The 286,084-nt window shown below is 36.4% G+C and overlaps 3 protein-coding genes across 3 annotated transcripts; 2 read left to right on the top strand and 1 right to left on the bottom strand.

The window, feature by feature from the left end:
• The first annotated feature begins 1,644 nt into the window (after window positions 1–1,644).
• C2H9orf40 (chromosome 2 C9orf40 homolog) lies at window positions 1,645–6,469 on the top strand. The gene is made up of 2 exons (XM_026675201.2): window positions 1,645–2,014; window positions 4,160–6,469. Exons 1-2 carry the CDS (start codon window positions 1,691–1,693, stop codon window positions 4,310–4,312), a joined length of 477 nt encoding a protein of 158 aa, XP_026530986.1. The 5' UTR covers window positions 1,645–1,690; the 3' UTR covers window positions 4,313–6,469.
• Window positions 6,470–10,152: 3,683 nt separating this feature from the next.
• On the top strand, window positions 10,153–93,176 carry TRPM6 (transient receptor potential cation channel subfamily M member 6). Its single transcript, XM_087957819.1, has 40 exons — window positions 10,153–10,587; window positions 15,367–15,446; window positions 17,770–17,817; window positions 19,115–19,153; window positions 20,907–21,087; window positions 22,955–23,168; window positions 23,810–23,934; window positions 25,476–25,647; window positions 26,832–27,006; window positions 27,582–27,705; window positions 30,983–31,055; window positions 31,160–31,260; window positions 31,432–31,566; window positions 33,081–33,134; window positions 34,066–34,206; window positions 34,908–35,042; window positions 37,101–37,381; window positions 39,592–39,820; window positions 42,969–43,124; window positions 44,741–44,884; window positions 45,329–45,457; window positions 49,570–49,821; window positions 50,749–50,923; window positions 52,668–52,782; window positions 54,994–55,196; window positions 56,922–57,054; window positions 57,821–58,950; window positions 61,136–61,242; window positions 63,342–63,468; window positions 64,931–65,028; window positions 66,821–66,885; window positions 67,399–67,424; window positions 69,062–69,112; window positions 71,249–71,314; window positions 71,645–71,931; window positions 72,860–72,942; window positions 75,105–75,310; window positions 80,163–80,214; window positions 80,930–81,030; window positions 92,361–93,176. The coding sequence occupies exons 1-40, from the start codon at window positions 10,570–10,572 to the stop codon at window positions 92,495–92,497; spliced, it is 6,168 nt and encodes a 2,055-aa protein (XP_087813945.1). The 5' UTR covers window positions 10,153–10,569; the 3' UTR covers window positions 92,498–93,176.
• A 30,840-nt stretch (window positions 93,177–124,016) lies between these two features.
• On the bottom strand, window positions 124,017–255,471 carry RORB (RAR related orphan receptor B). Its single transcript, XM_087957818.1, has 10 exons — window positions 254,695–255,471; window positions 161,696–161,781; window positions 160,134–160,275; window positions 154,091–154,492; window positions 130,945–131,066; window positions 129,995–130,127; window positions 129,388–129,495; window positions 128,041–128,151; window positions 126,888–127,000; window positions 124,017–125,266 (listed from the first exon to the last, which is right to left on the bottom strand). The coding sequence occupies exons 1-10, from the start codon at window positions 254,699–254,701 to the stop codon at window positions 125,114–125,116; spliced, it is 1,377 nt and encodes a 458-aa protein (XP_087813944.1). The 5' UTR covers window positions 254,702–255,471; the 3' UTR covers window positions 124,017–125,113.
• Between the last annotated feature and the right edge of the window lie 30,613 nt (window positions 255,472–286,084).

Raw genomic sequence — 286,084 nt, 5'->3', positions numbered from 1 at the left:
TATACAGGGTATAGGAATCCAACAGTTTTCAAAATAGAAAATCATTTAACGAATTTGGAAATGTTTCAGTAAAATTGGAACATTCTACCACTTGTCATGTAAAAGAAAATAATTGCTAGTAGCAGAAAAATATATATCAAAACACACTGCAAAATTCTACAAAATTTTAATCAAAACCTCACATGTTATTACTAGATAATTCCAGAACACCTAAGTAAAATATAGCACAATTCATCAAGCTACATGTTGATAGCTTCAGAAACAAATCTACCCAACAATTGAGAAAAAAAACCTTTGCTGATGATGAGATTAGGAGAAATTGGAATATGCAACAATGGCAAAATTGATAGGTTGTACATATGCATAATAAAAATTTAAATTCCGGCGGGAATAGTTCGCCAATAAACTACAGCAAGGAAAATGTGTGTTCCTAGGAAAAGAATAAAAAATAATGAAAATACGTACTAGCCATTATCAATGTTCAATGTAAAGTGCAACTGTTTAAGCTGTAGTTACAGTTTGGAAATAAATGGGAAGGAAGGGAAGAATACATTTTAAAAATTTGCATATTATTTTTTCACTGATGTTTTATTATTTTTTTCTCCACATCTTTATTCTTTTTGTCAAGAAAATTAAAAAGTGTTTTGATATACGTGACTCTTCTCATTTGTGAAGAATTCTGGCAGCATTCAGTAGTGGTGTTTCCTTTCCTCAAGACATACATACAAATGCACCTGCATAAATTTTAGTTTCATATGTGTAATATATATGGGAATGATTTTAGGAGACAAGAAGAAGAATCACAGACTAGGCAACAGTCAGATAAGCCTGCAGAAGGAATAGGGGCATGGCAAAATCTTATCACTCAACACAGAACCATTCCCTCTCCCATCACTGCTGGTCCGTAAAGCCAGAAATATTGGAGACTTCTTACCTACACAAGGGCCACTACCTAAGACAGAAGACTAAGCAGAGCACTTCTGTGAACAACAACTAGCAGAAGTCATGATTAAGTTTCCATAATTTCATAACATGGACAGCCTTAGCGATTGTTCCAACTGGGAAATTGAACATCATCAGTTCAGGCCAAGTCCAAAAAGAGTAGATAATTCTTGGCAGCCAGGGCCCTCTGACAAATCAGCCATCAACAGGCAATCAACAACCCCAAAAAAGAACAAAATGATCAAACACTTCCTCATCAGCAATCTTAACACTGATGAGCAGAGATTAATACAAAGATTAACATTTAGGCATTAATCAAAAAGCAAACATTTCCCCAAGCAAGCTGACAGTAAATAGCCCAATCAAGGAGTTACCAAAACTACTCTCACCCACACTGACAGGGCAAACCCTCAGAACATAAAATAAGAACAAACTCCACTCTTTACAGCACTGATGATTTTACCTAGTTGGGTAATGAAACGTTTGCAAAACAACAACCCAAGCTTACCAAGGACTATGAACGTCCTCTTATTTCTATTTCCTAGCCATGAAGAATAAAAGGAAGCCGGGCATACGCAGCTACTTACTACGTGCCCGCCAGAGGGCACACGCGACCCGGAGTACAAACCAAAAGTATCACGCAGTGCTGTGTGCTCTTCTAGTAGTAGCCCCGCCCCCGTTTGCAGCGGTTACGCCTGCGCAGTGAAACTAAGCAAGCCCCCTCGGAGCTCGGCCAAAGCCGGCCTTGATGGCTAAGCGCAGAGCGGAGGCGGTGGCCTGTCGCGCGCCTTGCCAGCCGCGCTCTTTCCCGCGCGCGCCTCCTTCGAAGCGCTCGCGGAGCGATCTCGAACGGCGGGAGTCGCTCTGGCGGGAAAACGGCGGGGAGAAGAAGCGCAAATGGACGGTTGTTGCGGAGGGAGGCGACGAGGCGGGGGCCGGCGGCAAGAGGCTCGCGGAAGGAACGGCGCGGCGGGAGCCCGAGCAACGGATTCCTATAGTCGCCGGGATGGCGAGCGAAGCGGCGGCCCTCGCCGGAGGAGATGCAACGGGCAGTCAGGGAGGGCCCGAGAAGGTGAAGAAAGCCAGCTGTGCTTGGGGGCTTCTGGGAAACTGTGGTTTAGGGGTCCGTCTCTTGCTTTCAGGGACGGGCGAGCCGGAGCATCAGGCGGGAAAGCTTCCGTAGTGGAGGTCGGCGATGGCCTCGAGGAGCCGTGAAGGGACCTTTGTGGTTCAAACCTTGGCAAAAGCAGAAAGGGAACACAGGTAGTCCTCGACTTACAACCACAATGGAGCCCAAATTTTTCTGTTGCTAAGCGAGGTGGCTGTTAATGGCGAGTTTGGCCCCATTTACGACCTTTCTAGCCACTGTTGTTAAGTGAATAACTACAGTTGTTAAGGTAATGACAGTTGTTAAGCGGATCTGGTTTCCCCATTTTGACTCTGCTTGTCAGAAGGTTGCAAATGGAGAATCACATGACCCCGGGATACTGCAACGTCATAAGTAGGAATCCATTGCCAAGCGCCTGAATTTTGATCAGGTGACAGGCGGGGGAAATGGATGCTGCAACAGTCGTAAGTGTGAAAAACGGTCATAAGTCACTTTTTCCCCAGTGCTGTTGTAACTTCGAATGGACACGAAATGAAGTGTTGTAAGTCGAGGACTATCTGTACCAGTTTATTAAGGGCTTCTGACAGTTTTTTTTTTAAAAAAAACTCTAGATTGGCTGGATAAAAACTAAGGTGGTAGAGCCCCCTTAGGCTTCAGCTGTCACAAAGTTTGAGGCTTCGGCTGCCACAAGGTTATTAAAAAGCTTGTAAAGGAGTACACAATTCTCTGTGAATAAATCCTCCCAAACATGCTTTTTCTGAAAAGGAAAACTGGTTTTGTTGTATTGGAAGCAAAATGTTTAAAAGAAAAAATTAAGTCTACTTGCCTTTTGGTAAAAGCACCTTAGGAACAACCATGATTTATTTGGATGATAGAGAACCTCCATAGACAACTCTGCTTTTAGTTAACTGTTTTATTGTATGTCAATCAAAGTTACATTTATGAGATGGGCGACTGATACATAAACCAATTTTTGCAGCAAACACATATTTTTCCAATATACTTCTTGTGGAGGTGACTCTGACGCTGCTAATAAGTAAATTGACTGCAAATTTCTTTGGGACTGCGTGTTGTAAGGCTGTAGCCATGTATCACCTAATTTAATTTTTTAAAAGATCAATCAAGGCTATTAGATGAAATAAAGCCAATTTATTTCATTTCATTTCCAAATTTCAGGCAAAAAGACACACTTGGTCTTTTAAGTTGAATTATTTATTTTTTGATTTAAAAAACCTAATACAGATTAAAAATAAGTACAGAAAAGAAAAATAGAAAAGAAATAAAATATAGTAAGGAAAAAGAAAAGAAATATATAAAGAAATGAATGTCCTTCAACACAACAAATTTAAATTATTTTAGTAACTTATCCCCTTCTCTTAAAATGCAATAAACTATCTTTTCCCATAGCTTTTCTATAAACAAAATTTAAAGCTTCACTGTTCAGTCCTGATCAGATTGTTATACGTGTACATTGCATTGCCAGTCGTTCAAAGAGACAGAATAATGGAGAGAAATAGAAAAATTCAACTCCTTTTTAATGGTGAATGATTACCAGGTTCTGGTTACCACATAATGAATTTAAATATATTTTTTTCATATGCATAAGCTTTTTGTGTCTTCCCAACTCCAAAATTAGATAGAAATTTAAGGAAATGGCATAATTCTAATTCTAGGCAACCACAATTTTTGGCTAGCTGTGAACTATTGAGAATTGCAAAATGTATTTTCACAGAATACTATTTTTCCATTTCAAGCCACCAGAGGGTGATACAAGTCAAATTTTCTAAGTTCTATGTTGGGCAACTTCTGCCTTTGATTGATATAACACATAAAATACATGACATTCAAATACAGATAAGAGTCTTTAAAAGGAAGGGCACACAGAAGAATGCAGATGTTTCCATTGTGGTAAATCAATTTTAATTTGATTGAGGTGCTACAATGATGGTAACTAGAGAACCCTTGAATATTTGTGTGAATATTTCTCCATACTATGTTCTTTCTTTGTCTATGAGGTCTTAATTTCTAGCATTATTTTGATTATATTTTGTTGGTGGTGACTTTGTTTTTTAATACAGTTAAACCTATTTGAACATTTTGTTTTCATAGCCTGAAGATGACGTTTGGCACTACAACTCCTTCCAGTTCTGGAAGTTACCATTACCTACCATTGATTTGTCTGATATTCAAGAATTAGAAAAAGGCTCCATAACAGAAACAAGATCCTCCAGTAACACCTCACTATCAGAAATGGAAACCTGAAGAATAATCTATTGGTATAGATTATAGAGTGTGGTTACTGTTTTGCACTGTTGTTCCTTGAAAGTATAAGCAGAGTTGAAACTATGAAGGTGTTAAATATAATTTGAAGAAAGGATAACTTCTGCATTCTTTTAAAATGTAGAATTCATCAAAGACTAACTAGAGAAGCTATCAATATATAGAACCAATACATTTAGAGGATTAAAGGAATTTACAAAAACTGATACGTATGAATGAAATTGCTTTAGCTCATTGCCAGTATAAATTAAATGTGTGCAAAATTTTAAAAAGGGGTATACTGCCATGGAAAAGAGTATAAGTTATGTGTGTATTTTAATTATGGCTAGAAAAGTTTAACAGCAAAATAAAACTGCAAGTCTCTGCAAAACTGAAACAACTATGGCCAACACTTTCTTCCAAGAATTTCCATAGAAATAAATTTTGTTGCTGAAAATAATTTAATCAGTTATTTTTATTATAACTGGTTACTTGATGTTAAGAAGTTCTAGCAATTTGCCGGCAAATTGAAGAATCATGATGGAAAATGATAGGAAACCTGCACAATGGACCAACTGATGGAAGCTCTGGGCATATTTACAGAAAGTGGCTTGGAGCTGGATTGTACCAGGAGGCAAGTTGCAGTCAGCTAGGAATGTCTTAATTGTTAACAGATTTAGAATGAAACAAATATAGAAGAGTCAAGGATGAATAAAGTAAAGCTACTACAATTAAACCTCCTTTCTCTTCCTGTCCATGTAGGTCCCCATGGCTGCCCTAATCTTTCCATTTTTATTTACTCCACATACCCTGTTTTGCACACCGCCTGTCACCACTTCAGTGCATATTCAACTGATCCACTCCTCCCCCACCTTCTTGTGCTCACCTTCCTTCATTGTGCTCCTTTAGCTGCATACTGCCCATGCTGCCCGTGTTCATATAGCTTGCCTCACACTTTCCCTTAGCTACACATTGCCATTGGTGGTTTTCTGATCATTCAACCTGTCACCCAAAAAACCTCAGCTTAGAACATGTGCTCTTTATTCATACCAAACACTGAGACCAAACGTAGAGATCAATCTGACATAGAATATTCAGAACTGTCTGTTCCAGTACTGAATATTTTGCATATCCATACTGTATAGTTAAAAACTTGCATATTATAAAAGTTTGATTATTTTTAAAATACTGACTTTGCTGTCACTTTCTTAATGATGGTTGTTTGAAATCTTCAACAGAATTCTGATAATTTAGTTTTTGAGCAGATTACAGTTTTTTTTTTAAAAAACTAGAGCATATTAAAATTGTCTTCACTGCCTAATTAAATTTCTACTGATTTCTTAAAACAGTGAAAAAATACTGTATATACAATGAAAAGAATTCACTTAAATGATTTCTTATTTATAATGGTATTTTCACTTTAACCTTAGGTGCCATTTCAGTAAACCTATGTGTCGATAAACAAGCATGGGCAATGTTTGTAGACTTTTTTTTAATAAGGTGTGTTGAAATAATTTTCCTTGTAGAAAGTAATACATAAGGCTTATCTGATATATAATAATACTTACCTAATTTCACTGACCTTCCATATTTTTCCAATAGTTACACAGTTCATTTCATGTAACTGCTATAAAGTTAGTTTTGCATGCTTATTCAAAAATAAGGCCTGCTGAAAATAGTAGTCTTTGTTCTAAGATGCTGAATTTTGGTTAGCAATTGCAGATTTTTCCCCCTTAAAAATACAAATTTTGCTGTATAGCAGACTCTTTCTAATTTTGTACTTAAATTTTGGTTGCTGTATTTCATAAGAATTCACTATCGAGCTCTTTGATGCAGAAGAAAAAACAAGTATAGTTTCCTTTCTCCTCCATTCTGCTCCATTTATCTGTTTGCTATGGAATGAAAGAAAGTTACTCTTACAACATTTCATCAGCCTAAACATTCCTGTTCCTTTACCGGCATTATTTCATTATTTTGAGTCATGGGCCAAAGTTTGGGAGAATAAGACGAGGAACAACCAACCAAAAGAAGCTACCTTTATAAAAGGAACTATTATCTGAAAAATGCACATGGTCAGCTCTCTTATGAACACATTCTTGGATAAGAATATTGGATAAGTTGATTTTGTATTTTAGTAATTAAAATGCATTGTAAATCATATATTTGACTTTTTTCTTGTTTTCTGCAGTACACACACACTACTTGCACAAAATATATTTGTAAGGACCTACTCAGCTATAATATACAAACAACAAGCTTTTTAATAACTATTGCATCAATATTTTGTTGCAACAACTACTAAGAAGAAATAAGTATTTAGTAGCATTGAGATTAGCAAGAAAAATAGTAAACGTGCTTTTTGGTTATCTCATAATGAACAAGTCAGCTTATATTAGTAAAAGATCCACGGTGATGGATCTCTTTGGATTTTTTTCCATTGGAAAACTTCTATTCTGAACTAAGCTGCTACTTAAAACAAACAAGAAACATTCTGAATGTTAATCATTTCCTTAATGTTGTATATAAACTTGAAACCAGATTGTCACATGCTTTTGAGTATAAGTTGTAGTCTCTTCAGTTTAATTGCAGTACAAGTATGTCACCAGAGTTTTCAGAGTTCATCTTTTTCCCTTTTCCCATTAAAGCTTTTAATTGCAAGCACATGGACAATTGTAATCATTACTTTCCAGCATTGTTTCCATTAGCTGTTAGGGCAAAGCAGGGTTTATCTGATTGTGATGTAGATGGAAAGTTCAGTATGAAATCCAGGGGCTAAAGCCTAGAAAAAAGTTAGTTTCAGTGATGAGAACGAAGAAGGTAAGTAAGCTGACTTTTCTATTGTGATGTATGCATCTTTGATATGGAACAACTTTGAATAAAATGTAAAGTTTTTATTGGGTTCAATGTCAAAGAATAAACGTTTTCAGCATGTCAAAAATTAACCAGAGAAAGATAGAAAACAGTAGCACTGACTTTTTCCCCTTACCTATTGTTGCGTTTTTGGCATATACTTCTCAGCAAAAGACAAAACTGGATAAAACTGCATGTGAAGAAAAGTTACCTAAGTCTTCAAACTAGTCCAGCTGCGTCAATCACTTATGTTAGGACTTTCACATATTACTGATTTGTGTGTATAAGGATCAATAAAAGTGTAAAGAATTGAAATTATTTCTGGGATTTAAATTGTGTCAAATAAATTTTGCATTCTTAAGCTCTTTAAGTTTTACTTCTGTCTTGTCTATAACGTAGCTGTAGGTCATCCTGTGAACACATCAATTCAGAGAATTGTGATTACACTGATTTTTGGGGAGGGGGAAGGAATATTATTTACTGTGTAAGAAATAATATTTAAAGTGGAAAAATGCAATATATATTCCTTACACATTTCATCAATACATTTCAAAACAATTACAAGTCCTTTTCCATTAGTGATGCACAAATGCAGAGCTGGGTATTTTCTGGGGGGGGCGGGGGGAAGACATTGCAAAATATCAATTATTTAATAAGATAAATTATAGTAAAATTATTCATTCCTGATTCAGAGGATTTACCTTTGGGATGCTTAGTAAGTTGTGCAAAGGAAAAGTGATGATAGGATAGTTTTATATATCATGAAATATATGAAATAAAAACGAGTGGCCAAATCAACTATTTTTGGGAAGAGTTGTTTTATGCTTCAATTCTCATACCAATTGTAGTCTGCATGTGATCAATATTGTATGCTTCTATTTAGTTGTATCTTAGCTTCTAGGCAGAAACCTCAAACTTCTGAAGTAATGAAAATGCAGGTGAAAATGGGAGCAGTGCTTCCCTAGTTTTGTGTCAGGTGCTTGAGCCAAATAAATGAATTTGTAACATTCCATATTTTTTAAGAAAGTAAAAATATGTTGTAACACTGCTGTAATGAATATGTTGGTCATATTGCACCTTTTCTACTATTCAGTATGTTTTTTTAGATCTGACACCTCAGAAAACTGATTAATAATAGCAAGAAGAAGCCTTACTTCAAAGGTGGATTATTGGCCAAATATTTATCATTAGAAGTCTTTGCTGAATTAAACCTTTTTCAGATCAAATTCTTTGCTGTAACCTGCTTGTGATTCTGACTGAATCTGACACCTGCTTCTGAACCACAATGCAGTGGTCCTGAGTTTCTAGTAGAATTTTGAGGACCTGCCAAATTCTGTTTTGCCATTAAACCACCTTCTGAAAACTTGACTTTGCAGGGAGAGAATAAAGTGGCTTGATTGCTTTTGGTTTTTATTTTTTTTTTAAAGAGTACAGGTGTGCAAAATATTCCACGCTCCGAATAAAGCTCTGTTTCAGAGTTTGGTCCAGAGCTCAAAAAAAAAGCAGGACTTGTCCACTATTGTTCTAAGCGTTCAGCTATCCCATGAAGAACTAGTTTTTGAGCTGTGGAGTTTTTCTGAATGGCTAATGAAAGAGTAGGAATGCGTTCTACCCTTACTACTTGAAAATGAAAGTGGGAGTGAAGCTGAATTGGTGAAATGCATTCAGAGCTCTTGACAAAAGATTGTTGGTTCTTTTGTTGTCCTTAAATCTTTCAGTCTGCTGAAGTGTAGTCAATTGGTTTTGTGTAATGCTTTTTGGAACTCTGCCAAAACAGAAGTACATGATGTTTTGAAGATACTTTTGCAATGTTGAGTTTTTTGGTTTTCAGATACAAAACAATAAGGATTTGTTGATTAAAGATAATTATGAACACTAAAACTGCAAAGTGTATGTGTATTAGCCCTAAGCTTTCCCCCTACCCTTTTTAAAATTAACCATTATTTGCTATGCTTAATCTGAGCACAAAATCTGATTATTTGTACAAGGACAGGCTAAGAATATATATTTATATCTTCTTGGCTATTTTTCTGTAAAGTGAGTATCATCCCTTCAAAATAGACCAGATCAGGAAACAAAGTCTGAAAGATCTTGATATTGAATTAATCCAGGCTATAATAACAGAATCAGTAAGGGAAGCTTGGCTGTGTTTTCTAGTCCCTCCGCTACATCTCAGTGAATTAGGATGGATCCAGTCCGAGTTTTCTCATTCCTCTATTTCTTGAAATTAATGCAGGCTTTTGTTTTTGTGACTTGATGCATATTCTCTTTAGTGTCATCTCTGAGGCTATCTACATAGTATATGGATTATTAGCGTCCTTGCCTCCCTGTCTCTGTGACAAAAAACAGGAACTCCCAGCTTGTCTCAATTTTCCTTTTTTTGTACAACAATATGAGAAAATTTTGTTCAGTATTCCAAATACAACTTTCTTTTTTATTTTGTACATCCCTTGTTAAAATGTTAAGAAGGGAGACTAACTGATTATCACATTGATTTATATTCAGGAGGTGTGATCATTAATCTGAGTTGATTCTGTTTTCTTTGTGCAAATAATTTAGGGTCAAAAATCCAAGTATTAGCTGTTTTTTTTTCTTTGTGGAAAGTGTGAGAACAGTGCCAAAGGCATTTACTATAATAGAGCCAAAGACACTTACAGCCAAAGGCACTTACTATATTCAGGCTTCTTTTTCTTTCCTTTTTAAAAAAAATACTAGGATTTACCTTGAAAAAAAATCGTAACTTTATATAGTGTAAGCCCAACCACTGATATCATGATATCAAAGTAAAATTATTTTGGTTTCCAGGGGGTGCTTCAGAGGGTCCTAGCAATTTTGCAGTTATGCTATCTTGCATATGCTATCTTTGCAGTTATTGCAGTTATGCTATCTTACCCTACTATGTCCCTACTATTTTGAAAAATCAAGTTTGGCAAGTTGCTATTCCTGATCAGTAGGAAGGCTCCAAAAAGTTTGAAACTCTACTCCTTCACATATATTATTTTAACTTATGGGCAGGGAGGAACCCTGCAGTGTTTCAACTGAGGTGGAGAAGTACATGCTAGAATTCATAACAGACCAAACTGGATAGTTTGACCCTGCCCCTTGGCCTGTCTGTTGTTTATTTTGCAAGAGAGCCTTAGTATGTAACTTTAAGAATCCTCAAAAGAACTTAGGGTCATAAAGTCGGCTGCCAGTCTCTGATAGAAGGAAGTGGAACATTAACCAATGGTGTAGTCCAAGGATCAAGCAAAGTGTTCTTTTGAGTTTTGAATGGACTTTCTTTCTGTGTGTCTGTGATACTTGAAGCAGCTTTCAGGGACTGGAAAAGAGAGAGTGCAGCACTGATTTATGAGTGCAACTCCGGCTTGTGAAGGTTCAATTTATGAAGTAAGGAAGAAACACCAGACAAGATGAAAGTTCAAGTGAAGGTAAAAAAAAAAGCAATCTTTATAGAATTGGGCAGATGGACAAGTTTGGACCGAGGTTTTTTGCTAGTCATTTTAATGCAGTACATCTAGGCAGCTGGTAATCTTTCTGCCGTAAAGTATGTCTCCATCCTGCTTCTTCCATAGCAGGTACTTTTTTTGCACACTGCTTCAGGCATCCTGCTGATCTTGTTTTCACAATTCCACCTTACTGGAAGAAATTACAAAAGTTATGTAGCATATGTTTATGAACATGGATATTATGCATGGGGTAGATAAATTGTTATTTACTTGGCTCTTGTTTTCTGAATCCATTTCCCTTTTTTGTAGCTATGTGGAGAGAGACAGAATGCAGATCATGGTTTAGAAGTATATTCACATATTTTCAGTTTTCTATGTAATTGAGTTAGAAAAATAACATACAGTATTGTATGAAGGTACAGTCATTGGGCAGGGAGTGGAAAAAAGGGGGAAAATTAGGTTTATTACTAAGGATCTAGTTCTGGGTGTGCAGGAGATAAAGTGATAGAACATTATTAAGTTCTTGGTTTCCTAAACTAGGAGAAGGCGCCTAGTATTCATCACTATTCACCAATTTTCTTAGATTAGGAAATGTCGTTCATCAATATGGCTGCGAGAGGTTGAAGGAACTCTCTCTATATCCTTTTCATATAGGCAAACTAGTAATTTAAGACTGCTAAACACAAAAAATTATCACTGCCATAACTTCAAATACCAGCTCTATTGATATTAGATTATATTAATTACATTGGTTTGAACATTAGGGACTCATTCATGCTTCTACAGATCAAACTTTATATATCACACTTTCAAAAAGTGCTATGCTTTTTTCCAGTGACCTGAAAGTTTCCATTCTTATAAAAGGGGGTTCTAGAAAGAGACAAATGTGAAGTCAATGAATAGCAATGTAACTCTTTTCAGTTTGTTACTATAGAATTGTCCACATTGTATATGTGTAAATGATCATTTGCATTATATATACTTTTTATATGTCAAGGCACTCTCCCTATCCATAATATGTTTGCATACTCAAATATGCTTCTATACTAATACTTGTATATATGAACGGACAGATTTCCTGGCTAAGAATAATAGTTTATTTGATGTGGTGAATTTGGTGTATAAAAGTATGTACCACTCTAAATGTTAGTTTCTACATAGTAACATGTTGTATTATAGATGTCAAGAGAATATTTAATATTGCATGATGTATATACTTTTTATTTTTCCATAGAGAAGAGAACATGTAAAATAAACTCATCTGGAACTAAGAAATCCAGACATGGCTGACTTTAAATCCAGTCTGTTAGTGATCATACTCTGTGTGTGTGTGTGTGTGTGTGTGTGTGTGTGTACATGTGTTTGTATTAATATAAATATTTGGGAAGTTAAGTTTTTCCAATTCACCAATTTCTGGATGTTATGTCTATACTTGTGCAGTTCTAGAGGACCTACAAACTTGTTATCAGCATTTAAGTGTACCTTTGATTAAGAAATCTCCACCAAGATCAACTTTAATTTTTCTTCTGCCATGGCAACTATTGGGAAATAAACATTCGCATAATCAACAGTTGAGATGATAAACATGTAGACTTCTGGTAACTATTGATTTCCTTTCTCAGCCAAGGCTCTGTTGAACGCTCTGAATTTTTTGGAGTGGGTATGCAAACATAATAGCCAGTCAGCCAACTTTAACTGTTATATAGTAGATCAAGAACCAGGTTTGGAAATTCTGAAAGCTGAACCTTAAAACAAGGAAAAAATATTATTCTATGTGTTTTTGAGTGTTTAAACGGCAAGAAAGAAGTGCAATTGAAATACAATAGTGAAAGTTGAGTGATGGGTATAGCAAGTCACATATTTACAAAGCAATTAGTCTTTACTGCTTTCTCAAGAACCGCAGCCAGCCATTTTTTTTTAAAAAAAGGGATATAAGTATCCTTTAATTGCAAGAATTTATAGGCTCCTATCCTGCTAGAAGGAAATAGACTGAGAGACAGTTTGGCCAGTGCCATGATGACCTATGCAGTTGGTGAAAAAAGCAGCAAAAGAATCTGTGTATAAGAGTGGGAAACGGGAAAACTGTTAAAACATGAAAATTGCCACATTCTGATATAATGGAGGGATGTTTTCTTCATCTTTTAATTTGTATGATATAAGATACATTATGGTAGTGGCAGCCTTAGGCCACGGAGTCTAAAATCTGGAGATAGTTACAAGTATCACTGAATGACATTAAGTTATTTGTCATCTCTTACACAATCTATCTTCACAAGAAGAAAAAGAAAGAATACGGCAAGTGCCTGGGTTAAGATCGCCTCTTGCAGCAAAATTCGAGTTAAATATACAATGGTTCAAGTTCATTACACAATGCTACTTATACAGTATTAAACAATAATACGTTCTGGCTTACAGTTTTGATTTAAGGATAGAGCTTGGGAACAGAACACATTTTTAAATGGAGATTACTTTAAATACTTGTGTAAATGTACCATGATAATCAACAACGGATTGAATAACATCATAAGAACATATAACAAAAACATAAAAATCTCATAATACAAACAATATAACAACAGCTGTCGACGGCATCCCTTCAGAAAATTGAACTTATAACTGAATTCCTTGAAAATGGAAAGTGACACCAACCTAGTCTCTGGAGGGGAGACTATTCCATAAAATAATGGCCATTATGAAAGAAAGTACAGGTGGTCCTTGACTTGCAACCACAATTGGGACCAGAACTTCCATCCCTAGTGAGGCAGTTGTTAAATGAACTGTGCCCAGTTTTGAGACCCATTTTGCTGTGATCATTAAATGAATCACATCAGTTATTAAGTAAAGCATCTGGCCATTAAATGAATCCAGTTTCCCCAATTGACCATGCTTATTGGAAGCTAGCTGAGAAGGTCGCAAATGATGCTCGTGTGAACCTGGGACGTTGCTAATGTAAGTGAGCCTCAGTTCTACTCATCTGAAAATTGAGAACTACTATCAACTTCAGCTACTATCAAGAAGCTGAAGAAACTTCTTGGATAAGAAGCAAAACATCTTCAAAATAAAACCAGAAAGTCCAGTTGCCTCTTGGAAAAAAGGACCTTTGGGACAACCATGACTTGGATAAACTAAGAATTTCCAAAGACATTTATCAACTTTATAAGAAGAACATATCTGAGGGATCAATTCCACTTGAAGGCAACAGTTCTTAAGATACCTAGGAACTAAGTCACATTGAGCTTTATAACTAGCAGCTTTAGTCGTATTCAAAAACCCACTGGGAGCAAGAGCAGGATCTTCAACATAGTTTTCAATGGATGTCACTTGCCAGCTTATCACTACCTGCATTGCCTCATGCATATTTTGTAACCTCAGCAACAAGGCTCCTGACTACGGTCAATTTTCTTAAGCTCATTGCCATTATCCTTCTCCAAGCATGGAGTTCCAATTGCTGAAGGATTCAAATCTTTTGGAGTAACAGTATGAGGAGTTGTGATCTTTTAGGTGGTTTTGTACACAACTCCTGTGCTTCCCATCGTGGCTGCATAGCAACATCTACAGATTTAAAGGTTCACCAACTGTATTCTAGACCAATTTGGGATAGATAGATAGATAGATAGATAGATAGATAGATAGATAGATAGATAGATATTTATTCATCCCAAATTGAGTAATTCTGCTGTCCCAAAAAAAGAGTAATTCTGCTCTTTTTCCTATTCTGGCTCAGTTCAATAGCTTGATTGAAATAATGGTTTCATAGATGATTCTCTACGAAGATACACGATTTCACAATTCACTAGTTACATACTGATTCTACTAGACAGCAACATTTGCAATAGATGATTTACCCTTCTGGTAAGTTGTCAATAGTCATTTGTTAAGAATTTCAAGAAGTTCATTGGGAGACTCCTATGAATTACCTGTGGATTTTAAAAAGTATCAATTATAGAACACAAACTTTAATTTAAATGAATGTCTACACTTCAAAACTTTTTGAATAGTAGATACATGTGAAACAGACATGTCCATATTATCATATGGCACAGATGCTTTCAAAAATTGGCTATTACAGAGATGGGTAGGTATATATTATATAGAATATAGATGGGTATATATTCACAGAGTGATTGCTATCACTTATTTTACTATTTGCCACCAAACAGCCATTTATCACAAAGCAACCCAGTGAAGCTGTTGCTCTCCCAATCCCTAGACTCCTGGATTTTAGGATGCTCTTCATTTTTCCTATATTAAAATAAGCAAGACAACTTGTCTAATGGATACAAGGAGATATCCGTGCGCATGATAAAATCTTTATAGATCAGCATTTCTTCTAAACATGTCTTTATATGGTCATCATTTATAAAGCCATACTGGCATAGTCCTAGTCATTTAAAGCAAAATATTGACTTCAATAAAGAGTGACCGGTCCCGTTTTCTCACTGCTGTAATATAAAATAGTTGCTGGACCTTAAATGTTTTTTTCATTTTGGAGAGGTAAGATTTCTCTTATCATTATTTCTTATTTTATTCAATGCAAGATTGCTTCTATCTTTAGGCCTGGGTAAGTTTAAAAAAAAAGGGTTGCAAAGGGAAGACTTGTGTAAACTGATGATCTTATGTACAGCTTCTACATTTTTTTTTCAGTCCTGTGTCAATATTTGCAATATAGTATTAACTTCTCTCTGATCCTATAGAAGTTGCTTATTTTTGTATATCTAAGATTTCTAGAAAATCTCTTTGAGATGTAATATTTCTTTTCAGTCCCAGAAATCTTGGATTGAAGGTGTCTTCAGTAAAAGAGAATGTGCAAAAATTGTACCCAGCTCAAAAGATTCTCACAGGTACTTTGCTTCTTCTTGTTTTTTTTTTTTGTTTGAACAGTACAAGGAATATGGTGTATTCTGTATAAATGTATACTGAACAAAATCAGCATTCATTGCCTAAAGAGAAAAGTTAGACATGCTGACATAAGAAAAATCTGAAATCTTATTAGCACCATTAAGTTAATGCCAAATAATAAAAATTTGTATAAAGATTTTCAGACAGAGCTCTTCAATATGCAAGATTGGAAATGAAACATTGGCCTGTGTGAGGGACCTGATATTTAAACCACAAAATTAAATACTGTCATTTTCATTTCTGTAAATAATTAGCTTAAAGGTGCCACTATATTTTAACTCAGCATTTCCAGCTTTTCCTCTTAAAAGTGATACTTCTACAAACTAGATGGCACTAGAAGAAATACGTTTATCATGGATTAAATATTCTTCACATATTATTTCAGTGTTCTGCACATTTAGATTGGCTTATATTAATGCAAAAGGAATTAATACAAAGGAACAGAAATAAAATGCAGTGTGAGACATGATGGACCAGTGTCCAGTATGTTAATGCAGTTATTATAACAAACAACAACTATAAACTAGATTTATTTGCCTGACTTGGAATAAAGTTAGCATAAAGAGCATTGAATCATTAGATACAGATAGACAGTCCTTGTTTAGCAACCACAATTGGCTCTGGTGACTCTGCTAAGTGAAGTGGTAGCTAAGTGAAAATCAGGTGACCATGACTTTGCTTTTCTGATGGAATGTGCATATAGAAGAAGCAGCATATAGGAGTTTTGGCAATAGATGAACCAAATAGACCTCGAATGTGATACTATGTATGCACTAAAATGAATATGTTGGTCAAGAATAACTGTACAAAACTAGCATTGTATAAATAGTATACACGCTATTTGTTCTTTACTTTAGTATGTATGGCGAAGGAAATGCCAGGATGGTCACACTGTGTTCAATATTTTGATATGTAAATAATAAAAAAAAATATAACTGCGAAGAAAATGAGCCTTCCCATATGGGACACCCCTGCAGTGAACCTGCTCAGCTCACTCCTTATTTGCTGGGGGAGGTGGCATTCTTGCCATCTGTCTAGCAGCTTGGATAAATATAAAGAAACTCAAAGATACTATAGCTGGTGGGTGGGGAGGAGGAAGGAGGTGTCTGTAGTGAAGCTGCTCTTCAATGGAAAGAAAGAACTGATTTTGTTTTCTGGGTGAGGGTAAGGGTGAAGGACAGGAACAGGGAAGAATGTCATATGAAACCATGACAAAAGTTTGGCTGAAATCAAAGGAGATTATATCCAAAACATTGTTCTTGTCTGCTCACATAGAAAGTTGTCAAAAAAGGAAATGAGATTTATCTCATATTTGGACAAACTGAAGCTTTGTCTTCAAGAGGTTTATAAAGGACCTGTTTCATTATATTCTGTAACATAGTTTTAGGTATTGTTAGGCTCAATGGTTAATCATTCCTGAGATATCATTCTTCCTCTTTCTTAAATAATAGACCACATTTGTTCTTCAAGTAGTTGGCAGAAGTCCCAATAGCTCTTCAATCAATCTCTTCAATACTGGAGGATGTATTTCATTGGGGCCTGGGGTTTGAAAACATTCATATTAGCTATGAGGTCCTTTACTACATACTTACTAGCTTGCATCTTCCCTTTCCTAGTATGGTTTGATTGCTTTTTGTACCCTATGAGTATTATTAAGTGTTGTACCTTATGATTCTTGACTCTTGATGAATGAATCGTTTCTTTTATGTACACTGAGAGTATTTGCACCAAGACAAATTCCTTGTGTGTCCAATCACACTTGGCTAATAAAGAATTCTATTCTATTCTTATTATATTTTTCAAGTCTACACTATGAAAATCACCATGTCCTTTGTAAAGGCAGAAGGAACATTGGCATTTTCTCTGCTTTCTTGGTCATCTTTTAAGATTGCCTGAGTTCAAGACCTCTGTTTCTCTTGATGATGACATCTTTGAGCAAACCTTTTTATTGGCTAAAATCAGCTAGCAAGAGAGACGTATCAATAACATGACATTATTTATATGTCTCTCTAGCTAGCTGATTTTCTACCTTTGCCCTCCTGCCCTCATTGTTGCATTTTTGAGCTCTGTAAACTTCCTTGGCTGTTAACCCTTCCTTATATTCCTAATATACATCCTTATTTAGAGTCACAATGACTTCATAGCTCTTTTAGGCTTAAGCAAACTACTTTAATAAATCTCCATCTATGGCTTTTGCCTGGTTGAGTCAACTATAGCAGACAATTGATATCCTTTCTATTAACCTACCCTTTTATTTTAACCCAGATGTTTTCAACATTCACGTTACCATCAATCCAGTGGACCACTGTACAGGTAAGTATATTCTTGATATACACTAATTTTTAATTCTTGTGAATTTCCCATTTTATCCAACAATATGTACCGATCAAGCCAAAAAATTATTATTGTGGTTCCTTCCATGTTTCTATAATTCTTCTATAATCCTTGTAGACCCAGTTTATTTTAGTGGTTAAGATGCTGATATAGAAAGTAGGAGATTGATATGATCACAGAGGTCATTTATGTAGAGTATGAAAAGAGTTGGTTCTAGAACACTGCCCTGGGGGACACCACTGTTGACAGGTACAGAATTTTATAGGACGTTCCCAATTTTGACCATTTGTTGTCTGTTTGACAGGAATGCTTCTATCCAGTTATGTAGGTGTCCAGAGATACCGTAAGATTTTAGTTTTAGGAGTAGTTTGTCATGTACCATTGAATCAAAGGCTTTCCAGAAGTCTATGTAGATTGCGTCTATTGCTTTGCCCTGATTGAGTTGTGTAGTCTGTATGTTTTTGCAGTGTAAGAGTTGCAGATTACATGATAGTTTTTTCCTGAAACCAAATTGTTTATTAGAGAGTAGGTTGTTTGTTTCTAAGTGGATATATATATATATACACATACATACATACATACACATACACATACACATACACACATTATTATATATATATATATATATATATATATATATATATATATATATATATATATATATATAATGATACCACTTGTATCATACCTGACTTTGTGCCCAATAACATGTAGTTCATATTGTTTGTCATTAAGGATAAAATTGGATACATAAAGAAATATTTAACATCATGTTAAACTTTTTCTATTTGTTCTTCTTTTTTCCTTTTATTCTTTTCTCCTTTTATTCCCTATATTTCATGTGATGCGTTTATATTTTAAACTCCATTTCATTTTTGCTACTATCTTTAGTCTATTACTTACCAATTTGTTATCAAAGATTTTATGATGCTTGTTTCTTTATAGACTAATATTTGAAGAATGGGATCTAAATCCTAAGGAATGCCATACACAATAATGTACAGTTTCAGGCATGTATATTTTATAATTATTGCATTGGGAGGCTAACACAACTACCCTGTTGGAATCATGCATAATAATTTCAACAGGATAGTTGTGTTAGTCTCTTAATGCAAAATGTTGCTGTAACAACAACAACAACAAGAACTTTATGGAATGCAAGTCCCTGGAACTTATGCCATATTCAATGTGTTAAGTCTATGTGTTAAATACTACAAAAATGTTCATTTAATTGATTTATATGCTTTGTGCATTTTTTATGGAAACCGTTTTTCAGAGGTTCTGCAGGATGTCAAGTATGCCAGAATCTAATTCGGTAAGACTATCTAAAATCTCAATATCTGCAATATCTGCAAAAAGAATGGAGTATTCTTGACAAATGATGCAATTCCTATTTAAGCATTCTTCAATAATGAAAGAAAGAAAGAAAAGAAAAGAAAAGAAAAGAAAAGAAAAGAAAAGAAAAGAAAGAAAGAAAGAAAGAAAGAAAGAAAGAAAGAAAGAAAGAAAGAAAGAAAGAAAGAAAGAAAGAAAGAAAGAAAGCAGGCAGGCAGGAAGGCAGGAATAATTTATTTGCCAGTGATCATGTTATAGTGATGATCTACAAATTGAATTCCAAGATATTAATAACTTTTGTCTTAGAAATGGAACACAACAAAAATATTTCAGAGAAATGATATAACTGTGCTCCCCTCAACTTCTGGAAAATCCTGGAAAAACTAGCTACTGCATGAAAGAAAAAAAATAGTAATTTTTTGTAAAAGTCTGCCAAGTTTCCAACGGGCAACTTTTTTTTATGCTCAGCACAGGTCAAGACCATTGTGCAAGATTTTAATCTCTATTAAAGGGATCTTTAAAACATATTAAAGATAGGGGTAACAACAAGCTTAATTGTAAGGACATTCCTTCCTTTAGGAAGTTAGCCTGTAAAAAAGTTAAACACTGCAATCAAAATGGGCAAGATCATTTAGATCAACATAATGAGAAAACAATACTTTGAATTCCAGGGATTGCTTTAATGGTGAGTAAAGAGTGAGTAGAAAGTGAAATTGTCCACCACTTCTCTAAAAAAAAGGTACTTGCAAATATCAATTTACTAAGAGACATGTTGACAGAGGCAAGGATTAATTTAGCACAACACTAGAAAAGAAAGATGTTACTGAAGATATCAGACTGGGATCTTAAATTTGGAAAACTAACCGCATACATGTACAACATAAGTTTAACTAAATTGAAGCAAGAATGGCTCCAATGCATATTTTGTATTATGCAACAAGCCAAAGATAAATATTTGAAGCATGGTTTTGATACCCTTGTCTTTGCTACTCTATTTTTGAAACATCAATTTTTAAATAAGAACTGAAATCCAGGACATGGAAAAAAATAAATGTCTATAAATATTGGACATTAGTTAAGTACAACAAAAGAAATGTTAACATATTTATCTATAATGTTCTTAGTAGTTTTTCATCTTTTCATTTCATTTCCTTTTCTTTTTTGTTCTTAACAAATAGAAGAAATTTTGGCTCTTAGTTCCAAGACTGAATTCCTATTCTCATTATTAAAATAATGCAACATAAGAATAAAATGTAATTTAATGATTTTATGGTTAACTTCTAATCAAAGATACACTGAGCACTAACAATACACTCTTGGCAATTCTTTTGTCCAATCATGAATATTATATTTCTATACTAGAAATATTTAAAAAAAAACCTAAAAATAGTTATTTGCCTGTTCTGACAAAGTGGCACATCATGAGTTCTTTAAAAAAAACAAAAAAACAATCAATAACCAAATTCATCTAGACTCAATTAAAACAAGCTCTGGACAACTTGGACAATTGATGTTTTACAAAAGAAAGCTTACAAATAAAAAACAGACCCCATGTTTTTCATACATTGAAAGATGTAGTTATGTTTTGAGCTTCAGAAAGCATGAGAATAATGTTCATATTTCTAATATTAAACTTTGAGCCAAAGTAGCTAGTATGGTGATTTAATGTTAAAAAAAAGAGCACCAACTTTGATTGAATTAATACTAATAGAAACTCTCTCTTTCTATTTGAGATGTTGTTGTGGTCGGCTAATTGGTGATCACCATGGGGTAGATTATGGTTATCCTGTATTTCAGTCCGAAAAAGAAAAACATAATGTGGAATGGTCTGTTGAAAGAGATACAAAGATTAGTCCAACTGATGCATTTGGTACAATCAATTTTCAAGACAGTGATCACACATACCATGCCAAGGTTTGTACAACTTTAAACCTGGATTTGTAACACTATCGAGTTTATTACAGAATTCTGTAGAAGTACGGCTGTGAAACTCTATGAAACAAATATTAGTGCTAAACATAAAACTGCTGTGAGATTGAACAAAGAGAACCTATATAAATGTGCTTTTATTTAAATGTTTTGTCACAACTTGTTGAGCTGAATATCAGCAAACAATACATATGAATCATGATGGAAATAGCAGTCTTAATACCTCAGTTGTAATAATTGCAGAAAAGAAGGATTATGACAATGGAGATATTAAGGAGCTATTGCCTAGGCATAAGGTACCAAAGTATTTTTTTCTAAGTTCAGAGCAACCACGTAACATTCAGAAGTAACTCAGCAGACGCCTCCCTAATTTACTGAAATATAAAAAGCAGGAGGTAATACGCAATCAGACCCAAAGGCAACTGGACCTTCTTGGTTTTCTTCCTTTGAAAATGTTTTGCTTCTCATTCAAGAGGCTTCTTGGATAAGAAGCAAAATGTTTTCAAAGGAAAAAACAAACAAAAAGGTCCAGTTGCTTTTTGGGGGGAAAAAAACAGCTTTGGGACAACCATGACCTGGATGATTGAGAATCACCATAGACATTTACATAATCAGACTTTCAAGATTCTGTTATAATAACCAATCTTAATAAAAAATAGTTTTAGCCTTGTTGAGTTGATTTTCTGGTTTATCTAACAGGCTAGAAAATAATTTAATTAAAGCAGGGAATCCATTCACTCCCTTTGTGATAAATGTACACTTTTCCGACCAGGAATTTGGAAAACATGAAAACATTAGTGAAATCATATTAATCAGTGGATTTCTGTTCCTGTTGATGTTGTGGTACTGGGGAAGAAAAAGACATCAGGTAGACAATTAAAGTTGTGAAGCATGATTTGAACCATGAAACTGAAAATTGTAGGCAATGTTACAGAGTTGAAAAAGTCTTGAAGGTTGGAGAGCCACAGAAATTACTTTGGAACAAACAGGGCAGAAATGATTATGAAAACAAAAGCTTTGTTAAGCATGGGAAACAGAAAAATCATGAGATAGATGGTAAAACTGGCTCCACTACAGTGGTGGGATTCAAATTTTTTTACTACCGGTTCTGTGGGTGTGCCTTGGTGGGCGTGGCTTGGTGGGCATGGCAGGGGAAGGATTCTGTAAAATCTCCATTCCACCCCACTCCAGGGAGAAGGTTACTGCAAAATCTCCATTCCTTCCCCACCCCACTAACCTGCTTTCCAGCTCCATTCTCCTGTGCAGGGCAACAAAAGAAGAACCAGCCAATCAGCTGGGACTTGGGAGGCAGAGAATAGATGGGGGTGGGGCCAGTCAGAGGTAGTATTTGCTGGTTCTCCGAGCTACTCAAAATTTCCGCTACTGGTTCTCCAGAACTGGTCAGAACCTGCTGAATACCATCTCTGCTCCACTGTAATTCTCTAAGGTATTAAAAGAGAGAAGGGAAAATAAAGGCTTTCAAAATTCTGTCAGTACAGCCTAAATTAATGAAGTATAGTTCCAATCAAACTTTGTAGAGTTTCTTTCTTTGACCTAGTGTCAAACTCACATTGTCATGGTGTCATCTCGTGACGTATCGTGACTTTTTTCCTCTTCACTAAACCAGGTGTGGGCGTGGCCAGAAAGTGACACATCTGGCCCATGGGCCACGAGTTTGACAGCCCTGACCTAGGGCCTATTTGATAGAGAAAGGCAAGACAATGATTAGAACTCACAGCAGCTTGAGGAAGCTAGAATTAAGTTTCTATATTATTCCTGTAATCTTATAGTTATTCCTGTTGTTTTTGTGTTTGGGCAACTACAGACATTGTGGTTTTCTTTGGTCCCACAGTATATCAGAACCTCTTACGACATAAAACTAGATCAGCTGTTGCAGCTCATGATTAAAGAATGGCAGATGGAATTTCCCAGATTGGTCATTTCGGTTCACGGTGGTATCCAAAACTTCAAACTTCCATCTAAACTGCTGCAACTTTTCAGCAAAGGATTGGTCAAAGCTGCTGAAACTACAGGAGCTTGGATATTAACAGAAGGAATTAACACCGGTAAACTTCTCTCTCTTTAATATTTGGTAGGCAAATGTTTCTGACATCTGTGAACACTAGAATAGTCTTGTTATGACCCTGTTTGATAGGAGTTACATATTAAGCATATTAAAACTATACCAGGTAGCAATAGAGCTGCTTGTGTCTGTCATATGCACGCAACAGAGCTGTTTTAAAGGATGGTACTCTCCCCAAATATATTGCTTACTTCCTTGTAGTATCTTCTTCCAAGCACTCTTGGACAATAATATTAATTTACAGAAATAAAAGTTTTGTGTAGGAGTTAAAGAGCTGGCCCAGAAACCAGTTGACGGTGAGTTCTAGTCCCGTCATAATCTAGCCACTCTCTTAGCCCAATATTATTACACATTCTCAATCATATTTAACATAAAGCATGTGGAAAAATATTGTGCCATCTCATTCTTCAGGAAAAAAAATCATGTATGATAAGTGAGGAACCAATGCACATTATTGTGTAGATATTTTACAGACGTACATAATTAAAATGTAGTAATTCCATCAGATTCAACATTGCTCTGATTCTCATTTACCTTTGGAAAGATATTTCATTTCTGTAATCTGATCATATTGTAAATGTGTAATGATGATAATATGTCATCTATTTCAATGTAATTGTCTAGGAATATCTAAGCATGTGGGAAATGCGTTGAAATTCCATGCCTCTCAATATTTAAGAAAGATCTGTGCTATTGGAATTTCTCCTTGGGGCATCATTGAAAATCAGAAAGAACTTATTGGCAAAGACGTGAGTTCCCAAATGGTTTTTCCCCCTTTAATGAACTCTTTGCACTGTTGCACTGTGTAAGTATAAGAGACAAGGTATAGATTGGAGAACACTACAATTTCCTACTTATAGTATATGTGAAGATAAATATTTCTATTTACTTGTTTAAGTTGCTGCAAATTTTGTTGTCTAGAATATATCCTGTATAATACTGGTAATTTACTGGTCATTTAAAATATCTTATTATTTATTTATCATATGCACCGAACAGAGGTGGTATTCAGCAGGTTCTGACCAGTTCTGGAGAACCGGTAGCAGAAATTTTGAGTAGTTCGTGGAACCGGCAAATGCCACCTCTGACTGGCCCTGCTCCTATCTATTCTCTGCCTCCCAAGTCCCAGCTGATCAGCTGGGTCTTCTTTTGTTGCCCTGCACAGGAGAACGGAGCTGGAAAGCAGGTTAATGGGGTGGGGAGGAAATAGGATTTTACAGTATCCTTCCCCTGCCATGGCCATGAAGCCACACCCACAAAGCCAGTAGTAAAAAAAATTGGCACCGAAACTTCTAAAACTATATTTCTGTTTTAACCTCCCATTGTTAAATAGTTTGGACAGAGAAATATGGCTGAGAAGTCCCCTGATTTTTGATCCAAATTCACTCCATCCTTATACCACACAGATTCTCAACTAATTAGAGTCCCAGTCCATTATAATCTAGAAACCCACAATTACACCTGTTACATTTTTTCCCTGCAGTTATAAACATACTTCTTTTAGAAATGAAACTTGGGTTTTAAAATTCTGTATAACAGAGATGTTAATATTTATAGGATGGAGAGTATTTTTTTCCATTACATTTGAACAATTTTCAAATGGCAAGCTTTTTTTAAAGGATTATAATATATTTTAAAGCTAGGGGAATATCAGGTGAGATTTGTCTATTTATTTCTGCACAGAAATACATACTGTGTTTATTTTTGTATGATTTACTGTGGAATTTATAATTATTAGGTATTTAGCAGAATGTCAAAGTATAAGAAAAGTGTTTGGAACTATTTATGAATCATTCATTTTTGATTTTATGGAAGTAAATCATATTAGTTTTCATTGTGCAATGTAAGATACCACTTGAAATTTTATATTTATATATTGAAAATTAATCAATCATGACAAACCTCACAAACTAAGTCACTTCTTATGCGACTAAATTGTGCCATAGGTTATCCTGTTAGCAAGATCATTGTTGTTTCATTTTTTAAAAAAGTAATGAAGATTAATAAGAAATGAAATGCTCTTTATTTTTTCTACCAATCCTGTAAAAAATGTTATTCACAAAAAGTATAGAAGAACAACAGGATAGCGTAATGGAAGAGGAAAAAAATCTTTTCATATTTCATCTGCAAAATCTTCTCTCCCTCCTATATGGAATTTCTCATTACCTAAGGCTGTTAATTTGCCAGGGACAACTTCTTCCTGAGCTACTAATGTTTGTTTGCCATCCATCTTAATGACAGTGAAACTGTGCTTTGGAAGGGCTGTTTTTTAATTTTTGTGTCTCATTAGGTAGTCTGCCTGTATCAGACACTTGGAAATCCCCTTAGCAAGCTGAGCACCCTCAACAGCATGCATTCCCATTTCATACTGGTTGATGATGGCACAGTGGGCAAGTATGGCAGTGAGATGAAACTCAGGAGAAGTCTGGAAAAGTATCTATCACTTCAAAAAATACATACCAGTAAGAAATCCTTATTCTGTATTACTTCTGTGAGAACCTCTTTCAGTGGTGCACTTTTCTAATTGATCTTGGGGATAGAGGGATTGTGTATTTTGGCAACCCTACCCCTACCCCTATTCCTACTCTATCTCTACTCCTACCTCAGAGGTCTGCAATCTGTGGCTCTGGAGCCGCATGCGGCTCTTTTAGCCCTCTGCTGCAGCTCCCTGTTGGCTGATCCCATCACTGGCTGGCCCCTCCCGTCCCTCCCGTCACTCCTCGCCTGTCCTGAGAAGCCGGGGTGGTATTCAGCAGGTTCTGACCAGTTCTGGAGAACCGGTAGTGGAAATTTTGAGTAGTTCAGAGAACCAGCAAATACCATCTCTGACTGGAGATTTTACAATATCCTTCCCTGGCCATGCCCACCAAGCCATGCCCACAGAACCGGGAGTAAAAGAAATTGAATCCCACCACTGCTGAGAAGGTAAGGATGATGGCAGGGGATGGAGACTCACTCCATATTCCAGAGTAGGAGGGGACTGAGTGGGAATGAGTGACGTCGAGTTGGCCACGCCCACCCAATCACACCGGTTGTTAAATTATTGGCTCCCGGTGTTTTCTTTTCTGTGGGATACAGATCCAAATGGCTCTTTGTGTGTTTAAGGTTGCAGACCCCTGCCCTACCTCTACCTTAACCCAAACCCCAAACCCAAACCCAACCCTAACCCTAATTCTAACCTTAACCCTTTCAATGAAGTGGTTTGTTTTATTGGTCTTACCATATTTTTTATTAGTAATTTCTTGATATTTCTGTTCTTTTTAAATCAACATACCATTACTATGTATTTAATTGTTAAAGTAGTCATTAAAAACATGTATTTTTAAAAGGTTTTTCTTTTTATTTCATGCAAGAAGTAAAAGCATCTTCTGATGAGAAGCTTATCATAGGGCAGATACTGTTTATAAAAAAAAAATACAAGAAAAATATTCTTGATTCTGAAAATAGCTGTCATGCATACCCACATTCATCCCACTGAACAAATGAAATCTAGTCACGTATTAAAATGTGCCATTTTTATTAAGGGAAAAGTCTTCCATTTACAGTTCTAACATTTTGTAACATGAGAAACGTTATGAGCAACAGATTTCAACAAGTACTGAATCCCCTAAATGAATGGTTGCAATTTCTGTGTGATTTGAAATAGGAATGGGACAAGGTGTGCCCTTAGTTGGGCTAGTGGTAGAAGGTGGTCCCAATGAAATCCTGACAGTCTGGGAATATGTCAGGGACACACCTGCTGTTCCAGTAGTGATATGTGAAGGAACTGGAAGAGCTGCAGACCTTCTTGCATTCACTTATAAACACACCGCAGATGACAGGTGAGTATTTGCATAACATTCCTTCAAATATGGAATGAAAAAATAGTGCGCCAAAATAAGCAGCTCAAATCTTTAAATGATTCTTTAAATCTTGTTTCTTAAGACAACTTCTGTCTAGTTCATATTTGGTTATAGGTAGACAGTTGTTAAATGAATTTTGCCCTATTTTATTACCCTTTTTGCTCTAGTTATTAAGCAAATCATGGCAGTCATTAAGTGAATCACACTGTTGTTAAGCAAATTTAGCTTTACCATCGAAATTGCTTGCTGGAAACCTGCTTTGAAGGTACAAATCACCCAATCCAACCTTCACAAATGCCTGCCTTTACCAAACACCTGTATTTTGATCGCATGGGGATGCTCCAATGGTCACAAATGTGAAAAACAGTCATTTTTTTCAGTGCCGTTGTAACGTTGAAAGGTTATTAAATGAATGGTTATAAGTCAAAATATATTTAGGAGAGGTACAGTATAACAAGCATTGCTGGGGCTATTGGAAAATGTTACGCTGGTGGGGAACATGACAAGATGCATGTAATGAACTAATATCTATTTCACCATTCATTTCCTGTCAGAAACTGGAACACTCAACTTAAGGAAAAGATATTATTAAAGATTAAAAATAGCTTCAGTTTTGGACAAAAGCAGTCCCATCACTTGTTCAAAATTTTAATGGAATGTATGGAACATAGAGATTCTGTAAGTATCCTGATTTAATGGTATCTCTTTATTAATCCCATCCTCTTCTCTGTCACTGAATTATTACTTATACCAAGATACTGTTTAATTAATATTATCAAAAGAAAAAATATGAATTAATAATTATTGATATTTCATAATTATTAATATCATTATAATAATAGTGACAAATACTTTTTTTTAAAGCAAATTTTATTAATTTCAAAAACAAACAAATCATCATCAACCATTACATATTTAAACCTTTTTCCATTATAAATTTTACAAGTCAGATAAAACCTTATCTTATACAATACAATTCTATTTTAAGCCATTTCCATATGAGCATAAAAATACCTCTTATCCAATTTCTCTTTACTTCTCTTTACTCTTATTCAATTTCACTATTATTATTTCATCTATTTCTTTCTGACTTGATCACCATTATTTTCATTCTGTAGTTCTACAAGGTTTTATTAATGCTCTCAAAAACATAGACACACAACAAATAAACATATAAAAAATCTTTTAGGAAAGTAACTTGACCCCAGGTACCTCTCTTTATATGGGCTTTAATTATATTCATGCTCATCATACATAACATTACCTATTTTGTTTACCATTCTATATCTTCTATATAAACTTCTCCACAGATCACTCTTCATAATTCTATCTTATTTAATCCATCTTAATTTAAATCATTATATTGTATCTTTTGCCCATTCTTTATTATCCCTCTATCTCATTCCTTATAATGAAAAAAAAAAAAAAGAATTTCTCCTGAAATCACTAATCAGAGTGTGATGCCTTTCTATCCTCCCCCTAAATTAATTAGATTAACATTTAAACTAACACCTAATACCCAATCTGATTCTGCTTGGTACATTCTATCTACTAATTTTTTCTTTTAATAACAATAAAAACAGAGTAATAAATCGAAAATGTTTAAATACATAGTGCCCTCCTAAATACATAGTTGAATAATAAATCTAAATATTAAATCTTATAACATTCCCATTGTCTTTCCCTTTAATATTTTATTACATTTTAAAATCAATCATTATTAAACATTTCAACATTTTGATTTCTTATTAACTCTTAAGCCATTCTAATTTTCTATTTCTAATACAGATGTTACAATACCATCTTATGTACCTTGCAAAATCTTTTTTAGAAATTATCCTTTACCCTTTGTCCCTAAAAAAGATTCCTCTTTTCCCATCTAATTTCAAAACATTGTGGCTTTTCTCCGCCTTTCCCCTTTCTTTCTTCCCCCACCAAATCTTCCTACCCCCCTTCTTCTAGCCTCTGCCTTGCTAGCATCCCTTCTCTGTTGTGTTCCCTTTTTCTTTTGTTTACTATCATTATGTTTATTTTGCATCATATTTTTCTCTTTCTTAAATGTTTTTTTAGATCTTAAGTCCTTCATTTTCCTCGCTTTCTTCCTTCCTTCTTTCTTAGATAAATTTTGGGATTCATTAAAGATGGCGTCTTCGTCTTCTTCTTCTTGTTGTTCTTCTGCTTCCATCTGTTGTATTGTTTGCTGATAGTTAACCAGCACCATTTCTAAAAATAGGAAGGCTTTTTCCATACCATCTTTACAGGCTGCTTTTGTTTGCTCATATTCTTCCCTCAGTTCCTCAAAAGAAAAAGCCATTATAAATCTTTTCTTTTCTTTTTTTCCCTCTTTCTTCTTACACCAACCAAGATATTTCAAGAGAAAGTAAAACAGTCCCAAAATCCACAATCCTCAATCAACCCAGGCCAAGACAGAATTCTCTCTTTCTCTTCCAGGGGTAGTATCAGACAAAGGAAAAAAGAAAGTCCAAATCTGTATTTTGAAGCCTTATTAGAGTTATATTTCTGTCTTCAAATCCTTAAGGCATCTCCTCCAACAAAATCAAACCTGTTTTTTTTTGTCCTCTCCCTTCCGACTTATCCCAAAAGCTAGTTTTACCTGAAAAAAAAAACAGGTTTCTCAATACCACTTATTAATTCCGTCGGGAGGGAGAATCAACTTTCCTTTCAGCACCTCAGAATTGCCGCTTATTTTCTCTTGTAGAAAGAATCATCCAAAAAGCCATCATTTCCAGGAATTAAATTAAATGTATCTCAGAGTCCTGGATCAACCAAGAAAACTTTCACTCTCAAAAGCTTTCTCCTCTTCCTCCAGCGCATACTTGCGCAGCTGCCGGCTTCTTTGTGGCGGCCATTGCGGACCGCCGCTGCGCCGTCTTGGGAAAAGGGGGTTCTGCCGGCCGGGGAGGGGGTCTGCAACACCCCCAAACTCCTCTCCGGATCCCCCCTATCTTCAGCTACCCCTGCAGGGTAGCCTAGCTCCAGACCCGTCCGGATCGGAGCACCAAAAGCGGCTAGCGCGGCAGGGATCGCGTGGAATCGCAAATCCCTGCCGCTCGCGAAGCCAACAAACCGGAAGTCCCCGACAAATACTTTTTTTAAATAAGGCATTTGTATACTTCAAGATAAGGTTGGACATTTTTGCACTAATGATATGAATCAGTAATCCTTATATTTTTCTTTCTATCATCTTTCACAAAAAAAACGTAGTTTCACAATACATTTTGATCAATTGCAGCAGGATATTTATCTGGAACACATATGAAGAAATCTGTTGAATTCAATTTGGTTTTATTTATCATTTAGTCAATCATAGTCAGCCGTTTGCATATTTGTGCCCATATTTTACATATTTTTTTAATATAATTTTCATAATAAGTTCATTCTGCAAATGATTCCTCTCATGAAGTATATTTTTGTACAATTCTAATATACACAATTTTATGCACCATATCTCCCTAACGCTATGCATTTTTGTGTTAACATCCATTGTTATACTTGCAGAGCAATACTCGTCCTTATACTTTTTCGGTTGGGATACTTTGAGAAAATTATTTGATTGCTACAATTTTTATATTAGTTTGCATATTGATATTGGAATCACAAATTATGATAATGTGGCTTAAAATATGAAATGACTGTCCATCATTCTTTCTTTGGAAGCATTATGAAATGATTTGAATTCTTCCCTTATATATGCAGACTCCATCTGTCTTCAGCATTTGCTTCCTATTCTTTATGCAGCTTAACTCCCGCTGTCTTAGATATCTCTCTGCCATGCCAGCTTCAGCTTATTCCTTCTGATCTTATTTTCATATTTTTCAGGGCATTGATTCTCTTCCTTCCTGTCAATCTTTTTCTCTAAAACTTAGGAGATCTTAGAAATTGTCTAATGGTGTTCGCTTTTCTTTCCTCTGGTAACTTATGTTATTTTTGACAGATAACAATATTTGATGCTGAATCAGAGGAACATCAGGACATGGATCTCTCAATCCTGACTGCACTCTTGAAAGGTACTTTATGTTGTCTTTTCTCACGTACTTCCAAAATCAAATCAGGAAGTAGAAGTTAAATTATTCTGAGTATGAAACTTAACACATAATGTGTTTATTCATAGGCACACATATGTCTGCTCCAGATCAGCTCAATCTGGCTCTGGCTTGGAACAGATTGGACATTGCTAAAAAACATATATTGGTTTATGGACAACACTGGAAGGTAAATTTCATATTTAATTTCTTTCTGCTGCATACGACTACTACCATCAGTTCTGCTTTTCTGCATTGTTTTACATGTCTTATCATGCATATGGTGCATTTTATATCTGAATTGCCATCAGCGCTGTGATAACATTAACAAAAATTTCCATTCCCCATATTGTGTATGAAGGTTGGCTCCCTTGAACAAGCAATGCAGGATGCCCTTATTATGGATCAGGTAGAATTTGTGAAATTGCTAATAGAACATGGTGTGAATCTACACCGCTTCCTTACGATATCCCGACTGGAAGAACTATACAATACTGTGAGTACCTGAAATTCTGATTTGCTTTTAATAATGACAAATGACTTTTAAACCATAGAATCAAAGAAACGAAACAGCATCACAAACTCGGTCGTTACTGTATAAATAGGTTACAGGATAACTACAAAGACCCATAAAAATGTTAGGTCATTCTCTGGTTTGGGTCTCTTCAGCAACAGATCAAAATCCGTGATTGTGCGCAGTTTCGATCTGTGCTCGCCGCTGGAGTGCCCCGATCCTTTGGATTCGGGGCTGAAGCCATCCCATAGAGGTGGTGAAGAGGGGGGAAATTGCTAGCCGAGTGGAGGGGAGCCGCATCTCTCCTCCTTGGCTGGTCTAAACTCTGGTCTAAGACAGATGAAAGTATAAGTACAATGAATAAAAAGATATAGAAATTTAGATAAAAGAAATACAATTGAATAAGAAGAAAATGAGATAACCCCCCCCCCAAATTAAGAGAAATAAAGGGAGAAATAGTGAGAAGTTGGAAAAAGAGTAATAAGATATGAAGTTGAATACATAAGATGAATATGCATATGAAATTGTGTCTGTATGGAAATGTGATAACCCGGAATGATGCTGTACTCAAATAAGATGTTTTATTCGTTTTGTTAAAACTCAATAAAACTTTATTAAAAAAAAAAGTTAGGTCCTTGAAATTTATATTTTCCCAGGGAAAATTATTTCTTTAACCAAGAGGGAAGTAAAAACATGCACTAAACAGCTAATACATATATTAAATATATAGAAATCAGTGGGGTTTTAAAATATTATATTATTATAAAATAGAGAAAAAAAATTCCCCAAAATTTGGCTATTTGACTTCTGATTTAGCCTTAAGAATAATTTTGTTCCCTTGCCAGTTTTGTTCTAATGGACAGCTCTATTTTGTTTTGTGCGACATCTATCCCACCATGCTATATAAAATGGTAGAAGGAATTGGGCAAAGCAAGTAAAAAACTCCAATGTTAACAATCTTTTTTTCTTTTCAGCGTTTGGAAGCATCTCAGGCCACTTAAAGATTGTGAAACCCACAACAATAATTTTTAAAAAATCCTTGAAAAAAATAACACAGGATGTAAATAAGCTATGTATTTGAAACAGAGTAAGATGAATCCTGGGAATTTTTAAAGAAAAAAGAAAAAAGAAAACTCCCAAATTTTACACTGTTCTTGTCCCCACCTCTCTTGAGTTGAAAACCAAAGTCAAATAGTCTTCCTGAATTCATTCTGATTCACCAGTTTTTATATTCTGGGGTCCAGAATATGACCTCAGTCCCAATAATTGCTTCTGTTTTGAAGAATACTTTTTGACCACCACATGCTGAGATTTTGCAAGTTCTTGTAAAAGAAATTTGAAGTCTTGTGAGATTCTGAAGTTTTCACACAATTTCTTCATGCAAGTCTCTCAAACTCATGAACAATTTAAAAAATAGTGTAATTAAATATTATTTTTGTGATATATTTACATGCTATTCATTTATTCATGTTATTTTTTTTATTTCTAAATTCCAGAGACAAGGGCCAACAAACCTACTTTTGCATCATCTTCTTTGTGACGTGAAACAGGTAATTTCCTTCTAAAATACGAAGAGCAAGGGCTTTTATAGGCAGCAATTTATCACTATTTGGTATTAACAAATGTATATATCAGGGGTGCCAACCTTGGCAACTTTAAGATATGTGGATTTCAACTCACAGAATTCGCCAGCCGGCCATGCAAGTCTAACAATTGGCAAGGTTGGACATTTATTGGTCCATAGCAATTGCTGTAATAAAAAAGATGATACTAAATAAGATTTTCTAATTGAATACTCTTCTGTGAAATATTCTCCATTCCTTTTTGTCTTGTTACGGAGGAAGATATCTGGGTAACTTCTAATTAAAGATGTAAAAATTTGAGGAATATGGTATTGACTAACATGGTAAAAGCTATAACTGCTCATAGGTTATTGCTACAATGAATGTATATGTAAATTGTGGAACTTTGTTCTAATTAAGTGTTCTTCAGTAGCTAAAGTAACAACAAAGGTGATTCTTATATTCAATATTCAAGTTAACTTTCTGTAAAAGCATTAAGTTATATAGTAAATATTTTATTTTATTTCAGGCACTCTATTTGGCCATCAGATAATTTGACTTTTATCTCTTCATTTCATTTGTTTGGCAGTTTTCCCGATTTTAAAAACCTTGTCAAATATTTGTTTCACTGGCTTTTATTGATGCCACATTAGATTATTGTTTCATAGCTAACTGTCTTCAATTTTGGCCCAGGAAATAAAAATGAATGAATAAACTGTAGCCTAGAAAAGTTTTATATTCATCACAGTTTAATCAAGAACACAAGAGGAAATTTTAACAAAAGTAATGTCTTGAATTCACTACAAGGTGGCAAGAATAATGCTTTTGAAAGATTTTCTCAGATGTGAAAACAATTTCTTACATATGTTACAAAACAAATATTTGTTGCAATGTACGACGTTAAATATTTGTGTTACAGAGTACTCTTCCCGTGGACTATAAAATATTGTTGATTGATATTGGATTGGTTATAGAATACTTGATTGGTGGAGCTTATCAGAGCAGCTACACAAGAAAACATTTCAGAATTTTATACAATAATATTTACAGGAAACATAAGGTAAATAAGCACATGATTCCATGCCACATTTTCTTACATTGTATGGGGAGCACCCTCGTTCATCATTATTTCTTACCTCCCTTATGCTTTCCTTATGCTGATTTTGTGTTTTTACCATAGGAAGCTCAACTAATGTGGAGAGGGATGGAAGAATAAAGGAAATTCTATTTTTTATGTTTTAAGTGTATATTTGAAATAGACAATAAACAGATGACCCTCATTAGATCAGCACACGATCAGTGTAATATTTCAGATGTGTGACTATTTCTTTTAAAATAGTGACCCAATCTACACCACCGTTACAGCTGTGCAGTAAATAGGAGGGAGCACTAAGTATGCTGCTTTGAACTCCTCTACAAAAACTGAGCTTTAAATCTAATAAAGAAATAAAACAGAGCTATTTTCAAAAGCTAATTGTAAACACTGAGTTTAGCTTAAAATGTACTAACATGATATCCAAGAAATGTTGAAAAATTGCTGTACTTATTTTTTGCTTAGTTTGCAACCATGACACATGCTTTTTGTAAAGCAAATTAAACTCTGTATAGTTTTATAAGCACACATTTTAACTTAGTGGGTGGGAAAGGACCGTTTTGCATGTATGCATGCATTTTAATCAGCATCGTCATGACCAGGATATCTTGTTTGTGCAACCTAGTCTTAATAAAGCTCTTTCTTTCTATTTCATAACAAATCTTTAGAATCAAGACGTTGCCTCCAGGCTGGCGCAGAACCTCTCGCTTCATCAAGTTAATCAGACTGGGAGTCGAAGTGGACCTGCTGAAAATACTTTGCATTTCCAGTTTATTAGAACAGCTCAGCCATACAAATACAAAGTACTGTGAATCTTGTTTACTGGTGCAGTTTGTTAAAAGGGCATTAGACTGGAGATCCTGTTTGTTCACTTGACAAGATAAAAGAGGCAGGCATACTGGCTTAATTCTTTCCCTTTAATATATTGAGACAAGGTTGAATCAGATAAGAGCTAGAAGTAGCACTGGCTTTCTATGCTTCTCTTGTTTTAGTCGGTGCAGTGAGAAGTAGAGAAAGATTTCAGGTCTTTGCTGAAGTCAGATAATAGACAGAGATCGTTTGGAAACACTTTAACCTGCCTGAGCCAACTTAAGATAAGGGATAGACTGAATAGATCTTACTCAAGATTTGACTGTCTGCAACAGTTCTTGTTATTGTGGGGTTTTGCTGAGAGAACAAATAATTCTCCTAAGTCTTTGAGAAGCTCTTCACTCATTTTGTTTCCTGCTAGACATGGCTGATAATAGAATTAGAAATGATTACAGTGTTAGATTATAGAACTGGAATTATGGCTCATTATAAATTATATGCCAGTTTATTGCCTGAATAGTCATGATTTTCTAATGCAAAAAAATATTTATTTAGACAATTTCCTATCTGATTGCTCATCCTCATACCCCAATACAAAAACTGAAGCATAAACATGTCCCAGCAATATTTTTTTAATGACATTGCTTTCATCTCATTGACAACTCACAACTGGAGCAATTTAAAATCATAAATCTGCTCTAGTTGTTAAAGCAGTGCTTACTCACTTCTCCCAACACATTTTTTTGGGGACATGATCTAGCACAAGGATCTCCAACCTTGGCAACTTTAAGACTTGTGGACTTCAATTCCCGGTCTTAAAGTTGCCAAGGTTGGAGACCCCTGGGCTAGCCTACTTTATTGATAATAGAATTGACAGATATGCCCTTAGCTGTTGTAGGAATAGGCTGCTGCTCTATTCTCTGTGCACTGCTCTCCATGGACTTTGGCTGAAGAGGAGGCTAGAAATTTAGGTTCTGCAGAAGCATCTGCCCATCTAATACCTTTCTGAAGCACTGCTCATGTCTTAATGTGGACTCCTTATGAATCCTTTGGCATATTTTTAGCATTCAATATCTTGATCCATTACTCCTTATCTCACATGCCTCCTTTTCATCCACTAGTCCAATTGGTGGGTCACAGATGTGGTGGAAAGTGAAGAGTGAAGTGGGACTCAGCACCATGATGTTCCATGCATTCCCTCCTCTGTGCCTGACACTATCAGGCTGGCTGGTTTTAGACACAGGTTTAGTGGGGGTTCCACCCCCCCCCCAAAAAAAAGATTACTAGACCTAAATTCAGAAATAATCCAAGCAATAGATCACACATCTAGAGTATTTCTGAGCTTGCAACCCATTAGTCAGTCAATCTGACAGATGCCTAAAGCATAAATATGTTCCAGCATCTGTCCATTTTCCATTCAAGCATTTTCCAATATTCTCCCATTCCTGTTGCATCACATGTTAAAGAGAGTGATTGTGGGTTTTGTTTTAAAATTCACTGACAGAAAAACAAAGCCAGGAGAATCCACCAATTGCTTTCCTTAATCTGTTTTAGGTTAAATCTATAAGGATATCTGTATTCACTGGCATCATAGCTAAAGCAGAATAAAGCTTCTTCATAAAGGCAACAGAATAAATATAGCTGGCTATTAGTCCTCACCGCTTGGTGAGACTTGGCAGCTTTCCCTAGTTTTTAATTGTAGCTGTTGAAATTGTGATCTGGGTTGTGGACTTTGTATTTCTCTGTACTTCTACTTGTTTCAAATACGCCTTATGTGTGTTTAATTGCCTAGGTACAAACCAACCACAAAAAAGTTTAATATTAATTATTGCATACAGTTTTCTGACAGTTGTTTCATGCATTGCGGTTCCATTTGTGAACTTACAATTTTCCATACAATGTTTTTATCTTTTAAATATTACATATTCCCACTTCTGCTTCTAACTTTGTAGCTCCAAGGCATAAAGCTAAGCTTGACTGATGGAGAAAAAAAAAGTTAGGAACAAAAGGCTGAAAGTTTAATGACTGATATTGACTTTTTATTGATATAGGAAAAATCAACAAATTTCCATAAATCTAAGGAGAAGATCAAAGATGAATTCACCGTATTTGATGATCAAGAGTCAGTTGGTTTTATTTACCCCTACAATGATCTCTTGGTTTGGGCAGTTTTAATGAAAAGGCAGAAGATGGCTAGGTTCTTCTGGCAGCATGGAAAGGAAGCAATGGTGAAGGCTGTGGTAGCTTGCAAACTCTATAGAGCCATGGCACGTGAAGCCAAACAATGCAACATGGAGGATGATACAGCCGAGGAACTGAAGAAGTATTCAAAGTAAGGACCTTCCTTTCACTTTGGATAATAATGATCTGCGGTACTTAGAACGATTAGACACTTTTGACTTGGTTACTTAATACAGTTTTTATATTAAGGCAGGTGAAATCTGATCTGAAAAATCTTTTGGCTCCGCATGCAAAGATCTGGCTTGAAACACATGTAATCATCCCTAAGCACTATGTCAGGAGTCCGGCAGTTACCCCAATTAAATCACGAGACTCAGGCCAAACTTCCAAAACTAAACTGGCTTTATTTGGGAGTTAACATGTTGGCACTGCCTGGGTGTAGCTGAGACACATAATTCACTGTCACCCTTGACCCTGGTTTCCCCCCACCCCCTGGGTGTATCATAATTCATATTCTCCAATGACACACATCCATATCCAAGAGTCATAAATCATATTCTCCAGTTAGATTTTTGCACGGCAGAAACTTCAATCACCTCGTTACAATCTCTGAAAAACTATATATGGAATGCAGTTTTGATTTCCAAGCTGCTGCACTGCTCTTTCAAAACCCTCCCCTCCCTTTCTATTTACAACTCTAAAACATCCATATAAATGTTTTATGAGTTGACACACTAATTCAATTTTTTTTCTAGAATTCTTATGCCGTATACATGCATTCTTTACTTTTTATGATGCTACAGTACATCATGTTATATATAAAAAATGATGAATACAAATTCTGGTTTATTTATGAACTATATTTTTATAAACTATATTTAAGCTGATGGTCCTATATGTTTAATTTCATTATTTGAGATACTTTATTTTGTGTATCTGAATGATGCCTAGATTAAAATCTATTGAAATGTTGGCATTATTCCTAAAATGAGTTATTATTTTATAGTATCAGCATGAAACTTATCTGTTCTTTCTGTTCCTATCTGCGATTCATCTTTACTTTATCTGATTAATAGAGTCTGATAGGAAGTATAAAAGACTAAGTCTTGTTAGACATAATGGGATTAATAGCTGAGTAATTAGGTGTATGATTGTAGTAAAATAGGTTTAAAAAATATAGCTGGAATCTATTAAAGCTGATGAGAGTTTTAGCATAAATCAGGAATAAGCATCCAAGAAATATATAAAAGCCTTGAGCCCTTTTTAAATTTCCGCCCTTTGACCAAGATAACCAGGGCTATTTTCCTGCCATTTTGAAGCAGACAGCATAAAATCTATTTTAAAATCAAAATTTCAAATTCTGAAATACCTCCCTTAACTAGTTCTCCTGTAGTTTTCATACATGTATTTGATACTAGTAAAAAGTAAATAAATAAATAAATCCGAGCCCTTGATTTTCAGAATAAATTATAGAAGGATGCTTGGATTTTCTGAAAGAAATACTTTAATTTAAAACTGTAGAAAAACATTGTGTTGTATATAACTGCTCTCTAAATCTCACTTGGCATAATGTTCTGACCAAGGCTTTCTGACACAGTAACAATCACACGCTGTTGCCAAAACCCCTTTTTAAATTTCAACAGCTGTGACTTATATGCATTCGTAACCCGTAATAAATCCCAAACAATTTATGAATAGTCCAACAGAAGTCTGTCGCAGTCTTTCAGGATAAGGCTGATAAGCACCATCTTTATTTCCCTTGAAATGCTGCCAACGACTAAATTGCCAATTAGCTGTATAAGGCCAAATGGAGCACAAAGCCAACATGGAGCTTCAGAATTGAAATCAACCAGAACGAACAAAGTTGCTTCCTGCAAAGGCTCATGTCCCTTTGCTCCTTCTTTATTTCTTGTGGAAGGGGCCAATCATCTCCAAGCCTTACTCAAAGTCGCCCCTTTTGTCTTAACTGTTCTTGCCTTCTAGCAGCTCTGCGCAAGCACACACTGGGAACAGGCTTCCCCTGTTCCTCTGCCTCACTGATGTCAGATTCTGGAGGCTCCAGAGTCAGCACACAACTCTCAGATGACCCTGGCCCCATCTCTGTGTTGGACTCTGATCCCATGTTTGATTTCTCCCCAGACTCCAGGACTGGCCCATGTTCCTCCCCACTGTCGACTCTGCTGCCAGCTCTGCAGGCCATCAGTGGACCAGAACACATAATTCTCATTCAAGAAAATGTTTAAAGTCATGTTACACATATGATATAGAGATATATGCAAAGACGCCTTGGTTCCTATGATTAATTCTATTCTAACAGTCACAACTCTCTTCACCTTGCCCTATTTTATTTTGCTGTTATAGTGAGTTTGGGCAGCTTGCTCTAGATGTGTTAGATAATGCATTCAAACAAAATGAGCAGATGGCCATGAAGCTGTTGACATATGAGTTGAAGAACTGGAGTAACTCAACATGTCTGAAACTGGCTGTGTCAGTGGGTTTGAGACCTTTTGTGTCTCACACATGCACCCAGATGCTGTTGACTGATATGTGGATGGGGCGTCTAAAAATGAGAAAGAATTCCTGGTTTAAGGTAAACAATTTATTCTTTATCTAAACCAAATTTCTTCTGCTTTGGGCTACACAGTTGGAGATGCTTAGACTGGAAATATATGAAGGTTTCCCTCATTTTAGTTCAGTGATTTTAGTTTCAAGAGAGAAAGCCCTGTTTGCTGAGGTAATCTCATTATATTGTTCTCTTATCCTGGTCTTTTCAAAGACGTTATTAAGAAATTAACTGCCCCATTACAATTTTTATTCTGTTGACCCTCTTTTTCTGTTTGACTGTCAATCACTGTCAATTACCTAACCGTTTTCCAACGTAATAGCTGCTAAAGCTTAATCATTTTCATACATCTTGGTCAGTGTCAGAATATGAGGAAAATTAATTTTTTAAACACCACTACAGTTGTAGATGACCTGTTTCATTCATGGATGAAATGAAAGCAACATCATTGGGAAACCCAAGATTTTTTTAAAAATATTTCCAGGATATGTTTGTACCAATGCAAGATAAGATAAGTTTTTGTCAGTTTCATAATTTTGATCCTGTGAATAATGCAGTAAAATTGGATTCCGGGACAATCACAAATCCAATATTGCATTATTTTGTTGTACCTGAATAGTACATAGTTCATCAATTATGATTCTTGACTCTTGACGAATGTATCTTTTCTTTTATGTATACTGAGAGTATTTGCACCAAGATAAATCCCTTGTGTGTCCAACCACACTTGGCCAATAAAGAATTCTATTCTATTCTATTCCATTCTATTCTATTCTATTCTATTCTATTCTATTCTATTCTATTCTATTCTATTCTATTCTATTCTATTCTATTTCATGGCCACATACAATTACTGGATTGGAGAACTACAGTATGTAACTGTGTGAGTTCTGAACAGACGGTGAGAAACAGTAAGTGGATGTCCCCAGAGGAACTACCTGAAACATCTATACATACATCTATCCAAGGGTGGAAAACTATGGCCCCTTTATGACCCATCAACTTTAATGACCAGAACCATTGACCCATCTATACTGACTCAAGAATTCTGGGAGTTGAAGTCCACAAGTTGTAAAGGGGTCATAATTGCCTACATCTATGCGTATTTTTTCAGATTCTGGTAACACCAGGTGTCTTAAATGTCAGTGTCTGATGAACTGACAAAAATGCAGGAGAAAAACTGCACGTAATTTATCTGACACAACAAACAAATGAGAACTTTGTGATAACTTATAAGGCCCTCTTTCCTGTTTCTCAAACCCTGAATTGTTGGTTATCTCTTTAAAAGCATTTCCTCCTTGGATTATGGGTAGGGGAAGGAATGGACTCTGTACTCTTTTAATACAGGACTCATTTATGTTTCTTAGTTTTGCAGAAGCCCTTGCCTCTGCTGCCAAAATAAATATAGATTATCATACTCCTACATTTGATTGTTTCATAGCAATTTTATTTTTTAGAAGAAAATTTTATTGGATTTTTTTTCCATTAAAAAGTGGAAACACTAATAAAAAAGTAATTAAGATAAGAAAAAGAAAAAAAATGCAGAAAGAAAGAAAAAGAAATATAAGGACGTGACAGTTTTCTTTTTACAACAGTATAAATATAAATTCAAATTGACCACTTTTTCTAAAGTTTATTCTATTAATTCATTTGTTTTATTTTTTTTTGTATCCTGCCTTTACTTTTACAAACAACTCAAGGCTGCAGATATATGCAACATACCTTTCTCCTCCTATTTTCCACACAACAACAATCCTGTGAGATGGGCTGGGCTGAGAAGGGGTGGGTGGGAAGGAGAGATAGATTGGCCCAAGATCATTTAGTCATTTCATGGCTGTGGTGAACTTGAACTCAAGTTCTCCTGGTTCTAGCCGGTGCCTTAACCAATAGATGAAACTAGCTTTCAAGATTACTTTCATTTCTTCTATTACCTATTTTTTCCAATCCTCAAACCCATGTATGTCAGTAATGGTCACTTGCTTACTTCCATATGTAGTAAGAACACATAAAACAATTTTATTTCCTAATCATGGAGTACATTTGCCAGCTCTATTTTTGTGAATGTATTTGACACATGTAACACTACTCATTGAGAACTGCATTGGTTGCCTGTATGTTTCCGGGTGCTAGTTATCACCTATAAAGCCCTTCATGGGTTGGAACTGGGTTTCTTAAGGGAAGTCTTCTCCCAGTTGTTTCTACCAGTTCAATTATCATGTTGTAGTTCCCCTCAGCTAAGGACTAGTGACAACCAGGAAATGTGCCATCTATGTTACAGCCCTTCCCTTCTGGAATAGTCTCCCTTCAGATATCAGGTTTACCTCAACCCTGTTGGGCTTTTGTAAGGCCATGAAGACTTGGTTGTGTGTATTTTGCATTATTGTAATAGTTTAATTGTTTTTATGTTTTATGATGTGTGCCAGTCAGTCACTTGCTGAGATGGATGGCCATAGAAAGTAAATAAATAAATAACTAAAGATAAACCATTTTTGTGTTTGACGCACACACATACATCTTTAAAATACATAATATATTTATATATAAAGCATAAATATATATTTTAAAGTGTTTTTTGAATTGTTTTTACCTCTATAAATGACCATAAAAAAGGCCTGCAAGTCTGATGGTTGGTATAAAAATCTAAATAAAACAAATAAAGCCCAAGATAGGCACCCATAAATCAGTTGATTGGAATCAAAGTGCACTGATATAAAACCGTTTATGGAACTGCAGCACGATGGGCACTGCACATACTCCTGGAGAGAGAGCGTCCATAACAGAAAACCTTATCATATGAACAAAGCTTTTCCTCCAACCCAGGTAGGAAATGTCCAGCCTCCAGACCAATCAGGATTGCAAGGAGGGCAAAACTCTGCTGTCCCTCCAACCATGGCTATAATCCAGAATGATGGATCCCTATGACTGATATTTTAAATGTGATTTTTGCAATCAGGTGAATTTAACTGAGCTGTGATCGGATTAGCTTCAGTGCAAAAATATTGGATTAGACTAGCCAAGTTAATCTTTGGCAAGTTTAAGATGCCAAGATGTCAGGATTGGATTTGCTTTTTGAAACCTTCTCTGCAGTTATTGCCCAATAACAACTATTGCTGTCTAATGTTAAGTAAGAATAAAAAAAACACCCATTCATAGTAAAAATTTGATGCTCTTTTAGGTGATTCTAAGTATTCTTCTACCTCCCACCATCTTGATGCTGGACTTTAAAAGCAAGGCTGAAATGTCCCATGTCCCCCAGCCCCAGGAGCCCCACCAATTCACATGGTACCATGGTGATCCCAACACCACCAGTGGAAAAGATAACTTATCATTGGTTAGTATGTAAACCAGGTTTGGATTTCATTTTATTGGATGGAATAAAAGCAGACTTTTTTTGTCAGGAAATGTTCTGATCTAAATATTGTGTCAGAAGAAAAATCTAAAGCTTACGAAGTTTTAGGGGCAGGTTTATATATTAATAAAGGAGAAGTGTCGGTCACATGCTTCGCATATTCTAAGTGCCATAATTGAATAACTATGTGTGCCACAGATGTGATAAATAAATACAAGGCAGATAGCATGGTCCTTGAATAATGACCACAACAAAGCTCAAAATTTCTGTGGCTAAGCAAGAAAGTTTTTAGGTGAATTTTGCCACATTTTATTCCTTTTTTTTTACCACAATTGTTAAATGAATCACTACATTTGTTAAGTTAGTAATATGTGTGTTAAGTGGCTTCCTCATTAGCCTTGCTTGTCAAAAAGTGATTCAAAAAAGTGATCACATGACCTTGGGCAATGCAATCATCCAAAATATCAGTCAGTTGCCAAGCATCCAAATTTTGATCACATGACCGTGGGGACGCTGAAACAGTCATAAGTGTGAAAAAAAGGTCCTAAGTCACTTTTGTCAGTAGTGTTATAACTTCAGATGGTCACTAAATGAACTGTTATAAGTCGAGGACTATCTGTACATAGCTTTTTCCACTGCATTTAGATATCCTTTTTTCTGCTAGGAAATTCACAGCACAATTTTGTTATTATTCCAACAGTTTCTTTTCTTTTCCACTTTTTCACCTCTTGAAAAAAGCAAAGCAGCTTTATTCTGTCTTCGATATATCATTAGTACGACACAAGTACACCCAAGCTCATTTTTTTACCAAAAACTGAGGTTTTAGAATAATTTTATTCAAAATGACAATTGCAACAATAAACATGAATACAAATGGGAAAAAAAGGATAGATAAAAGGTAAAAGAAAAGAATGAAAATAAAAAATAGAAAGAAAAAAAATATAAGACTATGGTAAAGAAAAAGAAAAGAAATATATAAAGAAATAGCTTTCCCCAACGAAAACAACTTTGTATATCCCACTTACTTTTTTAAGGGGCAATCTCTGAAGGTGATTAGAAGCAAAGTATGTGAACCAAGTGTCTTTTCAAAGGTTGAACAGTGATTTGAGCAAAAGGCTATTCCCTCATGTTTTAGAGCAGGGGTCTCCAACCTTTGCAACTTTGCTGGCTGGGGAATTCTGAGAGTTGAAGTCCCCCAGGCGTAAAGCTGCCAAGGTTGGAGACCCCTGTTTTAAATCTCTAAACTCACTGTGGACTGCTTTCTTGCAGTTTCCTAATGAAGAGAGGAATTATAAAGAGCTAGTCTGCTTATTGGGTTTTCTTTTGACCGCAGCTGTAGGTTCCGTTTTTAGCAAAGCTTGCCTTCACTTTGCCATTTCTTCCTCAGAAGTCCCAAACCAAGCATATTCACGCCAGTCTATGCAAGTTGGATCTATAGAGACTACTTTGCAAGCCAACATAATGTTGCCTGCATCCCACCAATTCAGAAATACTTACAGTGGATTGATTTAATCAGAATATTTGCTTATTTACATATACTGGAATTCATTTATTTAGTTGGATGGCAACTAATTTAAACATTTCCTTTTTTAAAAAAGAACAATTATGATTTTGAGAAAGAGGTTGAGAAGCAAGCTGAAAAACCGACTTACCCCAACAACAATGAACCACAAAGCCTTCTTGGAACGAGGAAGATCTATGAATTCTACAACGCCCCTATTGTCAAGTTCTGGTTCCATACGGTCAGTTATTGATGTTACACTGAACGTTTTACCAAAATGTGTATCAATAACTCAATCCCTCTGCACGCCACTGAAACAGACCTATTCATGAGAGAGAAGAAGAATGTGGCATTTTAAGTAGTTACTTGGTTGAATTTTATTTTACTTATTTATTTAGATTTTCTAATAGCCAAATATATTGCAGAATGATCTTATTTGAAATAATGATGTGGAGTTTATTGTCCTGAGAATGTTGCATTGATAAGACAATGAGATTACTAAATATAAACCTGCATATTTAACTGACTGATTTAACTGACTGATTTAACTGACTGATACTATATTTACAATTCAATCTCTCAAAATAGCAGAGTTCTATGGGCTTACTTTGTGATGATGTAAACTATTAGTTGCTCATTTTTGTCACAGCTGTCAATCATAAAATGTCTATTGTATATTTGCTAGATGGCCTATTTAATCTTTCTCATGCTGTTTACTTACACAATCTTGGTGAAGATGAAACCAACCCCCAGTGCTCAGGAATGGCTTGTGATCATCTACATTTTTACTACCTCCATTGAGAAAGTCAGAGAGGTATGCCCTTGATTTAATAATCCTAGCATTATTGCTGTAGTTAATTCTTACATACAAATACATCCAGATATGTGTACAAATCAAATTGTACAAATTATTTGATTGACAAATCAAATAAATAAATAAATAAATTACAGGTAGTCCTTGATTTACAACCACAATTGAGCCCAAAATTTCTGTTGCTGAACAAGACAATGTTTAAGTGAGTTTTGCCCCATTTTATGACTTTTTTTTGCCACATTTGTTAAGTGAATCACTGCTTTTTTAAAGTTAGTAACATGTTTGTTAAGTGAACCTGGTTGCCCCATTGACTTTGCTTGTCAGAAGGTCCCATAAGGGGATCACATGACCCCAGGACACTGCAACCATCATAAATATGGGTTAGTTGCCAAGAATCTGAATTTTGATCACATCACCATGGGGATGCTGAAAAGGTCATGTGTGAAAAACAATCATAAGTCACTTTTTTCAGTGCCACTGTAATTTCGATCAGTCACTAAATGAATACTGTTGTAAGTCGAGGACTACCTATTTATGAAAGACAAACAAACCTGCAGGAATTTTCAATCAACTTATTTTTTTTCTTGAAAAATATTAATATTTCATATTTTGTAAAAACAAAACTGAACAGGAGTTGAAAATGTACATTGGGAATGCAGCCTTTCAGCAATCTATATTTTTGGGTGGGTGGGTGGAAGTACCAAATACATCTGAAAGCAGCACTTAACATTTGTGGGCAGCATTTTTGTTTTGCAGTATTCCCCTTTCCCCCAATTTCACAGAACTGGGGCTGGCAGGGGCCATTTAGGAGTTTCAGCTTTTTGCTGATGCATTTGATCCTGGAACCAAACATTATACCTAATTATAATTAAAAATGCAATAGGTAAATATATACATTAAATAGAAATCAAATGTACTTTTTAAATGCTGCTTTTGCCTCTTTCTTTTCAGAATACAATCTTTACCATGCTATTTAAAGACCAAATTTTGCCCAAGAAATGCTGTGCTCTCCCTCCAAAAAAAAATCAGCTCTAAGTGTACAAATTAATTAAATGTTGTCTATGTGTATGCTAAAGATCTGGCTTTGATGGAGTGAGTAATTGAGAAGCTATTCCTTTATGAAACAGCATTGTGCACTGGTTCTTGGTTTACCAAGTACAATTTTGCAGAATGTTGTGTTTTACATATTAGTAATTTACCTCACAAGTGTTTGCTCTATGCAGTGTGGAGATATTTGTCTCTTAGATTGTATCAAGTAATTGCTAACTCTTGACCAACATTTCTTTAAATATTAGTATCTTTTCTAATAGTATCCTTCAACTCATTGGGACTCGTACACCTGGAGTCATTCATATGTTTCTCTGTTTTTTGGGTTGGAGGCAAACATTTTAATACCATTCCTTCACTTTGCAGCTTATCAGCACGATCGTAGCAATGTATAATTACTTCGTACTTTATAATGTGTTAAGAAATCTTTTTTATGACCTTCCAAAGTTTCCAGTTCATAACTTGCTTTGCTGAAAAAGCCCTGAAGGGCACTCTTATTGTTCCAGAAACCTCCACACACACTCCACCACTAATTTTCTCTTCTTGTAATGTCAAAAATTTATCCTTTCAGGATTGGCATGCCTTTTAAAAATGCCCACAAGTTGTTTTCTTCTTTTTGTATCAGAATAAAACTAATTCATTAATTCATACTTCACTTGACTAAAACTCTTTTGATTTCCCTTCTGCTTCCTTGGTTTTTTATTAATATCCTTTTATTAATATTTCATTTTGCCAGAGTGCTAGCTATATTTTAAACAGATGTATAATTATTGCAGCCCTACAGTCACTCTAATGAAACAGAAAACAAATAGACGTAGAGATAGAAATATATTTCAGTTGGAAGGAGAGACAAAAATCTGATATTCAGGGTTTTTGAACAGCAGTTGATTGGGTAATTTGAGTAATTTCCCCCAACCATTTTTCCAAAATTTCAGTGAGTGATTCTTTGCTACCATCTTGCCAATTAGCTACCCTAGTCACGTTTCCAAAGTTGCAAATATCTATTAATCATCAAGACAATTAGGTTTGACCAGGGATAATAATAACTTTTAGGAATCATAGACTATTTACGAAAAACATTTAAAGCAATAAGAACACAATTTTATTAACTTTTTGTTATTGTTGTTGCATAATCTGCATGTAAAATGAAGATTTTCCAGATCAAGGAACTTAATAGCCTGTTTTATCTGCAACCTCCATGCATGTGCTTCTGAACCTCAGACTATGAATACGTTCACAAGTAAGTTGTAAATTGAAAGTCTAAGATATGGGCTATATCTTAGACTTTCAATTTACAACTTACCTGTGAACATATTCATGGATCTTCATTTGAGCATAAGGTTTCTGTCTGCAGTTATTTTATTCTCATCATGAAGACAAGGAGCTGAGATGTTGTACAATACTAATTTTGTGACCTTGATATGTGGTTGATCAATAATCCTGACATGAGCCCATTGGAGTACTGGAGATGCTTCAGCTTCAATATGAATCTTCAATATGAAGATATTGTTATTTAGAGGTAAAACCCAGAGAGGAAAACATGAGCTAACTGCAAGTGTTACCATTTTATACATAAAGATACCCTCCATCAAAAGGTTATTAATTGCTCTGGTTCAATGAAGTGATAGGTAACTGATAAACCCTCCTAGAAGTTATGGAGGAAGATCTCATTAAAAAAATTAACTGGGAAAAATAAGGCATGAATGATGCAGGATTTCATCTATCATTGAGTCTATCATCTGCACCTCTATAACTGTCTGGTTTGCAACCCAACAGGACAGACACAGACTTCAGAGGATAATTAGGACTGCAGAAAAAACAATTACTATCAACCTGCCTTCAATCGAGGACCTGTATACTGCACAAGTCAAAAAAAAGGCTGTGAAAATATTTACAGACCCCTCACATCCCGGACCTAAATTGTTTCAACTCCTTCCCTTAAAAGGACGCTATAGAGCACAGCACACCAGAACAACTAGACACAAGGACAGTTTTTTCCCAAACGCCATCACTCTGCTAAACAAATAATTCCCTCAACACTGTTCAACTATTTACAAAGTGTGCACTACTATTACTATTAATCTTCTCACTCCTTATCACCCATCCTCTCCAACTTGTGACTGTATGACTGTAACTTTGTCGCTTGTATCCTTGCGATTTATATTGATTGTTTCCTAGTATGATTTGATTGCTGATTGTACCCTATGACTATCATTAAGTGTTGTACGTTATAATTCTTGATTCTTAACAAATGTATCTTTTCTTTTATGTATACTGAGAGTATTTACACCAAGACAAATTCATTGTGTTTCCAATCACACTTGGCCAATAAAGTATTCTATTCTATTCTATAAAGAAAATTTCAAATTTCAAGAATTCAAAAGAAAGAACATAGACCAAATCCACAAAACCTGAGAAAAATGCATGAATAAATTAAATGACCTTTCCCCTACTGTCTGAAGAATAAAGAAGACACAAAATACAGTAATTAGACCTCCACTTACTATTCAAGTATTATTCAACTATTCAATAGAAAATCAAGGCAGCAAAAAATAGAATGCATCAGGTTGAAGAGATGGTCAATATGTGCCATTAGTGTATATTGTAACTCTCTAAGAAGACATCATTCCCTGATCTGAAGCAAATCTGAATCAGGATAAATTTTCTTGTTATCAGAAATAACCCATATTTGGCAAAACATTAACATTGAAAATAAACAAAGATCTTTCAAATTTTAAAATTGGCTTCGTTCTAAATTATCATTACAATTTAGCTTACATAAAAGATAAAAATATATCTATTTCAAGCTACTAATTCATAGTCATTAAAGCATTGTAATTTGTGCCTTATGGATGAAAAAATAAATAAAACTAATACTGACAATAATTATTTTGTTTCTGGAGAAAATTAATTTAATGTGTAAGTGTAATAGAGGTGTTGGACATTTGCCTTGTAATAATTCAGAAGTCAAATGGAGAATCATTTTTCCTTTGTCTAGTGTCACTCTATTGAGATACATAATTGTGTTTATATAGTGATGTTTTAACAAATCATTCTGCCTTTAGATTTTTATTTCAGAGCCAAGCAAGTTCATCCAAAAGGTGAAAGTATGGATTTATGAATACTGGAATTTTACAGACTTTATTGCTATCATCCTGTTCATGACCGGATTTGGTTTGCGCTGGGCTAATCCTCCACTTCAAACAATAGGAAGGTTAATTTATTGTTTGGATATAATATTCTGGTATGCTCGACTTCTTGATTTTTTTGCTGTGAATCAGCATGCTGGCCCCTATCTGACAATGATAGGCAAAATGGTAAGTACTGTTGAATGCTATTAATAATAATTATAACCTTTTCTTAATGAGTCTTGGCTTTAATAGTTCTTTGGGTAGTCTAAGAACCATGAAACTATGAGTACTAGTCCTGCTTTAGGCATGAAAATCCAGCTGGATGACTTTGGGCCTGACATTCTCTCTCAGCCCAACTCACTTCACAGGGTTGTTGTTGTGACAAAAATAGGAGGCAGAAGGAGTATTTAGTATGTTTGCCACCTTGAGTTATTCATAAACAATAATAAAAGTGATATAAAAGTCAAATAAATAAAAAGTTGTGGCCACACAAGTCAATAGAACTGCAATACTGGACCAGAAATGTGCATGGAATAATAAAATGTGATGATGAAAGACACTTGACTTACTGTTTACAAGATATGTGTTGGTGGATGTTGCTCCCACTTGGAACCCCCTGTTAATATAATGAGGAATTTATTCAGCCTTAAGTATTAACTCAAGTATCTTGGTAATCTCTCTTACCCTGTCTCTCTTCCATTGTAAATCAGATCATAATCTACAATTAATCTTCAATTTATTCTTGACTTAAATCTTGGATTCATTGAGAATAACAAACCAGGCCTCCCAGTTTAAACAATATGCTAGACAAAGAATTCCTGATTTATTTGGTCATTTGAATGACTGGATTAAATGTTCAAATATGTTGGGAGAAGGATTTATGAAAAGCTCATTAATTTGATTGGAAATAGATAATAAATCATGCTATTATTAGCATGATTAGAATATTATTATTCATGCTTTTTGAACAATTGGCAACCCTGTATCTTGTAAGATGCCTTTAAATCATTTATTAATAGATTGCACAATCAGGTTTATTAAAAGCAACAACAGAGACTGTCTTTTCTTTAAAATTCTTACTACTATGATAGTTTGTTTTGTTTTTCATTACAGACAGCAAATATGTTTTATATTGTAATTATGATGGCCATAGTGCTATTAAGTTTTGGCGTTGCACGAAAAGCCATACTTTCTCCAAATGAGCAGCCATCATGGACTCTTGCACGAGATATTGTATTTCAGCCATATTGGATGATATTTGGTGAGGTATATGCGGGAGAAATTGATGGTATGTCTGGTGTTGTTGAAGTGTTGCATTTAAATTTCATGTAAATGAAATCACCTTCATGTAAATCTTCTATTTACATTTATTAGTTTAATTGTTTTTAATAGATTTATAGTCAGTATGCTTTAATAGTAGATTTTTCTGTATGCCGCCCAGACTCACTTCTTGTAAAATACAAATTGGACAAATAAAACAAATAAATGCATAGCTTACTTATTAACACAGCCATTTATTACGTGGCTAATAATAATGAATAGTGGAAAATGTTTGCCTTAATTGTGCTTTATAACCTGTGATACAAATGAAGCATAATTTCATCATTCTCCAATTTCACCGCAATGAAAAGCTCCAATATGTGGATAAATTAGGGATGGGATGTTTCTGGTTCTATAGAACTGGTAGCTGTGAAGAATAGCCGACACTGAATTGGTTCGGTTTTTGGCCCACCCACCTGCCTGGGCTCTAGGCTGTCATTTATTCCCTGCTTTTCCCTCCTCAGCTGCTTTGCATGGCACAGCTGACATTGAAAAAGCAGGAAATAAGAGGATTTTCAAACGCTGCACACCCACGCAGTGCTTGTCAGCTGTCCAGGCGGCACAGCTGATAATTTCTTGCAAACGCTGCACACACACATGTTATGATTGTCCACAGTTCGGAGAACTGGCAAATCGCTCCATTGGCTGGCCCTTCCCCTACCTGCCCACTCACTCCTTACCTGGCATGCGAGCCATCCAACTTGCCTGGTTTGGTAAGTTGCTATTTTTCCTTTTTTTCCTGATCATCAGCTGTTCTGCTCTGCCAGGAGATTTAGATTAGCTAGAAAGCAAGAAATCCTTGGATTTCTTGCTTTCTAGCTAATCTAAAAGCAGAGCCAAATCCTCCTTAGGACTGAAGCTTTTACTTTTCAGTGCAGGCTTAGGTAGCTGATTGCAGATAGATAGATCTCTAAGTGAATGTGTGATTCTATAAGCAACTCAATCTTCCTGGCTGCTTTGCCTGCTTTTGGGTAAAAGTTGCTCTTTTTTGTAAAAAAAATCAATATTTACATAAATATTTATAATATTTACATACAAGCCATGCCCACCCAGTCACATGACCACCAAGCCACACCCACAAATTAGGCCACACCCACAGAACCAGTTGTTAAGAAATTTGAACCCCTGGGATAACCAATAAAATATACCCCTTTTCCCCATCCTTTCTCACTTTGATGATTGACTTTCCCAGTGGGAGTCTGTCTTAAACTCTTAAAATTAAGGGAAGAGAGAAAGATAGGCTAGATGACTAGATGATTAGGTAGATGATTAGATGTCTTAGATTGCACTATGCCTTAAATATACTATATTTATATATACTGTATATACTATATAATTATATACTATAATCTCTAGTGAGGTTGTAGTTCAATAATTTTCAGTGCTTTTAGCCACTGCTCTGACTTTATAACCTTCATAATATAGAATAGACATTATGAGATATATGTGTTTTTCTAAGAACTCTGTCCTCTTGTCAGGTGTCACTAAATTCTGTAAATATGTAATTTGTCTTTCATTATGAAAAAATAAAAGAAATAATTATACAGAAAATGGTTGGAAATAATTCATTTATGGCTAATTCACTACCATCAAATTGATTAAACTTCATTATTTGGTTTCAACTGGCTGGAGCACTTAATTCATGAATGGATGTATCATTATCTTAGTATTCACAAACCAGATTTATACAGTTTATTTTATATTTTTTTCAGCTTGTGAATTAGATGAAAACTGTCCTCCAGGTTCATTCCTCACCCCATTTCTTCAAGCAGTGTACCTCTTTGTACAATACATCATTATGGTCAATCTACTTATTGCTTTCTTCAAGTAAGTATTGCTTTCTTCTATCCCTATCTTGATAATTTTAAGAAATTTTAGAATTAAAGTTCCAAAAAGAAAATTTGGGGGAGTATAGTCCAGACATACCTAGGGTCATACCTAGGGTAATACGTAGGGTATTAACATTTATGTTTTATTGTTATTATTGGTAGTATATCTAGTGTCAACCCTGAAACTGACCTGACTGGTCACTGGAGCCATATTGGAGCTTCAATGTTGCCACACTGGAGCTGAGGTATGGGGAAGGGAGATTAGAGATAGAGAGGTTTGTGTAGCCAAAATAAAATACTTTCTCTTGAGAACTAAGGACACTCTCACACCTGGATCAGGGAAGAAGGAGGGAGGTATCCAGATGCTTAGGCAGCTTCTTGATTGGACCATGTGACTGATTGTTTGGAGTTTGAGGAACAACTTTCTCTTTTAACTAGGTGAAAAATGTTGGAAACTTTAAAGTCAGTTTTCACCAGATACGTGCCAAGATGATTTTTCCAATAAAGCGATCTTTTGAGGAATCTACCTGCTTCGGAGTTTTGCTTGCTATGGACCTATTACTTGGAACCCTGACATGTAGCTTACTCCATGTAGCTTTATTTTTACAGAAGTAAAAATCCACCTACTTCAGCTATAATATATAGATTCCAAGGCACAACTTAGGAGAAAAAGCACAATAAGTCCAAGGTTATGATCATGATTTTTTTCTTACTAGATGTTGTCTGTTTCTAACAAATGAATTCAACACTGAATGTTTTTTTTCAACAGATTCTTGCTTGCATGCTGCCTTTGTATCAGGGGTGGGATGCTACCAGTTCTGCCCAGTTCTATAGAACCGGTAGCTCTGAAGAGCAGCAGACACCGAACCAGTTCTGTGTTTGCTGCCGTTTGGCCCACCCGCCCCGGCTCTTACCTGTCCTTTATTTCCTGCTTTTTCAACCTTAGTTGCTTTGTGCGGCACAGCTGAGGGTGAAAAAGCAGGAAAAAAGAGGCTTTTCAAATGCTGCGCACCTGCACGCAGCGCTTTTCAGCTGTCCAGGCAGCACAGCTGATTTTTTTTTTTTACATGTGCGCGCAAAATATAGTCACCGAACCAGTAGTAACACCGGAAAATATAGTCACCGAACCAGTAGTAACACCGGTTGAATCCCGCCCCTGCTTTGTATAGATGTCTAGGATTTACCACTGGTGGGTAATGATCAGGCAGAAGATGAAAAGCAAACTCTTTATTTAAAAAAACCTTCATTTGGTGTTTTCCCTATTAGAGTCATACTTTTTTTCTTTCTGAGTTATATGGTACATGTCTCATTTGCAAAGGAACAATCAAATGATTGGTAAAAACATTATGAATATTATCACCATTTATGTTTTTTAAAGGAATGAAGGTTGATTTTCAACCACAATAGAGTCCTAACTTTTTCTTGCTAAGCGAGATATTAGTTAAGTGGCTTTTACCCCATTTTGTGCCTTTTCCTGTTGGTTAGTCTCTTGCAGTTGTTAAGTGAATCACTGCAGTTAATGACACTGTTGTTAAGTGAATCTGACTGCCCCATTGACTTTTGCTTGTCAGAAGGTCACAGAAGGGGATCCACCTGACCCCGGGACACTGCAACCATCACAAATATGAGTCAGTTGACAAGTGTCTGAACTTTGATCATGTGGCACAGGGATACTGCAATGGTTGTAAGTCTGAAATCAGTCAGAAACAGGTGGTATTCAGTAGGTTCTGACCAGTTCTGGAGAACCAGTAGCGGAAATTTTGAGTAGTTCGGAGAACCGGCAAATACCACCTCTGACTTGCCCTGCCCCCATACCTTCTCTGCCTCCTGAGTCCCAGCTGATCGGCTGGGTCTTCTTCTTTGGTTGCCCTGCACAGGAGTACGGAGCTGGAAAGCAGGTTAGTGGGGTGGGGAGGGAATGGAGATTTTACAGTATCCTTCCCCTGACACACCCAGCAAGTCACACCCACAGAACCAGTAATAAAAAAATTGAATCCCACCACTGGTCAGAACTCACTTTTTAAAGTGCTGTTGTAACTCTGGTTACTAAACAAGCTGTTGCGTGTCGAAGACTACCTGTATTTCTTCTTGTTTCCCAATGCAAGTGCTCTCTAACATAAATATGATGTAATATGTCAATGGTTATAAAGTTTGTGGTTTGTAAAGTGGCCATACGATCCACCCTCTGCCTTTCTTTCTTAATCCGCAGTAATGTTTATTTTGATATGAAGTCTATGTCAAACAAACTCTGGAAATACAACCGTTACCGCTATATCATGACATACCATGATAAGCCATGGCTGCCCCCACCTTTCATCATATTGAGCCACATTGGCATTGCGCTAAATTGCCTTTGCAACCGCCGGTTCCCAAGTGAAATGGATCAAGAGGAGAAGGAGCATGTTGAACTCAGTAAGCAGAGTCTATCTACCTTTAGATTTCTTATACAAGGACCAAATATATATGTCATTAAAAAAAAAGACCATAATGGCATTCAAATTGATAATTGTGTGCTTATACGTATAGTCAAATAAGAACTTAAATTCTCTTTAAATGGGTGTTTTTAAATTCAGAACTCGAGAAGTTATGCTGCTCTTTTTTATTATTCCTTCTTCCTTGAATGTGTAAGCGGGCAGCAGAATTCTAAAAATAAAGTTTATTTATGTATTTGTTGTAATCATTGTTGGCACAATGTGAAAGAACAAGATACAATGAACAATAAATGAATGAATAAGGTGGAAAATTTGACCAACTAATACCACACTTGCAAATATATGCCACATCAAACAAGAAGTATAAAGCAAAGAACAACCAAGGAGAAGAAACCAGGAAGAAGAAAATAAGACCTGGGAGAAAAGCCAGCTCTTTAAGGACTTCCAGAATGTCATCAAGATCTTCTAAGTGAGGGAATTTCATTGCACAGAGCAGTTCTTCCTCTCCACCGCCTAGCACCCATGTGGGTTTTTTGGGATGTGTGTGTGCAATTCCAAAGAAGAATTCACAGGTTATGATTACAATCAGCATCCTAGTGCCAAGTGAAAGGTGTACATCATGTTCAGTTATTTCTAATCAAGTTGAGTTGTAGCTATACCATTCAGTTGATAAAACATGCTGTGTTCCAGAGAGGTGGGGACCTTGGTGCTCTCTGAGCTTGGTTTTCTTGTGGACATTTAATTACCAAACTAGATAACATCATAAGTGTATACTGTTGATATTAGCTGGTTTGGTAATTAAACGTCTGCAAGAAAACCACCAAGCTTAGAGAGCACCAAGGGCCTTACAGTTACATCCTGGGCTACAAATATTATGTCCTATTGATTCCAGAGAGACCCTGTAATGATAAAACTAATTTTATCATAATCTCTGATCATGAACTAGATTGTTTAGAAGGGAATGCTATGGCTTCCAGAATATGTTGAACAACTTTTGTTCATGCAAACTATCAACTGGTAAAACCATTATATTACTTTTCCCCCTTGAGTTTACTTCTGCCTTCTTTAAGGAGGGCTGCCTTTATATGCAGGAAAGAAAATAACTTTTTTTTCCAATATCATCCGTTATTTAACAAAATATGAGGAATAGACTATATGTGATGTTTACATAGATGTGTGTGTGTGGTGTGTATAAGATGAATGGAAATTACAATGAAAAGGATTTTATTTATTATATTTTATTTTATTCTGGATGACACACAATATAATAAACAATAAAATACAATACAGAACAAAACAAGATGGCATCCAGTCATTGTATGCAAATAGACAAACATATCCAACCAGGGCTCTATCCATCTTAATCAAAGGCCTGAAAGACCAACTTATATCTTCAGATGTCATTGTCTCAAGTTTCATTTTATCACTCCCTATCAGCAGTTAATCTACACCAGGGGTGTCAAACTTGCAGCCTGTGGACTAAATGTGTCATGTGCTGGCCACGCCTACTCCTATTTTAGCAAAGGCAAAAAAAAGTTGTGATACGTCACGTGACAATAATGTGATGCTGCAAGTTTGACAACCCTGGATCTACACTGTTGAAAAGTTCACCCACCTGTAATTGGCATGTTTCTGTCACATGCTTGATCACTGGGGTTATTTAAAACCAACAAAGGTAAAATTGATTTGTTATTGCTTTACCTAGAATTGTACCTGAGTGATGAAGAATTAAAAAAGCTTCATGATTTTGAAGAACAGTGTGTGGAACAGTACTTACATGAAAAGAAGGAAAGCTTTCACTTCAGTGACAGTGAACAGATCCGTGTTACAAATGAAAGGTAGGGCTTGTCTCGTAATAATACTTCTTTTGACACCTAACAACAGTGGCATTGATGGGAAGGGTCCAAAATTAATAAGATGCCTGTCACGCCATCACAATGAAAATCCTGCCCCTTTTGTGCATGTATGCAATGTCATATGTAAAAGAGCCAGGTCATGTATGCAAACTTCTCAATTCTTGCAGTTTTGAACTGCCCCTTATAACTTTGGCAACAAAAGCATGTTGAACTTCAGAACTGGTCCTAGACATTTAAATGTTAATTAAATATTTCATTATTGTATTATGCAATATAGTGGAAAAACAAAATAATAATAGATTCTAAAAATAATAATAATAAATTCTAAAAAAACATGAATAAATTCCTTAAGCTATACCATCCTGTTAAATTCTTTAGGCATTCTTCAGTTTCATACAGAAAGCAAAAATTTATTCAACTAAATGTTGGGTTATGCTTAATTATATTGAACAAAAACTATTCTATTACTCAAATGATCACATAGACCAAATTTTGGGTGCTGAAATTGTTTTAGCAGACTCCAAACAATTTAAATGTGTCTCAGATATTCACATTTATGACAAACTATTCTATGAATCATAAACACCTTGCAGTAATCAAGAGTTATAGGGTAGAAAATGCAAGTGGTGAAACAATTTGACTTCATATCTAATGATTCTAATTTACCAGTTGGAAAATACAGTAAATACATTCCTTTAGTGTAGTGAACCATGCATAGGAATATAATTTTTGGATGTTCTTCCCCTAGAGTTGAAGAAATGTTTTCACAGCTGAAGGAAATTCACGACAAAGTAATTTATATCAAAGATTCTTTGCTTGCCTTGGACAGTCAACTGGGACACTTACAGGACCTCTCAGTTTTAACGGTTGATACTCTCAAAGTCATTTCAGCTGTGGACACTTTGCAAGAAGGCGAAGTCTTTCTCTCTGAACAGAAACATCAGACCTGTAGGAAGCTTCCGCATAGTTGGAGCAACACTCTATGCTCAAAGGCTTTGAGTTGTATGGAAAGTGAGAGTATCAAGTGCAATTACTATAGCATGCCACCTTCTCTTCAGAGGAACCTAGCGAGAAGCCATTGTTCATTAGGGGGCAGCCATCCCATTTTGGATGCCCTAAACTATGGTGAAATCCAATTAACCAAGAAAGATCCAGAACAGGAAATTGAAAATGGCCTTCTGACATCGGAGTTATCTTCAGGGAATAAATCAGGCTCTCAGTACGGAAGGTTTCTTCTTGTGCCTCCGGATCAGAAAGGAACTTCTGAAGATGCTGGTTTAAGTTTGGCCTTTTCGACTATGCTGAATGAGCTTAAGGACTTAAACGCTAAAGATGACACGAAGCAGAGTGACGCTGTCTCTCAATGCCATGTATGCAGTGCCAATGATGTGGCAAAAACAATGCCGGTTATCAGCCAAGTGCAGGAGCTGAACATTTCCTTGGCTAAGGAAGAAAATGAAACTGCTGCTGAACACCATTTGTCCATCCATGCAGTTAATAGCATCAGTGAGACCTCTCAATCTTCTCCTTATCGCTGTGAGGGACCAGGGAAAGGTTACGTAAATTGGGGCTTCCTGGAAGACAACGAGAAGAGAGATGGTGGCAGTTGGTCAAGACAGCAAGCAGGTCAACAATCGCTCTGTGACAAAGAAGATGGCCATTGCAGTCCTTCGCATGTGCAGATCAAGGAATCCAAATCTTTCTCTTACAGTTCGGACGTATCAGAGTACAGTAGTGATAGCTCGCAGTCCCGCCTGACTTTCCAGCGTAGCATGTCTGTCTGGATCAATCCTCTCAAGAGGAATTGGCCTTTCTACAAAGGGAGCAGCTTTTGTGCCCATGGGGCTGAGAAAACGGCAAAAACCAGCAAAATAAAAGGCAATAATCACCCAAATTTGAGTTTTCTCCTCTTCTTATGCTTTCATCTTTAAAGAGAGAACTCTATTGAGGGGTCTCCAACCTTGGCAACTTTAAGCCTGGTGGACTTCAACTCCCAGAATTCCCAGTTAGCTGGGAGTTGAAGTCCACCAGCCTTGAATTGCATTTACAGATAATCCTTGTCTTACAACCATTCGTTTAGCAACCTTAAAGTTACAATGGCACTGGAAAAAAAAGAGAGACTTACAACCAATCATCATCCTCCAGCATCTCCAACAGTCACATGATCAAAATTTGGTCACTTGGCAAGAGCATGTATTTGCGAGGGGTACAGTATCCTGGCGTCACCATTTGTGTCCTTCCCAGCTGACCTCTGACAAGCAAAGTCAATGGAGGAAGCCAGATTAACAACTGACTGCCTAATTTACTTAACAAATGCAGTAATTAGCCTCACAATGGTCATAAAATGGGGTCCAACTCACTTAACATCTACCTTGCTTAGCAATGGAATATCTGGTCCCAATGTGGTTGTAAGTCAAGGAATACCTGTATTTTTTTTAAAAGGTTTGTTTATATTTGCATTTTTCTGCCTTCTTTTAGCTGTCTGTCTGTCTCTCTCTGTGTGTATGTAGAAAGTAGTGTACAAATAAATGAAATTGGTATTAACCAGCGTTGGGTTCAAACAATACCCTAAGCGATAATGGGTGCCATGTGGTTTTAATTTGTCAGGTTATATAAACAGAGCCATCATACCTCAAATATAAACAAGATGGCAACTGCAGGCACCAATGACATTAATAATATCTTGGAATAGTATTTAGTAGCATTACAATGATATGACACATTTTATTAAATTAAAGGGCAAATGAAATTATATATGAATGACATGAAATGATATATAAGTAATGGAATATTATAATGACATATGAAACGTCACTTGACATTCTTCCTCCATACACCTATGTTAATAAGTTCAAATATTTTGCTCTCCTCTCTTCTCCTCTTTACTCATACTTTTGTCTATAAAAGAAAAATAGTTGCCGATCTTTAGCTATTTCTCAGCATAAAGTGAGGACCAATTTGTGATATTTCAGCCTTCCCTAAACTATTGGGTCTACATCTACATCATCCATAGTCAGCTCTTACAATGCTGTTGATAGCAGAGGTTGTCTGTTATGTCTGGAAAACAGAAGCATGAAAAGAGGAAAATAAATTGTAAACTACTTAGAGTTGTTTGAGATGGGCAGCTTATATATTATTTGCAATTATATAAGAAATTACAAATATGACAGACAAAGAAATTTATGGAATATTAATATGTTGAAATTATACTATTTTTTTTGTTAGGCACTTAAAATTATATATATATATATATATATATATATATATATATATATATATATATATATATATATATATATGTATGTATGTATGTATGTATGTATGTATGGATCTTTGGTTATTCGGGTTTTCTCCCGCGTAAGATTGGAAGTATCTAGGCAACGTTTCGATGAAGTCTCATTCATCATCTTCAGGCTTCTGTCTTCAGCTCTGTGCTTCTCAGAGTGATGTGAGCTTGCAGCTGCTTCTTCCTTTTAACTGCTAGTGGGGGTGTGACTTGATTGGGTGGGGGCTTGGCTGTGTTCTGATTGGGTGGGGGTGTGTTCTCATTGGTTGGGGGTTTGGCTGTGTTCTGATTGGTTGGGGGGTTGGCCATGTTCTGATTGGCTGGAGGTGTGTTCTGTTCAGGTGTGGGCTGACAAAAAAGTCTGACTCACAGACGGACACAATACAGAAGCCTGATGATGGCAGATGAGATTCTGCTGCAACGTTGCTACAACTTTAAAAGCACAACTATAATGACGTGGGAAAATACCCGAACAAAGCTGAAGGATATATATATATATATATATATATATATATATATATATATATATATATATATATATATATATATATATATATATATATCCACTTTTATCACTTGACTTCAAAGTATCTTTATACTTTCCATTATATTAAAGATGATTCTATAGTGCTGTAAGCTCTTAATGCTAAAAAGAGGCATACCTAAAAGTAAACCTCATTGACCACAATATGTCTTATCTCTAAAAAGAAACTTCACTGCAAAACTTGTAGACTTATTTGAAATATAAATTTGTCTCCTCCCTCTTTTGATTCTTAGAATTTTCAAAATCTACTCATCTCTGTCAGTCAGTATGGGCCAAGGCAAAATTTGGAAACAAAGAAAGGAGATCTTCAAGAAAAAAGCGAAAAACTCTTCAAGTTCCAGTAGGTATTAGAATTAGAGAATTAGAGTTACATGTTGTTAGAGTTTGTGTGTGCATATAAATGTAGGTACACATATACATACATGTATACACATGCACACACACTGTACACAGATACTGTACACACATACACACACACACATACACACATATAATATACAGTGTGTGTATGCATGCATATGTGTACATACATTCATTTATATGCACACACAATAAACACATATATACTGTATAATGTATACAGTGTATGTGTGTGTGTATACACACATACACACACACACACATATATTCACACACATGTGTGTGTATACACACAACATGTATACATATGTACACACACAAACACACACACACACATACTTGGTATGGGTATGTCTGTAGGTGTTTGGGTGTGTGGATCTGCCTGGGTGTGATTAAAATTTCTGGTAATGTCAATTAATTTTTTTCAGACAGTGCATTACTAAAACAAAGGACAAACATTCATAAAAAATAGAAGCTAGTGCTTCAAATAGATGATGGTTATTTGTAAACTCCAGTGCATAGTTATGATATTTTCAAAGAAAAGCTCTTCATCTCCTTTGAAGATTATTTCAAAGCAGCAGGTTTTGGAGTAGTTAATCCACAGAGATAACTTTTTTGTTCTGTGAATCATATTTCAAATTTTCAAATGTTTGATTAAATGAGTCATCTGGAATTGTAGGATACAATCCACAGGAAAAATACATGTTTCATATAGTATTATTTGCTTAATCACTGGATTTCATCCCATGAATAGAATCCCCCAAAGTATTGTGACTTTTAATCCTACATTTGATGACATTTTTGCCATTTCAACTGATTGGTATTAAAGAAAAATAGCTTCTTCCCTTCTGTCAACTATTTGTATTGCATAATGACTACAATGCATAGAGCATGCAAATACTTTTATTTAAATATCTTGATTTGACTTTGGATGAAAATTGGGGCAATGTATATTTTTGTACCTTGTTTCTACTCTATTTGATGCATGCAATATTTTCCCTTAACACTCTAATCTTTGTTTGAATGGGGGTAACAGACATTGCTTTTTGAGCAGGGGTCACCAACCTTTTGGACCTCAGGGACTACCAAACTCATAATTTTAAATCCCGTAGACCACTAATATATATTGTGACTGACAGTGGCTTGCTGACCTTGATGGGAGAGAGAGAGATATATCTGATCTAACCTCAGCGGGCTGGCGGGGATGTTCCCCCCCCCTCTCTCAGACACACACATGACCCCTCAGACACACACACACCCTCCAAGGCAGCCACATTCCTTCACTAATCTGCTTTTCAGCTCCATTCTTAGGGAGAGAGAGAGAGAGAGAGATGGTATCCTGCGATCCCAAATAAAGAACGTTCGATCAGTAGGAAAATGGGGTGGGGGATTCTCCTGCACACTAATTCACCCCAAAAAAGTCTGCAGGAAAATTTCCCACCCTGTTTTCCTACCAATGGATCGTTCTTTATTTGGGATCGCAGGATACCGTCTCCAGCTCCATTCTTAGGGGAAGAGAGAGACTTTTGGCTTCATGCAAGGAAAGTAGCAGAAGCAGCAGAAGACTGTCTTTCTCTCCCAAAAACTCCGCCAGAAATAAGTCTTTGCCAGTACAGTCTCTTGGAGCAGGATGCCTTGCCAGGTCCCAAAGATTCATTTCTAACAGAGTTGGGGGGAGAGAAAGACTTCTGCTGCTTTCCTTGCGTGCAGTCAAAAGCAGAAGAAAGAAGCAGAAAGAAGCAGCTCGATGGCCAGGCCAGGCGCATGGGGTGAGTAGGGCAAGTTCCCCCCCTCCACCCTTTCCCCCCTCCCCTCACTACTTCATGTTGTTCACAATGCAAGGGATGCAAGCCTTGTGTTCCCGTGCAACCTGAATTAATTGCTTTGGGGGGGTGTTTTGGGGTGATATTTCTCTGTGGACCACCAAAATTTTCTTGTGGACCACCAGTGGTCCGCAGCCCACTGGTTGGCAACCACTGTTTAAGAAGGCCTAAAAATATGACAGCAGCCCAGGTGATATTCAAATGGCTATTTTTCTGGACCTTCTACTGATTTTTATTTCCTATTTTCTCTTGGCAGTTGATTACAGTAGATAGTTGCCCTCAGAACATCCAAGTGAATTTGGAACTGCTTGACAGTAAACCTGCTGAAGACAAACAGGAACGCAGGGCCAAATTGCTGACCGTGTCTCACTTCAAGCAACTGAGTATGTCACATTAGTATGTAATGAAGATTGCATACAAGACTAAAAGAAAACCATGCATACTGTGGGAAATAATTTCTTAAAGAGAATAAGTTATAAAGATAGGCTAAGAAAGTTCTTGGGAAGGATTACAATATTATGAATTTGAAGAATAATATTAATATTATTAATATTAATATAATTTCATAAGTTGTAGAAAGTTGTAGATCTGCCATGATGGACAGTATGAACATATTTTCAAATCATAAGATATAAATATAAGATATATATAAGATATAAATACAAATTACAGATATACAATTTACAGCAAATCTTGGCTCCCTGTGGAATGTATGATTGTTCTACGGAGTTAACAGGGTTTATGACTGAATGTTGACTTGATCATCAGTATAATAATTTCCATTTGTTGTACAGTACGAAGACATTTCATGGAACCAGAAAAACTTTCATGAGTTCCAAAGAACAGGATTACTTAACTTTATTTTGCTAGAAGTTCCACTCCTCTTCCTCCTGAGGGTTGCAGGAGCCAAGCACTGATACAACTAGAAAGCTGGTATTTTTAGCCTGTCTTTATTTGTGGAATTTTAAAATTGCAAAATGCATGCCTTAAATATTTCAGGAAGTTAACACAGGCAAATTACCACTACTCTATCCCAGAATCACAGAAAGATTTAACATATTTAGCACGATTCATCCCCATGCCCAAAACTCTTTGATTTTTCACCTACCTTATCCAGACCATGTTAATAATGTGTGACTTTCAACTTACAACCACAATTGAGCCCAACATTTCTGTTGCTAAGTGAAATAGTTGTTAAGTGAGTTTTGCCCCATTTAATGATCTTTTTGCCACTGTTAAGTAAATCAATCACTCCAGCTGTTGTTAGTAACATGGCTGCTAAGTGAATCTGTTTTCTCCATTGCCTTTGCTTGTTAGAAGATCGCAAAAAGCGATCATGACTCCAAGACACAGCAAATGTCATAAATATGAGTCAGTTGTCAAGTGTCTGAATTTTGATTGCATGACCATGGAGGTGTTGCAAAGGTTCTAAGTATGAAAACCATTTGTAAATCACTTTTTTCAGTGGCATAATAATTTCAAACATTCACTAAACAAACTTTTGTAAGTCGAGGATTACCTTCATTTGATTATATAAATTGTTTATCATCAAATCTGATTATGCAAATTTCCTTTCCCATACTCTTCAGGCCCTTGATAACAATATTCTAGTGACAGTCAAACAAAGGGTGGGAAAAACAGCTTGTCTGTCATGTCTAAAAAGAGTCCATCATGACAGGGTCCTCTGTTGACATTGCATAACCCTTATGAAAGTCCTATTTCTCAAAGATAAAGAATCATCTTGCTTTAAGTTGAGTTATTGCTATGGATACTTTCACTTTTGGGGGAACAAGATACCTGCAATAACTTTGTGTATACCGCTCCTACATTTGTTTACTTGGCTAGGTTTAGATCATATCAACTGTATGCATCAGGAAATGAAAAATCAAGAACTAGTGAGGCAAACAGTGCAAATCTGTGACTACCTGAGACAATCGCAAGAGGTAAGATGTGCAAGGTAGATTTTTAGGGTATTTATATTAATTGCTGAATCTCTAGTGAGTAAACTAAAGAAACCCTGATTTTTTTTTTTTATACAGCAAGCGCAGAAGATGCTGGTGAAGAAATAAATAATTAATCTGAAATATTTTTAAAGATCGATGATTAAAAAAACCTAACTTATCAAAACATAAATCAAGGATATAGGAAGAGAATAAATTTAAGTGTTGAGGTTTTATATGATTGTGAGTTGTTAAGGAAATAGCATCAATGAGTAAATATAGATTAGTGGTATGCAATCCACTGCTTTAGAACCTGTGCATAGCATGTCTTCTCAATTTGATAAAGCAGCCATGTGTGTTGCCAGGTTCATATTGCTAATTTGGAAGCTACTTTCCATGGCTGTTCCCAGAAAATACCTTCTGTGGCAGATATGGAAGGTGGAAAGAAACATGGGGGTTATTGTTTTTTAAAAACAGGTTCATGAATACTCCAAAATGTTCTGATCAACTCTTTTACACAGTCCTAATATAGTCTGCTGATGAAAGAATTTTATAATTCGTTCTTTGGAACTTTCCTAATCAGAATCCATTTTGCTTTCTTGATACCACCAACCTTGCTAAGCTATAGTACAGGTAGTCCTCAACTTATGACCACAATGGAGCCCAAGATTTCTGTGCTACATTTGTTGAGTGAGTTTTGCCCCATTTTATGAACTTTCTTGCTACAGTTGTTAAGTGAATCCCTGCAGCTATTAAGTTAGTAACAGGGTTGTAAAGTGAATCTGGCTTCCCTATTGACTTTACCTGTCAGAAGGTCGCAAAAGGGGATCACATGACTCCGTCATAAACATGAGTCAGTTGCCAAGACTCTGAATTTTGATCATGTGAATGTGGGGATGCTACGACGGTTGTGTGAAAATGGTCATAAGTTCCTTTTTTTCAATGCCATTGTAACTTTGAGTGGTCACTAAATGAACTGTTTAAGTCAAGGACTACCTCTACTAAATCCAGAAAAAGATTTAATGTTGATTAAATAGTTTAATCAAGTTGAGCTGCTAATTGGAAAACCTCAAGGAAGGATTATGTATGTTTGCTGTCTTAAATTGCTTATATAGCAATACAAGTGGGATAGAAATAAAAAAATATATATATATATAAAATTATGGAAAACAAGTTTGTTTTCTGGTACATTGAATAAATTTACAGTAACAAAATATTAAGAACAAAGGTTGTCTTGAAAACATTTTGAGATGAAAACGAGAGGTTTAGCTTTAAATATGGCATATAATCTTAGATGCTCTCTGCCTTTCGGTATCCTTAGTGAAGAACTAATAATATTTGTGTTTGCATATTGCATGAAGTGGTTGGTTTTGTTTTAACATGATAAAAAAATACAGCTATTATAACTGGTGAGTCACAAATATGGCTTAATGTTATAAGTGGATCAGTGGTGGGATTCAAATTTTTTTACTATCAGTTCTGTGGGCGTGGCTTGGTGGGCATGGCAGGGGAAGGATACTGTAAGATCTCCAGTCAGAGGTGGTCTTTGCTAGTTCTCCGAACTACTCAAAATGTCCGCTACCGGTTCTCCAGAGGTGGTCAGAACCTGCTGAATACCACCTCTGAAGTGGATTCAATAAATTGTAGCTAAAAGAAAGTACAATTTTGTATAATGTGTATATTGTGCTGCTTAAAGAGGAAAGAAGATATATGGATACATAAAAGTTACTAATCATAATTTTATTTAAAATGTCTATTCATAAAAATAATAATAGAAACAACAACTTTCCCCCAGGATTTAAATAACAGCATTGCTTGGACTAGGGAGAATAGAAAGAATAATCTGAGCAGAAGCTACTCGTAAGTATTCTTGTCTGTTTGATCGCAGATGGCATTTTTGATGGTTTTTAACCATAATATTTCTATTACCTGACATGCCTTTGTGACCTTTAATCATTTAGCTGATAACCTAATTGAGATGTCCCATTCTAAAAATGTATCACAAATTGTGAGTTACATTAAATTGTATTGATCTGCATGTGATCCTCATTGAAACTAGTGCCAAAAATGCAAAGAAATATATCTCTGCATGCACCACTTACAATACTTAGAATACATCAAGCAAATAAATGCTGGATAAAAATGATAGAGTTTACAATCAAATAGTTTGTCTATCAGTAGTCATGAAATATTAAGAAATACAAGTTAGTGTATAAATGAACCTAGTCTTTATTGTAATGACTATTATATATCTTTTGTAAACTTAAAATGAATGAAAAGTTATTTAAGTTTCCCAATGCAGTGAAACATTCTGTGTGGGGGTGCATTTTAATTTAATGATAAAAATCTAACTCCATTCTTTGTTTCAAAAAGGTTGAGAAGTTTAGATGGAGATGGCAGTAAGTTATTTTATTTTATTTTATCTGTAAATACTATAGTCAAATTCATGTTTAGAACAAAGTTAATTTAAAGAGCCTCTCACTACTAACTCACTTTCCTATATGGAAACTTACTATGACTGACTATCCCTCTGATATAAAATCTGATACCCCCCAGATTTGTAGAGATTGTTGAGATTGTTTTGTTTAAAAAGTCATACAATATATGGAAAATAGATAGGGATTGAAAAAGAAAAAAAAAGTATAAACCAGGCATTAGTGCTTAGTTATATATCTGAAGACCTCCATAAAAACCCAAAGATGTTGAAAACCTTTAATGTAAGTTCAGCTATTATATCAACAATTATTGAAAATTATGGTTAGTTTCAAACTATAATATCCATTTCTGGATTGCAAATAAAAAACTGTCTCTCCAGTTCAGACTAGTTCTACCACCTCACACCACTATTACTTTGACCTTTACCTTTCACTACATTTTAGTGTATGCTCCAAATTTCTGTATTGATACGGCAAAAGATATTCATTGGGGCACATCGAGATACCTTCCCCTCAATTGTTTTCACAAGGAAATGTCATAATGTTCCTTTCCAAGATTATCTCTTTATCTGTTCTAATATTGATATAGATATGGTTACACATATATTCCTGGCAGTGGTGGGATTCAAATTTTTTTACTACTGCTTCTGTGGGCGTAGCTTGGTGGGCATGGCAGGGGAAGGATACTGTAAAATCTCCAGTCAGAGGTGGTATTTGCCGGTTCTCCGAACTACTCAAAATTTCTGCTATCAGTTCTCCAGAACTGGTCAGAACCTGTTGAATACCAGCCTCTGATTCCTGGCCTGTCCAATCTTGGAAAACAGAATTAATAATACCACTAAGTGCAAAATAGTTGATTTGGAGCCAACAGAATACAGTGCATTTTTTAATTAAGTGATTACTGTAGTGAAGCTTCCAGGAAAATAGCAAACTTTAACACTTATCTCGACTGCTGTTGCTAACCATTAAACTTAAATTAAAATTTATCTATTATAAAAGTTATATTCTATCATTTTCTATTATTTTATTCACCTACCACTCTTTTTTCCTGTTTTCCATATATTGATTCATAATTTTGAACTGTATCTGGAAAAATCTGACCTGATATGTTATTTTAAGTGCTAGCTTTTGACCAAATAAAACAGATCTATCTTTATAAAATTTATAATAAATGTTCAGATTCAGAGAAATAGAGTGTTCTTCAACTGAGCAGATTTTCAATTGAATTGAAAGGCATTTGATTATGGTATATGTTTAGCTTTTATTTTAATTTTATTGGTACCTATGACATTGATCATTGACTTTTTAAAATATTATTTGAATCGTATAAAAAATACAATTAAGATAATACTTGAAAAAATGCTTGAACCCTGTTGTATTCTGCCCAAAGACTGCTAGAAATAGAGGAAGTTATAGGTCTTGTGAAATAAATAATATCATGGTCCCCAATATAATTATACGCTTTTTACTGATAATTTAATAAAAAGTTAAACTGGATTGTATTTCACTTCCAATCATTTTATGGCAATCTTGATTGTGTAGTGCTCACAACAGTGTATTTTTTTTCCATATTTAACATTAATGTTTTAAAAATATTTCAGATATCTCACTCTGCTTAAAACCCCCTCAAGATTTGCACCATCATTACTCAGGTACGTAGTGAGTATTTAAGTGAGTATGCTGAGTATATTAATTCTTTCCCTCTATCATTTTCTAATTATCTGACTTTGAAGTAGCTCATTATCAAGAGCCGTATATTAAAATAATTCCTAAGAGAGTATCTTGGGGAGATTAGGATAATTTATTATGTTAGCACTGCTTTCTGCATGCCAAGTAGTTGTTGGTAAAATAAATTGGTTACTGGAAAGGATAATAACAGATCTATAATCAAAAGCCATACAAATAAAAAAAAAATTATAATTTCTTTTATAAATATAATTTCTAATATATTTAGGAAATATAATGAAAGGAAGTAGAGATTGAGGATCAGCTAGTTCAGTTTCTGATGAAATTAATCTGCTTTTAATATCAATCCCCAGTGAATTCATATCCAAAAAATGACTTCACACTGTATTGGAAGCAATGAACACATATGAACCTGCTAAGCTGCTACATATTCAAAGCTGATGAAATTTGTGAAATTCACCAGCAGATGTCCTTGCTGTCACACATTTAAGACTGTATATATATACAGTCTTTGCAAATATTGTTCAGTTAGATTGCTAAATGCAGTATTTATAGCAGGTAACAATTGTATGATGGTTAGCAGTAGTATATTGTTATTGCGATAAGTATGAAAGCTATTATATCATAAATACATATCAGCATATATGAAAACTGCTGTAGTCAGTTTAGTATATATTAAAAATAGAGCCAAGCTGCATTTTGAAAAAACTTAAGGAAAATCTATTCAAACCTTACACATTACTATTTTAAATTAATTTTTATTCAATATTTTTTTTACAAATATAAAAGCAATAAAAGAAATTTTAAGACAATAATAAAAAAATAGTAAATGGAGGAAAAAAATGGAAAAAGAAATAAAAGAAAAAAATATAAATAGCTTCCAATCTCTTTGATAACAGTAATAAATTTATCTCTTTTTTCAACATAAAGTCCATAAGGAGTTTCTAGACACTGATAAATGTACTTGTTGATCTGTCACTAACCAAATGATTTTACCATCTTTGTTAGTTTTGTCACTTTTCCCAGCCATTCCTCCATTGTGATGTTTCAGAGTCTTTCCATGTTTGTGCATATAATAATCTTGCAGTAGTAATCATACATAAAAAGAATCTTAATACAGGAGAAATTACAATTGTGATGGTTGGGAAGAATTTTTCTAAGAAAATGTATCTTTTGCCAAGAATAATGTTTTTGTTTCAAACAAAACCAGTTCTGATAACTGAACAATGGCAGAAAGATATATCAAAATCTATATAGCAAGAAAAAAGTCAAATATATATTTAAATTTAAATTAAATGTATTTTCTGGTCAATGATTCCAGAAAAAAAATATCTAGAATGTATAAGATAGTTCAAATTTATGTTGGAAATGTGGATAAAGTGAAGGATCATTTTTATAACTGGTAAGAGTTTACGAAAATACTCACATAACTTTCTGAAATGCCATTAACCCACCTTGATGTATATTCAGCAATAAATACATCCTATATTATAATATGCTTTGCTATCTGAGAAGAAATATAGAAAGGGATACCTTGAGTTCAGACAAGGTATCAGTAATTTGCCAAAGATCTGAGGGAAACTCAGCTTTAAATCTTGACAGTACTTTACAGTAAGGCTTTAGATCAGTTGTAGAGTTGAAATGATATCATCAAATACTGCCCATTTTATTTAAATCAGAAGAATAAATTCAGTGGATGGCCCTTGAGGGTTGAATAAATGATTTTAACTGGTTTTTTTTTTTTGAAAGATTTTCCAGTGCTATGTTGTTCATTTAAGTTCCTTTCCATCTTCTAACTCAATCTTTGTCTAGTAGATTTATTCCTCCATTCTATATATTTTTGCCCATTCCAGCCAGTGGTCAGAAAAATAGTAGTGTAAGAAAATTAAAATGCTGAAATTACTCTTTAGATAACATTTTAACAAATTAGTTTTACTTCCATGAATGAAAATAAAACATTATTCTAATCACTTCAAATGTTGTACCGTATTTTATGTCTCCCAGTCAAAGGCCTTCTGTAGGAGCAACAGCTCTTCAAATTTTCTTTTTTAAAATGGTGGGCAAAAATTTTCAGATCATATGATTAACTTGCTTTTTTGCAGCTGTTGAAAGAAACAATTTAATGAGGCTGGCTCAAACCATCCCTTTCACACCAGTGCAGTTTTTTGGTGAGTACTGGATTTCATGCTGATGAAAACATTTTAGCCATTAGGAAAATTCACAATAATTTAGACTTAAAATGTACAATAATTCCATTGCCTAGTTATTTTTATTAAGTCATTAAGTCTCTCATCTATACATCTATCTTTTGCATTATTTTGTATAATATCAAGAAATAACTGGAAAACATTGTCATTAAAAATCCTTGCATTTTTCTTCTATTGCTAACTGGGTTTCTTTTCTTTTTTGTAATCTCATTGTTTTTCTATTGTCAATCTCAGAATTTTTTTTTTTTACAAGATCTCCAATTTATTTATTTATTTGTTCAATTTATTTAGCTGGAGAAGAAGTAACGATTTATAGACTGGAAGAAAGTTCACCTTCGAACCTTGATAAAAGCATGTCCTCTTGGTCCCAGCACGGCATGGCTGCCATGATTCAAGTTTTGTCTCAGGAGGAAATGGATGGAGGGTTGAGGAGAGCCATGAAAGCTCTCTGCACCTGGTCTGAAAATAATGTGCTCAAGTTAGGTGAAGTTTTCATTGTAAAATCTTTCCTTCCTGAAGTTGTTCGGACTTGGCAGAAGATCTTCCATGAAAGCACAGTCCTTCATCTGTGTCTCAGAGTGAGTAATCAGCAATCCCTACTAATAACTGGAGGCTAGCAACACTCTACAGAAGGAACCCTGCACCATGGTCTAAAATGGTGGTTCACAAGAGATCTGTTAAATCCCATTGTTACCTAAATCCCAACTCTGTGAACAGGCACCTCAGCCCTGCTTCCCCAAAAGTAGCTCTATTCATGAGAATGGCTAAAATGGATTCATTATAGCACATAAATAGTCATATTATTAAGTACTAGTACTCTCAGGTATATATTGTAGTGTATTCAAACTAGTACCAATCTAGAAATAAAGAGACATTTTACAGTTAAAACAATTGATAAGTAAAACAGCTTGCCTTCAAAAGTTGTGGGTACTTCATCATTGGAAGTTTTAAAAAGGGGATTGGATAGTCATTCGTCTGGAATGGTATAGGATCTCCTGCATGACCAGAAAACATCTGCATTGAACTAGAAAACCTCCAAGGTCCCCTTCCAAGTGTGTTATTCTGTAGTATGGGGTCGCACAGCTGTTAATATCATTGTAATAGAAAATGGAAAGGGTATTCTTCTTATTTGTCAGTGAAATACAGGTACATGGGATCAGCTCAATCATATTTTATAAATTATTTTGTGATTTTGTTTTCTAAGAAACTAAATTTTCATCCTGTCCTTTGAATGACACTTATGAGTACTTTTTAAGTTTTCCCAACCCCAGCCAATTAATAGTTTTGGATATGATCTCTAAGCTGGGGTTTCAGATTTCAGTTCTTACTTCATCTCTGGAAAGAGACATTGGGCAGACTTAGTCAAATCACATTGTCTCATCATAATCTTAAAAAGGATGGATGTACTTAAAACGTGGATGGAAATAGCACTAACTTGTTAAATGTTATTGTAAACATTCCTAAAATAATATAGCTATGGGGTTGTTTTTTTGTTATTATGTTTAGGAAATACAGCAGCAAAGGGCAGCTCAGAAATTGATATATACCTTCAATCAAATGAAGCCCCATAGCATTCCATATACTCCCAGGTATGAAAAATGTGTTTCTAGAAATAAAATGTAAAAGAGTAAGCCTATTCATTCTATATACTATATGGTGATTTAATTATTAATATCTGCAGTTAATAGACAGGCACTATATCCTGCACTATAATTACAACAACTATTAGAGGAACAGACAACTATTTATTCATGTGTTTTATATATTATTACAGTCTATATTCCATTGAAATGGAAGCAGTGACAGATTTTATTTTTTGGAGCTCCAAGATCACTGCAGATGGTGACTTCAGACAATTAAAAGACACTTTCCTTCTTAGGAGGAAAGCTAGGGCATAGTTATAAAATCATAGTCAAAGCTATGGTTTCCCAGTATGAGAGTTGAACCATAAGGAAGGCAAAATGCTGAAGAATTGATGCTTTCGAATTATGGTTCTGGAGAAGACTATTGACAGTCCCTTGGACTTCAAAGAGGTCAAATCAGTCAATTCCAAAGGAAATCAACCCTGATTATTCTTGGAAGGACAGAAATTGAAACTGAAGCTCAAATACTTTGGTCACTTAATGAGAAGTGGGGACTAATTGGAAAAGACTCTGAGATTGGGAAAAAATGAAGGCAAAAGGAGAAGGGGATAGTAGAAGATGAGATAGTTAGATAGTGTCATTGACACAAAGAAACATGAATCAATGTCTGGAATACGCTACCTGATTCTGTGGTTTCTTCCCCAAACCCCAAAAACTTTAACCTTAGACTATTGACCTCACCCCTTTCCTAAGAGGTCTGTAGGGGGCGTGCATAAGCACACCAACGTGCCTACTGTCCCTGTCCTATTGTTTCTTTTTATTTTTCTTATATGTATCCATTTCATGTATTCATAACTATGTTTATACTTATACCTGTTATCTTATAATCGCTTGACAAATAAAATAAATAAATGAATAAAATTTGGGCAAATTTCAGGAGACAGTGAAGGAGAGAGTGTGCCATGGTCCATCCATTCACAAAGAGTCAGACATGACTTAGTGACTGAACAGCATTCCTCTCCTTCCATCTCTTTATATAATGACCACCAAAACCTGACATTACAAACAAGGTGCCGCTTTTCAGGACTGTGATGAATCCTAAAGGGATGATCCACCATATTAGATATTTATTCAGGGAATACAGGGAATTTATTCAGGGAATTTGGGGCTTATTTCAACTCTCTGTCTCTGTCTCTCTCTGTTTGTCTCTCTCTCTCACACACATCATATAAAGACACAGACACAGGCACACACACACTATCTTATATATCTATCTTGTTCCTTTTGTTCATTTCAGTGCTGATAAAATTACTCAAGTCAGATAACAGTATGGCAGGAGAAAATCCTTTTAAAGTATATACATTATTTTTTCCCCTGACATTACTTGAAGCTTCTACATTCATTTGAATCCATTTAATGAGCAATATCAAAACTTCATTCTTAATATTTAAAATGAAGATTTATTTGATTTACAAGATAATAAGAAATATAAGACATGCTTTTAATTCTGTGAATAGCGATTTCATTTGAGTATCCAACTTCAGAATTAGCAGAAAGGACTACATTGGATTAAGCCCTGTAGAAAGTAACCATGCAAAATAAACAAAAATATCAGAAAACTGCTGATTATTGGGAAACAAAGAGGGGGGGGGACATGCTAATAGTTTTGTGAGAGCCAATGGCTGCTTATATGTTTAACTGGCAATCACAAGTGAACCTTCTAGGGTGTAATTATTATATTTTTATTCTGTTGTTAAATTGCCTGTGGTGACTTGTTCTCTGTAATTTGTTTGTCAGGATTATGATAATAGATTTTCTCAAAGTGGTGCCCAACTTTCCCATCAAGCTTGGAGATTTTATGAAACTCTATCTGAAAATTAGGTCCTCATTAAGATTAATTATCTTAGGACATCTTTTTGGTTATAGTCTTAAACTTACTTTTTGGGAATAAATGTCATTTAATTTAGTTAGGTTTATTTCTGCCTAGACACGGATAGATAAGATAACATTACATTTTAACTTGTATTCTTATACTTGTATTCTTATTCACATACTTATGTTCTTGAATATATGATGTTGATGAAAGTTGTACATGAGATTAGTACCCTTTAATCATCAAAAGCAGTGTGAATAATGCCTCCTGAAAAGGTACTATCCTTTCTTTTCAGATTCCTTGAAGTCTTTTTAATTTATTGCCATTCAGCCAATCAGTGGCTGACAATAGAGAAATACATGACAGGAGAATTCCGCAAGTACAATAACAACAATGGGGATGAAATCACACCTAGCAATTTGCTGGAAGAAGTTATGCTGGCTTTTTCTCACTGGAGTTATGAATATACCCGAGGAGAACTTCTTGTATTAGATTTGCAAGGTGAGTAAAAAAGACTGTACCATGAAAATTAGGAAAAGTTAGAAAAATGGCATATGACACTTGAATGGGTAACACATTTATTTGGGTGTCAGCATTTGTGGACTATAGTATAGTTTATCAGAAACAAGAAAAGTTCTACAAATACAGTCCATAATATACATATGTGTGCACGCACACACAAATACACAGGCACACAAACACCCATCTATTGTTAGTGGTTGAATGATTAACACTGACTTCTAGGCTTGTGTATGTGTGCATTTACAGAAGATTGTGCAAGCGTGCCACAGGTTCTGTCCTTTTTTTGTTGTATGAGCAACATGATATTGTATTTCTGCTTTCAGCATTCTACCTTCTTTCCTTCCATCTTTGCAAATGCCATGGAGGCCTATGTGAATTAGTTCTGATTCACCTTGAATATTTGAGATTTGGAATAAATATGATTTGTTTTAAGGCCAGGCTTAGAGATTTGAGGACATATCCATTTGATCTGAGCTGTTTCTTTCAATTATAAAGGGAAGGCCTCAATACTTTCTTTTGAAATCTCCCCACTACATCTCTTTTAAGGTTGAGATCATATGCCTGAGAATCAATAGGCAGCAGCACTTGTCTGAATTTGTCTTAACTCAAAGCAAGGTAAGATTAGGCCTAGTTAATACTTCAATGTGGGCTAGTCTGGAAATTGCAAAAACTATTTCTTTTCAGAAAAAGGGCATGACAAACCCCTTTCTTGCTGATGCCAAGCAAATGGATTAGAAGTGCTCCAAGGGTGAATCACCAATTATCATCAAAATATCTTAAAAGTATGAGGAAAGGAGAGCTCCCATTTTCTTTTTAGGAAGGAAGAAAGTTGTGATCATTGAATTAAAACTGAAGACCATACTGAAAGTAAAAATAAAAAAATAAAAACCTACAAAATATACACAAGTAATTTTTCAGTTGCTTTCCTGGAGTGCAGGGCTTGGCATCACATTGCATCGTACTCGTGTCAGAAGCACCAAGGCGTTTTTGGGTGGAAAGAATTAGCTGGTGACATCACCATTATCCAGGGACACCTGGTTATGGTCCCTTTCTTGTCCCTATTATTATGCCCAGCAAAGTGGTGCCTATTTATCTACTTGCGTTTGCATTCTTTCAAACTGATAGATGGGCAGGAGCTGGAGCAAATGACAGGAGCTCACCCCATCACACAGTCTAATACACAGCCTTGTCAAGTCAGATTCTAACCATGTGAAACACCATTTTTCCTGACCTGGCACAATACTAAGTAATTATTGAGTTGCCCTTAACTAGCAGGAAAATGTTGCTACCTTTGATCACTGGTTTTTAGGGATAACTAAAACTAATTAACTAACTTAAACATTGTGTCCTTGATGGCTTTGGCGAGGTGAGGTTAGTGGAGGGTTGGGTTGGGTTGGGATGGCAAGCACACAAACAAAGCTTGACCTCTTGCTGATGTGGGGAAATATGATGACACAGAGATCATTTGGCACAAATAAGGTAGCCGTCATTGCCTTGCCACATCTACATTCTTGAAGTAGTGAGATCTGGAGCACTTGTGTCAACCTGGCAAGTTCATGTTATGGTATATGTACCAGTATGAATCTTTTAGTACTGAAAAACTCTGTTTTGCCACAGCATACCACCATTACTTATCTCTTAGGAAAATGAAAGTGTGGTTGCTTGGTATAGAACATGTTTCAAAAAAAGCACAGGTTAGACGCATCTATATTTTTGTTCTCATGCTACCTTTCTTTAATGGAATTGTGTGGTGTTCTACTGGCAGTTCCCACTAATATGGTTGCTTTTAAGTATTTCCTGTCTATTTTATTTTTGATATATTAGTGTATTAGAACTTGCATGTGTATTTCTGCACTTATCTGGATCAGGCAGAACTAAATATTGATTAGCTCTACACATTTGGGCTCCGGTTAATTTCTGAGTGTACATCGGTGTAGTTATTCAAGATCAAGGTTGCCTATATTACAGATCCCTCTAGCTGATAATAAATTATATTTCTACATGAAATTGGTCTGTCAAAATATATAATTCACAGTGAGCACAGAGAATAGTATATTTGGCAGAAGGAGGCTGCTAGTATAGGAGAGAGAGTACCCAGTGTCAGAGCAGTCATGGAAACTATGGATACTTATAGAATTTAGTTCATATGCTGGCATAGGTAGTTCACTCTCAGGGCTAACTTGTGCAGATGTATCACAAGTTTTTAATAGAATAAAGAATTTGAAAAAAAAGAACTAATATTAAGCATCTAAATCAGGGGTCTCCAACCTTGGCCATTTTAAACTGAAGGACTTCAACTCCCAGGATTCCCCAGCCAGCTTTGCATTGAAGTTGAAGTCCACCAGGTTTAAAGTTGCCAAGGTTGGAGAACCCTGATCTAAATCTATCACTTATACACAATATAATAGAATCATAGATTCCTGATCCATATTTACCTAACAGTTCTGTCTTCTTAATAATACAGTTTCAATTTACACCACTTTTTTTTTTAAACTGTTTTAAAGGAAATGGACTTGTTCCAAAGCAAAGCATCAACCTCTTGGGCTTTATGAATGAGATCCCACAGAGATCATCAAGGAAGCATCCTTGAGGACTAGTTTGCCTTCTGATAAATGGATGTTTTGTGACTGGCCACACAATAGTAATTTTGTGACTAGGGAAGTGATCTATGGAAGCTTTCAAAATTCCAGAATGGCCCATAAAAGTTATCCAACTTTGACATAAATAAATGAAACATTAATATGCTTAATGTAAGCTATTGTTTCAGGAGAACAAAGCAAGCCTATGCAATAGATTAAATATGAGGATCCAAATTTCAGGCTTGATCTAGATACTATGGATCATATGAAGGTTTCAGAGCTGGAATATGTTTATGGTGTTTATGTATTTTATTCAGAGTAGGGAAATTTCCTTGCACTGGATGGAAAGAATAGAATAGAACAGAACAGAACAAAACAGAACAGAACAGAATAGAATAGAATACCTTTATTGTCATTGCATTCAAAATACAATGAAATTTGAAAGCTACTCCAGCACAGTGCCCCAAACACCACATCACAATCACACTACACAGAATTTAAAATGTAACATAATTAAAGTAATAATAATACTTAAACACCTAGTCTAAAACCTATTTAAAACATATATTAAATTAGTTTTAAAATGCCACTTTATAAATAGAACTAAATCACAAATGTACTGTTTGATTCAAGACAATTATTGCCTTGGAAAAGAAACTGTTTTTCAGTCTATTAGTCCTCATTTTAAGACACCTATAATGTCTCCCTGATGGTAACAATTCAAAATATGAATGTCCAGGATGAGAACGGTCTGTGGAGATTTTTTGTGCTGTAGGGAGGAGTCTGGTCTTCGCAATCTCTTCCAAAGAAGAAAGAGAGCAACCAATGATTTTTTGTGCTGTCTGGAGCATCATCTTATCCACTACAGAGCATCCAGCATACCACACCGTTACACAATATGCCAAAATGCTCTCGATGGTAGAACGGTAAAAAGTAACCAGCAACTTCTCACCCAGACCACTCTTTTTCAGCAGCCACTGAAAGTGCAGGCGCTGTTGGGCCTTCTTTGCAGTGGCTATAGTGTGGACCGACCAAGTAAGATTGTCGGAAATATGAATTCCTAGAAATTTAAAACTATGAACTCTTTCCACACAATCTCCATTGATATATAGTGGGAGAGGCTCTGCTTTGCATCTTCTGAAGTCTATAATCAATTCTTTGGTCTTTTTGATGCTCAGGGTGAGGTTATGACTCTTGCACCACAAGACCAGTCTGAGAACCTCTGACCTATAGGCCGTTTCATCTTCTCCTGATATGAGTCCCACCAATGTGGTATCGTCTGCAAATTTTATTATAGAGTTAGTGGGACAAGAGGGAGTGCAGTCATAGGTGTAGAGTGAATACAAAAGGGGGCTCAGCACACAACCCTGTGGAGAGCCAGTGCTGAGAGCAAGAGTGGAGGAAAAATAGCTGCCAATCCTAACAGTTTGGGGTCTGTTAGTAAGAAAGTCCTTTATTCAACAGCAGATGTGAGAGGAGAGGCTTTCAAAACACTTCATAATTATGGGTGTGAGAGCTACTGGTCATTTAAAATATCAGGAGAGGGCTTTTGGGGAACTGGAGTAATAATGGAAGTTTTGAGACAAGATGGAACAATGGCTTGTGTAAGAGAAAGGTTAAAAATATTTGCAAACACACTTGCGAGCTGGTCAGCACATGCTTTGAGTACTTTCCCAGGTACCCCATCAGAGCCAGCGGCCTTCTTTACATTCACTGCTCTAAGCACTTGCTTCACATCATACTCTTGTACTGTGAACAGCTGAGTATCGGTGGTTTGTAGAGGCAGTGTGTTTGAAGACCTATTCAGTTCGAACCAGGCAAAGAAGCAGTTTAATTCTTCTGCCAGTGATGCATCCTTTTTGATCGATATGGGGTTGCTGCCCCTGTAATTAGTGATGTGTTTAATTTTAAAAAGTAGTTCTTATCTTAGTTTTCTCTGATGTTGAAACATATATTCTATTTACATATAGTTCCAGCAATATACATATGGATCCACAAAATATTTTTGAATTATAGCCTTTATATTGTTTGCTTTATATTTAAATGAAAACATGTTTTAAAAAGTAGCTGAGTATGCAACATTTGTTTGTCATAGTCTAATGCAATTTATAATTTTAATATTGCTTTTTCATTTTACTCTGTAAACCAAAAGATTAGATAACTGTATAATAATTGCATAGGTTATAATTTCACAAATGGTTTTTAAGAAGACAGTTACCTTCTAATAACCATTATAAATTTGAATTCTGCAGGTGTTGGAGAAAACCTCACAGATCCATCTGTTATTAAACCTGAAGACAAACAGTAAGTATCACATGTAAATTTATCATATAAAATGTGACATATATTCCATTATTCAATTAATCTTCAATATTAGCTATAATACAAATATACTTACAGTGCTATTCTTTTTGGCTAACAGCACAATTTTGTATGTGTATCTTTTTAAATGGCTGATTAAGAATAATGTAATGCATTGACAAAAAGGTAACTGAAGGTAACTTAATAAAGCTATAAATGCAGATATTTACCACAAAACTTGGCAACAGAAGAGATAAATATTTGACTTATATTGAGTGGACATAACTGGTTTCCAAGTTCATTATGTTGTTTCTTGTGGATTAAATAGGCCTTTTAATCCTAGGAATGCACAAGAAATGGACTACAGTTAATGAAATGTTATCTAACCACAGTTTCTCATAAGTAATGCTCATGACACTAGTTGAAGGATTAGGTTTTACCCTCCAGCTACTTTGCAAAGTGGTATCTGTGTCAAACTCGATTGTGACTACGAGTTTAGAACATTAATTTTTAATGAGCGCTACATCCTCTGGGCTAATAGAAGCTCACACAATGAAGCATTTCTTATTCCATTACTCCTGCACTCATCCTCCAATCTGTTTAGGCAGATTCCTCCCAAAACCAGACATCCAACTAAGCGTATTGGTGATATGCAGGTGGAAAAGGTATGTACGGCTATTGTGACATTAATTATTCTTTTATTATTTTCAAACTGTAGAGAGATGGCCTTTGGACCGGCAAACCTTGGAGAAGAAGCCTTCAAAAACTTCATTTCAAAGCATTGCTGCAATTCTTGTTGCAGGAAACTCAAACTTCCTGGTATACAGTAGCAAACTCTGAACGTTTCTGAACAAATCTGGCCTTAGAGCTAATCCCTGAATCTAAAACTGAGCTCTTTGTATTGCTGTTGGTAACAAAGTATTCCAAGAACGAGTTGTATAAATGAACATTTTCCATTAATATTTTGAGGGCCTGTGCAATACTAACATGGGCCTAGGAGGAAAAAAAAGCAATACTAAACTTTATTTATTGGTTTGGTCTTTCAAATCTGGATGTGGCAAAGTTTAAATATGGGATGCACTTTTTTTTAATGCCAAAAGTCTCACTTGGCTTTTCATGGTCCATTCCAAAGATGGTAGGTACAAGAAAAGGAATGAATAAAAAGGAAAAAATAATTTATATTACATTGCATTCCTTATTATCACATTAAAACTGGCCATTTTTTGTAGAAGGCCCCAAGGCCTTAGACCTATGAACTAACATGTCATATTAAACACACAATCATGTCCTTTCTCTAAATATGATATTAGATTAGCTTTTTTTAGTAGAGTGACTAAAGCAGTAGATTTAAAGATTAAATAAGCAGCCTTTCACTTCTTTTATCTTTTTATAATCTAATGGATTATTAGGAAGGAAGTAATAACAAAAGAATTTATTTTCATCCTGTTCAATTAGTATTTTTTTATTTTTTTATTTTTTTATTTGATTTGCCAATTGTTTACAAGATAATAAGTATAAGTGTATACATAGTTGTGAATACATGAAATGGGTACATATAAGAAAAATAAAAGAAGAATAAGAGAAACAATAGGACAGGGACGGTAGGCACGTTGGTGCACTTATGCACGCCCCCTACAGACCTCTTAGGAAAGGGGTGAGGTCAATAGTAGACAGTCTAAGGTTAAAGTTTTTGGGGTTTGGGGAAGAAACTACAGAGTCGGGTAGAGTATTCCAGACATTGACCACTGTATTGCTGAAGTCGTATTTCCTGAAATCAAGTTTGGTGCGGTTAACTTTGAGTTTGTATCTATTGTGTGCTCTTGTGTTGTTATGGTTGAAGCTGAAGTATTCATTGACAGGTAGGACATTGCAATGTATGATTTTATATACCATGCTTAAATCAGACCGATGACGGCGTAATTCAAGGTTTTCTAGTTCTAGAATTTCAAGTCTGGTGGCATAAGGTATTCTACAACGAGTAGAGGAGTGGAGAACTCTTCTTGTGAAATATTTCTGGACTTTCTCAATTGTGCTAATATCAGATACGTAATGTGGGTTCCGGACTGATGAACTGTATTCGAGTATTGGTCTAGCAAATGTTTTGTATGCTCTGGTTAGTAGTGTGATATTACCAGAGAAAAAGCTACGCAGGATTAGGTTAACAACTCTTAATGCCTTTTTGGCTATGTAGTTGCAGTGGGCTCTAGCACTTAGATCATTAGAGGTGAGTATTCCAAGGTCCTTTACAGAGCTTGGGTCATCAACAAGATCTTGACTATTCAGCTTGTATTTTATTTTCTGATTTTTTTTTGCCAATATGTAAGACAGAGCATTTATTTGTTGAGATTTGAAGTTGCCATTTGTTTGACCATTCTGATACATAGTCAAGATCTTTTTGTAGGGTAGCAGTATTGTCTGTGGTATTGAACAGCTTTACATCATCAGCAAAAAGAACGCAATTGCTCTTAATATGATCACAGAGGTCATTTATGTAGAGTATGAAGAGAGTTGGTCCTAGAACACTGCCTTGGGGGACACCACTATTGACAGGTACAGAATTTGATAGGACGCTCCCAATTTTGACCATTTGTTGTCTGTTTGCCAGGAATGCTTCTATCCAGTTATGCAGTTGTCCAGAGATACCATAGGATTTTATTTTTAGGAGTGTTAGGGTTTGAGGAATTAACCCCTAGCAGAGTATTGCAGCAGTAGTCAAGCCAGGCAGCCAAAGGAGAGCGGAAGGGCCCCAGAGTATGCACACACTGAACACAAACACTGTTTGTAGTTTAAATAGTTTTTAATCCAGTTAGAGTTTAAGCATTGTCATTCAGTCCATTAAGTCATTCACAGTATTTCCATCCAGTAAGACTCACTAGTATAGTCCAAGTTAAGAGTCCTTGCAATATCTTTATCAGCCGATAAAGATATCTTCTCCTCCTCCGGTTTCACTCTCCAGAGAAACAAACGCTATTCAGCAAACAGTAGCAAACAATAACAGTTCAGTCACAGGCACTCACAGTCAGTAATCACAGTTAGTCGCAGCAGCACACAGTTACAGTAGCACACAGTTACAGCCAGCAGACAGTAAACTCACAGTTACAGACAGACAGCAGACAGTAAACTCACAGTAAGACACAGACAGCAGACAGCCAGTTCACAGTAAAAGACAGTAAGCTTTCCAGCTTCTAATGCTTCCTTATATTGTAACTTCTAACCGCACCCTTAATCGGCTAATTGCCTGCTGCATTGTGCTTAAAGTGATAAGCACTTAAACCATGATATCTAAGTTTTATATATTTATTCACCCAAACCATATTTGGTATCAATGTTATACCTAACATACTCCCTTTTGGGTGATATAAATATATAATACCTTACAATCTTATCCCATATTTTTCACAACTCTCCTGGTGCTTACTGGCACCTTGGGCTTTAGTAAAATTATCAGCTAAATTGTCCTCCGACATACAGTACTCTAGCTGAATCATCTTACTTCTTACAGATTGTCTCACGTTTAGGTATCTTAGATCTGTATGCTTGCTCCTTGTTTTTACTCCAATATTTGTGGCCATTTGAAATTGCTGCCTGATTATCTTCATGTATAATTATAGGATAATCTACAGTTATACCTATATCAATTAACATTTGTTTATACATTATTAACTCTGTACATAACAATGATAAACAGGAGAATTCTGCCTCCATAGTAGACAAACTTATATGCTGTTGTCTAATTGACTTCCAGCCTATTAATGTCTTACCCAGCATTATGGCTGTTCCTGAAGTCGACTTTCTAGTATCTCTTTCTGATGCAAAGCTAGCATCTGCATAAGCACTCAAAATTAAATCACCCTTTGGTTCTAAATACAATGAATAATTCATTGTCTTTTTAAGATATCTTAATATCCTCTTAGCTGCATTCCAGTGTCTTTCACATGGTGCAGAATTGAATCTAGCCAACTGATTCACGCAGTACGATATATCTGGTCTAGACCAATTACTAATATAACTCAAACTACCAATTAAAGATTGATAAATCACCTTATCAAACTCAGGGCTTTGTTCATCAGTGTTGCTAAACTCCTGACTCATTGGAGTCTTAGCTGGCTTACAAAGCTCCATCTTGTAATCTTTTAGTAATTTGCTTATCTTATCTTCCTGAGATATCTTATAACCTTTCCGTGTTTTCTTTATATTCAAACCGAGATACTTCTTTATCTCCCCAATTGCTTGATCTTTATTCTCTTTCCTAATGATGCTATTATTTTATTTGCTTCATCATTAGTTTCAGTTATCAATGCAATATCATCTGTGAATAGTAATAATAATGATACTTTCCCATTTGTCTCCCTCTTAAACAGACATGGATCGGCTAAACCAGCTTTAAATCCTATATTGTCTAGTTCCTTTACAATATACTGGTTCCATTCATAGCCTGATTGTTTAAGACCATAGAGACTTTTCTTTAACAACCAACAATCATTATTATCCTTACTTTCACTTTTAATACCAACAGTTTTTTTCATATAAATAATATGTTTTAATGGGTCGTGCAAGTAAGCAGTTTCCACATCTAGATGGTTAACTATATAGTTTTTACTAGCTGCCCACACTAAAGCTGCCCTCAAGGTTGCTGCCTTAAGACTAGGTGCAAACACCTCATCGTAGTCATTAGCATTCTGCCTAAAACCTTGGGCTACTAACCTTGCCTTATGGATTAAATTACCATCTTTATCTATTTTTACCTTAAATATCCATTTGCAGCCAATGGATTTCTTTCCTACAGGTAATTTGGCATTTTCATACACCTTCATATCTCTTAATGAATTCAGTTCCTTATTCATTGCTGCATACCATTTTTCTTTTTCCTTATTAGGATACTTTTTAATTTCTTCTACAGAATTAGGAACTTGATTAATCTGGCACACTGTGTTATCCTGGTACCTATCAGGCGGTCTAGATATACGTGTAGTTCTTCTGGGAATTACAGGGCTTACAGGAGGACTTTGTTGAACTACTACCTGTTCATCTTCCTCATCCTGTTCAGCTATTGAATCTGTTTCTTCCTTTATGGGCACTATTTCATCCTGTATTTGTCTCTTTACTTTATTTTTAAAGTTACAGGGATAACTAATGGGATTTCTATAGGATTCAATAATTACATCTTTATTGGCATCCTGTTCTAATTTCTCCCATCCTTCATGTTCTAGAAATTGGGCACTAGCACTACATAACACTTTAGATGTGCCTTTCTCCCAAAATCTATATGCCCTATGGTTTGCCTGATAACCAACGAAGAAAATCTTTTAGCTCTATGTTGCCCTTTTTTTCTGAGTTGTGCAGGAATATGCACCCATGCTGGTGCACCAAATGTGTGCAGGTAACTTAGGTCAGGTTTCCTGCCATGCCACCTGGTGAATGGAATTTCACCTGTTGTTGTATTAACAACGTTGTTCAATATGTTATTAGCACACATTGTAGCCTCCCCCACAAAGTATCAGGTAACCCAGAATCATTTAACATTGTTCTAACCATTGCCTGTAGTGTTTGGCCTCTTCTTTCAATAAAAGCGTTATGTTCTGGCCTGTATGGAGCAGACTTCTTATGCTCTATTCCAGCTATCTTAAGTCTGTTCTGGAATTTGTTATTAATAAATTCCGTGCCATTATCTGTCACCAGGGTTATCAGTTGCCGTTTAGACTTTCTTTCAGCAAACCTAAGCCAATTGAAAAAATGTTGATATGTAGTAAAATTATCTAATACATATAATGTTCCATTTAAAGCTGCAGTTACCCTTTTGTTATCTTTTTCAATTATGCAATTATTATCCTTAAAAGTAATTACATAACCTAATTTATCTAATACCCTTACTGAAAGCAAATTAAACTTTAGTTGCGGTACATACAACATTTTTATATCCTGGTTTATGTACGGACAACGTGCAAAACCTTGACCTTTCGCTTTCAGGTTCCAGCCATTTGCAAGTGATATATGTTGAGAACTTGTAGACATTTTTATAAATTTTGTCTTATCTCTTGTGATGCAGTGGGATGCGCCACTGTCAACCACCCATAAATTATTCTTCACATCAGAGTTGCTAAACGTGGCTAGTTCAAATGCTTTCTTTGGCTTTTTTACATTCTGGCTTTTTCTCTTTTTGCAAAATCTTGCCAATGTCCTCTGCCTCCACAATTAAAACACTTTTAATTGTGTATGCCGCTGAAGATAAATTCTCTTCTTCCAGGTGCTTTACTTTGCTTTGCTGGTTTCTTTCAAACTTTGAAGATAATTTCTCTTCTTTCTTATCTTCTCTCAGCTCGTCACGCTCACGCCTTCTTCTGGCTTCTTCTAGTAGCCTGCCTGTAATCTCGGTTAATGAGAGGCTTTCTTTGGCAATACCTCTAACGAAGTTACATAGTCATCATAGCTTTGATCTAATGAAGATAATATTATGTAGACTTGTTGCAGTTCATTAAATATAAGCTCTTTTTCTTGCAAATCTTGAAAAATGCTCTTCATACAGTTTAAATGAACTAACATATCTCCATTCCTCTGAAGATGCGTTCGAAAAGCTTCCGTGTAAGATTTATATGTGCTCCTACACTGTCCCGAACATAAATCTTCCTGAGGTTCTCCCAGCAGTTTGCAGCATTTTCTTCTCCACGAATATGGACAAGCTGCTGATCACAGAGAGTCAGTCCTATGATGCATAAAGCCTGCTCATTTTTCAGTTTAAAGTCTTGTAACTTTTCGTTATCATCATCATTAGCAGGATCCCAGCTACTCACATCTGGTGGGTTTGCTATAATGTCCCACAAACCTTCTCTGCGTAGAAGTAAACTACATTTCATTGACCATGAAACATAGTTTGTTCCATCCAGCCTGGATATCATGGACAGTTGTGACAAATTTACTTGTGCCATTGCTCTTCAGATATTTTGACTATTTTAAACTAATTAAAACAGTTTGTTTTTACAGTAATGTGCAACTCACACCAACTCTCTCTGCTATATCCTGGTTAGTTAGACTATGCTGCTGGGCCCATAACCAATGTTAGGGTTTGAGGAATTAACCCCTAGCAGAGTATTGCAGCAGTAGTCAAGCCAGGCAGCCAAAGGAGAGCGGAAGGGCCCCAGAGTATACACACACTGAACACAAACACTGTTTGTAGTTTAAATAGTTTTTAATCCAGTTAGAGTTTAAGCATTGTCATTCAGTCCATTAAGTCATTCACAGTATTTCCATCCAGTAAGACTCACTAGTATAGTCCAAGTTAAGAGTCCTTGCAATATCTTTATCAGCCGATAAAGATATCTTCTCCTCCTCCGGTTTCACTCTCCAGAGAAACAAACGCTGGATATTCAGCAAACAGTAGCAAACAATAACAGTTCAGTCACAGGCACTCACAGTCAGTAATCACAGTTAGTCGCAGCAGCACACAGTTACAGTAGCACACAGTTACAGCCAGCAGACAGTAAACTCACAGTTACAGACAGACAGCAGACAGTAAACTCACAGTAAGACACAGACAGCAGACAGCCAGTTCACAGTAAAAGACAGTAAGCTTTCCAGCTTCTAATGCTTCCTTATATTGTAACTTCTAACCGCACCCTTAATCGGCTAATTGCCTGCTGCATTGTGCTTAAAGTGATAAGCACTTAAACCATGATATCTAAGTTTTATATATTTATTCACCCAAACCATATTTGGTATCAATGTTATACCTAACAAGGAGTAGTTTGTCGTGTACCACTGAATCAAAGGCTTTACAGAAGTCTATGTAGATTGCGTCTATTGCTTTGCCCTGGTCGAGTTGTGTCGTCCATATGTTTTTGCAGTGTAAGAGTTGCAGATTACAGGATAGTTTTTTTCTGAAACCAAATTGTTTATTGGAGAGTAGGTTGTTTGTCTCTAAGTGGAGGATGATGGATTGGTTAATAATTGATTCCATGACTTTACAGGTGACGCAGCATAAGGAGATTGGTCTGTAATTTTCAACTAGGCTTGGGTCTCCCTTTTTGAAGATGGGGATGACTGTGGCTTGTGACCATAGGTTAGGCAAGGAGCTGGTCCTGAAAATTTTTTCAAAGATTATGCTTAGAGGTTTGGCTATGGCAGTGGATAGCTTTTTAAAGAAGTAGGCACATATTCCATCCGGTCCAATAGATAGAGATGGTTTTAGATTGCGTAGTGCTTTTTCAACATTGTCTTCTGTAAAATCGATATGTATTAGATCATTGTTGTTATCTGTGGTACGGCTAGGAAATACTGGGCATGATCCATTGCTGTTTACAAATACTGAGCCGAAGAATGTGTTAAAGATGTTGGCTTTAATGGTGTCGTCGTTGCAGACTTTACCATCAGGACCTATCAGGGGTGGGATGGACCTTGAGTCTTTTAGTTTGTTGTTTACAAAAAGCACGGGTGGAATTGGTGCTTAGAAGGTTTTCCTCTTGTTTAATGTGATAATTGGTGCATTCGGTCTTTATCTGGTGGCATAAATTTTTGTATCGGCTTTTGAAATTGGCAACGTGACCAGATTTGTTTTTCCGCCAGAGTGATCTCTTTTTGGATTGAAGTTTCCTTATTGTTATGGGTAATCTGCTTTTTTGTTTTGTTTTGGGAATTGTTGTTGGTACATATAGTTTGATGACTCTTTTGACTTCAAGTAAAAATATGTTGTAATGGTCTTCAACAGTATTGCATCCAGTGAATAGAAATTGCCAATCAAGGGATGAGAGATCGTTGTCTATAAGATCATAGTTGCCTTTTTTGAAGTTACAATTGGGGATTACATCGTTGTGGTGATTTTTGTGTGGGCGTATGTTGAGACAAAAGTCAATCATATTGTGGTCACTGCTGGAAAAGGGTTCTTTAGTTTGTATTCCGTAAATTAAATTCAAACTATTGCAGAAGATGAGATCGAGGCAGTTGTTTAGTCTAGTGTTGTTGGTTACTAGTTGTTCCAGTCCCAGATTTGTAATAGCATTGTAGAAGGTTGTGTGTATGATTTCAGTTGTACAATCATTTAAGGTCCAGTCAATATGAGGTAGATTGAAATCACCAAGAAAGATAAAAGGGTATGGGCAGGATGCAGCCCATGTTAGTAATGTATTTAGCTTGTTTACATGTTCGATGTCATAATCAGGTGCTCTGTAACATAGTAAGAATCGAATTGTGATATTTAAGGATAGTTCACAGATGATGGTCTCAGGAAGAGCAAGCTCCTGGGTAACTTGGATATTTTTTAGATGTAAGGACTTTTTATAGAAGATAGCAACACCACCTCCTCTACGAATTTCACGATCTGATCGGTAAACATGATAGTCTCTTACTGTGGTAATGGAGTCAGGGAGAGATGCATTGAGCCATGTTTCACAGACAAATATAATGTCGAATTTAGCCATATTTAGTAGGAGGAAAAATTCAGGTATTTTATTCACGAGGTTTCTTGCATTGAGTAGTTTGCATTTAAGGCCAGCAGTTGTTGGAATTGAGGTAGTTAGAGGCGTGCATGCCTAGTCTTGGGTGATGGTGGATCGGTTGAGGTAGGGTTGTGGTTGAGGGTTAAAGCTGATTTGCGGGTTGTGTTGCTTACTTTTGATACAGTCAGCATGGTAGTCAATGTACAGGTCCTTCTCTCCATTGTCTAGACGTTTTTTGAGTTCAGTGCGGAGTACACGGGAGCGGGCACGTTGCTGTATGGTTAGGTCAGGGCGACAACGGAGGTTCTTATGGTTGGTGTTGGTTTTGGCGAGTGAATTATAGTGTAAATGAATTTACGTTTGCTTGATTCATTTTTGCAAATGACTCTGCACAAGCATGGGGCCACAGAGCCGTCTCTGTTTTTGAGCTCTCGGCCAATGCGGGAAATGTCAAGTATTTCATCAGCGGAGATGGTTGATGCTTGATAATCACTGATGATGTTTCGGACAGTTGTGATGTCATCATTGTCATTGATGTCCTCTAGACCAAATAAGATGGCGTTTGGACGTTTCCGTTCACGCTCAACAGCTTCTCTGATGAGGATTGGGATATCAATATTTGTCTGGGTTGTGTTTTTTTTGTGGATTGGGTTTTGGATTGGGTTGTGGTTGTTGGGTAGAGATGTGGTTTGTAGCTATTGGATGTTCAGGTTTTTGCGTTGTGTCTTTTTTTTCAAGGTTGGATATTCTTTCTTTTACGGCGTCCAGGGATGCTACTATGGTGTTAAGGGATGTTTCAATGGTATCAACTCTTTCCAACAGATCCAGTTTGGGTTTGCATGATTTGCAGAGATATGAAAACTCATTGGATGATTCCAGGTATTGAATAAATTGCTTGGTTAATCCCAAGCAGTCATGATGAGCGTATTTGTTACACAGAGAACATTTGATGGAGTTTTCATTATCCTTTAGATTTTTGTAGCATTTAAGGCATGTGCAGGAGTCTTGTGGTTCATTGGTGGGGATTATCTTCTCTTTAGGTTGTGGTTTGGCATTGGATTTTTTTTTTTGGCATGGTAGGTTTGTTAAGATAGTACGTTGATTGAATTAATTAAAGGAACAATTTTGGGTAATCTGTATAGCCAATATCACACCAATCAATCAATTGCAGTAATCTCTCTAGTCAGATAATATTCCTGAGCAACAATCAGCCTAATCAATTAATTACTCTAATCACTAATCAATTAATTACACTAATCATTAATCACACTGTTCATTTAATTTCACTAAATCATTGATTTTACTATTCAATTAAATTACATGAATCTTGATCTTTTAAACTAGTCAGTAATCACACTATTTGCACTAAACACTCTAATCACACTAATCAATTAAAACAATAAATCAATTAAACCATTAATAAAATATTTTATAGAAATTGATTATCTAATCGTTGATATAGGTGATGAGGTAGAATATTATATGAAGATGTCCTGCTTAGTTGAAGATGTATCTCTTCAGTTACTAATATTAATACATATTACCAAAATCCATTTGGATTATGGCTGTGATGTTATTCTTTTGGAGCTCAATCCAGAGATGGTATTCAGCAGGTTTTGACCAGTTCTGGAGTGGAAATTTTAAGTTGTTCGGAGAACCTGCAAATCCCACCTCTGACTGGAGATTTTACAGTATCCTTCCCCTGCCACACCCACCAAGCCATGCCCACAGAACCGGTAATAAAAAATTTTGAATCCCACCGCTGGCTCAATCTACTTAGATTTTGGGCTCTGCAGCAAACTTCAGAATGATAACATTGATCTTAAAATATATCTTTCCTATGACCAAGGCTACTGCTGTTAAGATGATAAGAGTGCTGAGTTACAAAGTTGGAATCTGTATGGTGTACCATCTGATTTATCCCCAGATTTTGTCTCTGGACAAATGTTGTTCCCTGTTCATATTAGAGGACTTCACTCTTCATGTACTGTAGGTGGGATCAGAGAATCATGATTTCCACTGCATGAATCAGGGGCTTGTCTCAGATCATCTCTGCCTCACGCACATGACAACATAGATTAGATGTTAATTTTGTCCCATAAACAACTTTGTGTGCTGTTATACAATGCCTTACACTTTAGTCCAGGGGTCTTCAAACTTGACAGCTTTAAGACTTGTGGACTTCAACTCCCAGAATTCCTTCTCCAGTCATGTTATCTCAAGAATTCTGGGAGTTGAAGTCCACAAGTCTTAAACTTGCCAAGGTTGGAGACCTTTGCTTTAGTCCCTTGCTGTGACCTCATGCATCTTATTTTAGATGGGATTGATTGCCACCCAGGACTTTTCTGAAGAAGTCCACAGTAACTGATGGATCTGGAAGGAATTTGAAAAGTGTTTGGGGAGTTTTCCCAATATCTGGTGATTAGATAATTTGATTTAGGTTTGATTTTGGTAATTAACTTCTGGTAACAGGAAGTGGCTTGGAAGCTTGATGTTCTGAAGTGGATTTTTTTTTCTATTGATACATCTTAAGGAGCTCTGAGGAGCACTGGGGACAAAGTAGCAGACATTATTATTATTAGTAATAGTAGTACTGGACATTTTAATGTTGTATATTGCATGTATGTTTGTTATTGTTGGAATCCTTGGAAATTACAGCAGCATGCAAATGTAATTAAGATGTATTATCTAAGATAAAGCTTTTTTTCTGTTTTCTTTTCATAGATTTGAAAAGAAATGATTATGCATCTGGGAGGATCAATCCAGCTTTTGAAATTGAAACTGAAATACCAATGGTAGCAGCAGATGAGGCTACAAGCAATAGGAACGATGAACCACTGGAATATTATACTCGGCTGTGAAGCAAGAGCTGCTAATTTTAGCATTAGAATTTTTTTTCCCTAAAGGGCCAACTCCTAGGAGCCCCGCTACCTCCAATGTCTGTACTGTTCTAGAATAAAGAAATAAATACCATTAATGTGAAAGTGTTTTCAAATGAATTCTTTCTAAAATAAGGAATCTCCTCTGTTTTTAAAGGATATTCACCAAAGTCACTGGAGTAATTGAAAATATGCCAGTGCTCCAATTTATGAATGTTTAAAAGTGTCACTTAAAATAAGAAAAGTTCCAATGGTTTTGAGAAATTGGAAGATTTCCTAGAAACAAATTCAAAGAAATCCTCCAGATGGCAACCAGAAATATTCAGTCCTGGTCAAAGGTGGTCAAACATGTTGACAAAATGGCCAGATAAAAATTGAGGGTCCAATTTTCCAAGAAAAGGCGTTCCAAAGTCCAGGAGCTATATCAGAAAAGGTCACCTGCATTTATATTTTATGAATGTTTTTTTCATCTTTTTACTTTAATGGAGTATCCTATAATTATGGCTGGAAATTTTAAGAAAGTTTTGAGTGTTTGGGCTGACCATGGCTTTACTTCAAAAGTAAGTTCTGATCACATACATGGAAAATATTTATTAAATTAAATCTGGTGGCTATCTGTTAACGTTTGAACTCATTCCAATAAGAATGTACTTACCCCCCAGTTTCCCATCAGACCTGTTCCTAATATTTTTTGTATCTAGATTTTCATTGTTTATGTGTGTATCTATGTAAATAAACCAGTTCTTGCATAAATGTGTTGTAAGTTACTTGGGATTTGATAAAACTTTAAATTAGGATGAGTGAAAAACAATATCCATATCCATACCTAACTTGGAATTACAAGGTACAGGATCTTATTACAAGTCAGATTTATGATTTAAGTTAATTTCCTGTTTTTTATCAAATTCTCAGGGCTTCAGTCATAAATTATCCCTACAGACACAAAGCAGACTGAACAAAGATCTTTTCTCACAAAATCACGTGAACTTCCCACTGAGGTACAGCCCTTCCCAACAACAACAACAACAAAAAGAATGGAATGTTAGTACTGAAATAGTATGAGGTATTTCAGACAGAGCACAAGCTCTGAATGAGGCTGCACCATGTTGCCCTAAAATAAAATTATAAGAAGAAAGATAGCTAAATCTCCTACATGAATGTATCTGATAGATGTTTTCCTGTTTTTATGAGGGTTGCAGTAACTTAAAAAAAGAAGTAGAAATGCACCATAAACATACAGTGTGTTATGCAAATGTAACACTTGTCAATATTGTCAACATTTATCAGACATGCCTTGTTACCTGAAGAGCTAGTATAATTTAGCTCTTAGAATGATCCTTTAATTTCACTTGAGTCCTCCAGCTTTTAGGAATCTATGCAAGGAAAGAAAATATCAATCAAAGAATACATCTGTCTCCTGTGGAAATTGTACATTTTGTGGTCACTTTATTACTTTAGGTTCAACTCAACAGCAGGCAGATAAACAACCATGAAGTAACTCTTTACATAAGTAGCCTTTTAATCTTAATATGCACTGCACTACTTTACTCAATATTTAAACTTTGTGCAATTTCTCTCTCTCTCTCTCTCCCTCCTCCCTCCCTCTCTATCTTTGTCTCTCTCTGTGTGTGTCTCCCTCTCCCTCCCTTCCCCCCTTCCCCCTCCCTCCTCCCTCCCCCCCTCTCTTTCTCTCTGTAGGTGTTTTAGGAGAGATGAGAAATAGAAATATTTAACATGAACTGCCATCATTGCATGAAAATAAATACATTATGTGGAAGTGACTATCTTTATAATCTGTGTGCTCAAAGACAAAACAAAAACAAATTGGCAATTCAATGCTTTAGGAAAGAGGAGAGATATTTGGGTAGGATGAGGGATTGTTTGCATCCCCTGACATTTTCAAGCATTTTTACCATTATTACCATTATTGAAATCACTACAGCTTGCTTTTAATACCATAGTTTTGTTGCCAGATATATAACCTTCTGGAGAACTTTTTATCCTGTTTTTAATATCCACCTGTCTCTTATCTCTCATTTGTCTGTCCGTCTGTCCATCCGTTGATCCCTCCATCCCTCCCTCCCTTCCTCCATCCATCATGCTTTGTTTGCATTTCTTGTTACAAATACATGCCAGGAAGATCCCCTTAGCACTACTGAAAAACTGCCTCCTGTGGAAATTGTACATTTTGTGGTCACTTTATTACTTTAGGTTCAACTCAACAGCAGGCAGATAAACAACCATGAAGTAACTCTTTACATAAGTAGCCTTTTAATCTTAATATGCACTGCACTACGGGCCCCATGGAGATTTTTAATTCATTGCTTGCATTGCTGGGTGATCATAAATGCTACAAATTGTAGCCATGTCAACAGCAAACACTGACATAGTGGAGATGTTACAGTTGATGTGCTTAAATTCAAACCTTCCTTTAATCTAAGAGCAGGAATAACTCTTTGATTTCCAGGATTTGATATGGCTCCTATGATGGATCTACCACAGCGATTCTGGATTCAGTTGCTTATATTTCATACAGGAGCCAGAGTGTTCTAGTCCATATTATTAGTACTGTTATTTCTTCGGAATCATGATAATAAATGAGATTTTTCTGGTGGAAGGTCAGAAACTGTCTCAACCTTGGCCTAGGTGTGATGCTAGGTGGAGTATGGCACAAGGCCAATCTTTGAAGACTTTTTGATGCAGTTGGCTGTATCTGAAGGGCCACCTGCTAGCAATAGTCGAAATTAGGTGATTAGCAGAGGCTGCAGAAACAATGCTGAACTGGTCAGAGAACTCAGATGCCAGTTGAACCTCTCACCTGAAATGGCAGGACAAGTACAGAAGTACAATGTTCCATTAGCACTGAGTTCTCCAAACTTAGCAATTTAGCTGGCTGGAGAATTCTGGGAATTGAAGTCCACAAGTCTTAAAGTTGCCAAGGGTGGGGACCCCTGCATTAGCATAAGAGAAGGCAACATTAAAAGCTATTGGCTTGCCATATCAAGCATATTGAGAACTGAGGAATGAATAAAATCCAAAGGAGGATTAACCTTGCCACTCTAACGAAGTCTTATTGGTACAGCTAAAGAAAATAATAAAACTTTCCGGCTACCCACTCAAATTAACATCAGCATTCTCTTCATACCAGTCAACTTTCATCTACTATATCTACAAATGAATAATAATAATAGCAACTGGAGCATCACTTGAACGCCCATTGGCATTGACAATTTCACCACCAGTCGATTGCAAAAGATGGCTTTACTGGGAGTAGCTTCCATCCTGCGACGATATCTGTAACATCATAACCTATTGACAATTTGACAAAAGCGTCTGTCCAGTTTCTTTTTAAAAATCTCCAGTGATGAAGCACTCACAACTTCTGGGAGTTCCACACATCTTAAAGTTGAAACATTGCCCTACATTATGCTGCCTTTATTTACTCCAGAATTGGTTTATGCACCACAATTGAAGTAATGCCTAAAACAGAAGAGAGGAAGTTTGAATCTTTGAAGTTCAGAACTGCAAATATTGAGTTACACCACTACTTGCAAAGTGCTCTTCTCTTTCTTCCTAGGCAGCACTTCTTCCATTTTGATAATCAGAATCACCAGTAGAAGCTTGACTGATTTATTATTGAGACCGCTTATCAGCCTCTTGTGAAAGAGTCAGTATCTCTTTAATAACAATGGCAATGTTTGTCTGACTCCTTTCAACAATGGCCACATGATAACAGCCACAAAATTATTCCATCATGGCTCCATGTTAGCATTTCAAAGCAAAAGTTATATAAAAATTTATATTTTTGCATTCAAGAAACCTTGAATGGTTTTTGCATGTTTTCCTCGCGTATCCATATTTTTGCAAATGATTTCTTCTTAGCTGGGTTGCCCTTAGTAGACTTTTTAAAATCCCTTTTTCTCTAATGTACTTTTTAAAAAAATCAGAGAATGGCTTATAAAATTCAGGGAACTGTAAAATTCTGAGAAGTGCAAAGGCCAATTGTATCTCAGTTAATTTGGAAAGTGTGACTTAGGTCAGTTCTTATTAAAACACAAACCTTTTCTGGCCTTGTTTTTAATATGAATGCCTTAAGATCACAATCCTTCCCCGACATATGAATACTGATGTTCCTCCACATGCCAGTTCCCCAAACCAAACCAAAAGAATGAAATTGATTCTTGGCATTGAAGAATTCCAAAATAAACTCACCTTGTAATGAATAAACAATTAAAGGAGATAATCAGGATAGTCAACCAGCCTGCAGGAATGTTAAAGGAGCTCACTTCCATTCCCAGCCACGTTAATCAGGCTCAGGCTATTTTCCCTATTGCTGCAAATCACCAGAGTTTTCAACTAACAAGAATGGGTTGCCCTACTTAATCTGACAACCCCCGTAAGAGAGGCACTTAGCATAAAATTACCATCATTACATCCCCAGGTTAAAGGCAATGAAACTCCAGGAATGGCAAAGTCAAATCAGTTCAATTGTCTGATTGTTCACGCTCACCAAGTAGGAAGGCCGGCAGGGTTCCGGCATAAAACTTTGGGGTTTTATCAAAGAGCTCCTTTAAGGTAATTCATTGCCCTCTGCAGTCACTTTAAATCAGGCAGAATGGAAGGGTCACAACGAACGTGGCTCTCTCTGTTCTTGGAAAGCTGTGGAGCAGATAACCAGCTGCTAGGCCAGATGTCAAAGGTGCATTTGGAGCATTTGCTTTGGATCCAGCCTGCTCCGGAGAAGCCTTGTGGAGTTGGCTCAAAGTCCTCCAAATAATAAAAGATGGTGATTAATGAAGCAGCACAGACTCCTGTTCCTTCTCCCAGGCGCTTCCTCGTCCACAAAGCAGTTCTTTTACTTACCAGCAGGGACATGTAAAAATGTTAATCATCAATCTGTGGGCCATTAACGAAGTTGCTTTCCCACTCACAACTTGGAAAAAAAAAACCAGGGGGGGAGAAACGATAATAGGTTTGCTTAACAGAGCTCTTCAGATAATGGAAAATGTGCAGAGGGAACCCTGGTGGAGTCAACGAGGGAGGAGGGCACATTTATCCAGCTTTCCCAGAGGATCTGGTAATTCAAAACTCTGGGCCTTGAAACTCAAGTCGAAGATTCAGTTCCATCCATTTGGGTCACTTAATAAAACCCTGGAATTTCTACCCATGGAATAGAGAGAATTATAACGGTGCCATCTGGGATTAACTGGCAACCCTTATGGTTGCTACTTGGCTTTATAGGTGTCATCTCTTTATATGGAGTCCATATAACTTTCTAAGCAGCAGCAGTCCTCTGGTTAGCTTAGCTGCTAAAGTTCTTCAGCTGAAGATGAGAGGCATGAAAACATTGGACATGTATAGGACCAAGTATGATCTTTGGTTTCTCTCACTCAGTTGAGGACCTGAAATAACAAAGATGCAGCTTTATAGCACAATAGCCCTTTCCCACTTCTTTTGTTTTCATAAGCTCCCTCAGGATTTTCACAGCCCTCTCCTCGTTTTAATTGTAGGGTAATTCAACCAGTCATCGTTTTCTCCTGATAGCAGAAAAGGAATAGCTTCAGGATGGAAGAATCCAATGAAATGGAATTGTCTAAAGGTCAATTTCATGACCCAGGTCATGATCTTACTCTCTTAATGTGATCTCTGACCTACAACGTATCTTGTGACACTGGGATGCTGTCATACATAGGTTTATAAACTCTTGGTTTATTTGTCTTTTATAATTTGTGCAAACAATGGACTAATGAGTTGGATAACGTATAGCAATTTGATGACACTATGGAGGAAAATTAAAAGACAGTATTCATGAAAGAAAAGGCATTTTCGAGAGTCAAGTGGAGTTTTATTTATTTGAAAATAATTAAAACTTAGCATTATTTTATGCAAGTACAGGATCCCTCCCCAAAATCTTCCCTGACCAATACATGATCTTAAAGAAGGGGTGTCAAACTCGCGTCATCAAGGTGGTGTCACGTGATGTATTGGGACTTTCCCCCCTTTGCTAAACCTGGTGTGGACATGGTCAGCGTGTGATGCATCTGGCCCACGGGCCACAAGTTTAACAGCCCTGTCTTACAGGCATTTAATACAACTTATGTGCAATTCTTTAAACTATATACTGTATGATACATGTAGCATACTAAATTAGTATTTTGTGTAAATAAGCACTATATTAAATATTAACCCTGGGCATTAAAAAGATATACCCAAGAAAAGTTTTATGACAAGTTATTCCACTTAGGATTTTTTTAAAACCCCTTTTACATTATTAAGATCCATGAGACAGGTAGGGTGGCAATGAAGCACCATATATGAAAGACTCCACTACTGTATTTGGATGGTCTCAATTGAAATAATTAAACTATCCAATTTATGATTATTGAAAAGTTTATAAATCATATGCAGGAAATATATTACTCATTTATTTAACATAAGCTTCCCATCACTCCCAGAGGTGACTGTGGGCAGCTATAAAAGCAACAAGGAAAAACATTCAAACATTAAAATAATATTAACACTAAAATTGAGTTACAAATATGATGGCAAGGAAAGGAGCAAAATGTACACAAGGAGGAGGTAAGTTGTTATCACAGGCCATTAATCCCCTGACATGCCCCATCATTGGCCCCAGGCCAATCGGCATAGCCAGCTCTTCAGGCCCTTTCGTAAGACCGAAAGGGGCCTCATCTTGGGTGTGGGGGCAACAGTGTTCCAGAATGTGGGAGTCGCTGCCGAAAAGGCTCTTCTTCCTGACCCCACCAGCTGCAATTCCCTGCATAAAGGAGTCCAAAGGATGCCCCCTCTGCCGGCATGGGTGGGGCAGGCCAATCCCACTGAGGTGAGAGGATTCTTCAAATAAATACAATACCTTGCATTTTCTGTTTCCAATTAATATCCAGCTAGCAAGTGAATCTCCTGCTCATCATTTCACTTCAGTGAGAAGATCCTAAGTTTATGCAAATTGTTGTCCTTTTTCTATGTGCTACTGTTTTAGCTTCATTGTCTTCTGTATTATTGTTTGTCTTCATGCTCAGTGCTTTTTTATGCCACTTGGAATCTCTTTATGGTGGACTTGCCTCTAAATACGTCACAAGCCCACCATAAAGAGATCCCAAGTGGCAAAACACAAGTCTTGTGGTTTGCCACAAACTTTGTATTTGTTTTAAATGGGATTTGTTACGATTTATGATTTTAACAACTCTTATGTTTTTACCTCCTTTCTGACTGAATACATGGGATTACTTAAAGCTAAAAAAAATGGGGGTGGGGCAGTTTACATTCTCTACTTTCCCTTTTTTAAAAACAAAACAAAATAAAGTTTGACTTCATTTGTGTCTTGTGAGATTGTATTGTCTTTCAAGGTAGAAGGATAAAAAATGGTTGACTCCCGTAGTTTCATACCTCAATATTTCAAGATCAGCAGATGCTGTTGCAGAATTTACTTCATTTTTTTCAATTTCTCGTAAAACTGTCTCTGTTTGCAGGAATCCAGGAATAGGGGGAAGGTAGCAGGGGAAGTGCACCCTGGTAGCGAGAGCTACCAAGCCACCACTACCTCAAAGAGCAAGAGGTGAGCAGGATATGAAGATACAGAGCTCTGTAAGAGATAATATTTGAGAGTCTCATTCTTCTAACCTTTGGGCTTAGCTATGGCCCTATGCTTTTCAAAGACTACACCAAATCTTGTGATTAGGTTATTTTATCATGTAATAAAGGTATTCTTATCGCTGTTTCTGTAATCTTGATGAAACTGCTGGGAAAGAAAGCTTAGAGACCCGTGTGTGCCACATTTACCATGATGCCAGCTCCTATTAAAATGTTTGTTTTGTAACATGCCATACATGGGGAATCTGTTTAGGTGTTCCTCAAAGTTAATGAGCTGTCAAATCTGAAGTCAAAGAAAATGCAACACCTCTACTATATGGCAACGTGTGGAGAAAGTGACCTCGAGCATGGCTATTTAAAGGCAGGCAGACTGAAATAATTAGAATCACACAGAGAGAGAATCTTAAGTGGTAACAATCAAAGGAGCACAATGGTGCTAACAAAATCAAGAAGCCTGACCCCTCCCCCCAAAAAGCAGCTCAGCTGGGGTTTTGAATTGGAATCTGGATCTAAATGTCTCTAAAGTCCTTTGCATTAACTCAGACTCCTCATTCGAGCCTGATGCACTCAGAAAAACTTGAGCTTTCAGAACGACCTTGGCTTCACCCACTCGGTCAGTCCAGTAACGTTTTTCTGCTTCTTTCTTTTGTATAATTTGAAGTTATTTATAATAACTTTTGCCACTCTTGGAGAAATTGGAAAGCAAAAGATTAAACATAAAATACTCCTTGCAAATTATAGTCCGGAGTGATGCAACTCTGTCAAAGCTTTTAATAATAATAAAAAAAAGTGTCGTGCCAATCCACAAAAGATATATGAAAAGTGTTCATATAAATCGAAAGGATGCAGTGGTGACAGGTCCTCTCTTTCCCACAGTCTCTATTTATGCTTTTCTGCTATACTGTATTCAGGGGTATCAAACTCAAGGCCCACGGGCCGGATCTGGCCTGCAGGGTGCTTAGATCTGGCCCGTGGTGCTGCCCTGGAAACAGCAAAGGACTGGCCTGCGGTGCTTCTGCTACAAAAACAGGCTCCCAGTCTTTGTTTTTGGCTGGGACAGCCTCAGAGGTGGTATTCAGCAGGTTCTGACCAGTTCTGGAGAAGTGGTAATGGAAATTTTGAGTAGTTTGGAGAACCGGTAGCAGAAAATTTGAATAGTTCAGAATACCACCTCTGACTGGCCACACCCCCATCTATTTTCTGCCTCCCAAGTCCTAGCTGATCGGCTGGGTCTTCTTTTGTTGCTCTGCACAGGAGAATGGAGCTGGAAAGCAGATTAGTGGGGTGGGGAGAAAATGGGGATTTTACAGTATCCTTCCCCTGGAGTGGGGTGGGAATGGAGATTTTGCAGTATCCTTCCCCTGCCACGCCCACCAAGCCACACCCACTAAGCCATGCCCACAGAACCAGTAGTAAAACAAATTGAATCCCACCACTGGACAGCCTCCTGTAACCCTCTGCCAGTAAAAATGGAGCTCTGGAGGGCCGTGTGCAGCCCTCCAGAGTTCTGTGTTTGCTGGCAGAGAGTTGCAGGAGGCCATCCCAGGCGAAAACGGACATTGGGAGTTGTTTTCACTGGCAGAAGCACTGCGGGCCACCACAGGCGCCCCTGACATGAGTGATATCAAGCTGGTCACACCCACCCTGGCCATGCCTAACTGCTGCCACCCCAAAGTCAAACACAACCCTGTTGTGGCCCTCAATGAAATTGAGTTTGACAACCCTGCTGTATTCTATGGTTAGATGAGCTCTTAGCATTGGTTACAAAATTCAAACATAACTATAGTTGAAAGTACTGAAAATATAAACAATAGATTAAGCTTCAAGAGTGTTGTGACAGAATTGTGGTGAAAGTGTATTTATGATGAGTGTAATTTTTCACATTCCAGAGAAAGCGTGGAATGAATGCCTAAATAAATAAATAAAGTTGGATTTGAGTTCATTTCCTTTTCAAATAATAATAATAATAAAAAAACCATAAGCAAGTAACATATGCAATGACATCTGGTAAATGTCAAGTACAAATAATAAATAATGTTCAGATACAAACTGATGGAGATAAGTGCTGAAATTTTTTAAAATACAAATTTTCCCTAGTACGATACAAAGAAGATAAATAGATGAAAATTAAAGAATAACGTGAGAAGTAATTTCAAAGACTTATCTTTTAGAACTATTAATTTTTTTAAAAAAATCTGAAACGTACTGAAAAAAAATCTCTCTCCTTTTATTTTTTACATTCAATTGCATAAAAACACCACAATTCAGCCTGTAATTTGCAGCTGTACCCCAGATTCTCTATGACAGGACTGTCAAATTCAGGGCCCATGGGCTGGATGTGTCATTCGCTGGCCACGCCCATGCCCAGTTTAGCAAAGGGGAAAAAAAGTCCCAACATGTCATGTGACGCTGCCATGACGACATGAGTTTGACACTCCTGCTCTATGGAACACTTAACTAATCTGGAAATCCCTAACCACCGGAGATGCAATGTCACAGGAAAATACCCTACCTGAAGAGACAAGGTCCCTGTCACTCTGGACATCCAGAAACAATAGAACATGTACTTCTCCAGTGCCCATATTATAGGGACATTATAGAGACATTGTGCTAGTCTCATCTCACCATTATTGTATAAATATCCAGGAAGCATAGGACAATTATGTATCTTTCTGCTGCTCTCAGATACCAACCTTGAACAAGCAAATAAAATGTTTCCTGGTTCTGCATAGGAATACTTAAAATCCATCAGATGATGACCTCTACCATTTACTAGACTGAATGGCTCCTAGTTTATTATTATAGATTGCTTTGCTTTGGTGATATATTTACTCTGCCTAATGCTAACCTCTACAGTCTCCTACATCCACCTAACATTTCTACCCCTCCTTTTAGATTCCTTTTAGATGTTTGTTTTTTATATGCAAGTTTGTTTTATATCTTTATCCATAGCCTTTTTAAATGTTTAGACTTTGATGTATTTTCTTATACTTTTTAATTGGCTGTACCCCTCCCACCTTATGCTGGTCTTTGACCATAATAAATATTTGATTTGGTTAGCCAAGGTACTCCTAATCATTCACTTCAACTTTTAGCTTTTAGCTCATTGTGCCCTGCCCTTCCTCTTTCTTATCCTGTGGCATCCTCTACAAACCACAACAATGTCAAAATGATGGTGGTGTCAACGCGGCAATGATACCCTTACAGGGTCTTAGGCTACATTAATGGATGATAGAATCAAGATCACGTGAAGTGTTAATACCACTTTATAATGCCTTGGTAAGGCCACACTTGGAATACTGCATCCAGTTTTGGTTGCCGTGATATAAAAAAAAACTGAGACTCTAGAAAGTGTACAGAAAAGATCAACACAGATGATTAGGGGACTGGAGGTTAAAACATATGAAGAACAGTTGCTGGAACTGGGTATGTCTAGTTTAATGAAAAGAAGGACTAGAGGTGACTGATAGTATTCTAATATGTTTGGGGATGCCACAAAAAAAAAGAGGGTCAAACTACCTTCCAGAGCTCCTGAATGCAGAACAAGAACCAATGGATGGAAACTAATCAAGGAGAGAACCAACCTAGAACTAAGGAGAAATTTCCTGACAATGAGAAGAATTAATCAGTGGAACAACTTGCCTCCAGAAGTTGTGTGTGCTCCATCACTGGAGTTTTTAAAGAAGAAACTAGATAGCCATTTGTCTGAAATGGTCTAGGGCAGGGGTCTCCAACCTTGGCAACTTTAAGACTAGTGGACTTCAACTCCCAGAGTTCCTCAGCCAGCTGGCTGAGGAACTCTGGGAGTTGAAGTCCACTAGTCTTAAAGTTGCCAAGGTTGGAGACCCCTGGTCTAGGGGTTGAGCAGGGGTTGAACTAGAAGACCTTCAAGTTCCTTTCAACTCTGTTATTCTGTTATTTCTGGTAATGCCAGATCTGTGAGGTAAATAAGGAAATAATTAGATTTCCTTGATGATGTCATCATACATGTTTCATTTCTCCACTTTGCCTCCTGCAGAGACCCAGGACTCCTTACTAATAGAATCTATGAGATTGCAAACTGGAGGCTTCCTGACTGTCATAAAGGCATACTTTGCTAATTTATTGTGCATTTGTGACTGTCTGATGTTTAGCGGATCAAAATAATTATGAAGGATGCCCTTTATTTTATTATTAGATTGATTTCCTACCCACTTGGGCCATATTAATGTACAAGCATCAGAACCAATGTCATAAACTAATGAAGGTTATCTAATTATGTAATATATTTTTGAGCACAATTGAGTACATCTTGATAAGTAGACATTGCTCCATCTCAACACATAAATAGGCCAAATGATGCATGACACTAATCATTTGCATAACTCTACTATCTACCGGTAACACTAAAGTGTTGTGGACTCTAATAGGTCACACAGCTTTGGTGAAGAAACAATGATATTAGTAATGTTGACCACAAACCTTTTGGAAATTTTTCGTTTTAAGTAGAATGGATTGGAATGAATCATTAAACAGGAGTGAAACTCTGCAACTTTCAGTGTTTATGGAAGGGGAGCATTGTAGTCCCCAAAAGTGACCAATACCTCTTTGATAGCCTCTTGTGCCCCTGGGATCCCCATCCCACCTGCCTTTTAATGGGAAGCTGGCATGTACATCCATCTCCTGTATCATTGATATTTCTATGAATTTCTCTGGGTCTCCTGGGACAAAGTCTATTCATTTAAGTGCCTCCATGTGAGTGACTATCGATAGGAGGTTTGACTCCCTTGGAGAGGATTGCCAACTAGTCCCTTCCTACACTGAAATGTGTATCTTCCTGAACTCATGCAGCTACTTGAAAAGCTCAGGAGAAGATATAGCTTCTTTAAGGAACAATCAAGAGGGTTCTTATGCTGGTGCTGAACCTCTGCCTTAAATCCAAACACTGCACACAGCTATAACACTAGGATGATTAAAAAAAGCCTGGAGATTAAAATACACGAAGAATGGTTGCACAAACTGGATATTAGTCCAAAGAAAAGAAGGACTAGGGGAGACATGATAGCAGGATCCCAGTATTTGAGGAGCTGCCACAAAGGGGGAGTCAACTTATTTTCCAAAGCATCTGAAGGCAAGACAAGGAACAATAGATGGAAACTAATCAAGGAGAGAAGCAATCTGGAACTAAGGAGAAATTTCCTACCAGTGAGAACAATTAACCAATGGAACAGCTTGCTTTCAGAAGTTGTGGGTGCTTCATCACTGGAGATTTTTTTTAAAAAAAGAAGCTGGAGACACTTGTGCTAAATTGTATAGGATCACCTGCTTGAGCAGAGAGTTGGATTAGAACAGGGGTCTCCAACCTTGGCCACTTTAAGCCTGGCAGACTTCAACTCCCAGAATTCCCCAGCCAGCAAAAGAATTCTGGGAGTTGAAGTCTGCCAGGCTTAAAGTGGCCAAGGTTGGAGATCCCTGGATTAGAACTTCCAATGTCCCTTCCAGCTCTATTCTGATTGATTGACGTTACAAAATAGGTATATAATTGTTATAATGAAAGGATTGAAGTTTATATATTTCTTCTCTTTATGATTTTTTTGGTCTTTCTTGGCTTTTATTTCTTACCATTCTTTTAATTTGTATTAGTTTCTACCATTCTTTTAATTTGTATTAGTTTCTACCAGTGGTGGGATTCAATTTTTTTTACTATCAGTTCTGTGGGTGTGGCTTGGTGGGCGTGGCAGGGTAAGGATACTGTAAAATCTCCAGTCAGAGGCGGTATTTGCTGGTTCTCCAAACTACTCAAAATTTCTGCTACTGGTTCTCCAGAACTGGTCAGAACCTGCTGAATACCACCTCTGGTTTCTACTATTGAAATCAAAATCCTTAATAAAGTTATATACTCAAATTGTAGTTTGAAGAAGATATTCTTCTTAACAGAATAAAAAAAATTATACTTTTGTTTCAGTTGTAAGTGTTGGGATGGAAGAAAGTAAGGGACACATACTTTAAACTGCACATACTCGGTGAGTTGTTGTGGAGTTTATATTGGTTGCTACGGTAATCAACAATTGCTAGAAAAGCAATGATTGAATTTTAAATGCTGAACAGCTTGGTTTATGTAAATTTAATATCTATAAATTATACAGAGTATGATATTTTTTGTGGCTTCAAACACATTCTGTTTCAGGATTTTACTCTCATTCCATAGTGTCATTTTTCTATTTTTTTAAAAGCTAAGAACTACATTTTTTTCTATCCAATCGCAAGAGATTTTGTTACAAATAAAAGGATTATGTTTACTATGTAATTATACATTCTTATATAACACATAGTATCGTACATTTATATATGGACATGTCTGTTTTAAATGCTTTTAAGAATCAAATCGCATATTATTTTGAAAGCATGAAAAAATGCTGGTCACTTCTCTTCTCTTGCCCCTCTTCTGCCGCCACCTTTTCCTCCTCTTTCCCCCAGCTACAGCTATCCCATGGTGAAGAAGTATGTGAAGTCATATCTAGCAACATCTGGAGAGCTAATTCACTCTTCATCTTTTAAATTAGTTGACGCAATGGGAACAAAAGCAGGACTCCTGAAATAATCAGTTATTAAACCTAAGTGCCTTTATTTCATTCCAAGCTGATCCCCCTTTTCCTTCAGATTTCATAGTGTCTAGCAGCACCTGAGGGATTTACACTCTCCCCATTCCTATTTCACAACTATATGACATTGTTTGGTGAGGTCATCCATCAGCAAGGAATATAGTATCATCAACAACATGCTGATGATACCCAGTCATATATCTCTGCCCTGATGTAGAGATAGATCAGATTAGAATACCTAAAGTTATGAATTCTGATTCTACTTTTATTATATAACAAAATCTTGGAAGCCTGAAAATGCTTCTTCCTTCCCTTACTTTGTGAAAACTAGGGAGGATCAAGTCTGAGATGTTTTCTCAAAGTTCAAATTTGGTTGGGATAACAAAGTGAGGCCATTAAAGTTTTTTCCCCAGTGTCAGGAGACTGTTGGAGTTTGGATGGGGAAGAAGAGGCTTCCAACGAAGCCTGTGGTAGAGTAAAGTGAAACATGGTCTTGAATTGTTGCTATGTAGGAAGTAGCACAGACAAGACCTTCCTTAATGCTCATTGCTGTTATCAGAAAGTTATACAGTGTGCTTTAGCCTGGCAAAATTCTGTCTATTGGTGAACAGCAATAAAATTATTTTCTGTATTTATATGTGTTGTTGTTGGTTTCCCATGCCTGATAGGCCTGTTAAGATTGAGTAACTAATATAGAGTTTATAGTCCCTTGGATCCAGAAACTTTCCATCTTTAACTCTGTAGTGGCATTTCCCCAGTGAGAGTAGATGCATGATTTGGGGATCCTCCTGGACTTATGACTTCTGTTTAAAGTGAGCCCTTGAATAGGTTAATCTGGCATGGCAGTTCTGCCCATTTTGGAACTGGGGAGTCCTAATCACTATTTCTTTTTTTTTCTTTCTTTCTTTCTTTCTTTCTTTCTTTCTTTCTTTCTTTCTTTCTTTCTTTCTTTCTTTCTTTCTTTCTTTCTTTCTTTCTTTCTTTCTTTCTTTCTCTCTCTCTTTCTCTTCCTTCCTTTCTTTCCTTCTTTCTTTCCTTCCTTCCTTCCTTCCTTCCTTCCCTCCCTCCCTCCTTCCTTTCTTTTTCTTTAAAAAAACTTGAGTGTTTGGCTGGATAGTTATGAGTTTTGCTAGATAATGTAGTATGAGTTAGGGTTGTTTTTGTTATTGAATGTTATGGTTGGTTTACCAAATTGCTGTATTTAATCCTTCTAGGGAGCTCAGAGTCACACTTGGGAGATTGTTTTATAAATAAACAAACAAATATTGAATAATATGTTCTGATGAGCTTTTTTTTTGCAGCTTTTAATATTTGAATATTATTTATCTTTGGAAGATGTTTTTATTTGTCTTAATTCAAAATACTTTAATTTCTATGTGCAACTTAACCCTTACTTATTCTTCCCTCATGAATCTTGATGAAAATGACTGAGTACGTTAGCTGGAATTAATAAGGTCCATCATTAATTCAGAATAGGAAATAAGCATCATTCTTTGAATAGCTTTGTCTGGGTTCATCATCCAAAAGTGTCCCCTTGTGATATTTTCATAGTAACACACCAGCAGTGCTGATTTCAGTGTCCCTAAGCTGATTGAAATGACTTGAGGTCTCTTCAGTTGTATCCAAATAGGGCATTTCAAGCAAAGTCCCTGATAATATGTTAAGATTTAATCACATTCAAATAAATGTAGACAAAACTAGTCTACATTTATCCTTCAAAACGAGTTGTTCAGTGCAGAAAAGCCAGAGTAAGCGCAAGCAAGAAAATGGAACATGGCTAAACACCGAAGCTTTGTAACATGCTTTTAGTTGTCTTTGTTTTGAAATGAAGAAGCAACATTTCAGAAGTTTAGTCCTGAGGAATTCTTTGCCCTTTCAAATTGCTCTTTGACATGGGATGGAAGCTATGGTGAGTGGGCCTTGATGTGCCCTTGCCTCGCTAAAGTCCTGTTTAAAGAGAGGAAATTAGCTAAAGCCAACAAGCAGACAGTTGTGTACTTGATCAACTTCCCAGAAATTGTGGAATCCTTGGTGATCTCCGAGTTTGTTTTCTTGCAGACCTTTCTTTGCAAATTAGATAACATTATCACTACTGTTAGGAAATGGAGTTTGCTCTCATTTGATATGCTAGTATAGAAACTACCATAGTTTAGTATAGAAAATAGAAGCAAACCTCATTCTCTATGAGCACCAATGTTGTTACTTAGTTTGGTTCTTTTCTTGCAGATATTTCATTACCAAACTCAGAGAGCACCAAGAACCCCACTGCTCAAATCCGACCTACATATATTCTCTTCTATCATTCCTAGGACTGAAAACAAAATTATTTTTATAATATTATAATCATTATAAGAATAATTGTCTTGATGACTAAAGTGATAGATAAAATTGGCATTGATGTGTAATGGAATATTTGTTAGTAATTTTACTTACTATTGTTTACTTACTATTGTTATATATACATATATGTGGATCTTTGGTTATTCGGGTTTTCTCCCGCGTAAAATTGGAAGTATCTAGGCGACGAAATCTCATTTGTCATCTTCAGGCTTGTGTCTTCGGCTTTGTGCTTCTTGGAGTAATGTGAGCTTGCAGCTGTTTTTTTCTTTTAACTGCCAGTGAGAGTGCGGCTTGACTGGGTGGGGGCTTAGCTGTGTTCTGATTGGGTGGGGGTGTGTTCTCATTGGTTGGGGGCCAGGCCAGTGTGTTCTCATTGGTTGGAGGCTTTTAGTGTGGCTTGGCTTTGAGTAAACGGACAGCTATCATTTATTAGGAAGCTAGCCATCCGTTTACTCAGAGCCAAACCACATTAAAAGCCTCCAATACAGGAAACACAATGTTGCCAGCCAATCAAGACAAAAAAAAAAAAAAAAAAAGCAAGCTACAAAACAGACAGAAGATATTAGAAACACCAATCAAGTAGAACACAGCAAACTCCAAGACCAATAAACACAGACCAAGACTCCCAACCAATCAGGATGAAGAAAAAACCATTCTGGCACAGCAGTAGGCTAGCACCAAATTTAAAACAGAAACGGGTGTGAAAGTCTGACTCACAGATGAACACTATACAGAAGCCTGGTGATGGCAGATGAGATTCTGCCGAAACATTGCTACAACTTTAAAAGCACAACTAAAATGACATGGGAAAATACCCAAACAAAGCTGAATGCCATACATGTAAGTACCCGCGAAAACTTGAGAAAATATATATATATATTCTTAAGTTTTCACGGGTACTTACATGTATGGTATTCAGCTTTGTTCGGGTATTTTCCCACATTATTATAGTTGTGCTTTTAAAGTTGTAGCAACATTTCGGCAGAATCTCATCTGCCATCATCAGGCTTCTGTATTGTGTTCGTCATATATATATATGTATGTATGTATGTATGTATGTATGTATGTATGTATGTATGTATATGTATATGTATATGTATATGTATATGTATATGTATACCTACATACACATACATACATTTTTTTTCAAGAACCTAGTGTGTATTTTTAAGGGAATGTACCAAGCAGAATTCGGTTGATAATAGTTATGTGTTATAAAATAGAGGTTAGAAAATGAATGTTATAACTGTAAAGGTATAATTTAAACTTTAAACAAGATTTGAATGGATAATAATTAAAAGATACAAAGGTGTTATACTCCAGTCTAGTGATTACAGGGGAAAATTTGTTTTATGAGAAAAGAAAATATGAAATTGTAAACAGGACAGACGAAAGTTTAAAAATGTTGATTAGAAAGTTATTGAAAATTAGAAAAAGATATGTAATTGAATTTAGAAAGGGATGAGATAATTAAAAATAAGGTTATAGAAAGCAAAGAAAAGGAAAAACTATTGAGAAAATTGTGGAAATAGGTATAAGATATGGATCAGAATACATAAGATGAATATGTAATTGAGTTTATGTTTGTATGGAAAAGTGATAACCCGGGAGCATGCTGTTCTCAAAAAAAGATATTTTATTTGTATTTGTATGTTTTGTGAAAACCCAAATAAAACTTTATATATATATATATATATAAAGAATAATTGTCTTTATAATTGTCTTTTACAAATCTAACTGTAGTTGCCCCTTTATTTGTAGAGTGAATTTCACTAACTTCTGCTTATTGATCATGCAAAAAAAAAAAAAAAGAATTATAGAAAAAGGTTTTCAATCTACAGTAGGCACAAACTGTTTTATCTGAAGGATAAGGCTTGATTTAATCACAAAGGACACTTATTCCAGAGTATTTTCTTATATAGTTTTTTTTTAATTTTGTTCAGCATTAAAGAAAGAAACTTCATTAACATTGATTGTCATTTACAGAAAACATTCAAAAATCATGAGTGCATTATTATGGAATGCTAACAGTATGGAACTAATAACTTACAGGACATAAAATAAGACAAGAAGCTAATATATTCTAAAGAAATATAAAATCTTTTAAAAGCTTCAGTGGGGGAGGGGAGGGGATGCTGGTCCTAAAACATTTGTAAGAAAAAAATGGTCACTTTCTAAATAAATCAGGCTGTAGTTTGCTTGTTTTTTTAATTACTCACGTTCACATAAATATTAAACAAGGGAGGAAGCAGAGAGAAAGAGAGAGAGAAAGAGGTCAGAAAGAAACTGCAGATATCAAACAAATGTTATGTCACCTGTTTATTCTGCATCCACAGGCCAATAAGTATTATCAGTATTACACAATTAAATTTCATGGGCAAAATTAATATTGAAATTATGAAGTGCATTCCTCTAGATTTTTTTTCCTGTGCCAACTTTTAGGCAACAATACAAATTTGATAGGTTTTTTTTTCTTTTTGCCCCAAACAGTGCCAATTAATGTTTGATCAAAACAGAGAACTATCCATACAGGAAGATAACGTAAACCTACAACAGTGATAGCTACATCCAAGCACCAAATAATTTTTGGCTCCAACAGCACAATCAGAGATGTTAATATCTCACTTCGCTTTAATAAAAGTTACCGGAAATAGAATAAAAAATATTAAAGTTCTGAAACTTGGAAGTATATGAAAATCAGTTTTATCTCATCATTCTAAAAGCAAGGAAGCATTTCAAGGGATTTATTTATTTTTTCCAAAAAATATTAGAAAGTTTTGTTTAAATCTAACTATATTTTTTAAAATAAATTGGTCATCATAAAATGCTACCCATGAAAATTCAATTTAGGTAACCAGCAAAGGCAGCCTAAATCATTTGTATTTTTGATCCCATCTGTTTTCTTTCACAGCTGTTTAGACCCCCAGAGGTATTTTCCCCCATTAAGATCCTTCAAATATTATTTGGAGAAGGTCAGTTATGGCTTCATCTTGCAGTTACAGAGTGATCTCATACTGAAGGAACAAATGAAAAATGTACAAAAATATTTTAGTTCATTTGAGAGAAAACTTCATTTCAGCTAATTTACACTGGAAGGGTTTGTGGAAAGACAGGAACTCATCCGTGAGGTTTTCCTGTCCGAATACAAATCGGCCCAGGAATTGAGTGTTCAAACTCTTTTCGTGTCAGCTATATCTCTGTAGGAAAACTCCCCAAAGGATTTGCCCATTGAGTATACTGTCTAGAAATATAAGTCAGCAATTATTTTGCAAATGGGATTTTCTATTCCACTAGGTATTTTCCAATTTGCATTCTTACTTGATATAGGATTTACTGACAACTCTTCCCGCCCTCCCTGTTATAAAACAGGAATATGACACTAAACACCAAGACTGTTCAAAAGGCTTTATCTATTACAATCAGTTTCCATAAAAAAAACTGAGAAGTACATTACACTCATAGGAAGCAAGTACATAATTTGCTCTTTGATGTTATTTTTTCCTTAAAAAAGCATTACAAAGTCTTATGCTTAAACACAGACATAGAAAAAAAAAACCCCAACAGTGTATTTAACTGTCCCAAAGATTATTTACAGGAAAAAATTACAGATACAGCATACATTGTATTAGATCTTCTGCCAGTATATATTAAAAGTAATTCCATTTGAAAAAATATTGTATTTGTCTTCTATATTTCTACAATACATACTCAGGCTTTATTGTTGTATATGTGTGTGATTTTTTTTTCAATGTTGAACAAATGAGGCAGATATTAAAAGTTGGATGATAAGCACAGAGTTTCTGCAGATATTTAAATTCCTGATGTATGTAAATTGTCTCTCATGTACAGCCAAATAGCTTTTTGCATTATTTTTTTCAACAGTTCCCCTTCGGGGAATGCCCATGCCTAGGAAAAAAAAAATCTTTTTAAGGAAAAGCTCAATTAAAAAAAACAAAACAAAAAAAACAGCAACAGCTGAAATGGCAAAGCCATCATGGAAATTTTTGGGGAGCTCAATGGTTTTGTGGTGAATACTCTCATGTGCCAGAAAAACTCTCATAAGTCCTGGTTCAGCCACATTTCAAAGGAAATCCAGTAATGACATGTCATGTTTTATGACTGTCAAAAGGCAGAGCCTGACTTGAACAAAAAGATGGCATGATGTTACTGCAAAAATCAATAAAAGAAAATGTCCCTGAATAATATTACATAATCTGAATTGGGGGACTTCCAGATCGCCAACGAGGCCTGAATCTAAGAATACAGTATATGTATTCATTAAGTAGTTCATTGGATAGATTACAGAGATGATATTGGACTCTAAGCAATGGTGAATTCTCTCAACACTGGATTCAAGCCCATTTTACAGAGCAAAATGTAACCATAATACTGTCAGGGTTTTATGAGTTGACAAATAGCTTCCTTTTGTTAACCATCTCAACTTGTTTATTAGTATGCGTTGAAAGAATGCATGGCTTTTTAATAAGAAACGGATATAGCCTTCAGTTTTAGGCATGTGTCTGATGCAAAGGCTATCAAAATAGTAAAACAACTAACTTTTTAAAAATTGCAAGACTTCTGAATCAATCTAACCCAGAGAAGGAACTCAAACCCACTATGTTGACTAGCCCTGGCAGAGTCCACTCCTAGCAGAATATTGTTAATTATTCCTTTTCTGTGCAATAGAAAATCTGACTTAGGGCAAATATGAATGCCTCAGAAAAATAATGCAAAAAGCAGTCCTAGGGAAAAATGATACTCTAAAGCATTACACCATTCCTACCCAGTGTTTTAAATGGGGTCCAGAAAACTCAATATACAGTATTTCAGTTGTGCTTTATTTATAATGGCTACAAGTGCAATCATTGTATCTCTATGTCTCCTGTAGACTTATGGGTCGTGCTATGAGATAAAGAGAAATATATCTGCTATGCCATTTGATGGCTTTCCAGAATAAGTGCAGGAGCAGATTCCCGTTGCCAAAAGAGGAATGCTTGGCTGGCTTGATGGAACTTCAAAAGATTGTAGAACATCTTATGACACAGGTTTTGCCTGATTCAGACTTTGAATACATTGAAAAGACACAATCATAGTGCATTTGAACCTTAGAAGTTGGCATACTAATCTATTTTGCTTTGATTCTTTAGGTCAGGAATTTAATCAAAGACAAATATAAGTGCTTTTCTTTTTTAAAAATAAGCTGTTTTAATAAGATAAAATCTTTGAATTTTATCTTCAGGATAAAATCTGTTCTTTACACCAACCTAACTTTATCAATTTTTTGGATTTCTGCTTCTGGAATAACAAAGAATCCAATGAAGCAATATAATTTAAAAATATCCAAGATAATAACTTCTTAAGTTATTCTTTTTCCTGCTGAACATGTTTGAATTGCCATTTTTTACTTACATAAAACTTCTCTGTCTTTCTAGAAAGAAACATACATTCCCCCTCAACCAACAGCAGTATCTTCATCATATTTCCCATCTTTCAAAAATGACCTAACAGAATGCCAAAATAACAACAAACCAATACAGATATAACTACAGTAGATGGTTTTTTCTCTCTCTCGCTGAAAGTTTACAGAAGACAACGTGCAAAACAAACATTTTCTGCAAATATGCTTACGAAAAAGAAATTTCAGATTTTATTGCTGCTATATCCATTTTTTTAACTCATCCTATGAGTGGTGATACCACCGGGATGAGGAAAATAAACAAAATATTACATTTTGGGGTACTAAATTCACTGAACGCAGTTCTAGCCTCATGGCCTGCAGTGATGCTGGAAAGAATTTTTTGGATCGCCACATCATAGTCCTCCAAAATATTTGTGCGTTTCTTTATTCTTTTTATGTAAACTGAAAGGATGGATTTTTTTGTGTTTCTTTTAAAATTAATGTATGAGCACAATCAGTCCATGTCACTATACATTCAGATTGCTGTTTTTAAAGAAAGTCCTGTAAGTTGCCACTGGAGAAATATTATTGGGAATATTTTAAATAAGGGAAAACAACTATTATGAGGGTAAAATGTGGTGCAGAATTAGATATACAGGAGAGTTTTCCAAGACCCAGGAAACTATAGACCTATCAGCCTAACATCAATACCCGGGAAGATACTGGAAAAGATAATAAAAAAACAGATCTGCCAACATCTAGAAACAAGTAAAGTAATAACTAGCAGTCAGCACAGGTTTGTTAAAAACAGATCATGCCAAACCAATCTTATTTCATTCTTCAACACAGTGACTAAATTAGTAGACCAGCAAAATACTGTGGACATAATATATTTAGATTTCAGCAAGGCATTCGATAAAGTAGACCACAACCTACTTCTTAGTAAGCTAGAAAAAAGTGGAATAGATAGCAGCACCACTTGATGGATTCGCAACTGGCTGGCAAACCGTACTCAATGAGTAGTCCTTAATGAGTCTAAGTCTACATGGAGGGAAGTAAGCAGTGGGGTGCCACAAGGTTCCGTCTTAGGCTCAGTACTCTTCAATATCTTCATTAACAACCAAGATGAGGGAATAGAAGAGGAACTTACCAAATTTGCAGATGATACTAAGCTGGCAGGAATAGCTAACACCCAAGAAGATAGGCTCAAGATCCAGATGGATCTTGACAGACTAGAACACTGGGCCATATCTAATAAAATGAAATTCAATATAGAGAAAAGTAAAGTCCTACACTTAGGCAAGAAAAACCAAAAGTACACATATAGACTGGGTGAAACCAGGCTCAATAGCAGTAACTGTGAGAGAGATCTTGGAGTCTTAGTGGACAACCAGCTAAATATGAGCCAGCAGTGTGCAGCAGCTGCCAAAAAAGCTAATGCAATCCTAAGTTGTATTAACAGAGGAATACAGTCAATATCAAGGGAAGTACTAATACCACTCTATAAAGCCTTAGTAAGACCACACCTAGAGTACTGCATCCAGTTTTGGTCACCACATTATAAAAAAGATGTTGAGACTGTAGAAATAGTACAGAGAATGATTAGGGGACTGGAGGCTAAAACATACAACGAACGGTTGCAGGAACTGGGCTTGGCTAGTCTAGTAAAGAGAAGGACCAGGGGAGACATGATAGTGGTCTTCCAATATTTGAGGGGCTGCCACAGGGAGGAAGGGGTCAAGTTATTTTCTAAAGCTCCTATAGGCCAGACAAGGAATAATGGGTGGAAACTGAACAAGGAGAGATTTAACCTGGAAACAAGGAGAAACTTTCTGACAGTGAGAACAATCAACCAGTGGAACAGCTTTCCCTGGGAAGTTGTGGGAGAGCCATCAGTTGAGACTTTCAAGAAGAGATTGGACTGCCATTTATCAGAAATAGTGTAGGGTCTCCCGCTTGGGCAGGGGTTTGGACTAGATGACCCACAAGGTCCCTTCCAACTCTGATTATCTGTAAATCTGTGTAAGAATATTTGAATAACGAAATAGTTTCTTCAAGAAGGTAGCAGATTCCTTTCATATTCTTAGTATTATCAGGGATGAAGATTAAATTATATACATGTAATTAAAATTCATTTTATAAGACATGAATCTCTAGTGTGCTGCTTTGTGAATGCATTTATAGTTGTGCAAGCTTTTGGAGGAGGTGGTCCCGCAAAGTATGTTCACATGCTGAACATCTCAGACAGAATGAAGAAAACCCCCTGTAATGTGTACTACATATTTCAGATGCAGTGAGTTTAGGAAATCTTTCCTTCCTTCCTTCCTTCCTCCCTCCCTCTCTCCCTTCCTCCCTTCAAAATTACTTAATGATATCATGTCCATCTTGCTCTATATTTACCTCATTTAAATATCAAACTGAGTAGTAGCAACCAAATGCATTTGCTTTCTTTATCTTTCTTTCATGTTGAACTTAGTTTTCTAGAACAGGGTTAGTTGCGAGGAATATACTAAATGGATTTGAGGGAAGGGGGTGTTAAAGTTTTATTTTATTTACATAAGAGACATGGTAAGCTATTAAAATAAGGACATTGTAAAATAATGAATGCTATTATGTTTACAATATTTTTATATGATATGTGGAATTCCACATTTAAGAACATATTTTACATTATTTCCCTACTGGGGTTCTATCACCTGTTTTAAAATGTACTGTCATTTATTTTGTTTGTTAGATTTATATCCCACATTTTTTTTCCAGCAGATCAAAATGAACTAATAAACTTGGCCAGACCAAGAGAGAATGAACCCAATCAATTTGCTATACCTAGGATAAACTTGAAGCTGGGTTTGTTTGAACGTAGTCCAACAAATTAATGAGTATATCATGGGAGTTACACTCTTGAAAGTTATTAACTAACTGACCAGTTAAAATAATAGGTGAATTGTATAGGATAGCCAATCAATACTGAAGGCACATTCACCTTTTATCATTCATATTACTGTTGGTAAAAGTTCACAAAGACAGGATAGCAGGGGTGGGATTCTACCAGTTTGGACTGGTTGAGGCGAACCAGCTGTTAAATTTGCATCTGGTTCACTGAACTGGTATTTGAACTGACCGGCTGGCCCTGCCCACGCAGGAGTCTCCACGTGGCCCATTTTCTATGCAGGTAAGTGCAGGTTCTGCGTGGAGGCTCTGGGATGGAGAAAAACAGGACTTCCGGAAATCTGGAAACGAGCCTGTTTTCGGCTTCCGGAAGGCCTTCGGAGCCCAGGGAGGCCATTTTTGCCCTCCCAGAGGTCCGTGGGAAGCCTCTGGACCCTTGGGAAGGTGAAAAACAGCCCTTCCAAAAGTTCCAGTAGGCCACGCCCACCATGGCCATGTCCACCCAGCAACTGGGCAGCGAACCGGTTGCTGGGATTTTTGAATCCCACCCCTGCAAGATAGTTTAAAGGAATTGATGAGTAAATGTAGCAATAGTTATTTGTGATCTAACCTAGATTAAATTATGGGCTGCAGAAAGAAAAAGGAAACATCCTGGAATATAGGAAGCCAGGAAGGAGATCATTGTTTCATTTATCCCAGTATTCTCAATTATAGTAGTCCTTATGGCTATAGACAATAATTTCTCCATTTTTTCTTGATGATACTATCAGGTGTTTAGTGTTGTAAAATCCCCTGCCCCGCTATATATGAATTGCACCAAAAATATGCCAGTAATTCATATTACTATAGTTAGCCCAGAATATATTTGGTATTAAAAGTAATTTTGTGAACTGGCTATATCTGTTTTATAAGATCATGGAAAATGTTGGATTGCCAACACAATTCATGAAAGGGCTGTTTTAAAATAAGAAAGAACTAGGGATACCTCCTGTCTCCACTTTTTCTAGCATTATCCTACATATTTCTCCATGTGGCAAATCAGCAAAATTATAGCAATTAACTGTTAATACATTGAAATGTTCAGAGCCCAAGACATTGATTCTAACTCATTGATCCAGATTAAATCCTAAGTCTCACTGATTTATAGATGATGTATATTCAAGTAAGTGCATATACAATAGCAGTGCAATAAATCCATCTTTCTCCATCTTTCAAATCAATATTTTTTGCCAAATGGTTTGAAATTTTTGCCTATATGCACAACAATTTGATTCCAAAGGATATACTTTAAATTTAAAATATGCGTTTTGTGCTCCAAAGGAAAACGTTCAACCAGGGGTTGAAGGATGCTCAAGAACAGGGTCTCCAAACTTAGCAATTTTAAAACTTGTGGACTTCACTCCCAGAATTCCTCAGCAGCTATGCTGAGGAATTCTGGGAGTTGAAGTCCACAAGTCTTAAAGTTGCCAAGTTTGGAGACCTTTGCTCAAGAAGAACAACAGTGAATTCAGTTTCTAACCATTCATTTCTACAGCTGGCTTGAAAGCCTTGTCTGGGTTTTCCACATTTTGGCATCTCAATTTGTGCCTTTCAACACATTTCTAATAGTTTTTTTCTTTCATATTAACGTCATTATATATTATTTTTTAATAAGGTAATAATATCCCTGAGTGGCATACAGTGCAACATCTGCTTTAAGCAGTGATTGTCAATTACAAAGAGTGAAGGTTTCACGAGAAAGAAAAGGATGGCGCTAGCATTTGTGGTATATCATGTGTATTGATTAGCTTATAAAAATGAGGCAAAATGGCTGGGTCATCACAGTCATACGTGCAGTTAAGTGTCTAGAAAAATCTCAGGTTTCAACGTTTCAAAGTCCATATGCATTTCACCACTGCTCCCATAATTGACATGTCGGGATGATAAATGTACCCCAATCTACAGTTCCACAATTGTTTCATGGGGTACATGGGCTTCTCCTGTTATTTCAAAATGGAAAGGACAAACCCCTTTGTGTGAAGGAATCACTACGTGAATTTACCTTTATGCCATCAGTCTGATTCTCCATAAAGACTTGCTGAAGAAGGCAAACTTTTAACGGACCCTATACTTGATCTGGGCCCGTGGCATTCTCCAATTTTACCAATTAACCAATTTTACTAATTAAAAAAAACCAAGCCCTTCCTTCCTTCCTTCCTTCCTTCCTTCCTTCCTTCCTTCCTTCCTTCCTTCCTTCCTTCCTTCCTTCCTTCCTTCCTTCCTTCCTTCCAACATATTGGCAGAATGCAGAGAAATGGGATTAAAGGAATGATTAACTTGACCAGCTATTTGTGTATATGTAGTTCTCAGAATAAAACAAATTTAAGGGAAGCTGCCCAATGTTTCCACAGTATAGAATCAAGATTAAGAGTAAAAAGAAGAAAATCAAGAAGATTGTGTTAAATGAGAGTTGGAAGAGCTCAAGACCTCCCAGCTTCAAGTCCTGCAAGGTCCCTAATGCAAACCAATCATCAAATATATATTACATTTGGAAACAGCCTGGTTTAATTGAATGTCTTCTATTACCCTGTTTTCCTAGCAATTGGTAAAGTAATCTTTCCATTAGAAGGAAATATGACTCTTGGAATTAATTCTTTATACAGAGAGCCGGCAGGAGTGACATTTATACAAAATTAAGTCCCTGTAGAAGTGTAACAAGCAGTCTACATCTGTCTGCTCAGACACTGAGAATAAAGTGGTTCAGTGCTTGTACATTATCAGAATACAATATAAAGTGTTATTGCTGTCTTGGTTCCAGAACAGAAAATTCAACTAAAGAAAAAAAAAGGATATCATTTACTGGTACAGTGTCTCTTGTCAATCCCATTCCTTGAAGAGGAAAAGCAATAGAGTTTAAAACAAAACAAAATAAGATGTGGCACACATTGACCCAAGAAAGATTTTTTTTTTTAGTTGCATGTCACACGTGATTGGTTTTTTGTTTTTGTTTTTTGATAAGAATGGCAATATTATGATAGTGGCTAAGGAGGAGCTTCTGCCTATCTTTAAAAGGCACAAGGGCCTTAGAAGAAAAAGCAACAGGTGTCAAAATTAAACAGTTAGAAATTAATTGTGGTAGTGATATTTGTGTGTGTGAGAGAGAGAGAAAGAGAGAGAGAGAGAAGGAAGGAAATAGTATGTTGCTCTTCATTTCATCCTTTTGTAACAGATGACAAGCACCTCTAAATTAGGAGTATTAGCTAATTAATCCCTTCCAGCAAAAAGCTTCTGTTAACAGAAACAAGGGTTGTTCACTGATGTTTAGAGCACTTTCAAAACCTGTAATGGATGGTTTAGGGACTAACTAGCAAATTCTGAGGGCTTGTATAAGAGAGAGGAGCTATATTATATGAGTGGGAGTCTGCTTATGTACCTCCAAGTTTCATCTTCTTTGGATTTCTCACTACATTGTTCAGAGCTCAATGGATTAATTTAACACTTTAGGAAAGGATATCTTCAAGAGGACTGTAAGATAATGTTTGGAAAATCAGAGGTAGAGATGTTGAATACCTTTCAAAAAATACTATTTGTACTACAGCTCTGCTATATATTTCTAAAGGAAAACCTGGAGTGCAGAATGCTGTGTGTATAAAGCAATTTTAAAAGAATAGTGTTGAACACTGAAATCCGTAAAGAACGTTAATGTCAGAAGCTCAAAAGAAAGACTTTGCAGGGTGGCAAAGTTCTGAATGCAGGTAGAATGCAAAATAATGGAAGTATTCTACAGTTCTCTCAATTTTTAAGAAGGTAAGACAGAGCAATAATGAAGGCCCAATTATGAAGGATGGAGAACTTGTGTCTTTGTAAGACCTTTAATAACTGTACGTGCTTGGCTCTGACGCGTGAATCTGAATCCTAAAGGAGTAATTCAAAAATATAGGTTTGATGAACCCAAAGAGAAAGAGAATGATGGCAGGGAGAAGACAATTTTATTGTGTCTGTTTATGAATTCCCCTTTAACATTCTTGGGAGATGGAAAAACATTTTAATAGAAAGTCTCCTGGAACTAAGGAATAAAATTACGTAGGACAACTATTTTTCTATTAACCGAGACTCATTTGTAAGGGGGGAGGAAAAAGACCTAAAGGCTGATCTTCAACTTTATTGCAGATTAGAAACTAATCAACTAGAGCTCTAGATGTGAAATGAACCAACGAAAAAGCTGTTGATCCAAAGGTTGCAGTATACAGGTGAAACTCGAAAAATTAGAATATCATGCAAAAGTTCATTTATTTCAGTAATGCAACTTAAAAGGTGAACCTAATATATGAGATAGATTCATTACATGCAAAGCAAGATAGTTCAAGCCGTGATGTGTCAAAATTGAGATTATGGCTTACAGCTCATGAAAACCCCAAATCCACAATCTCAGAAAATTAGAATATTGTGAAAAGATTCAATATTCTAGGCTCAAAGTGTCCCACTCTAATCAGCTAATTAAGCCATAACACCTGCAAAGGGTTCCTGAGCCTTTAAATGGTCTCTCAGTCTGGTTCAGTAGGAATCACAATCATGGGAAAGACTGCTGACCTGACAGTTGTGCAGAAAACCATCATTGACACCCTCCATAAGGAGGGAAAGCCTCAAAAGTTGGATATTCCCAAAGTGCTGTATCAAAGCACATTAATAGAAAGTTATGTGGAAGGGAAAAGTGTGGAAGAAAAAGGTGCACAAGCAGCAGGGATGACCGCAGCCTGGAGAGGATTGTCAGGAAAAGGCCATTCAAAAGTGTTGGGGACTTTCACAAGGAGTGGACTGAGGCTGGAGTTAGTGCATCAAGAGCCACCACACACAGACGGATCCTGGACATGGGCTTCAAATGTCGTATTCCTCTTGTCAAGCTGTTCCTGAACAACAAACAACGTCAGAAGCGTCTTACCTGGGCTAAAGAAAAACAGACCTGGTCTGTTGCTCAGTGGTCCAAAGTCCTCTTTTCTGATGAGAGCAACTTTTGCATCTCATTTGGAAACCAAGGACCCAGAGTCTGGAGGAAGAATGGAGAGGCACACACTGCAAGATGCTTGAAGTCCAGTGTGAAGTTTCCACAGTCTGTGTTGATTTGGGGAGCCATGTCATCTGCTGGTGTTGGTCCACCGTGCTTCATTAAGTCCAGGGTCAACACAGTTGTCTACCAGGAGATTTTGGAGCACCTCATGCTTCCTTCCACAGACAAGCTTTATGGGGATGCTGACTTCATTTTCCAGCAGGACTTGGCACCTGCCCACACTGCCAAAAGCACCAAAACCTGGTTAAATGACCATGGGATTACTGTGCTTGATTGGCCAGCAAACTCGCCTGACCTGAACCCCATTGAGAATCTATGGGGCATTGCCAAGAGAAAGATGAGAGACATGAGACCAAACAATGCAGAAGAGCTGAAGGCCACTATTGAAGCATTCTGGTCTTCCATAACACCTCAGCAGTGCCACAGGCTGATAGCTTCCATGCCACGCTGCATTGAGGCAGTAATTGCTGCAAAAGGGGCCCAAACCAAGTACTGAATACTTATGCTTATACTTTTCAGAGGTCCGATATTGTTCTATGTACAATCCTTGTTTTATTGATTGCATGTAATATACTAATTTTCTGAGATTGTGGATTTGGGGTTTTCATGACCTGTAAGCCATAATCATCACAATTATGACACATCACGGCTTGAACTATCTTGCTTTGCATGTAATGAATCTATCTCATATATTAGTTTCACCTTTTAAGTTGCATTATTGAAATAAATGAACTTTTGCACAATATTCTAATTTTTCGAGTTTCACCTGTAGTTATATAATGGTGATGCATACGAGAAGTTTGCACTTTCACAAAAGATCTTAGCCGATGACTGGATGGCCTTGTGACTTTTACTTCATTCTTCAAAGCTATTGCGTACTGGACCTGCTCTGATGTCCCTTGAAGGATATAACAGAGCAAACTGAATCTCTAACTGTTCTTTTTTTCAGGAAAGATGAATAAAATAAATTATCTGGTCCATACAAAACAAATGTACTGTTTGGGATGCTGTATGTTATACTCTGCAATTTAAACACTTGATTGGTAATATATTTGATAATAGTATGTTTAGTATAGACTTCAGCACTATCACTGATGAAAAGAAAACTCACCCGTTAATTTTCTCTCTGTCCATTTGAATTATCCAGACAAGGCTTTGGCACCAATTACACAAATCTGACTTCCTCATTCACTGGCTGAGCACGCATAAACATTATATACAAATTGATCAGAAACATTACCATCTTGTCATTATATATGGATGGCAGAGCAAAATTCTACTTGCCCAACATAAACCTAACACATTACAAAGAGAAATTTAAAAATACAGGAGAACGTCCTTAAAAATAGGGATCTTATTTTATGCTACAAGTGTGCATGTGTGTGTGTGTGTATACATTCCTTATATATATATATATGTATATAAGTGTATAGTATTTGGTACATTTCAGGGATGGCTAACAGTTGATTCATAAAGAAATTTTATCCTCTCTCCAGTGGTATGATCAAATGTGAATTAAATTTTGAAAACATTTCCTGCAATGTTATTCAAAGAGGAAAAAAATTGTTGTTCAAATGAAGTTTAGGTGGCGTTCCTCTGTGTATGAGAGATCTCGTATTGCATCTCTCTTTTTTTTTTTTTGCATTATATAAATATTAGTGTTTCAGAACCTTGGCCATTTCTAGGGATAGGAACTTCAACTGCCAGCATTCTTATCAATGGCCATGCTGGCAGGGAATTCTGGGAGTTGAAGTCCACATACTTAGAAATGGCCAATGTTGGGAAACACTGCCCTGGGTGATTCAGTTTTATTAGAATTTATAACGGAGAGGTGATCAAATGGTGCATAAAAATATTTTCCTGGTTCTAAACAGTCTAAAGGATAGACCAGGTTCAAAAGTATGAGCGTTGGCCTTCCCTGATATATACTGCTCATAGACAGACAGGACATGAAGTTTCCCCATGTGTCAGAGAATCCATATGCGACTTCAGTATTCCAGATTTTCCCTTATTCGCCCACCCCAGGTTAACACAAAGGGTAATGGACAGTTCCCTCTTTGAATAGTGGGTAGGGAAAAAGCGATAGTGCAAGACATGAAATACTCATTCTACTGCTTTGAAATGTGCTTTGTCCACTCTTGTGCCAAGAATTCAGGGAAAGCAGGGCCCTTTAAAGTCTGTATGAAGTCCTCAATGCATTGATGCCTCACACACAAAGGGAAAGTCCATGACTTTTTTCATACACATACACACCTGTTTCCAAGACAGCTACAAATTGCCACATGCATTTAACTAGCTAAAACATAGAAATAGGTAAGCCTAGGTAAGTTTAGTGGATTTTCCTTAAATTATATTTGACTAAACAGAGTAATGTTGCAAATTACTTCTCTGCTTTCTTTTATATCTACAATAAACATCTATAAACAGTGGTCTCCCAGAACACAGCCCCAATAAAATAAAAATAAACAATAAAGATCACACCCAGTATTCTATTCTTGCAATTTTCTGGTCGGTTAAAAATTTAAAAAGAAAAAAAAAATTAACAAAAAGAAGAGAAACCAAAGAAGCTCCAGTCAGGAGTGCATATTTACATTCTTCAAACTGTAGCGGTGAAAAATAATTTTATTAAGTGCAGGACATTCCTAGGTTTGCAGTAGTGACAAGTTTTAAAGAAAGTCTTCATGACAACAATTCCTTTGTCTGATCAGCGATGCATTCCAAGAGCTTTCACTTTCCCTTCACTTGCAACCAGTAGAATCTGGATTGAACAGTTCCTTGTATAACGGAGGAAAAAGCGTGTTCACTATATCAGGATGAGATTGTTTAAATACCTGCAGTTTTTCTCCATGCAGGTTGCAAAGTGCAGTAATGGTTGGTGTCTTGGCTACTAACTGGAATGCAGACAGAGAAAGATAAACTAAGATTTTTTTTTTTTAATTCCAAATCAAAAAGTGCATAAACGCATACTTTCAAATTCTTCCAACATCGTTATTATTATTTTTTTTACTTTTAAAAACATGGTTTAATAATATTGCTGACTTTTCTTTGCCAACTGAAGCTAAAGCCATACATTAAACAGTTCATAAACAAAACACACATTGCTTAAAAACGTTTAAATCACTAAAATAAATTTTAGGGAACCAAAGATTAGCTAAAGTCAATTTTAGGAAAGAAAAAGTGACTAGCTAGAAAGACAAAACCAGAACTTCTGTGACAGACAACCTGTCAATTAAGTTAATCAGTTAAGGCCTTCTTAATATACTTGAGAAGCTTAAGCAGGAAAAACTTAAATGGAAACCCCTCATTTTATGGTGAATGTCTGTTTCTCCCATGAGAGGTTAGCTCTGCATGCTACCATTCAGCAGGAGAAAATTTGCAGCAGTGATATCGCCCGTTCTGAAGGGAGCCAGATGACTTTTGGGGACCCTCTTGCCTGGCTGGGCCAACAACGCGCTTACTCAACTTTCAATACTTTGGTTTTTTCCCCCACTTGCATAATTTCCTTTTGGTTTACCTCACCTCTCTGCATCTGTCAAGAAGGTGAGGTAAAGCCTACCAGCTTATCTAACTGTAATATAATACACTTACACTGCAGTCAAGGCTGCTTCTTTGAACAGCTTTTGAAAGTAACTTTCCCTTCAAAGTTTAGTAGTAAGCCTAACCAATCAAACACTGCGTCTGGTAGAGGGGAGCCAATGAAGGCATTGGTTAGAGAGAGGATCTTCTCTGCAACTCGTGGTTTGACTCCTGTGGGTGCAGAGGAATTCCAGCAACACATTTATAGCTGTGTCATCTGCTCTTCCACAAGAACCTATTGGAGGCCCATAAACATAGTGGGAAATAGCAGTGATGAGATTCAATTTTTTTTACTACTGGTTCTGCGGGTGTGGCTTGGTGGGCATGGCACGGGAAAGATACTGTAAATTCTCCATTCCCTCCCCACTCCAGGGAATACTTCAAAATCCCCATTCTCTCCACACCCCACTAACATACTTTCCAGCTCCATTCTCCTGTGCAGGGCAACATAAGAAGATCCAGCCAATCAGCTGGGACTCAGGAGGCAGAGAATAGATAGGGGTGGGGCCAGTCAGAGGTGGTATTTGCTGGTTCTCCAAGCTATTCCAAATTTCCGCTACTGGTTCTCCAAAACTAGTCAGAACCTGCTGAATACCATCTCTGGGAAATAGCTTATTAGAAGTGAGGAACAGTGTTCCAGGAACAACCAGCTTCTTCCAGAAATGGGTCCAAAAACCAATTAAGGTATTAGGTCTAAATTAACCTGCTGTTTAAGCAAGCTTCCCCACCAAAGTCTATGTACCTACAGGCCTGTACTTTCCTTTGATGTCATTGACAATGCTTTTCCGAGTAAGTCTGGGAATCATTAGATTTGAGTAACTGCTTTCTTTACTGGGGAAAACTGCCATTACAAATGAGGGAAAGCAAATATTCTGGTATAGTTGTATTTCTAGAGATTGGTTTCTCTATCAATATAATTTTGCATTGATGCTCTACCTTTGCCAAAGTCTCATCATCAAGATGATTCTTCTGAATCACATGTTGAAGTGCAAAATAAATCTTTTCCTGAAGTTTCTGGACCTTCCTTGGTTCTAAGAGCCAAGCTCGATCTGCCCAAAGAAGACAACAAAGTTAAAATAAGCATAAATATATGTCATTAGAAGGTAGAAAGGAGATGCATGGTAATTAGTTTAATTTTCAGCAAGATAATATCTCTAGTTTGTGAAGGAAGTGCACTCTTTCAGTTTCGAATCAAAATCTAATTACTTTGAATTAAACAATGGCTTTCTGTTTTGCTGTGAAATCCTCAATGCACTTCTCTAATGGAACAATATATTAATGCCATAGCTATGCCATGCAATGTTATCTTTTCTAAAGGAATATAGTTTATGATTCAGAAGTTGATCTATAAATTTAAAGGGCACTGAATTTAAAGAATTTTCCAAGGAAACGGAGGTACTGACAAACTACCTCCAGGTAACAATCTGTCCTGTTCACTCACTCATCTCTGATGTTGAGTGTTCCTGATCTACAAGAAAAGAGATCTGTGGGGCACTCAGCAATGACATTTTTTCTGGTTGTAGCTTCTGAATTTCTAACGTATACCTCATTTAAAACAAAACACAAAACTGATTACATCAATTCAGCCTTCCTTGATTAAATTAATATGCCTACATGGGTGACATGCTACAGCAGGGATGTCAAACACAAGGCCCATGGGCCATATCTGGCCTGCGATCTGGTCAGATCTGGCCCACGGGACCGTCCTGGAAAAATGTAAGGGGCTGGCCAGCGTGGCTTCAGCCTGGTCTACCCAATGCGAAGAGGAAACATCGGGCCAGCATGTCTTCAGCCTGGTCTACTCAGTGCAAAGATGTCACATGCCAGCAGTTTGGGGAGTGGCGTCAAGCTGGCCATGCCCACCAGTCAGCCATGCTCACCCAGTCGGCCATGCCAAGTAAGTGGTATCAAGCTGCCCATGCCCACCCAGTTGGCCACACCCACCCAGTCAGCCACGTCCACTCAGCCCCTCAAGGTCAACCACAGCCCTGATGTGGTCCTCAATGAAATTGAGTAGATTTTGAATGCAGGATGAGGTTGTTGTTGTTGTTTTTTTTTAAAAAAAGGAAAATCAGTTGCATAAAATCACCTGGTGATATTAGAACAGCAGATGAAAACAAAGCAATTTCTTCCTCGGTCAACTGCAATGAACACAAATTCTTTGCAAAGTCAAATGCTTCATTCACAAGGTCGTCAGAACCTAGAGATAACAGATAACCAAATCAAGTTCTAGAAATACCTTCTGAGTGTGTATAGGATTTATACAGCTCAACAACCAGTATTAAGCACTGTTGTCAAGTTATTACCCAGCCACCTACATAAAGTTTCTGGGTATGGCTTTGATAGTAGCAAAATAGTAGCAAGAATGAATCTCACACTCACATGCTTCAATTGGTTAAGCTTTATACTTTATGGTTGAAGAGATCTAGGCTTCCATTCAGCTCTATCAACTGCTCAATCGTTCTCAGTCCTGGCTCCACTCAAGGGAGTCACATGAACCATGAAAACAATACTTGTGGACTTTCCTGTCATTTGCCCATCAATTCTGCATGCTGCTGTCTTAAACACCCATCTCAACTTTACAGATGGAATACCTGAAAGAGGAACTTTAATGAACAGCTATCAGGTTTGTAATGGAGCAGCTAGTCATTCACCTATCTAAACCACTTAGGGCTATGAAGACAAACTGTGATCTGTCACTTAATTACTTATTATAAATCTAATGTGCTCATTCAGTTAATATAATTTATGTAGAAGTAATTTCCCCTTTCAGGTTAGAGATCCACAAAAAAACTGAAGTTACTTTTTAAAACTTTCTGAACACAGTAGAATTTGAGATCTCACAAAATGACCCCTGCCCTTCCCGACTTCTATCCTGAGGTCAGACATAAAAGCTGAGTCATGGATTTGCATCATGATGTTATGATACATGTTTGATCCAGCTGTCCTCGTCTTTCCTGCTTTGAATGCCTTGGCTCCCTCACCCTAAATCTTTACACTCTTCCTTCAATATGTATGTTTACTATCTTATACTTCAATCTTATTCTGATCTAAAATCCAAACTTGTACCTTTTCCAAATCTAATACATGTTTTCAGCCTGTACTTTAAAAATAATTTGGTAGTAGCTCATAAATCTATGGGAGAAATGAATTTCAATTCTGCTTACCCAGATGACATGACAAAAGCATGTAAAATAATTACTGAATAAACAGATTCAAGAACAAGAAAGTTGGTTTGCTGCTATTATATGGGATATAAGCAGAATATCCCGATAGGAACTGAACTTTATTTTCTCATCTGCGAAAATAGATCTAGCAGATTCTTGATCCACTAAATATTACAAATGCTGAAATATATTTTTATCCCAATTATTTAGCCCAATTATTCAGTCCAATTATTCAGCCCAATTATTTACAAGCAATGCAACCAGCTTACCCAAAGCCTTGAACATTTGCATTCCTCCATATTTTCCTTCAAATAAGACAGTGTTGTTGAGTGGATTGAAGGCACGGCACATTCTCACTAGAACAACTTCCAAGCAGCCTGAAATGATAACAAAAATTCTTAGATATTACACAGAAATATCCCAACAAGAAGGTATAGCCAGTTCTGTATTGTAAAAATACTACTTCTGATATTTGATGAATGTTGTAAGAAAAGGTATATTCAAGCTTTATTTTAGAAGAATATTGAATCACATATTATTTTAAACTTTGTCCCACTAGGATGATGATTGTTTTATTTATTTATTAATTACATTTATATGCTACCCAGCTCACTGTTGAATGACTGGAAGCGGCTTACAACGTCATACTTTCAATCACTTTTATGTGCAACTAAACATATAACATTGGTGTTTCCACATGATAGGCACTGTGCAATTTTCTATTTTGCATACTGGTATAGAAAAAGAAATAATGGTAAGAATGTGTATTTTTTTTTTACTAAGCATAACAGATCCCGTATCTTTATCTTCTTTTATTGATCAAATATTGTTGCCGGTTAAGTATTGTTAGACTGTAATATAATCTCCTCCACAAACCTGATTTGAGAAGTAGAATTTGATCATTCTGACAGAGTTCCATGAACCCCGTTATCCGTTTTGCAAATTCCACCACATACTGAATTGCATGTGTGATCTGGATTGCGCACTGCTGCCATAATGCTTCTCTTGACTTCAAGAAGTCACATGAAAAGGAAGGAAACCAGAGAGAGAGAGAATGTTTCTTTTAGGTCAGAGATTATTCTGTTGAAAATTGGTAACAGATTGGCAAACATCTAATATTGAATGCATCTGGTTAAGGTCCCCCCCCAAAACTCAATTCCCCTCCTGCTCTGCCTCATCCACTCGCCACATGGATCCCATTAGATAATCTGTTTACCCATTTGCAATAATGTCATTGTCCCATTCATTGTGGCTCTTGGTCATTTAAAAAAATATTCCCATTCTCAATATTCTCAAATGGGAAGCTCCATAAAATTTGTCCACCTTTGATTTAGATTATGATAATCATGAAATGATTTGCCCCCTTGGATGTTTAATAGGCCCCTGGTTTTGTTTAATAAGGTGTCAACTTCACTGTCATTATATCCCTAGAACTTTGATTCCAATCATCATCTTCTCTAGGAGGGTAGACCCGTAACAAAAAAGGACCTGTATTAGGAATATAATTAACTAAACATAGGAATGGTTTTTGAACAAGTTTGGGTTTTAGAATATGCAGATAATACCTTAGTTCTGCCAAGTTCCTAACTCAATCAAATGATCTGATTCCACTTTTGATATTTCTCTAATGGAATTAGATGAAGATTGGAAAGTTTGCTCCACCTTTTAATTTTGCAATCCATCCTTTTGCAATCACTGTAGTTATAATCTAGTTATAATCTAGTTATAATGTAGTTATAATCATGAATTCAGAGAGGCAACACAGAGAATGGTTCTTTATGGTAAGGAAAAAAGAAACAACATTTTATTGGATTTTTTTTTGGTACCTTGCTCTGGTATATTTTGATTTCTTCATATGTGTGGGTTTGCCAGGCTAGCTGGTGTAGTTCCTCCATTGTATACTGACACGTCTCCAAATGGGACTTAATTATGTTCTGTGCAATTCGATCTAAGAGACAGGAACAAATGGGATATAGCTCATAACATTTGATTTACAAATAATTATACGTGTAGTTTTATATATCAGATTTCAGGAACAACATCAGAGCTGTCAGTTCAGAAGAGTGCAATACTAGGAACAGCTAAGATCCTGTGCAAAATCCCCAAGACAGAATACAAATAAAAATATTAAGTAATAATTTTATGAAATCTATAGGTGGATGGCTAGAATCACTGTCTTTCACCTGAATGTTTCTAGCAGTAGTTCATTGTAATGGCCCAAAGGTGCTTTTTCAAGAGACAGAGGGACTTTCTGGTTTTTCTTTCAAGATGTTTCACTTCTTATCCAAGAAGCTACTTCAGCTCTTGGATAAGAAGCAGTTTCCTAAAAATATATATCAGAAAATCTACTTGCCTCTTGAAAAAGCACCTTAACCTGGATGACTGGGAATTTCCATAGACATTCATTGTAATTACTTCATTTAGTGAAATGTTATACTGACAGTCCAAGGTGATGTTGAAGTTGAGTCATTGTGCTATCCATTCATGTATAAGTTTTGGGGAGGCATTCAAGTTAGAAACGTACAATTTTGTAATCAACAGAGAATGTGATTATCATTCCCCTTTGAAATGCAAGGATTATGAGAGGATTGAAGCACTGCAACAAACCTTCCCCCCAATAGCTGATACAGAAAGCACACAAATAGTAGGACCTGGGATGCTGAGTTGCCTATTACATGATATTGCTTTTTCAGCCATTTTAAATTATGGAAGATCTTCTTCCTGGTTTAAGAATTGATGCTGACAGGTAAGGAGTAAGATATGACAAAAGTCACACAGTAGTCTTGATTGAATGTTTGATTGAAACAGCAATGATTTAAATGATCCATTAATTTTCATTCTTGCTATGCCATGTGTAAATAGGTAGATGGGTAGATGTTTCAGTATTTGACCCCTTTGCATGGTGAGTTATTGAATTTTGCTGCTACTACTGAATTTTTACTATTTATGATAAAAGAATTTGAGCTTTTGGGGGCCAGAAAGATAAATTCAGTATCTTTTCATCTGGATTTGAGAAACAATTTACTTCTTTTTTTTATTGAACTTGGCAAAACAGATGACAGAGAATTGACCCTGAATGTGCATTCAACATACAATTACAGAATTGGAGAAATAAGCCAATAGTGTAAGACAAGTAATCCAGGAACAATAAATCTGTCAATCTCTGCAGGGTAAAACAAGGCTTTGCTCAAGACAAATGTCAGTACAATCATCAATCTTGATTATGATTTCCCTTTAGAAGTGAATAGATTAAATAAAAGGTACAAGCGTTTGTACTTCCATCTACTTGTGAATCAAGTAGATGGAATCTTGAGCTATTGTGGTTAGCATGTGGCTCGTGATTAAAGGGGTTTTGTTTGTTCGTTTCTACAGGTCAGTTTTGATTCTGTGCAACTTCCTGTACAAGTCCCTGTGTTTTTCTCAGCAACATATTTGGAAATAGTTTGCTATTGCCTTCTTCTTAGGAGTTAGAGTGATTGACTCAAAATCACGAAGCTGGCTTCATGCCTAAGGCAGGATTAGAATCCTATATCCTAATTTCTAGTTTTATGCCTAAACCACTATACCAAACTGGCTCTCAATGCTTAAAGTACACGTACACAATAGTGTCCAGTCCATGTAGAAAGAACATTTCTCAGATATGTGTCTGCACAGTGCATTATAAGGAAGTTTCTCAGATAAGTGTCAATTGATACCAAGACTATATACATCTGTCAGGAGCATTTCCAAGTTGTGAAATGCATATTAACTAGATATTTGTATTGTAATAGGAGTAGGGGGTGCCTAAAGCTTTTGATAGGTCTCTTACTTGGGATACTGGCTGTTGTTTGAACTGCCAGTGGGTTTAGTATACATCCTACTTTTGTTGCAATTGTGTCATAGAAATGACTTCCTTGAAAAATGTTCTCTACAGTTTAACAGGCATTGCACAATGTAATTGTATAGCAAATGTCACTTTACAATATTAAAAAGGCATCTATTGTCCAATTCACTTTGTGATTTATTACATTTCCAAAGATCGCTAAAATTTGCACTTTATTTTATAAGGGTGGCTTCATTAACAATAATATGATTTTCTAGGGAAAATGGCAGGGGGTCACTTACAGTGCTGATATCACAAAGGTGGAATTAGGGAGCACATAATTTTCAAAATAACTCACCTCTCCTCTGATTTCCATATTTTCTTTTTCTGACACTACAATACTTATTTTTAAGCTGTGGCATACTTTTCAAAACAGAAGTAATTTGTGACTATGTTATAAATATCTTTGGAGCTTTAAATAAATGCTTAGAAACATTGGAGAGGTAGAATCAGTTAGAACAAGGGTACCCAATCCCTGGTCCTTTGACCGGCACTGGGCTGTGGCATACTAGAAACCAGGCTATGCAAACAGGCAAAGCTCTATCTGTGGGATGCAGGCAGCATATGTAACCATGAACCCTCTGGTCCATGGAAAAACCTCTCTCCACGGTAGAGAGATTGGGAGCCACTAAGTATTATGAAATAGAATATTGTTAGTTTATTGGGGGAATCTTGATCCATAATATTCCTTTTATCTCTTTTCTATATTTCACTTTTCTCATTTATTGGCTTTATGATGTATCAGCTACTCATTTCTCAGCTTTCTCATTTTTTAATTCTTGGGAACTGTGAATGGTTTTGCAAAAGACAGTTTGCTTCTTACGAGCCTAGGAAGTAACTGAGATGATTTTCTTAAATGAGCAATAATATCTCTTTTACAATCTTAAACTAGAAAACCAACATGATCACATGGGCATGGATGGAAAATCCACATTAGAGTTTCATGTCTTTTAAAAATATTTGTTTAAAACAACATAAGCCTAGTCAGATTTTGAAATGAAAAGAAAGAGGCTGAATAGAGCAAGCATACAGAATTCCTTCTTTCCAACATTTATCTGACTTTTTTGCTGGCTACTATAAGAATTCAGAGAATTGATCTATGCAGGTGAAAAAATTATAGCTGAAAATGAATACATGAAAAAAATGCCACAATGAGAGCATTATCTGCTTTCTGTCTCACTGTCATCCTGCGTAGTATGATCTTGATTTATTTATACATATATATGTATATAATACGATATATAGTGTGAGTTTTAGATTGTGAAAATTGTCTAAGATTAAAATATTTGAGAATAGAAAGTGGTATAAATGAGATCTGTATGTTGAAGTCATTATTTCAGTGTATGTCTATCTCATTTCCTGTCATAGACTCCCTAACATTTATCAAAAGCCTTTCATTTATCTTATTTTTTTCCTCAATTCAGATTATATACTGAAAGTTGTAGAAACTTCCTAAATTAAGAAATCTAGATAGTTTATAACTTTTGAATAAAATAAAATAATCCTGATTTTTCAACCATTTTGGTTTATTTTTTAATCATTGTTAACTGTTGGCTGCAATTTAATTTGATTTGATACATCCATTTTAAATTTGTAATCACGAAGTATGGGGAGGAGATTTAGCTATGACCAACTGAAAAAAAATTAAATTAAATTTCTGATGTGTCAGAGTACAGTTATTTTGAGAAAACACAGAATGGAACTAAACTCCTGGAAATATTTGGTGAAAAAAGGACCAAATTTAGAATGTGGGGATTATAGTTTTTAACAACGGTAGATTCTGTTGGCCATGGTTCTACCTCTTCTGAAGTGAATGGGATCATGCCATTTCCTTCTACAAAATGGAATACAGGCTTAAATAATACCTTTAAAATTGAGAAAAGACACATGAAATTTTTATGGTGGTATCTAGACATTTGGTCAATTTGTGTTATTTCTCCTTTATTACATTTTCCTTTAAAGCATTACAATTAACAGAAAATTGGAAAGTCTTTAAAACATTGCAAACAATTTAGCAGCTAGATAATAGCTCTGGACCTATCCATCCACACAGTGGTACAGAGTCTGGGGAAAGCATCATTTTAATACTGCTTTAGGTGTGGTGTAGGTGAAACTATCACAAAGCTAGGTCACTGATTTTTTTTTCTTAAAGTACTACAGTTTATTTCTTCAGTGTTAGAAATTCCATGCCAGGTCTGGTTTTTCAAATGGCAGCAACTCTTTCTCTCAGTTGCTCTTTCTTTTTAAAACTCATTTCAGGAAACACAATTGTAGGTCAGATTCACATAGAGGTTGGTAAATTATTGCAATATCCAATTTAGTTTGCACCCAGCAGTCAGTTATTATATACTGAGCAGACTGTGGACACATATCCCTTCAATTTTAGCAAAAATATAGCTGATATTTATTTATTCAACGCCAGTAAATGTCAATACACCTAACAGGCAAAAATGGGATAAAAGATAACTGGGATAAAAGACAGGCAAAGAAGGGAGAAAGTAAACTTGCAAAAATTAACATTTAGATATGTTAAAAAGCACAAAACTTTTCAGAACCAAGGTCATTCCTGAGTGAGATGTCTATCTTAGTGTGTTTCTGACCTTTTTTCCCCTGAAGCACAATTTTGAATCAATCAATAGTTTGTCAAGTCCAACTTCAGAATTATTTCATATTCATTTTATTCTGTTTCATCTAAGCTATCCTGGTTTGGACTTCCTCTAGATGTGGCACCTCTGAAATTGAAAGGACACACTTGTCAAACAGTGCCTCCAACTTCCAGTTTGAGATGCTATTATTCGTTCCCATCTTTACCGAGAAGATTTTCTGGTCCCAATGGCAGTGCCCTTTTCAACCACTTTATGCCAGCCTTGTAGGTGTGAACCATCCTTCTCAGGATGGCTTAATTCCTGAAGAGTATCCATAATGTCTAGCCTTTGAATGCTGGTCCATTGGTATGCTTTGCGAAATGTCTGAACATAAATTGAGATGTTTTCTGATATAGTCTCTGGATCAGTGGTGGGATTCAATTTTTTTTACTACCGGTTCTCCAAAACTGGTCAGAACCTGCTGAACACTACCTCTGCTCTAGGTGCTCTGTCTCCCTGCTGGGCCCATAGCTATTTTGCTGGAAAATAACTATGGACAGTTTTCAATTCTAGCACACACACACACACACACACACACACACACACACACACACACACACATCAACCCATATCTCCAGTTCAGAGAAAGCACACATGTCCCTCTGATCAGTTAGCAGATATATAGCTTGATGCTTATTAATAACATCAAACCCAGTTAACTGACAAAACAGGACAAAAGGACAAAATCAGGAAGAAAGAGGGAGACATGAACAACAAGCAAAATTTTACATTATTTTACATCTATAGCTGTATCTATATCTATTTCAAAAGAGATTGAACTTTCCAAAGCTACTGGAAACATCATGGTGGGTAAGTAGCATGGAGATTCCCCAAGGGGCTGGCACCTTCAGTTATTCTAGTCTTAAGTATTTTATGTATGTAATAGTAGCTGAATAGAAATGATATAGGATCTACCCTGTATTTTTGCACCAGAAAGGAACCAATTTGTTGTACAGGAAGGATGTATCCATAAAACGTGGAAGAGTTCTTTGTTTTTCCCCCACAGGTCACTAGTAGGATCTTCAGGAGAAGCAAAAGATAACTGACTCTAAGAGTGAGGGAGAGAGGACAAATTTCTCTCATAATGCAGTTTGCCCTAGGATCATGATGTCTTTTAATTATTGTTTTTGTCCAACTGAAGAATAAACAGATACTATCAGTAGCATGCTAAATGCTCCTCTGAAGCACTTTCTCTTTAATCGGTTTTGATTTCCTCTTGAGAAAATCTTGCCTTCTTAACATCCACTTCATATCCACAGGGAAGAGCAGAAGTTTGAAGTAGACCACAAAAATTCTGATAATCACCTTAGTTAAAATTGGTAATGAATTTTAATTGACTATTACCCATAGGATATGGTTACACTACTAAAAGTAATTTCAGCATACAGGTAGTCCTCAATTTATGATCACAACTGAACCCTAAATTTCTGTTGCTAAGTGAAACATTTGTTAACTGAGTTTTGCCCCATTTTATGATTCTTCTTACCATAGTTGTTCAGTGAATCACTGCAGTTGGTAAATTAATAACACTGTTGTTAAGTGTCATGCCCCTGTCGGAGTCTGAATCCGAGGAGGAAGATGAACAGCTGACAGGGAGTGGGAGTGTGGTTCTGTTGGCTGTGGAGGAAACTGGGGAAGGGCAAAGTCTGGCTGGGCAGAGCAGGGAAGAGATAGAAGAAAGGAGAGGGAGTTCAGAGGAAGACCAAGGCCCACTCCCTCTTCATCCTAGGGCACGCAGGGAGAAATGGAGAAGAGAGCAATGTAGGATGCATGGCTTATGGGGGAGGAAAGGGTCCTGATTCCCTTCATTGGCCACAGCTGGGAAGACAGTTTAAAAGAGATGCATGCTGATTGTGGCAGATTCTGGGAGCAAATGTGAGTTTATCTTGTGTTGACTTTGGTTATCTGTGTTCCTAGCGTCTTCCCAACCATATTGAGTTATTGCCGTGCCTTCACATCTGGAATTCTTGCTCCTGCCCTGCTGGACTAATTACCTCATTTTGTATTGATTGGACTTTAGTTATTGTTTTTGTTGATCACATTTTGGACTTGATTCTCTGCAGCCAAAGGTTGTTCCTGGGAGAGTTTTTCTCCAGCCAGAAGGTAACCAGAACATTGGGGGCAAAGTTGGATCTAATAAAGGGACTCCTACTGATTATCTGACTGTATTGCCTTTGTGCCATGCCCTGGGTCATCACATTAAGTGAAACTGGCTTCCCCACTGATTTTGCCTGTCAGAAGTTCACAAAAGATGATCACATGACTCCCTGAAAATTGCAACAGTCGTAAATAAGAATCAATCACCAAGCAACTCAATTTTGATAATGTGACCATGGGGATGCTGCTTTTCCCCCCTAAACAATAATCTAAATTGTTTTATATACATGTACATCTACCTTCCTTGGTGTTCAAAGGCATTTCTCAATAAATAATGTCTTTTGAAAATAAAATCTATCCCATTTGCCTTTGATTAAAAGAAGCAATCCAAAATTCTATGCAATTTAATAGACATTTCTAGAGCTTCCAGTAAGCCTTAAGATAGATGGTTCAAGATTAGCTCTTGAATTTATTTATTTGTTGCAGAACACTCTAAATAAGTAGGGTATGTGCACACAACTCCATCTATTACAACGCTGAAGGTTTATATGTGTACATGTTTATAACGGTTATCACCAACGTGACTATTTAAATATTTGGTTAAAAAAAATACTACGCTGAGAATCCAATTTTCTAAAAGTAGAACCAGGTTGGTGCAGTAGTTAAGGCATTAGGCTAGAAACTGGGAGTTTGTGAATTCTACTTCTGCCTTAAATACAAAGCTAGCTGGATGACTTTGGGCCAATTACTCAGTCCTCTCAAACTATTTCTCAGGGTTGAACTGTGGAGTCCTCTGTGTTTCCTGGGCTTGTTTGCTTGCAGACAATTCATTAACGTTTGCAAACAACCAAGCTGAGAGATCATCAAGGACTGCATATAAACGTACTTTCAAAAAGGCACTTGTTTAGACCCCATACATGCAGAATCTCTTCAAGTGTTTTTTAGAGTGTTTTTTAAATCAATACTCTGCTAAAACCTGTTTTATAGTCTCCTAGACGAATTCTGCCCTGTTGAATGAGCTTCTGTTTTTCCATTTGACTATTTATGAGTTTCTTCTGATGGTGGTTTGAGCCACTTTATTCTTACAAACGATGAGGTATGTGCTGCTGCTATGTTACTTTCTACTACACATCATCCTTCCATCACTTTGACTTTTTCCCCTTTCCTTTCCCAAACTGAAAATACTGTAAGAGGAGGATTCTCATGATGATGTCTTCTCTTGGGATTGATGTCTGAAGCTGCATTTATGACTCAGCTATTTGCTTATTGAGTGCAAGAACATCACATTCCCGTTATGACTACTAGAAGTCTGTTAAATATTTCCATACAGACTGAAGCAACTCAAATCCTTCCTCTTGATCATCCAGGGTGGTTCTCTTTTCTTCTGATCTCTAGAGATTATGCTTCTATGCTTCATGCCAAACAATCTAATTCCTTAGACAAATTCCCTTTCTCTTTCCAATAAAACTGGCTTTATTATAAAATTCACAGATTGTATTTATCATTTTTTTCTTCTTAAAATTTTCTAAGTTTACATTTTAGGGTGAAGAATGTCTCCCAATTTAACCAGATAAAGATATTCTTCTTTATCCTGGGTTTGCAAAACAATCATTTAAAAAAATTATCTTAAAAGTTGAAAAGTTTTTTGTTTTTGTTTTTGAAACAAAAAATTGGAATTTCTGGATTTCCTAAAATCCAAGGGAGCTAAGAAAAAATTAAAATCTACTTATTCATTTATTTTATTTATTCAATTTCTATAGCACCCATTTTAGTCAATGATTCTAGGCAGCTAACTTTTTTTTAATATTTTCCCAACTTTTAACTCCTCATCATCTTGACTAAGCATTGGATTTATTTTTGTCACCATTCCAGGTACTTCAATATAATTACAGTATTCATTTTACTAAAACATTATAAGACAAAAAATCAATTTACTGTAAAGATTATGTTCCATATTTTCCCCCCAAATGCTGTAATTTGTAAAAATATATATATAAATATTGATGTCAGCCACAACAGCTGAAATGAAGAGACATGGGGATGAAGTCCATTTATTGGACTGAAGTGACAAAATTTTCTCTATTTCCAGGATAAATATTTTACAATCTCATCACCCAGAATGAAAACCTAGAGTTGGGGTTGGCAGTGATAGTGATTGCGGGGAATGATTATATTCTGTCTCTTATTTATTCAGGGAACCAATTCCATATAGACAGTCACAATCTTAATTAAAACATAATACGGGCTGATAACATGGATTTTGTTAAGTTGTCTAAAATTCTTCATTTATGTACAGAATTAGAATTTAAGGAAAGAGAAAAAAGAGAATTAACAGCCAGGTGGATGGATTTAATTACTACAGTAATAGGTGTATGTCGGAATATCTAAAGGACCAGGTTCGAGAGAGATCCTCCTGGACAACATATCTAACTGGGAACTAATTGTTGATACAATACGGTGGCACATAATCAATCAATCAGGATTTCAAAGTTGGCTATAGTATGTTTGGACATGATTCCCTCAATTTTTCAGGATCAGTTTGGGTGAGTATTACAGGTGAATGAATAAGAAGATAATAACCTATCAGAAGTATTTATTAAGTTCTAACTTTTGGTAGTGGTGTTGCAATCTAAATGATTTTAAAAAATGTTTAATAAAATATAAAACATTCCATTTATACACAGACCACGAAATCTATAAAAACATATTACACTTTCGATTTACACTACAGTGTAACATGATAATCTGTGTTTTGGGGCACTAGTATGGCAATAACCAGTAGATTTATAAGCCTCCCATATGAAAGTCTTTCTTTCTGTTCAAACTCAGAAATAGAATTGGTCTTACACATTCTATTAAAACAGCCATTGTATACCCATTAATGATTAACTTTAATACTTGCAATTGTTAATAACTCTAATTGCCTTTGTGACCAAGAGGCTATTATCTTTCTTCTGAGTGAACTCTTCAAAAACCTCTAAGAGGTTTATAAAATTTTTACCAACAGTTATAGCTGTAGGAAACTGTCCAGTTCCTTTCTTGTGCTATTAATTGTTAGCTACTAATTGCTTTTGTATTTCCTCTCAATTTAATTTTTTAATAGATATTGCATTGTATGCTGGTCTTTTATTGTGTGTGATCTTGGAATGTAAATAACTTTTGATTGCTTTGTATAGAAATAGAATGTTTCTGTTTTCAAGTGTGATTTATAATGCCTTTGATAAAGAACCTGATATTCAAAATGCATCAGATTTCGCAGGAAATTAAGAATCATGTTTTCATTTTGTCTAGAGTGGGGGTGGGTGGGGAAGTGACCTTGATGGTGTTGGATCTAAAAATCTGCATTCTGCTGTAAAGAATCCTAAATAACTTTAGGGTAATTTTCTTCAACTGATCATATGACTACTTGCTATTTGCTTATCCTAGAACAGCTTATGTATCAGAACTGAACTTAGAATGATATGGTTCATTTTGGTTCATTTATCCATCTTTATTGACATTTAATGTAATTTTAAGAAAACTTTCTACGGATACTGTCTACAAAAGGTTGTCATGGATTGTGTTTGCTGTTTGCTGTTCATATACCAATTTTAATCAGTTTATTTTAAATGATGGTTTTAGAAATACAAATTGCACAGACTAGATTACTTATCTGCCTAACTTTTCTTGGGTACCATTTATATTTCAGTACACTGTCGGGTTCCACCTATATAGCTAATTCTATTTTCAGCATTCACAATCTTATATATCTAGAAAGGAGGAATTGTTTTACAATTGATCAAATTCCAGTTTTCCATTGATTTAATACAATAGAATAGGAATGGCAGCATGCAGATTTACAGCTTTTGACAGACTGCAGATCTGATGATATGATATCTGCAGATATGATGATATGACATTATCATATCATGCTAGCTGGATGTAATAGGAATTGACATCAAAGACAGGTTGAAGGCCACATATATTCCATCCTCCCAAAGGTACCACTTTTACAGAGTTTTTGAAGCAACAGATACTGTTTGACTAGAAAGTATTGAAAGTAATATATATACTATTGAGAATAAATACCAATTACTGAGAGCTAGAAAGGGAAATAATTCATTGCAAAAGCCATCAGGTATCAAAAACAAATATAGCCATTTGTCAAATTATAGATTTCAGAAATTAGCACTGTACTGTATTCTGCAAGTTGTTAAACACTCTAGCTCCAAGCCCAAAATTTAATGGTGCTGTTGAAAATGTACAGCCTAAGATGATTTTATTAGGCTTGAAAGACGGGAACAGTTTTGGAACAGCAGAGTCAAAAATATGTGGTGTCTCTAATATGTGCAGTTATACCATTTGATTTTTTTTGATACAATACTGCATGTAACCTCCTTCTTGTAGGAGTTTATTTCTCTTATTGGTCCATTAAATCACTTTTGTGGATCAGAAATTCTTTAAATCTCTAAAGTAACATAATTGGGTAGAATTTGACAAAGACATAACATGCCACAGAGAACTCATTTCAACAAATGAACAAACTTATATTAAATCATTAAAAATAGGGTTGTTTTTTTTTAAAAAAGCAGGCTAACTTATCCCTCATATTAATACTAGTCTACTTCAACATTAAAAATATTCCCGATCCTCTCTTCCAAGTATAGGGATGTATTCCCAAGCTTGGACTTTGACTCTTCTTTGGACTTTTTTTTTACCCAGCTCTCCCACATCCTTCTCCTTCACTTCATGCCTTCTGCTGGAGCATAACATGGGATGAGATTCCTTTGATTGGAAAATCAAACTGGCTCAGAGGTGGTATTCAGCAGGTTCTGACCAGTTCTGGGGAACCAGTAGCGGAAATTTTGAGTAGTTCAGAATACCACCTCTGACTGGCCCTGCCCCCATCTATTCTCTGCCTCCTGAATCTCAGCTGATCGGCTGGATCTTCTTTTGTTGCCCTGCACAGGAGAATGGAGCTGGAAAACAGGTTAGTGGGGTGGGGGTGGGGAATGGAGATTTTACAGTATCCTTCCCCTGTCATGCCCATCAAGCCACGCCCACAGAATTGGTAGTAAAAGTTTTTGAATCCCACCACTGTACTGGCCCAACTTGTTAGAACAACTACAGAAAATATTCTGTAAATCTGACATTTTTAGAAATTTGGAGGGGCTAAAGCAAAAAGACACTGCTTTTTTTGTGGTGGGACCAATGCTGCGGTACAGGTGGATATTGAGTTGGCAGCTCCTTACTGCCTTTTTGGAAGTCTATGAAGAAGGAATTCTTTCAGAGGGCTTGCAATGATTTTGCAATGACATCTTCTTTCAAACCTATTAGATCAGCCTGAGAAGATTTATTATTTCCTCTGTGTTTATTTATAGGATGCCACTTTCTCTTTCCCTTTTTATGGTTTTATTTTTGTTTTTGTGTCGATTGTGGTTTTTAAATATTATGATTTTTTTTTTAGGTTTGGTTCATTTTATATCTGATGGTGGATGTTTTCAATTGTTCTATTTCTATTCTATGAGAATGCTGCTAAAAAGTAATTTTGATTTCAGTAGGGTAGAAGTATGTGTGTATAACACAGATACTCAGAGAGAAACAGACTCACATACACATCATGCCAACTAATGGGGAATTGTTCTGATTGCTTTCCAAAAATACTGTCAAAAGATCCCCCCCCCCCAATGTTTTGGCCTTAGGGTGATTCAGCACAAAAAATACAAAACTATTAAGGGAAAAATAAATCCAGCTCAAAGTAAGGATATGGCTGATCCACTTCTTGGAATAGTCATTATTGTTCAAAATGAAAAGGGGGATATTTGAAGGGCTTTGATGCCAGCATAAACTGGTAAGCCCTCAATAAGGAATACTGCCAAAAGTCATTATTTGCCAATTTTACATTGACCCCATTTGATGGCCATGGGATATAATGAACTGGATTTATTTATAGCAAGTGCACACAATTTAAATCCACTCTACTGTATAACATTTTTTGAAAATTTATCTACATAAGAATGGGCATTGCATTATTAACCGTAGAAATAATGTTACTAAAATTTTAAGTGCGCTATTTTTAAACTCATCCGCTAATTTTATTTTTCCCTTTGTGCCCTTAGGCAAAATAGTTTATAGGCACCTCTCTATACCAATCTTCTTTCACTACTTAGAGCTTGCCCTGCATTCCATTTTAATTCTTTATTTTTCTTGGAGTATAACAACTAATTTAACATTGTTTCTGAAGCAATCAATCTTACATTATAAACTACATTCATATAACATTCATATACATTTATACAAGCTATACACACACACACACACACATACACATGCACAGACAATTATAATTGTCTATTATTATAATAATAATTATAATATATTATTATAATTATAATGTAATTATAATAATGCAATTATAATGCAGATAGTAAAGAGAAGGACCTCAGTCAATGGCATATTTCTTTCTCTACAAAGTCTGTATAGAAGTAAGCACTCCAACCAATCTGGCTAAATCCACTTGATGTGTAAATTAATAATTAAAAAACACCTACGAAACATAGCAGAGGCTGAATTTGTAGTGAAGTTCTCCACTCAAAAAAATGGATGTTGTCTCATCTAGTAGCAGAACTGCTAGGCAAATGGATAAACCTTTATTTTTTGCTCCTCCATCCTTCTTCTATCCATCTATCAATTTATCATCGTCTATCTAAGATTAAGAGCTCTTTCGGACAAGGTCAGAGAGAAAGAATCCAGCACAAGCTAAGATCTATCAGGATAACATTTACAGTCACACTCTCTCAGCTCATTTCACCTCATAGGGTTGTTGCTGTTGGGGAAAATAGAAGGAGGGAGAAGGTCTGTTGGATAAGTTTACTGCCTTGAATTGTTTGTAAAAATAATAAAGGCAGGAATCAAGTAAGTAACAAATAAGTAAGTAAGTAAGTAAATACATAAAGCAATGTGTCTGTTATAACAAAAGGGGTTTGACAACTTATCTAAGCATAAAGAAGTATCTGTGAAGAGTTGCTTGCCTATTGAATTTTATTCATAATAATGAGTAAACAAGATTTTTTTTCTTCTCTGCCCAGTTATCTGTTTCATCTTCAGTTTTGTTCTTCTCTTTCTGACCCTATCACCAGTGTTTCACATTGCCAAAAAAATGTGAGAATGACCTACATATAAATTAGCGTGTGGTAACGCTTTATTTAAATTGGGGGTGTCCAATCATGGCAACTTTAAGGAATTCTGGGAATTGAAGTCCATAACTCTTAAAGTTGCCAAGGTTGGACATCCCTGATTTAAGTTAAAACATGAGGTGATTTAACTCCATAAAGCAATTCATGGGCCTATAAACAACTTTGGACCATTGCTGTGGAGAAGGCTCCTTTCCTGAAATGCTTCCTGCAGAGCTTTCAAATCCTTTGGTATGGACCTCAGAATTGCCTGCAATGGCTGCAGCAGGAAGTCAGATTGAAAGTCAGGGCATACTGAAAGGATTGTCTGGCCCCTGGAAATGAAATGGGTCCCTAGCTTTCTGGGCTTCCAACAAAAAAAAAAAATCAAGATGTGGCTGGCATGGGGGGAGATCTAAGAGTGAATTTGGTTGGTGGCTTGAGGGAACTCCCTTCACCTTTGAGATGTTTGTAATCCTTAATCTTCTTTTAAACTCAGTTTTTACTATTCTTTTTCTATGCCTGTTTTTTCAGATTTCATTTGTAAATGGCCCAGAGACATTTAGATGAGATGGACAGCATAGAAATTTGATAGAAAGATAGATAGATAGATAGATAGATAGATAGATAGATAGATAGATAGATGACAGATAGACAGACAGATAGATAGATAAGGTTCTGTTACTTCATGAAGTTGCTTTGAAGGTTTTAAAGTTAATCAAATGAAATTCTTTTGTAGCTTGCATAGCCCTAGTGATTTATAATTCCATTGTCTAAACAAAAGAAGGAAAAAGAAACTTAAATTTAAAATAAATTTAAAACTGATTTCTTTTGGATAAGTTTTCCTGCACAGACTCTTCTGAACATGCCCATTACTGCCAGAATAAACCTCTGAAGGGTGTGCAGTATTTATCTATATTTACTTGGGAGCGCCTAGGATTTTAGCTCATGCAGGGCTAGCATCTGCCATAAATTGGTCTTGCAATGTACGTGTGTAACTAAACATGTACATTGCAAGACCATAATAAAGATCTTATGTCAGAGAAGAAGTACAATCAACCTATTACTCCTAACTATGCTTCTGCATGATCACCTACTATTGTTCATTCTCCCCAAAATAGTCTTTTCCGCATCCTCCTTTTCCCCCACTATTTCTGGAATAGAAATACTCAGACCTTACAAACATACAGAGGAAAAATTGTGCTGAGAATGCTCACGATTCAAAATTTTATTTCCTCCCCCTTCTTCATTTTAGTTTAGGGAGAGGAAAAAACTTGTCTTTGTTTCCCACATCCATTGCTTTGTTGGTATGGTTGTTCAATTCTCTGGCTGAGTCACTGTGGGGGAAATGGGCCTTGATTGAAAGTTTATTACCTCTGAATTTCTCTAGATGAAGGAAGGGAGGGAGGGAAAAAGGGAGGGAGGAAGGAAGGAAATCCTTGTTCCTCAAATATATAAGAATTTAATCAGATTCATTTTCTTCCAAGAGTGTAGTTTCTTTTTGCATGTCAAGATTTTTTATGAATTTCTAATATGTCTCTTATTTTTCAGGTCACCTATGACCAGGAATAATAGACACGGCAAGACTGATAACTGACTGAAACTTTCTGCACAAGCACTAAATGACAGGAAGTAGATACTCTACTTTCTCTAGTGCAGTGGTTGCCAACCAGTGGACCTGGGGCCACTGGTGGTCCGTGAGAAAATTTTGGTGGTCCGCAGAGAAATGTCACCCCCAAAGCAATTAATCCAAGGCTGTGCTGCCCACATGGCCCACAGAACACAAGACTTGCATCACTTGCATTGCGAACAACATGAGGCAATGAAGGGAGGGGGAAAAGGGCGGAGGGGGGGAACTTGCCCGACTCACCCCATGCGCCTCGCCGGCCTACCGGGCTGCTTCTTTCCACCTTTTTCTTCTGCTTTTGGCAGCATGCAAGGAAAGCAACAAAAGTCTTTCTTTCTCTCCCCCAAACTCCGCCAGAAATGAGTCTTTAGGATCTGCAAGGCATCCTGCTCCAAGAGGTTGCGCCAATGTGACAAGTCTCACAAAGACTCATTTCTGATGGAGTTTGGGGAAAAGAAAGAAAGACTTCTGCTGCTTCTGCTGCTCTCCTTGCATGAAGTCAAAAGTCTCTCTCCCCCGAGAATGGAGCTGGAGTTGGTATCCTGCAATCCCAAATAAAGAATGATCGATTGGTAGGAAAACGGGGTGGGGAATTTTCCTGCAGACTTTTTTGGGGATTTTCCCAGGGTCTCTGCCGCTTTCTGCAGAGACCTTGGGAAAACATCAGAAAACTGTCAGTCAAAATTCATATTAGTGGTCTGCGGGATTTAAAATTATGAGTTTGGTGGTCCCTGAGGTCCAAAAGGTTGGCAACTCCTGCTCTAGTGTATCTGTATAATATCTCTACTTCTTTATTTGTACTTGTTAAAATTTACTTACTAGTTTTATTTCTTTTATTCTTTTTCAAATTTTGTACTGTTTTTATTCTTTTTAAAAATTTAATTTATTGTCGTTCAAAGGGTCATTGTAGTTCATGCTTGTATTTGTATCTAAGCAAATAGTTATTATTTTCTGTAATTTTCTCTTTCTGTTTGCATTCTTCCAGTTTTGTTTTATTCCCTGCTCCCTCATCTTTTTTATTTTTTTTTATTTCATAGTTTATATTTGTTTTAAATTTAATAAAATTTTGTGAAAAAAATTCTCACACACAGGAGTATTTATTTGCTGCCATGTAATGGACATCTGGATTTTTTTCCAGCTCAGATATGATAGCCCTGGGGTGTGGTATAAAAATAAATAAAAACAAAACAATAGTAACAATAAAAAGGGCTACAATTGCAGGATACATAAAATATATTCTCAAAACTAAAAATAGTTATTCATTTGACTCTGGCAGCTGAATTTTAAAGCTGACTCTTTTAAATAGTTTTTTAAGATCATCATAATATTTGAAGGAGTTTTCACCTACACTTATAGCCATGTACATAGATAAAGCTTTAAGCAACTTTTTAATATGTAAAAATCAATAATTAGTGAAAAATAAAAGCAGTGAAATATTTTTTTAAAAGAACTTTATTTCATGAGCCTTCATACAAAGTTGAAGGCACTTATGGTGACTTCAACTGCCACTGCACTAATTTTCTATGATTCACTAAGCCACAATCCTCAGCTTGCTTCCTAGTAGTAAATTTCACTGAACTCTGAGATTTATTTTTGAGAAGATATGTATAGGGCTGTGAACCTTGCTTGTGGTCTCCTTCAAAAAAATGGTTATGTTAAACCCCATCACTAACAAATTTACCAGAAGATAAATTCACAAAGTTATTTTTCTCCTCTTCCTTCAGTGTATTCTGACTTTTTGCTATTTGAAACCAGGGAGAATATAACTAGGATGTAATGAGGCTGCATTTCCTAAACACTGCCCAGAGTTTTGTTTTTGAGATAGGTGACTATATAAATTGGAATAAAAAATGAATAAATAATGTCTAAAGGACTGAGAGGCTCTGAAATATTTCTATAAATATGAAATGGTGCTGGAGTCCTACACATAGTGTTTTAAAATGTAAGCATCTGTTCTATTAATATTATTTAATTAAAATACCTATTTAAAACAAGGTAGGGAAAACAAAGGTCGGAAATTCTTTCCAACCTTTGAGCAGGAGTGGCCATAGGGAGTTTCTTATTTTCTTAGGCATGGTGAACTATTATATTATATCTCTGTGTGCTTCTGTGTGTTTTTGTGTTGTGCCTATTTGTGTTTGCATACATGTATGCACTGGACAGGTGACAATCTTTGACCATAAGCCAAGGGACCAGGAGAAAGGATGGAGGGGAACTCAATCTGGAGCAGTCAGTAGGATCTTCACCTGTTACCCATCTGCCCTCAATATCAGACAATGTTGTATTCACCCCTGATTTAATATTCGTTCTCATGACCAATGTAGTTCACATATTAAGCAGTGTTTTAACTGCATCTCTGAAGAATCTGATGATTTCAATACTCACTAGATGGCAACCTTGATCTACAGATCTATAACTGAGATATATCCAAGCAATCTTTAAAGCCGGAATAATTAAATATGATTCTCTAAGAGGGATCTTAAAATTAGTTGTGGGCAAGGAAGATAAAAGAGGACAGAACCATAAGAAGTCCCCAGGCAAATACTTTTGTGCATGGGGAAGAGGTTTAGGATAAAAGTAAGAGAGAGAGAGAGAGAGAGAGAGAGAGAGAGAGAGAGAGAGAGAGAGAGATTTTGGAGCTAATGATACTTAGTAAATAAAATCTAAAGTTGGGACACATTGTCCCTTGGGAAAGTTATGTAAAGGACCATGAATCGGAGAATATCCAGTCCGGTACGTTGACATCAGAACAGATTTCCAGAAGATTCTCTGTTTCATGTTCAACAAATGTAAAAAGTGAAAACTCTGACTCCTTCACATCTCTCTCCTATGGGAATCCAGCTCTGTTTCTGTGAACAGCCACAGGACCTCTAATGTTGTCATTTTAGGAAGCTAGCAAAATGCTCAGGTTTTCTTGTCACTGCATGATCCCAGCCAGAGCAAACAGACGCACAGGAAAAATGAAAATAGCCTAAGTGATATTCAGTGGGTTAAAGAATTTTTTTTTTATCATTCAGGAGAGTTTGAAAACATCTTAAGTTCAGTAAAAATACAGGTACAACTAAACAACATTTCCAGCCTCTCTTTTAAAAGTGTACCTGCAAAGATTGAAGGATAACAAAGGAAGGCACTGGGCCTTCGGTTGCTCTGCATTTTGGCAACCCTGTAGCCCATTCTTCGCTTGGCGGGTTTGCTTAAAAAGCAATAATTTGCATTGTGAGCTGAGCATTCAAGGCTGCACCGCAGCTTTAAAGCATAAGGAAGCTTTGTTTCGATCTGTAAGGATCTGAGTGCTGTGATCCCAATCTGGAAAGTGTGGTTAGAACCCATTCAGCCCTTGATCGTGTCTTTCTCATGGGACAGCCTTCAAGCTAACAGGGTTGCCATTGTGTACCCATTTTTCTCTTAATTACTGAGTCATTCTCTGTTTATCACTGGTGGGACCAGAACGCCCCCCCCAAAAAAATTACTATAACTTTACCATTTTAAGAAGCTTGCCTTTCTTTCATGCTCTGTTTAGAACCACAGTTTCTCTGCAGGGCTTTCTGCCATTTTTATTACTTTTTAAAAAAATGTTGGTCCCATTGTGAGGTTTTAACAAATCGCTGGGCAAGGAGGAATTCAACACATGAAAAGCATTCTCAGTAACTCTGTCTCCATACTGGAACCATCTTTCCTATTTGATCCCCCCCATTCTAAGCTGCTGTGAAAACATAAGATTGAAAAATAGTGGAATACGTGGCTTCCTCTCATTTCTTATGAAAACACTAATAATAAGTTAAAAGATCAATTATCTTTCTCAAAACATTTTGATTCTAATTCTTAATCCTGGTACGCTGTTAAGGAATGGAATTCAGGTAGTCCTTGACTTATGACTGTAAGTCATTGCAGTCATAAGGTGACGTGTCACATTCAAAGTTATGACCATTTTTATGACAATCTTTACACAAACACCATACTCATTAAGCAAATCCGTTTTCCCAATGGGTGTTTTTTTATCAGAAACTTTATTAGGACCAACCAAAAATCTTTAGTGCAATATTTTGAGATGTCCAGAATTCTTCATCAGGCTGGGTATTACACAAAGGAGAAATATTTAATGACTAAATTCAGATATCATTTCTTGGACTCAGTTACTTAGGTGAAACTTAACCTTTGCTATAGACCTCAGCTAATTAATTCTACAAGCGAAGAGGCATGCTTTATTTAGTAAACCATATTAATCAAACTTTAGCTCAGCATATGTCTACCCCTCAGAATCTGAGTTAGGCTTATGTCTGCAACCTGAAGTCACTGTTTTTTTAAATCTTCAAACCTCTTGCTTTATGTAACAAAGCTATACTGCAATCTTATATACGGTAACCAAAAAGCAGTGCTTTTGGGGGAAAAAATATATAGATAAGGTAGTACCACTAAAGCAGTGTCTTATTGCTATGTTAAAGGATCTTTGGGTGAGGAAGTAGAAGTCCCAGGATGTTGGGATATATGGAAAAAACAACATTCCGTTAAGAAAAATATTGTTGACAGAGATAGAATCTTCCTCTGTCTCCATACTAACAATTCTTATGAATGACTGTACAATCTCTTATTCATCAATTCAATTTACACATTTCACCAACCAAATGTGGCCATTTTGAGACCTGTGACTTGTGTCCACATATCTTAAAGCTGTCAAGTTTGAAAAACACCGTATTAATCCATAGTATGATGGGAAATGCAAGAAAATTGGTTGAATTCACACAATATGCTATATTTATGTATATATTTCTAAGATTTACTATAATCACCCCCCACAAAAAATATGCTTATAAACCATGAAGACTGAATTATCACGTCACTGCTAAGCTTGATCTACCATGTCTGGGCTGCAAAGTTCCAGATGACCACTAGAAGAGCTGCCTTGAGATGCTGGGGCTGCTCTGTCGCATCCCAACTTTTGACTCCTGTGTTTCAAGAGATGGAAGCAAGGGAAATACTAATGTAAGGATTTTAGTAGCAATGTCAGGTCCAGGTGACAAAAAAATCCAACATGGCGGCAAAGACTAAAAGTGTTAACGATCCTTTCGATGCCAGCTAGGGGTCACCTTGATGTTTGCAGCACAGTTATGATATCCACATGCGAAGTTAAGAGCAAATGAATTATATTTTGGCTTACTTTGGTAGGTGTAGTCTGTGTAGTATAATCAGCCAAGACCCAGCAGATTTAAGAAGACAGCCCCAAAAGAGCTATTGCTTTGTTCTAATTAGTCTGTGGTTTTAGGAAAGCTCTGGAGCTCAAGGCTATGCAAAGCTTCAAAGGGGTGCTTCACTCTGACAAAGATGCAGTTGAATTCCCATGGAAGCAGATTCACAAAATGAAGTGGGGACTTGCTTTGATGTAGCAAACTGAATCAGATGGCTCCAAAGTGGTTACAGACTCCGTGGCTTCTCCGCTGCTTTGGAGGCTCTTTGCAGACAAAATGCAATTTTGCTTTTTCACTTCCATATATGGAGAAGACTGGGGGCGGACGGTGTGTGTGTATGTGTGTGTGTGTGTGTGTGTGTGAAGTATTTTTCCTGACATTTAGTAAGTGACTGGCCAATGAGTTTATCGCCTCATTAAATTCTCTGCCTATCAGACCTCTCTTGGGATGGTATGGGTGGTAGTGCTTCAGGCTTCGTTCATTTTCTTAGTACTCAATGCTCGTTAATGTGGCCAGCTAGAAGGCTTAACTCTGCTCTCTCCTGTGTAAACAGAATTAAAATACACATTTGTGATGATCCTGCCAGCCAATTTAGAGCGCTCTGCATTTCTTAGCATTTTGAATATGGTTTCACAGATGACCAGTCCAACAGCCCTTTGGAGCCATATCTTAGTTTTAAATTCTGCATGATCTGTGCTGGCATAAGTTTCTCAATTATGAGTGAATCGATTAACATTTATTTATATATATTTTTCCATTTCTAAAGCTGCCCAGCTTCTTTCACTGATTAAAGGCAGAATATCAATTGAAAATCGAGAAAGAAAGAGGATTTATAAGGGCTCACTCACTGCTTTTAAGAATAAGAGGACAGCAAGCCTACCAATGCCATTTTCTTTGGGCCAACCTATTCATGGCCTGCATATCTCTATGGCCTTCTACCACAGTGTGCCAGCCTACTTGTTATAATGAACTGACAGAGTGGCAACCAAGCTCTAAAAGTTTATCAATGGGCTTCTCCAGCCTGGTATCCCTTTCTGAGAGGTTTCTTTTCAGGAGCAGCCATATTTGCAATCCAGCTATCCCAATATACCTGGTACTTCAGAAATTGTACTGATTAGAAGGGCAAGTCAATGGGAATTCTTCACTACATGTGAATCTCAGGATCCCAGAAAACAAAGGGGCTAGAGTTTAAATGATTTTTGAAAAACAATACATTTCAGCTATGTATCAGGAGGTAGGATACTTTCACCATTGATTTATAAGCCTTTTGGGGGAACAATTTGGAGTCTGCTGTGCTATCCTTTTCTCATCCCTGTTAATCTCTGCCTTAAAAATGGCACCAGGGAAATATTTCAAACATTTAGTGAGGTCCTTGACTGCATCTGGCTGAAACGTGGCAGGGTCAATTCCTTCTAAAAAGTCTATCATTTTATTCTGCCAAAGAAAGGAAGGAACAAAAGCAGCTGCAGGCATTTTGATGCTTGCCCATTACTGAACATGCACAAATCTGTTTTGCATTGAATTTTGAAGTAGCTTGGATCATGCCAGTTTGCCCTCAACTTGCAGATGTACATCTCCAAATCCAACCAAGACTAATTGCCCAGAAGTAGTCTATTTTTATTCCTTTTCAAAAATGTATTTAAATGCTACCAGAACAGATATTTATGGCTGTATTTTTCTAGCTAGAAAGTCAACTTTGGCCCGAGAAGAAGAGTTTTTAGAAAGCACTTATTACTGAATGGAATACAAGATGAATAAATTATGGTTCTAACAAATACAAAAATCATTGGTTGAAAACTAATTATGTCTTTTAACATAGCTGCGTATAGAAAATATTGGTCATCATAAAGTCATCACCTTCTCCCTATACAAGACACCTAACAATGAGGTTACACTGCCAATTATCAGAGTCACAACTGAAGAAATTATGCCTAACACTTGAAATAAAATTCTCCAACGAATTAACAGGGACAGTGTGAAGTTATCTATGCCAAATGCTGATGTAAATCTTGAGTCTTCAATGCAAGATCACAAAGTTCTGCGTTATAATTAATTTTCATGCCAGTCCTATTAATGATCCACTTTCAGAGCGATTTGATGACAAGAATGTGTCTAGTTGTCAAAAAGATCATTAAACCCTCATGATAATGAGTTCTTTTGATACAAGCTCTCTATTTAGTAATTATCATTTGATTGATTTATCACTGACTGTGGCGTTCAGCTTCATAAACAAATCATGAATTGCTCCATTAAAGTAATGTAAACATTTTAGAATTCCGTAAACTGACTCTACAACAAACCTAGTCAGACAGGATCAACCCGTTTCAAATGCAACCTCACAGCTTGAGGGAGAGACATACAACCATTGTGAAAATGACACTGACCACCAAAGACAGGATTGTCTTACCTATTTCTGCCATGATTATCCCTGGAGCTAATTGTCCGCTGTTGCAAAAGCTATAGGTAAACAAGTTTGGTACAGAAGTGAGGTCATAAATAGGTTCTTGCTTGATCTGTTTGATTCCGGTCATGTCTAAGCCAGACTGATCTGGGGAGGGTTGAGCAGAATCCACACTGTAATAACCCTCTGACTTCGGCAAGTCAATGACATGCCCATTTGAATAAGTGCCATCCGTTTCATTGTTCAGGTTGCTTAAGCCATTGCTCATGCTACTGCTGTAGACTCGGGCCAAGGCTTCGGCCTCACCGCTCTGTTGCTGGCGCTGCTCCTGCAGCCGCTGCTGATGTTTCTGTACCTCAGCATAGAGACTGTCCCTCTGCTTCTTGGACATTCTTCCAAACTTTACAGCTGAAACAAGAACAATTTAAAAAATACATTGGTATTCTTATTTTTAAAATATCACTTTGATCTCTATGCCAGGTACAGGGTACTAAGTGCTTCAAACAGGTTTAGAGATCATTAATCTTTAAAGACTATGTCAATCTGTGGTTTAATAATGGTTATTGCATAAAGCATAATTGAATGGATTTAGGACGCATACAAAACAGCGAAGGATTTTAAGAAACCACATTTATTGAGAAATTTTTGTATGGTATAAGATGTCCATCACTGGAAGTCTTCATTCATTCATTCATTCATTCATTCATTCATTCATTCATTCAGTATAAGAAGCTCCATGGCACCGTAGAGATTGTTTTTCAGTATGCAATTTTTTTAAAAAAATCATTGCATATAAATATCTTATTTTGCCCCAATTAGACCACAGAGAAATATAGCCCTATATATTTGATCCTTACTGTGCAGAGGTTGATATAACCTGTACAGGAACTCAAAGAGAATTAATATTGAGCAACTATGAGCTTATCTATTTTTTAATGGGAGAGAAAATTTGCTCATATAATAGTTCAAGCAGTTCAGTTTTGTTTCCACCTTCATGGTGAGAAAAGCTTTACTTTTATATACTTATTAAAGTACAGAATCAAGATGTTTCTGCATCATTCCCTTGGAAAATCTCAGCAACTTTACCTTAAGACCAGTAATCATGAGAATAATCTACTAGAAAATAATAGACCTAAAGTAATGACTCCAGATGCAACAAGAAATGTTTAGCTTTAACTTCATTCTATTTAATAAATAGTTTGTTAGTTAAATTAATGGTCTGTCCATTACAGTGAATTGAAGTTTTACTGCATACACTATTTATGTCAATTATATAATTATAGATATAACATAAATGGATGCAAATTAGGTAATTTGGATTTAATGGAAATTTGTATTTAAAAGATGATTCTCCATACTCATTATTGTCATAGATTCACATATCAGGTTTATCAGGATTGTTTTACAGTTTATTTCTTCTTTGAAGTTCTGTAAATTTCAATCAAAATAGTCTGCCTTTCTGATTCTTCTAGAAATCTATTAGGTAGAGTATCTATCTATCTATCTATCTATCTATCTATCTATCTATCTATCTATCTATCTATCTATCTATCTATCTATCTATCTATCTATCAAACAATGATGATTTTTAAAAAATAAATCAGCCTGTTCATTGTTTTATAATGTTTAGGATAACAGTTAATGTTATAAAAAAAGATTATTTTAATTTTAACTGATTGTCTTCCACTCCTAGCACAGTGGAAGAAAATGATGCAATATATTCCTCTGCAGATTAGGGATTGAAATAATTCAAAAGTATTTGAATAATTTCCAAATTATTTAAAAACTGAGTTTTTTGAATTAAACATTCTTTTTAATTGATCTTGAGATTTCTGGAAGAAACAAAGAATCTTTTAAATATTTTCTTTTAAAAACACACAAAGATAGAGTCTGACAGAGACAGTTAGACCATAGGATATTGTCACCCAAAGTGACAACCTGTTGTCCTTGTATGTATATTGTTTTGCTGGTTGTCTTTTCCTGATAAGGGAGCTGTAGGGCCTAGTCTCCCAGGCTCACTCACTGCAATTGCTCACCCTAGCCTGAGTTCGACTGAAATCAAGAGAATATTCTTCCTAGAGTGCCAGGTAACTACCATCCTGCCGTGCATAATGAGCAGCCTCACAATTGCTTTTCCATCTCCCTGTGTTCCCTGTGCAGCAAACCAGGGCTCTCTAAAAATATTCTCTTCAGATGTATATCCTGTGTGATTTGTCAATGTTCTCCAAACCTTTAATCTGTGCACGAACAGGATTAGTACTTTTGGAAGATAACAAGCCCAAAACTCCCTATTATCACAATCTGTCAACAGGGGCGGTTACCTTCACACACTTTTGGGGGAGGTGGGGGAGAATGTTATACAGGTTACAATGAAGGGAAATAACAGACTAAGGGAAACACTCTACGGGAATCACACTTCCTCTAAAGAAGCACAATTTACGGATTACATCCCAGAAAAGGATTTGTCACGTATAACCTTAAAGTAATAAAAGGGTTCATTTCTTGTGACAAGAAAAGGAAGAAAACTGTCAGTCATAATGCAAAGCAATATCGTCATCTTCATTAGCCATTTTTTTCAATAGGCTGGGACAGAGCCGAGGACAGCATCATGCAGGAATGCTTGCTGTTTTTGTTAGAATGATGAAAGCAGTGTCAAGCATTGCAAGCTTTGCTGCCTTCCGACATGTGAGTGACATCATGACCCACATTCCGAAGGGGCAGAGCTCATGTTGTGTGCCACAAAGTTGCTTTCATCATTCAGACCCCCTTTGTTCTCTCTTTCTGTCAGAGAGGGAGGGGAGGGAGGGAGAGAGAGGCTACTGTTGACCAGGGAAAATGTAGCCCTATTGCTGGACTGAAATTGCTGGACTGAAACTCCTATCAACCCAAACCCCTAGCTATCTTGACTGGGGTTCATTTGATCTCCAATTCAAAAATATCTGGAGGTATCACCTCTGATCCACAATAAACACTATAGAAGACACCTGTATGAAGAAACATTTCTTTCTAGCTTGAGGTAATATTTGGTCACAAAAGTGACATGACACTGGGTAGGTATGTCTATGGGAACCATCCAGGTCATGGTTGTCCCAAAAGTGCATAGATACATGTCCTTTCTCTAGGGAATGCTCAGGAAGTAGCATGTTACTACCGAAAAATGAATATTTCTGACATTCTGAGATCTTTCATTTCATTGTCACTATTTGACTTGCTGCCATTATGAGGGTTGGGGTAAGAGATTTGGTCTTCTTAATTAAAGTAAAATAAATAAAATATGAAGAATAAATGCTTTTAGACTTGCGAAAAAAATGGAACAGAGCAAGGACACACCACTAGCAGCTGCACTCAAGAACTTTTATATTTACTGCACTGGAACCCTTAAGAACATAATGGAGGTGACCTTTAACATAACATAATTTCTATCAAAAAAATGCTTGTATATTAACATTATTCAATCAGGCTTGATTCTTCCTAAAGTGTTTTTGAAAACATTCAAGAAATTGCATCTATTTTCAAAAATTAACTGTAGTAGACTCTCTTCTCCTATGCATTGCATTCTAGTTTAATCCCCTGTTTCCTTAAAAAAAGAAAGACCCAAACAAGCTGGTAATTCCACCTAAGTTGTTTTTGCAATGTGCATTTAACCACACCGATTTTCATATCACCTTTTTGCTTTCAGCAATATTTGAACATAATCCAATCTTTTTCCTTTTCCTCCATATTTGTAAGACTGACTCTGGTGAACAACAATAAAATCAAACTATAGAAACAATTAATCAATGAAAAAGCAATGGGTAACCAAGAAGCAGCAGCCCACTATCTGACGTGTACCCAGTTTCACAAAGAAGTCCTCCTTTTACTCTAGTCCAAGGCCTGGGGGAATAGCTGAGTCTTTAAGGCTTGCTTGAAGAAGATCAAGGTTGGGACTATTCAAATCTCTATGGGAATGCTGTTCCAAATGACAGATATTGTGACAGAGAAAGCACACTTTCATGATTCCATCAGATGACATTGCTTAATGGATGGACCTGCAGCAGGCTGATTCAGTCCTTCAAATACAGTAACTAAGCTCAATGCTGTACTAGACCAAAAAGCCAGTTTGGTCTATGGTTAAGGCACTAGGTGGGACACAGTTCTAGTTCTGACTTAGGCACTAAACTGGGTGGGTGATCTTAGACCAGTCCCCCTCAGTTCTAGGAAGAAGAAGGCAATGGCAAAACATTTGCAAAAATCTTGCTAAGAAAACTGCATGGACTGACTCAAAGGTCAACACATATGTGCTATAGAGCTTTATAAATAATAAGCAACATCTTGAATTATGGCCATAATCTTTTTGGCAACCAGTGCAGCTTGTAAAAAAGAGGAGTTGCCTGGGCATATGGAGGAATGTCCATTGCTGCTTGGACTACTGCAGTGTGGAACAGCTGCATTTTTGAATGTTCTTCAAGGAGTTCTCACATAAAGTTGCTTTTGCTTCCTTCCATAATGTCCAAGTTGATTATGATACCAATAAGGATTGAGGAGTTCTGAAAAATGCTTTTGATTGACAGCACTTTCAGCCCGTTATTGCTCAGCATGTCTTGGTGAACAGCCGAGGGAAGAGAGCGCAACCAATGCAGGCTTGCTTCCTCCTCTTTAAATTTGCCAGTTACTAAATGCTCTGTATCCCAGTTAGTAATGTTACTTTTCCCTTTGTTTCATAAAAACCAGAAGCAAATAAACAAATATATTTACTTATTTATTAAATTTATATGCCGCCCATCTCATCAATAATATTTCCAGCATGTGTCCCTCAAACATGCACAGACTATACAGGTATTTTCTCCCATTATCAATTGTAATGATTATGATTGGTGGCTGAATTTTTCTTTTTTGTGCGTTTACTCAGTGCACTAGTATTTTGTTTCTAGTTGTGCTTCCTTACAGTATTTTTAATTCTGTATTGTTAGGAATGATAGTCACCTAACAGTTGGGTTGGCAATATATAAACCAGGATAGTCATTTAATACTGTTGTATCTTTAAGAGAATGCTGTAATTGTGATTGACTGAGGTTCTTCCAACGGCCATAAGATGGAGCTAGAAACCTGGTTTCTCTCTTTTGCATTTCCCTATTGCCTTTTGCTTGATCGTCGTTCTGCTTGGATTGCTGTGAGTCTTGCAACTGTTAGCAAACTCCGTTTACTGATTTTTTTTATGATACTGGACTTTGTTTTTGGACTATCCCTGGACTGATACTAACTGCTTTAACCGTGTATGATCTGGACTGTTTGTTGGACTTTGTTTCCCAGTTTACTGGAAGTAAAACCTACATTTTACTATTCAGTGTATTTGTATGCTGGTTGTGCGTTATTCCTCACCATTCTCACTACGTTTCCCTGAGTGCACTCATTCTCCTAACGGGGAATACCTCAACATGTATGCTGCCTTGAATTTTGATTCGGTGGTCATCCATCCATCCATCCATCCATCCATCCATCCATCCATCCATCCATCTATGAAAAGTTTAAGCTGCCCATCTCAGTCACATAGGGACTTCGTGGACTCTAAATAATAGTTAAAAATAAATAATAGTTGTTTAGGGGGTTAAAAAAACTTTCATCATCATATGCTGCTCTGGGGCCTGTTGTGAGCAATGTTTGTGTTTTGAAATTAAAGTATTCTCTCAGTTTAATAGACAAATGGGGGGGGGGGGGCATGAGAAAAGACCTGATAAATGCATAATGCCATATGCATAAAATAGCAAATGCTGTATTCCACTATTCTACTTAAACCAAGGCCTGGTAAATCCCATTATAGTTGTTGAGAAATTTAGCTTAATTCTTATCAGCAATTCTGTTCCAAATTTCCATTATGACATCTTGTAGTTGGATTAATTTTACTCTCTGTTTGACATCATAACCCCTCTAGTTACAAAGCCTTCTGTTTAGGGAACAGCAGGGATCCATGTCACCGAACAGAAAGATGCCTTTACTTTGGGAATGGGAAAACAGACTGCAAGGAAGAACGGTTCCAAAGACTGATCCGTGAATCAGAAAGCTAGGGCTTTACCATCTCGAGACATTCCCAAGGCAAGACACTTCTGCAGTCGGCAGTGTTGGCAGCGATTTCTGTTGGTTCTGTCAATTAAACAGTTTCTCTGCCTTGGGCAGGAATATGAGGCATTGTTTTGCTGACTCCTCCTGAAGAATCCCTAGTGAAAGAGAAAAAGAAAGACAGCTAAATCTCTGTATTTAAGGCAACATCTCAGAATCATCCTTGCAACTAAAGTAGTATGTGGATGTGTTATAATTTTTGAAATTTTGCCAAGTCCGGATAAAGTTGGCATAATAATTAATGTTAGCTTTAGTGCTTGAACACAAGTCTCTACTAAGCTACAATACTCTGAATAAGGCTAGTCCACCTGCATTCTCATCTTAAAAGTTTCTCTCACAGTTGTTGCAAAGGTTAAATTAGGATAATTTTAAACACACCCCTTCCTCTAGAACAGGGGTGTCAAACTTGTGGCATCATGGTGGCATCATGTGACATATTGGGACTTTTTCCCACTTTGTTAAACCAGGCGGGGGCAGGGGCAGTGCATGACACATCCGGCCCACGGGCCGGCAGTTTGACACCCCTGCTCTAGAAACTCCAAAGATTTTGGAGGGATTCAGGATACAAAAGTGAGAAATTAATGATGTCATACAGAAAAGGATTTCTCAACCACTGGACTTTTAAGATGTGTGGACTTCAACTTCCACGATTCCCCAGCCAGCATGGAGTTGAAATTCACAGAGAAAGTTTGAGAAACATTAATGTAAAGTAACAGATTTAAGTAAAGAGTTATCTTCAAAACCTCTTGACTGGCAGTGCTCAGCTGTACAATCTATAAAAATGATGAAGCTGCTCCTTTTTATTAACCATACCTTTAGAGTTTCTAGAAAACTTGATATCCTTAAAGAAGAAAGGAAGAAGTAGCATGATCTGATTATGAAGGAGTTTTTTTCAGCTTTGTGAAGTACAGTTCAAATCTTAACTCTTATTAGTCAGAGTTGAATAATATTGCTAAAAAAAATTAATCTTATATATGCTTATCAGGAGTAAATCCTGTTCAATAGAGTGATATTTTAGAATATGTACAGACTATGCAATGTCTTCTTAAATAGATGTTTCTGTTCCATTTTATATTCAACACATTTGCTCTCTCCCCCTCCCTCCTGCAATCTGTGGCAAGTATGGCAAACTGAAACATCCTGCTGTGCTGGCAGTTTTTATTTCCCCTGACTAAGCCAAACAGAGGGGAACTCAAATCTTTTTCATTCAAATGTCATAATTTTTTCGCACTCATTTGAAATAGGAGCTAGAAGCAAGACTTGATTTAAAGAGATGTGTGCATTTATATTTGTTAAGAGGCTCTTTTATATTTACAGAGAATGTGTTCTTTTTGCGCTACTTGTACATGTCCTCAAATATTTCAGAAAAATCACATGTGCAGTTTTGAGATCATGGAGATTGGCTGACATGTTTGTGCCATTTTGAAAACCCTTGTTGAAATGACTCTCGTTTAATCCAAATAGGATGGAAGCTGCCACAGAATGCAGTGACAACACAGACATATAAACATTATGTACCTTGCAGCCTTCACAGGTGATAACCCCATAGTGTATTCCAGAGGACTTGTCGCCACAAATTTTGCATGGTATCACTTCGATTTGTGCTGGAAAAGAAAGAAAGAGTTGGTGCATGTTTCTGCAATTCTCTCTTTTCCCTTAATTTTGCATTATGAAATAGACTGTAGAGGAAGCCCAGCCCGTCACTTTGGAACTCTGTCTTATAGTGCTGTGAGTTCTCAAACACAATTTCACTGTAAATAATATAGGGTTAATCCAATTTCTTCTTTCAAACTACTCTCTTCTCTCTAGACCAGGGGTCCCCAACCACCGGGCCGCGGACCGGTACCGGGCCGTGGAGCACTCTTTACCGGGCCGCAAAGAAAAAAATAAAAAAAAATGGCGGCTTTCTTCGCCTTCGGTGAATCCTGCTGGGATCGGGGATCAAGGACACAAATGAAAGAAGGGGAGGGAGGAAGCAACGAAGCCTGTCCTGCTCTCTGGCTCAGCTCTCTCAGTCGCTTTCTCGCTCCTCCACCAGCCCAGGAAGAAACTGCTTCAAAGAAGCCGGGGTGGGGTGGCTTTTCCTGTCACCGCAGCTTCCCGAGCGCCCGTTTCACCCCCCCCGCCCGCCCGCCCGCTCGCGGTTCAATCCACAGTGCTCCGTTCTGCCTGCCTGCCTGTCTGGTTGTTTGGGAGCAGCTTCGGCTGAGAATAATAACTATTCGCCTCTTTTTATCAGCCGAAGTTGCTCCGAAACGAAGCAGGCAGGCAGGCAGTGCAGAACGGAGCACTGTGGATTGAACCGCGAGCGGGCAGGCGGGCGGTGGGGTGAAACGGTGCTTCGGGAAGCTGTGGCGACAGGAAAAGCCACCCCCGGCTTCTTGGGCTGCTGGAGGAGCGATAGAGTGACTGAGAGAGGAACGAGGCAGACACCTGAGGAGGGAGGGAGGGAGACACCTGAGGGATGGGGCTGAGGAGGCAGGGCCGAGGTGCTCCCTGAACTTGGTGGTTTGCTGGCAGGCGTTTATTACCCGACTAGGTAACAACATCAGATGTTACCTAGTCAGGTAATGAAACGTCTGCAAGCAAACTACCAAACTCATTCTTCCCCGGTCCTTGAAAAATGTTTCTGCTTGAAACCGGTCCCTGGTACAAAAAGGTTGGGGACCACTGCTCTAGACAGTCTGTTCCACAGATTTCATCTTGCATTTACTTGTCTTGCTGATAAGTCTAAATTCTTCTTTTGATAATTACATCTCATGGCAATCTATTCTTCTCTAGAAATTAGCCTCTCGCTTCTCATCAACCTTCTAATAATTTTTTAAGCAGAAATCTTGACTTTTCCTACAGCCCTGGATTATGTGTAGAAATAACAACTCCTTTCATTTGCATCTGGCACAGTACAGTTCATATCATGATCAGAATATTGATCTACAATTTCCCCATAAACCATTATAATAGAGATATTCAGGTCATCATAAGACACCAATCTATTTAAAAGCTTCTGTGAACTTTTACCCTAACCGCAATACTTTGTACATGGGAAGTTAGTGAAATTTTATTTGCCCACACTTCTTTCTTTTCTTATATATCAATATGCATCAAAGTGACCATCTAAGCATTATTGAGAAAAAGGACAAGAGTTGCATTAAAACTAGCCTAGAATAATTTACCAGTTTGGTATAAATTTCAGTATAATGTGATGTATAATGATACAGCCATTATATTAGTTTTCAGTGGCCTCTTCAGGTTCCTGGACTTTTCTATGGGTCTCATTGAAGGACTTTAGGCCAGTCACTAGCTTTCAGTTCAAACCACCCCACAAAGTTGATCAGAAGATTAAATAAGGAATGGTTCCATGTAAACTATCTTCAGCTTTTTAGAAGAAAGTTGAAGATCTATGTAAGGAGTAAATAATGGGAATGAAGTTGTCAAACAGGTCACTACAGTACTGTGTGTCTTTTAATCTGTTTCCCAATGGAAACTGTTGACAGATCATCTCAGATTCACATTTTATTTCATTGTAGTTCTTTTTAAAACCTAACCATGGCCTTTCCATACAAGAGTGTCCTAAGACATTTTTTTCCATTATTTTGTTTTAATGGGAAAAAAATCTTTACCAAGTATTGTCCATGCAGACATAAAATTACTCAAAGAAACCTAAAAGCCATGGCAACAACAACATATTTACTCTAAAACTGATTCAGGACATCTTTATGAGGTGTCTGAATAGAGTTAAGGATATAAAAGAAATATGTGATCTATGAGGCAATAATGAATAAAGTATTCATCTCTCTACATTCAAATGTTCTTGTGAAGAAATGTACATATGCATTTCAGAAGACATTATCCACGTTACTTGAATTCAGAAAATTGAATGCAAAGCTCCATATATTAGAGCCAATGTGCACAAAACACTCAATATTAGTGAAAGTTTTGAACATTAACAAATTAAGATTTTTCAGAAGGTAAATAATAATCAGCTGGATTTCAAGTGGTTCGTGCATCCCTATCTGAAATTGTTTCCAATAAGAAAAATTAAATAATGTGCTAGAGAAAATAGCTGGAAGCTAGATTTTCAGCTGTTAACTTTTGATTCCCCCCATTTGGGGACTATTTTGTACAAACAGGCATAATTAGATGATAAAGCTCATCACATGAGAATTCTACCCTGTTAAAAAGTCATTTAGAGTCAGCCCTAAGGACTTCAGTCAAAGGCATTCAAAGGTAATATGGATCAAGGCCCTTTGTGTACATGCTATATAAAGAAGAAATCTCCTGCTTTCATGCTTCACAGTTACCTAATAAACTACTCAGAAAATGATGCCTATTTTAAAAAAATCCAACAATTATGCAAGTACATTGCCTGACATTCAGGATATATGGGGAAGGGTTATTACTATATAAAACGATAATGTATAGAAATGATTGCTTTTGGATTAAATCATAAGCCAGAGTCACAAATGATTTATATGCGCACATTGTATATGCATGAATGCATTCGTTATGAACAAATGAATTACACACTGGAATCTGGAATATGACAAGAAAGAGGTTTACCAGGAAGAGATTTAAGAAGTGATTGGGACACCAATTGTCTGAAATGGTATAGGGTTTCCTGCTTGATAGGCAGTTGGACTTGAAGACCTCCAAAGGTCTCTTCCAACTCTCTTATTCTATAAGTCAGTTTTGTTATTTGATATTGTACAAAAGTACACTTTTGTATATAATACATATTGAAAGCACTATGTGGCTTTTACAGAGTATCATGAATTTTCTTGAGATAGTCCCTAATGTATGGAGACTGATAGATACCAAGGCTTATTTCCTTCCAGAAAGGAACTAAGTTTTCTCTTGAGTCTCTTATCTCCAGCTCCTACATCAGATATAGTGTACACTCTGATCACATTGGTGCCATCAGATGATTTTCTCTTTCTTTGAGACACCATAACATCTGAACTTCATTATTTACTCAAACTTCAAGTGTCAACCCAGAGAGTCCCATGAATGAAGAGCTAATGGTTGGCTGAAATGTCTTATATTAGTCTTGACAGCAGGGATGGGAAATGTTACGACGGTCATGTTCTGCAGCTTTACAGCATATTTCTATTATTGTAGGGACAACTAATGCAAGAGAGGAAAGAGAATCAGGCAGGCTTCATGTTTTGCAATCATAAACATATGCTAGGAAACGCAGGCAACAGCATTAGCCTTTTTTTTTCTAGAAGACTGCAACACAGTTTAAGGAATTGTAACAGAAACTTGAATCAATTTCACAGCTGAAAGAAAAAGAAGTGACTATATTCCTGAAACATCTTGAATTACTGTAATTAACACACAGGGTACCAGGTTTCCTTTGCAGATTTAATGATGGCCAGCATCTCCTGCATCTTGTTGACATTTCAGCTTTGTTTGACAATTGAGAACAAGGTGTCCCTCCAACTCAGCTTTCCCTCATAGAGGTAGGCAGATAACTGATAAATTAGTTTTCGCCTATGCTTCTTTCTATTCAGGAAAGAAGGAAAATAAATGAAAGGAAAATCCCCTCTTCCAAATTTATCCAAGCACGCACATTTGAAATTTTGTACAAGTTTTGTGGCTTGGCTTATAAAGAAGGGATGCTGAATAGGGATCTTTTTATCGATGGAATGCAATCTTCTGAATTAGTAGAGAAGGAACAACGTTTTTCTAGTTTTCTTACTGTTACCTTCTTTGTCATCTTATGTAATGTCCCAGATGTCCCTTTCTTGTAGTTTATGGTAGGAAAAATGTAAAGCAAAGTTGCACAACCCAATCCAGAATCCTGAACTAAATTAAACCATGTTGATTAAATTGGATTACTATTTAAACCTTCTTGCCAATCAATCAGACTTAAGCAACTGTTACCAAGTACAACTATGAAAAATGGCACTACAACACTGTAAACTTGGATGTAAGTACCTAAATCAGAGGTACTTGTTCTCTTTGCTCTTTATTGTGCCTGGTTCTGTAGAAATCTAGATAATTCTTTAAAAAAATTCTCCTTATATTTTCCTGCATATCATAACACAGAAAAGGCCAATGTAGATAATACCATATTGAAATATAGTGCACACTGTTATATATTAATTTATAAATAGAAGTGTATATATTCATGCCACCTCACTCAAAGCAAGATTAATTAATTCAATTCATTAGTTAACAGAGTCAATTTTTATTTATTTATATTTCACATTTCTGAACTATTCATCTCCCACAAAGAAGGACTGTGGGTGATGTATAATAAAACATCAAAATATATAAACAGTATATATATATATAAACAGTGTATATATTTATATATAAATATATATTAAAAAAAGGACGCTGCTGTAGCTGCCCTAATGGCTCAGGTGTCAGAAACATGCGCCCTACGGAGTGCCAACTGTGCTCTCTTTTCTTCCGGTCTCAGGGCTTCGTTGGGAAAGGTTGAAGAAGAGGCCAGTGCCACAATGGCATCATCCACCTCCGGCGTTTTGAGAAAATTTGAAAACTCTGGTGCCAAATTATAATATTGTTTATCGTACCCTGTTGGGGCTGGGAATGATGCTGCTGATGCCCATTGATTTTGTACTAATTCAGCAAACATATGAGGGACAGGAATAGTTTCCACCTCATTAGCCAGTTGTGAGAATATTAGATCCTCGGATTCGTCCTGAGACCCTGTTGACAATGGATGAGGGTTTGATGTGCCTAGCTTAGCGGTGTTGTTTGCCTTGAACAATAAGGATTTAAAGAGGTACAGATGAAAAAGGCCAGAAAAAGTAGGTTGGTCCGGAATGAGGCCTTCATCGTCCGACATTCCCTGTTCTAGTGGGTCAGCCTCTGACAACCCCAAGTCCATCTGATGGATCGACCCCACCTCCATGGGAACATCCTGATCCTTAAATTCTACCTCCTCCCGAAGGCCCTGGGCTGGTATGTTAGAAATATTGGGGAATACCTGAGTTTGATGTTGTCCCATATGCGCAAAGGATCGAGCGGACAGGGATCCCGCATCCGAAGCAGCCGAGAAGTGTCTGGGCCTGATGGATTGCTGAACTCTAGCCGCAATGCCCCTTTGAATTGCCATCTCCATCCATTGCCTCATTTCGATGGGGATAGTCTCAGGTAATCCCTCCTCCTGTCTTAGGCTGGCAACCGTAGGGGTGAAGGTTGCCTCTGGGATTAGCCGGGCAGTGCTCATTGGAGGAGATGTGCCTATGGGAGGTTGTCCAGAAACAGCCTGCCTGGGCTGGGTGGATAAGTCCTAGGGCCCCAACAATGGACTTGGGTCCTGATCAGATTGTTGTGTCATAGCCATCTTGTCTGCCTCCCTGGCTTGTTTCTGCAATTGCCTTTCCAAAGGTAGGTGCCGTCTATGGGCATTCTTATCCACCACCTTAGATGCCTTTTTGGGGCCCACTGGCTTATCTGAGGACTTATTTGTCTTGGAGCGGGTTTTTTTTTTTTAAGGCGTTATCACCTTCCATTGTGGATGACTGATTCTCTTGCCTCTGACTTTAATTTTTTAATTAATTTTTTAAATTATTATTATTAGTATTATTATTAGTATTTGTACTTTGGGGTGATGCCTTCCCCTGTGGTTGAAAGTAGAACGCTCCTCCAGGAGAGTAAGTCTCTCTCTATATATATCTATATATACACGCCCATATACATATACATGTGCCTATATCTATATGTAAAACTGTACATATGGTAAACAGTATCTAAGGGTCCCCAACATTGGAAACCCCCAAGCACTCCAAGCGAGAACTTTTTGGATCCCTGGTCCCCAACAAGGGAAACCAGCTATACAGGATCTGAGGTGAATCCTTTCCTGTCAAAACCAAACGTCCCACAATTTAAATGGCACTTGCAGTTTCACTCCGAAGAAATGATCCAAAGGCAATTGCAAAGAAATGCCTGTTTAATGACTAGCCTGCTTATCCAACGTCAGCCAGACAAGGCAGAGCTAAACCCAGGGAGAACAAAGTGGGAAGGAACTGCCCCGGTCCCCAAAAAGGGAAACCAGCAGGGAATGGCGCCTGTGATAATTAGGCGCGAACTTGAGCCAGCCGTTGAAAAGGGCGGGAAGCAGAATCTCTGTTGCTAATGTCTGAGCCGTCTAATGAGCTGCTGCTGCTCAGGCTCTAACTTGCGAGTTAAATGCTCCTGTCAGACGAAACGGCAAGGCAAAGTGAGCCGCGGCTGCGAGCGCTCCGCTATGATCGCAGAGAAGACGATCGGAAAGTTAGATAAGGTAATTGCCTGAGGCGGTAGCCTCAAGCTGCCTGCGGAGTGGCAGGCTCCGCTATTTACAAAGAAACTGGTTGTTGTTTTTTGAACTAATCGAGGTAACCTAATAGAGGGACAAGCCTGAAAAAGCCAAATTAAATGGGGAAGATTTTTAAAAGCCGAAATAACCCAAGAGCAAATCTTAATCAGAAAACCGTTCCAGTCAGGGAATGCACAACCTCTTACCACGAAGGCTGACCTAAAACTGGGGGACGATGAGGTGTCCCGTGGAGGAGGAGGAGCGTCCCGGAGTTTTAAGCCCAGCCTTTCCAGAAGAGACTGAAGCACCGCCCACTTCTGGATGCTCTGAACAGCTCATGGGAGAATAACAAGGGTTCAAGTATAAAACAAACACTCAGCACTTTCTTGAATCAAATTAAGCACTGTCCATATTCTGGATTATTAAAATGTGATTGTAATAGCAGACTTTAGAGACCAGAAAATGGATGAGAAATAAGTACGAATAAAAATAGAATGCTGTTTGATACAATTTATAGCCATTTAGAATTTCCTGTAAAGATGTTTTGATAGGAGTCTTCACTGACAAATTACAAAGTAAAAGTGGATGTGGTGGCCTATCACATTTTGGAAAATGAAGAACCAAACGGAGAAAAAGACATCCACTGCTGGAGTCTGCTGAACATATGCGAACACCAGAATTGTTCGCAAGCAGCACTTTAAATATTTTTGGCACATTATTTTTTTTTGTCATTTAACATAGTATGATTTGTTCAGGGAGGCGGGAAGAGGGAAATCTAACCAGCACTGTTTGCAGACAAGCAGATGTTAACTGTTTGGGATTAAATGGTTCTGCCAGAAATTTCTTTTTTATTCAAACAGCCTTAAGCTGCCATCCTGAACATTCTGCTGCTTACTAGGAGCAAGCTCTATTAAATACAGAGAGATTTATTTTCAAGTAAACAAGGATAGGATTGCAGAATACTCTTACACTTCATGTAGTTGCAATTTAAATGCTTATCAAAACTGAGCTAATATCCCCTATGATACTTTGAATATATTTTATAATAGGAAATAGTATGGAATGGGCTAACTTTTCCCAGAGTGATAGAGGCTAATTTCTGCTGTAATCGTGTAAAATATTATTGATTTTATTATATTGGTCAACAATATTATAAATAATAAAGTTTATTACCCTCTACTATTACTTGCTTTATTTGAACAATCAACTATATTAAGTTTCTTCTTCTTAAACTGATCGTTCCTAAATGTGATTAACTTATGGTTGTCTAGCTTGCAACTCCCTTATATAGACTAGTTCTATAATTCCAAATATAAATTCACATTTTGTTACATATTTCTCAATGTAGGAATCGCAGCATTTTGATACCAAAACCTACATCTTAAATTCATCTTGAAAAAGAAGTTATCAATGCTCACCCTTCAGAATTGGTAAAAATATGATCTATCATCCAGTAATTAGCAACCTAATTGCTACTTTTTGCACCAATGGAAATGTATCATTTATTCAGGAGAATATAAAATCATTACAATATCTAAATGGGATGTAACTAGGTGTCATGAATAAAAACTATGCAAAACAAAATGTAGTTGTACAAATAGGGCGTTGGTGCTTACCTGACACGCCTGTTCTCCTTGAGCTGGGAAGAGCATCCTGTAGTGGGAGGTGCTTCAGTCTCTGCTTATCTAGGCTGGGCTTAATTTGCGAACACTCCTCTTCCTCCATGGGACTCCTCCCCAGCGTTCCCCAGTTTTGGCAAAGAGGGGAGAAACAAACACCCTCTCCCTTAATACTGTAAAAATTCGTTGGCTGAAACAGGATCCCACCAGACGGAAGAGGGTGGGGCTGGATGCTCTTTGCAGCTCAAGGAGAATGGGCATGTCAGGTAAGCACCAACGCCCTTTCTCCCACGAGCTGCTCAGAGCATCCAGTAGTGGGACATACCAAAGCTTGGCCTGTCCTACGGGAGGGACTCCGTCTGTCTTGGGATCCCCTCCTGGTCCCTGTGGACCCATTGCAGAACCCTTCTGCCAAAAGAGGCCTTGGCTGATGCAAACACATCTATTTTATAATGCCTAATGAAAGGCGATGGAGAGGCCCAGGTTGCGGCACGACAGATGTCAGTGATTGGTGCCTGTGTGGCCCATGCTGCCAATGTTGCGGCGCTCCTTGTTGAATGCCCCATGGCACCTGAAGTGCTTGAGTCTGATACGTTTTCGTTATTGCGGCCCGTAGCCAACGGCCTATTGTGGAGGATGAGACCTTGCATCCCTGGTTGTTGGGCTGAAAAGACGCAAATAAAGCCTTCGTTTTTCTAAAAGAGGCTGTGCAGTGAATATATATTCGTAACGCTCACCTCATGTCCAGCCGATGCCACTGTCGTTCCAGCCCTTGGGATGGCCTGGGACAAAAATTAGGAAGTATCAGTCCTTGTGCCCTGTGAAAGGCTGAATTAACTTTGGGTATGAACGTAGTATTGGGACTAAGGACAACCCTGTCGGAATGGAAGAAGCAAAGATCTTGCCTGATCGACAAGGCTGCCAGTTCTGAAATACAACGAACGGAAGTGATTGCTACAAGAAAAACTACTTTATACATCAGAAATTGGAGACTTGATGATTGCAAGGGCTCGAAAGGGCACTTAATGAGTGCAAGAAGGACCTTGTTAAGGTCCCAAGTGGGATAACGGTGAATCGTTGGCGGGCGTAAGTTTGTGGCTCCTCGAAGGAAACACTGTATGCATGGATGATGGGAAAGGGATAGGAGACCTTCATAAGTGATGACTGACGCCAAGGCCACCACTTGTCTTTTCAACGTATTAGGTGATAATCCCTTGTCAAGCCCCTCTTGTAAGAATTCTAGGATCTGTGCCACAGATGGAGAAATGGGATCAATTTGAGACTTGGTACACCATTTGTAGAAACTGGACCAAATGGCATTGTAGATGCGAGTTGTTGAGGGGCATATGGCAGCTTGGATAGTGGCGATAACTCTGTTGGAAAACTTTTTGCTCTTCAGACGACTCTGCTCAACCTCCAGATGGTCAGGTGCAACCATTGAGGGTCCGGATGTTGAAGGGGTCTTTGGGTTAACAAGACCCTGTCTGGCGGAATTCTCCATGGTGGTGATACAGATAGAATTTCCTGTCGTAACCAGTGGGGGCCGGGTACACTGCTGCAGAAGCCCACTGTTTCTGTACCAGGTCTGCAAACATGTGAGGGACTGGAATCATGCCTGCCTCAACTACAGGTTGGGTGAAAATGAGATCCTCTGGTCCCTCGTCTGATGGAGTTGGAGTGGTAGAAGGGGCCGGCTTGTCCAGTTGCGCAGTATTTTTGGCCTTGAACAATAGAGATTTGAAAAGTTGTGGCCGGAACAAGCCTGTAAATACAGGTTGGTCGGGAGCGAGGCCCTCATCCTCAGACATCCCCCTTTCTAAAGGGTCTGCTTCTGACATGGCCGGGTCAGTATCATGCATTGATTCTGATTCACTCTGGTCCATGTGTTCCACCTCTTCCACCTCCTCCTCCTGCTCCTCCTCCTGCGGCTCCTGTAGGAGCATACCCCCTTGACACTGTACCTGGGTATAGTGTAGCTCTGACCTGGCCAATGACCGAACTGATTGCGAATCATACTCAATGGGTGCGGGATGATCCCTGGTCAGAACCACATGTTGCAGGCCTGCTGCGATTCCCTGACAGATAGCCATCTCCATCCAGGTCTTCATTCGCTCTGGCACATCCTCTGGAAGAGATTGTTCCTGTCGAAGACCGGCAGCTGTTGGTGTGAACGTCGCTTTGGATATTCTTCGCATGGTTGGTGATTGAGCTGACTGGACCTGTTGACTATGGGGAGCCACGCTACACCTGGATGAGAGGGAGAGACCTAGTGGGGTAGGAGGGAGGAAAGAGGATGACGGCTCTGGACTGTGTGGTGAAAAGGCTTGAGAGGTTCTGTGTGCCTCCCATGTGCACTTATCTATTTGTTTTTCCAGAGCCTTGTGGCGCCTATTGGCATCCTTTTCTGATGCCTTAGAAGTCCCCCCTTTTTTTTGCTTAGGATTGTGTTGAGATTTGGACTTGTCCCTTGAAATTGAGGAGTGTGAACCACTACCCCCTGCCATTGTGATTATGGAAGGACCAGTATGCTCATTATTTAATGCTATATTGTATAGGCGGTTGGTGCACCCAGGGACCTGGCCAAGAATGGACAGGGTGCCCTGAAATCAAATCCCCCATATTTTCTTTCTCTTTTTTTTTTTGATTTTTTTAAAAAATATGGATATCTGCTTCAAAATTGAGTCGTATTTCAACAATTCATTTATTATTGTTATGAAGTTGCCAGTATTATTATATTGGTGTGATTAATATTATCAGAGTGTATGTGCAAATATATATCAAATTTGGATGTCCCAATCAGCCAAATTGAGAACACCTAGCAGGCCAAATAATCACTCACAGGCCTTTAACAGCTTCCCTGCACAGGCGGACGCTGGCCTAGGTGCTTGCTGTTGTGCCGCTGGATAGGGAGAACTGTGAGGGTTGAGCCAACAACACGAATTAACAAAAACCTTGAATATATTGAAAATGAGGTTGTAATGATTCCTCGGGGTATTTTGTGGGGAAAAAAACCCCTTCAATCTGGAATAAGGATTACCTCACACAGTCTATTGAATTAGCACTCAACGCAGCCACGTGGTCCCTTGACAGTAAAAATACAAAAAAATGGCGACCAGACGTTATTTGTGGCGCGTGCGCCAGCAGCAATCTCCTGCCAAGAAAAAGAGATAAGTTCCAACAGTCTTCCCTTAGGGCTAAACCGGTGGGGAGGGGTGAAATAACGAGGCGATTACACCTCCACCCCTAAACGGCGTTCTTGGGGGAAAGCAGAAACAGCGATACGACTCAGAAAGGAACGAGAGAGAAAAAGCCTCGCTGTTTACATAATAAAGCGGCTCGGCGATCGTAATGGCAAAGGTAGGGCTAGAGGTTTGGGGGGGCAAAATGCGCGCGAAGCCTGCCTGCGCTTAGGAACGCTTCCTGGTAATGCGATCCCCAATGGCCAGATGGCAAGGGAAGTGTTGGTAAGAAAAGAACAATTGACTATCTGTCAAACCTTAAAGAGAATTCTCCTGTTTCGGCCAAGGATTAACGAGAAGCACTGCCTATCTCTCACAAGGCTGAGCCAAAACTGGGGAACGCTGGGGAGGAGTCCCATGGAGGAGGAGGAGCGTTCCGCAAATTAAGCCCAGCCTAGATAAGCAGAGACTGAAGCACCTCCCACTGCTGGATTCTCTGAGCAGCTCGTGGGAGAAATAACCCTCACCATCATCATTATTAACAATCTAGAATAAGATCAGGTAATACTTCCAAACTCTAAATCTGTTAGTATGATTGTTTCACAAGATGTTACATTTCAGTTTTTAAGCCAGTCTGGATACTGATCAACAGCATATACATTTTCAATGTCTAGCTTATCATATCTCCATTATCCAAATTGTGCAGTACTAGTGCCTCAATTCTGGAATATAATCAGGAAAAAATATTTCTAAGATTAAAGAACAGAATGTTAAATAGAACAACTGGCAGAAACAATTTGGCTTAATTTCCCATGAAGACGAAACACCTAAATCATTTTTTCTGCAATCCACCACTTCAAGAAATATTAGAGCTTCGATTCCTAAAGTCTCAGCCAGCACCTACTCCTATCACATCTGAAGGACAACACATTGAAAAAGACTGGCCTAAAGATCATCCACTGTGTACTGATCAGCTCTATCATGGGCTGAATTACTTGTCCCAATGAATTATTTCTTGCTCCAAGGATATTGACAGATAGCTGCATTTAGCAAGAGGCTTAACAATTCCATTCATTTTCGTAGGACACTTCTTGCCCATTTATGACCCATCAAAAGAATAAAAATAACTGCATCTATGGCGCTATCAAAATGGGCAAGGTTTGGATATGATGATAGCATTACTCTCAATCAAATTCTTAGAATATCTGCTGGTGAAGACCTTAAAAAATAAGATTCATGAGAATTCAAGCCCTGTTAGTTCAAGTCTCCCTCTCAGAAATACTGATTGCTTGGTAAAAATACAGATTTTGAAAATATCATGACAAGATAGTACATAGTATTTTGATACACACACCAGGAACCATCTTTATACCACATTTAGCTTGTAATGGGATGCTTCTCCTTCAGCATTTGTTATCCCTGTGGGAGACTGCCTTCCTTGCAAAGTCTTTTTATGTAGCAAGCTTAGTTGTAGTCACTTTATCTCAGGAAGAAAAGCAGAGACTAGAAAAGGTACAAGAAAAGGCAAATTATCAGGGGACTGGAAAATCTGCCCTACAAGAAAAGGCAGTATTTCATTTCACGAAAACGGTGAATAAAAGTTAATATCATAAATATATAACATTATGCATGATATGTAAAATACATTTGGAAAGGATTTTTTCTTTCTTTCTCAGAATTCCAGAATCCAGGACAAAGTGAATGATGGGCAATAAATGATATTTGGTAGATTTATGGAAGACAATCTTATCCACAGCCGCTTATCAAGATGTTACCAATAGATTCAGAGGCAACATAGACTTTGTTTCATATGGGCTTTGAGTAGATATTTGGTTAGTAGCTGGTGGTTTAATCCAGTGGGCTCTGTTTATGTTTTTAACCCATTGAAACCAAAGGAACTTTGCAGAATTGCGAGGCTATTTAATTTTTTCTACAGGACAGGCAGAACTGAGTTTATTAAGCTGATTAGATGTTATAAGTGCAGAAGCAGAAATCATCCATGGCACTGATTATCAGGCCTTCTTTGGGATTTTGCCTGATAATGGCTTACAATTTCAGGATTTCATGTTAATCCATTGCTAAATGTAATTTACAGAATTGTAAAGAAAAAAGAAAGAAAGAAAGAAAGAAAGAAAGAAAGAAAGAAAGAAAGAAAGAAAGAAAGAAAGAAAGAAAGAAAGAAAGAAAGAAAGAAAGAAAGAAAGAAAGAATTCAAGTATCAGTAATAATGTTTGATTTTTATGAAAAGTCTGTAATGGGCTTTATATATTTCTGCATAAAGTAAAGGGAATATATTTTATAAAGCAGAATAGAAACAGAATAGTTGACAATATGTAACACAGAGATTCTAATATTCGTGAATTTTAAATGGTCAATTGGTGGAATTAAACTGTAGTGTAACATTGAAGACTAATTTTTTATTTTTTAAAAAAACAGCTCACTTCTGCATCACAAAAATAATCAGTCTATTGAGAGCTTTTGTGTACAATTTTTAGTTTGGGATTGGAATTGGATATTATTTTTTTATTTCAGTAAAACTGAATAATTACTTCCAGCGTGAAAGAGAATATATCCTCTTGGAAAAAACTATAGAGAATTAACTTATCTATTTATAGAACTCTATCTGATATCAAGTGTTTGGAGTAATAAATGGCAATACTTCATACAGTAGGTTGGATCTTTACTATGCTATGATTGTTATATCTGATTCCCATTGAAATCCTTTTGTAAATGCATCCATAACTCATATAAAATCCCTTTCTTTGTAGCATCCAGTGCACAACATAAACATACTGGAAAGCCTCATCTTGTAGAATCATTATTTATATCATTATTTTGAAAAGCAGATCAAAATATAAGACAATGACAGCTGGTGAAGTACTGCTGAAATAAAATATGACAGGTAAGAAGAAAAGACCAAAATTCAAAGAGCTGTTTCTTCTTCCTTTGTATGGCACACAGTCCAAGTCACATTAAAATTGCTTTAAAGCAGCTTGTCAATCTGAAACTGGGGTCTATTGCATTTCTTGGATCCAGACCAAGGGTGCAGTTTTCTTAAGGCTAAAGGCTGTACTTAGCCTTTGAACAGCCAGGGGCCACACTCCAAGAAGAATGCTCAGCCTGAAAAAAGCAAAGCAAAGTAAATTGGAATAAATTTTATTTAACCTTAAAAATGCATGCATTACATTGGCAGGATTTTATCCGTTTATAGGTGATAAAATTAATACCTATCAGAATGTGTGAAAAAAAATACTTGGCCAGTTTAATATCAAACTTCTGGTGTGTAATGTATAAAAAGGTAAAGAAATAATATCAATAATAATAATACAAAGACCTGCAAAAAGAATTAGAACAACTATGGCAAAAGAAAATGAAGATAATACCAATAGTAACAGGCAACATGGTGCAATATATTCTATTCTATTCTATTCTATTCTATTCTATTCTATTCTATTTATATAAAAAAAGAACTGGAAGGCTTTATTTTAGCGGCTCAAGAACAAGATTTGCCAACCCTGAAAATTCAGCATATAACAAACCACCGGAAATGTGGCCTTTGTAGAGAAAAGAATGAAACAATTTATCATTTCATCAGGGACTAAAGCTAAATTTCACAAACTAACTAATAGCAGTGTCATGACTGAGTTGCAAAAATTATTCATTCAAAACTTCATTGGAAGTTGGATTTAAATGTTGCAAAAATTTATGGGAACATCAAGTAGAGAAGGCTTTGGAAAATGAGGCGGGTTAAAATCTTATTTTGAAATCCAAACAGACAGGCACTTTGTTTATAATGCGCCTGATGTAACAGTCATTGAAAAGAAGAAAGTTTGGTTTATTCATGTTGCTATTCCATGTGATACTAGGATTAATGGAAAACAACTGGGAAAAATTATGAAATCCTGAACTTGCAGATCAAAGTTGGACACGTGTGAAAAAAGAAATCCATTGCTATATCAATGATTGGAACCCGTGGGGAAATATTTAGAAATTTTGAATTTATCAGACCTGAATACCCTAATTTTATTTATATATAAAACACCTCCATCTTGCTTGGAGCTGTCTGTACCCTTAAGATTACCATAACAGTTTGATTAGGGCTTGAATTATTAAGATTCCACCACCCTTAGATTGTTAAGCTAACTACAGATTACTCAAAATAATGACAGTTTCAGTTACACTGTAATTATTAGTTAATCTGGTTAACATGATGTGTGTGTGTGTGTATGTGTGTGTGTGTGAGAGAGAGAGAGAGAGAGAAAACACTTTTGGCCAGGGATTTAGTCTAGAAGACCTCTAAGATCCCTTCCAGCCATACGATTCCATGGTCTGATGTGACTACTTAAAACTAGTCTCTGAAGTGTTCCTGGCAACATTTTTGGAAACATTTTGCCATTGCCTTTTTCCTAAGACTGAGACAGAGTGACAGGCCCAAGGTCACCCAGTTGGCTTTGTGCCTAAGGTGGGACCAGAATTTACAGTCTTCTAGTTTCTAGCCCTGTGCCTTAACCACTACATCAAACTTGCTCTCAACAGAATTATCCATTGTATATTTAAGTTGATGAGAATTCTGGAAGGTTCTGGAGAATACTATCAAAATTCTGGAATCTTAGTTTATGCTCCCTATTACCTTTTTCAATTACTATTACATCCAGTAATGGATGTGGTCTTGTAATGACTTTCAGTGCCATGATGGTTTGGGGACTGCCACGCCCTCTGTTCCTAACTTTCTGCATCTCCAAATTGCAGACCCCTTCCATATCAACCACTCACTGAGGTGGGGTGGGAGGATCTTAATTCAAAGCCCTATATGTCACAGGCAGATTTGAATATTTAGGTCTATATTATTACTTAAAATAATATTGAATGGCAAGAGCCAGTGCCTGCATTTTCATCTGGCATGGCTGTACTCTGGCTTATTATCCATTCATAGCCCCATATTTCCTTGGACCTAATGATTTCTTATCAAGCAGCTGAAAAGATTCAGATGTGATAATAGGTGTCCTTGTAAGAATAACTTCAGCGGCCACTGGAAAGTCAAGATTACCACTGAACCCATGTCAAGTGGTGACATTTTGGCAGTATGTGATAATGCAATCTCACTTGGTGCAATTTTTACTGATACATCCAAAAGGGCAAGGAAATTTTATTTTATTTTATTTTTAGAAATCTATAGCTATTTGACTCAGTTCTTACAACTTTTCCATTAATATGAGCTGGACAACATAGCAACCACTGTTCATATCCAAAGGAGACACTTTATTTTGGTGAGTGGAATATATAATTATTTATGAAGTACGCCCATACACAGTGTGTGTGTGTGTGTGTAGTGGCACAAGGCAGAATCCCTCCTCCCCTCCAGCACTGCAATTACCTGGAAACCTTAAAACAAGATTCTCTCTTTTCTATCTCTATTTCTACAATCTAATCATTTAATTGGCATTTAGTAAAGTCTGAAGTGAAAATAATAGTCTTTTAAATACCTGGAAATGAAAAGCAAATTAAGTTAGCACAGTATAAGAGCCAAGTAATGATATCATGTCAGTTCTGCTTTATACAGTTTAATCTTTAAAGTGTGTGTGTGTACAGAAAAAGGATATGTCAACTGTCGACTTGAAGTGATTCTGATTCTCCACCCAGGCAAAAAGGGGATTATTACTAGGAACAGCAGCATTTTTACTTGGAATGTACCTCAAATGCCACCACTAACGTGCTAGTTAGTGTGGATTTAAAGATTTCCCCTTTGTCCCGTCACTCTCAAATGTCAACAACCCAGGATGAAAATTTGCCGGCTTGGGAAATGGTTCTGTCTGAAAAGCCAATTTTAAGCTCCCATGCTTTGTACGAGGGAGCACAAAGAGACACCGGCAAAATAAAATCAGAAGAAAACATGGGAATTGCTACATTGGATCATTCTGTTCAGGGAGACTCTTCAGGCGCTTGCTCAGAAGATGATATAGTGCTGATGACAAAATTACTGGCTTATGATAGAAAGGCTGTGGTCATCTGCAAGATTCAATTTCTGACATAGATATTTATAGTCCTGCTGCCACAGACAAATATCCTGGACTCTTCTTATGTCAGAGAAAAATGATCAGGGACTGAATGTGCAAGCTCTTGCACAGGCTACTTTATATAAAAGATGAGTGATGATCAGTAACATCTTGCACAAATTCAAAGATGGGTGCTCAGAAGTTGTAAAAAGCAACGGTATATTTAACTCTCTTCAACTTAAAGTGAAGGAAGCTTCCTTTAGAAGTCACCTTCACTATAAAGGTGGAATTGTCAAAAGCTTTAAACACCTTTGTTTGTGATTGATATAGTGCTTGCCACAGCTCAACAGATTCTCTGTTGGTCTTTTCGCTTCTGTCTTTTACACAGATCTCCAAATTTGTGCATAATGGTTTTATTCAAAGGAATCCTCTGAGCTTTATACACAGATGTTCATCAGTTCAATTCCTGGAATATTTTTCCCTGGGTACTGATTTGGGAGGGGGGGGGGGAAATCCTGAAAAGTAGAAGAGAAGAAATATTTGTCTGCTTCATTAGAAATAAAGTTTTTACAGGAAAAATGAGTTTCATATTATCAAAGGGAGCGCAGCCAATTGCATCAGGCAAATCAGTGGAAAAGACCATGAAAACAAAGAGAAATCTTTCAGGTCTTTAACCTATATCTTAACACTCTAGACCCATGATGGCTAACCTATGGCATGCGTGAGGATGTGGCACGCAGAACCATTTCCGCCGGCACGTAAGCCATCACCTGGAATAGATCTAGGGTGCATGCACGCGCGCCTCCTGCCAACCAGCTAATTGTCAGATATTTGTGCGCATGCATGGGGGCAGGGCACATGCGAGAGACACGCACGCATGCGCAGAGGCATGGAGTGCATGAAGGGGGTCATATGCACATGCGCAGGGATGGTGCGGGGCTTGTGCATGCATTGCATTATGGGTGCAGGCACACAGGCGTGCATTTTTGGCACGTGACGACGAAAAGGTTAGCCATCACTGCTCTAGACTATTTTTTTACAATTTTCTAATATCCCTATTACAGTCTTGATTTCTGTCTTTTTTATTACAATGCTTATTCTGTCATTATTTTATGATGATATTTATAAAATAATAATAATCAACATAAAAATCATAAAACCATTCATCTATCAAATCCACAGCAAGGGCATTCATATTAAAAAACAAATGAAAAGGAATCTCAAAACAACATGAGCCCCCAAAATTCCAAGGAACAGTAACAACTAAAGGAACAAGCCCTCAATCCCAAAGTCACAGAGCAACAGGATAGCTTCAACTGACCTTCTTAAAGACTATTCATTCGGGCAGCCTGAAGAACTGGGGACAAACTGTTTTATAAGGATGGGGCAGTAGCCACATACTTTTTGGAGGGAGAAGATCCAAAGCATCACTGACTTGACAGACAGCACGGGATAAAATTCCCTTCAGAAGAAGACTGCCCTGTAGGGCTTGATAGATCAAGCCCCACCTAGAGCCCTTCAAATGCTCTGAGACGATATGTTTTAAGGGCACCAGTTTCTAATCAGCTGAACAACTGTGCAGAATATGCACAATTGCATTTTTGATCTTTTTTCTTGCTATGCAGTGTATTTTTCTAACCTACAAGTGTAACAGAAAATTTCAGATCTTGAATTTTTGTGTAATGATGTCTCTCCTCTCCTCTTCTCTGAAAATTTAAGCAAATTTTTATTTTCAGATAAGGTTTCCAAAGTATGATGTTCATAGTTCAGCATTTCCAGTCTTTGACTGATGCTTCACATTACACCTATTTATTAACCAGGTTATTAAATGCTTTGCTGCAAAAAAATCTTATTTCATGGCTCATTCAAACTGCCCATGTCTCTTATAACATCCATATTTTTTATTTAATTAATAGTATCAGCACATTTCAGCATATTATGCTTGAGCTTGTCCCCATTGTTATATGGAGCCATTCTCTTTGCATAGATAACTGGCAGCTTATAGCATTTTTTACAGATCTACAGATTCCCCCCCCCCCCGCCCTCTTCACCCCGATTGTACTCTATTCAGAACTGAAAAATCCAGATGCAAGGCATTATAAATTCTCTTTCAATGGCAGATGTCAATGTTAGCCATTTTAGCCTTTGATGTCCTTTAGATATTTTGGAGCATAATATGGAGTCCATGTTGCCTAGAAGTTATATTTGCAATCCCAAAACTTTCAAGAGCAGCACACAGGGAAAAGCAAATGTTTTAACCTGCCACCACCATTCAACTGTCTATATAAGAATGAGATCTGACATTACCTCTCTAACCATTGATGCATCAGGGGTACTTATGATACATTCCCATAAATAAGCTTTTGCAGGTTTTAATGCATTTTTTTTTTTTTTTTTAGAAATCCAAGTATTTCATTGTGGATCATTTCATTATGTTTGCCCACATTCTGAAACACATTGCACTAGATACTCAGTTATTAAACTTCTGTGTACAGTGCTTTAAAAACTGTGAAATTTTACTGGAAATGTATAACCTTTAGAAAACTGGAACTTCATATTGCCTCTTCACTTTGACATTTTTTTCACCAAACAGAACCATTGAAATTCACAAAGAATGTAGTAATACTTTCAGAGGCTAGACATACAAGGCCACAGCATTAGGCTTGCTGTACATACAAAATGGAAGTTGTAAAATCTTTTTTTTTTTTTTTACATAAGAACATGAGTGACATGAATTAAGGCCCTTTGGCTTTGTAATGCAATTTGCTTTACATTAAAATAACATCATAAAATGATGAAAAGTGAGAGAAAGGATTCACTGAAAGCACTGTAGGAAAAAATGGACTCCTGTTGGTCACAGCAAAAGAAAGAAAGATAAAGAATCTGAGGCCATATATTTAGTCTAGATTTTAAGACTGCAACAGAAGAGATAAAATTCATAGGTGGGGTCACTGGCTATGGAAAAAACAACACAACAACCATGGAAAACAATACAAAAAAACTATGGAAAAACTGAAGCCTCCAAAATTATAGGAATGCATGCCAAGTGAGAAAAGCTGGGATACCGAATATTGATAAATGTTTAACAATAACCATATGCACATCTCACTGCAAGAAATGATTTTCTAAGGTTCAACCTTGCACAGCAAGCTCCTATAAACAGATGGACTCCAAAGTGTGTAAAAATACACTACAGAGGATGCTCCTTCTTGCTCTCCACTCGGCATGCTTTAGAAAACATGAAGATGGCATCTATCTACACATTTATACATCTGGAAAGAAAATGTGCTATCCCGCAAAATGTAACTATTACCAGAATTGTGGCAAATCTGGAAGTTTTGATAAAATGAAGAATTAGAAACTTTCTTTAAAATTCATTCAGGAGGACAACAGGTCTTCAACTATTAATGAAGAAGTACTAATGTGGTTTCAAAAACTGCACACCACACAGTTAGAGGCTTATCCTTACTGAAATTTTTAACTTATACTCCCAAAGGATGCTTACCACTCTTTTGTGTTCTTTCCAAGTCAACAGGATGTGGAAGAGAGATTATATAAAGGGGTTGAGATCCTCTTTGCTGTCCCTAATTGAAAAGAAATGGGGCCAAGTTTGCAGTGGCAAGTGAAGCTGGCAAAAAATAAAAAGTTTACAAAAGGACCAGATAAAGGGGAAAATAAACCCCCTCTCTCCACCCCCACTAACTCAGAATGTTGTTGATTTCTTAATTTTAAACCTGCATCTTTCCTGGTCACGTGACCCACAGCAGGGATGCTGTTAAGGGAATGAAAAGCATTCCAGAAAGCATGTTCTTTGTAGTCTTCCCTACCTTATTTATGAAACCATGTATTTTGGACTGCATTGTTATACTTTTTAATTAGTCATTTAAAAATTAATAAAGTTGAAGCTATTCCACTGAAGTCATTATATTTTTAGCTCCATAATGGGACATTCCTAGGCAACATTTATTTTCAGTTCAACGGGCTTATTGTTAGATAAGTAGTTACAGGATTGCATCCAACCACAAGGATGACACGTTGAATACAGAGACGGTCGTTAAATCATATTTTTCTAGCTGACGAACACAAATATGCCAAAATTGCGCTCTAATGTGTACATATGATAGTTTAAGTAGAGGCATATTTCCTTACTTATAAAGGGATATTAGGCAAAAACTGCAAGTACGTTACTGATGTCTTAGAAGAGACACAGTAAATGAACAACTGTATATCCAACTATTGACTTTTTAAATTACCATGGCACTAGAAGATGCCTGAATGGTGTAAAGTCTATATACTTATTCCATCAAATGTATTCTGAATAGAGACCTGCCAGTTGACATAAAATCATACACATTTTTCAGCTAATGTGATAGCCAAATATATAAATACTCTGGTTGAACATAGATATGTCATATTGTCTAAACAACTAGGATCTGTAAATACTGGAAATATACAGTATACATTGGCTTCATTTATATATGCACTTTTATCAGTCAGCTACAAATGAATAAAAGACTAACTAAGACAAATATTCTATGGATACAACACCACCTATCCCCTTTCACGTTCCTTTCAGGAGTCCTAAGAAGTCCTAAGTCCACATCCATTTGCACTATTCAGGTGATCTTGAGGACACAGATAAATCTCCAAGTGGCCTTAATGACTCCAAGTGACTTAATGAAAGAGTGCTAACAAGATGACTGGAAGGAATATAACTTCTTCCATTTTCCACCATTCAGTTAGAACTGAAGAATCTTCTTAGATGAGATGCAAAAAATCTTCAAGGAAAAACAAAAAGAAAGTCCAGTTGCCTTTTGAAAAATCACCTTTGGGACAACTATGCCCTGGATGACTGAGAATCTACATAGAGATTAAGACAAGTATAATTCCAGATAAACCTTAGCCTATCTTTTGGTGAAAAAAAAATCCTTTTGAACTTTACATTTGTAACAACAAATAACTAAGAAGAATTGCAGCTATAAAAATGAAGGGAAAAATCTCTGAACAAGATTGATGAGAGCTTAGATTTTGAGGCTTTGGAAAATCACATTCTCATTGTAGTATAATCAGTGGCCCTTTAAGATCATGCTGCAGTTTCTAATTTCTAAGGCAATGGATGACATTTAGCGTTATTGCACAGTGGGGAGTATACAATTTGTAGATTTTAAAAGAATAGAGGGCTGCATTCACCATGCAGTTCAGTTATGGAAACCATTTGTACCATGAATCTGCTGAATTCTATTCCTTTAAGATCCATAATCAACCGTGGTTCCAAAGAGAAAAAAAATGATACTTATAGCAGCCCTTTTTACTTGCTCATGCTGATGGCGAACTATTGCTAAACCAATTTGCAATCTGGGGAAAGGAAGAAGTAACATCTACCTCTCAACCAATAGACATGGGGTATTTGCTTAGGGAATATATGCACAAAATCCTTGTCACTTAATCATCTTGATTGTCAGGTAGCACAACTAAATATCTACACTGCTTTAATTGGGAAACTTACTACTAAAATACTAACATGCCCTAATACCAAGCTGTGGAACATGCTATTCATGCCATTACATAAAAAATATTATGACATATATGTTCTATTTTGTAATTTGTATCAAACCCAACAAGTCTGTTCTGAAATGTAATGGATTAAATATAAATGCTGTATATTTGGCCCCTTAAAATATTAATGACTTATAATCTAAAAAGGCGGCCAATGAATTATCATTTGTCTGAAATGATATAAGGTTTCCTGCCTGAGCAAGGGATTGAATTAGAAGACCCCAAGGTCTCTTCCAACTCTATTATTTGGTTATTCTGTTCTGTTATCATGCCATGGATTTCTAGTCAATTGCCTATATTTTGCTGCATAAAAGGGGGGATGGAATTTTTTTTAAAAAAATTTTATTAAACATTTTTTCTTATATATAACACCATTACCATTCATTACAACGCTTTTGTGATGGTATACATACTTTTACATACATTGTAACTATCTATACACTTCTCTATGTTGCTTAAGGAGCTGGAATTTTTTAAACCATTGTATTATTAAACAATTCTGTTGAGAAACAACTAGCAGCTTGCATTAACTTGTGGCTGTGGTCTTGCCTAGGCAACCTGGTTTTTTAACTCATTGGACTTCCAAACACAGTATGAATATACACAAATATCCACAGTATAAATATCCACAAAGCATATCCACAAAATGAATTTTTCCACAGCATACAAGAAAGAGTCTTGAAGAACCAGTAATTTGGTTGAATAAAACTACTTTAATAAATGATGAGTGAGTTTGCCTGCGGTAAATATTTCATTGAGATCTTGGGTAGACAAATAGTGTTTTTTTTTACAAACAATACATTTTTGCAGAAATCATATCTACCATATATACTGTATGTATCATCTGAATATATAATTTACAGATAAATATGTGGGTGTATGCAAAATTTAGGCACTTTGTATTTATCTTGTTTTTTGTGTTAAATAAATGTTTCTTTTTAAAATACCGTGTTTCTCATATAATAAGTCCGGGTCTTATTTTTTTTTTGAGCCCCGAAAAAATGGCTAGGTCGTTTTTTTGGGGGTGACTTAATTCCCCCCCACTTGCATCTTCAGGCGGGCGGGCGGCGACAGCTTGGATGTTGACCTCAGCGTTGGTGGGGCACTTCGTATCGGGGTCAATGCAGGCAGCACCATATCCGGGTGTGCAACAAAAGTACTTCCTAACGGCAAGCCCCCCCACCATTCCTCCCCATTTCGCATGTTTTAATATAGGCCTTAATTTGGGGGGAGGGGCTTAATTTCATTTCATGCCTATAAAACATGCTGGGACTTCCTATTGGGGGAGGCCGTATTGTTGGAGAAACAGGGTATAAACTGTTATATTTTTAAGCATAATAAATATGCTCTGACTTAAGATTCAAAAATGGAAGAAGAAAACAATCTAGTTCACAATCACAGCAAGCATTGGTATATAATGAGATACACAATCTGTATAATTGTATTTGACATCTTCCTTCCTTCCTTCCTTCCTTCCTTCCTTCCTTCCTTCCTTCCTTCCTTCCTTCCTTCCTTCCTTCCTTCCTTCCTTCCTTCCTTCCACCAAACAGAACCTTAGCACAAGTGAGCAATACAGCACCATTGAATTACATTTACAGATAGTACTCAGCCCAGGCAAGACTGATCCCTTGGTTGGGCCTGTCTTACAGGCACCTCTTTGTCCCAAACGCAGGAACGGAAGTGAACCACCTGCTGCTTTTGTCATCTGAAATGTTTTCTCTTTACACATTTTCACTCCACAGAAGCAAATTGGAAATACTGTGCTTTTAGCTGAGGTGTGAATTTGAAGGAAGTAACACAAAGGCCATTCTGTAATAGTGTCTGTGAAATGTTGCTTAATAATAGAAAAATCTCCTGCTCTGAGAGAAAGGATTTGAAAAAAGAACATTTGAGAGAAATCAAACCTAGAACTGTCTCTCAGCACTAAAAATCCCTTTATTTTCTGGTATCATTTTTCATTATCTATCTATTTATCTATCCACCCACCCATCCATCCATTCATCCATCCATCCATCCATCTAATCTTGTTCTAGTTCAATTTCCCATCCAATGGAAAAATAGTACAAACGATATGAAGTGTATAATCACACAAATGTGTATTTGTGAAGTCCTCATGACATCCTCATCAGATACCTAGGACTGAATAAAACTACATTTAGAGAAACGGGTGCGCTGAAACTTCTCCAAACAGTTTTATTGTTTCTCTAGATGGAAATCTTATGGAATAATAATTCATAAATTCTTTATATGCACTGATAAAATACAAATTGTTACACCAAAAAAGAGCAGTTGGTTCTGATTCAGAGAGCTTCCTGGACTCCTCTCAAAAATAGTTTTCCATGTTAACCAGGCCTGGAATATGAAAGTTATATTGATGACACTGTAGATGTTTTTCTAGCATGTTCCTTGCACTTAAATCCTCTAGCTAGAGAGCACAATTTAACTTATAATTATTTTATGCACCAGGCAGAGGTAGCAATTTGTAGTTCATTTATCTGGTCATTTGCGAAAGAAGGGAAGAAGGAAAGAAGGAAGGGGAAGGAAAGAAGGAAGGAAGGAAAGAAGGAAGGAAGGAAAGAAGGAAGTTTGAAAAGCAAAAAAATTGGAGATCTTACTAAAAAGAATTGTTTTGAATGCAAAGGTACATTCCATGCTGCATTTAAACTCCTATTTAGGATAGAAGGACAGAAGATGAGCATTGTAGACTATTATTTTATTGTAAACTATAAATAGATGGATCACCTAAGAATCTTAGCTGTCACAAGACCATAACCTTAAACCATATCTACATTTAAATGAGAGATTTTGCAAAGAATTAGACTGAATGTCTTTGACTAACCATAGCCTAAAACCAGGGGTGGGATTCAAATTTTTTAACAACTGGTTCTGTGGGCGTGGCTTAGTTGGTGGGCATGGCTTGGTGGTCATGTGACTGGGTGGACGTGGCTTGGTGGTCATGTTATTGGCTGGGCGCGGCTAACTCAATATCACTCACATTGAGGCACGCATCTCCTCGCCTGGCCTCTCATGACTGTGGGGATACTGCAACAGTCATAAGTGTGAAAAAGTCACTTTTTTCAGTGCCATTGTAACTTTGAATGGTCACTCCACACAAGCAAAGTACCAGCAAATGAGAGAAAAAAAACTCCACAGAAGTTCCTGACACAGGAAGTCTAGTCCTGCCAAGAATGTAACAAGGGTTATGGAGAGGCAGTTTCTGTAAGCAACACCAGAATGTTTCCTTCCTGCCTTCCTTACAGGATTAGGCCAGTAATTTCTTCTAACAACCGGTTCTCTGAACTGCTTAGAATGTTAACAACCGGTTCTAGCAAATAGGTGCGAACTGGTAGAATCCCACCTCTGCCTAAAACCTTATGCTCATTTATGTTTTCAAAACAGCTGGAAATAGTTTTCTTTCTGTCTTATGAATTGGTGTCATTGAATGCTGATGACACCTATTTTGCCAGGAAGAAGTCTTCCAGTTCCATTTTGGGACTGGCCCAAGTCAAGTCTCTTAATTTTGGTCATCAACCAGCACAGACACAATAGCTTTGTTTGTTTGTTTGAATTCCCATTTTGTTTTTGTTATTGCAACTACCTTATCTGCTTCAGTTTTCTGATATGTGAAAGTTTTTGGATGATTTGGTTGGTCTTCAAAAGAGTACCACTCAACTATTTAATTATTTTTTCCCATATAAAACTAAATACTTACATTTTCTTGTTTGTATTTCTTTTTAAAAGTACTAATGATTTTAATATCTGATGCGTGGTAGTCACAAATGATCTTCCATATGTATTAAAAGAAATAAGGTTCCTATAATCCATGGCTAGTCTGTTGGGTTTATGGAGTACGTAGAAATTATTCTGTTTATCCGAAGCTAAAGAAAAAAAAGTCTTTCAAAATTCCTTTAAAAAGATATTGAATTGTGGGTTTCTATACTTTCAACTGCTTATTCTTGTTTTTAATTTTTGCTATAAGATTGCAATTATTATTTACGACAATACTGAAATTGTATGTGACAGATGTAATGATTTTTTCACTGTTATTCTATCTGTGCTGGGCTTTGACTCAGGAAATATAAATTTGAGAAATAGATTAATTAAAGAAAATGCTGGCATTTTAAAAATTGGCATATTCTTTTGTTTGTTGAAAGATTTTAAACCTATAATTAGGAGGGGGTCATTTTATTTTATGCTAACAGTGACAAAAATATACAGGAAAAAGAAAACAAACTAAAAATATGGGCGTTTCCTAACACCGATACATCAATTTTTATCAACAAGCTATTGCACTTAGTACAAATGAATCTTGAAATACAGCATGACAGGGTTTCCTATTTCTAGCCTTGCTGTCAGTTCAGATCAGCTACATCACTAGTTTCAGTGGTAGCTAGGGAATCAGGTATAACTTTGGTTTTTTTTTCCATTTCATAAAAAAGTGGTTTTTACATTCAATTTATACAAGCAGTGTGTCTTTTCAGCTCCCCATTTCTATAAATCTTTCTTGCCTTCCCATCCCCATTCCTCGACTTACAGCCATTTGTTTAGCAATTGTTCCAAGTCACAACACCACTGAAAAAAAAGTGACTTACAATCAGTCCTTGTACTTACAACCATCGTAGTACCTCCATGGTTACATGATCATAATTTGCTTGCTTGGCAACTGGCATGTATTTACAACAGTTGCATTTTCCTGTGTTCCTGTGATCATTATTTGTAACCTTCCCAGTTGGCTTATGTCAAACAAAATCTATGGGGGAAGCCAGATTCGCTTAATGGCTGCATGATTCACTTACTGGCTGCAGTGACAATCATGGCAAACAAAAGGTAAAATTATTTCTAGGATCCAAATGTATGGTTTTCCTTAATGAAGGAACAGAACTGTGAATAGATGCCTATCCATACCCCATCCTTCTTTGCAATTCGGACCAAGTAAAGATTCAGACATACACATGCAGAGACAGTATTCAGCAGGTTTTGACCAGTTCTGGAGAACCAGTAGCAGAAATTTTGAGTAGTTCAGAGAACCAGCAAATACCACCTCTCACCGGCCCCACCCCCATCTATTCTCTGCCTCCCGAGTCCCAGCTGATTGGCTGGGTCTTCTTTTGTTGCCCTGCACAGGAGAATGGAGCTGGAAATCAGATTAGTAGGGTGGGGAGGGATTGGGATTTTGCAGTAGCCTTCCCTGGAGTGGGGTGGGAATGGAGATTTTGCAGTATCCTTCTCCTGAAATAGGGTTGGAATGGAAATTTTACATTATCCTTGCCCTGCCACACTCACCAAGCCATGCCCACCAAGCCACACCACACCCACCAAGCCACGCCCACAGAACTGGTAGTAAAATTTTTTGAATCCCACCACTGTGCCCATGGACAGGTATAATTGTGATCCTCCATCTTTCTTTTGTCATATGGGTTAATGAAGGTGTCAAGCTTGCTGATCACACCTTTGGCATATTTATGTAATAAGAGAAAAATTAAATGTTTACACGTTTAACAAGTATGTGAATGAATATTGAAGAACTGATGACAAAGGTGATAGACATAATCTGGATGAGACTTTGCTAAAGAAGAGAGAGGTTATTCAATTGTTCCCTTGCCTTTTCTAGATCTGTTATATGGATTAAAATGAAAGATTTTTCCACTGCTTTGGTACTCAGTGAAATGGAGTTAAAAGTTAATTCAGATAGCATCTTTTTCCTGCACAAGATTTGTAGTCAAACTTTAAAAGAAATATCTTCTTTATAACTCTGAAATCTCATTGTTAGAGAGGAAAAAAGGAAAGAATTGTCATAATTATAACAATAATTACAATCCCCAGTGAGGCACTACCTTGATATTTTGAAATCATCTGCCAAGCTATCCCACTTCCTTTACATGCATGATCTGAACCTACATGGCAAAACACCATCTGAAATGGAATTCCTTCTCAACATTGTACAAATAAAACAACTAAGAAATTGCAATGGAGTTTGGAATGGACAAATACGCCACCTTCACCACTAACAGGGAAAAAATAGTGAAAACTGAAGGATTCAAGATTCCTGTTGAAATAACATCAAGAGTCTAGATGAAGATGATCATTGCAAAGATGATGCTGTCCTTCAGGCTGACAACATCAAGCACACTGAAGTCAAGAAAAGAATTAGAAAAGAATACATCAAGAGAGTGATTATCTTAAAAGTCTAAACTCATGGGTTGAAATACCATCAAGGCAATTAATACCTGGGCAATTCCGGACATTAGATTACGTGAGAGGAATTATGGACTGGATTTAGGCTGAAGTAAAGGCCCAGGATAGCTGGACTAGAAAATAATAACAATGAAACATGTCTTTCCCTCATGCAGCAATGTTGATGGACTCTTACAAAGAAGCACAGAAGGGCATATTGCTAGTATACCAGACAAGGATGGGGGAAAGACCATTGGAAGAATACCTGAAAGACAGTGAAGAAGATGCACTGAATCTAATACACCATGAAGATGTTTTGAATACCAAAGAGACCAAACTGGCCTATTAGACCAAATGAAGAATACAAAAGAAGCATGGCAAGGAAAAGTATTACATGGCCAGTACATAAAAAACTAAAAGGAAAAGAAATTAACAACAAGCAATGGCTAAAGCAGAAAAATGAAAGAAAGAGGCAGGGGATCTAAATATGGCTGTGCAAGATCAAGCCTCAAGAACAAATGCATGCAAAGCTGGAATTGAGAAGACAACAACAGGAAGCAAATGCCGCCTCTGTGAAGAAGCTGAAAGAACAATGGACCCCCTAATCAATGGCTGCAAGAAGACTGCAAAGACTGATTACAAACAACAGCAGGACAACATAGCAACAGTGGTGCAATAGAACCTTGGCAAGAAGTAAGCAAGAACTGATGGGACCACAAAGTAGACCAAGTAATAGAATATGAAGAGGCTACAGTGCTTCTGGGCCCTTAGAATTCAAACAAACTTTAGCATTTAAGCACATGCTATATAACAGCCCAGACTTAACCACTGCCAATAAGAAAGACAAAAAAAAATGTGTGGATAGTTGTTATTTAATGATTGGAGACAGCAGAATAGAAGAGGAAGAACTGAAGAAAGCCACAAAATACAAAGACCTACAAACAGAGGTAGAATGACTACAGCAAAAAACAAAAGGCGAAGATTGTATCAGCAGTAATAAGTGCCTACAGCACAATTCCAAAACACTATTGGCATAAATGAAATCACTTACACTCAATTGCAAAAGGCAGTGTTATGAGCACCTTATATTCTGTGATCATACCTTTAATATTTTTAAACAATGACATATGCCTATTCCATGTTCTTGGGAAGGATTCAATAGGTGGACAAAATGCCAAATCTAATCTAATGATCTGGCTGACTGTGTGGCCAACCATAATAATAATATTGCTGAGAGATGAAAATGGTCAAGAGACAGAAGATCATTGATGGTTGGAAATTTTTTTGAAAGTTTGTTGTTTTTATGGCATTTGAAAAAAATCTATTATGTTTGAGGATGATGCTACGCCTGAAAAAAAAAACCTATCTAGGTGGCTTCTGCTGAAAAATAACAGGAAATCATGCCATTTAGGGAAGGGGGAATACAAAAATTATTCTTTTTGGATTCTGTCATTCCTATAATTATAATTCAGAATATAGCTGGAAGGGACCTTGGAGGTCTTCTAGTCCAACCCCTTGCTCAAGCAGGGACACCCTATATACCAAGGCTCCCCAAATTTGGCAACTTTAAGAATTGTGGACTTCAACTCCCAGAATTCTCCAGCATAGCTGGTTGGAGAGTTCTGGGAGTTGAAATCCACAAGTCTTAAAGTTGCCAAGTTTGGAGACCTCTGCTATATACTAAGGCTAAAAAATCTATACTGTACATAAAACAGTAATGTTGACAACGAATGGTTGCCCCAGCAGTGCTAGTCAAGCAAATAACCACAAAGGAATAGAGATGTTATACATATGTTAATGAAACTTCAAACATATAATTCCTAATTTTTTCCTAGCAGGTACTTCTCCATAATAATAATATTTTTTAAAAAAAATCAAAACAGATCCTGATTGAACCCTGAACCCTGATTGTTTAGATTTTTTTTCATCTTCATGAATTGTTAAGTGCTTTGTAAAATATTATTATAATATATACAAGTTTTCCAATACCTTGGGCAGCCCTGAGCCATATTTCTTGACATAGAGGTTACTGCCTCGTATGTTCACCTTGATATATTTAAGGTTAGGGTTAAGATTCAATCTCCCTTATTGTACATTGCAATCTGGAATAAAATCAAACACTTTCTAAATGAACAAATAAAAACCAAGTGGGCAATTGTCAAAAGGTCAGGGATAAAAAAACCTTGATATTTCACACGATGAGGTGTCAGTAACTCTTGCTCATTTTGTACAAAACTGCTAGGTATCCATCAATTGATCTTTGTATACATAGTGCATAAGTCTATGTGGATACCGAAAAATCAGAATATACTTGGCATAAAACAAGTACCAATAAAAGTAGCTTTAAAAAATAAATCTGTCTGGGGAGAATCTAAAGTTATCATCTGGCAAAAAGCCAACAATCAATTTAGTCTCTAAAACAGGAAAACTGGTTTCTAAGTACAAGTTCTATTTCTGGTATTGCTCCTTTAGTGGTTTGAAACTGTGAAAAATTTGTTCTCCTCTAAAAGACCTGCAGTATGGGTCTTTATGGTTCAGCCTTGAAAAGACTAAAAGAACATGAAGACTTCCATAAGAACCGAAGAGTTCACTGTTGGGAACGTATTTTCCTTTTAGGAATCTGATTTTATTTCATCCCAATATTTGGTCAATTACAAATACAAGCACATTGTTGGTTGACATAAGCTATTTGTTTGTCTTCTCATTTCTCTAAAGTTCTCTGAGAAGATTGCAAAACTGCCTAAACTATTAAAGATTTCTAAATGTACAGTATATTGCTTATTGTACCCTATGACTATCATTAAGTGTTGTACCTTATGATTCTTGACTCTTGACGAATGCATCTTTTCTTTTCTTTTATACTGAGAGCATTTGCACCAAGACAAATCCCTTGTGTGTCCAATCACACTTGGCCAATAAAGAATTCTACCTATTCTATCTATCTATCTATCTATCTATCTATCTATCTATCTATCTATCTATCTATCTATCTATCTATCTATCTATCTATCTATCTATCTATCTATCTATCTACATCAAAAAGGAAAACCACAAAAACAACACAGTACAATTAATAAATGCTAGCATTGTATTGATATACACCATTTTAGCATAAAGAGTATTTCAATTTAAAATTAACCTCAAAACTGAAACAGTAACAGAAATCCAGGTAGAAAGAGAGAAATGTCTCCTAGTAAATGGGTAGAACCATTTTCTAAAGGCAACTTTATGGGCAAAGATGCCTTTTTCCCTGTAGAAGCATACAACCTTCACTTCACTTCAAAGGATGGAAATCCCAAAGGATGACTGAAAAACTCACCCAAGGAAAGGGATGATCTTTGAAATCAGCTATTCGGGTCTTTTAAAAATTAGTACTAAAATTTTGTACATGTCAGGCAAGATATTTTTGCTTCGCCTCCTTCAGGGATGCCCAGAATTGAAACTGTCCCTTCTGTATGTAAATTACATACTCCTTCACTGAACAATGCCCCGTCAGAGGCATGCAACAATAAAACAATCATGCTGTGCTCTTCAAGGATTTCCATGACAGTGGGACAGATAGGGCCAGATCACACATTTCCTTGTTCCTGCTTCCTACATGGGCTACACTAAATCTTAGGCTATTATTACATCATAGTTTAAATTTTAATGTGAAACATGATCAGTGAGGAACACTAGGATATAAAAGAGCTTCACGTGTTCTCATGTAATTCCCAGTATTTCCTGGAGTTCTCATCTTACTATATCTGGATGGTACCAAGTAGCCAAAGTTTGGTGCAGAAAATGTTGCTATATTCTTCAGCAAACTAATATATGTAGCCATCATTAATATATGCAACTATCAACCATTAAGAAGCATCATGTTTGCGTCTTAATTCATTTTATTAAACTAATTTCTCTGCCCTTCTACCAAATCGTGATATTGTCCTACAACTTATTTGACAAGACGAATCATTAGTTAAAAGGCCTGGGAATCTGCAGACATAAGAGACATAGCAACAGCTGTAACCCAACCATAACAAGCCTTTTGCATGAGCAATGCTGCATTAAGAAAAAGCAACCCTTTTGTCAGCCTCATTATCTACGGCAGAAACAATATGAAAAAGATGACCCACCACTATGATTATAGATCAAATTGCTCCTCTTACACTGTGCTATTTAGCCACCTAGAAGAATCTTCTTAACAGTAGAGAGCTTATTTAATGTAACATTATAGCCTTGAAATTCTTTCTCAATGGAAAAAAAAAAACCCCACACTTCTGTACTGCAAAGTGGAGGGATGGGAAAGTTCCTGTATAAATAGAAGCTCGAGTTCAGTAACATTACAAAAGCTTTATGTAACAGTGGACAAAGGAAACATCAGTGTCAAAATCTTCATTACTCAGCCCTCCTATGGCGCTTGAGGGACACAGCTTGATCAGTCACCAAACTGAAACGTTTCATTGTGTGTGTGTTTAACAAGAAACAATTCATTAATTTTGAAATTTCTCTGACTTTCTTTTACCGAAACAGTCAAAGCAGATTATAATTTGGTCGAAGAGAATAGTATTGCCCAAGATAATGGAATCTGAAAGCTTGCACTTACGGTTTTATTTCTTTTAAGAATCATAGAAGATGTGCTGTTAAAATGCACTCTTTCTTTTCCTGATCTCCCTATACTGATTCTCTCTTGTGACCTGCATTTTGAAGGGTTAGAGTCGAGATGTTGCCTGAAATCATTTAAATCAGCCTTCCTAAGCAGAAGCTCACTATATATATAGGGACTACAATTCCCCAAATATCTTAACAATGGAATTATAGGCAATGGTGTTTGGAGATTTTAAAACATTTCCAGTTTGAGAAGGCTGGTCTAAACTATGTGTATCAAGCATATTATACATTTATAAGAAACATCTTTACCATTTTTGTCAAAATGATTCCCAAACTGATTAGGCAGATAGATTTGATATGATAGGTTTACTTATTTATAAACTTGTTAATTTGGACACTGCTTAATTCCAGAAAACTCACACAATAAAAACAATATCAACAAATATAACCATGCAAAATCCAGATTTTAAAAAAGAGTGAGCCAGTTGATGAATCTGGCCAAGAGCAGAATATTTGCACCCTATGAGGGATTCCAACCATCCCAGCCCAGAGCCTGGAAGAAGAGACAGACCTTAAAAGCCCTCTGGAAGAGCATCGGGGTGGGAGCCCCTAGGGGAAATTTCATTCCAGAGGGCAGGGATCATGGCAGAGAAGGCAGGCTTATGGACTCCCAATAGATGGCACTGCTAAACTGATAATATGGGAAATAATCAGTTCTTCAAGTAAACAATTTGCATGACACCCAGAAGTAAACTGGCAACTAGTGTAGCTCTTGAAGCAGGAATGTCATATGGGCATGTTTAGAAAGGCCCACCACAGCGCACAGCACTGCATTCTGAGCAACTGATAATTTCTGGATTAAGTGGTCTTCAAGCCACAAATAGAGTGCCCTCACACGGCAATTTCATATAGGTGTTGAATAAAAGAGCAGAGAAGCTCAAATCTACTAAGATGGGGCTGAAGGAGTGATCTCTCACTTCTAACATCAAATGAAAATGACCCCCAAGGAAGGAAGAGAATCACCAATACTCTCTCTTGGCTGAACTACACAACACAGTTGGCTTAGTCTGCCACTGCCAGATTGAAGATTTGTGTTAGCCCCAACTCTCTCTCAAAACAAAGGTCTCACAGCCACAAAGGAGACAAGGATGTTTGTTACTTCACAAAATTGGAGTTGTAGACTTTACACAACTGGAGGATGCTAAGCAAGAAAAGGCTGCCCTAGAACCTAGGAGCCTATCTACTTTCCTTTGAGTTTCTATTGATGATTATCAGATACAGACCTAAAACAGCCCAAGTATTTATATTTGCTTTAGAGGACAACTATATTGAGACTACAATCCCTTCACAATTATGCACCCAAATTCATCTGCTACATCAAAGATGACCCATCCCACCGAGCATTTTGTGCTTTAATATTCATAATTCTCCCAATTAGAGAAGCTGTTTCATGGCATGCACATTTAAAAATAATTCTAAAGGCGTGTGATGATTACAAAACATCTTGCATGTTCTCTCCCACTGTCACATTCTTTAAGAGCTCAGCAAACATGGTTGTTAAAATATTCATTATGAAAGTGGCTCCCAACCCTCACAGCTGCCTCAGGAGAAAATCTTGGGATAACTTTATGTTTTTACTGTTATCCCCAGTTCAGCAACTCGATTCAATTCTGATGAAAGCAAACAATGTTTTCCTTTCTGCCTCATGAAGTTGTGTACTTCATTAGTGAGCCTTTGCTAATTGTTTTTGATTTAATACCAATGTACCACAGCTGGGTGTGAGCACCAATACAAATGTAACCTTACACATTAAGCCTGATTGTTGGTTGCTTCTGCTTGGTGATGAAGTTGGTTAGATCAAGTTCCTAGAAACTCTATGCAAGCATCTCAGTTCTGGAACAAACATAGAAATGAATAAATATGTTCAAATATGGCATGTACAAATGCTGCTCTGGATAATACCCAAACTTTTGGTACCCAAATTTTTGCAAATAAAGTTTATCTGAAAAGCTGTACTAGCTAAAACATAATGTTCCTATTTGAAAAACAGCATGAAGAAATGGCTATGTTCTTCAATCCATTGATTTTTATATGAGGTTCAATTACCCATATCCTAGGAGCTTATTCAGCAGGCAACTTAAAAGCAATAACAGCAATAATAACAACCACCCCATCAAAGATCAACTTTAAAAAATTACTACCATTTGTATACCTTGCTGATATTTTCTCAGAATTTAAATTAAGTGCAACATCACGCTAGCTGATTTTTCAAAAAGCTTCTGAGGCAGGGTGTAATCATGTTATCATTTGGAGAAACAGCTCTCCTCGTCGGCCTTGTTTGTACAACAAGGATAACACTTGAAGATGAAAATGCCCATTTTAAGAAATGTTTCTAATAGGGTCATGGTATCATAACAAAGATCATCAATTGACTGAAATCAGTATTTTTTATTGCTTCTTTTCTAGAATCAAAGTTGCTGTTTATTAATACTCGATTTTCAGTTTTGAAAAATAATGGAATAATTTTTTACTTCCCTAACTGAGTTTATTTCATTCCATCTGCCTAAATAACTTCTTATCATTATTAGACCTGTTTAAGGCAAATATTTTATTCCTATTCCTAGCTAGGAGGCCAGAATGAATGCCTTTAGTGGAAAAATCTGTATGATATTTTCTAAACTAAAAAAATGATAAATTACTGTCCTGGAAATTCTACAATCTAAACATAAGCAAGGGAGTGGGGGAGTGGAGAAAGAGAGTGGAAAGGAGATAACCCAAGAAATGTTGCATCATGAAGACATAATCTTGTGATAAACCATGATGATGGAAACATAGTCAAATCTTGTGTCATTATGTTTTGATACAAACCTCAATCTTGCTTGCTTCTGGACACCAAGGTTTGACCATGGTGCCATGATACATGTCCCCTTTTCCCTTCTAAAAATGCTTTTGGCATTAAAATTAGTATATAGAAACTTACCTAAACTAAAAAAAAAATTTCCAGTTCAGAAAATTTTGGAATATTGAGATAATAATGACCAACTGTCTTTCTATTTCCATAAAGACTTAGAAAGGTAATTATTCAGGCGTTATGCTGACTTCCTTGATGCAGAGCTCACCAGCTTTGCAGAGGGGTCAAAGGAAGCCATCACCAACTGCATCTTCTGAATGACTTGGAGTATATTTGCAATTGGGATATATGTTTATGATGTTTGTGGCTTGATTCTTAGGGGGTATATAAATAAAATTAATCATTTTATTTATGAGGACCCAGATTGTTGGGGGCAATATGCTGAGACTGTAAACCTCTTAGAGAGGGCTGTAAAGCATTGTGAAATGGTATATAAGCTATTGCTATGCATTGAATATATTGCCTATATGATAAATATTGCTATACTATTGCTTCTTGAAATTAATTTATACAGGCCCTGAATAAAATAGCATCAAAGACATTATACGCAACATTTCTCCAATCCTCATGCACAGGCTTTGTCTGATATTCATTGAATTTCCTATGAAAATATGTACATATTGGCAAATACTCTAGAAATTATGCTAGCATAGTCCAAAAATATGGTTCAGAGAAGTAGAACACCTTTTTTTCAATTTGATTTTCTTCTTATCACATTGAGATTGTTTGAGGAAGCTTGCTGACAAATTACCATACTACCAAGTCATCTCATGGCAGTCAGCCTTCTCTGCAACTGCCCAGTTCTCTCCAATGTGTTCCCCGCCAAGGTGAGGACTCTCAACATTTTGTGTAATTCTAAAACAGCTTTTAAAACACAGAATCCTAATGGCTAAAGATTGCAGCATAAATGTCAGGTGCAAGGAACCAAACCCACACTGTGAAATGACCGTATTACTTATTTATGGTTGCAATGCCTATTTGCAACTTATTAGACTTACAACATTTTCTTGGGAACAGTGAGATAAGGCTTCAGGCATTCTGGAGGAGCTAAAGTCTGTGCCACTTTCTGCTGTGCAAGGACTCTAAGTTCAGCCCCCTCTTCACACCTTCCCCTGCTCTTGTTTTGTTTAAAAATGCTTTCATAGTAAAATGCTAAGAGAGATTATAGTGGTATTAAACAACCACATAAATAAATAGTATTCAGAGCAGAGGTGGTATTCAGCAGGTTCTGACCAGTTCCGTAGAACTGGTAGCGGAAATTTTGAGTAGTTCGGAAAACTGGCAAATACCACCTCTGACTGCCCCTGCCTCCATCTATTCTCTGCCTCCTGAGTCCCAGCTGATTGGCTGGGTCTTCTTTTGTTGCCCTGCACAGGAGAACAGAGCTGGAAAGCAGATTAGTGGGGTGGGGAGGGAATGGAGAGTTTACAGTATCCTTCCCCTGGAGTCGGATGGGAATGGAGATTTTGCGATATCCTTCCTCTGACAGGCCCACCAAGCCACGTCCACCAAGCCATACCCACAGAACCGATAGTAAAAAAATTTGAATCCCACCACTGAGCCAAAAAAATAAATAGAACTACTGTAGCACAGAGTCAATCCTTTCCCCTTTAATATTAGAACAAGCATGAAAATAGAAAAAAAAAAGATATTCCATTGAGTTTTTAAACCAAACAGGATTTGTTAAAATGACACAGAACCAGCAATGGCCCCATCTTCCCAGGTTGCACCCTGCATCCTTGTCAGGTTGAACAGCAAATAGTAAAAGGATCTCTTCCTTTTAAAATTATACATTTGCTTGACCTTGGGAAGAATCCCTAACAAAGATTTCAGATCACAGTGAAGTATGGAAATGAATCTCGGACTGCTTGTTAAAAAAAACAAAAACAAATTCTCTTTCTTTATACATGTTTACAGATAATATTAAGGCTTTACACTTAAGTCACACATTTGATTCAGTAAAACTTGGCAGCACAACAGTGACGATTCACTAAACTGTTGCAAAATCCAGCAATCAGCAGCAGGAAGAGAATTAGGTCAATGCATATAAAATGGAGTTCTGAAATCCAAACTGTAAATTATCAAAACATCTGTTTTGCAAAAGAGGTGGAAAGGGCGCAAGCTGTTTTCCCTGAAAATGCTGTTGCTGCCACTGCTGCTGAAGCTCTTTGGGGACTCTGAAAAAAAGGTAGCAACATGTGCAAAAGCAGCAACAACACTTGAGTTGTCTTGCAAAACAGATGATTTGAGACTACAAAGAGTATCGATAGAAGAGAATATTCTGTATGTACTCAGGATTGGGCTGTAAAGTCCTTGGTGCTCTCTGAGCTTGGTAGTTTTCCTGTAGACATTTTATTAGCAAACTAGGTAATATCATCAGGGCAATAGGGCATCATCATGACCCCACTACCAAGAATCCACTGCTAGAAAAAATACCTTGTCCATTGTAGTTCAATTTTTTTCTTGTGGTGATGGTGGTAATAAAATCCTAATTAAGCAGATATTTTCTGTTCTCCCAGCCCTTAGTCTGACCAATTAGTTATTTATGTGCAGCAAAGTATTTGTCTTGGACCAAGAACTCCTAGGTTTGAGTCTATTTTTAACCATGGAAACTCACTGTCTGATTTATAACCATTCACTCTTTCTCAGCTGATGGAATTCAGGCATAAAAATATAGGAGGATCTTCATGCAAATTGCTTTAAACTCATCAGGGACAGGCAGGATATAAATCTGAGAAATAAACATATATTATTTGTCTAATGCCACTATAATTTTGATATACCCCGGTGTCAAGCTATATCAGGTATACGAACTGATTCTTTCTGACTGCTGTATTTTGCCATGTTCACTTTCTTCAAACTACAGCTTTTCAGACTCACCTACTGCAGATTACTGTAACCTGCCAGAAACCTGTAATCCTATCATGCAAGGATCTTTTCTTGAACTGTGCAGTGTTAAAAGTTGTGAATAGCTACTTTTATGCCTCTACATGCACAGCAAATAGATGAACCTTTTGAATGGAGATTTAGGTAGCTTTATTTGGCTCAGTGAGCTCTGCCTCTTGTGCATTTATTAAGGCCTTAATTAGATTTGACATTTTGGGTTTGTTCAGATATGGACTGAAAACCTGTAAAACATTTATTATAAGCATGGCCAATATAATCACTTGAAGTCTGGTTTCTAAAGGAGCCTAAATGTCTATAAATATTGTAAATTAGCAGATACATAAAAAGAAGGAAGTCAAAAACCCAGTAGTTTCCAAGTAGAAACAAAAGTACTTATATATTTTTATTTTATCAAAGCAATCAATTTATCCATCTCTGCTAACTCCATCAACTTTTGCAGCCATTCTTCCATTGTGGGAATAGAAGTGTCCTTCCTTTTTTTGTGCATAAAGTAATCTTGCTGCCAAACATTGTGAATTTGCAAGTTGACTCATGACTTCAGCTGAGGGTGATATTGAGTAGCGTGAACAATAAATATAGGCCGCTCTCTGTGCTATATAAAAGATATCCTTACCATTCTTTAAAGCAATGCTTCTCAATCTTGGCAACTTTAAGACAGGTAGACTTCACCTGCCAGAGTTTCCCAGACACTGGCAGTGGCAATCATTTAAAACATTTAATTGCATGATTTATAAATGATCAACAGCTTCATTCAATGTCATAGAGTTTGAAAAAATGAGTACTAGCCAAAGTTACACTTCTGAAGACTGTATTCAAATCACTACACCTATAATACTATACACAAAATGGAATAAGCTCCACTGAACTCAGGAATACAGAAAAACCTAATTTAAGCATTAAGATGATGTTAAATATAAAGTTATAGGGATGCGGTGGCTCAGTGGCTAAGATGCTGAGCTTGTCGATCAGAAAGTTTTGGCAGTTCAAATCCCTAGCGCTGCGTAATGGAGTGAGCTCCCATTACTTGTCCCAGTTTCTGCCAACCTAGCAGTTCGAAAGCATGTAAAAATGCAAGTAGACAAATAGGGACCACCTTTGGTGGGAAGGTAACAGCACCTTCCGCATTTAGTCATGGCAGCCACATGACCACGGAGATGTCTTTGGACAGCGCTGGCTCTTCAGCTTTGAAACAGAGATGAGCACTGCCCCCTAGAGTCGGGAACGACTAGCATGTATGTGTGAGGGGAATCTTTATCTTTTTAAGTATAAAGTTAGTCATCTTTGAAATCAGTGAACATTTTCTTTCTTTTAAAACTGATAGTTATTGTGCATTTTCTTTTTGTGTGTGACTTCAAGACAAAACTATCTTTTTGTGTTGAAGTCCATGAACATTTTTGGCAGCATTTTCATCAATGATTTACCATGGTGTCTTCCTAATTGTATAAAGTTTGCATATAATTCTAAATCACAGAATTATGCATAGCAATATAAAAAGTCTTCTCCATTCTTGCTAGGAATGAAAGGAAATTAGCAATGTTATACATTGTCTCCAATGATCTCCTGATCAGTTCCTGTTCATATTTTAAAATACTCCATAGAATGATTTGTGCATTTATTTTCCTTGTACTTACAGAGAGTTTGTGTGCAGCCTTTATAATGAAGGGTTTATGGTTTATGATAAGGACCAACCAGCACTAACTTGTGCACTGTCCTGCCATACTTAAGCATCTCCAAATCATGACCTGTTTGTTTGGCAGGAGATATTTTATAAAAGGTAAATTCTGCCAATGCCAAAAATTAAAATTATGCACCTTCCACCTTTCTTTTATTTTGGAATCAACACTCCTATATGTGTTCAATAAAGGAATGCAAGCCACTATGATCCAAGATGCTACATACAAACGCGGGAAATCCGATTTCAACTCTCTAATCCATAAACCTAAGTGTAATTGCCTTGTTGATCAGCAACAAGCAAGCAAGGATAGACCATACATATAGACCTTGAGAATAACTTTCATTAAGATAAGCAGCATAGAACAAAAGAAGGTGGAGCTAAGATAAAACTTAGACCAGATCTAGACTTAACGCCAAATATTATTAGGAACAGGTTAGGTTAATTAAATGCAGGTAACTTCTGAAATTTATAGGGAAGACTAATTCTACTCTGATCTTCTGTTTCTACAGTAGGAGTAAAGGCTTTCTGCAGATATTACTGGCCAAGATGCTCTCAGCTTCTAGGTGGTCAGAAATAGAAAGAGTTAATACTGTAACCTCCATCCTGGATTAATGCATATGAAAGAGGGGGGAAGAAAGGGGGAGGGAAGGGGGAGGGAGGGAGGGAGAGAGTGAGAGAGAAAGAGAGAGGTGTCACAAAACAGTAGAAACAAAAGACAACAGGCATTGTTATGTAACATTTTACTTTAGAGACTATGAGCTGATAGTTGGCACAGTAGCTGCAAGTGATGTGATTTTTAGGCTTCAATCTACGTGTACCTCAAAGGGTTGGAATTATGTGTTCAACAGTGAGTTCTTAACATGTTCTTTTTATGGAAAACTTCTGATAGGCATATAGTGTTTCTTCTTCATTCTTCTACACTGTTTACACAAACTGCCACATCATCTCTGCATTTCAAAATGATAAAAGACAGGACTGCACACTTTTGTTTGTAGCTGTCTCTAAAAAGTTTAATTGGAACTCTTTGGCAGTAAAAGTTTGGTTGTCCTTAGTTCCTGAAGTTTAACATATTTAACCAGTAGCAGTCGGCAGGGAGAATCTTCTGAGTCTCAGTTCATTCAAGATTTAGACCCATGGCTGGCTGGCTGGGGAATTCTAGGAGTTGAAGTTAAAATTGCCAAGGTTGCATATGCCTGACTTGGATCCTTGGACAACACTAGCTAATGCTATCACTGTATATTCAGTTCTGACTAGAAGTACTGCTCCACAGAAGAACTGGGCACAAATGTTTCTCAAACTTCTTCACCAAAATTGTGGACAAAATAATTATATGAATGGATTTGTCTCAATTCTTCAAGAGAAAGAAGAAATTAAGCAACAGTAACAACAGCACTGCTATTGGATTGCCCAGCAGCAGGAGGTCTCTTATACTGTATGTCTGCAGACTTAGAGATGATCACAGGCCATTCATTTTGTGATCCCCTCTTAACTAAATATATGTATCATATTCTATCCATGAGAATCAGTTTTCTTTATCTTTGAAAGAACTTAAGAACAATAACATTCTAAACTGAAAGGGACATTTAGTCCAATGTGCTGCTTTGTGCAGGAATCTAAATCATTTATACAAGAGAAACGCCCCATCTCTCTTGAGTGATTGTTTCCATTGTTCTTGATTTCTAAATCACAGGATTATGCAAAAATCTTTCACAACACTTGTTTTTTATTCTTTTTAATAGGCAAATTGAGATTTGCAACAGAAGTCACCTGCAGAAAAGGCACATGTTTCCCCATAGACCATTAAATGCTTCTTTAGAAAAATATAATTACTGTATGAAATAGTTTTATAGGAGACTCCTCAGACAATGCTGAATCAATAATTTACCCTTCCTCATCATCATTCCTTCACTTTGTGAGCACTGACATCAGAAATCTATTGAGAAGGGAACATACATTCATAGTTGTATGTCCACAAATATTCATGCTTTTGTTTGTGCCTTCTTCTTCCTATTGGATTTTGAATTAACAGTTGCAGAATAAAGCTATTTATTACTCGCATGACATATAGGTGCATTTTCTCTTTTTCTTTTCTTCCATCCATCCATCCATCCATCCATCCATCTATCTATATCATGATTCTATGTTATATTTATTTCTGGGTAAGTGCACATGACCTAATCCTTAATGATACCGCTTTGAAAATAATGGACAGAGTTAAAGTTAATCCTTCTTTCTTTAATTCACAAACAGATTTCCCCCCTTTTTCAAGCAGACTAGGAGGAGCCTTGAATGAACTATTGGAGAGCCTGTTTTTCTTCTCTTGGGTTCTTGTGACATGAGGAGGGAATTTTTGGATCAAACTTACTAAAGAATTAAAATAATCATATAGCTATTCCTATTTGGATTGGGGCTCTGCACACTAACTTAACACCAAACAACAGGAAGAAGAGATAGTCTCAATTTTATATAATGTATACCTTGATCCTTGGATTGTAATTTGATAGTAATGGAGATATGTTACTGAAAACAATGGAGCTTATATCTGAATAGACTCTAACTGCACGTAGGAACACTGAAAAGATTTCCCTGAGTCAAACAGCTTGCTTTTTATAGCAGCCTGGAACCCTGCCACAAAAATAAAAAAAGTCAGAATTTTTTCTTCCCTAAAGTTTGTAATTACAGAATATAATTAAATCAAACATACAACTAAACTGTATTTTATTAGGAGGTTTTCACAAAACAAAATAGATTTTTTAAGGTGTACAGTTAGTGTTATTTGCTTGAGATTAGTAATTTCCTCAGTTCTTGGATCCCAGCCCTGCCATGGTCTAATAAAAGAACCTAAACTGCAGTCGGACAAAGGCTGCTACTGTAGTTTAAAGAAAAAGATTTAGAGTCATATGCTATGCAGAAAGCTGAACAACCTTCCTGAATGAAGTAGAATACATTACATGTGTGACAGACTGATGCAGAATTGTAGGCATATTTGAATGTAAACCTATTGATCCTGCTTTAGCTGTCAAGAAAGCGGGGAGAGATGAGAGAAGGAGCTGAGAAGACAGGGTACCGCTTGCTTTAATTAGCGGCGTATGATATGCAGTATTCACAGGTTTTAGCACGTGCCAGTTTGCATTTTCTTCTTTGCTTTTAGAAATGCAATGGTACAGACCATACGAGAATGGCAGGAAGACACAATTCCCATTTTAAACATCCTAGAACTGTTAGTTATGCTGCTTTATGGGGAAAAAAAAAAAGAAGAAGAGCAGAGAAGAACTCCTTCAGGGAAAATGCTGAACGAGGGCTTCCAAATAAGTCTGATTATTACTGTTTTAAGCATTGCTTTATTTATTGCTTTATTTATTTATTTAGTCGAGCAATTTTAAGATTACAGGTATAAGTATAGATATAGCTATGAGTACATGAAATGGATACATATAAGAAAAATAAAAAAAGAAACAATAGGACAGGGACAGTGCGCTTATGCACGCCCCCTACAGACCTCTTAGGAAAGGGGTGAGGTCAATAGTAGACAGTCTAAGGTTAAAGTTTTGGGGGTTTGGGGAAGAAACCTCAGAGTCAGGTAGAGTATTCCAGACATTGACATTGTTCTTGTCTTCCTTTGCCCTCATTGTATTAACACTTTCCTTGACAAAATGGGCTTGTCTTAAAACAACAATAAATGAGTAATGAAAAAGGACACCAGTCTTTCACTCTTAAAAAGAAGAAGTAAAGAGTAGGTTTCTGCAGAAACTCAATCTGGCACTTTAGGATCTTCTCAAGTTTGCTTCATGATCTACTGGAGATTGCTGTCTTTAATTAATTATGCCAGAAGGAAAAATAGCAAGCAATGGTAGAAGTTAACAAAATACAATTTTGGCTGCAAGCATATATAGGCAGGCAGCAGGGATTAGCAGGCAAAGTAACACTACTTTTAAGGATATATTTCTGATCCAGCAAATTTCAAATCTGATATTCTATTTTAAATCAGATTGACAGAGTAGAGCCAGGAGCAGATGGCATTGTATAGTACTTACATTAGAAGCAGTATGATGAAATCAACTTTTACAATCCTAGTATGGCAGGTTTAAGTCCTTTTATGAAGTATCACAAAAGGAATACATTTGTCAAATAATTGTTGCTGCTGTCACATTTCTAAAGGAATTAGACATCTCTTATTTACCTCTTCAAACTTTGTCAGCATACAGTATGTGCTTGTTTGTTTATTTTGTGTGGAAGAACAGACACTATCTGAAATTAATTCTGCTTAGTGAAATAATGTGCCTAATAACATTTAACCAGGGGTGGGATTCTACCAGTTCGTTCCTATTCGCTAGAACCAGTTGTTAACATTCTAAGAAGAGAACCGGTTGTTTGAAGAAATTACTGGCCTAATCCTGTAAGGAAGGCAGGAAGGAAACATTCTGGTGTTGCTTACAGAAACTGCCTCTCCGTTAACCCTTATTACATTCTTGGCAGGACTAGACTTCCTGACTCAGGAACGTCTCTGGAGTTTTTTACCCTTCCTTTGCTGGTACTTTGCTTGTGTAGAGTGACCATTCAAAGTCACAATGGCACTGAAAAAAGTGACATGACCATTTTTCACACTTACGACTGTTGCAGCATCCCCACAGTCTTGAGAGGCCAGGTGAGGAGATGCGTGCCTCGATGTGAGTGATATTGAGTTGGCCACATCCAGCCAATAACATGACCACCAAGCTATGTCCACTGAGTCACATGACCACCAAGTCACACCCACCACCTAAGCCATGCCCACAGAACCGGTTGTTAAAAATTTTGAATCCCACCCCTGCATTTAACCAAACCTAAAGGATCACTATTTGGCAACAAATAGTTGGTTGTTTCTGCATCTCTTTGCTGCCATCTATTAGTCATCCAATTTTTTGCAACCCAAACATGCTAGTTGGTAGGTAGGTAGGTAGGTAGGTAGGTAGGTAGGAAGGAAGGAAGGAAGGAAGGAAGGAAGGAAGGAAGGAAGGAAGGAAGGAAGGAAGGAAGGAAGGAGCTGCCATAGTTGAGGGAGTAGACATACTACAAACATAATGCAATCAGGTGGACACACAACCAAACTTTAACCAAAGCCTGGGAAAAATATGATTCTTCATTGCTGATTTAAAGGATAGTCATGTTTGAACATGACTTCTTGGAGGATACAATTCCACAAGGCAAATGCCGTGAAAAGAGTCCTAGAGATGATAAAATTCATTCCTTCAGGATTCTGAGGTTCTCAAGCTTAAATTCCAAACTATTCATAAAACTTACTTTCAGCACAAGTATAGCCATTTATTTATTTATGATGTATATCTCACCTCAGTTAGGTCTCTAGGCAGTTAAAAAATAGTAAACAAAACATAATTTTGTTTACAAAACATAAAGAGCCTCTGTGGCGCAGTGGTTAAAGTGCAGTATTGCAAGCTACTTCTGGAGCCAGCTGCCTACAGTTTGGCAGTTCAAATCCCACCAGGCTCAAGTTTGACTCAGCCTTTCATCCTTCCAAGGTGGGTAAAATGAGGACCTAGATTGTGTTGGGGGCAATATGCTGTCTCTGTAAACCACTTAGAGAGGGCTGTAAAGCACTATAAAGCGGTATATAAGTCTAAGTGCTATTGCTATAATGCATTACAATAACAAATTATAATAAATTATAAATTCCAGGAATACATTATATATTAAATAAAATAGGCCCTGATAGATCCACAACTAATCTTCTCATATGTGAATTACTGCCAGATGAAATAAACAATACTGTGCTTAAGAGTCATCATAGAATAAGGTTCCCATAATCTGACTTTACACGATTGTGAGACTAGATGGGGAGACCTTGTCTTTGTGTAGTATAGAACCTTTCCTTTCATATGAAGAAAGGTATGCCTAGTACGAATAGACTTTTTTTCTTCAGAGGTATCATATGGTTTTATCTGCATATACATCTATCAAATGAAACCAATAAATCAGGTAAGTGACAGCATTGCCCTATTCTTGGGAAAATATCATTGAGTTTAAAGAGCAACCATAGGACTGTTGCAACCTCAAGCCTGCATTCACGAGTTTCTGAAGATGGCAGGTACAACTATGTCATTAAAGTCTCAATCCTTGATGACTATATGACAATACCTATTAAAAGAAGTGAAGGTTTCATTGTGTGATTGTGCCCTACAGCTTAACTTTTTTTTAACCTGTCTATATTACTTGCTAAAACTGGGACATGCTTTCAAAATGAATTAGAAGATGTACTTAGGAAATTGCTGGAGTGCAAAGTCAGCAAATCTTTAATGAAGTAACTTTTGGGGAGGGTTTCTCTGTGGGCCTTAAAAAAACCATGGGTACTTTAATGAGCTGTGTTAAATTCCATGATGATGATGATGATGTTTCAGCTGTGCCTATTTTAAGGTTTGTGTAGAATGAAAAAAAGACATAGTAGCACTAAAGAGTAAGTGTGTAACTCAAACAAATTTAATGGAGTTTATTTCTGGATAAGTATGTGTAGAATTGCATTGATTTCTTTAAATATTTTTTTCAAATACTCTTTAATGGTCATAGCTATAGTACGTGACATGAAAAGGCAAACGTACCTTAGCTCAATGCATTATCTAAATCGCTTCAATCCTGAGACTATAGCTAAAATGGAAAAGCTGTAAAATGGACTAGAATCATGACTTGGAGTCTGGCTATTAGATCTGAGTTACAGAAATCCAGACATTTATTTGAAGGCAGTGAAAAGTCACAGCAAACTCTCTTTGCTCCTCTCTGATGGTTATCTGGAATTTTTCAATCCAGATTTGATAGCTTACTATATTCAATCATAGGTTCATGTGCCAACTAAATAAAGTCAGAAGAGCTAAAACTGGTTTAATCTTCTGATTGTTATGCTATACTTGGTTCCCTCTCTTACTCTTCTGACTCAACTCCCCAAACACGACAAACCCTTTGAAGTTAAATCAATTAATCCTTTATTAGGAGTCCCAGCAGTCCCAGGAAAAAGTTTCTCTCTCATCACAGGCTAACAAGTCTGTCTGGCGTAGTTGTCTGCCACATCTATTCATCTCCCCTCTGCCTTTTATCCACAGAGCTAGGCTGGGGTTTCACTAGCAGCGATGGCTCTTCCTTGCCAAGGGTTGGCCCACGGATTACCACCGCTTTCCTCTCCTCTGCCTTCTGTGCATCCGCATGTCAGGCACTGGACCAGGCTGTTCCTCCTCTTCCTCACCAGCCCCTTCCAGACCTGGGGGCTGTTGACTGTCCATCTGAGGGCTGATGGACAGCCCAGGCCTCACCTCTGTCTCTCTTTCTCTGCCAGCTCCATTCCCTCTTCCTCCTTGGAGCTCTCAGGTTGCCTTGAAGCTGGCCCTGACTCCCATGCCTCCTCATCTGATTTGGCTGCAGGAGGGGCCAGCGGCCAACAGGCCACACCACTTACTCTTACATAGCCCAAGCTTCCAGTAAAAGAAACATCTTACAGACATGCTGAATATTTTGTCAGTAATTACGTGCAGGCCCATCAGTTTAAATCTAAACTGAACTATCAATTTGCAGGATATTTAAAGAATGTCTATATTTTAGCAAGTTGATGAGGGCAAAGTATGTCATGATATTATATGGAAACTAAATGCATCTCAAGTGTCAAATGTCTTTGTTTCTTATTTGGCAAATTTTAACAAATCATTTTTTTAGCAGATTACTTCTCTGATACATCACAAGATCTTTTCTTAACATTCTGGGACTGTTGTTTTTAAAGAAAACACGACTCCTGCTTACTGTGCTTTAAAGTAATGCTAAATGATTTTGAAATTCTTTTCATAGCAGGATTATGAAGTAGTTCAGAGTTTTAAACTAGCTTTGTCCTTGGCTATGTCTCAGTATATAAAAGGACTCTGTCATCTATAAAGGTCTGTCTAATGGAATATATCCATGTTATGGGATGGGAGGTTTTTTAAGAGTTTGATGTATTGCAAGTATATAATAAAACCTCAGGGGGGTTCTATGTAATCTAACAGTAACTGTTCCTTCCTAGCCTCAAAGAGTTTCCCCTCTCAAAAAAAGTTACCTTGATATCACCACAGATAAAATGTATAAAAAGGTGAAGCGGTTTTATGCTTTTATTCCTCCCGAAATGGCCCTAATAGCTGGCACTCACTTTCAAATGCAGCCTGATCTTGTAGTTGGTTTTGAGAAAACAGAAATCTGTGCAAAACCACATGATGAATTAGAGGGGAATGTAGATTTTGTACAAGGGGACAGGATGTATGTGAAACAGATTGTTTTCTTCCTCTTCCAGCTAGGACAGGGCCACCCAACTTTTTGGGCACCAGGGACTGGTTCCATGGAGACAGATTTAACCATGGACCAGTGGGGGTGTGGTTTCATGGGCTGCCTGTATCCCGCAGAAGAGCCTTCACTTGTTTGAGTGGGCCAGTTCCTGGCATGCCACAGACCGATGCCAGTCCTGTGTTACATTAGCAGAGAAAAAAAATCACGCTACATGGGAGACAGGTGATTAAATGCGCATCACTTAAGCAAACATCCGAGGGAGTCAGATAACACTCTTTCAGATTAATGCCTGTGATTTAAAGGTATAGCCAATTTGTAAGCTATAGCTCCTTTCAACAGAATCTTAAGGAGTGAGCTACACCTCATAAAAGCTTATATCTTTTAATAAAATATGTACAGGTGCTCCTCACTTCACAACCATTTGTTCTTTGACTGTTCGAACTTGTGACAGTGCTGATGAGTGGTACTTAAGGATTGGTTCTCATAGGTCTGGCCAACACAAAATCACATAATCACATTGTCGCTATTTGTGACTTTCTTTGATGATTTGCTCCAAGCAAACTCAATGGGGAAACAAGCCAGCAAGAGGTTGCAAATGGCAATCATGTGATGTTCTCCCTTAAAACAGTGCAGGATTCACTTAATGATGGCAACCAGGAAGTGCCAGAACTGCTATCGCTAAGTGATACAATCATGTGATATCACACTTTACAATCACGGGGCTTACCAATTGAAATTCTAGCCCCAATTGCCATTGTTAGCAGACAACTACTATAGTCCTAAAAGGTGCTGACTCCTTCAGGGTTTTTTTGTGATTTTAAACTAATACAGTTTTCTACTTACAATGTAGCCAAGTAAGATGTTCCCATTCCCACTCTTGCTGGAGTAAATAAGTACCCACCATATTTGGTGGGTCATTCTGACATTCTGGAGGAGCCAGGGGACTGCAGAAGTCCAGCGTTATAAAAAACACATTAAAAAAAAACCTTAAGTGTACTTCAATTAATTTCTTCCAATGTTTTATTCTTTTGCATTGATTTCAAACTAGGAACCAGAGATAAGTATTTTGTGTCAAAGGAAAGCCACAAGCTCTCTTACCCTTCCTCACTTGGTTTCAAATTGTCTTTTGATTCCCCAAAGATCAAATGGAATCATATAGAAATACATATGATTCATATGATTTCTTCCTTTTCCTTCTGGATTCTTTTCTGCCTTTTAAAACAGTAGAAACAGCCACATTTGCAAATGGGTGCATAGAGGACCACTGTTATGGAAAAGGCTGCTGTTCTCATGTAAAATAAATACATGTTTCACCTTGTTCTCCAGGGCTTCAAATTGCCAAGCTTGTGATGTGCTGTCACAACTTATGCGTGACTGGATGGTTATAGTTGCTGATCTATATGAAGAGGTGAGAATTTCTCACTGTGCATAAGCAGAAAGATCAGTTAGATACAGCGATAGATCTGTTCCTTGCCTGGGTTCATCTGCTGCTATATTAAGGAAACTCAGCAGCTGCCAAATCAAATTCTGTGCCTGGTTTTGTGGTTAGCAAAATAGAAAAAAATAGCAGTAATATGATGGAACCACTTTGGCACACAATTGTAGAAATAATGATGTTTTAAACTTTCTACTGTGCCAGACTATTCTAAGCAGTCACCACTTTCCAAGCCTGCCATAGGAATCCATTTTTCCCAAATTGCATATTAAAACATTTTTTAAATAATTTAATAAGCCATAGATAACTTCATGCATTTTGTTTGATTGAATATGATAGAATACTCTCCAGCCTAAATTTTTCTGGTTACTAGTTTCATTGAGATTTTGGGCAATCTTTGAAAAAGACAAAATATAAATAGTCCTGACTTAGTAACTACAACTGAGCCCAGAATTGCATTATAACACATTGCTGTTGTTAAGTAGGTTGGTTTAAGCTGACTTGATTTTATGACTGTTTTTATGATAGTCATATAGAAAGTCACCATGATTGTTAAATGGAATTATGTGATTGTTAAGCAAATCCATCCTCCGGAAAGAAGAATGTGTATTTTCCATAAACAACAACAACAAAAACACTAGAAATTGACAAAAAAAATCATACATAACAATCATGTGACCATAGAACACTACAATTGATCATAAATGAGAAACCCGAAACGCCATCACATGACCATAGTGGGGAGGCAGGGGAACTGCAACAGCTGTAACTTTGAGGATTGGGAACGTAAGTATAACTTTGAATTGTCATTAAGTGACTGAGGACTATTTGTAACTCATCCTTACTGCCATTTACAAATATTGCTACTGTTATACCTTAACCGTATGATTATGCTATCTCGGAAGTATTAACTTACAATGTAGTACAATACAATCCAGTACTATTTCTGCTTGGGTATATCGTATAAATCTCCTTCTATTATAATATGATATGATATGATATGATATGATGATATGACATGACATGACATGACATGACATGACATGACATGACATGACATAACATAACATAACAACATAATGCAACAATGGCAACAAGCTGCAAAGTTTCGTATATCAGGTTGAATGCAACTTTGAATTCTGCCTCCATCTGTTAGAATATGGCTGAGCTTTAGCAGTTAATAAATGAGACAACGAGCTGAGATGTCAACACAATGAGTAGATGCTTTGAGCTACTGTAGACAATCATTTATTGAATAATACACCACAGGTAGCTTTTCACAATGCTACATGTTCTAACAATGTAATCATCATATTACAATCATGAGACATAATTGGATGTAAATTTATACAAATTCTTGTTTTCTCAAATGAGTTGTTCAGTCTGTTTTACTTAGAACATGATTCTTTTGTTCTCTGTTATGACGAACTATTTCCCCATTTCATAAGAGCTTGAAAACAAAGACCTACTCAACTCAGAGTTCTCTACCAGCTTCAACCTGCAAATAGGAAATTCCTACATAAGATGTGAGACAGCAGCTCCTTTTCAGCTATATTATTTAACACTGAATGTAATGAGTAGTAGCAACTAGCAGTCATATTTATCATGTATTTGACTACTTACCCAAATGAACTAGGCCAGGGGTAGGGAAACTTGGCTCTTTTATCACTTATGGACTTCAACTCCCAGAATTCCTGAGTGACCCATCCCTGGCCTACTGGTTTTTCAGTTGTGGGGGAAATTAATTTTTGACTTGAATGGAACTGTTTAATATACAAATGTAGGATATACAATATACAAATTTGTATATACAAATATACAAATGTCCTAAATCGATTTCCCCCACAACTGAAAAACCAGTAGGCCAGGGATGGGGAACCTTTTATGGCTCACTCAGGAATTCTGGGAGTTGAAGTCCATAAGTGATAACAGAGCCAAGTTTCCCTACCCCTGAACTAGCCAATCATTTAAAGGTTAAATTCTGCACCCCAGCTCTACCCTACCACATTGCTTACTAGAGCTGTACATCTATAATGTAACAGTTCAATCTGCTCCAGGCATGTTCCAGTATAAGAATTAGATTTAAAAAAAATCTCAATAGAGGAAGAGGAAGATACTCAAAGTATGGCAACAAAGAACCCTACAAAATCAGAATCATTTCAAATATTACTAATGTCGCTTGAGCATTCCCTTAAAAACCAGATTTGTTCAAATAAATCTTCAAAGAATTGAAATTGAATCTTTCAATCAAATATTTAAAGCAACGGAGTGCATCAAACCAAGTGCTATTGGTTTGATTCAGAGACTAAGATAATTTTCTGGTGCTTTGTAGGGTCTTGTTGCAGCTTTTTCTTCCTATTTGAACAAAACTGGATGGGAATTGAGTGGTATGATGGACTTTCTGATAGAGACACAATAGAAGGGTTATCACCTCCATAAGTTTTGCTTCTCATAACGTTAGGATGAATTCAGCTCTGTGATTGTGTTTCATTCTTCTAGTAGACCTGGTTAAGCAGGTTTGTTTGGGAAGGGTACAGGAAAAGAAAGAAAATCTGTTGGTTTTTTCCCCTTTAGGGATAGTCTGCCTTTCTGCCAACTTGTACCATTTAGCCTTACTCTTCCTTAGCTTTCAGCCTTTTGGTGTTATTTGTGGTGCCTCTGAAACTCTGTGTGTAATTTGTTGACAACTCAGCTTTTTCAACCCGATTTCATTCATTTTCATTTTCTTCATTTCCCCAATATTGTAAAGCAGTTCCCCCCTGCACCCCTCTGTTTTCTTTATATTTTTCTGTCTCTATCTTATTTTGACAATTCATTGTCTGAGTCTGAGATAATGAGCTTGCAGTCAGAGCATTATGTATAATTCAGCTTATTCTTTGTATCTTGAAAAATGTTGTCAACAAATAATGATATGTATACATTCTCAAGACTTTTTTTTTTAAAAAAATCGTTGTACAAGCAGCATTTCATATACCATTGCCAAAAGAGGCTAATGTTATCAATGAAATATGCCCCAAAGGTTGCCAGCTCAGAAAAGGAAATGGACAAGCAGCAGGACTGTCTTTGACCTTTAGTAAGAACATACTGTTTAATCAAGTTTTCAAAAGGGTGTTTTTGTTCTAATAGCAGAGGATCATTTTATGATTTGGTTCACTACAAGTCTTCCATTAACTTGTTGGTGAACAATGGAAGGATGAAATCCTTTTCTTTCTGCATCCATTCTATTTCTGCATTAAATAAGGTGTGAAAGGAAATATTTAAAAAAGAATTGCAGTGAATTCATTGAAGGTATCTAACTGAAACTTGGCACGGTTAATTGTTCTGAAGAGTCTTTCATCCTTGCTATTTTCAATTCCAGTCTGCCAAAAGTGAAGCAACTGCAGCCATTTTGACATTTTTCAGCATTGGCTAACTCTTTATCAAATCATATATTACATTGAATTTTCTTTGTCCCTGAGCATCAGTCTTGAAACTTACCACCTCTGAATCTCGAGCTGAAGTTATGTCTGGGCTGCTTCACACACTCCTAAAAACTGGTTTTAGAGAAGACAGGAAACCATTTGAAAAACTGAGTATTGAAAATAAATAAAATGTCAACAGGACACACTGAAATAATTACATTGAAATTTAAATATACCAAAACCAATTCATTATCACTAATTGATCATGTTACCAGTAGAATATGGTAACATGTATGTTAAATACATATTCATTTAGAATAAGGCTTCATGCATCAGAAGGAATAATCTATATTTCTTGTATTTCTAAAAACTTGTATCCTCACAAATATGAATTTGTTAAAAGATATCAAAAGCTCTTCTCTAATGTTATTGCTGCCAATAAACCATTGCGCGAGGCATTACAATATACATTATATTCCACATTACAATTTACACTATAAGTTTTAAATGCTGTTACTTGCAAGTGACCAAATTTTCATTAAAGAAAAAATTACTGTTTAATTTATTTACTAGAACTGTTAGAATACTGAATTGTTCTAATACCTAAAAGTATTGACCAAAATTCTGATTGCACAATATTTTCCATAATCTTGCTATATGTAAGATTATAAGAATCTGTAAATTTCAGTGGAAATAATACCCTGTTTCTCCAACAATACGGCCTTCCCCAATAGGAAGTCCCAGCATGTTTTATAGGCATGAAATGAAATTAAGCCCCTCCCCCCAAATTAAGGCCTATATTAAAACATGTGAAATGGGGGGAATGGTGGGGGGGCTTGCCGTTAGGAAGTACTTTTGTTGCACACCCAGATATGGTGCTGCTTGCGTTGACCCCGATACGAAGTGCCCCACCAACGCCGAGGTCAACATCCAAGCTGTTGCCGCCTGCCTGCCCGAAAATGCAAGGGGGGGGGAATTAAGTCACTCCCAAAAAGATGACCTAGCCATTTTTGGGGGGCTCAAAAAAAAAAAAAAAAAAAAAGACCCGGCCTTATTATATGAGAAACACGGTAGTTTAAAAAGAGAAACAAAATTAGTATTTTTTTTAGTTTTCAAGAATGAATCTTATTTATTTTTATGTATTTTATTTATTTAAAATATTTATATAGTTGGTCATCTTATACCAAACTGAGTAGTTTCTAATTTTCATCAGAAAACAACAAAATATTACAGCAATAGCATGAAATATCCCTTTTTATTAGTCTTTGATTAATAAAGGATGGGTTATTTATGGTAAATAGTTACTTTATTAGTTTATCCATTAGTTTATCCATTGCAACTTCTTGTTGAATAAATATATGACAGTTAATCTTCTATTGTTCTTGCTTTTTTATACTACATAAGTGATGAAATTCAAATTACAAATATATATTAGAAAAAAAATCCATTTGCAGGTAGACAGAGGAAATCCATCCAATAGGACCAAAACATCAGTCTATGCCTGAATGATAATTATTTTGGTTGTTGAAAATAAAGGAATAAGGCTAGATTAAAACTAGAGGCTGGATTTCCAAAGATTCAGACTGTCTTTTCATATGTTTACATTCTATTTAGATTATTTTTGTGCTCTCTATGACAACACAAATATTATATTTAACAACTTTTCTGTCACCCAAAAATGAGGTCAAATATACTGGTATGTCTGATATAGATGAACTTTTATATGGTAATATAACTGTATAATAGGGCAATAAAAGTTCAATATATTTAATAGACACACACATTGTTAATAAGATGAATGAATTATTTCAAAGTAAGTTGAATATTATATTTTCATGAGAAAAGTCTGAAAAATGTTTCTATGTACCAATTTTCTCTTGCTTGGCTACTATCATGCGAAGTGAACTTTTGGATAGATTTTATGTAAAGTATTTGCTAGACGATAAATTCACCTGCCAGGTGTAAAATTTTGTGCGCTGTCTACAAAGGCATGTTGTAGCAAGATGGTTGCTGTGGAGTAGTCTGAACAACTCGAATATATAGATATATTTATGTGGGTACCTATTATTGTATTTAATGGTTCTTTCATTTAATTCAGGTCTAATACCACTACAAAGTTTGTAATAATACCAAATCAGCAGCTGCACTTCTGGCACTGTTAATATGGCACAAGGACATGTCAGCCAGAATAATCAGTAATTTCTTTGTGGAGACAGTTTTGAATTGATCACAAGTACACTCATTGTGGTAATAATGGGGAACAAGCATTCACATCTCTTTTACCAATTTCAGGAGACATGTGCGTTTTCATAAGTTTCTGATCAAATCTTACTTTTAGTGGATTAAGTGTCCTGCTGTTCTCTGTGATCAAACAGAAAACTGTTTTCTTTCTAGTACAAACTGTTCATACACATGTACTGATTTGCTCCATTCAGCAGGAATAAACAAATCCTAGCACAAGGGTTTGGGAAGGGGGTGGAAATCATTGTCAGCAAAGAAGAGGAAAAAGCTGAATAAGTGAAGACACTGACACAGCCTCCTCATTCAAAGGTGTCTGTTAGAAACTCTCTGAAACTATCAATAAGCATAGTCACCATTTTAAAAATTTTCAGCAAAAAATGTGTTCTTACAAGATTTAGCTAGGATTAGAGTTGCTGCTACATTTCAATATTCTTAATGTGCATATGTGAAGACAAAATAGCCACAAGGAAGCCTAATTAAATGCTGGCACCAGCTTTAATTTTTTTCCATGTTCCATACAGTCCTGTCCATTTAAGTACACTGTCTAGTTGCTTTAAAATATTTCTTTTTCTTTTAAAGTACAAGTCTGTTAGGACCAAAGAACCATGAAGGCCCAGAGAACTACTTCAGAGTAGTTCTTTACTGTCACTCATCTATAAATACAAATCTTGTCCAGATTAAAAAGGCTCTTCCTCCTGTGATTCTGGCCCACAATCTACCACAAAATCCTTGCTTTGGTCATCTGCATATTTAATAATCACTTGTGCCTCTTATTTCAACAAAAATAATTATAATAAACAGTACAGAGCTAAGGACAGATTCCTACAACAGTCCATTCCAGTCTCATGTAGACCCATTTCTGAGTGGTATCTGGGTTCGACAAACTATGAATCCACTGGTATAATTATTATTATCTAGCCAATAGTTTCCCATTTTACTAACGAGAGCATCATGAAAACGTTATCATGACTGATTCTAACATGGGGGAAGATGTGAAACACAGAAATAGGAATATACGACAATAAAGTCCAAGAATGGAGACTTAACTTCTCCAAGCCTGAGTCCAGTTATGGACAAATAGAGCTAGTTGCATTTCAATGTTTTATTTCTTTTTGCCCTCTCCTATTTTTATTTCCTAAATATTTACTGTTTATCCAGCTATCTCAGATTACTCCGTGCTATAAGCTGCTTGTATGTAAGGGCCAATCCTGGAGGCAGATGGAGTTAAATGCATCCTCTGACCCTCCAGGGCAGTCCTTCCTGTTCTCACAGAAGATGGGGAGGAGATAACACAACATTTTGACTTTAACATATTTAAAAGCAGAGCAAAAGGCAACCCTGTTTAAAAGATTTTAGCACCAAGTATCATTAAAGAAACAAAACAAAACAAAAGTCAAACCTTGGTCTTCTCATTCTTATTTTTAAAGAGCTCAAACCATGATTGACTTAACTAAAGCAAAGTGTTCTTTTGGTCCCTGCTGTAGTCTACAAAAGAATCTCAGAAACATTACTGCTTGCTGCTGTGGTGTTTGAATAGGATTTATCCTGCTTGCAAACCTGTAACTAATAATGAAAAAAATCAATATACACTCCATCCTGTTATAATGCCTGCATTTTACATTGTCAGGTCTTTAATAGTGCACAGTAGGTATTAAAGAGAGACTGGGCACATCTTGTTGATTCTATTCACACTTTTATTTTTCTTTTTGCAAAAAAAAGATCTGTAAAATCTCTGTTATGTGTTTTTCCAGGCATCTCAAACATTTTAAAAAGTATTATTCATCTTTTTATTTGAACATTGTAATATAGTTTCAGACTAAAACATTTTCTATTTCTTTTTAACAGAATTATATATTTATTTAAAAATTAAATTATTTAAAACAAAAAATGGAAGGGAAATCCTGATTCTGTTATGATTTGAAATACTACTGAATGTTCAGTTCTGTCACTATCATTAGTACTTAAGAAGCAGGGGAATGGTAATAGAAAATTATCTCTGTGAGACAGGAGAACATCTGTTGGGAGGAACATTTTAATACGTGTTATTAATATTGATATTAAGCTCTTTTGAAAATATAAAGTATCATTTGCAATCTAATAATTTAAATATAAATAAAACATAAGTGATAAACATGAATTTTTGCAAACTTTTTTATTTATTTATGAAAAGAACAGTGAAAAACTTATTTTATAGGGAGGAAAAAAAGGTTGTTATTGAGTCCCTGAGAAAAACAAAAACCTAAATGTACAGTTCAGTATTTTTGTTGTTCTTTTCTATTAGGAATAATAGAAATTCTGAAAAAGAATCTGAAAGCTTTCAAAAACAAAATGTTTGAGAGTCTGTACTCTAGGGAGTGCAGACTATGGAAAGGAGGTAAGGAGATGACATTATATGTTATTTTTGTTTTGTCACAAGCCTTGATGCTATATTTGATCCTTTGGCCTAAGCAAGATGTTTTCTTTCTAGTTCTTATAAGATATGGCTGCAGAAAACTTGAAATTATTAATTTTTAATGCTGTGACCAATGATTAATTCAAGCTGCAAAAGTAGAAAGTAACAGTGGTAGGATGAGGAATAAGAAAATTAGAGGAAAAAATAGCAAAATGAGAAAAATATGGTGAGGGACACACACATAGAAAGAGAGGGGAGAAAAAAAACAATTGGGAAATCATGGAAACAGGAAAAATTACACGTGTTAGTATGCATTAGTTGAAAGTAGAATAGAATAATTGACCACACTGAGTTAATTTGAGTTAACATATGTAAGGTTGCACATAGCAAGCCCAATATGGGATTTCTTCTTTTTTTTTCTGCTCAATGCAAAGTAATTGAAACAAAGGAGGGCACAGCAGCAATTCAGATACTTTAAAGATTTTTCTCATTTTAGTTTCCCTGCCATAAGAGGTGCTTTGTCCTATGGATGGAGAAATAGAAGTTTCATCATGGAAATCTTGTGAAAATGACACAACGCAAAGCAAAGTTTCATCTGGCCTACAATGGCAGCGTTCCTTTCAAAATAATAATGTTAAGGTATGGAAAAAATGGATATATGAGTAGATGGAAAAAACTATGATTGTTATTGTGGGGGAGAATTTTGTGATTTTAAACAAAAGTTTTAGAACAATGCTTCTGTTTCAAACAATGCCTATTTTGATTACTAAGGCACCATTTAACAATGGCAGAAAGATTTATCTAGGTTTATATGACAAAGGAAAGAAACAAGAGTTAAATCTGAAATTCTTCAAGAGGCAAAGGAACAAGGAGGATTGCAATTGTCTGATTGGAAATTGTACTCTTGCAGCCTGCTGTTTGGTTTGGATGAAAGAGTTACTGAGAAATAAAAGAATTTTAGAAGTAGAAGAGCATGGCCTGAGGTTTGGATGGCATTTATGCTACCACAAAGTTAAGGTCAATGTACACTTTAAAAATCATTATTTTAGAAGTGCCATTTTGAGAATATGAAATAGAGGCAAGCCCAGGCTGTGCTTAAAATGCCTTTGTGAATCTCAGCACAAGAAATATTTTATAGAAATGAAACAGCGGGTAAATGGAAATGGTTATCATATCAGGAGTTAGAACAAGAACATGGAGAATACAAGATGAAGTCAAAAAATCAATTGATTGTGAAGGGATTTAGCTTTTCATTGTTTTCATATGTTCAGTTAAGAGAATGATTTAAAGTTGATAAAAGCACATTTGTAACTGAACATAAAACAGAATTTGAAACTGAATTATGTGCAAATAATGAATTTGTGATTGCTACAACATATAAGGTTTTACTTAAATTTGAAATGGAAGAAGAACAAATTAAAGACTGTATGATAAAATGTGTTGAGAATGTTGATTAGAAGAAGGAGAGAAGAAGAAGAAGAAGGAGGAGGAGGAGGAGAAGGAGAAGAAGAAGAAGAAGAAGAAGAAGAAGAAGAAGAAGAAGAAGAAGAAGAAGAAGAAGAAGAAGAAGAACTTTATTGTCATTGTACAAGTACAACGAAACTGTGGATGCACCCCAGCAACTGTTCGCAATACAATAAAACCAGAGCACTTAAGATGAAGATAAAAAAATAGAGTACCCGCGTCTCCATTTGCAATTAGAGAGTACAATATCTACGAATATACACAAAATATACATCCAACACTGACTGTGACACTTTGCTGAGTGTAAAAAGTCCACATATAGATAGAACAATGGAAAATATGTGGCTGAAAGGACTGAAATTTACATTGTGTTACAATTTAAAGATATTTTTTTTTTAAATAAAATATTACACCCTTGATACATGACATTAGAAAAACTATTTAGAAAGTATAAAGTTGCTTCAATTCTATGTTGGAAATGCAGAAAATATGGTCATTTTATTATGCTTGGTGGACAAATTTAAACTTTGGATTCAAATATATATAGTGGAACAAAACAATGTTTAAAGTCTAATATTCAACTGAACCCAGATTTTTTTTTGCTGGGACTAATGGACAGACAAGACCTATGGAGCATTTTTTTTGTACACAACTGCTGCAAGACTATCATATGCACAAAGATGAAAACACCCACAAAGGAGGAGTGATTGACAATGATGACAGAATTTGTGAAGACAACAAAATTGACTTATTTGATTAGGGAAAAGGCAATAATTGCATTTATTAGTGTCTGAAAAGCATTTGTAGACTTTTTGCTGAAAACAAAAAAAAGTGATCTTGTAACCTTTGAATTTGATTATTAGAAAGGGTAGAATGTGAAAAGAACAAAATAATGATACAACCTTCAAGAGAGAGGATAAAGAGATGGGCAGCATATAAATTTAATAAATAAATAAATACATTTATTAATTGAATAATCTATTTAATAATAAATAAAATAATTTATAACTGCTGTAAAGAAGATTGGAAAGCACTTCTTAATATCTTTTCATTTCTTGTTTGTCTTTTCTCCCAGTTTTCTCATATTTACTCCTAATTTCTTATATTTATTCCTAATCTCTTTCATTACTTATACTTCCTTTTTTGTTTACAACTATATTTATATTCTATAAAAATATTTAATAAAATTAATTTTAAAACATAGAAGGTCCACATTCGCAGCAGTAAGCTCACCACACCTGTGGAAATGTAGCTATGTGTACAATCTTTTTTACTATATTACTAAAGGACTACAAATAAATGTAAATCAGATACCACCAAGGCTAGCAATCTTTATGGATTAATTGAAACTCAGTTCTCCTGAAACTAAGTGTATGGTGAGCAGTCTAATAAAGTAGCTGCCATGCTCAGCAGGAAGATATAAAAAGATCCATTTAGAAGGAGGTGAAATCATGAGAATGCTCGTGATCATGGACTCTCCTTCCTGGGTGTTTGGTAGTACCCAACCTCCCATTCTCTGTCTCCTGGATATCCTAGTATGCACTCATCCTTATAACTACTGGGCTTACATAAACCAATCTTTATTTAAGTTCTTGTAAATAAAGGTCCTGCTAGAGCTGGTGCATTCCATTGTGCCAGCTCCCCCCCCCCCCTATTTTCCATTGAAATAATCATTAAAATTGTTAAACATATTAGAGAACTTGTAGCGGGATGCAGGAGCACCAAAGATATCAGTTTACATGACTAAATTATTTGCATACACTAAAATAATGCCCCAAAATGGGAGTTAAAACCCCCCACACCCAATTATGGTTTTACCTTTATTATAGTACTAGCTCAATACCCATGCTTCACTACGAAATTATGTGATTGGGCTTAGTTTTTGGGGAGGAAAATAAGGGGGGGGGAATCTGACTCTGCCTACCAGCATCCATCAATATTCACCTGGTTAGCGTCCTGTCAGTGTGTGAGAGAGTTGAGGGCTGTTTGGAAAGTGAAACAGTATTTGCTGTGTGAGCAAGGAGAAAGCAAGGAGCCAAGGCGTGGCTTAGCTCAACTGTTCTGTACAAGCTGCCTGGTGCTGTGAAACTAAAACTGAAACTGAAACTGAAACTCCTTTCCTCTCCTTTTATTTTGCATTTGGAACAGGTTTCTTTTCAGGTGGAGAATGGGAGTAGAACTCCTTAGCATCAGAGCTAATAATAATATATGAAATACTAATGCTCTGGTGGTCATTTCAAGAAATCCTTTCTTAGTGAGTACCTAGACGCCAAGAGAAACATATGTGCCAAATTTCAAGTTTGTAGGCTTTACAGTTCTGGAGATTTTGTAAAGATGCGTGAGTGGTATTTTGCTTTTATATATAGAGATTACTAAATGTCACAAAGTATCATACACAGTTTCAAATTTTCCAGAACTCTTCATTAATCTTCACTAAGTGAACAAAATAAATAATGCAGCACTGAGTAGTGGAGAAAGCATAAGTGGATCAAATAATTTTTTTAATTAAACAATATTCATATAACACACTGCTGATGAAAATTTTTCTAAAATCTTCAATTGGAGACAGGAAGTCTGGCAGGTGCTAAGATAAATTTCTGTAGGCACATTCTCGCCCTCAGTACCAGGCTGAATATCCTTGGTCTATTAATTATGTTTATTAGTATTTAGTTTGAAAATCTCAAATTATGGAACTAGGGGATCAACCCAAGACTGTTTCATGAGGCAGTAATGGAACATTATGTGCAAATCAGTTGAATTTACTGAGAAACATGGGGTAGAAAAACAGTTCTTCTTTATGATAATCAAAATTAAACAAGTACCAGTTGCATTTTCTGTCCTTTCATGATATAGCAAATCAGCTAAGCCAAACTGTATATTCTGTCTGATGACAGGACCAGCAGTGTAACCCTTTCAGGATAGAAGTCTTATGAAAGAATTCTTCATGATGTTACTCAGCTGATCCAATGAATCCCTGTCCTGCGCTGTGAAAATGATCCTGGAAGTCAGAGAGATAATCACTTTGGACCTTGCATGCAAAAATTGTTCCTGCTAAGCATTAAATTCTACATCAGAGTTTTTCAACCTTGGCAACTCTAAAACATGTAGACTTCAACTCCCAGAATTCCTCAGTCAGAATCTTAGAGTTGCTAAGATTGAATAACTCTGCTTTACACGACATGGATGCAGAGTGAAAAGGTTCCTACTAGATCAGCGGTCGCCAACCGGTGGGCCGTGAAAAAATTTTGGTGGGCCGCAGACAAATCTCACCCCCAGAGCACCCCCACACACAGCAATTAATCCAGGCTGTGCAGAAACTCAAGGCTGTGCAGCCCACATGGCCCGCAGGAACCCTCCCCACCCACTCACTCCTTACCCAGTAAACTTGCCTGCTAAATTTCTATTTTTCCTTTTTCTGACCATCATCTGTTCTCCTGTCCCGGGAGATTTAGATTAGCTAGGAAGCAGGAAATGGTTGGATTTCTTGCTTTCTAGCTACTCTTTAGATCTTCAGCTCAGCACAGCCTCCCTTAGGACTGAAGGTTTGCTTGCAAGCAAATTCAGTGCAGACTCACAGCAAGCAAGTTTGAGAGACTGAGCTAGCTGATGGCAGATAGATCACTGAATGATTCTGTGAGCAACTCAATCTGCCTGCTTTGCCTGATTTTGGGTAAAAGTTGCTCTTTTTTGTAAAAAAATCAATATTTACATGCATGATGTGTTGTGAGTTAATTTTATGAGTTTGCTTGCAAGCAAATTTAATGTGACAGACTGAGCTAGCAGATAGATAGATCTCTGAATGAATCTGTGATTCTGTGAGCAACTCAATCTGCCTGCTTTGCCTGATTTTAGGGAAAAGTTGCTCTTTTTTTATAAAAAATTCAATATTTATATAAATATTTATAATATTTACATACAAGCCATGGCCAGCCAGTCACATGACCACCAAGCCATACCCACAAATTAGGCCACGCCCACAGAACTGGTTAGTGATCCCTGGGTTTAAAATTATGAGTTTGGTGGTCCCTGAGGTCCAAAAGGTTGGCGACCCCTGTACTAGATGGTCCTTTAGAACAGCTAGTAAGTATGAACAAACTTTTCTTATTTGCCTAATTAGGTTAGTTTCTCTTCATTTTTTCAAAAAATATAGCAAAACAATCATTTCTTTGAGTATTCCTAACAGTCTTGGGAAGATCAAGTACAGAAAATCTCCAGGACAACTTAAATATTCTCCCCACCTCTTTTCCAAGTGAGAAGTTAAGCATTCCAACTGTCCTCATCTGAATGTGCTGATCTACCTCCCTGAGTTCATAAGAACTGCTATATGATATGATTTCCATCCTACATCATATGAGAAGATATTGGGAGTTACCAGTTTTCCAGGCAAATGGATTTCTATGCCTTGCTGCTAGTTCCTTCCTTATTACAGTAACCTTGGGTGGTATGGGAAGGAAAGGGTTCTTAGGGAACTTTGGTGCTAAACCATTTTTAAGTTGACTCAGGCTTCCTTCAGACAGTAAATTTGGTTATTGTTGATGGGGGAAGCCCACCACTTCTGAATTTGCCATACTTCTGAAGAATGTTCCTTCAAAGCATTCTAAGTATATGTATCCTTGACTTATGACAATTGAGTCCAAAATTTCAATTGCTAGGTGAGGCAGTTGAATTGTGTTTCATTTCATGACCTTTTTTTGCCACAGTTGTTAAGGGAATAATGCAGTCATTAAACGAATCCTGCTTCACCATGAATTTGCTTATTGGAAGCAGGCTGAGAAGATTATAAATGGTGAAACACATGACCCTGGAATAATGCACTGTTATAAATACATGTCAGTTGCCAAGGACTCAGATTTTCTTGAAAGTCTTAAGTGATGGCACTCCCACAACTTCTGAGGGCAAGCTGTTTCATTGGTTGATTGTTCTCACTGTAAGAAAGTTTCTCCTTATTTCCAGGTTAAATCTCTCCTTGTTCAGTTTCCATCCATTATTCCTTGTCTGGTCTAAAGGCGCTTTAGAAACTAGCTTGACCCCTTCCTCCCTGTGGCAACCCCTCAAATATTGGAATACCGCTATCATGTCTCCCCTGGTCCTTCTCTTCACCAGACTAGCCAAGCCCAGTTCCTGCAACCGCTCATTGTATGTTTTAGCCTCCAGTGCCCTAATCATCCTGGTTACTCTTCTCTGTACTTTTTCTAGAGTCTCAACATCATTTTTATAATGTGGTGAACAAAACTGGATGCAGTACTCTAGGTGTGGTCTTACTAAGGCTTTATAGAGTGGTACTTCCCTTGATCTTGATTGTATCCAGATTTTGATTATCTGGCCATAGGTCATAAGTGTGAAAAATGGTCACAAATCCCTGTTTTCAGTGCTGTTGTTATTTCAAATAGTCACTAAATGAGTTGTCATTAAGTCAAGGGCTAACTATATATGATTGTATAATCCAAACAGGCGCAGAATGGGAATAATGAAGTTTCTGTGCCTTTGTGTTGGCTATCAGAGGCAATGAAAAAGAATCACATGTCTGGGTTTCTATACACCTGTGCTTCTGGTATTAGGAAACACTTTATTTAGAAATATGCTGTTTCATTTTACTTCATTTTACTTCATTTGAAAATGAAGTCTGGGAAATGGAAAGAAAATGTTTTAAAATGTAGAGCTTTGTAAGGTCAGAAGGATAGTTGGATTTGGACAGATGAACAGAAACAAGTCCAAAGTTCTTGCAACTTAGTCTTCTCAATACTAAAAATATTTCTGTTTCTCTATATGTTTCTCTATATTACAATTTTCATGTGCTATCTTAGTCCATATATATACCGGTATATAATATTAAAATTGACAAATGTGTATGTATGTATGTATGTATGTATGTATGTATATGTGTGTGTGTACATTATAAATAAATAATTTAATTATTAAAATTGGATATTGATAAAACTAACATATAAGTTTTCAAACTGTCAATTTGTGTGGATATTTCAATGTGCACACAAAGAAATATGCACACAAAGAGAATGACCGAAGGACAGTTTACCTAAAGACAGGTTTCATTCTGCTAATAAAAACACATTTCATAACTGCCCACAGAATATTAATGAATCACTCATGGTGCTGTGGATGACGATCAGAATGACACACTATATCCCAGTGATTTCTTTTCACAGCAGTTTAATTGATTGATTCTCTCTAAATATTATCCGAATGGGGACAATAGCTTCACGGTGTGTTTCCAGAACAATTATGCTTAGGATTCAAGGGAAGCTTATCTAATAAGTATTACAAAGGATGAATAAAACAAAATTGGACAAACCCTGTTGGATGAAATTAATATGAGTTAACATGAAAAAAATCTTTGTGTCATTCTTCATTTGGTTTTGAATTTTTTTGTATCTAGATGACTGCGGATATTCATGAACAAACTTCACTCACTTATTTGAAACTGAAAAGAAACAAAGGGAATTGTCCACAATATGACATTCTTATCTTTGTTTTTTCCCTAATAATTTATGTGCAAATATCAAAATTAAAACAAAGCATATTGTTAGTTGAAAAGTCAATCATGCTGGGACTGATCAGCAGAAAAAGGAGAGAGGGGCTCCCTAGTACCCACTGGCTGGACACTATAAATTAAATTATATTAAGAATAAAACCCAATTCTCTGTCACTATAAACAAAATCACACTGAAATGACCATGGCAGTGTGAGACAGAGGGACATAGACAGTGCTGATTCATAGTGGCTGAGGGTCAGACACAACTGATGGCTGAAGATAACGTTAATATTGTTAGTGTTATCAATATGACACATGAAATTTAATATGTGAAGGTATATGTTGAATAGCGGACAAAATAATTGAATCAAGGCATGACTACAGAATTAAGCCTGACTCCAGAATATTTTCAAACTCAGAAGTTAAACAAAATTACAGCATCCAAGTGCCAGATTGGTATAGTGGTAAAACACCAGGCTAGAAACCAGGGAAGTGTGAGTTCTAATCCTGCCTTAGGCATAAAAGCCAGCTAGCTGGGTGGCCATTGGCCATTCACCCTCTGTCAGCCCACAATCTCAGGACTGGGCAATAAACTAGTCAGTGAATCTCTGTCACAACCAATGGATCAACACTCAGGTTTTTTTTTTTTTAAAGGACCCTGCATTTGTGAGGAAAATATTAGGAAGAGAAAAAAAAAGTTACAAAAATTCAAGTCAGCATTATTTTAACAGAACCTCTTTTAAGGACTTAGAGAAGGAAATAATAAATATACCTATGCAACCCAACATTTATTATGTTCCATCTTGCTCATTCTATCTCTCTGAATTTCCTGTAAAATCTAAACTAGGTCTCAAGGGCTGGCTACATTAAATAAATCCATTGTGATTGAAATAAATGTACTTGGGAAACACAGAGTGATTTGGGCAATAGGGTTAAGTTTTCCAGTCTTTAAACTTACTTAATTCCCTTTCCAAAACTGGTGAAGGTGGAGGTGGTAGGGGAAACAACAGGAAAAAAAAGGATTTCTTATCCTTCATTCAAAACATTTACTGATCAGACTAAAACCTTTTGTAAGTAAGTTCTGGAAATATCTGGCATCCAGATGTTCATTATTTCTCTGTCATTTTTTATTTTAGATCATCATTTCTAGAAAAGAGGGCAGGAAGAAAAAAATACTACACGATCCATTATTAGCTGCATTCTTAGAAGACAGATATTACAATATTCCTATGAAGATTTGATCTTGATTTATGGCATAGGAAAGTTGAAACTTTAATATATGTTTTGTTGTACTATTTATTTTGCCAAGTTGTTCATGCCAGCTACATTACTCTGTACATGACTAATGATCAAGCAGGTATGACCTATTTTATACATTTTTTCTTTTTCTTTTTGGCAAATATATATATTCAGTTGCTACACTTAACTCAATTTTTGTGCATTGGCTTTACAAATCTAGGAACGGTTATTTCAGACTTGGCCTGATGTTTTGCATACACATGCAGATATACCTACACATGCACACTATGCCATTCACACACAGGGAGAGAGAGGGACAGACTGAAAAGTATCTGTACAAATTCAAATTTAGATTCTACTTAACACTAAAAAGAAGAAATGAAAAAAAATCCTTTTTCAGGGGAATGTTTTTTCAAAATTGGTGAATAAATTTCAGAATAATAATAATAATAATAATAATAATAATAATAATAATAATAATAATAATAATAATAATAATAATAATAATAATAATAATACAAGTGCTGATTCTGCTTGCAGGCTCTGAAGGAGGTAATATAAAAAAGAGGCCAAGGATAGGGAATAAAGAAATATAAGCAAGCACAAAATTGTTAAACTTAACATTAGTTTTTTTTATAAAGATTGTAACTGATCTACAAATAATAGTTACTTAGATCAGCCCATTAGTTGAGCTTTGGGGATGGCTACAGGATACTGGTACAACAGGTCTATGGATGATTACTAGAAGGCAGGAAAGTATTAGAAAGATTCCATATGTCTTTTTTGTACATCTAGTGGCAATATAGCAATTTAACGCCAGGAAGTTTGGGTTAATTTAGTAAATGGTGGTAGTGAATGTTAAATGGTGGTTAGTATTAAATGGTGGTAATTTAGTAAATAGTGGTAGCGAATGATTAATAGCAAATGGAATACAATTTTGTGGCAACCTGGAATATAAAATGGATTTTTTCCCCCTTGCATGGGGCATAGGTTCCCTCTATTCTCTTCAGGTTTTCACTAGAAAATGGGGGCATTCTGATCAGCAAACATTTGAAAGTATTTGATAATTTGTCCACAAGTTCCCAGTCTGCTTTTTAGGTTTTTTTTATTTGTTTCATAATTACAAGAAATTATGGAAGGTCAAAGCTGAATTTGAACCTTGATTCTCTCTATTCAGTCCATTTCACAAGAAAGTCACAAAAGGTTTATTTAAAATTGTTAATAAAATTGTTTTTAAAAAAATATAAATTCAAAAGCATTTTAAAATAAGTTGAGACTTCAAAGTGTAAATCACATTTATAATGGGCTCAGGGAAGAAGAAACTTTCAAGTCCATTTTTTAAGCTTCCAGTTACAAAATATCATTGGCATTACTGCTACTTTATATTTCACAAGTGATCTCTATGATATGTAAAAGTGGGAACATCTATATCACATGAGTGATATAGTTAATACGTGAGTCTTCATTTTGGTAATTGCTTGTGTTATCTCCATGTATTAACAACTGAGACTGTACTGCCTTTAATATTTAGCAAACCAACATTAGGAAAATGTTTGATTTTCTTTTACTTCAGACACTGCATATATACTTTAAGATTTAAAATATTTTAGAAAATATTAACTTTAAAATAACTTTATGAGTGTTTGCATTGGATCTACTGACAACAAACTTTATGAAGAAACATGTTAATGCTATACTTGAAATCGATCTGACTTTGCAGAACCTTCTGTGCCAGCTGCCTTACTAAAGAGTTTTGGACAGCTTAGGAACTTAAACCTAGTGGTATTTTGATGGGACGCAATGAAGATACTGCCTAGCTTATTTCTTTTCCTTTGTACCAATGTGAAAAATTCTTTTCAAAAACAGTATGTTATTCTTGTCATTATGTAAGTAATACATTATTGTCTATATCTGATAATTCTAGTCATAGGTTGCTAAAATTCTTCTTTTGAAAGTAGCAATGAAATAAATGAAAAATGAATAATCAAGCAATGTGATCAGCATGGTTTGCTGCACCAACATTTTTTAAAAGTAAAACTTTAAAATGATAATTATTCTATTTTAAAAAAAATAAGCCCTTTAAAGCAAAATATTGCTATTGAAATGTCTTTGATAAAAATCAGTTTTCTTTATAACCACAAGAGAAACCTTTGTGTGGGTTTTTGTGTTTTCTGATTAGCATATATAACTGACAACTTCAAATATTGAAGGACAAAATAATTGCAGAAAATATAGTATGAAGAATGAAAACACAATCCTCATTCTGCCATATCAGATAGATTTATGATATGTCTTACTGCATACCTTTATGCATTATGTATGCATTTAAAAAAAAGCACTGAAGTGTTAGATCAGGATCAGGAGAAAACCTCTTGGGTACAGGAAGAATTTTTTGCTGAATTTACAGCAAGGCAAAAGAGTTAAAACCACTCCCTATACTCTGTGATTTAATTTCTAATATTCTCCCTATAATTTTTCTCCCTTCAAAAAATTATTTACAGGGTTGAAAAACAGGTATGCAGTACTTTTTTTAAAATATGTGTGTTTGAATATTCCTTGTTACAACATCAAAAAAAGCATTTAAAAAAAAGATCTAAACTTCACTAGAAGTGCACTGGCATTAAAATGTTTCAAGAAAAAAAATCAGTGCAATGCCATTTGCATAAAAGTTAATGAGAGTAGGCAAAGTAAAAATGTTAAGCTACATTCCAGAATGCAGAAACTGACTTGCTAGTCCTACAAAACTGTAGTTATTGTATATAAATATGTCCAGTGCTGGGAATGGGAAGAAAATGCTGGGGAAAGAAGATAATTTGGGTACTAGATAGAGAGTTAAAATACAGCACTATCAAAGTGCCAGGTTTGAATATGACAAGGCAAAGGAAGGAAAGAAGAAGAAAAGAAGAGAGGAAAGGTATTTGCAACCAGCAGATCAGAAATGTAAGGGAAAGGCATGAGATTCGCTCCTCTGCCGAGCTGGGATTTCATTTCTTACAGAATGGAGGACACAAAGAATTTAGGGGCATCCCTTGGCAGATAAGCCAGTATGGATGAAGCAATGCCAGTAACTTTTATCAGTGAGATACTGACCAAAGGACTGGCTGAAGGAGGACTGGGTTGTGAAGAGCCTGAGAACATGGAGAATCCATTGGAGACCTGACCAATGAAATAGAGGTTAAAGAGTCAGGAAGAGAGTGACCAAAGCTACTATACAAAGGTGGTTGTTAACAGTTACTATGTTTGTCTGGGATGAGGAAGGAACAGATTGTTTGAATACGTGCAGTGTTTTAGAAACATGCTGCAATTTTAAGGAGACTGCTTACTCTATTATTTCACAGCAAGAGTTTTGTATTATTAGCATATTTATGTCATCCTGTTTATGTGTCTGTATGCCATTCTTTAATGCTGGAAATAAAATTGTAGAGTTTACAACTATTGAGGGAGTGTAGCTTTTTATTTTATTTTATTTATTTATTTTGATTTGTCAATCTCTTACAAGATAATAGGTATTCATAGTTATGAATACATGAAATGGGTACATATAAGAAAAATAAAAGAAACAATAGGACAGGGACGGTAGGCATGTTGGTGCGCTTATGCACGCCCCCTACAGACCTCTTAGGAAAGGGGTGAGGTCAATAGTAGACAGTCTAAGGTTAAAGTTTTTGGGGTTTGGGGAAGAAACTACAGAGTCAGGTAGAGTATTCCAGACATTGACCACTCTATTGCTGAAGTCGTATTTCCTGCAATCAAGTTTGGTGCGGTTTACTTTGAGTTTGTATCTATTGTGTGCTCTTGTGTTGTTATGGTTGAAGCTGAAGTATTCATTGACAGGTAGGACATTGCAATGTATGATTTTATATACCATGCTTAAGTCAGACCGAAGACGGCGTAATTCAAGGTTTTCTAGTTCTAGAATTTCAAGTCTGGTGGCATAAGGTATTCTACAACGAGTAGAAGAGTGGAGAACTCTTCTTGTGAAATATTTCTGGACTTCCTCAACTGTGCTAATATCAGATACATAATGTGGCTTTCTTATTTTAATACTGAGGGAGAGAAAACACTATTTGAAGAAGTTCTGACAGTAGGCTTACTTCAAAGAAGATCTGAAAGGGATTTTGCTCAAGCAGTCCTGAAGAGAATCAGACTCCACATTCGCTTCTGAGTTCCAGCAAACCTAGATTTCAACAAGATTTCAATTCAGAACCCTAACCTAAACAAATCAGAACAGGCTGCTTCAAAAATCCCATTTCCAATTACATGTTCAACTAATGTCCAATTATGCATTTTTAAACCAAGGTACTGGACAAACTTGGAGATAACACTCTACTCATTGAATTCCCTGCAAACAGATTATTAATTAATGTTAATTACCATAACTGTTACATGTAACTAAGTTCCATGAAAACACTAAGTCAAAATAATATTCTTAATTAAAAGTAAATATATGTAAGATGAAAATTTTGGAAGATTAATCCAATGCAGTTATGAATTGAATCATTTCATGACTTATACATGATGGAAAATAACAAAAAGAGAGAATCATGAAAATTATATAGCATGAGCTTCAGAACAGGGCATTCTGTTGAGGAGATAGTTTGGTTTTGACAGCATAACAACTTTGGTGATTCTGACAATATTTGGAAGTAGTTTTCAAAGAAAATGGCCATGAATCCATTTCTTTTCATATCCTGGCACTGTAGAAATCCAAAAAAATTCATCAATTGCAACAAAAGACACTAAAGGCTGCCCATGTACAGATTTCACAAGCTCAGTTAAATTCTTCTTTTGGCTCACCACACTGGGCAGATAAGCAGCAATCATTCCAATGATGGCCTTTATACATTTAATTCACTGGGGAGGGTCTAATACATTTTTACTGAAGTATAGATGCTGTTTCTTGTTATTATTAAAATTCAGATGTATGTCCAGCACCGAGAAGCAACTGATTGGGCCATATTTATCACATCTAGAATATTGCCAACTATTATTTATTTTTGTTATCTTAACAAAGAACTCAAAATTTAACAGATCTTGGTCAGAATGCACTTGTGAAATTTCTAGCTATGAATGTTCCTCCTGTAGTGCTGTAAAAGTTTTCCAGCCTGTTCCTTTGTATCTGATGTCTTTCTGTAAATCTGAATCATTTGGCATAATATGAATTTATTCCCTAGATGAATGCATAGTCCAAATACTGTACATAACACCACCTTTCTTTTAAATGAAGCTGTACAGTGGGTCACTGCCATAAATCTGCTATAGCATTTTATTTCTACCCTATAGTATAAGTAGAGCTGCAAATAAGTACATAGTTAAGCAAACATTTGCTTCTATCTCATTGAAATGCTGGTCGGCATTTGGAATACACAGTGTTGAAATGCAGGACTGAAGCCAGGATAACTGCCTTTGGATTTTACAACAATCTCAGCACGTTTACCTCCCCTACAACATGCTCTACTGATATCAGCAGTTTTGAAGGCTTGTCAAATTACTATGATGAAAACTAAAACAGGGCTGAAAGGACTCTAAAGCACAATGGCATAAGCTTCTCCCACTACTGTATCCCTCTAAAACCAACGAAGGTGCTGGGGAAAGTACTCGTCTCTTGCCAGGGCCTTTGAATGCTGGCCTTAACTGCTGAGGCTGCAACCAGGAATTTCAATTAGTGCTTACTGCAGTGCAGGATCTCTCTCTCTTTCTCTCTCTTTCTTCCCCCATTCCTTCTCTCTCCCCCCAGAAACACGGGTGTTTTTTTTTTTTTTTAAAGTTGGTGAAGAAAGTTCATTTGGAAGTAGGCAGAGGCCACCAACATCCAGAACAAAGACCAGCAAAGAGGCGTCTTTTAACTGCAAGGATCAGTCACTGCCTGATTCAGCATTCTTTAAGGCTGAAATAAGACGGGAGTATTGCTAGCCACAAAGTTACATGCATGTTTGAATATGGGGTGAAAACATGGGATGCCCAGATAGACATTGATTCTTTTAAAAAACATTGTTTTGATAACTAGCCATTTGGAATGCTAAGGAAGGACAAAGGTATACATAAGCCCTTTTCACTTGGGTTCCACTAGAGGCCATGAGCGGTTCTGCAAAATATCATGATTATAAACAAACAAATACATGTTTGTTTGTTTTTTAACTTTGTGCTAGCATGGTGGTAGAAATTTTTACAGGCTATGACTACCTGTCCATTGGCTACTTTGCTCTTGCTGTAAATGTTATAAAATGCAAATTGGGTAATTTACAAGTTTTTTTAAATTATTTTTTGTGATTTTTATGCAGGGCTTCCTTGAGATCTGAAAATTATTTTAAAATTTCCTCTCAGATAAAAAAAGAAGATATACATGTTTAAATAAATAAACTAAACACCTGGATAAATAAGTAGGTTTAAAGACCCTTAAAAGCAGTAGGAAACAGGAGCCTCTTTCAACTCCATCAGGAGTTTTCTCCAAAGTATGTTAAAAATTTCATTCACATTCTTCACTATATTATAGTAAAAGGTAAGATGACTTGAAAAGTAACAACAAAAGGAAGATTTTACTCCTAATTTCTTATGATAAATCAAGTTAAAATTATTTCTGCTCTTACCATTTTTCACTGGCTTGATACCATGAGGTATCCATCTAATGCACTAGAATTTTCTGTGTCAACAAACAAATGGTTCATTCCTATCCATGGAAGTAGTTGAGAGAAGAAGTGTTAAAGGACCGCTATTCTGGTAGCCCAAATTGGAACAGTTTATCATGAAGAGAAAGTCATCAAGGTTGTAGGGGAGGCTGACTATGGGAAGAAGCTTTTAATTCCAGTTTCAATTTAACATTGCATCAAACCAATAAACAATTGTTAACTGTAATTATAATTTATTGAAATAGGCTTACTTCAAAAATTATGACTTGGAGTAAGTTTATTTTATCATTAAGATTAAACATGATTGGAAAAACCTTCCAAATTTTCAGCTGTAGTTCATTGTAGATGAATGTTTAAATGTTCAAATGTTTTAGATCTTACTGGAGGATGTGATTACTGGGTGATGATTTTTACATGAAGTGCAGAACTACATTCTTTTTGTCAAATTATTAAGTCCCAAAGTAATTTATTATTATTATTTTTTGCAAAGCAAAATCATGTTAGGTGGAGCAGATCTGACTAATAAGCAATTATCTGAACCTTCTCCTTTGTTTTTCTTCTCCTGCAGAGAGTTTAATTTTGTAGTGTCTGCAGGGAAGATGTGTTGAAGCATTTTAGAAAAAGTGGAATGTAGATATTTATATAAGTGAAAAATGGATGAAAATACATAGAAAAATTTGAAAGCCAATGTGGTATAAAGTTAAAATTGCTAAATCAGAAACAAAGAGATTGAAGTTGAACTGTTCCATTAGTACAGCCGCCTGAACGATTTTGGGCTTCAACAGGGAAATTGACAAGTATCTATTCACTAAATCATACTGGATCTGTGGTGGTAGATCATGGTCAATAGCCTTCAGTGAAGAGATCCTTGTCCTGCCATTGTCTGATTTTTGTCAACTATTAACAAGAATAGTTGTCCAGACTCAGGTGGCATGAAATCCAATCAATCAACCAACATAAAAATATGTTGAAATATTTTTTTAAAATACTTAGCTACATTTCAGTTTCTAATTGATGATTACTTTACATATTATAAAAAATGTTTCCTTTATTTATAAAATAAATAGCATTAAAAAGTCAACCTAGTAATAATTAATATACTAAGCAGGCAATGAAGCCCATTTAGAATAAGTAGAATACTTCCTGAATCAATCTTACGCATGAAATATATCAACTTGGAATATAAAGCAATCATACTGATACAATGATGCTACACAGTCAGTTATCTACTTCTAGACGTAATTGAAGGCAAAAAAACCGAGCAAGATTTCCTAATAAATGAATACATTGGAAACGAATACCTTAATTTTTTTTAATCGTCACTTAGCTTATTTTACACCAAATACAGACTTTTGAAAAAGGCCATCATTGCTTCAGCTTTTGTTTATGGGAAACTACACAATTTCTATTTTGGAAATTGCAAATGTCAGCAAGAGATATGACTTTGATTTTTCCCATTAATTAATTGTTATTTTATAAAAAAATAATTCTATGATTAACAAAGCTGAAAACTTGCTCATTAAGCTTGAAAGGACAAACAAAATAAATAGGGATTGGGGTAAAGGAGGGAGAAGAGATATTGGTTACAGTATCTGGGCTTCAAAAAGCCAGATGGCAATTTGATGGCAGAAGAGCCACTGAAGACTCTTAACTTGTGATCATGATTTTTTTTTTTTTTTTTTTTTGCAGCTTAGATCTACTAGCCTAAGAAATAAGAAAGTTACTTTCCCAGGGTACAGTTTTGCTAACATGATGAAGATATCAGAATCTGCACATTTTAGCGTATGGTGATGAATGTAATAGTTCATGAATTTATTTTGATCTGACAATCTGGCACTCATCTCTTTGTCTTTCAGAGAAGGCTCTCAGAAGCCCAGTGTACAAAGCAAATGCTGAGGAAAACTGAGCATGCTTTTAAGCAGATGGCCCCATGCTTAGGAACAAACTGTACTGGACTCAATAGGTTCCGATATTTGAGCTACAAGGCTGAGGTCTGGATTTCGAATCATTGAAACAATACCATCCTAATCAAAAGGAATGATCCCCAAGCAGTTTCTCTTGGGAACATCAGCTGTTGCAAACACAGAAAGGATGATGCGGTCAAGCAAGACGACAACTGTTTCTGTTTCTGTCTCTGGAAATCATGCACATGGAACCATATGCTTCCCCCACTTTGATTTCTATGCAACAGATTCAAGAAATCATTAGCAGTGAAGCATACACAACATCCCTCTGTGTGCAGCAATCCTTGGATAGTGAAGAGAATATCATTTTAGATCATTTTAGTTCTCAGCCAACAACTTGACATTTTATGTATATATACATGTTCACATTCCCCCAACTAACACACTACTAATTTTAACACAAGTATTCCTTATAATGTTTCCATCAACACATTAAATATATACATTTAAATACATTAAAACAATCAAGAGGTTATCATCATCCATGTCTTTACTTCATGCACAGCATTTAGGAACTTCCGCTTAAATATTTTTGCACAATTTTTCATAATCCAAACCCATTCAATTTATCTCATGTTTTCTCTCACAAATTTTTAATATTTTTTTCTTATGTGCATGTATTTCTCATTGACCTGCAGAAGAATAAAAAAGGTGCACTTCAGTTACCGATTTTACTCATTGTTACTCTTGTTTTTTTAAATCAAAATTCGATCGAACACTTTCTCAGTCACATTATAGGCTTAGTGCTTTTTCCCATTGTATATAGGAGAATAGTAATAGTATATCTCAAGTTATTAGGTACAGATGTCAATTTCCCACACACATTAAACAAGTCACTTATTCAAACTACTTTGCAAGAAAATCATATCCATATTCAACACTTTTCCACTACCTATTACAAGCAAACATTATTGTTTTTCAACATTCTTATAGGATTTCTTTATTTTGGGTCTATTCTTTTGTCATTGTTGTTCTTACAAGAATCTCTGAAATATTCTTGTCAGCATTCCTCATTTTAGTTTCAACCCAAATAATTGCATCATTTTATTTCTAATTCAATTTACTGTGTTGTTGGGTCCTTGTTTAATCCTTTTTATTCATTTTCAAACTAAACAAAAATTAAAAAAATAGTTCTGCATTTTTTGTTTCTTTTAGTTTCAGCCATTTCTTGACTACATTATTTGCAACTGTCTTGCCTCCCTATATACATTGTACAATATCTTTCTTCATCTTTTCATAGCAATCATTCTGCTGATTTGGTTCCTCATCTACCTCCTCTTTTTCCTCTTCCCCCAAGCATCCTTCACATGTTTAAGTGGCATTCTGTAAACATAAATCTTCTCACTTTAATCTAGGTAGTCACTGACAAATAAATATATTTTAATTTTAATCACAAGTCTTATTTAATTTTTAGACAGTGGAAACCCCCGATGCAATTTCCTGGCTGAAGTAAGCAGTTTTAAATAGTTAGATAGATTAAAAACTGCTAACAAACCTTGCATATACTCTTTCAGGATAAAGTATATCATAATAATGAATTAAATATTTATTTATGGAATTTATATGCTGCATTAATCATATTAGATTTAAGAAGTATACAATGTGATAGCATACTAATGTAATATCTAAATAATAATCTAATAAATTTAGTATAATCATGCAATACGATAAGCACCATAACACACTAGATGGCACCACAACTTACTCAGAAAACTGTTATTCTGTTCCCTAAAGATCTTCCAAAACAACCAGATTTCCAGTTGTCCAGAAGATCACAAGGGAAAGAACTTGTCTGATTCTTATAGATACTGTTGCAAGGGGAAGTTGGACAAAAGCTTTCCTACAAAAGTTGGACAAAAGCTATCCTACAAAAGTTGAACAAAAACTGTCCTTCTACCTATTATTCCAGTATTTGTTTGTTAATCTGATTTATATAGCTCAACTATATGACACCGGATGGCTTCAATAATTTAAAGACATATGATGCCAATGGAAATTAAATTAAGAAATTCCACAATTGGAGTTTTAACACAGTCTACACTCAACATAGCCATTGAATAAGCTCCACTACACTTCTAGATCCCCAGATCTGATAGCACATCCAGTTTTTAAAGAGTTGAGGAAAACTGGTAGAGTGGGGGCCAAACTAAACTTTGAGGGGATGGTGTTCCATAGGCCAAATACCATGATAGAAAAAGTCCTCCTCCTGGGTCCCACCAATAATATTTTCCAGAAGTAGAAACTATGAGATTAGACAATACTTGTCTGCTCTTTTAAGAATAGCGCAAACCCCGTGAAAAATCAAACAGCTGACAGTTCTGGGAGGACAATCATGTTGACATTTCCTAAATCAATCTCCTTCCACAAGAAAAAGAATGTGTGGTTTCCATAACTAGGCCTGCTTCCAGGCTGCCAGGGATCCAGATAATCTGCTTTTTCCAGAGTAATTTATAATTGTTCCCCTTAGTGACAATTACAAATAACTATTATTTGGGGCTATTAATGAACTTTAACTGTTAATTATTAAACAATAAACTAGTTATACAGATATATTCCTCCCAGGGTATGTAAATCTCTTTAGTAGTAGGCAAGCCTATCTTTTTTCTGGCTGCTGGGATATTCATCTCCTGCAGTGAGGTACTGTTTATTGCCTGGACCAATCTTCTTGTACCCTACCCTGAAAATTTGACCAAGCAAGGTAGCCCTACAGGTGATAGAACTGGCCCTATGAAAAAAATTATCAACCTTCTCATGATCAGAGACTGAAAAACCTACCAAATAAAATGATAAAGCATCGTCTCTGTCACACACACACACACACACATACCCCAGCTTTTAGGCTTTTGACTTGGAAGCAAATATGAGAACTTTTACATACAGATACCCCATTAAATTGTCATAGAATCAAAAGATAGATATGTCTTTTGGGTCATCCTTCTCTAAAAGGGTCTAAATTAAACATTCTGCTGAGCAATATTTAACAGGCAGAATAATTAATCTTTAGCATCCCTACTGCCACAGTAGAAGCTTGAATCTGAGCTCATACCCATATTTGATTATCACTGTCCCTTGTTCTCACTCACTATCAGGTATGTTTTCATTCACTATATCTCTGGCAGCTCCTCAATATGTCAAGGACCTTTCTGGATTAGTAAGCAGGGAGAACAATCAAAAAATTTGAAATATCAAACCTGTGAAGTAGACCATCCTAAATTGCTTCTTCCTACTAGTAAAGGTTAAAAGCCCTAGTCAACACCTTGGTTTTGAAAAAGTGATTTGTTCACAAGAACAAAATATACTAGATCGACCTCATTTGCAACAGGAGTCAAACCAGAAATGACTTGGGGATAAACCTATAGTTCTCGTGACAGCTTTGAATTCTTGAGCTGCCTTCAAAGAAAAAAGGTTAAAATCACTCAGAGTTAGTGTCAATGAATTCAAAATCAATACACTGAACAATAAATTCAAGCAATTCAGGAAGGGCAGCTGGGAAGATTGGGTAAATAGTTTATAATCAGTTAATCCAAAAGCCCAATGTTTCAATGTTTTGGTGGGGTTTTCCTTTCTTTTCAGTGGACAAGGTATTTTAGGATAAGTTTAGATAGATTAAATATAGGACAGGAATTCTGCTGCAGAATATTTTTTTCATTTTGTTTTAAGGGCTAATAAAATGAATTTTACCATAAAAATCTTATTTAAGCCAATCAGTTCTACTAAGTTTTCACCTTCCATAACATTCCACCTAATGTTATGTTATCATAATGCCTGGATTAATGAGTTTTACTAACCTACCCAGATTAAGGACTACATTCTAGAAATGTGTAAAGTGGAATATATGGCACATATTATCAAAAATATTGAATAAGTTTACAAATAAATTATTTCTATAACCTATTCGCTGTACCCACAATTCAATCCATCCCTTCTTTAATTCTTGTTTCCCCTTTTAAAAATCTTTTCTGTTTTTGTTACTTTGCATTTTGTCTTTGTTTGAAATTTAATAAAAATGTTGTTACATGTTACACAACAGACATTTGTTTTCTTCTAAATTAGACAGATTCGGTTGGATTAACCAGGGCGTAATGCATCTAGCACTAAATTCCTGATAAAATTGCATTGTTTGCAATGGCCTCAAGGAAGATATGAAAGCACATATTAACAAATAGTGTTGTTAATATTAGAGAGAATGTATTGAACTGATATGGATTGCTGTAATGTTACATACAGTCTGCTAAAAGTTGTGCAAATAAATATTCATTACAAAATAAATTTGTTAAAAAGAACCAAAAAACCAGAATTGAATTATTTTGCCTGTATTTGCCTGTATTGATAGATATGTGAAATTGAATCGGTACTCATGGCAACTACAGATATGTCTTATCACCAATGCTGCTTCCCTACCTTGTATAAATGTATACTGTTCTCCAGAAATGTCTACCAAGCTATCAAGGGATGTTTCAAATTTGGCTATTTTGAGGATGTTGACAATTCATTCAAATATTAACATTTCTTATATGACTGTCCTTTATACGCTCTTTTGCTTGAATATCCAGAGATATTTTCAAAATGTTATATTTTGTCTCATAGTAAACCAGGCCATAAAAATATATTATTGAGTTAAAAAATGGAAGCTTAAAAATGTTATCCAGAAATAAAAAGAGAACATCAACACCAACATTAGGACATAGAGTCTGGACTTAATGATGAAAGGGACATGGCAGCATATTATTTATTTAATAAATTTATAGATTGTCTATTTCATATATATTATTTGGAACAGCCAAAATTTTATTTATCTAGTCTGGAAAATCTATTTATACCCTATGTGAAATTATTTAAAATACACTGTGAATTTTGAGGGCAAAGACACTCAGATAAGGAAACATCTATGCTATATATAAAAAACTGCTAAAGTATGTGGACAATTATTTAGATGATAAAGAATCATAAGTAAGATATTGAAATTGATGAAATCCATAACTTATTAAACTCTCCATATGCTATGAAAATATTTTAAGTTGCCCTGTTTTTTCAGTTTTTTTTTAAAAAAAGCTGACATTTTGGATATTGAGGTTCACATAATTACTAATACTATTATGATTAAATGCATATAGCTCTAACACAAATGGACAAAAAGGAGAACAGCTTAAACTAGTTCAACTATCTAAACCTTTATAAGATTTGTCATACATCTATAATAGTGAAACTCTATTTAAATTAAACTATGTTCACTAGAATATATATTTACATAATTGCACATACCACTATAACATGATATAGATCCAGTAAAAGTGTTTCTTCTATCTAAAAACAAGCAATTGTAAAATAGAAGGCTGTTGGTATTTATTCTTTCTAACACATGTAAAACTAAATATGTGTGTGTATATGTCTTTGTGTGTGTCTGTATCCATACACAAACACATATTCATAATTATAATATGTTGCACTAGCAAGCCTTTAAAAATAGGCATTTTCTACAAATTGCATTTGCATTTGATATATATTTCTGATGCAATTTGTAGAAAATGTCTATTTTTAAAGGCTTGCTGCAATAATTATGTATGTGTTTGTGTGTGCCTGCAGACACACACACACACACATATTGAAATTGATGAAATCTGTAATTTATTAAATTCTCCATATGCCCTGTTTTTCAGATTTTTTAAAAAAGCTGACATTTTGGATATTGAGGTTCAGATAATTACTAATAGTATTAACATTAAATGCATATAGATCTAACATGAATAGACAGAAAAGGAGAACAGCTTAAACTAGAAGTTTAAATCATTTTTAATATGATTTCTTTCTACTTTTATGGAGAATTTTTATGGGAATCAAGTTTAACATTTCCTAGTATCCTATGCAACATTTTTGAAAGTGCATTATTTTGACAGTATGCAGAAGTAAAGTGAAGCAAATATCTTAACCCAAAAACAATTAGAAAAAAATTATTATGAGAATTTTTTTCAATGCAGTTATTCCATAGAATGTTGAAAAATGACCAGTGAATTAGAATGTGGGGGTATCTTGTGAGAGTCCGAACACCATTCATATTATTAATTAACAGTTGGATTCAATACTGTCATTCTAAGAGATACAATTGAAAATAGAATTTAATTAGCACAGAATTTCACTTTTTTCTCAGATTGTTCCAGATTGGTGGACCTTTTAAGAAAATTTGAGGCATCAGTTGAGAAACTAGCAATTTATATGTTAATGTAAATTCATTTCACAAAATTATTACAAACCAAGATGCATTTGGTACTATAAAATCATTCCTGAGAAAATATGCCAAAGATTGGACTGTTAGCTTATAACATATTATATGTACAATCAAGAAATAAAATTCTAGTCCAGAACATACCAAATCATAGCGAATTCTCACAGAATTTACTTCTGAGTAAATATAACTATGACAGTACTACACATATATTTATTTCATATGTGTAACTTACAGAAAAGTTTACACTTTCTCTTTAATGCCAAATAATTTCATACTTGGAAGTCTCTTAAATGATAAATCTATTTCATTTAATACCCACGTATGTTGGTTTAAATGTTATTTTTTTAATTTTAGGTATCGCAAGTTCAGACTGCAGTTGAACCAATTTGGATTAGTTTAATAAGTTTAATATGAAAATACTCATTTTAGATTGTATCGTTCATGTGCCCCAATATTCATGTCATAAGACCCAACTTTCTATTTAAAAACAAAACAAAAATACATTTGATCAAGAGGTGTAATGATCAAAGAGCTAAAGAAACAATTTAAATTTTGACTGTATCTATAGGTATGGAAGATAGCAGAAGGCATTTTGATAGAAAAAGGAGTAATATTATGATTATCTATATGTTATATATTATATATATATATAATATATATATATATATATATATATGTTGTTTAGTTTTAGCCATTTTTATTTGCCCAACTTTAAGTTAATACATTACATTATCAGAAGTAATTATATTTAGCAATTTATTATCAACGTTAGAAAAATACTAATTCATTCAGCAGTTGTGCTTCCTTTCTATGGCTTGTATATAGAATTGTACTATTACATTCAGAGGAAGCACTTTCCTCTAACCAGTCCCACCCAGAGTAGTGAATAGTAGCAATGAACTGAATATTCTAAAACCCCACATCTGTTTCAGTTCTCCAATAGTAGCTTTAGTAACTTTACCATGTACAGTTCTACGCCTATAATAGTAATTCATTTATACAAATTTATTACAAAATTCAGTAGCAGTAGGATTATATCCTTTGTTAATGTTAAATAAATTGTACAGCTTTGATGACTACAGAGACAGTTTAATCTTGCATTTCATACAACCTCAAGCTATTAGATATCACATGGTTGTACAATATACATTTTCAAATTTGATTTGCTTTGTTCATGGGAGTAGCCTCAGGATAGCAACATTTCCCTGCAGTCTATGAAATAATTCTCAAATAATGTGTTCATCTGGCAAGTAACCACTGTTATTTGACCTTTAGCTGAAAGAGTACTTTGTTTTCACTGCTTTGAATTCAGAGATAATTTCAATCACTTTTTTTTGACATAGACATCTTCATACCATTTCTTAAAATGATTGTCGATTTTGTCAGCATAATTCAATCATGAGAAAATAAGGTAACATACTGAGATCAATTACCAAACAACAGAATCTTCACTACATATTCTAATAAAGTATAATCAATATACTCCAAATATATAATTAAGATATCAAGCTCCCTTATTTTCAGTGGGGAAATATTAAATGTGTAAACAGCCAATAAAGTTTTGAAATGCTTCTTTTGGCTGAATTATGAACACAGTATGAAACCCTTGTTAGTCAAACAATGCTGCAGCACTATCTGTTCTTATCTAGAAACTCAAAGGAGTTTACTCCTGGGAACAAATGTAAAGGATTGTACTTTTTATCTGTTGAAATCTTTGAGAATCATAGATTAGGGATTATGAAGGTGCCATTATGATAAGAAACAAATAGCTTGGTAGGCATACATTAAAGATAAAATCAAGAGAAAATTATAGCTTTTAACAGTGCTACATGCGCATATGCATGGAAATGTTATTAATGGGCACGGATTTGAAAATACAGTGTAAAATTAAGCTAACATTCTAATTCAGATAGTTTTTATATTTAAACATTACTCTCTAAGGACTTTGCAATTATACAAAGCTCAGTTCAGATAAACTTAGAATTTGAATTTAATTTGAAACATAAAGAAATTTCAAAAGCAATTTTATCCAACAAGTTATTGTGAATATGTTGTTAAATTTTTAGTGAATGCTCTATTCTCCTGTTTAGATGGTTGTCAAGATTGTTATTGATATATGTTCACAAGAAATTCTACTAATAGTCACACTTCCACAGTAAAGCATGATTTATTACAATTGTCATTGTACACTTATGAATTTTTTTGTTAAGACTGAAGGAACAAGTTATAGGTTATAAAAGAAGTAATTGGACTTATGAGTAGCAAATGTCATTTATTTGCGATTTGATCAATCATTATGTTATCCTCTGTTTTTTTTTTGTTTTAATTAAAAAAGCATATATCTATCAATTTCATAGAAGTAATGCTAATTCTCTGTGAAGTTTTTGCATCAAATGAAGAGGTAAGAAAATATTTATTCAATAGTTTCTGATCTGGCTTTTCACAACCAGGTAATCATTGCAAACATACAGGTAGTCCTTGACAATTGACCCCAAAATTTATGTTGCTAAGTGTGACATTAAGTGATTTTGCACTATTTTAAAAACTTTCTTGTCACAGTTAAACATGTGGCCAACAAGCATGGTTGTTAAGAGAAGCTGGCTTCCCCACTGACATTGTTTGTCAGAAGGTTGCAAAAGGAGATCACATGATCACGGGAGACTGCAAAGGTCATAAGTGTGAAAAATGGTCATAAGTCACTTTTTTCAGTGATGTTGTAACTCTGAATGGTCACTAAATATACTGTTGTAAATGGAGGACTACCTGTAATGGCAACAGCTATTCCTGATAAAATATATTAATCAAATTAATTAATACATATTTCAATCTGAATATCACATGCATATTTTGATCATTTCCTATCAGTAGCTTTGTTTCTTATAACATTGGAAACCACTTTTTCTTCTAAAATACAGCTTGATACTACATATAAATATTAATTAAAGTATTGGGAGAAAAGCATATCAGAAAAACTTTGGGAATTTGATCAAACTAGATTTGAAACTTACTTACACAGGGATTGCTATAAAGTTATGTATATTTACTTGGGAGAAAGCCCTACTGAAAAAAGTACAGCTTATTTCTGAATATACATACATTATATTGTGGTGTACTAATTAAGGTATTGACCAGCACTGCAGAAAGCCCATCTACCATGGACTGTGCTACTTTGGCCATTCATTCACTCCTAGTCCAATTTATCTTATGGAGTTGTTCCTATGGCAAAAATGTCATGATAAAGCACTATCTGCACCACTGGAGCTCCTGAATGAAGCAAACAAAGAAACCGGCCAGTCCATAAGAAACTATTTGACAGAACTGGCTAAAATCTATAAAATGATTTTTTTTTTTACTACCTAGTGTATAGTTTTGAATAAAACTGGCAAATAAAATACCAGGAAAAGTGCAACTCTATAGGATTCATAAAAGACTGATGGGTTTTTAATTTAAAATTTATAATTTGATTGGAAAGCAACTTTTGCTAATGGAAATCATTTATCAAAAACATTAAAACAGATGAATAATGTATCTTTTGGTTTGCAACTTATGACAGACTTGACTTTATGCTTGAATTTCAGTAAAGGCCTTTCTGGTTATAGTTTTTTCTAATAAAAATACAACATCAAATTATGTCATATGGCATCATCCTTTTAGAAGTCAATGGTTCCCCATATCATTTTTATCTTATTTAGGCTTCCTCAGTTCAATAACTAAGTTCACAATGATGAACTTAAACAGAACTATTCATTCTTGGCACGGTTATGATCATGATGATGTAAGTCAGCAGGACTGACTGTTGCAAGAATATTGTAATGTAAACATTGTCTCTTAATATTCAGCAATTGATAATATGATAAGTTGCCATAATGTTTCAAAAAACACATCTTTAGCTGTAATTAAATGATAAGTTTATTCAAGTTAATAAGATGATGGCATTACCTGTATTTCAATGTTGAGGAGAAAATATGTATTTGGAATGCTCTTTGATGTACCAGTGAAACTGCCTAAATTGTTGATAGGGAAGGGAACTGAAATACCACAGCTGAACAAACTGCTGGAAGATATGATTGCAAAGTTTAGGGAGTACTGTTTGCACATTATTTTATGCATATATGCTCTTTGTGTGCATGTAAAATTTAAAAAAAACCCATAATTTTTGGAAACTCAGAGCATAGTAGTCTAAATCGCTCTTATCTGAACATATATATATATACTACTATGCTCTGAGTTTCCAAAAATTATGTGGGTTTTTTTTTTGCAATTTTACATGCACACACAGAGAAATGTTTAAATAAATAAAAAACAAGAGTAAAAATGATTGACACTTGAAATGTTGCAATATATGTGTATTTTTTAAAAGAGGAATCACTATCTGGGTGTGCATTTTAATTTGGACAGTACAGTGTTTTAATTATGTGTTTATATTTTCAACATAAGTATCCTAGACTTGTGCTTGATTTTCCAGGACAAATGGGCATCTTAATTCAGTAACATAAGTAGTATCACTCTGTTTATTTTCGTATTTCCTCCCCTTGCCAACTAATCTGAAAGAGAACTGTCCTTAAAGCAAAACCAGTTTCAAACTAGGTATATATTGAAGTAGACTACAGCAAGAATAGGATGTCCAACCACTTATCATCTATATTTGAACTATTTCAGTAGCACAATCAAGCCTAATCTTGTTGAAGTTTCAGGACAGTTTCTAAAGCGCAGGAAAATAGGGTAAGTGCACCACCTCAACCCAGTCTGTTGGGTTGCCTCGTAAAACTTCAGAGAACAGCCAGCCGCCGCGAGGACAGGATCCAGCCCCGTCCTCTCTTCTTTTCTTGGAGCACCGCGGACCCGGCTGGACTTCCCGCGACCCCTTCAGACGGCAGATAAGACGCTTTGTTCTGAGTGGGATGAAATTAGTAAATTGTGCGAAGTTTAGGATTTGGGGGATTGAAAAGATTCTTTAAAGTTTCAGGAAAGTTCTGTGTATTATTCAGGTCGCAATTATACTTCCAAAAGAAAAGAAACGCAACCTAATACCGAAACGTCCCAGCTTCATTTATTTGAGCAGCAGCTTTGCCCCAATCGTGGTTTGATTTTGCTGAAAGCCAATACTCTATCGATTGGTTGGCACTTTTCTCTTCGGAACCAAAACTTTTTTTAAAAAAATGGGAAGATTAATATTCCAGAAACCAAACCATCGAACGAATCATCAGCGCTGGAGACTGGACCGACTGAAGGTCGCAGTTGATTTAAAAAACAAAACAAAACCGGGGTGGGTGGGGAAAGGGATTTTGAGGTATCGGTCCAGCAAGAGGAAGCTCAAAAGAAACAACCTCTCGGTCTCAGTTTGATCTAAAATAGCACCGATGTGGCCCGACATATCAGCTCCTCAATCTCCTAAAGCTAAACGCCCCTAAAATGCAGTTCTCTTAAAGGAAAAGTTCAGGCCTTCGATCTCCGAATGCTGCCAAATTGGGGTGGGGGTGGGTGGGGGTGGAGGCGGGATGCCAGGAAATGGGGAGGGTGTGTGTGTTAATTTACAATGCGGATCGCTGACGAGTCCTGTGACCTTCCCCGCATTTCATCCTTCATAATATAATATTAAAAACGACAAGAGAATTGCTTGACAAGCGCCAGGATCGACCTAACTATTTTAACTGGATCTCTGATTTCTCGCCCTCCCTTGGTCGGACTTTTAAAGGTTTATAAAGAAATGGGTCTGGTGCGACTGGGCTGTGAGAATCAAATGAGTCAAGGGGGCGTTTCCGTCTTCCAGGAGTTTATATTGAAGTGGTAAAAGATTAGACAGGTAAGACAGAGACGTTTGATGGCTACCTTAATTACACAGCTGAGATCAACATAGACTAAGACATCATGCCTATCAAGTTCATTGATTCCAAAAGAAAGTAGACTAAGGACGTTGGAAAGCGTTTTGATACATCCTCCGAGATAAATGCCCCTGAAATCATTGGAACTTATTTCCTAATTCTCCTTAGAATTGCTAGTCTCATTCCATTTGCAAAGGGCACCCTCTTTTCTATTACTTCCTGCCTGGACTTCAATCAGGAGCTGCCAACCGCTTCTTTAAGAGTAGCAGGACAGACTCTCGGGAAAACTCAGCCCATTTTATAAGAACACGAGCACCTGAGTTGATGAAGTTTCTGAATCTAATTAGCATATGGAAACTGAGACGATCTGATGGATTGGAAAATGCAAACTAGAGCACAATTATTATACAATGTAACTAGATGGGGGCTAGAAATGCGGTCAAATATTTAGATGAAGGGTGCCAATTTATTTTCAAATTAACTTTCCTTTTAAAAAAAAATGAAATAAAGAAATTAAGTCTGTGCTTGTCCTTTAGGAAAGCCGGAGCGCTGGTCCAAGGGGCGCTTAGACTTCGTGGGATAAGAACGAAGAACAGATTCAGACAGCTTTCGCTGAATAATCTCCGCCTGTCAAGCGCTGGAGGCTGAGATGGTCCTTCTCTGGTCCTTGGACTTACTTTCTCAGCCGAGAGAAGTAGGTTAGTGGAGCACGTGACAAAGGCCCAGACCAACCCGAAGCAGAGGCAGATAAGCGAAACGAAGCTTTGACAGTTGAATTCCGAATTCGCCCAATTGTCCCCCTACAAACTTGCGAGTCCGGTCAAGCACAGCCCTTCCAGATAGCCCGAGGCCACTTCTGCCCCGATCGGTATGTGTTATAGCAACCCCACTTCTGGGTAGCAACCGTCGATGAGAACAATATATGGAGCGTCTGACTGCGTGTCTCCTTGGCCACTGATAAAGAGCCAGCTGTGCCTTAAAAGGTTCCAGAGAAGGAACCTCGTGGGGGGCTGTTGTAGCAAGAATCAGCAGTATGCCAATCACTTTGGGTGATCTTGATCCCATGCTTTTTCTCTCACCTGCCCATTAGTGCTACTTCTTCAGCAGAATACCTATTGTCCCTATCTCACCTGGACCAATCGGACGCAAGTGACTAGAGCAGGGTTGGATTCAGAAGTAACCCTCCCCCCAGCCAACCAAAGCGATCCATTTCCAAAGGCGTGCTTAGCCTTCTTTACAGAATCTTAACCGCGAGCGAACTCTATGGGAGCTATTCCCAAGTAAACCTGCCCGACAGAGGGACGGTACTACTAGCGTCTGCTTCGAAGTAAATTTCATTGAATGCGGTTGAGTTCACTGGTAATAAAGTAGTGTTCGGTATATTTGACGGACTCTGTCAAATTGGAGGCCTAATTTTATGGCCTCTTCTTTACCGACAATTTTTAGACCCCTCTCCAGGGGCCAAAGGCAACGAGTTCACTGCATAGAAAAGCGCTTTGAGCGGGTTTCTTAACTCTTCAGCAATTACGGCGGAGGAATTTCAAGATCGGGCGGAGTTCTTATAGTTTACAAAGCACGAGCATCCTTAATCTAAACTCTTAAGAGCCTAGTTTCCGCCCAAATACCCGAGATACGAGCGTTGAAGTCAGATCCTTGGAGGCGTCCTGTCCCACACCGAGTCCTAGCAATAGTCCAGGAGAAGCCGCGCATACCTTCATGAGACCCCTGAGTAAGGACACTCGAGACCATTGGGTCATCTTACAGCCAACCTCCCGTCACCAGAACCTACAAGTATTGTATGTCTCTCTGCATTGCCGACCCTTTTCTCGGCATTTATTCTCCAACTTAGAAAGGACTCTGTTGTTTTGACCTGTTTTAGATGGGGAAGGGGTCAACAAGTAGACTTAAACTCAGCACTTGCTTTGTGGAAACACACCCACCAAGTAATTTCTACTTTAACTGCACTTCAAAGGCTTTAAGTCTTAAGTCACAATAGGATATCCCAATTAACAGGATAGTCTTCCCAATTTCTTCTCTTAACCTCAGATTTATTCCAGTCATTTAAGTGGACGCCAGTCTTTTTTCGGTCCAAGCAGGAAAGTACCTGCCACCAGAGAAGAAAGTTCATCTGTATTTAGTCTGTAGAGCGAGTTTACATTAAAAAAAACAACGAAGGGGATGGGGTTGGAAATAGCGGTCTTTAAAAAAAAATAAAGGCATTTTACGCTTTCAATCCCGTTGTTTCAATGAATGGCGATTGGATCTGCATAAATCTGGAAACTTGCGAGGTTTAAAAGAAGACGCGCGTCTTCGGAGAGAGAGAGCAGATCTAGGAGCGTCCCTCCAACCCAAACAGCCTGATCTACCACCAACCACTGGCTAAACGGGAGGCCAATTTCAACAGGATTGTGCAATTTAACCTCAAAACAACGCCGAAGTTTCTCTATAACAGTGATCTGCGACAAATCTCCTCTGGACGGTGCAATGGGGCGAGAAGACACAATAAGAGATAGCGCTGAAGGAATGAATGAGGCTCTGGGTTTATATTGTTGAGGAAGTGAATTATTTAAGAGTGAGAAGGGGGAGAGGTCATCCAATTTTCTTTTGGGATTTGAGAATTACTGTACTAATAGGAGTGATCCGTGAATTATGATCAATATGCTATCTTTGCATTCTCTGTCTTTCTCTGCTCCAGCCCGCCCTTTGCTATTCAATGTATCATATCCTAATCAGTCCACAGGGTAATAAGCTTAAATCTGAGAAGTATATTCAGAGACTTGAATAAATGAAAATTATCTCAAGGCCAGCAGAAAAGTTGATATTCAAGGAATATATTTGGAAGACAGAAGCTGGGAAGGATGACAGGTGTCTATACTGCTGCTGATGGTGAAGTAGGTTTTCCACTTGCAGACAGCTCAGCCTTTCTTCCAAATATTTTAGGAACCCCCTGCAGTCATCGTCAACACTCCAAGTTTGGCCTGTAAAGCTACAGAGTGCCATTGACTGGTCAATGGATCATAGAGCCATGAAAAAAATAGATTAATGAGCATCACAAAGGATACAGATTGGATGCAAGAAGACAAATGTATGTCTAGATGGTCCAGGAGTTAAAATGATTGAATGTTGTTCAAAGCTGTGCACACTAAAAAGAGTGAGCTGATCCATAGCACTCTACAGCTGATTCTATCAGAACTTTTTCTTCAGTTCTGATGAGTACCAGACCACAACTCCACCATTGCCAACTTGCATTTTCTCTAGAAAAATGTATGCTGCATTTAAAGTATTTGGGATAGTTGGATGGAGAGTTTAGAAACTTGACTAAAAAGAAGCGTCAATGCCCAGCTTTACTTCCAAACCTGTTTGCCAAGCATCCTTTTGACAAATTAGTAGTCAGACCCACCTTTCTCCAGAGTCATCTCCTTCTTATAGCTTACAGGCCATATACACTTTGTTTAATCTAACTTGGTGCCTTCCTTGGGTTATAATCCCAATGCATCTGGATGGGGTACCAGTTTGGGATAGGATGGTCTAAGTTTTCAATAAAAACGATACATTTCTAAGTAGTTGTTCCTCCTCCTCCTCCTCCTCCTCCTCCTCCTCCTCCTCCTCCTCCTCCTCCTCCTGGCCTAGCAACCACTATCTTTCTCAGTCTTAAATTTCCCACTCCCAGGCAAAGGGAACATTTCTGCTCACCAGTGTTTGCTCAGAAGCAGGAAAGTAGCAAAACTTCTGCCTGCTGAGCTGTTTTTGTAGAAAGGAGAGGGACCACCCCAGGAGGATCTTCAAAGAGACCCTCAAGGCCTCCCCCCCCTAAAATAGACAAGGTGTGGGGGTAGGAAACGGGTGATAAGACATAGACCATCTCTGCAGAAAAAGAAAGAAAAAGGAACTTTCTAATAACGTGACAGCATCCACTGCCTCTCTCTCCATCCCTAATCCTTCTCCAGTTCCTAAAGGTTGACTCGCCCGGCCATCGGCCGCCCTTCCCCTCCGCTCGCTCGCTCGCTCGCTCCCTCCCTTCCCAGCCACGCCGAGGACACCGTCCCGCCCTTTACCTCGCATGGTGCTGGTGAGCCTCCGCTCGGCGCGGTCATGTAGCTCTCAACTTAAATCCCCTCCTCAGCAAGAGCGACGACGGCGGCTGTGGAGAGCCTGTCCCGCTGCGGCAACCATTCCTCCCCCACAAGGTGCTCTTCTTTTTTTCTTCCCGCTCCTTTTAACTTTCTTTTCTTCTTCTTTCTCTGTCGTCAGGGGATTATAGCGCCTCCGTCTTTTTCTCCTCAGCCGCCAAAACGCTCTCCAGAAAAGTGTCTCTGGGCGGCTCGTTGGATTCGCGCGGGCGAGGTCGACCGTCTTCCCCGCTCCTCTCCTGGCCTCTCCGCGCTCGCTCGGTCCCTCTTCTGCCCGGGCTTTCAAGTCCTCAACAACCCGACTTTGCGAAGCTTTCTTTTGTGATTCCCGCGGCCTGGAAAGAAGCTGCGGCGGCGGCGGTGGAAGGAGGTGGGGGCGGGGAGGGGACTTGTTGTCGGATAGATGGTTGTGCGGAGAAGGGGAAAAAAAAAAAACAAATCAGACGAAAAAGAGGGAAAGGCAGAGGAGAGGAGTTGCGCTTTGGGGAAGGAAAGCAGGAAAAAGCCCAGCCACCGAAAAGAAGCAGAGGAGGTGGAGGAGGAGGAAAAGGCTAAGGACGGTAGAGCCTGTGCGTTTTCACACGACAGTTGTGCCTGTTTGGAGCAGATTTCCCTGACGCCTCTGTTTTCATCCTTCGGTTGTTACAAGGACACGCAGGAAACAGGAGCGCGAGGGAAGCTTGAGTGGGAAAGCTGCAAAGAGGCTTATAGCGAGGGGCGGGCAGCGCCGGTTACTTCACGCTCCGCCTCCTGTCAAGCCCCTCGGCCAATCCGAAGCTGCCGGAGTTAGAAGCCCGGCGGAGGGCCTGGGCGCCGGAGGAAGCGACTGGGGGAGGGAGGAGTTTGGCAGACGCTTTTGTCGAGAGCGAAAGCGGGGGGCGGGGCCGAGGGAAAGGAGGCGACGTAGGGAGCGCGCGGGGGAGTGCGCGCGCTCGCGCCTTTTCTCCCTCCTTTCCTTCCCTCGGTCGGTGGCTCGCGCCCGGGCTCCGCTTTCTCCGATTCCCTTTTCGTCGCTTTCTTGGCCGAAGCCTCGAGCGCTTCGGACGATCTCTTTAACTTGCGGTCGGCGGTGTGAGGTGAACTCGGCTCCGAAAAAGCTTGGCTCGGCGTCGTTTAGAACTGGGTCCTCTCCTTCTCCGCTTCTGTCACCCCGAACAAGGCAAAAAAAAAAAAAAGTTGCTTTCCTCTTCTCAAAGCGCTCCCGTCCCACCCGGGGACGCTTCTCTGCTAAAATTGGTTAGAAAGATGGCTGTGGGTATGAAACGCGGTTTCTTAACGTTTTTGTAGTAGGTTTGAGTATATGATAAAATAATAGGCAGATCTCCAGCCCGGGGAAGGATAAAGATGCCGTTAAGAAAGACTTTACAGCTGTAACTCTGCAAAATGAAATGCAGGTGCAGAAGAACATGACATTATTTTAACGTTTTTAAAGATATAAAGTATCTTATACAATAGGATCCTTGAGTGCAGGTGTTAAAAAGAACACAAGCCTATCTGTCTGTCTGTCTGTCATCCCTCCATCTAATCCACAGCCAAGCAAAATCTTTATTAAAACCAAGAAAAAAGCCACAAAATAGAAATCAGCTGAAAGTGGTGTAGAAGGTGGTATAGAAGCCAGCTGAAATATGCAATATTGGGGTCCTTTTTTCCTTCAGCAATTCTTTTGGAGAATATTTATTTGCACCCTGCCTCTATTATTTTTACAAACAACCCAAGGCAGAGAACATATTCAACGTACCTTCTTCCTCCTATTTTCCCTATAACAATAACCCTGTGAGGGAGATTGGCCTGAGAAAAAGCCCATGACTAACTCATGGTCTCCTGTTTTCTAACTTGATGCCTTATTCACAAGACCAACATATATATTATCTGAAATCAAGTTCTGCCAGCGGGCCTGGGGGACCCAGAGCAGGATGGAGCCCATTAAGTGGCTCGGGTGATCTGCTGTCGCCAGGGTGGGTGGGGGAGTGATTTTGTTATACTATATTAATTTATTTGATTCTTTTTGTTAGTTTTTATTGTTTTAAATGTGGTTTTATATTCTGTAAACTGCCTTGAGTCACCATGGGCGAATAGGCAGCAATATAAATTCAATAAATAAATAAATAAAGCCAAGCTGTTTTAAATCTTTTCCTTTAGTTTTAATCTATATTATTAATCCATTTTAGAAATCCAGGAGAAAGTACTTTCACTTTTAGAAAATACCATGCAACTTTCTAAAACCAAACCTTACATACTGTAGAATCTTTCTCCACTGCTGAGTTAAAGTCTTCTTCAATAGGTCTGTGCAAGCTTCCAAAATTACTTGGAGAAAGGATTCAAAACTTATATTAGCAGAAGCACAGCAGTTCTCTGCTATTCATTAAAGCAGGCAGATATTTTGGCTGGGCTGGCACCTTTTTTTAAAGCTCACACAAGTCTGGGGAAACATTGGGTGGCTTTAATTAATTGAAGGGAAGTGCTGCTCTTGCACACACTGAAGTCCCAAATAGATGTTCTGAATTTTATTTTATTTTTTGAAGCACATACAGTGCTGCTGTTTGCCCATACTTGAGTCAAAAACCAACTGGCATGAAACTGGTGCTCATCTCTAATGTGCCTTTTCCAGGCAGTTGACTTGAAAAAATAAAAGCTTTACACTCTTGCCTCTATAGGAGTGTGAATAATTAAGGTCAGACATAATCATAGATGTTTCCTACTTTCATTTTAGTGGTTAAAATTATGCTTTCTAGAAACCAGTGATATGGTACCCAGAGTACTCCCCATAATCCTTGTTTGCAGAGTGATTGGTGATACTAGTAATATTCTCACATAGAAATGCTGTAATTGTGTGATTGAGACCACTGGCATTAAACAGTTCCTTGAGCGGAATATTTCATTAACTTACTTGTTTGTTATACCCTTAGCATTAAACCATGTTCAAAATGCCATTTTTTCTATTATCACCAATGTCAGATTCATAATATTTTGGTTTTACTAATGATGATCCTTTTTTTCCATTTAGAACTCGTGTATATCATGAAATATCGTGAAAAATGGAATAGAAAAAGTGTGCATACTGAAGAATCCAAAGCGAAAAACAATACCTTACTTTGGGATGATTTACTAAAATCTATAACATTTTTATATAAATATTTCCTGATTACAACTGCAATGCATCATGCAATTAATATTGCAATTAATATTCATATATGCAGGTTTTTTCTTCTTCTAACACAGTTTGGACAAAAGTGGAATATCATGAGATTTATCTATTTTCAGTACAGAAGGCTGATATATTACAAGAACACATTACTGTGAAAAGTTTGGAATTGTGTTAGTGAAAGTTTCGGGAACACAATAATTTTATTTCATAAGAGCTTCTGTGAATTTTGATGTAAACGTCATTGCTCTGCCAGATATTAATAAGGCTGCCATGTGATTCTTTCAAACACTTGACTATGAGATTATTTCATTTTCATTAATGAATAATCTCTAAACCCAACATAAATTGCATGACACTGGTAACAAGCTCATTTTAAAAAAACCAAATACAATAAATAGAATGAAAATCATACTATCTATGATTGCAATATTCATGTACTGAGATAGGGACATCCGTGTTCAGGAGGACATTATCTGCACATTTGGGGAAAGTCCAAAACACACAGAAGGAAAAACTAATTAGGAAAAATCCTTAAAATCCCTTTCAAAAGATCCCCCAGTGAATGCTAAGCACAAAGTGACAATCCAGATATATGGAATAGTATTGTGCTTATATTATAGAAAAGTATTCTAGCCATAAACAGCCATAAGAACTTCTCTGTCTTGAAAGTCCTCTTTCTTTTTTGTTAAAGCGTTTAAAGCATGACCCTGAGATCCCTATAAGATCTGTTGCTTTTGCTGCCACCACCAAACCCTAGAATTTGAGTGCTTTTTCTACAATGCAGTATACAGATAAAACATTATAAGGTTACATAACTAGATGAAAAGCAGGGAAGATACACAACAGCAGTCACTTTAATAATGCTTAAACAAGACTCAATTAACATGTATTAAATAACTTAAAATTGGTTGTAAACAAGTACTATTACAACATGTCCAAAGGTTATTAATCACCTTCCCTGGAAGTAAATATCTATTTATAACTCTGTCACTTTGACAGATGTAAGTTGTCTTAGGACTAGGATTCCAGGTTTCTGTCAAACCTGTCTGTCTACCCAAACCTCTTAAATCCCTTTCTCCTGAGTTTGCTTCATTGCTTCCCTGGAATACAAACTGGGATGAGGTGCCCTGTGTTACCATACTTTGATTGACAATTCTAATACCCAATCATTACAAGCCGTACTCCACAGATCTTTGAAGGATGCTTTCCTTTGTTGAAAGTTCAAGTGAAGCACCACTTGAAAGCTGTTTCTCTTTGCCTGCTCTGACCTTTAGTAATTCCACTAGCTAGAAGAGATTTCTGCAGACATGAGATTTATATATAGAACCTCTTCCAGCTATTTGAACTGCTGGCTAAGGCTTTAAAGCAACACAAAGCATTTCATTTAGGAGAATCTCATTGTCTCTTCACCTCGATAAAACAAAGTGCATAGTAAAAGGAGCCACATCAAGGCAGAGCTAAGCTTTTTCATTATCATTATTATTTTCTGTTCACAACTATGTGAAGTCACAGCTGCCAGTTCTTTAGTGGTATTTGCCTTCATTCTCATTGAGTTCTTCCCAAGAACCTAGAATGTTGTGACATATCAGCATCAGTGTGGATCCAAGCAGTGTGGCCTTTTGTAATTGAAAGATGGAAAATTTGTCAATTCACAGATTTTTTTAAATTCTATGCAAGATTTTTTGTTATGGCATCCAGTGAGATCTATTGGGCCAATTTAGGCCAAAATCTTTCAATTTTGATGTTAAGATCTTAATACTTTGTGATCTTCTTCAATTCTTTGTCTTCTATTTTACTATCCTCCCTGGTATTGCCATTTCAATTTATCCCCCCTTTCTTCTTTTAAATTTGGTGTGTTATGTGCCAAGTTTTATCAGTTTGTACCTGTGTTTTCCTGAAAATAAGACCCTGTCTTATATTGTTTTTGCCACCAAAAGGCACCAGGCACCAGGTCTTATTTTTGGGAGATGTTATCCACAGACTAAGCTCACTTGTATGTGTTGCCCCCAGCCTCCTTTTTGCTGTCAAAGGCCTTCAGGAACTTCTGCAGCTGGCAAGGCTTTCCTGAAGACCTCTGCAGTGAATAACAGAGTTCCGAATTGATCTGGAGCTTTGTTATCAGCTACAGAGGCCTTCAGGAAAGCCTTGTCAGCCTTGCTGGCTGCAGAAGAAATGGGCCGGCAAGGCAGGTGTTGGTGTGTGTGAGGCCTGGCTACAACTGTCCAAAGATAAGTAGTAGGGCAGCTCCATCTTCCCATCCCCACATCCTACCTTAATTTTTATCCATCCACTCTGAAGTGGGTAGGATCATAATTAGGGCTTATTTTGGGGGTAGGGCTTATATTGGCCACATGTGTAAAAATCAAGCTAGGACTTACTTTTAGGGTAGGTCGTATGTTCGAGGAAATGGGGTATTCATAAATCCCACAATATTTAACTTGCTCATTTTTACTACATTTATTCGTTGTTTAATGATTGGTCACACATTTTTAGACTGCATCTGTCATTTATGTCCACCTATTGAGGCCTTCCCAAAAACCTGTGATAGGCAGATGTTGTGGTTTGAAGGTGTAAAAGGTATTGTCACAGGATGTAAATTGTTCCAAGCAAAGGTGTATTTTGCAATTGGCTCATAGTGATTTTGTCAATTCTGATGGTGTTCAAGTGGTGATTTGGATGCTTTGGAATTGAACTCGAGGCCTATTACTATTAGTACTATCTATGTTTTCGTTTGCTACAGTTATTCTATTTCTATTTGTGAGTTTTCATATTTTGTGATTTTTCTGAAGTTCTTTCTCTTCCCTTTTGCTGTTTTCAGGTATTGCAATATCTACTATCAAGACTGTCTTGTCTTATCATTAAGTCAGAAATCATGGTTCTTTTAGAAGTCATATTTTAAATGCTGTTAACTCCTAGATCTGTCCAATATGTACATAAAAGCCTTGAAGTGCTCGTGGACATCAACCTTAGTGCCATTAGATTTTAGGCTCCTCCTAAATTAAATGTTAGGTTTGAATTAAATATAAGATTAAATGGGGTGCACAATTAAGAACTGGACTTAATAATCATGTTTATTTAAAAAATTCTTCTGGTCTTGCCTAGCCTGAAGCCTACTTTGAAAATACCATGCAATGCATGCTCTGTGTGAAGTGTGCCCAGTGGCTTAAAACACTAAATAGAAATAAGCTAAGATGCTAGAAAGGCTCCACAAAGACTGGAGAAATTAATGGGGAACAATCAAAAATGGATATTTTGTGGACAATTACAGGTGGTCCTCATCTTACAATTATTCATTTAGCAACTATTCAAATTACAATGATGCTGGAAAAAGTGACTTACAACTTGGTCCTCACACTTAACAACTATCACAGTGTCCCTGTGGGTAACATGATAAAAAATTGGCTGCTTGGCAACTGACATTTATTTATGAAAGTTGCATATCTGCTCTCTCTGTCTCTGAAGACGCACGTCTACTTTTAAACCTCACAAGTTTCCAGATTTATGCAGATCTCATTTCCAATTGCCATTTATTAAAATAATGGGATTGAAAACTTAAAATGTCTTTATTTTTTTAAAAACCGCTATTTCCAGTTCCCCATTCCCTTCGTTTTTTTAAAAAAAATATATAAACTTGCTCTACAGACTAAATACAGATGAACTTTCTTCTCTGGTGGCAGGTACTTTCCTGCTTGGACCGAAAAAAGACTGGCGTCCACTTAAATGACTGGAATAAATCTGAGGTTAAGAGAAGAAATTGGGAAGACTATCCTGTTAATTGGGATATCCTATTGTGACTTAAGATTTAAAGCCTTTGAAGTGCAGTTAAAGTAGAAATTACTTGGTGGGTGTGTTTCCACAAAGCAAGTGCTGAGTTTAAGTCTACTTGTTGACCCCTTCCCCATCTAAAACAGGTCAAAACAACAGAGTCCTTTCTAAGTTGGAGAATAAATGCCGAGAAAAGGGTCGGTAATGCAGAGAGACATACAATACTTATAGGTTCCGGTGACAGGGGAGGTTGGCTGTAAGATGACCCAACGGTCTCGAGTGTCCTTAGGGGTCTCATGAAGGTATGCGCGGCTTCTCCTGGACTTTTGCTAGGACTCGGTGTGGGACAGGACACCTCCAAGGATCTGACTTCAACGCTCGTATCTCGGGTATTTGGATGGAAACTAGGCTTTTAAGAGCTGAAATTGATGATGCTCCTGCTTTGTAAACTATAAGAACTCCGCCCGATTTGTGACCTTCCCAGCCAGCTTCCTACAAGCAAAGTCAATGAAAAGAGTTTATTTGCTTAATGACTGCATGTTTCATTTAACAACCACAGTACTTCCCTTAACAATCATGGCAAAAAAGGTTGTAAAATCAGGCATGACTTACTTAACAACTGCCTCACTAAGCAATGGAAGTCTCAATTGTGGTTTAAGGCAAAAACTATTTTTATATTCACCATGGAAGCCATTTTATATATAAAATAATAACAAATAATATGGTCTCGGTATTCTGAAGTAGACACAACTAGCTGAAAGGATTGCTGACTTTTAATGTAACATGTGGGCTAAAAGGTATTGTATTTTTACTGTTTTTTAGCATCTAGATGCTCATCTTGTATGGTGGAAGAGAAAGAAACTTCCCAACTTGTTTTGAAGAGGTAAAGCAGCAAATTTAAGCAGACCGAGATCAAGTCAGACTTGTTCTCCTTGTAATGATGCTCAAGATTGTTGGAAAAAAAGAGGGGTAAGACCAAGGCAAGAAGCAGTTATCAAAAGCAGGATCCATGGATCCATGGAAGAAAGGATCCTGATAGCTCTGCTTAAGGCTATTGCTTCCTCACTCGCAGCAGCATTGCTCAGGGGAGGGGAGTAAAGATAAAGCCTTTTTCCTCATCAATAATCTGGCAATGGATATGTGGATATTTTATATAAATGTGTGTGTGGGCACATATGTACACATGTGCAATTCACAACTCTTTGACCTTGTGCCAAGTGGAATTGTCCTCATCTGTACCATTCCTTTTCTGAGGTTTCATTGGCAGCATAGGTTCTCAAATTCTCCTTGCCTTTTTCAGCTATGAGAACACCCCTAGCCTTCTACAAGCAACTAATTATTAGATGCTGTGAATATCCTTTGATGAAGAGGCAAGATATAAATCCACCTAATAAATAATAATGAAACTCCTTCAGTTGATGGAAGGCTTCTATTAGTAGAACAGGAATGAGAGTGACTTGCAGCACTTTGCTCTCTCCATGGTAGCCCCACTCCAAATCTGTTCCAGAACAGCCTTAAAATAATGTTTATGGGGAACAAGGGTGCAGAGGGATCCATAATAATAACATGCTGCTTGTTATGCTGATGAAAGGAATTAATTGGCTTCTGTGCATCTCAGGGAAGATCTCATTTCTTTCACCTACGCTGATGTATAATGACATCTTAAAACAAAATCTTGAAAGTCTAATGGATGCTATGCAATGGCAATTCAGCTTGATAATTTGGGATAGTTAGGATATTAACATTGAAAGCCTTCCAAATTTTTTTTAAAAAAAACCCAAAACAATATCAATTCAGAGATGTTGAAAGTGCCCGCATTTTAAATGTGCTTATTTTTCATATTTAAAATCAGAATTTTAACTGGGCCACATTCAATATGGCATAATAGAAACAAAGATGGAAGAGATCCACAACTCTAGCTTTATAAGGTCCAGAATGAAACCAGAATTCTTGAATCAGGATTTGTAGGAAAAAGAGTATTCAACGTATTCAAAAAGGTATTCAACCAATGGCTTTTTCTCTCCTGGTGTTTGATGACAAGTCTTTCTTGCCATTTCTCTTTATTACTAATCTATGTAATAACCCTGCAATTGGGAGACTCTTGCAAAGCCAGTTTTACAGATTTGATTTGTTACAACCTAAGCATGCTTAATTTTCTCCTGATTATAGTACATAATAGTCCCAGGCAGGTTTCTTTGTGCTTTTTCATTTGAGTGGTAATGTTTGAAGGGATTTTTTTTTAATTATCTAAATGAAAACAGTACCATATATACATCTGTATCTGGATAGCGTCCATTCTTCTGAGATTCTGAACAGCCCTTAAAATGTTTTAGTTCTGGAACTAATATATTTGGGGAAGGGGGCAGTTATTATGTGTTTTATTGGCTATTTTTAGCCCAGGCTGTTTCACTTTGTTTAAACTTTAAATTATTTCATCTTGTATTGGATTTTGTAAGCTTCCCAGTTTGTCAGAATCAGTAGCCATAATACATTGAGTGAAAGAAATAATTAATACTGTCATGTGTATTAGAAAGTATGGCATATATTTACTTTTCTTTGGTAAATTCAGGGGCATCCAACTGGATGGCTGCCTACTTGAATGAAGTCATACAAACATTTTCCCTGGGGTCTACAGTATGTTCATATCTGCATATGTTAATCAAATTAACATCATTCAGTGACAGTGTGCTTTCTTGTACTTATGAAGATACATTTTGAGATTATCTGTTTTGCTTAGCATGAGCAGTAACTGATCCATGCATCAGGCTCCTGCAGTAACAGTTTTGAGTTTTGAGATCCAGGCACACATACATATGTGCATACCCATTGTTCTTTAAACAATTTGACAAAACAAAACAATAAACCATGACTCTCATTTTTAGATGTTAGTCAAAAGGAAAATATAATTTGAAAAATCTTGATGGGAAAAGGATCTTATCCTAATTTGTATAGCTATCACTACTCTGAAGACCCAGTACTCTTCAACAATAATGCATTAACATTGTACTAGCCTCTGGCTTGCTGCTTCCATCCATACTTTTGGAGTGATAGCATAGATATTTTGCACTTTTGCACTTTTTGGATTGCTCTGGCTCCTTTTCAAACAAAAATGTTTGGGTTTTAGATGGTAGGAAACTGATTTGACCCCAGAATCATTATTTGTTGTCACCCTTCATTAAAGAGCAGGATGAAGCACAATGCAATATTTGAAGAGCATCTGCCTCAAGCATATATAACTTGAAAGGCAGGCATTCCTAATCCTTCAGAAATCATTCTGTATACAGTGATGAAACTTTTCTTTTAGACCTTTACATTAAAAAAAAAGTTAGTAAAAGATAGCTGCAATAACATTGATATCTATCCATGATACTGATAACCTGAAAGAAGTCAGGATAGCTACTTTTGTTTTTCATGCCTGTAGAGATTCTCAGGTCATGGTTGTCCCAAAGGGGCTTGTTCAAGAGGCAACTGGACTTTCTGGTTTTTCTTTGAAGATATTTCGCTTCTCATCCAGCTCTGAGCTTCTTGGGTAGGAAGCAAAACATCTTCTTGGATAAGAAGTGAAATGTCTTCAAAGGAAAACCAGAATGTCCAGTTATCTCTTGAACAAGCACTTTTGTTTTTCATGTGACTTGGGATACATGTTGACAATGGGCATTCAATATGAGGGAATAATATTGAAGAAAGAGGGCTTCAGGTGAATATAGGACTGTTTTGAGCACTTTTTTCAGTTATAAATTTTAGTGGTTTTTTTTAAAGCTAATACATAGTCTAAACTTATTTCCATTGTTGTTAATTATAATTTCTTACCCATCAAGGAATCTGAATACTCTGCTTGCAGATGGAAATGAATATCCTTATTTAAAAATGCTTGTTTTTTATTTATTTAAAAATGTTTTTTTAAAATATGTATTTTTAAAAAACTAGTTTCTTCAATTCAGCACTTCTTGTACAAAATGTAAAATGATTTATCATATAATCTATTAGGGAGAAATTCATCTAAGTTTATTCAGATTCCTCCTCATTTAAAGATTCCTGCAATGCAGAATTTAAGATTTCAGCATTGTCAAATCTCTTCCCCACTTCTACCAAACCTGCTTTTGAAATATCCTTTAAAAGAAAAAAGAAAGAAAAAGAAAGAAAGAACAGAAAAGAAACAAACAAACAAAGAAATTTGATGATCTTGCACAGTTTGGGCAATGATTTTTCTGTCAGCTTAATAAACATCCTCCTATACAAATTTCTAATATTCATCTAAATTGTTGAATTCTTTTCCTCACCACATGCAAATATTGTTTATAAATAAATGTGTTTATCACATGTAAATGTGAAATATTTACACATGTAAATCAAATGTGTTGAATAGACATTACACCTTGTCAAACTTCTGTACTGAGGACTTAATATTCATTTTATGCCTGACTACCTTAATAATATGCTACTTTATTCCTGAACTGCATGTCATTTTCCTCAAGGTGGATTAGCTTTTTATTCAAATAGTAATTTGTATAATTAATATTTATTGTGAAAATAATAATCTAAGACAAGCTCTTGTTTTCTGACTGAATTAGTATAGGCAGAATTAACTTGTCTTGAGATTGTACTCTACAGTATTTGTAGAATATTATTAATATTTTACATTATTGAGGAACATATGCTGCTTTTAATTCTTTACCCACCACTAGGGTGAAAGTGATGAGATGCTTTAAAATACTATATGATGGTATAAATCATACATGAATTGTGAATGCATCAACTATGCAAATTCATTGAGTTGTTCTTGACTCCTGATACTCTTACGTTCTTGTACATGTCGTTTTCCTGGCAACAACATAAAAATGATTTGGCATTCCATTCTACCCTACAATTGTTGAATTTTCTGCTGATTTTACAACTAAATATGTATTGGATCTCACCTGCTTAGCTTTTCAAAATTACCCCAGGTCAGCTAATGGCTGTCACTAAACTCAGCAGGAGTTAAGAAATTCATAAACATTTGAGGTGTAATGATGCAATTTATATGACTAATATTTTGATGTTTAAGCGTAACATATACATTAACTTCTGATTGTTCTGAGACAATGTGGAACAAAGACAAGACACTCTTCTTATTTACCACATTCTTATTCCCATCCATAGGTCATTCCAACAAATAATATGCTTTCCTCCCAAGGTGACAAATAATAACTGCTTTATCTCAAAATATCACAATATTACTGTGAAATTAAATAATGTGATCCTTTCTGCAGTGAAGGATATTAAAATGAATTTTTTGAAGTGAATCACAGAAAAAGAAATAATATTCACATTTGTAGTATTTGAATGTGTTTATAGTACTTTAAATAAAATTCAGAAACTGAATATATTGAGGTATTTTTCTTTCACTGATGCAAGTATCATCCTTGTTTAGAATGATTAGTTTTTATCTCATCTGAAAGAAGGATTTGAAAAAAATGCTTGAAAAGTGTATTCCCATTCAAAATAAATTATAAATGATTAAACTTCAAAAATCTGATGCACTTTGAATGTATTAATGGGATGATTTAACTCAGCACTGGAGGAAAAAAGACTTCATAAAGCTGGATGACTTAGGAAGTAGCTTGCCCTTGTTCCAAGATCTACTTGGAAATAGAAATTCAAAATTACCTCTGCTTTCTAAAAAAAAAAAAATGTAGTTGTATTCTGAGTTTCCCAATTACCAATCTGATTTAGCCTGTTTCCTTACTTCTCTGTGAATTTGGCAAAAACAAGAGAGAGGGAAAGGCAGCATGGCAATAGTATCCGGCACATGCCATATTGACATCAAATGCATCGTAAAGCCGTTGTGTAAATTAAGCAAATTATATAAATGATGAGACCATGTCTCTAAGAGATCGGTGGTTTAGAAATATGAAATATATTTAAATAAATAAATATAATTCCATAATTTTGTTGTGTATTTGATGGTGTCATTATATATGCATTATAGCTAGCCTCCCCCTAATCCTTCACTCTGACCATCCTTAAACACTTATAAAAATATGAATCTGGCAGTATCTGTCCTCTCCTCCCATTTCATTTACTTTCCACTATATTATAATGTCTGGGATTTAGAGAATCACATAATTTTTCATTTTAGGAGACTTCTGGGAAATTCACTGTATGGCTTTTTAGATTATCATTGTACCCAAAAAAACAACGACTGACAACAACTGAGTCCAAAATTTCTGATATTAAGCAAGACAGTTGTTAAATGAGTGGGCTTCATTTTATGACTTTTCTTGCCATAGTTGGTAAGTGAAACCCTGCAATTGTTAAGTTAGCAACACAGTTGCTAAGTAAATCTGGCTTCCCTATTGACAGGTGGGCCTAAGGTCACAAAAGGTGTTCACGTGATTCTGGGACACCAAAACTGTCATAAATATGAACTAGTTGGCAAGTGCTTAAATTTTGGTCACGTGACCATGGGGATGCTGCAAAGGTCATAAGTGTGAAAAATGATCATAAGTCACTTTTTTCATTAAATTTAAAATTATAAGCTTTGTCTATCCAATGGGTATAACTAAGAAAAAAAAATAAAGAAAATAAACCAGCATGGATTTCTTGCTGCAAATCTCTCTGAAAAGTGAAGGTGCAAGTAGGAGAAATTTTTTGAAGCAGTTTTAAAACAACTCCCCAGCAAGAATTATGATAGAAATAGATGGGAATACCCATTTATGATTGTGCAAAGAAACTGCAAGCACAGGAAGAAGTAATAAACATAATACAAATACCTGGAAAATGGAGACAAAGTCCCTAGAGAATAAGTTGGAGAGGGCATCTACCTCAGTATAGTGTACTAGCTAATACAATAATGAGGTAAAGCATTAATGTAGATGTCCTCCAAGAAAGCATAGCTAAAATCTTGCCTAATTTGTCATGAAGCAGTATATACATCCTCTTTCTTCTCTAAAACCACAGTTTAAATACTGAAATCTATAAAGGACATCTAGATTTGAGCAACAGGGATAGATAGCCCTTGGGGGTGAAATTAGAAATACAGACCCATCTAGTTTCAACATGGAAGTGTCCTTACATGAATAAGAAAAACTGATGAGATTGACAGGCTCTGTTTTTAAAAGAAGAGGCTTGCAGCAGAGGCTTGTAGAGTTTCACAGATGAAAGACTGAATTTTACTGAAGTAAGATGTTTTTAACAACAGCAACAAAATATACTGAAGGCTTTGTTCAAAATATTGAATATTGAGCTTACTGAAGAAGAATACCAATTATTGAACCTGGACTAAATAAACAAATAAGAAACACCAACCGCAAACCAAAACAAACTAAAACAAGCACACAATAGGATGGGGACAGATACAACATTAAATAGCCATAAATCCAAATTGTGTTTAAAAAGGTACATGTTAATTTGAAGTTGGTTCTAATTTTACATTACCTGCTAGATCAGCCCCAGGATAGAGGACATAATTTTCCTAGCTCATTGTCAACTGATTTTCTTGGCCAGGATTATTTTTCCAAACACAGATGACTTAATAAAGTCATATTGTATTTCACTTTAAAACAATGAGCCTTTTATTTGGAAATTTAAAAAAATTGTAGGTAGAAAGTCAAGTTTTTTGAGATGAGTGGTTTGTCCCTGCTTTGTTGCTGGACATCTTTCAGGTTAGGCTACATACTCTGATTTTCCATGGTAAAATCAATCCAAATATTCACAAGGTCTGACCTTGCTTACTCTGAGCTTGAGAAGAGCAACCAGGAAATGTCATCAGAGGTAGAAGTAGAAAGGTTGCCACTTAAAATTGAACACAGTTTTTGCTAGCATGTGTTGCCTCTGTCCTATAGAAATAGCTCTTTCTCTGCACTTCTCTTCCAGTGTTATGTCATACAAGAGTGCAATCAAATGGAAAAAGCTGTAGATCTGCTGCAGATAATTCCTACTATCTATGTGTGCTCATAAATGTGTCTGCTTGTACTTCAATAATTCAAGAGAAAATGCCAGGTAAGTGGTGTATGATGTTGAGGATTTTTGTAAAAAAAAGTATTATTGTTGTAAAAATGTGATTTTTATTTTTTATTCTTCTTAAGAACACTGCATTTTTTTAAAAAATGCATGTCTCTAATGACTGATGCATTATTCCTTGTTCTTTTGACATGCCTTCTCAAAATATGACCAAAGTAATTATAAATGTATTGTTATATAAATTAATTATTGTTTGGGAATTAATATTAATTCCCGCAATCATATTAGAAAGCAAAGCTCAGAGATCTTTAAAAACAGGGTTTTTTATCAGGTGGAATCAGGAAAATTATAATTAAATGAGGCAACTGAATCCTAGTGGAGTCTCCAATGTTTCATGATTTTATTTCTGACAAGTTTGAGTACAGAATAGCAGTTCATTTCAAAATCCATTTAAAACAGTTGTTCTTTAAGCTGGTTTGAATAAAAGAAATAATTGAGATTTTCCTTTCACTACAGTCTATTTTAATGCCTTATATTTTCTGTCATGTACATGCAATGGCAAAATTTAAAGAAGCCTTCATAGCAAAATGTACATTTGCTAAATAATTCCATAATAGAGGTACAGTTGTTCAGTTTAATTGAAAGAGTTTTGTAAATTGAAATAAATTGAGCCTACAAACAACATAAATCCAGTACTACTCTATTAGAAGTATCAGAATAAATTATAGCAGAATGAATTATTCACAAATATAATCAAGTTACTATTGTTGATTGTATTGTTGTATAACTGTAATCCACTTACTATTAATTACAAGTCTATCTTGCCTCTTTGTATTTTAGAATGTTATGGATGGTTACCAGTTTTTTCATTAATATTTCTTCCTTCTTCTATTATGGAGAAATATTATAATTCCAAGAAAGGATAACTCATCAGCTATTGGAAGTTGGACTCTTTCTATGAGATGAAGAAGGAGATCCATCATTGCTTGAAGAAAAGCAATACTGCTATTTTTTTTCATCTCTGCTCCTATGGTGTTGGGAAATGGGAAGGTCTTGAATCTGCAGGATAAATGTTTTTTCTTCTTCTTGTTCTACGCCCCACCTGCTACAATAATGAATGCCTTAACAATGAAAAAGCCTATATTAGCCATGGACCAAAGCCTCTGCAGAATAGTACAGTTTGTATTATCTTCCTACTTGTTAACATACTGAGCAGCATTCTGAACTTGTGGAGAACCAAGCTGCTCCGGAGTGAGGATAATGTGATTGACAAGACCATTCTTTGCTTTTTCCCCTCCCCTCCCACCTGTGAAGAATGGGGACACGTAGCATTTCTGTTTGGTTCATACACACTGAACAGGTTCCATCAAGAATAGATGATGATGAAGGTATCAAGGATCCAAGTTATAAAGAGATTTATTAATAATAATCAGCATCTGACTTTGGACCAGATACTTACTGGCAACTAGTAAGTGCAGCCCAATGGGGTTCCCAGCAGGTTCCATCAAGAATAGATGATCATGAAGGTATCAAGGATCCAAGTTATAAAGAGATTTATAAAGAGCAAGCAGTCAGCTGCTTTCTTCCTTGGCTGTAGTTTTCAGGTCATTTTCAAGGCCCTATGAAAAGGAAATTGAAGTAATCCAACTGGGACACCACAAGACGAGTCATTGTTTTTAGTATTTCCTGCATCCTCACAGCATCCAAACGCAGAGTAAAGACTTTCTCTACATTTTCTGTTTGATCCTGAAGTTAAACATATGAATAGGTTTAGGTAGTTCTTGACTTATTATTTTAGTGACTACTTGAAGTTAAAACTGCAATGTAAAAACTGACTTATGAACTATGGTAAGAAAGTAAAATGGGCAAAACTCATTTAACAAACTTCTTGCTTAGCAACAAATTTTGGGTTCCATTTTGGTCATAAGTCTGGACTATTTGTATTATCAATCTATTGATGGTATCTCATCCCAAACTGGCAATTGACCTTTGCTAATGACTTTATATAGAGGTAAGGAAGAAAGGATAGAGGACTGAATCCTAAGAATTCCATTAAAATACCCCATGTTTTTTCCTCAAAAACTGTTGGAACCATCCATGCAAGAAAGAATGTAAATAGCTTCATGAGTGGTCCAGAAAGATATCATATGTTATGGTGCTAAGAAAGGATGAACCCTAACCCTAACCCTTATCCTATTCAAGTATCAATGCAGGTTGTCAGAGAAACCATTATGAATTACAACCTATCCCCAAGACTGAATTCTTCCAATTGGACTATTTAGTGAGTCCTTGTTAGCAACTTCTTTATCATCTTGACTTAAAAGGAGATGTTGAAGTTGGGGCAATAAATGGATAAATGGTGGGTTAATTGATGATTTCCTAGGAAGAACATACAACTCTGATCAAATTACCTCCTTTCTTAAGGCAGTAATATATCACTGCCCAAGCCAGGCCATGATCCACTTATCAAGCCAGGCCATGAAAACTAAGAGTGAAATGGTCAAACCCACAGGCACTGGTGCTTATCCCACAGACAATCTTGTCCCAATCTCAGGTGTGTCAAGTTTTTATGAATCCCATATGTCCATGACAGACAAGTCTCATGGGATCCTGATCCTCCATCTCTAAGAGGATAGGAGCAGGTTTGCCTGCGAAATAGTCAGCAAATTGGTCACAGTGACATGCAGGTAAATTTTCTGATAGAGCAATATGGAATCAGGAGCAGATTATATTAAACAGCGCCACCAGATAGCATTCTGTATATGAAATGTGGAGAATGATATTTTATGTGACCTTCCATCTATTATTAAGCATTTTGCAGTGTTGAATGCTTTCCAGGGTTCTAATAATGAGCAATGAAAAGCATTAATTTACATACTACTTTGTAAACAGGTTATTCATGGGTAGTAACAAAAGAGACAGGCACTTGATCCTGCTCTTCCAAATAATAAATTATGCTATCTGACCTCCAAAGTCTGTTCAGGAGCTGCTGTTACATGTTCAATTTCCTTACCATTCAGCCACTGCCTTTCTGAGAAAGCAAACAAAGCAAAAACAACAACAACAACCAACCTGCCACTATAAAAATACAAGGAATCCTGCAGTTCATAGCATTGATTGTAATTATACAATTTTATATGGTATGTTCAGTCTTAACGTTAGGCCAGAGAAGTTCATTTATGGGGGAACATGAATAAAATAAAAGGCAAAAACTGATGGAAATAAATAATGCAATTATAGTCCCAAAGTTTCTGTTTGTTTAGACTTCCCTCTTAAGTTGTGTAAACAATATCATTTTATTAAGGACTATATGTATATGTATAATTATACTGTATATGTACATACATATGTGTGTATATGTATGTATGTGTATGGTATTCAGCTTTGTTCGGGTATTTTCCCACGTCATTATAGTTGTGCTTTTAAAGTTGTAGCAACGTTTCGGCAGAATCTCATCTGCCATCATCAGGCTTCTGTATTGTGTTTGTCTGTGAGTCAGACTTTCACAGCCGTTTCTGTTTTAAATTTGGGGCTAGCCTACTGCTGTGCCAGAATGGTTAGGGTTAGGGTTAGACAAAAAAAAAAAAAAGCCACAAAACAGACAGAAGATATTAGAAACACCAATCAAGCAGAACACAGCAAATTCCAAGACCAATAAACACAGACCAAGACTCCCAACCAATCAGGATGAAGAAAAAACCATTCTGGCACAGCAGTAGGCTAGCCCCAAATTTAAAACTGAAACGGCTGTGAAAGTCTGACTCACAGACGAACACAATACAGAAGCCTGATGATGGCAGATGAGATTCTGCTGAAACGTTGCTACAACTTTAAAAGCACAACTATAATGACGTGGGAAAATACCCGAACAAAGCTGAATACCATACATATAAATACCAGCGAAAGCTTAAGAAAACACACACACACACACACGTGTGTGTGTGTGTGTGTGTATCCTAAGATATATCTCTACCTCTACCTCTACCTCTACCTCTACCTCTACCTCTACCTCTATCTATCTATCTATCTATCTATCTATCTATCTATCTATCTATCTATCTATCTATCTATCTATATGAGAGAGAGAGAGAAGAATAAGATATAAAAAACAAGATTTTAAAAATCAAGATGGGAACAACACTTGTATAGTGGTTAAGGCACCAGACTACAAACCAGGTGACTATGAATTCTAGTCCTGTCTTAGGAGTGAAAGCTGACTGGATAATTTGGCACAGTCTGCCTTTCTCTCTCAGTCTATCTTATCTAGTAAGGCTCTGGTTGTGGGGGGAAAAGAAGAGGAAGGCGTATTAGTTATGCTTACCACCTTGACTTATTTATGAAAACAATAAAGGTGGGATATAAATAAATAAAATATAATATATATTATTTGAGAGAAGGCTAATAGGTTTTATTAAGGATTACTTTATCATATGTCACACAGTTTGATTCATGCATAGTAATAGAACGAAGTGAAACTCAGGACAAATTATTAGAGAAATATGTATGGCAAACCATGGCAATAAGGTAAAAACTGAATGGATGTTTGATGGAATTTGAACCAAATTCAAGCTGAGTGACTGACTAATTGACTTGCAGACATAAATATCTAAAGAAAGAATAGTAGGAAAGTAAAGACTATGAAACTTGTGATTTGTTGATGAAATCTTCATAAAAGTGGGGATAAGTTTAATACAAAAATACAAAATATGAACTGAAACAAGAATAGTACTCAGAGATAGTTCTCTATGGAAAGTAATGATTGGCATGAATGTACACTATATTTAAATTTTCTTGTATCTCCTGCTTTTAGTTACTATTTCTAAGTTTTAGGCTACACGTCATATAGCGTTACTATATATAGGATTTTTTTAAAAAAAGAATAACAGAATACACAAATGCAAAACGCCCTTTTAAAATCCATTTTATATTACATTTTGCAGGCCAGATTCCTTTCTACTCATGTTTATGTTTTCATGTATAATAAGTATAAAATTCACTTGCTCTGTTTAGCCGTCTTCTGGAAAAAAGATTAACTTAACATTTGAAAATATAGGAAGAATCTAAAATTTTTCTTTTCACAGGACACTGTAATAGATCTTTTAAAATTTCTGTTCTTAACAAAATTGCTCTGCACTTCAGGCTTTCCTCCATGGTTACCTCCTTTGCAGGAATTTCTAGAACATTTGTCTTGTCACATGAACATTTCTCAGCGTATAGCAAGAGAAAAGCTATTGAAGAGATCTGTGCACAATATGAGCATGTTGTGTGTTTTTGCTATTGAAGAAGGAAAAAACCCCCCAAAAGCACTGCCCACGTCATAGATGTTCAAAAATGTTTCTAGTATTCCTCCATGATTTACCTATGGTAAAACTGAATGTCTAGTAATATCAGCAATCCATATTAATATTGCATCCACCCTGACTGGTAAATGTATAGCATAGACTGACAATTAATTAATTAATTAATTAATCCTTTTAATTTTTAATATACACACCAGATCATCTCTCTTTCATTCATTCCTTAATAAAATGGATTCACAATAAATATCACTGTGCCTTAGAACTGTTTTTTTTTTAATATATGCTTTTTAAAGTTGCTTGCTTCATAGCTTTGCTTTTTAAATTCCTGTATAGAGATTAGTACATTTTCAGTTTATTTGGATTATCCTCTTAAATGCTAAAAATGCTATTGCTACTTATCAAGAAGGAACTATCAACTTTTCAGGAAAATGTATTCTTAATGTAATGGCTGCTGACATAATGCAAGGAACACATCCTTTATTCTGAAATCCTGAAGCAGGTTTAAAATTGAAAGGATGGGAATATATTTTTTTCTTTATGAAGAATCTGTGTGGGTTGTTTATAAGTGAGAGAAGGTGAGCTAAAGCCTAGCTAGATGGTTTCATCAGCTTTTAGAAAAGGAAAAATGAAGCATTTCAAAGTTCACATTAAATAAAAAGAAGTAGAGATAAACTAAATCTAGGAGTGAATTGTTTCTTTACATTATTCATGTAGGAGAAGGAGTGGCAGAATCTGAGGGAAGAGTTAAAAGAGAAATCAGCCTAGAATCCTTATGTAGCTACAAGTGGACCAAGTACAACCTTCCTTGAACACCATTGACCCTTATCAAACAGGTGCTGTTAGTTGAAAATATTCCTATGCATAGCCATGATTGGCAATAAATCAGTTTAACTGGACCTTCACATGTGGACCTGATCTTATGTACCTGACAATTCAACTGTAATTTCCACTCAGGATTAAGTCACATTTGTCTGTCTATTTGATATTTCATCAGCACTAACCCTAACTTGCTGCTGAAGGCACTGACTCTACCAAACCTGTGACAACAGTTTCACAATCCGATGGTCTTCAAATGCAATGTGACACGACTTTTTAAAATCCCTTCAAGTTTATCTGTAAAGTGAAATATTGAGGGAGTTTGTGAAGTTTTTATGAAGCCACTGTTTATATTATGAAAGAGTAGACTTTTCCTTTATGTACTAAGGTGGTAAAAGTGATACATCCTGTGTGTTCATCTTATACTTTTCCAGGAGCTTGTTGATCCGATAATTTAATAGCAGTCAATATGTTGGATACCAGCTTGGCTTTGGCTATTCCAGAAACAAAATTATATTTTTTGTGCTATGCACTCCCCTTTCAAGTTCAGAAATGCAAACCTTATAAGGAAATGCTTCCTCTCTCTAATCACAGTTCAGACCTGATGTGGAGGTGAATTGACCAAATCTACCCTAAGAATGGTATTTAAGTGTGTTAAATGCATAAAATATAAATGAATAAATATTCCTTCTTTTGTTCTACACTACCATTGTAACAAGGCCAATTATGTAGGGACAGAATAGTGCACTTTTGGCATGAATCCATATTAGCACCATCATCAGAGCACTAAAGAAAATTATTGGTCTTTTTTGCTATCTGGAAATGCCTCAATCCTATAATTATTGTTATAGGAAAAACAGCATTATGCTGTTTCTAGTAGTGCTTCAATAGTGCATTGATTTAGACTGGAAGTATTTTTTCCTCAGAAGAGAAGACAAATATAGATGAAAATCCCAAATTTTCAGACTACAGGTAAGCCACTCTCACTTTATTAATTAAGAATCAAGGTCTTTAATGTTGTTTACCTTTTGAATTTTTCAGAAGTAATTACTTCTGCTTGCTTCAGTTTATTGGATTTTCAGTGAAGTAATATTTCCTTCCGTCACAGTCACAACACTTTGAAAATCTACACAAAACTAATGACATAATAAAGGTGGTTTCCTTTCAAAGCAATCTATTTACCATTTTACAGGCAGGAAGTTATATCTTATAAAGACTGTCTCACATTTATAGCTTTGGTTTGGCTTTTAACATTCATCATGCTTTGTGGAGTATGTCATTAAAAATACATAGCAAATTGATTTTTCTTCATATAGTTTAAATGGCAATCTTGTAAATGTATGATACTAGGCCAGAAAAAGAATTGGAAGAATGAAGAGATGTTAAAGGAAGCATAGGATGGGAGAATGTGCAATAAAGAGGGAAGAACATTCCCATCAATATAAATGTTATTCCACTTCCGTCAGTCTGAAATGTGTTGTATATTGTATGTGGACTGAACTTGGTCAAATTATTACATGTTTTCTCACAAATGTTTCTAGTCCTTTCTATATCAGGAGTATAGTCCACTAAGTCTTTACTGCAGTCTACTCTATTAGTCTCTCGCTTTATATTTCATCTCTCTTTCCCCTCTAAATTCATCCTAAATATACTTCCAAAAATGGAATGGTGTCTTTCTCTTTACCTGTCCTTGTCCCCAAAATAATGAAGCTAGAGAGCCCACTAATCAGGTGTAAGGAAAAAGCAAAGTTGAATCATCCTTGTTCTGCTCCCTTCCAATCGCCCGATTTACAGCTTGTTGGGGAACAGGAGGTGTGATTTTCATGTTCTGTTTTCTATCACATGTCTCGGTGGTGCAGATTACCGCAGACTAATTCGGCCGACTGCCAGCAGTTTGATCTTGACCGGCTCAAGGTGGACTCAGCCTTCTATCCTTCTGGAGTCTGTACAATGGGGACCCAGATTGTTGGTGGAAATATGCTGACTCTGTAACTACTTAGAGAGGGTTGTAAAGCACAATGAAGCAGTATATAAGTCTAAGTGCTATTGTTATTGCTATTAAGGTAGCGGAATGTAGAGAAACAATGATCTCAATTCAGCTGAAATCACTGGAGGATAGTTATTTGCAGGCAGGAATTCTGGATAGTGGATTGACCATTTTGTTCAGTATGGTCAATGTAGTTTGATGCTACTGTTGGCATATGTGGATGTGGGGATGGAAATTTTACTAGGCCATGAATTCCTTGTTTTTGAGCCTTATAAGATTCTTGTAAATAGGAAAGTCAATTTGCAAATAGGGGGCATTGCTACACTGAATGGTTGGGTTTCATTTGATCTCAATTTTAAACAAATGAGAGGAGACCTATTTACCTGGCACAAACCTATTTACTTATGACCAGGAAGGCCATATTCTCATTCACTGTTGGTTCTTCCAAGAGCTATGGACTTAGTACATCTAAGATTCCAAGGAAAACAGCTCACTCAACTCCCTTTTCATTCAATGTGTAAATATGGAAAACGTAAATAATGGACATCAAAAACTGCTCAAAATGTTCTTTTCCAACCTTGGTAACTTGTTCAACTCCAAGAATTCCTCAGCCATCTATATTGCCAAAGATGGACATGCCTGCACTAAAGTATTAATTTGCATGGGGTTTTTAAATTATTGCCACACAGAAAGAAAAATGTGATCAAATGTGTTCCTGCCAATTCTCAGTTAATTTGACGAAAGACAATTTACTTTTAAAGTTATTTCAGTGGGAAAGGGAATTTTGGTGAAATTCTCCTAAAAGGAATGTAATGCTCTTGCATTTCTGTAGTTGTGAGGTAACTAAAGCAGTATCTCTGCAAGCTTTATCTTTCATGGTATAATAATCTCTTCAGAGATCTGTGGCTTCTTGACTTCTCAATTTTCAAAAGGAAAAATTCAAAATATAATTCCTCACATTGTGCTTTTTTAGATTGGAAGTGTGAGCAATCAAGAAAGTCTCATCTTCTGCTATGGAAAGCAGAAATCAATGCCATCAGCCACTGCATCTATTTCAAAAATGAAGTTGGCTAAGAAACATTGTAAAGAGCTATTCTCAAGCATCTTAAAATAAGATAGTAAAACAGAAGCTCTGTTCACAGGACAAGAAAACATTTGAGAAACTGCCAGGCCAATTTCAGTCCAATATGAACTCAAAATTCTCATCCCTGCAATTTCTCTGTTGTGCTTTTGGAAAGTTGGTTGGAAGTGATGGCTTGTTTAATCTCAGCACCTTCAGTGCAGCTAAGTGAACTGTTTCTGCACAGCGTAATGTCATGACTATGATGAGAAGTTAATCAGTGTCAGTGTCAATCTTTGGATGATGGACCATCAGGAGATCTTAGGGGTTTAGGCTAGATGGGGAATTTAATAAAACACTCAAAAAGATGGCAACTGTACTTTTGGCAAGAAAACTACTTGGATATATCAGTGCAGTCACCTGAAAATCAAGATTCATTCTAGGGAGACTTTGCCTCTTCTGAAAATATAAAAGATTAAATTATTCAGATAACATTTCCATTTTTGAAAAAAAAAGTTCAACATGCTTCTGAAAAGGGAATTAAAATATATGTTTGTTGTTGTTCTAGATGAGTGGCATGTTCTACAATATGGAGAATTGTCCTTAATTTGCCCAACAGATTTTAAAACAAGAATGGATATCTCATGTTCTTTTTTCCTAAACTACATGCCTTTTTCAGATATAATATTATATTTGGCCAGTGGTTTAATCTCAGTTGTTTGTTTGGAAGCATTTATCTTGGAAGGAGATCTTGTCTTTACTATTTTTTTTTTCCTGCTTGATTCCAGGAAAAAAAATATTTTATTTCAAACAGTTTGGCATGGACTACAGTAACTTCTGAATAAATCAATGTTCTTTTATTCCAATGATATGCACACTACATTACTGTCTGTGCAGGGACAGCTGGAGAACCCCACAATATTAGAAATGTAATTATAAAGAGCCCAAGCTTTGGCTGAGCTTTGGGTTAGACAAAGGGAAGAGCCAAAAAGATTTTGAGCACTTATCTGAAGCTCATGGAGATTACTTGTTCCTAAACAACAGCTCAGTGCACAACTGTTGCTGCTTCCTAAACAATATAATTGTCTTTGATCTTCAAATGCTTTTTAAGGTAATGTGTAGCTTTCTATTTTTCAAACAGGTGTTATGAAGGTGCCACTGGGCTATGGAGATTAACCTGCTGCTGTAAATCACTAATCATTCACTTTTTACTGTTCTACCATTGAGAGTATTTTGGCATACTGTGTAACGGTGTGGTATGCCGGATGATCTGCAGTGGATAAGAAGATGCTCCAGAGAGTTATAAACACAGCACAAAAATAATCGGTTGCTCTCTTTCTTCTTTGGAAGAGATTGCAAAGACCAGACTCCTCTCTAGAACACTTAAAATCTCCACAGATTGTTCTCATCCTTGAACTGTTACCATCAGGGAGGCCTTATAGGTGTCTTAAAATGAGGATTAATAGATTGAGAAACAGTTTCTTTTCCAAGGCAGTAATTGTCTTGAATCAAACAGTGCATTTGTGATTTAGTCCTGTTGTTGTTGTTGTTGTTGTTGTTGTTGTTGTTAGTAGTATTATTATTATTTTGTAAAAATTTTGTAAACTCTGTAGTGTGATTGTGATGTGGTGTTTGGGGCACTGTGCTGGAGTAGCTTTCAAATTTCATTGTATTCGTGGAATGTAATGACAATAAAGGTGTTCTATATTCTATATTCTATAATGAAACTTTCAGCGTAGATATAAAATACACCTACACATACTGGCTGGCTCAGGATTTCCTCTACATTTGGAGTGCTGCAAATTCTCTTCTGCATAGTGTAGGATTGTGCAGCTTTATTTGTAATAGTTGGAATGCTGGGAAGTTAATGATTAATCATTAATTTCCCACTTGTATTCAAAATACACATAGTCCTGGACCAGTGGTGGGATTCAATTTTTTTTACTACCAGTTCTGTGGGCATGGCTTGGCTTGATGGGCGTGGCAGGGGAAGGATACTGTAAAATCTCCATTCTCTCCCCACTCCAGAGGAAGGATACTGTAAAATTCCCATTTCCTCTCCACCCCACTAACCTGCTTTCCAGCTCCCCCTTCTCCTGTACAGAGCAACAAAAGAAGACCCAGCCGATCAGTTGGGACTTGGGAGACAGAGAATAGATGGAGGTGGGGCCAGTCAAAATTTCTGCTACTGGTTCTCCAGAACTGGTCAGAACCCGATATTCACACCTCTGTCCTTGACTTACAACAGTACATTTAGTGATCATTGAAAGTTACAATGCCACTGAAAAATGTGACTTATGACCGTTATTCACAGATATGACCTTTGTAGCATCCTCATGGACATGTGATCAAAATTCAGACTCTTGGCATGTGGCTCATGTTTATGATCTTTGGAATGTCCCAGGGTCATGTGATCTTCTTTTGTGACCTTCTGACAACAATGTCAGTGAGGAAGCCAGATTCTCTTAACAGCTGTGTTACCAACTTATCAACTACAGGGATTCAGTTGACAACTGTGTCAAGAAAGGTCATAAATTGAGGGAAAAACTCACTTAACAAATTTTCACTTAACAACATAAATTTTGGGCTCAATTGTGGTTGTAAGTCAAGAACTACCTGTACTCTATATCTTTTTCCCCAGTCAAAAGCCACAAGGTAACCCCTGTCTGATGCCTTGTTGCTACTTCATTCAATGGTGGAAGGTATTGGAAGAAAAAAAAGTTAAAACAAATCAGCGGTCCTAAGTTGTAGCTGCCATCATGGTAAACTTACCCCAGAAGTTCCAGCAGTTGGGAAAATAATGTAAAAAGTGAATTCTTAAACAGAAAGATCACATTTGGTATAATTTCATCAGGATGGGAGACAGAAACAACTTCTACCTTTATGATTAAGAAAGAAAACCAATTATTTCCTGATATTGAATGGGCTGGCTGTGAAAATTAAAGAACTAAACATGGGAAATGCAGTGGACTACCAGCTAAATATAAGCCAGCAGTGTACAGCAGCAGCCAAAAAAGCTAATGCAACTGGAAATTGCATTAACAGAGGGATACAATCAAGATCAAGTGAGGTACTTATACTACTCTATAAAGCCTTAGTAAGACCACACCTAGAGTACTGCATCCAGTTTTGGTCACCACACTATAAAAAAGATGTTGAGACCCTAGAAAAAATACAGAGAAGAGCAACCAGGATGATTAGGGCACTGGAAACTAAAACACATGAAGAACGGTTACAGGAACTGGGCTTGGTTAGTCTAGTGAAGAGAAGGACCAGGGGAGACATAATAGCAGTGTTCCAATATTTGAGGGGCTGCCACAGAGAGGAAGGGGTCAAACTATTTTCTAAAGCACCTATAGGCCAGACAAGAAATAATGGATGGAAACTGAACAAGGAGAGATTTAACTTGGAAATAAGGAGAAACTTTCTGACAGTGAGAACAATCAACCAATGGAACAGCTTGCCCTCGGAAGTTGTGGAAGTGCCATCACTTGAGACCTTCAAGAAGAGATTGGACTGCCATTTGTTAGAAATGGTGTAGGGTCTCCTGCTTGGCCAGGGGGTTGGACTAGGTCCCTTCCAACTCTGATTGTCTGTTATCTGCCTTTGTAGGAAGAGTGAATCATGAGATGCATTCATAGCAATGGCTGACTTCAGTATATTCCAGAAAATCAATAGCAGAAAACGAGTATGAAAATTCTGTGCTTACCCTTAATGTTTTGTTGCTGTTGTTTTGTCCACTTTGTTCAAATGTGTTTGCAAATTCAGACTGAGAATTGATAAAACAATTTTCCTCCCGCTGTATTTCTATTAGATAATTGCAATATATTTTGAATGTGTGAGTATTTGTAAGATTGCTTGTTCTTTAATACTATCAATTTTGATTCGTCTAAAAACATCTTTCTGGAGGGGAGAAGCTCACTGCAAACAACATGGCAATTACTGAACTTATTGGCTTCTAATCTTTTGTATAATCTGGCCAGCAACAATTACAACCATTTTGTCATAAATAAAAGGACTTGCAAGGGCTCTGAATGTGAATTGTTGGATTCTCATAATAGCCTTCAAGTCTCAAGGGAATGCTTCTAAAAAGCCACTACCTCTGTTGTATTAATTAAGCATTGTTTTGCTTTAAACTATTGTGTATTTACTGATTTTAAAATGTTAAGAAAGATCCAGAAGCACAATTTTGGAGCTACATAAGCGCACCAACATGCCTACCGTACCGTCTCTGTCCTATTGTTCCTTTTATTTTTCTTATATGTATCCATGTATTCATAACTATGTTTTTACTTATACCTATTATCTTGTAAGCAATTGACAAACCAAATAAAATAAATAAAAAATAAACCTTCTTGCTGATTCAGTTGATTTAAAGGGCAGAATGGCTATGTGTGAATTGTAGCCAAATCCTTAATCTCACTGCTGTTGCAAGCAGTGGGTATAATGTTCAAAGAACTCACTGTCAGACCATAAATATTTCCATAAATGACTGACAGAGCAGTGAGAAGTATTAAATATCATAGCTATGCAGTTCAACATTTGTCCAGTTAATTCCTACATCATGGGGAGTGATTAGAATTATGATCCCTCCCCTCTAATTATTGACAGTAATGCCTGACATCTCGAATAATTTTGTGTGGATCTTTCTGTGTGTGTCTCTTCTGTCAGTTTTGATATCTGGTGACTGCCTGGATTGATCCCTGCAGTTTTCTTTGCATTCCCCCCACCTCCAGAAATGGCTTGTCATTGCTTCCTCCTAAGGGGCTGAGAGAGAGTGACTGGCCCATGGTCACCCAGCTGGCTGTGTACCCAAGTAGTACTCGAATTCATACTCTTCTGCTTTCTACACCAAACTGGTTTTAATGTCTGTTACTCTACCCACCTAGGTTTCAACAGATCAAGTTATATGTTACAGTATGTGATGTATCCATGCCTCTGGACATGTCTGTCTTACTAAAAGCAGATTTTTAATTCAGGGAGCATCACAATGAGAAACAGCACCCAGTTTTGACTCCCCAGTGGACACAAATAGCTAACACTGCAGGAGATACTTTTATAGGTTGTCCTTAACTTACAACAGTTCATTTAGTTTAAGTTATAATGGCGCTGAAAAAAAAGTGGCGTATGACAATTTTTCACACTTACAGTCATTGAATCATATTTGCAGTCGTGGGATGAAAAATCAGATGGTTAGCAGCTGACTCATATTTATGATGGTTGCAGCGTCCAAGGATCATGTGAAGCCAGATTTGCTTAACAGCCGTGTTGCTACTTTAATGACTGCAGTGATTCACTTAATGACTGTGACAAGAAAGGTCATAAATGGAGTAAAACTCACTTGACCAATGTTTCACTTAGCAACATAATTTTTTTAATGCTCAATTGTGGTCGTAAGCTGAGGACTTTCTGTATTCCTTCTCCAAACCATGTAAGTTTATTTAGAAGTAAGCCCCGCTATCTTCACTGATGTTACTCTTAGGAAAGCGCACACAGGTTTGCCAAGACACCCCTCTTGAGCCAGCACCACACACAACAAATGCAGATGCTTCCTCTGACAGATGCCATACACCATTTTTCTTACCACTCATGTGACAGTATTATTGTGCCACAGGGTGTCCTTTTTTATAAAAGGACGTTTGTGCAACAGGATGGTCGTGGAGGTTCTCCTGGAAGCCTGATGTAATGATAAAGTACTAAATCTAGAGCCAAAGAAGTTCCTGTGGAGAAATTCACAAAACTATAATGCAGTAAACAAGGGACAGTATAAACCAAAGTATTCCCTTTGCTATGATATTAGTTTTTCAGTTCTTCCATAAAGAAAGTGGGCTTTTTTTTAATTATGCGCAAGCAATGAGAAACACTTTCAATAAAACCTCATGCTATAATAAACTTGTTACTCTTTACAGAGCCACTAAATATGTATTTTTGCTGCAACAGATTAACTCAAGTATTCTCTAGAGAAATATTAGATCAATGTGTGCATATCATACTTTGTTTCTGGGCTGAACTCTTGAAAATAGTAAACTGAAAGCCTACACTTAATTTTATTAATAATTGCCTTGGGTGGTTTAACATCCTGGAATATACAGTTTTTACTATGCACAGAAATTAGAAATTGTTTATAAAATATATATTTATATATTTAAAGTATTCTATGTATTTTCCAAGCCAGATGATTGCTTTCCTAAATCTCATCCATTGGAAACTAAGTGTAGAAATATATTACTCAGATGTTTATACATTTCAAACATAAAAAGTTTAGTTGAAAAAAATTGTAAGGGCATATATTTCTTTCTGCTTTCTAAAACAATAATAACATAATGTTAGGTTTAGATAAAAGTGACTCAGTAAAGAATTTTTGTCTTGAGGAACATTCATCTTAAAGTTTCGGGGTATATAATTCATTTAAATTGCCATTTGTGTTCTGCTGTAGTTCACACTTTTCTTATTTCCTCTTACCTTTTAACTCTGTCCCTATATTTCTTGCGAAGCACAACCAATGGATTTAAAAATAATCATCCTTTTAAATGGTACTTCCCCAGTGGCTCTTTTGGATACCCACCCCTAAAATCCATCTTTTCTTTTCTTGCTCTTTTTTGTTGACCATTTCCGCTGCCTTACATTAAAAGTTTCCCTCCTGGAATTTTAATTTTGAGTTAAAACTTTGCCCCACGCTTAGGGGTGTTAGACAAAAAAGAAATAAATCCTTCTAACAGAACAATTTTCAATTTCTATTTATCGCCATGTGCTATCAAGCAAAAGAGTAACCTTCTGTATGTTTAGTGGTTTTGTATATACATGCTTATGGTGAGAAAAAAATAATGCACTGGACTGGACTTTATAAATAATCCCAATACAATACTGTAGTTTCATCTCAATATGCTACAAAAATGTCAAAGAATCTTTTACTCTTGCCTCATCAAGGAGGAAACAAAATGATGGATGGCTAGAAACAGAAAAGACAAGATTCTGAGGATATAATTGGCCATTAATTTTTATAAAATGATCTGTGAGAAATCTGTGACAATTAAAAATAATTATAAAATTATGTATTTTAAAGTATTACTTTGGCTATTCAAGAATGAAATGATAAAGAAAGGAGCAGCTTGTGAAATGCTTAGCATTTCATACGTTCGAATGAGAAAGTTAATAGCAATAGAAATAGCAATAGCACTTAGACTTATACACCACTTCATTGTGCTTTACAGCCCTCTCTAAGCAGTTAATAGAGTCAGCATAATGCTGCCAACAATCTGGATCCTCATTTTACCAACCCCAGAAGGATAGAAGGCTGAGTC

This window comes from Notechis scutatus, chromosome 2 (assembly GCF_049901735.1).
Source record: "Notechis scutatus isolate UNSWTSFEM ecotype Mainland chromosome 2, rNotScu1.2, whole genome shotgun sequence".
NCBI classification, from domain to species: Eukaryota; Metazoa; Chordata; class Lepidosauria; order Squamata; family Elapidae; genus Notechis; species Notechis scutatus.
The sequence above is the reverse complement of the archived record's forward strand: the minus strand, read 5'-3'. Positions and strand labels throughout refer to the sequence as shown.

Bases quoted from the DNA above. Each gene is read 5' to 3' on its own strand.
- C2H9orf40 (XM_026675201.2), top strand. From the start codon at position 1,691: ATGGCTAAGCGCAGAGCGGAGGCGGTGGCCTGTCGCGCGCCTTGCCAG. The intron at 2,015-4,159 runs GTGAAGAAAGCC...TTGTTTTCATAG, and splicing joins GTCAGGGAGGGCCCGAGAAG to CCTGAAGATGACGTTTGGCA.
- TRPM6 (XM_087957819.1), top strand. The intron at 37,382-39,591 runs GTAAGGACCTTC...TTGCTGTTATAG, and splicing joins GAACTGAAGAAGTATTCAAA to TGAGTTTGGGCAGCTTGCTC. The intron at 71,932-72,859 runs GTGAGTAATCAG...TATTATGTTTAG, and splicing joins TCCTTCATCTGTGTCTCAGA to GAAATACAGCAGCAAAGGGC.
- RORB (XM_087957818.1), bottom strand. The intron at 160,276-161,695 runs GTACATAATGTT...CTCTTTCACTAG, and splicing joins TCACCTGTGAAGGCTGCAAG to GGATTCTTCAGGAGGAGTCA. The intron at 131,067-154,090 runs GTAAGACAATCC...CCTGTCTCTTAG, and splicing joins GATAATCATGGCAGAAATAG to ATCGAATTGCACAGAACATA.